Source organism: Periplaneta americana, chromosome 17, assembly GCF_040183065.1.
Source record: "Periplaneta americana isolate PAMFEO1 chromosome 17, P.americana_PAMFEO1_priV1, whole genome shotgun sequence".
NCBI lineage: Eukaryota > Metazoa > Arthropoda > Insecta > Blattodea > Blattidae > Periplaneta > Periplaneta americana.
The window spans coordinates 93,495,548-93,783,905 of record NC_091133.1 but is presented as its reverse complement, the minus strand read 5'-3'; the positions used below and the strand labels follow the sequence as shown (position 1 = coordinate 93,783,905).

General features: G+C 35.7%; 6 protein-coding genes, 1 long non-coding RNA gene and 1 other non-coding gene across 23 annotated transcripts; 4 read left to right on the top strand and 4 right to left on the bottom strand.

Annotated features, from left to right (window-relative positions):
* Positions 1 to 3,398: 3,398 nt before the first annotated feature.
* On the bottom strand, positions 3,399 to 17,070 carry Nop17l (Nop17 like). Its single transcript, XM_069816742.1, has 4 exons — positions 15,292 to 17,070; positions 10,021 to 10,299; positions 7,681 to 7,898; positions 3,399 to 4,689 (listed from the first exon to the last, which is right to left on the bottom strand). Exons 1-4 carry the CDS (start codon positions 16,969 to 16,971, stop codon positions 4,269 to 4,271), a joined length of 2,598 nt encoding a protein of 865 aa, XP_069672843.1. The 5' UTR covers positions 16,972 to 17,070; the 3' UTR covers positions 3,399 to 4,268.
* A 172-nt stretch (positions 17,071 to 17,242) lies between these two features.
* Positions 17,243 to 32,831, top strand: LOC138693272 (uncharacterized). 5 transcript variants are annotated; one of them, XR_011330270.1, is made up of 5 exons: positions 17,243 to 17,343; positions 17,811 to 17,978; positions 27,283 to 28,108; positions 31,170 to 32,112; positions 32,257 to 32,831. XR_011330270.1 is itself a non-coding variant. In XM_069817120.1 (3 exons), exons 1-3 carry the CDS (start codon positions 27,992 to 27,994, stop codon positions 32,796 to 32,798), a joined length of 798 nt encoding a protein of 265 aa, XP_069673221.1. In that variant the 5' UTR covers positions 27,122 to 27,991; the 3' UTR covers positions 32,799 to 32,831. The 5 variants fall into 5 exon arrangements, 1 of the variants encoding a protein (XP_069673221.1); XR_011330269.1 differs by lacking the exon at positions 17,243 to 17,343 and having other exon boundaries at positions 17,352 to 17,978; XR_011330271.1 differs by lacking the exons at positions 17,243 to 17,343; positions 17,811 to 17,978 and having other exon boundaries at positions 27,122 to 28,108; positions 31,170 to 31,872; positions 31,974 to 32,112.
* A 1,989-nt stretch (positions 32,832 to 34,820) lies between these two features.
* Xpac (DNA repair protein complementing XP-A cells homolog Xpac) lies at positions 34,821 to 45,174 on the bottom strand. Its single transcript, XM_069817118.1, has 6 exons — positions 43,325 to 45,174; positions 41,640 to 41,757; positions 41,429 to 41,556; positions 41,185 to 41,350; positions 38,048 to 38,165; positions 34,821 to 36,527 (listed from the first exon to the last, which is right to left on the bottom strand). Exons 1-6 carry the CDS (start codon positions 43,489 to 43,491, stop codon positions 36,373 to 36,375), a joined length of 852 nt encoding a protein of 283 aa, XP_069673219.1. The 5' UTR covers positions 43,492 to 45,174; the 3' UTR covers positions 34,821 to 36,372.
* Positions 45,175 to 49,222: 4,048 nt separating this feature from the next.
* TRNAY-AUA (transfer RNA tyrosine (anticodon AUA)) lies at positions 49,223 to 49,294 on the top strand. The gene has a single exon. It is a non-coding gene; the product is annotated as a tRNA-Tyr (tRNA).
* An 11,547-nt stretch (positions 49,295 to 60,841) lies between these two features.
* On the bottom strand, positions 60,842 to 224,067 carry LOC138692901 (uncharacterized). Of its 11 annotated transcripts, none has more exons than XM_069816225.1 (23): positions 223,951 to 224,067; positions 172,918 to 173,170; positions 169,631 to 169,827; positions 167,694 to 168,045; positions 164,351 to 164,621; positions 160,238 to 160,474; positions 159,955 to 160,155; positions 153,287 to 153,475; positions 152,250 to 152,769; positions 149,777 to 149,984; positions 141,043 to 141,131; positions 129,441 to 129,523; positions 111,811 to 112,104; positions 103,187 to 103,223; positions 84,839 to 84,981; positions 76,642 to 76,917; positions 74,004 to 74,090; positions 71,145 to 71,309; positions 70,850 to 71,032; positions 67,991 to 68,203; positions 66,314 to 66,433; positions 66,094 to 66,234; positions 60,842 to 62,227 (listed from the first exon to the last, which is right to left on the bottom strand). In XM_069816225.1, exons 2-23 carry the CDS (start codon positions 173,130 to 173,132, stop codon positions 62,156 to 62,158), a joined length of 4,293 nt encoding a protein of 1,430 aa, XP_069672326.1. In that variant the 5' UTR covers positions 173,133 to 173,170; positions 223,951 to 224,067; the 3' UTR covers positions 60,842 to 62,155. The 11 variants fall into 11 exon arrangements, with proteins under 11 accessions (XP_069672326.1, XP_069672330.1, XP_069672328.1 ...); XM_069816229.1 differs by having other exon boundaries at positions 84,839 to 84,960; XM_069816227.1 differs by having other exon boundaries at positions 141,052 to 141,131.
* On the top strand, positions 122,042 to 152,243 carry LOC138692905 (uncharacterized). Of its 2 annotated transcripts, none has more exons than XR_011330158.1 (4): positions 122,042 to 122,352; positions 124,337 to 124,421; positions 143,243 to 143,427; positions 151,431 to 152,243. It is a non-coding gene; the product is annotated as an uncharacterized lncRNA (long non-coding RNA). The 2 variants fall into 2 exon arrangements; XR_011330159.1 differs by having other exon boundaries at positions 122,042 to 122,357.
* Positions 224,068 to 226,204: 2,137 nt separating the features above from the next.
* On the top strand, positions 226,205 to 230,281 carry LOC138692904 (m-AAA protease-interacting protein 1, mitochondrial). Its single transcript, XM_069816238.1, has 3 exons — positions 226,205 to 226,777; positions 227,679 to 227,880; positions 229,156 to 230,281. Exons 1-3 carry the CDS (start codon positions 226,262 to 226,264, stop codon positions 229,386 to 229,388), a joined length of 951 nt encoding a protein of 316 aa, XP_069672339.1. The 5' UTR covers positions 226,205 to 226,261; the 3' UTR covers positions 229,389 to 230,281.
* A 3,160-nt stretch (positions 230,282 to 233,441) lies between these two features.
* Positions 233,442 to 284,187, bottom strand: LOC138692903 (mucosa-associated lymphoid tissue lymphoma translocation protein 1-like). The gene is made up of 14 exons (XM_069816236.1): positions 283,844 to 284,187; positions 276,312 to 276,463; positions 271,801 to 271,981; positions 268,289 to 268,556; positions 265,861 to 265,956; positions 263,778 to 263,826; positions 263,465 to 263,668; positions 262,955 to 263,144; positions 259,859 to 260,064; positions 258,417 to 258,506; positions 258,097 to 258,287; positions 254,007 to 254,078; positions 252,695 to 252,830; positions 233,442 to 251,853 (listed from the first exon to the last, which is right to left on the bottom strand). The coding sequence occupies exons 1-14, from the start codon at positions 283,984 to 283,986 to the stop codon at positions 251,795 to 251,797; spliced, it is 2,037 nt and encodes a 678-aa protein (XP_069672337.1). The 5' UTR covers positions 283,987 to 284,187; the 3' UTR covers positions 233,442 to 251,794.
* Between the last annotated feature and the right edge of the window lie 4,171 nt (positions 284,188 to 288,358).

Below are 288,358 nucleotides of genomic sequence, written 5' to 3'. Positions count from 1 at the left end.
GTGTTCAAACATGACAGTTTAGTGATACATCATATTACTTAAAAATGTTGTATAATTGAAAATTTGTTATTTATGGGAACACAAAATAATAAGGAAATGGACCTGATGTTGCAAATCTAGTCTTTCAGGTGAAGCTCCCTGTAAAGCAGATTTGAATAATTTCAAGGGAAAAATTGTTCCGGGGCCAGGTATCGATCCCAGGACCTCTGGTTGAACGTACCAGCGCTCTTACCAACTGAGCTACCCGGGAACTCCACCCAACACCGTCCCAACTTTTCCCTTTATATCCCCACAACTCGTGTGGGCTGACGAAACACCAGAGACCCACATCGAGTGCACACAATCTCTGTGTGGCTTGGAATTGTGGTTTTCTGTTAACGTATACAGTGACGTATATATTATGCAAATCTAGTCTTTCAGGTGAAGCTCCCTGTAAAGCAGATTTCCCTTGAAATTATTCAAATCTGCTTTACAGGGAGCTTCACCTGAAAGACTAGATTTGCATAATATATACGTCACTGTGTACGTTGACAGAAAACCACAATTCCAAGCCACACAGAGATTGTGTGTACTCGATGTGGGTCTCTGGCGTTTCGTCAGCCCACGCGAGTTGTGTGGATATAAAGGGAAAAGTTGAGACGGTGTCGGGTGGAGTTCCCGGGTAGCTCAGTTGGTAAGAGCGCTGGTACGTTCGACCAGAGGTCCCGGGATCGATACCTGGCCCCGGAACAATTTTTCCCTTGAAATTATTCGGACCTGATGTTGTTTATTATATGTAAACTTAAAACAAATGCAGAACATCTGTCACATTGTGTATATTATTTTTAATGCAATTCTGCCCATTTCAAGTATGCTAAAAATATTAAAGTTCTTTATTTCATTAGATAATATAATTATTTCATGCTTTACACAAAATGAATTATCAGTATATATGTAGTAATATTTAAAGAACCATAATTACTGCATGGCTCCTCTATGGATAATGTACAATTTTAGAATAATTCTATTCAAAGACTAAAAGTTATCTTCCTATGTTAATAATGAACACTGTAAATCTAGGTTTAAATGTGTTCATTGTGTTTGTCACAATTGCAACCCAATGTCAATATAATGCTTATGAAAATACTTCGATCTCTCCAGCTGTGTCTTAGAATATTTCAATCAATGCACATTTTGAATGGAAAAAAATAGAATACAGTACTTCATTTCTACAAACATAACATAATATTCATATCAATCAATAAGAGATTAATATTTCATGTCACCAATATTGCATATGGTATTATGCTTAAGTTAATAATTCTAAGCTCACAGCATCAGTTATATATTAATATATTGGTAAATAATGTGCTTTATAATTACATGATGAAATATAAAAATTGAAGTCTAATCCAAAAATAACTGCATTCCAGTTATACGTAGTATACAAATAAGATATCTTAAGCTGTACTGTAAAACTGAATTCAGTACTGTAATCAATCGTATATAAAGTAAACTTGTGATTATTCAGTGTGTATCATACACGTGCTATCTGATTTTTTTCATACATGTGCTCGTATTTGATTTTTTCTTATTATTCAGCTAAATGTAAAAAAGGAAGGGATGGAAAGGAGTGATTGGTCAGAGGGTACAACTATTGACATGTTTTGGTTTTGTTCGCAGTTGTGAGTGAGTGAGTAAGTGTGTCTGCAATATACAGAAATTGTGATGCTACAGAAAATAAAATTTAAAAATATCACAGAAATACAAGTTTTCAGCATCTGTACCGGTACCGAAAAAAAAGTGATTTCTAGCATGCTGTTTCTCTTCCTGCCTTTCCATTTCGCATACCCAGTAAAATACTGTCGTAAATCGAAAATCATATATTACTTTCGTTAATTCTGTGTTGTTTGGGTAAAGGGAGATAAGTCATAAAAATGAGTTTGGAGATAAATGAAAATTAAACGATAAATGAAAATTAAACTTGAAATCCTTATTGCAAATAATTTTCTACGCAAATAAAACACATCAACTGCTAGTATTCATTTCATTTTTGCACACTCACTTATATAATTTAACTTGTGTGTTCATCTGGGGAACAAAATTCCATCTGCACAAAAAATGACTTGTCTCCCTTTACCCGAACACCACAGAATTATTTTCAATGCTGTTTTATTAGTTGAAGGTATGAAATTATAATAATAAAATAGTAATTATCAAAGGCAAAGTAACTCAAAGAAATTAGAAGTATAATTATACAATATAGGCCTATACCACAGAATGGATTATGTTAATTTGCCAGTCAATTCTGAGTACAGTAATTTCATCCATTTCATTAATAACATTTACTTCCAACATGCTATGTCATAAACTTTTACACATTGATATACGCAAGTTGTGAGACTTTGTATGTTCAGTTACAAATATTTTGTTTCATGAAAGGTCACTAGAAAATGTTGTGAAACAGGAACAGAGTGGAATGAGTCTTAGCCAAATTCTTGTAAAATCCAATCATCAGGTTGCAAATTCATCTGAACTGTCTTTCTAAAGCAGAGAGAAACTGCGATGGAAATTTTGTGAGTTAGTGAACAAAACGGGATCAGAATATGATCATGAATAAGTTGACATATCAATGGCCTAGATATAATACGAAGTATATGATTTTTCCAAAATTTTCAGGCGAGACATAAAAGTGTTTATTATTTATACAATCTATCTATATGAACCACTGAAAACCACAATAATCAGTAAGAGTACATTACATTACAATACATTCTTACTGATTATTGTGCTTTTCAGTGGTTCAAACAGATAGAATGTATAAATATTAAACAGTTTTATGTCTCTCCTGAAAATTTTGGGAAAATAACATACATGGTATTAGATTTAGGCCATTGATGTGTATATTTGTATGTAAGAAAATTATTTCGTTTATAGTATAAAATATATGAGAACGTATGTGTCATCTGAACGACACAGTTCATTGGATTTTGATGTTTAGGAGAATGTATGCAACGTATCTAAACATACACAAATGTACAGTATTCTGCTTTTCATATTATTCTTCCTCATCCAGAAATACGAATGCAACTTGTTTCAACTATTATTTCAAGAATAATCGCAAGTTTATCATGAAAATGTTATGCAAGTTTGCTGTAAGATAAATTCATGAAGATTTGTCTCTTCGCTTTCTTATACACTAAATAAATCGGAAAAAATTATTAAGTAAATTCAAACAACATGATAATGGGAAAACCAATAAATAATAAAAATGCATAATTCTATTCATTTCAGAGAAAAATCATAAAAATTAATTACTCAAAATTGCTTGTAAGTGAAACAGTTCACCGACATTGATTTAAAGCATTTATAATTTTAGCTACTGTAAGATCGTAAATAATTCCAACCACACAAGAAAATATGTTACCAAATAGCCTTTATTGATGTTCCTGTGACAAACACGTGATCATTAGCACTATCTGATTAAAGTGAAATATCTAATTTAACAATGTACTCACCAGCAATGTGCATGAGTGATGTAACTTTTATCAATAATTGTAATTGTTGTATCTTTGAAAGAATACATTTAAATTGTAATAAAATTAATGTTTCACATTAAAATAAAAGATCATTCTTCTTGAAGTTATCTTTGAATGCCCTTTAATATTCTTTCACATAACTGAAGTTTAAATTAATTTTATTCAAATACTTTGAATTTTACATAAATATGACTGGCGAAATTTTAATAAGCAATGGCATCATTATTTATTCAAATTCATATGTAATGCCAAAAATAAAATTAAAACATAATAATAAAAATGAAGATTTTTTTTAAAGTGTAATATTACAACACTAATGTCACGCAATGTGTAAAAATTATCTTAGTGAAAGATATTTTGTACTATTTAAACTGTACTTGAGGTGAAGGTTTTGTGTGCTTATCACATACAAGAAGGTGGGAAAAATTACTCCAAGTGCATATTGTACTTACACCTAAGTGCTCGTTGACAGTCTACTGCCTGAGTTACTAGAAATGTAAGCGTTGTACTTCTAGTAAAAAGAGAATTCAAAATATAGTACATATACCTTCATCCCTTGCAGTCTTATTATAAAATGAAAACATTCACCAAGGGAGAGTAGTCACATAATACCAAGACTAACCACTAAACATTTCTAATTAAAGCCATTAATCACGAACTGAAAATTCATCAAATACAATCAACAACAAAAGAGGTACTGTACTAAAGACAGAATACATCACATACTCGAGTACGGATTTAATAATACTTTCACATATCAAGATCAAATATTAAATCACTTCCAAATTCCACCTGTGGAACTGGTGTTACTCCTGCCTGAATTGCTCCCAATCCTTTCCGGTTTTTTCTCTTTCCTTTGTTGGGCGAATGTTTCGCAGTTGCCTGATCCCTGCCATTGAGCTCTTGCATCTCATCTCCTGTTGACCCGTTACTATTTTCTTGGACGGCTGGAATGGAATCATCCTTCTGAGTTTCATCTTCAGTGACGGAGTTATCATCCACAGCAGCTTCGCTAATTTTCTCAATATCAGCCTTTCTTTCTCTCTCCCGTTCCCTTTCTGCTTCTCCTTCAGAATTTTCACTCTCACTTGCGCGTCTTTCTTGGCAACGTTTCTTGTTTCTAGTTTTTCGCTGATTCTTTTTGCGCTGACCCAAAATGCTCGAATTAGTCCTGAAATGTATATGGATTTTAGATTTTATGAAAATGTATGATATTACACTCAAATATAAGCATAATACTCTCTCATTATACAACAATTTATTGTGAAATTTAGTTTAATTAATAGATACACCCCCAAAATACATTCTTCCCAAATTATATCTACAGTAAAATTTGTTCAAGATAGAATATAAGGCAGAATCTTGTGTTATAACAAATTCTCTAGTTTTGGTGGATATAATAGGCACTATTAGACATATTGTTCTATATGGCTGTGAAACTTGGACTCTCACTCTGAGAGAGGAACATAGGTTAAGGGTGTTTGAGAATAAGGTGCTTAGGAAAATATTTGGGGCTAAGCGGGATGAAGTTACAGGAGAATGGAGAAAGTTACACAACACAGAACTGCACGCATTGTATTCTTCACCTGACATAATTAGGAACTTGAAATCCAGATGTTTGAGATGGGCAGGGCATGTAGCACGTATGGGCGAATCCAGAAATGCATATAGAGTGTTAGTTGGGAGACCAGAGGGAAAAAGACCTTTAGGGAGGCCGAGACGTAGATGGGAGGATAATATTAAAATGGATTTGAGGGAGGTGGGGTATGATGATAGAGACTGGATTAATCTTGCACAGGATAGGGACCGCTGGCGGGCTTATGTGAGGGCGGCAATGAACCTTCGGGTTCCTTAAAAGCCATTTGTAAGTAAGTAAGTAAGTACTATTAGACATAAGAGTTATGGGCATTGAAAGCTAAGAATGCCACCAAGTATACTAGAGTGGATGTGATGTCTGCTGGGAGGGTTTTCCAAGCATGATTCACAATTCTAACTGTACATAAATGTGTCACTTGGACTGCAACATGAATCTTCCAAACTGCATGCTGACATGTAACTTATGATTAAGACTGTTAACAGTATGAAAATAATATACACACACTATATTGTTAACAATGTTAACTGCCACATACAAGGACGTTATCAGGGGGAACAGAGAGGGGGGGGGACTAATGACGAAAAAAAAAATGAAAGAAGAAAGAAAAATGGAGAACTTACGAAAAAAAAAAAGTTTACAACTAAAAATCTGTTTGTTATTATACTGAAGGAAGTAAAGAATGCTGGCATGCTGGAATATACGATTAAATTCCAGAATACTCTGGAAAGCCATCCACAAAGTATGTAACCGAGCTTCTCTGCAGGACTGGTAATACTAGATTATACTTCATTCATTCGATTCATTCATTGATCCACTGATTAATTAATTTATTTATATTAACTGATTTATTCATATTCAATGATTTATTTATATTCACTGATTTCTTCATTTATTTATTTAATTTCATTGATTTATCCATTTATTTATTTAATTTCATTGATTTATTCATTTATTTCTTTATATTCATTCAATTCATTTGTTCATTTACATTCAGTCTATTCGTACATTTTTGTTCATTCCTTCCTTCCTTAATTTATTTATTTATTTATTTATTTACTGTTACTAAATCTACGTATTACTCTGTGAAAATATTTATTAAATCTACATACTTAGACTTCAACAAACAAAATTTGATAACACAATCAAAAGGGAAAAAATGGAGCTCTCTGCATCTTAATCCACAGTTAATTCCCGATTTACCACGAAAATCGTCTGTAGCTGCATTTAGATTGGCAACAGATCATGATTGTTTGGCCAAACACCTGCATAGAATTGGAATATATCAGTCCCCTAACTGCCCATTGTGCAACTCAAACCAAGAAATGGATTCGGAACACCTCAAAATCTGTGCTTCAGTGGCTGGCCATGATAATATCTTTGAAAAATATTGGAGTGCAAGAGGTCAAATGACTTTATTGTCAAATGCCTGGCATTAGAAAACAACAACAACTTATTTATTGTATATCCAATACAGAGAATCTTATTTTACACGAGGGTATATTAGAGTTGTAGATGAAGACATTGTAGCAACTCTGTAGTGAGTATACTAATTTCTAATTTAAAAAAAAAAATTAATAATCGTGAGTGCAACAGCCCATAGGGAGCCAAGGCCAACTGCCTCAGCAGAAGTGAATGATCATCCAACCAGTATAAAGATGTCAGGTAGTTAATACAGTGATCTCTCCAGCCATTATAACTAGTTTGCAGAACCAAATTTCACTACCCAAATAGAACACAATGAAAAGTGGGCACAGATCCCACACACTGGCAAAAATTTCAAGGAAAATCTCTTTCTCCAAGAGAAATTGAGCCAGCATTCATTTTCCAGGCATGATGTCTTAGACCATGATGCTACAGTATAGGATGATTATACTTTACAGTACGTTTCAATATTGAAAACTATTGAAAATAACTGAAACTGTAAAAAAAAAAAAAAGAAAAAAAAAGTACAGTACAAATATGTGTTACAACAGCTCTATAGATACGAGAAATGAAAACTATTGTGAAAACTATAAAAACTTCTGAACTCAGTGACTGATAATTACTTCGTAATGTACTGTTTGCGGTATGCTATAAAATACTGCCTTCCAAGGTCGCAACGATAAGAGTCATAGCCTTGTTGTTGTACACTGAGCAGCTGTTGTAGATAAAACAAATTCAAAGCAGGCAAGCAGTCTTACCACACAGCAGTAAACATGATGGGAAGAACATTCTTTTAGAAGTGAAATTTTACTACTCATATGGAATATTGAAATATATATAGAGATAGTAGAAAAATTATATAACATATACAAAATATCTTAATTAAAGAAACAAAACGATTATCTAGTGATTGGTGGAGATATGAATGCACGGAAAGAAAGAAAAATAGACCATACGTCCAGAGGAATAATATAGAGGAAATAACAAACCAAAATGATAGACATTTAAGAGACTTCAATTGTTTTCATGAACTCCAAGAATAAATATGCATTTTTTTTTTCAATGGCAGGGCCCTTAATTTATTAAACACAATTGCAACAGTTAGCCCTTTACATGATGTAAATCTCCACCTTCCTCACATACCTGTATGTCTGTTGCGACACAACATCATTGAAACGCACAGTCTTCTTATTTTCTCTCTCCTCTTCAGTAGTTTCTTCAGGAATGCACGATTCTGAGCCTGACTGAGTTACCATATCCAAGGAAGATGACCATGCATAATCATCCACACTTGATTCTGACAGGCTTCGGCATACTCGACCATTATTTTTCAAAATTCCTTTCTTGGTAGGACTGAAACTCTGAAAAACCAAATAACATTATTTTCGGTACCTATTAAAATGATCTCATACTGCGACTGTCTGCTGGGATTGAGAATGGTATATTTATTTCCATCTATTTGCCAGTCCACCGACTACTGACCATATCTGAGACATATCCATCAGGTCTTGTGAAATTGTATCTGTATCTCTATGTCTATAACGGACATGGGAAACAATCTGGAATTTCCTTTTAAATAGGCTAGCTAGTCCACTAGTTATTTTTTTATACTGGGAGAGGTAACGAATAAAAATTTTCATCAGATTGGTCAACTCCAGGAAATGGACCTGATACGTTCCAAATGCGAATTCATGTCTTACCACTGAGCCAATCTGCTTGATATGATGTTTTTCATTTCAATTCAATACAAAATAACTATCTGTATGGATTAAAACTGTGGCATGAGTTTCAATTTTTGTGTTTAAATGTGTCAACAGTAAAAGTTAAAGCATTACATTAATATAAATAAAATATCTAGAACAATGAAGCAGTGGCGGTGCGTCAATAAGAGCACAAGAGCACGTGAACACCTTGTTTCCATTAATGCACGACTAGTTTTATTATTTAATACCATATTGGCGTAGTGGGGATGTATAATATCAGGATCGAGTATTTTAAACTTCCCGCATCTTGCATAAACTTCTTATGTAAACTTGGCAACATCCGTTCACGTACAAGCCGTGCTCTTTTCAAGAAGGTTACAGAAATTTCACGCATGCGCGGGAGAAAATTGTCTTTCGCTGGCCGCTTATGACTCATCAAGAGCACAAAGCATTAAGTGAACAGTGAATCTACCCTACAGATGTCAGGTGCATCGATGCCTATCGTTTACGTGCTATATCTCGAGGAGAAAATTTAATAAGTCTGTATTTTAGCCTGCAGGTGTCAGCATCTCACTGTCAGAACATTTACTTTATGTGGCTGTGTGTACAGTGCTGCTACGAGAGTGTAGTTTGTGAATTACTATACTTCAGTGTCGGCATATAGCATATTTGGCTTTCAAAGACGTGCTGGCTGAATGTGATGGTGGTATGAATTTAAATATCTGTATGGTGGTGTATATTATTTAAGAATAATATTTACTGGCATGTATTTATAGTAATCAATCTATGCGAATGGGATTACAGTACTGGTATAGGCTATAGTGTATCAGTGTGTTGTGAATTAAAATACTGTATATTACTGAACACATGCTTTTGTAAATTGTTTTATGTATTAATTTTTAACAAACGTAAACAATGAACTCTGTTCAAGTAATTTTGAAGAGTAAAGAACTGGGTAAACTGACTTTCCAGGAAAAATTGGAAATAAAAAGACTAGGTTTCATCATCATCATCATCGTCATCATCATGATTATTATTATTATTATTATTATTATTATTATTATATGTTGTTTTGAATTTATATACGGTTTTTTCGACAGTGAAACATTGGAATCATGACATTTAATATTAGGCTAAAAACGTACGATTTCAAATTCGCTTTGATTTTGGAACACAAAATTGTGAACACACATAATATTTTATCACGAGCCGCCACTGGAATGAAGACATTATTGTTCTCCCAGATTCTTATAACAATTTAGCACACTGGCATAATGCATTTGTTCACTACTTTTCATACTTGTCTGTATTATCTTACAAACTAAAATAATTAATGCCACAGAGATGAATTATACTTTCTCTCCTTATGGAAGAAACATTATACAGTGTGATTCCCCTCGCTAGAGGCCCCAAACTTTTATCAATAAAACTGCCATTTACTTAAATTTTGTCTTGAAATTTTTGTATGCACACACCTTTTACAAACTAAAACACGACCTAACCCCTCGCAATGCATTTGGACTCTTCCAGTGACCTTGAATGATTTTTGTTTTGCTACACTGTATCTCGAATGTATAGGGTAATGGCTCATACCAAAGTCTAATTAAAACAAAAAAAATTAAATTATGGTTTATTTAACGACGCTCACAACTGCAGAGGTTACAGCAGTGCCGCCGGAATTTTGTCCCACAGGAGTTCTTTTACATGTCAGTGAATCTACTGACATGAGCCTGACGCAGAACATGTTATATTGAAATAACTTTGTATTTTTAATACTTACCAATTCATCTCCACTAGACTCAGACATAGTCCTACAGTTCTGCAGAGCATTCTTACTATCCTGCAACTGTGACTCCGGTTCAGCATTTCCGCATCGCTGATTTGGCAGAACATTTGAAACAGCAGCAGTATCATCGTCAAAATAAACATCATCATCTTCATCAATTTCATCTTGCTTTTTGTGTTTGTCAGAACAAATCTCAACAACCAGTTCACTTTCTGTACATTTGGTTACTTCCACCTTAAGATCAGTCTTCTTATTATCATCACTTGCTTCAATCTGTAAATAAATCATTATATTAACTTATTACCTTCTTCAGAAGAAGAAATTAAAGATGGTTTCATTAAATATAGCAAAGGAAACAACAGTAGTACAAACATATTCCAAGGATGGCAGAAATCCGAATACCTAACACTGTTTTGCAATACTAAGAGAATGACGAGTCCACCACTGTGGAGTAACGGTTCGCCTTCCTGACCGTGAAACGAGCGGGTCTGGGTTCAAACCCTGGTTGAGACAAGTTACTTAGTTGAAGTTTTTTCCGAAGTTTTCTTTCAACCACTTGAAGCAGAATTTCTGAGTAACTTCGGCATTGGATCTCGGACTCATTTCGCCTTCATTAGCATCATTTCATTAATCATCTTCAATAGTTACAGGTTGAACAGAAGGACATGGCGGACGTGGTTCCAGGATCCACCTACAGATGGCATGTCTGTGGGAGCTGCAGCTCCCTCGAATAGATGGCACCTTGGTGAGTCGTGAAATTGATGGCAGCATTTCCCTATGGTTAAGAATGCAGCAAATTCATCTATGTGAATTGCAAACAGATGCCATCGATCTGAGGAGGCCGCAGAGGAACATTACAGGGAGGCGGATGGGTGTTCCTGTTCACGCCAACTCCGTCAGACCTGGTTGTCATCACTGAATCAATGGCACCACACACCACATGTGCTTGATGAGCAGTCAGAAGGGAGGGAGGTTGCACAATAAGCCTAAGGCTGTGGTACTTGCCTTTGAGCCTTCCTTGGATGAAAAAAAAAAAAAGATGAGATGTGTGTGATCTCAGGAGAATTGAAAAGATGTTATTTAGTGAGCAGAATGGTTTTAAAATGGAACCAAAATATGATATGATAATGATTGTGGTGCTGGCAGTGGTGGCAATAACGACAGTCTTCTTCCATGAAAGAAGTATTTTGCATTTCAATAAATCTCACACAGATAAAATATGAAATAGGCTAACCAAATACAAAGTTTACATAGGCCTACGAAGTATTTTTATGCATCAGGTCACTGCTTTAAAATCTAGCCTATTAAAAAATCACTGTTGCATACTTTTTACAGAATGCTCATTTATGTTTGGCATGTCAATTGATGCCCATAGGAACAAGCGCACGCTTTAGAGCCCAGGAGAGCCTGAGCGCTTTACAGCGGAAAGGAAAGAGACAGATGAAAGAGGTGGTATATGCCACTTGGTCGAGCTATATTCAGCGATGGTCAGCACTGATTCAATAGATAAAGGGAAGAGAACTTATTAAAACTGTATCTATGTTAATTTTTAGATTTGCCTGAGAAGTATAAGTGCATTATAAGAATGTAAGTTTTAATTTTAATGGTCATTTTTCACCAGTTTGATTTTTTTATTCAAAAGAAATATTTTCTCAACTTTTCGTATAGAAAAATGAAATTTTCAGGTATAGGCCTATTTATTTAGTAGCCTTACAGAATGTTTTCGTAAATCTAATATACCGTATATACATATTACTGAAGATAGTGTATTGAAAATTTTGAAAATATTCGCATGGAAAGTGTTTGTAAGGAAATGAATTAACAAAGCAACTACTGTTACATCATAAGCAAAAGACACGTGCCCATGAGTTGTAAAATTGTCAGCTCTATAGCTTCAGCAGATTTCGAGAAAATAATTTAATATTCTGATGATAGGAAGTTGCTCACAAATATCACCTTAAAAGCATAATGCGATAAGAGTTTTGTTATGTAATATTAGTTACACTTAAAACAGATACAGTAGGCTACCTAGGTAACTTTGCTTTGTACTGTAATACTATTTTGATTAGTTTATTGATTACTTTTGTAAGGCTAAAGATACCATCAATATAAATTCCAACTTATCATGTCATACTCAATCTCTTTCTTTGGAATATCACTTTCTTTATGAATTATGTGTTTCATCCACTTAATACAGTATAATATTATACTACTATGGAATTTAAGTGAATATTCCTTCTTAACTCTCTATTATGTTATTAAGATTTAAAACACAAGTGTAATATTAAGAAATCAGTGTTAGTACTTTTGTTTTACAGACAATATAGATAATATTAAACAGAAAGAAGCCATATAAAAATAACGACATAAAATTTCACGTTCCGTTTGAAGTTTGTGTACCACTGTTTTCTTAATCCAACAGGTTGCTTATTCATATGCACAACCCTTCCTCTTTCCATACTTAGCACTTGCTGCCTGCGCATGACGTCAAGGTCAGAAAAATGTGCTTGCTTTGACATCACTGATTTATGTCGTAATGTTTGAAGCAATAACTTACAAGATTTTCACAATAATAATACCAGAGATAGGGTTGCGCCATGAAAAACCACTGCAACGAAAAAACTACTTTGTAACATTTTAGTAAAAAAATTAGTTATGTGATGAAAAAAAATCAGAAAGCTGTTGGGAATCGTCTCTTATAATCCAGTATTGAATTCTCAATGATTTCACTTGTACAATGTAAAAAATAAAACCTACTTTCTTTAACTACTTTCGAAATTTGTAATTTTTTTTCTGCTTATCCTGAAATGTTTTGGTTTTTGTAAATTTTTCGAGGCACAACCACGAGATTAAAAAAGCAGTGCCTTTAACAGATATCATGTGTCTCATGTCTCGAGTGGTGAAGACTAACCACAGATCATGCCCGCTGCTGTGGAGTAATGGTTAGCATGTCTGACCATGAAATGAGCAGGCCCAAGTTTAAATCCTGGTTGGGACAAGTTACCTGGATGGGGTTTTCTCTGAGGTTTATCCCTCAACCAACTGAATAACTTCCTATGTTTGACCTCACACTCATTTCTGCATCATAATTAAACTTTCTCACTTTCGTAATCATCTCCATTTCTCCCCCATATTTCGGGGCTTGCGTCCGATGTAGAGTTGGCTGCAGGCAACCACTGAATTTGGACTCTATGGTATGTGGTCATTAGTTGCTGGTGGTAGTGCTATGTACCATGGGCTCTCCCACTGGGGCTCATGGTAGTTCGTGGAACCAGGGATTGAATGTTAGTTCGTTAATACTGGCAGGTATAACACGAAAACAAATCAGTTTGGAGACTAAATTAGCTCAATTTAATGATTCAGGTATGGAATTGAAGTAGACTGAAGTGCTAAAAAGTATGTATTTGCCCAGTCAACACTCGCAATATTCATAAATCAATCTTCTTAATGTATCCAGCTGTTTGCTGACAACATAAAGTCCACTATAGTCCACTGTAGTCTATGCAATACACAAGGAAATAGATGACAGTGTCACAAGTGTAAAATTAATACAGACTATAAGCATATAAAAACTGCAGCAACAGAAGACATTAACAACGCTACCTTCACGTGGTTTAATGATAGGAGGGCAATAATCATTCCTGCAACAGACTACAATGTTATGTGTCAAATAGTGTTTAATTTTGCCAGAGAACTTGGTGATTCGAACTTCAAAGTAAGCTACAGTTGGCTACAACATTTTGAAGACAGACAAGGAATTATTTTCATTAAAGTTGTAGACGGAGAAGAAAAATCGAACAGAGTAGGTCTAATCAAATGGTGAGTAGCCCAAATCACCCATTCCAATTGTCACAGATGTTATATTTTTACTATTTTCAAACTCTAAAAGTATATTGAAAATGAAATGAATTTTGCCTACTTTTATTATTAGAATAGATTTAGAAGATGAGCAACATTTTACAGAAAAAAAGTTGTTTGAATAAAATTTCTTATTATTACATGAAAATAAAGAAAAGGTTCCATCACGGAAGTTACAAGATTTGTGAACTCACTCTACACCTTAATAACAAAAATTGTAAAACACAGGTCTTGGCCTCAAGCAAAAAGAGATTCATTCTCATAGTCTCCATATGTGAAAGCTATGCACATCTCATGGCATCCAAATAGCCTAGTTCACAAAAACATAATCGGTAAATATTTTATAGCTGTTTCTTCTATGTCACGAATGTTACACACATTTTGTCATGGATGTTACAGATGAGTTAATGTCCTTCATTTTTCCAGTTTCAAAACAACTGTGACATTTCTAAGTCAAAATATTCACTTGAACTGTAAGATTGTTAATTGTTATTAATCCAATCTACTTAAAATAAGTGGCAGAAAGAATACAGTACAAAGTAAAAAAGTTTCTTGATCCTGGAGCTGTGGGATTAACAGTGCAGGCTCTAAAAATATTTCTTCAACAATAGCTCCTTGAAAAACATACATTAACAGCTGATCTCTCTATGAGTAAGTGCTGAAAACTTTAGGGAAACAAAAAGTAAGTTTACCCATTATACCTAGTGTATAGGCCTATTTACAATAGCCTACTTACATAAAATACAGAAAATCTTGTGCAAAAACACGATGCAAGTTCCGATAGAAATTTCCAAACAGACCCATATCTTGAGTAAAAAAACAATAAAAAAAAAAAAAACCTAGCTAAAAAATTGAAAGAAATAGGTTCAATAAATGATTGTTAAAGACGCAAGAGAAGACACATTCTCACAGAAGAAAAATTATTGAGACTGGACAGAGATTAGAACACACACCGCAAAAATCTCTTAAGCGTTTGGTGCAGGAAACAATATAAGTAAATCATCTGCTCACAGAGCAGTAAAATTACTTAAATTAAAGCCTTACAAAATTCCAGTAGGCCAACAATTAAGGGAGCAAGACCTCAATAAAAGGTTGGAGTTTTGTAATTGAATTTTACAGAGGGTACATTCTGGAGAAATCAACCCGAAATTTATATATTTTTTTCTGATGAAGCGTGGTTTTATTTGAATGGATATGTATGTTCCCAAAATAAGACATTACGGTCAGAGAAACCAGACATATAGTAATCTATTAAACACCTTAACATGGTAACGCTATAGTAAATAAATACCAACTTCTCTAAGTACCGGTACCCTATATGCAAATTGCAACTACTTACTTCGTATCAAAGATATGGTTCTAGATTCTAAACTTGGTCAACAAAACAACTGTAGGTAGGCTACTAACCTCCAATTGCTCCAACTTTCTACTAATGGCTGCAGGCTCTGGAAGATCATACTTCACCACTGAATGTTCATCAATTCCGACATAATATTCCATCACATTTGTAACACAGGACTTCAATTGCATTTGTACTATAACATTGTTATCCCATGCTTCGGCACAGAACGTATCTTGAGATATGGACACACCAGATGGGAGTTTGAGACAGAAAGCGTAATGAATTGGAAAGAAACCTGCTCCTATTGACGTAAAACAAAGATGAACACCACACAGATCTTCACTCAAAAAACAATGTTCAATAGAATCTGGTTCCACATTTTTAACGTGCAGAGTAAATGCAACAATATTGTCAACAACATTACAAGTAAACGCGGGAAGCAAATAATGCACATCTGGTTTCAAGAATTTATTATCATTCGTACTCATAGTCCGATATGCCTCATCACTCGCAATTTCTTGTAACGATGTTCCATTTCTTTGAATTTCAATTAATGAATTTTGATTCAAGACCTTTTCTTCTTCATCACTACTAGTCTCGGGGGTTCTACGACCAAGATCACTCTCTACACCACTGTCCTCACGTCCAATGTCAATCAAATTAATATCGTTCTGATGCCTAACAGGCAATGTTATCACCAACATCCGCAAATTTTGAATAAATTTTGCAGTTCCTGCTTCTTCATTAACAGAATATGGCAGTGTTAAATGGAGTTTGTACTTTGCTGGCTTTTCACTTGTGAGTGATATAGACTTATGTGTAACATCCAGGTCCATGTCTGCAGATGTGTTTAGGAGAGGTAACTGTACTTCAATCACCAATTCCTTTGGTATGGTTGCATTCATTTTTGCATCCTTATCATTCGTAAAATCTTGCATATCAATGGGTTTTCTATGTTTTATCACATAGACTGGAGTGGTATATTCTGACTCTGGGTTGCTAGTACCTTCAATCTCATTTTCTCTTTTTCTATTCAATTTTTCTGAAATTCGTGCTTGTTTCTCTGTACCATCTATAGGCAGTCTATATGGGTAGACAGATTCTGGTATAGAAAATTCCTGTTCAACAGGAGCATTTTCCATTTTCTTCCGTATGACTGTTGGTCTAGGAGAGCCTTTATATTTCATCTTAGGAAATTTTAAATTCTTTCTATCAAGTTGCACTTCAAAATTATCTTCAACAGCATCTAACGCAGTATTATTCAACATTTTCTTAAACTGTGCATTGCTCTCTGCCAATTTGTGTGTTTCTGAATGGAATACAACATCAAAAACTGTACATATATTTCCATGTTTATCAACATCATTCCTTGGTGGAGCCTGAGTAAAAGGCAGAGACCAATTCAGTCCTCGAGTACCCGATTTTGTCATTGGCACAGATGTTGGCTTACCAACTTTGTCATTCTTGCAAATATTAATAAATGCTTTTCTCTCGCCGTCAACACTGGATTTTATTACGTAGCAGGGTTCGGGATTAATAAATGATATATCAACGCCCCTCTCTTTTTCAAGCTCTGTTATCTCTCTTTCGTACTGTTTCATGTTTTCTGGGTCATTAATTTCTTCCGCATATTCTATTAAAAGCTTCCTGAATTCTTCTTTCTTTAAAGCTTCACCAAGTCTTTCCACCTCATCTCTCGATAAATCTAAATCCTCCCATGCCGTACCTTTATACTTACGTGCCATTATGTCACGTTTTTGGAATTTGACAGGCAAACACAAACTTTATTACGCTTCAACTTTTGAGTTCACCTTCCTAGCGGTCACCGGACTTGCACACTAGAAACTTCGACCAAACATTACTTTACACGTGTTTTATCAATAACAGCACGACGATCGGTAGACCCGAATGAGCCGGTTCCGGAATGCGTACATATTTAAAATCATAAAAAACTATCAAAGTCATACTTATTTGTACTTAAAAAATTAAATATTATTACATGTATGTACTTCGTGGCAATTGAAACAAAAGTAACAAAAAATCAAATCGAATACTTACTTCGTTTGATTAACTCGTAGAAATCAGCGATCAGCTGTTCCTCACGCCATTTTGACTGTGTGTGTAATTTTAATTCGTTTTGAATCATTACACTACGTTATTCCACAAGAACAAATGGTTCTATTTATATTTTTAGAACAATGCTTTGAATATTTATATCATTTGGAATCATTTACAGAAATTTATTTTCTTTATAAATTCGAACAATGGCGGCAATTTTGAATGTGCTCTTTCACATTCTTTGCCTTTCAGATCTGCGAATTAAAAAAAAAACTTTCATGAAATATTTGTATGCTTCCCTCCATTTTATTTAACTTCATATGTCATTTGGTAATCCATAAAGCTGTTGCAAGCAAATAACCACTTCTGACAGCCGTATAATGTCTAGTTTTGAACTCCCTTCTACTTACTGTCCACTTGGAAAAGCCAAATTAATTCGTCACTCGCCTTTTCGTGCCACAAGACGAGTAAAGACAGCGTTACCACTTGGATTCTTAGCTCAGTTATAATTTAAACACTTCCACAGATCACGCCTTCCTTCTGTGTAACAGTAATAGCTGCCTACTGTCTGCCTCCAGGAGAGGGGAGGGAAATGCTGCTAGCTACAGTATCTCACTCTGGCTCTGCACATTCCACTGTTTCAGAAGAGACTCCCGAAGTCATTTCTTTAGCAGCTGTTCTCTAAAAGCCATTTGTAAGTATCACTAAATTATCACTGTTAACAGTTTTTAAATTTTTACTTACCTTTCATGTTTGAAGAACAGCTATCTGAACTGTTGCCAAAATAAATTGCAATTTACAGTCAATTAAACCAACTTGAAGCTTCACTTCTGATAATTGTTTTCCGACTTAACCCTTTACCGCATTCTGGGACAGATATGGCACATACCGGTTTTATATTCATATAATTTATATTATAAGCATATAATATTTCAAACTGGGACAATATGGCACACGATCAAGAATTGGATTTGACCATGACATCAGTTGAGAAAGAAAGAACTACTTAAGTTATTTTAATATTAAACTGGTGTGTGCAAGACTGTCCCATGCGGTATCATTTGAATCCATTTTACATAATGCAATAACTGTGCAGGAGGATTACCTACAAATCCCAGTTTGCAGACCACTGTATGCTCCCTCCATGATTGGTGCAGTCCTCTGTAAACCTAAACCTTGAAGCCTATTTAGAACTGTTTTAGCTAATCTCTACACTAGATTCAGAATGAATGCCAGAACACTGATTAGCCACCTTTAATGCTTATTTCAGTATGAAGATAGCTGATATGAATGTGAAATAACAAGTGTTGTTGACTCAGTAATTGACATAATATGAGAGTAGCCTATGGGTTTTTAACTGTAGTCATAAATATTGTACAGAAATTAATTTAAAGACCATGTTACAGGTGGTGTGAGACATACCCATATGTTCTTTTTCGAGATTTAATTTCTTAGAAATATATTGTCAAGGAACGACTGAATTACTTTATATATATATTTTTTAAACATGAAATTTTAATTATTACGAGGGCTATTCATAAAGTAATTTCCGTTTATTTTTTACAAACCTGTGAATGACGTTACAGAATTGGGATACAATATGTTTGAAAGCATACACTCTAGTTTATTTTTCCACATCATTTCCAGTCACATTGAGACATTTGTCGTAGCGTTTGACGAAATTCTGCAATCGTAGAATTTGGCCACCTGCGACTGAAGTCAACCTACGATGCTGGTTTTCAACTCTTCGTCATAGTCAAAGCGCTTCATGTGCATGAAGAGATGGTAATCACTAGGTGCCAAATCTGGGCTATAGGGAGGATGATCCTATACTTCCCAGTTGAACTCTTGCAGTTTGGACGCAGTACGACGCACTGTATGCAGCTGGGCGTTGTCATGCAGGAAAATCACCCCAGAGCTCAACATGCCACAACGTTTGTTTTGAATGGCCCTTTTCAAGATTGTTAGTGTGTTACAGTAACGCTCAGCGTTAATTGTGGCATTCCTCTCCAAGAACTCCTCTAGCAAAATTCCTTTTCTGTCCCAGAAGACAATTGCCATGAGTTTCCTGGTGGAAAGTGTTTGACGACACTTTGTGGGTTTTTTCGGGGAGTGAGTATGGCCCCACTGCATTATTGAAGCTTTGTTTCTGCATTCACATACCGCACTCAAGTCTCATCTCCTGTCACAATCTGATCGAGAAAAGCATCACCTTCTCTTTCGTAACACTCAAGAAAGGACAGTGCTGCTCCCATCCGCTGAGCCTTTTATTACTCAGAAAGGAGTTTAGGCACTCATCTGGCAGAAAGTTTCCGGTAGCCCAAATCTTCGGTAATCACTTTGTACAGAAGAGTACGACTCATCTGTGGAAAATCCTCACTAAGCTCCGACATAGTGAACCTGCGGTTTGCTCTAACCCTTTCATCAACCAAACAAATCAGATCTGCAGTCACGATACTCGGTCAACCACTTCTCTCTTCATCACGGACATTGGTTCGCCCATTTTTGAACATACAGCACCATTGTCTTGCACCATCTCAACTCATTACATCTGGCCCATAAACTTCACAAAGTTGGCAATGGATTTCACTAGCTTTACAGTTTTTGGCCACAAGAAATCTTATTACAGAATGTACCTCACACCTGGCGGGACTTGCAATTGCAGCACACAGCTCAGAGAGGAACAAAGAGACAACCTTGACTCTACCGCTCCTCAACGCATACTGCTTCAAGGTACACTCCACCACAAGAGCGGTGCCACTGTCTCTGTTGTTACGCACGCTATATGAAAACGGAAGTCACTTTATGAATAGCCTCGTATATGCAAATTAAAAAAAAATAATCCATTAGCAACACTAAGGGAGAAAACCATTGAAGGTTAACACCACCTTAGTTACTGTATAGTCAATTGCGTTTTTCAATATATTCGAGTGTTTCATACTAAAAGCTTATATTCATTTTATTTTTTCCTATATGTCTAGTCACGAAATCTGATTTACCCAAATTAGCAGAAATATAATTTTCTGAGATTGGCTAATTTGAAAGTCTCGTTTTCAATTGTAAATTCCGACATAGTAAATTAATAATGATGTTGCTTCAAATAAAGCACACAGAAAACTGGTGCTCAGACGGTTGGTTGCACATACTGAACTAATGGGTGAAGGAAAAGTAGGGACGGTGAGGGAGAGAGAATACACAAACAGTATAGTTGGCACGTTCATTTAATACCCAGTCGGAAGACTTTGTGCTGTGATATATCTTTTTTGCACACATCAACACTTGCTTGCAATGTCAGGAGTTGTCACGTTTCCACTGTAAAGATCATTCCTAGTTACAATTACCATTAGCAATATATTTATTTATGTCTTTTTTTTATTTTATTGGGTTATTTTACGACACTTTTTCAACATCTAGGTTATTTAGCGTCTGAATGAAATGAAGGTGATAATGCCGGTGAAATGAGTCCGGGGTCCAGCACCGAAAGTTACCCAGCATTTGCTCGTATTGGGTTGAGGGAAAACCCCGGAAAAAACCTCAACCAGGTAACTTGCCCCAACCGGGATTCGAACCCGGGCCACCTGGTTTCGCAGCCAGACGCGCTGACCGTTACTCCACAGGCGTGGACTTATTTATGTCAACCATAAGGCAAATCCCAGATAATCTGTGGTGAATCCTCGGCCTCATCTCATGACATCTCGCCAAAAAAATTGTTATGTTGTAAAATTACTTACATCTTAAAGCTTCAATGCTAATGTAAGATCTATGGAATGCAATAAATGAAATGACATATGGCAATGGTGTTTTGTACTCTACGTAGAGTTGATATTGGCACGTCAATTAAAAATGCTAAATGCATCATTGGTAGTCATGTGTTAGCTTCTTGTGACGGAGCGGCATCTGAGAAGGTCTAATCAATAAACAAACTCTTATCTTATGTCTTCAAAGTTAAATGTCGTCTTTGATACCGACTGAGTATTAATAAAATGTGGACACTACACACATAAATATATATGAAACAATAAAATACATATATTTGGCAAATTTAAAGTTACATGAACTATATGAATTACGTGTCATAAAACGCGCTCATTAAGAAGTTAACATATAATTTTTCATACATTTTATAAGTTTCACAACAATTCAGTTCCTTTGTCATACTGCAAATTATGTTACTGTTTTATAGCTAGTTCTTTTCTTGAACTATTGTTTAAAAAGATATACAAAAATTAAATCTTTTAATATGAACACACAAGATTCACTTTTGTTTTCTGGACTGTTGACAAAAATGTATTATTTGTAGTTTCCACAGGTAAGACATTTTGACTTCATTTGCACATTGTACAGTTTAAGAAAGTACAATATAACTAGTTTTATACAAACATATATAAAATAGCTACACATATATTGTACCGGTAATCATTTCTAATATTTATTTATGTTCATGAAACTCTGCATTTAATAGTTCACTTACACATAACAGATATATAATAATGATGCACTTATTCACTAAGGTTAGTGACTGTAATATCTAGCTTAGCTAGTATGGTGTGGAGACTTAATAGACTCTAACAAAATTCGCAACGAAAGTACAAATTCCGCATATAATAATGCCCCCCCCCCCCGCAAATGTTATGTTATGTTTTTTATTTAACGACGCTCGCAACTGCAGAGGTTATATCAGCATTGCCGGATGTGCCGGAATTTTGTCCTGCAGGAGTTCTTTTACATGCCAATAAATCTACTGACATGAGCCTGTTGCATTTAAGCACACTTAAATGCCATCGACCTGGCCCGGGATCGAACCCGCAACCTTGGGCATAGAAGGCCAGCGCTCTACCAACTCGCCAACCAGGTCGACCCCCCCCCCCCCCCCCCGCAGAACATTGGTGTGTAGGAACATACTCCTCAACTCCTATTTCATCTCTCTTCAGCTTATGCAATAAACAATATTTAAGAAAAAATCATTAGAATACATTAAGTTCATCACCATTTTGTGTTTTGGATTTCAATTACTGTAAAGATCTATTAATTTTTTAATTATAAATTATTATACTTCATGTGTATCATATCTGGATTAATTGTCTTATAGTACTCAGTATGAAACAAAATCCGTTCCAGTAGTTTAGGAGGAATCATTGTACATAGATGGCATACTCGAAACCATTTTTTCGAAGTGTTGCTGACCACGTGTATTACACTGGAAATCTCGAACTATTTTTTCAGCATCACATTACTTGCTCTTATGCTTTATATGCTGTTCTTTAGTCAACTGTCCGAAGACAGGTTTGAATATCATAAGTGACACCAATAAGACCACTCATGACACAACTAAACTAGGAGTTAATGGGGTAAGATGGCCAGTTCCTTTCCCCCTCCACTTCATACATTGCTGACTATACTTGTTTTTTTTAAAGATGGGACATGACAGGAGCATTGCGATCGGAAAACAACTGAATGTCACATAGCGTGGTAGGCCTGTTGCCATGGTAACAACGGTTGAGTTGCCAAACTTACCGTTTCCACTTGGCGAGTGCTTAATAGCTCTCTTGGCGACATTTATTGTGCACACAATGTTAGCATTGGTATGTTTCGTGTTTATTCTCTGTCGATTTTTGTATTGTTTTCTTACCTCCGCGTCAATTGTCAATTAATGTTTTAACGTTAGCCATCTTAATGTCAATTGCTAGCTTCCATCAGCTGGCAGCATGGTAGTTCATATTGGCAACATAGCACTGTAGTTCCAAGCTCGGCCGCTTAACTGTCATGTCCCATCTTTCAAAAAAACAAGTATAGCAACATAATAGATTTATTTCTACAGCAGTTTCAAACTGGTTTGAACTGTCACAAGCATGCACACATGAATTTTACCGTTCGTATAGCAATAACTTCAAATTCTGACCTGTTCTTACAGCATGTCAAACTGTCACAAATCGATTCCTGACAGTCAGAATTGATTTGCAAATCAAGTGCAAACCAATCTCTAATCATAGCTGATGCATTCGCATTAAGATAGTTTTACCATCCGTTTTCTGCATGTTTTTTTTTATAACATAACCTGTCCTAAATATGTAATAAATTGTATTTTAGTACTGTTGTCTTTGTATAATTTTGTCATTACTCAGGAAGATATTCTAAAGTTTTACCGCATATGATGAGTATACTCTTGATACAGATTAACTGTAATAAAATTATTTTCCAGAAATGTTTTAAAATAGAAGTTAATGTAGGCCTGTAATTATTCTTTCAGATGTCTGATTCAAGCACTTCTAGTGATAACGATATGGAATATATATCCAGTGGGGATGAGTTAGGCTTGCTAGAATTATTTGAGGAAACAGAAGGCCCAAAAATGAAAGTTATTTTTAACATACCGTCGCTAGATACAATAACAGCGAATTTATTGAGCATTTTCGTGTAAACCAGCAAGTAGCAGAAAGTGCCTCTCAACAATTTGAATTGTTACACTATTTTAATTACCTGTAGCGAAATACTGCAAATGCGACAGAATTCGACCACAGCGAAACTGGAGAAGATTAGCTATACCGAAGATGATAAGAGAATTACAGTGTGAAGAGAAAATAACGATGAGACAGTCGAGGAGGGGTGATGAAAAAGAACCAGGGGCAGTGGTGAAGGAAGAGGGGATAATAACAAGAAGAAACAATATGATTTAAGGAGTTGGTGTGGTGGGGTAGTAGATAATAGGGAGGGGGGGGCAAGAATGACAATGTCAAGTGAAGTAAAGTGGGGGGTTGGAATAAGTGTGGCTGCCAATAGTGGATCATCACTAGTATGAGAAGTGAGGAAGTAATAGATGGGTAGTGTGGGGAGTGGGAGGTGACAAAGATACACTTAAAAGAACCTTAGTGGAAGAATGAATTAAGTAAGATATGGCTTGCATAAATTGCGATGTAATAAGGTGGGATGATATTGTATGCAAAATCTGTGAAGTACCATCTCGCCGAAAGAAATGCTTAATGACAAATATATTACATTATATTTTAATTATCAATCAGGACAGCATAGAAAGTTTGGTTCATTCCAGCAAATTATTATACAATAATGCTGCTCACTAGACATTTCATTCAGAGATGTTGCTGACCGATTTGGTATTTCAATAAGTAGTCTATTCAAAATCATCAGGAAAGTTACATATTTCTTAAGAAACTTGTCAGAACATATAGTTTCTTGGCCCACTCCACAAGAAAAAAAGAATTAGAAAGGAACTTGAGGGAAAATGGTTTTCCTGGAGTTATTGGTGTTACCAATGGAAGTCATATTAAAATTGACAATCCCTCCAATGATTCAGATTCCTATTTAAATAGAAAAATATTTCCATTCTATTCAAATACAAGTTGTATGTGACCACCAGAGAAGAATTCAGGACATATTTGTAGGTTTTCCTGGGTCTGTCCATGACAGTAGGGTCTTTAGATATCACCACTGGCAAACTCCCTACAAGAAAAATGTCAAGATCATTACATTCTGGGAGACAGTGGCTACCCATGCACAAGGAATCTACTGAAACCTTTTGCAGATATAGGACAAATAACTAGAATACAGAGAAACTGCAACACAAAATTATCAAACTCCAGATATGTCATCGAATACTGTTTGGATCTTTTGAAGCAGAAGTTTAGGCAACTGTACCATATCAAATTGAGAAGTATACTGGATATAGTTCACTTCATTAGAGTCTGAGCCTGTTGTGTTCTTCACATGGCCATGGATAAGGGTGTATCAAAAATACGTGTACAAACTTCAGGCATGGGTTTCTTACACCAAAAGAACTTCATTTCTTTATGCACTCATTCATAGAAGGCTGTGACTCGTATCAGAAATGGACTGCAGATGGCGAAGTGTTGCCATGGAGACTTGTTTACATGTGTCATTTGTCATTAGTCTGTCTTCAACGTTGCAATTGTGAACGTGGAGTGAGTTAACATGTTTCGTTCAACCATGGCAGGACGATATTCATTTCGTGAGTAGGCTGACATCATTTTTATGTATGGTCGCGCGAATGGTAATGGACGCGAGGCTGTACGGCTGTATCAGATGGCGTTTCCAGACCGAAGACAACCGAATCATCAAACCTTTGTTGCTGTGTATCATCGCGTTGCTGAGACAGGAACCGTTGCACCACAGACTGGTGATCGAGGAAGACCAAGAGTTGTTCGTACGCCGAACCTCGAAGAAGACATTTTACACTGTGTCGAAGACGATCCAGGTATCAGTACAAGACAATTGGCTGTGGCAACTGATACATCACACAGTACAGCATGGAGGGTACTTCACGAGCAGCTCTTGTATCTGTATCATATGCAACGTGTGCAGGGCCTTTCGTCTGCCGATTATCCACCACGGGAGAACTTTTGCCGATGGTTTCTAGCACAAATAGCCGATCCATTGTTTGTCTCATCAGTTTTGTTTACAGACGAGGCAACATTTGGGAGAGATGGAATTACCAATTTCCACAATGAACACATATGGGCAGATCGTAATCCTAGTGCTGTATTTCAGGCTAGACATCAGCAACAATTTAGGATTAATGTGTGGGCTGGAATTGTAGGTGACTGTCTGGTAGGTCCATACGTTCTACCAGCACGTCTTACAGGTGCTATCTACAGGGACTTTATCCAAAACACTCTTCCAGAATTAATGCACGAAGATGTGCCTCTGAACATAAGACAAAACATGTGGTTCATGCATGATGGGGCTCCAGCACATTTTAGTCGCCTTGTTCGAGATACACTGACTGGTGTCTACCATGACAGATGGATAGGCAGAGGAGGACCAGTTCAATGGCCAGCACGTTCTCCCGACCTCAATCCTTTGGATTTTTATCTTTGGGGGCACCTTAAACAATTGGTTTATGGAGCAGACATCCCGGATCAAGAAACTCTTCATCGACGTGTTATGGAAGCCTGCAAAACCATTCGACATCATCCCGGAGTATTTGAAAGGGTGCGACAGTCCATGATTCGACAAGTGCATGCGTGTCTAGAAGCAAGAGGAGGACATTTCGAGCATTGGTTATGAGTTTCGTGTGTTGGCATATTATGAGTGTACCAATGTGTTGAACAGTTCCTAACGGGGAAACAAAGGATTATGGGACATATGTTCATATGAACTTTTTTCCTTCTTTTGGTGTAAGAAACCCATGCCTGAAGTTTGTACACATATTTTTGATACACCCTGTATAATAGGATGTGAAACTGCGGTCAGCACCATCTTATGGCCAGGGGACCAAATAAGACCAGTACCCGACATCGTAGGTGGTGAACATTAGAATTATATGTTGGGTAGATTACCCAGAGTTTTCTATTTATCCATTCGAGATGTTGCTCGAGAAGACAAGATGGCAGCCAGAAACTTACAAAGAAGTGGACATAAAGTGATACTACGTATGTGTATAAGCAGTATATGTTAAACAGTGATGTTTATGGACATTGTAAAAATAGTGTTGTTGAATGTATTGTAAAGTAATAGTAATATAATAAATTGAATTATCTAAGTAGTTTTTGCAGACTTTTCCATTGTGCTGTACACTAAATACCCAAAGAATACAATCCCAATTATCTAACCTTTTGCTTTCTTTCCTGTCTCTGTTTGGTTATATTTTAAAATAGATCGGCTCTTTCATCTTCCTGTTGGCTCCAGTAAGAATTTTCTGTGAAAGATGATGTGAGGAATAAAAATGTAAATGTTTTATTTTAAATTAGGTTAGTTTGAAAATAGTTAGGGGAAGGGAGGAAATACTTTATGCATAGTTTAACTTTTTCGCCACCAGGTGCGCTGCTAAATGCATAGAGTAATTAGTTTTTCTTTTCGCCACTTGGTGTGCTGGTAGATGTAATAAGTTCGCTCCCTGACAAGAGATGGCAGCAAGATCAATTTCTACATTAGCACCTCTAGCGTGTGAGACAGGAAACTCAGTAAGTTACGCATTCTGTTATATTTATCCATGACACAGCACTAACAGATGATTTTATTTTCAGGATTCTGATCATAAATATAACCATGGATATGAACACAAATGTGAAGAAGAAAATTATGCTGAGGATGACGACAATGATAGCAAAAATGAAATTGATATGAGATATTATGTTGCTAACATTTTGGCTTTGTAAATTATGGCTATTTTATCACTGCTGTGCAATGAATGAATTGAAGTCACATTTTCACAAAATTAACTTAAGATGTTAAAAATGCATTTTCACAAATACAGTACTTAAACCTTTGCATCTTGTGTTCATTAGTCGGTAAATTAATACAGTTAACTACAATAGTCGGTAATTTTTATGGTCTAATTCGTGCTAGTAAATAGACTACAAGAAGTATATTATATTGTTTGCAATACTGTATTTTTGAAGAGATTATTTGCCATAAAATTAGTTTCCACTTTGGTGAAAGTTAATTTTGTGTAAATGCAGGTCATAGGGATTAGGCTAGTTCACCAAATATTTCCATGCTTCTCATTTATAATATAATAAAGCATCTTCTAAGTGTACTGAAAGACTTGCAAAGCTCGGATTAACTCCGGGGGGGGGGGGGGGACCAAACAAATTCATGCCCTGCCACAAGCTGCACCTCCGAGATAATACAGAAGACTATTGTTGTACAAGAAGAAATATTCACGCAGACGTCAACTGCAAACAAGTTGAGAATATCCTTGACTTGAAGACTTGAACACCATTATCAACTGTGATGTCTCAATTTACAAAAGCACTACTTGAATCAAGCACACAAAATGCTGCCATGTCACATCACAGAATTATGTCAACCAAAGGAACACAGATCGAAGGGAAATCACATCCAATTGAGGTAAGTGGAAGAATGTATATCAATCATGTGCTAGTAATATAGGCTATGTCTTTTTCTTTGGCTGGTTCTATTTGAAGAAGTTAGTTAATTATGTTTCTTACAAATCTACATATTGAAACCGATCTTCCGAAAGGACGACACGATAAGAGGAGGATGATGATAATGACAAATCTACATAATATCTTATCTATATAGATAAGACTATAATACAAGGAGAAACAGGATCTAGATAATATCGAATAATTTCTTGAGACGGTGTTGGGTGTAGTTCCTGGGTAGCTCAGTCGGTAGAGTATTTGTGCGCTAAGAGAAAAGTCCTGAGATTTGATATCCGGCCCCGGAACAATTTTCCCTTAAAATTATTCAAGTCTGCTTCATAGAGAGCTACACTTGAAAGCCAGATTTGCTAGATAATATCGATTAACTGGAAATATATAATAGGTGAAGCATGTGTAATAACACCTTTTACTGTCAAAGAGATGGATCAGTCAGACTTAAGCCAGATAGAATCAGACATACAACGAGATCCTGAATTGAAAATAACTCGCGTAATGTGGCTAAAACTTAGTTCAGAGGCAATTTTTGTGAGGGCTAGTCACAATGTGCTACAGTCATGGCATTGTTACTCCCTCTTGAAGAGATGGGGTAACCAAGGACACATTAGTTCCCCAAACCTACTATAAATTCCCCTCCATTGTACTCAGAATGGCTCCCTATTTCAACATAAAAAAAAAGGATCTAATAGCTTTGAATAAATATCTCAAGCCATAGCAAGCTCTGCACCTCTACAAAAAACATAAGAGCAGTTAGACGAGGCACACCTACCAATGCTGTTATTCTCAAGCTTAGGAAAGCAGAACTACCAACCAAATGCAGTGGAATACATCCAATAAGGTAAAGGTAAAGGTATCCCCGTAACATGCCATGAAGGCACTTGGGGGGCATGGAGGTAGAGCCTCATGCTTTCCATGACCTCGGCACTAGAATGAGGTGGTGTGGTCGGCACCACGCTCTGACCGCCTTTTACCCCCGGGAAAGACCCGGTACTCAATTTTATAGAAGGCTGAGTGAACCTTGGGGCCGTTCTGAAAGTTTGGCAAGAAGAAAAAAATCCTGTCACCACCTGGGATCGAACCCCGGACCTTTCAGTCCGTAGCCAGCTGCTCTACCAACTGAGCTACCCGGCCGCCAGAATACATCCAATAGACAACATATTAAATGTGGACTTCAGTGGCAAAGTTAGCTCAACCAATGTACAGTTATTTACAGATGGCTCCAAAATGGAGGAACACGGAGTAGGAGTGGTAGCAGTACAAAAATCATTAGAAATATACACAGGAACTCAAAGATTAGGAAACGAATGCACGGTTTTCCAAGCAGAACTCATTGGAATCAAAATGGCAATTGATTGGATTATATCCCAACGTAAGGATAAAACATCGTATGGCATCCGTGTCGATTCGCAAGCTGCACTTCATACAGTAGCAAACAAAAGAACGACACAGCTGATTGCAGTGTACATCAGAAAGAAAATTATAAAGCTTAAGAAAACTACCGAGATTTCACTGATCTGGATCAAAGGCCACTCAGGAATTAAGGGCAACGAAAGAGCCAACTATCTGGCCAACATTGTAGCCAGATATAGAAACACCATAGAATATAACTCCATCCCACTACCCCTTTCTAAACGACTAATCCAAAACTATTATATAAGCATCTGGAATGCTACATACATACATACAGAGGTAGCATTACATACCAAACAGTATACTCCATCCATCACACACAGACTCTCAATATCCCTAAGACCAAACTATATCCTCGCCCAATTCCTGACAAACCACGGATGCTTCAAATCATACCTGCACAGAATTAACAAATCACCGTCTCCATTATGCAGCTGCCCCAAGAAAACACCTCAGACAGGAATACATTTACTGACAGAATGCACGCACTTTTCAACTTCACACTTCAATACTGTCGAAGCAAAATCTGCACCAGATGATGAGAACACACATAAACACAGTAAGAGTGACAAGTTTCATCAACAACATCTACTGTTTACTTCAAAAATAGCATCCGAAATATAAGTGTATAACAGTGTAAATATCCTGTGTATAAAATTGTAAATATCCTGTGATATGCCTATGGGAAAACACAGGTTGTATACTCTAAGCAAACAAAAAAAAGATATATCTCAAGCCATGTTATCATGGATTTTATGAATCACTGCCATGAAAATAAAAAGAAATAATACTGAACTTAGGTTTTAAAATGACATTGCCTTAGATGCTGTATAAACAAATTTCTGGTATTATTTGAATGATCCCTATTCTTTTATTTTCATAGTTTATGTCATTTAAGGTTTTTAATTATTATTACAGATATAAAAATCATGCCAGTCTGGACAAGTGGTGAAAGTGATCAAATAGTTTCTGTCTTTAACTTCAATTTCGTATTGTCTTATTGCACAATTTCTGTAAAACATTTATTGTAAGTGTAAATATTATTATATTTGTGTGTAAAATGTGGTAATAAAATGTTTTTGATATAGGGGAGAAGAGGGCAGTTTGGTACAATTCAAATATCCCGCTCAAAAACAATTGAATGAGCTTCAAATTTATACCAGGAGACAAGGTATACTACTTCTGGAGGGAATTAGGTAGCTTCCATTTTATATTCTGAGTTTGGATGAGTCAGTTTTTTTTTTTTGTGCTTCAAAATTTTTTTTGCGATATTTACTCAACAAAGTTAATCTGATAGGTAAGCAGAGATTTTATTATTTTGATATGATGAAACAACGAAGTAAAAATTCAGCTTCAAAACTGACTATATTAGGAATATTGTCAGAAATAATATATTGTTATATAGATGGATCACATTTTTATCAAACATGCGTGGGGGGCACACTGGTAAGCTACACAGTATGAGTAGTAGTTTGGTACAGTGTATCATTGTACCCCATAATTCCTTCTGCCCATATTGGCCTAATAAAATAATTTATATTAATGAATAAATTTTATTAATGATGGAATAACAATAAACGAAACTGTTTTTTCAGACATGGTCAGAGAATATATATATATATATAAAAGACATGAGATTCCAGAAGACGACGTGGCTTCAGCCACTAATGCCATATTAGATCAAATAATGAGTGTTCGAGAAGCAGCTAAATGTTACAACTTGAAACCAATGACCTTGCAGAACAATTAAGGCCTGATTGCATAAAACTTGAGATATCTACTACTTAGCTATCCATTTTATATCTTTTTTCTAATGGATAAACACACGTCCGTTTCTGAAAGCAAATCTACAGATGAAATAACAATGCATTGGATAAGAAGTTACTTCTGCTGCTAATAGATGTCGACACCTGTATTTGCATGGTTGTACCATGGTTGAATATCCATGGTTAGATTCTCTCTGATCACGTGGTCAGGAGCATTACATATTACTATTGGACGAAATTTAAAATAAAAGTATTGCTATCGATATTAATTACACAATGGCTGCTAAACGTGGGAAGAATTTCGACGATTTTGAAAAGAACTTTGTGATTGAATTAATCGCCGATTACAAGCACATAATTGAAAATAAAATGACAGATTCTGTAACCGTAAGAACAAAAAACAAAGCATGGGAAGAGATCGCTATTAAATACAATGCGTCTTGCCGTACAGGGCCACGCTCTGCAAAGCAGCTTCATGCTTTGTACAACTGTATGAAAAAAAGCAGCTAGAAAGGATTTAAACAGAGACAAGGTAGGAATAATTTTAAACATAGAATGCTCGTCGAAAATGGTGAGTGTGTATCTCTTATGACAACCTGTATAAAATATTCGTTTCTGTTTAATTAATTGCAGATGGAGAGGTACAAAACTGGTGGTGGGGTATTCATTCCTAACCTGAGTGAAACGGGTTCAAAAATAATAAACTTGCTTCAGCCTCAGTTTGAACCACTAGAAACGGCATATGATTCAAGTGCACAATACTTTGGTCATGGTAAGTCACTGTAAATATATGTAGGAATCAGTCCTAAATATATGAACATCCCAGTAATTTTACACGTTTAAGTTTTATGTTATTACGTTTACGTTTAACTTTCATTGTGAATGGGCCTTAAATTTCAATACTTTTTATTTTTAGACGATGTGATATACGAAGTAGAGGTGGATGCAGCTGACTATTTAGGAACATCTGGAGCACAAGACAATCAAGTAGACCTGTGTGTATTAGAAGATGCATCGCTTCGTGTTTTGGACTCACAATCAGAAGAAACTGCAGTACCGGTACATCAACCTACAACAGCCTGTACCACACAATCGACAGTATCATCAGTCCCTCATCTTACAACTATTTCAACACAAACAACACTAGACACAATACCACACCCTTCAACTGACACATCACAGTCAACACCAACTACCACACAGTCTCATCCTACAACTGGAACTTCACAACAGAAAGGTGCTGTACGAAAGTGCATAAACAAAAACAGTATGATCGAAATAAAAGTGAAAAAAGCAGAAGAAGAAATACATTTAATTCAAGAAGAACATAAGGTAAAATTACAGCATATGGAAATGGAACATAAAGCGAAAATGCAATTAATTGAGTATGAAATTGAATTAAAAAAACTAGAGATAGAATACAAGAAAGCTGAATATAAAGCAAAATGTTTGGATTAGGCTATATTTTGTAATTTGTGTCCAATAAGTCCAATTATATTATAAATATTAATTGAAAAATGTGTTAATTATTTCCATTCGTACTGCATTCCCTTCAGCATCATTGTTATGAACAGCGTGGTCATAATCCACGTCAGGTAATTGTTCATGTAACTCATCAGGTAGGTCATCTCTCTTCGCCATGTTATGTAGTACAGCTGTTGCTACTATTACAGCTGCTGTTGTTTGCAATTTTGTCCTCATTCCTAAAGACAAGCAAGGAAACCTCCTCTTCCATATTCCAATTGTTCTGTCCACACAATTCCTCGTCTTTGTGTGAGCTGTATTGTACCTGATTTCAGCCACTGTTCCAGATTAATAATAGGTGTCATAAGATACCTTCGGCAAGGATAGGCACTATCACCAAGAATGTAACTGCTAACTATTTCTCCTGTCTCTAAATGGGCACGAAGATGTGAAGAATCGAAAACAGTACTGTCATGAGTTGAGCCTTACCGGGAAACAATGTCACATATTTCTAGCTTTGCATTACACACCACTTGCACATTCAAAGAAAAATATCCTTTTCTGTTTCTATACACTTCGGCATTGTCTCCACCAGGAGACTGAATTCGCACATGCGTGCCATCCACACATCCAAGCACACCAGGAAACTGAATTCGCACATGCGTGCCATCCACACATCCGAGCACACCAGGAAACTGAATTCGCACATGCGTGCCATCCACACATCCGAGCACACCAGGAAACTGAATTCGCACATGCGTGCCATCCACACATCCAAGCACACCAGGAAACTGAATTCGCACATGCGTGCCATCCACACATCCAAGCACACCAGGAAACTGAATTCGCACATGCGTGCCATCCACACATCCGAGCACACCAGGAAACTGAATTCGCACATGCGTGCCATCCACACATCCGAGCACACCAGGAAACTGAATTCACACATCCGAGCACACCAGGAAACTGAATTCGCACATGTGTGCCATCCACACATCCGAGCACACCAGGAAACTGAATTCGCACATGCGTGCCATCCACACATCCGAGCACAACAGGAAACTGAATTCGCACATGCGTGCCATCCACACATCCGAGCACACCAGGAAACTGAATTCGCACATGCGTGCCATCCACACATCCGAGCACACCAGGAAACTGAATTCGCACATGCGTGCCATCCACACATCCGAGCACACCAGGAAACTGAATTTGCACATGCGTGCCATCCACACATCCGAGCACACCAGGAAACTGAATTCGCACATGCGTGCCATCCACACATCCGAGCACACCAGGAAACTGAATTCGCACATGCGTGCCATCCACACATCCGAGCACACCAGGAAACTGAATTCGCACATGCGTGCCATCCACACATCCGAGCACACCAGGAAACTGAATTCGCACATGCGTGCCATCCACACATCCAAGCACACCAGGAAACCCCGCAATATTAAAAAACTGTGTTTTAGTGTTAGTCACCTCTGCATCAGTTTCTGGCATTTTTACATAATTGGGTCGAAGTAGGGCGATGTAATGTGTCACTTTCCTAATGATCCTGCTAACTGTAGATTTATTAACATTTATACTGTCCCCAATCACAACCTGAAAACTGCCACACGCATAGAAACGAAGACATAAAAGCAGCCGGTTCATTCCTGATATCGCCATATTTCTTCTTGTTCTTGGTTCCAGATGTGGGCCCATTTCATGAAGGAGATTCATTACAAGTTCTTTCAATAACCGGAATCGTTTCTTGAATTCACCATCGTCATATACATCAAAAGAGTTATTTCGGTCACGAAATTGTCGCTGTCATATCGGCATTAACATTTCTTCTTCTTACGAGGAAGATGATGATGATGATGATGATGATGATGATGATGAAGAAATGTTCATCTTGCTATTAATATAATATTTACTAGTAATTTGTAACATTTACGCATTCGCCATATTGTATAACTTATTCAGTGGATAAAGAGTTATTCCTTCATTTTTCGGGGGATAAGTTATTCTGAGATTTATACATTGGATAAACACATTTCGGCAACACTTCTCCATTGGATAAAGCTATATAGTGGATATCATAAGTTTCAGAAACCGGGCCTAAAAAACATAAAAATATTTTGGGAACTGATGCACAGAGTCAACATGTGTTAGCAACTCCAAACTAGAATGCATTTTCATCCAAATAAGCAACTAATCAAGTATTGAATTGCGCACAAGAAGTAATGCTTGAGTATTTAAAAATCTGTTTACAAATTCACTATGGGTTGACATACAAGGATATTAGAGAATTTGCATATGAGTATTCCAAACACCTGAACAGTAAATCCCTAAGTCCTAGGAGGAATGGAAATGTGCTGGTGTTGACTGAATGCAAGATTTCATGAAGTGGCATCTTTCATTAAGTCTAAGAAAACCAGAGAACACCACTCTTTCGCGTGCGACTAATTTTAATCCCAGCAATGTGAAAGAGTTCTTCAACAATTATGACAGAGTTCTTTTAAAAAACAGTATTCGCCCTTGTTCTGCTGATGAACTTGCAACACACAGTTCGTCTTAGCAGACGAGCAGACCAGTGAAGCTTATCAGACACTTCGGAGAAAGATGTTCTATTCCACATCCACGTCTTGCAGAATCCTGGCGAGATAATGTCTGCTAATTACCATCTGGTTGATGGATTTCGAGAGGATGCTGAGCTTATAACTCCAATTTTGAGAATGATACAAAAGCATGTCCCAAAGATGACAGAAGGTCCAGTAGACATTAAGAGCATCGGAAAGCCTTCTTTATTCATCTCTAATAAGATGATAAACTTGCTTATCCCTCCAAGGTTGCCAATTGAAGTGTTAAATGGTTATTATAGCCACTGCCTTTCATTGGACAATATACATAAGCACTCAAGTAGTAGCTGGTTTGTAACAAGCCCAGAGAAGCTCATGACCATAAGTGGCAGCTGCATCTGCTGTAGAGCCCTTTCAGAATTTTATGTAAAGATGGGTTCGTATGTTATGCATGATTTTTGTATTGTCCACATACATCATCACCCAATGATGATCTGCCATGTATGCTGACAAAACTGAGTACTATAAGACAGTTGTAAATAGGCCCTTTGTGAATCCAAGTGGGAATCTACACAATTATTTATGCCTATAAATCAGTGTTTTCATATCTCACAATTCCCCATGCCTTGACACTATATTGGTTATGCTAAATTCACAGTAATTCATACCTCAAAATTCCTCCAATCCTTGATGCTATATTGGTTATGCTAGGTTCACAGTAATTTCAGAATTGTAATTTCATGCAACATATTTCAATGTCTTAAGAGCCATCTGGCTATATAACAAATATAAAAATCCTGATCCTTACGTCTCTTTCTCTAACAATAAAAAAAAAAAACTTTATAATATGGTATAAAAATAACATAGAAAAGTTATTACTGCCAATGTCACTGTTTCCAGTTAACTACAACTAGTTTCTTATTTCATTAAATCTTGTAAATGTATCGTTACCAGGTGGGACCAGCCCTGTGATACATACTAGTACATATTAACACCTCTCACATCTTTTCAAATGTTTCACTGTAACTGCAAGTAGTACAGGTATGCGAGTAAGTATCATCCTCTTCATTGAATGTTTCTGGTCCAAACTGATGTACATGTGAGGACTTGTTCGTACGGTCATAGAGACTGCTTCTTACTGACATACGAAGAGCTGTCAACAAAAGTATGAAAATTATAAATGTTTAAGAAATAAATATTCAATTAATAAAAAGGAACTGAATCATTCGTTGTTGAAAGAAACCAAGTTCAGTTATATGCCTTTCAGCAAGAATACATAATGAAGACTAAGGAATAATGTATTCTGATAAGTCAGCAGTCAAGTGGCCTGTCGTAGGTGCAAATGAATGTTTTTATATTCACGTGACTCATTTTATTAATTACAATTTAGCATATTTTTTAAGTAGTTCAACTGAATCACTGTAACGAAGATATTTAAACAGTAGGGCTACTTGAAGAGAAAATGTTGTAGACATAATGACAGCATGGGAAAAAAAAGTTTTATATATATATATATATATATATATATGAAAAGAATGCTCAAACCTGTGTCAAAATCGGAAATCTGTTTCTTGTATCATCACAATACTTCAGTTGTGTTTGGTGAAATAGGTGATAGGGTAAAACTTTACTTGAACCTGCTTTTCAAACCAGAGCCTTCGATCTTCGTTGTAAACATGGTTAGGATATTATTATTATTATTATTATTATTATTATTATTATTACCAATAACCAAAAATATATTTAAAAATAGGCTTAAGGACTTTACTAATAGATGGTAGTATATTATACACACTATTTAAAGGGTGTAATTGATATCTTGTTATTTGAAGTGTTCTATCAGTGAGGAAGTGTGTTGTGTCAGTGAAGTCTATTGTGTAAGTGAAATGTGTTGGTGTCAGTGGCTATGCAAAGTATTTGAACAGTGAAATGGTTAGAAGTGTTAGTGAAATCAGGTAGAATCAGTGCAGTGAGTGAGTTGACAGCGAAATAAGTGTAGTGCTGAAAGGTGCTTGTGCAAGTATGAACCTATCACACTCGTGGATCTTAGTTCGAACTTAGGGTTAAGATACAAATTAGATTTACTTTAAATGTTATTTTAAGTGACCATGCTTCATTTAACTTAGGATGCTCCTTGTTATTATTATGATGATGATGATTATTATTATTATTAATTATTATTTTTTATTAGTTGTGTTTATTATTAATTGTCATTATTGAGTGTAATTAGTTACCACTGCCACCAGGTATATACCTATTTGCAGTGTGAATAAATACATACATATATTATTATTATTATTATTATTATTTGCAAAGGCAGGGCCATAACTTGCTGTTATTCATCTGACTCTATGAGCATGACTCATATAACGCTCATGTCAAGAAACATTGACCACTTAGTTCATCAAAGACTATTCAGACAGCACCATAGGTGTTGGGTCTAAATTACACTCATTATGCATGATGAGGTTGAAGAATTGTTGGCATGTCACAGGGAAACTGAAGTATCCAGATAAAACCCCTATATTGCCCTACCACGGGCTTACCCAACACAAGTTATTAATTCAATGTGTATCAACCAGGGTTTTTAACTTAAATCCTTTCCTTGTAAGCTCAGGATACTAATACTGAGGCACAACTGTGTTATAAAGCAGTATTATAAAAACAACATACCCTTCAACTGTTTATTGTACTTTTTCATTTTAGACTTGGCACGTTCTTCTTCTCTCCTTTCCCGCTCAGCCTCCAACTGTTCTTCCGAACCCCATACTTCTAGTGCACGTTTCTCCACCTGTTACATCAATAGCAATATGACTCAATAAAATTTTACTTAACTGTCTTTCAAAATATCGTCTCTTTCTATTCCTTTCTCACTTCTGAAATGATGTTATTTACATAATCATCATCATCGTCATCATCGCCAAGTAGTAGGCCTTTCCATGTTATTTACGAAAATGTATTATTAATTTATTTAATGTCAAGGCATTTGATACAATATCATTTGCCTTTTTGCTTCCCAATACAATGATAAATCCTGTGGACAGTCCTTTAACTTCTAACACTTATTTACGAAAATAAAAATACAATTACCTACACGTGATTTACTAGTAATGTATTACTTACATTAAAAGAGTTTCTTTCCTTAATTTTATTTCATATCTTTTATTTTTAAAATGGAAATTAGAAATGTTATGATTTGCAACCCAAAATAGTTACATTAACAATCTTTCAGTAATGTCACCATCAGCCAGTACAGACCTCGAATTCCTTCATGATTTTCCTCTAGAACTCTCCATACCTGGTTACCTTTCATTAATGTAATTCAGATAATTACAGTAAAACTTTTTTTATATGTTTCACACCTATGCATTTTTTTTTTCTGAAGTCCCGAAAAATGCTTGTAATGTATTTAACGATGTGTTCACAATGATCAGAATGATAACTAGACTGCTAAGGACGACTGTTTTAGTTAAAATACACCTGCTTTTGTTATATGGAATGTGCAGACTCAAACAAATAACACTGAATAAGAATGCCAACCTTCAGGTAATGTGATTGTAAACCCACATTTTCCCATAGCTCAGCAAAGATGTTGGCTGTGCTACCTCCCCTCTCGCAACAACTTCCTACATTGAGGCTTCTGTACTCATCAATTAAATAACATCTATAAGATGAAATTCATTCTATTTACGTATCCTGTAGTTTAATGCTACATTATTTTATTACTAAATCCAAAAAAGTGAGATATTAAATAAATTTGTGAATGTCTGGTAATGTGAAGCAGGTTAACTTCTAAAACCCAATAATTCTTTAAAATTAATGTCTGATATAACTTCAAGTGGGTGCATGCTGTAATGTTGCAGTTAAGGTGTTCCGCCACAAGCCAGAAGGGGTCTATATGACTATAGGATACCGGTAGTGTTTTTATGAGAATATATGTTGGCTAGATTGGAGAATGGGGTGATGTCATGAGGTCGACGTATGTGAGAAGATTAGTGGGTTAGTTGACGTGATATCTCAGTGACATGAGGTCAACATATGTGAGAAGGTTAGTGGGTTAGTTGAGATATCTCAGTGACATGAGGTCAACGTAAGTGAGAAGGTTAGTGAGTTAGTTGAGGTGATATCTCAGTGACATGAGGTCAACGTATGTGAGAAGGTTAGTGGGTTAGTCGAGATGATATCTTAGTGACATAAGGTCGATGTATGTGAGAAGGTTAGTGGGTTAGTTGAGGTGATATCTCAGTGACATGAGGTCGATGTATGTGAGAAGGTTAGTGGGTTAGTTGAGGTGATATCTCAGTGACATGAGGTCAACGTATGTGAGAAGGTTAGTGGGTTAGTTGAGATGATATCTCAGTGACATGAGGTCAACGTATGTGAGAAGGTTAGTGGGTTAGTCGAGATGATATCTTAGTGACATGAGGTCGATGTATGTGAGAAGGTTAGTGGGTTAGTTGAGGTGATATCTCAGTGACATGAGATCGATGTATGTGAGAAGGTTAGTGGGTTAGTTGAGGTGATATCTCAGTGACATGAGGTCAACGTATGTGAGAAGGTTAGTGGGTTAGTTGAGATGATATCTCACTGACATGAGGTCAACGTATGTGAGAAGGTTAGTGAGTTAGTTGAGGTGATATCTCAGTGACATGAGGTCAACGTATGTGAGAAGGTTAGTGTGTTAGTTGAGATGATATCTCAGTGACATGAGGTCAACGTATGTGAGAAGGTTAGTGAGTTAGTTGAGGTGATATCTCAGTGACATGAGGTCAATGTATGTGAGAAGGTTAGTGGGTTAGTCGAGATGATATCTTAGTGACATGAGGTCGACGTATGTGAGAAGGTTAGTGGGTTAGTTGAGGTGATATCTCAGTGACATGAGGTCAACTTACGTGAGAAGGTTAGTGGGTTAGTTGAGGCGATATCTCAGTGAGTTTTATTTACTCGTCGTGTTGGTTTATGTCAGCCATGTTGTGACGTCAGTGTTCTGACGTCATCGTTTGTCAAAGTTGACGAAAATTAAGCGATATCCTATAATAAAAGAATCCCGCCAGAAGGTCATAGATTCTATTCCTGGTGGGGTTACAGAACTTCTCCATAGTTCTAATCCTTCCAGCCACATTATGACTTCGGGTTCACATAGCCTCCAATAGAAATGAGTAAAGTGGCAAACATGTACAACTGACATCCCTACTGCTAATAATGCCAAATGTCTATAAAGGCGAGAGTCTTAAACTCCCATCAACCTGTGATCTTCCATGCCCTGAGTCAGAAATATCTTCAAGTAAACCACTAAATTTTCTGTTACACAGCACACCGATATTTTTAAATGTGTAAATAAACATTCCATTTAGGAACTCTTCCATGCAGAATGCTGATATGTGTAGCCATATATATATATATATATATATATATATATATATATATATATATATATATATATACACATACTGAATACACCTCATGTTTGGAATGTGGCTGCAGAAATATACAACCAGCATCGTGCTTTTTACCCATCATTTGTAAGAAGAGGAAATTCATAGTGAAACATAGTGGAACACGTGTTGTCAGCAAATAGCTGGATACACTATGAAGATAGATATAAAGGTTCTGAGTTTAACTATTGTGAACGGCACATCATTATCTGTGGAGAGACCAATCAACGTCTAGAATTTTGAGTTAAGAGTGATATTTATAAAATAATTTCCTTCACTGAAAAATGAAAAGCACTTTGCAGGCAAACTTCACTTTTTCTGCATTGTACTATCACTTCATATTATGATGTATGAAATAAATGACACATGCAGTACCTGCAGCTCAAGATAAAGTTTCATGGTGCCCCAGCGTACATTGTGTGGGTTCTTCTTCATTATGAACTTGAGTACTGGTTCCCGTTTCTCAAGATCACAGTCTTTCAGCATGTAGACATTCTTGGCATCCGTCTTGGTGATAAGCCTGTGCTTCTCATCATGGTCCCTGCAACCCAGTAACGAATTCCACTAAATGTCGTATCACATTTTCAAGATATTACATCCAGGGAATTGGTAGCATTACCTGCAACTATCACAAATGGAATGCTCAAAGTTTTGGAACAGGTAAGAATCCTCAAAGGTCTCCTGGCATTCTTCACACACAGGACGATCTGGCTCCATGATAGGTGCTGGACCAGGTGTGAGTGTGATCTGTCAATAGACAACAAGGTGAGACAAAATACATTTACCTGTTGATCTGAATGGCATTAAGACGTACGAGTATATCGACTTACAGGCTCTTCATTTTGGTCTTCTCCATCTTTCTGTTCTAGTAAGAAGCCTCCACCAGTGTCAATGAACTTGCTTCCTTGTACTTTAATAACACTCTTCTCCACAGAGTCTGCAGTGTTACTGAAAATAAATATGTACAAAAATGGTCTGATTCCATCTTTCCTTCAGTACATAATTCCTTTCCTTTAATCCTCTATATTTCATTGTTATTTCAAATACACTGTTTCTATAGCAGTAATAAGCGAACATCTAATGAGCTCATATCAAAATCTCACCTCTAACTGCGTTCATTGTTAACTCTTCAATCAAAGCAGATAGATAAATATAAAAAAATTAGCTGCCCATACTCATAAAATGTAGCGAAATTAAAGCTTGAATGAATAATAATCAATGATTAATTAAATAAACAACTCTTTAACTTTTCTGTGTTAATACTGAAATTTGTACCTTAATTAATAACTAGTTTGGGCCTATTTCGCCATCTATAGATTAGCTGAATGTATACGATTGATGAGCAATTGGTGTTCTCGAAAACTTCTGTTCTCATTCTTCACTTCTCGCAGCATCTACCATATGGGCAAAGTATGCGAATATTTGTTCACGATTCGAGATATGTCTCGAGAACTTCAAAGAATCGAATAATTCGTATTTTTTTATTTGAATATTCCCATCACTAACCTAAACCACTCAAAAACTGCACAATATACACAGTAAAATCTGCTAAGAAAACTAGTTACTGATACTTTCACACTTAAACATTAAGACGAACAAAAAGCAGAAGTAGGAAAGCTGTTGTATTTTTCAGAGCTATGAATTCAAAAGCATCTGAAGAAATTCAACACAAGTTTTATCGTAGTTCACTCTAATCACTAATATTCCACCCACAGTTTTCACAGCAATCTGAGTTTTTTTACTGGGTTATTTAACGACGCTGTATCAACTACGAAGTTATTTAGCGTAGATGAGATTGGTGACAGCAAGATGATATTTGGCGAGATGAGGCAGAGGATTCGCCATAGATTACCTGACATTTGCCTTACGATTGGGGAAAACCTCGGGGGAAAAACCCAACCAGGTAATCAGCCCATGCGGGAATCGAACCCGCGCCCGAGTGCAACTCCGGATCGGTAGACAAGCGCCTTAACTGACTCAGCTACACCGGTGGCAATCTGAGTTTTGTAACTCGTGTATGTGCTATTCATCAGGAAAAAGGTCTTTTAGGAACAGCAATGATTCCATGAAGGCCCGTAAGTGAGTACATTTGATTTTATTGATTATATTGCCAACTAGTCAACCTTAAGAAATAACTATATAGCTTATTACTTGGTTGACAGAAACCACAACATAGCACCCACCTCTGAACAATGTTCTTGCGGACTACAGTTATGCAGAGAGCTTGCAACTATTAGTTATACACAGTGCAGTACCATCAGTGCAGCGGTGTACTGGGTACAAAGGTAAGCCACAAAATGACATCATGCTTAAGATGCTACGATCTATGCTAAAGAATACAAAAAAGCGAAGCCTAGGCTATATGGGATGTCGTGCCTTCCTTTGGTAGCGCAGTTGTAAAGAATTACCCTAACCAACTTACTGCTTCTATCATCAGGGTACCCCCAAAGAAAATTATACTACTGTTATTCCCGTGTACTGCGGTGTAGTGACATCCAGGTAATATTATACTTACATCTTGGCATAAGGATGTGGTATTAATCGTGCTTGTTTTAAAAGTAAAGCTGCTTGTCTGTTCCTCTCAATTCTTGCTCTTTGAGCAGGTGTTAAAATGTGTTCACCGCTATTTGGACTTGTAATTTTCACATCAGACTTTGACTGATTTTTGTTATCATCATTCATATTTGAAAATGTATATTACGAATAACCTAATATTTATTCAGAGTCCACAAGCTCCAGAGAAAACAAGCCTAGTCTCGAACACGCTGCAATATCAAAGATAATTTTCCAACCATTAATTTCGATTTTAGAGTATCTCGGAGTACGTTCAAAATGTTCGTATAGATTCGATGGTAAGCGCCATTAAAATAATTTGACAGAAATCGAGCTTTCAGGAATTCAACTTTAAATTGTATGCAATGCGACATCTATACAATGGAAAAGGAACTACGAAAACAGAAACGAATCGGTGACTTTTTGTTGCAAATTTACTACCTCCAAAATCTACAATTCTGAGTGCGACTTACTAACGTATAGAGTTTTGGTTCCAAAACTAACAAGTTGAATTTATTAGAAGTGTTTCAAAATGACAGCTTTACCTCGGAGAATAATCAAGGAAACACAGCGCTTGATGCAAGAACCAGTCCCTGGGATCAGTGCCGTGCCGGATGATAGTAACGCCCGATATTTCCACGTTATTGTCACCGGTCCAGAAGATTCTCCTTTTGAGGGAGGATTATTCAAGCTGGAACTGTTTCTACCAGAAGATTATCCTATGTCTGCACCGAAAGTTCGTTTCATCACTAAAATCTATCATCCTAATATTGATAGACTTGGACGTATTTGCTTGGACATTCTGAAGGATAAGTGGAGTCCAGCTCTACAAATTCGAACGGTGCTTCTCTCAATTCAAGCCCTTCTCAGTGCTCCAAACCCAGATGATCCGCTGGCAAACGATGTGGCAGAACTCTGGAAAGTAAATGAAGCCGAGGCCATCCGCAATGCGAAAGAGTGGACCCGAAGATATGCAATGGACAATTGATATGGAACTGAATTTACTAGAATCCTGCATGGGTCAGTTTAAATCACTGTCAATGAACCAACACACTTTTATGTTTCAATTATGTAAACTTGAAGAGAATGCTAATTTGCAGGTAGGAAAACCAATCAGCTTAGCATCTTTTATTCCTATTGGGGTAACACCCACCCATGCAGGGCTCTCAAAGTACCTAGAACAGTTTCAACAACAGATGTGTAGTCCATTTGCAAATAACTTGGTTTGAAGTAAAGCAGTGACCTCTTTACACCATGTAATTTGCAAATGGATTCAAAATTCTCTTAAAGGAGTGAATAAAATCACTATTATGTCGAGTATCTTGCAGTCTTGGCTACTTGTAAACTGTTTTTCATTGGTGATTTTTTTTCTTATTGCTTGAAACGAGAGTTGTATGTATTTTCCATGACTAGAAAATTGTTGCCAAAATGAGTTATTTATGCATTGGCATTATGTACACTGGAGAAACCAACACACCCAATGAGTTTTGTATGTTACTTGGCCTAATGGCTGCATTTCAGCAAAATGGTTTAGGTATTCAATATTCACAAAATAAAGAGCATATAAATATGCTTCTTCTGTCTAAGCAACACATAGTTTCCAGTTTTTATGATATCAAATATATATAATTATATATACATATATTATCCACTTATTGATTCATGATCCCACGAACCTGTAGTTGGAGAGCAGGGGCTGTTTGTGTTGGTAGGTGATGTAACAATATGTGCCTGGTTCATCATTGTTGTACAGTTCTTAATGATTTGAATAAACAAGCCATAGGAAACCAAGTGTTTGTTTGGGGAACGTTTATACTGTAATTACACATTTTCATCTTGTAATGGGCTCGGCTTCTGCAACGCAAGTGCGATGAAGTTAGATTACACGATTAACTTAATAGATTTTCTCTGTAGTAAGTTCACCGGCCGAGAAGCCAACGGTGATACTGTAGAGCGACACTAAAATGGAAGAAAGTACAACTATCTGAAATATCATCAGAATTTGATTCATAGTTGCGTGTCGTTTTAATTAATAGAGCTGTGTGTATTTCATTCACGCTAGAGAAACCAATATTTACTACATCTCGAGTCCGTTCTTAACATGTTCATTCTCTGTAAATGAAAATTTTCTTCAAAGAAAATGATGCAGTAGGCCTATGGATGTCAACCCAACTTTCTTTTAAATTCTGACAGAATTCCACATTCATAGGCCAATACTGTCCAGATAACAGTTTTATTTTACAGAACTACTAATATCCTTGAGGTTGGAAGAATGTTTTATAGGCTGTCTGATGACAAGTGAAGGTTTTTGTATCTGGTCGTCATCTGAATGTCGATTTTTGTTCTCCTACGCTGGCATAGTAGGGATTACACTAAACAATTTTCCAGTATTTCGCAGATGTATGTTTAAAAAAAAATAATTTTCAGGCACAAAACTGTACCAACAATGTTTATGTTCTGTGGTACTTTTTTTTTAATAACGTTTCTTCCAATGTACTAGACCTAGCCATGTAAATTACATTATCAACGTGCATTGATATTAAAAGAATTTACTTTTATTTTTAATATATTTTCTTTAAACATCTATTTTAAATTCTACATAGGCTACTTCATCAAAATAGTCCATTAATTAAATATGTTAGCTTTTGCAATACCAAATCAGTTATTTGTAATGCAGTAGGTGTGAGTTGACTGTATTGTAATTTTTAAAAAATTATGACAAGATAGTAGAGTCAAATTACAGAACTTGCTATATATCTCCTGTGTTTATGATTAACAAATTCCCTTTTAATGTAAATATGGCACAAAACATATTGGTCATATTAATTCATTTGATTCAATTTAGTGAGATGATTACAACAATATTTATCGAGAGAGGACACAGTCACTTATGGATTGAAATAACAAAAACTGTGAAGAACAGCATTTTTAAGAATAACACTTGAATATAAGTAATTGATTAACTAACGGATTTACTCATGTTAATTATGTAAGTTGGTGCAGCTTACAGCTGTTTCGGTGCTTCATCACACCATCCTCATAGCCTACTAGATCTCGGCGTCATCTCGAACTTCTCTGCCTGTTACGTGGGTGCGTTTGATTGTTGAAAGGTGTTGAAAAGTGGAGTCAAATAGTGTGTGTGTACTGATCAAATTCTCAACACACAGATCAGTTTCAGTACACACACACTATTTGACTCCACTTTTCAACACCTTTCAACAATCAAACGCACCACATAACAGGCAGAGAAGTTCGAGATGACGCTGAGATCTAGTAGGCTCTGAGGATGGTGTGATGAAGCACCGAAACAGCTGTAAGCCGCACAAACTTACATAATTAACACGAGTAAGTCCGCTAGTTAATCAATTACTTAAGTAACATATTATTGTTTCAGAACTGTGGAAACATTTTTCCTATGTTAGAACATATTTTATGCTGCTATGTGAAGTCGAAATTCTTAAAGAGAATAGAACAGAAGAAGAAAATTTAAATTAGTGCGTATTGATTTTTACTTACGGTACATGAAATGTAAAGATAAAGTAATGTAATGTTGCAAGAACTACAACATTTTCTTATTAGAAGTGTGCATTTTGGGCATACCTGATACCTACGTGGTTTTTGACATGTCATCTGCATGATTACAGATATTTCTTGAAATTATTTGACGGATTTGTTCTTATTCACTACTCGAGTTGCCAACAATCCATATCGTAGGTACAGGAGATTTCTTATATTCAAAGAGTTGAAAATGCTGTCCTGTATGAATTTGGTATGGGACATCAGTTTTGATTTAGTAAACATAGCCTATTTAAAAAGACGCAGTTTTAAGCTACAAATTCATAGTTGGTAATATATATGGAAACATCTTTGAAGAATATTGGCAGTGCACAGAAACACCAGAACAAACTTGTCATCAGGGTTTTGTAAGTGTGGAAAAAAAATTAGTATACGTTTTTGCAAAGTTTTCAAAATGGGAAATTCCAAATTATGTACATACATGCTATTTTCCTCCAGAGTGAGCATTCCAGTAAAGGGTTAAATCAGTTTTTAAGAAAAAATGTGAGTAAAGACGAAATAGGTTCTCATTAAAACTGTTAGAAATTCTGGTTTCCTTGAATTACAACTACATCTGCAGGAATATTTTATGATTAAAAGCAATGAAGAACTCTGAAAAAAATAACGAAACATGATTTTTCAAATGACTATTTTTTATAAATAGGTTATCTTATATTTAGATTAGAATACTGAACTTAAAACTTAATATTCAATGTAGTGTTTCTTTGTCCCTCGCCATAGCATCGTGGTCTAAGGCACCATGCCTAAGTCTCACATTACAGAATGTGCACTGGTTCAAGTCGTCATAGGGAAGAAATTTTTTCATGAAATTTCGACCAGTGTATGGGACTGTACCCATCCAGCATCGTGATGAATTTGGGGAGCTACGATAGATGGCGAAATCCAGTTATAAAAGTCAGCTAACTATCATCATGCTAACCACATCGTTCCTTGGCCCTTCATTGGCTGTCACGCCACATTATTTAAGGTTCGGATAAAGTAACTGTATCAGGATAGGCATCCTTGATCCATGCATTTTGTTTACAGACATTAACTAGTTGTTGTGTGTCCCCCAGCCGATAGTAGTGATGACGTATAGCCTATTCAGTTCCTATCGGTTGTACTGTGCATTCACTGATATTTTAGCTAGGGAGTGGGGAGTGCTTTTCCCAACAGGTAGAGATTTAGCTGGTGGAAGAAGGTAGTGTTTATTTAGTCTGAAGCAAGTCAAGGCCCTATCCTATACAGCTAGACAGCCTATTCTGATACAGCTACTTCATCCAAATCTTAATTTTTAGTGATTTTTTATGGTGATTGTTTGAAATAAAATCTGAGACTCAAGTTGCAGTACACTGTGCTTGTGTATTTGAAAATTTGGCAACCCTACTCAGTATCTTGAAATCAGTTCAGAAACAGGCACATAAAAAAATTTACGGGAAAAGTTGAAGTACTTGATGAAATACACAAAATTGCAATTTATTATAATCAGCTTTAACTGTTTCCTTCCTTAATATGTTTTCTTCCTTAAAGGAATGCCAATGAAATGATACAGTCCATATGTCTTCAGAAACTTGTGACAGGGTGGTTAATATTATGTAAAACTCACACTTTCAATTTGAAACTCCTTAGGACAAAAATTTGGGACTAGAAAGATACCTACATTTGTTGAAAAAATTAAAGTAATCCTAACATGTAGCATAAGTGCTTTCACCCACCTGTTATTTATTTGAAGTTATTAATATCTATAATAATTCATTTTATGAGAAATAATAGTAGAGAGAAACTTTATAAAGTGGGTTATCTTTTTATTTAATGATGAAAGAGCAATGGAACGGAGAAAAATTCTCTCCGGTGCCGGGATTTGAACCCGGGTTTTCAGCTCTACGTGCTGATGCTTTATCCACTAAGCCACACCGAATACCCACCCCAGCGTTGGACTGAGACGATTCTGTCTCGTAGAGCTGAAAACCTGGGTTCAAATCCTGGCGCCGGAGAGAATTTTTCTCCGTTCCATTACTCTTTCATTGTATGATGACGCAGAATATCTGCATGGAAATATCATATGTACTTCGGTACATTAAAATAATATATATGAAATGCGTAAATCACTTAGTGATTTAAGACGGCGCTTATTCCGTCGGATCCCGGCCAACTAGTCACTCATAACGAGTGCACCTCAGCACATGTGTGGACTTCAGTCCTACGTTCATAGACATCTATGACGTAGTGTAGAGGGCGGCCACTGGAGGGAACCCAAGAGTTGGAACTTAAACTGAGACGATTCTGTCCGAAGCCGGGGTGGGTATCCGGTGTGGCTTAGTGGATAAAGCATCAGCACATAGAGCTGAAAACCCGGGTTCAAATCCCGGCGCTGGAGAGAATTTTTCTCCGTTCCATTATTCTTTCATCATATGATGACGCAGAATATCTGCATGGAAATATCATATGTACTTCGGTACATTAAAATAATATATATTTCTATTTAATGTTAAAGCACTACAGTATACATGCAGGGTTAAGGGAAGTTTCTGATGGTTAGAGGTACATATCAAATGTTGTAATGCAGCCCAAATGGCCCAATTGTATATTGCTACTTCTACTGCCAACTGTTGCAGTTCACCTGAAACCCCTGTGTAGAAGATGTAAGGAAGCATACACACTGAAAAGGATGGGAGAAGAAATTTCTGAATGACATGACTACACGATTTATTTATGAGTGTCATTGTTTCACCTGAAAACTGATTTTTGTAAAGCAAATTGAAGCTCTGTTTTGTGAATATTCTTCCATGCATTGTTCACCTGCTATTGAACATGGATAACTTCATTAGTTCACGTAATCAGAGGATTGTCATTGGGCATAGATGAATAATTTGCTATGAAGACTATACAGAACATACACTGTGTCCACACTAAAAGTATACAGAAATAACAGCTTATATCGTAACTTGGATAAGGTTTATTAAATAAATTTCTTCTGCATTGTATAGAGTAACTGAAAAAGTTTTTATTTCCACTAGTACACTTCAACATAAGCACCATTTATAGCTTGACAGGTACCAAAACGATACTCAACCTTCGCCAGGTGTTCACCAACATATCAGGTGTTATAAGCTCAACTGCTTGAATGATATGCTGTCTCAAATCAATCAAATTACGAACTTTTCTGCTGTACACAATTTTTAATAAATCTCCAAGCAAAAAAATCCAAAGGAGTTAAATCCGGAGATCTAGGTGACCAGGAAGTTGGCCCACCCCTACCAATCCAATTTCTTGGGAACTTTACATCCAAAAACATTTTAACATTTCGATGGAAGTGTGGTGGAGCACTATCCTGCTGAAATGTTTAACCTGGCAGAAATTGCGCAATAGCAAAGTTCTCCAGCATATCAAGATACGTGACTCCCATCACTGTAGGCTCCATAAAAAAGAATTACTCCATTTTTGTGCATTCCCAACCAGACATTGACTTTAGGCGAGTCCCTTTCATGTTCAATCACTCTGTAGGGATTCTGAGAACCTCATATGCGGTAATTATGACGATTAACCTTTCCACAAACGTGAAAGGTTGCTTCATCACTGAATAGCAACAAATCAACATACCTGGGATTTTCATCGATATGCCGAATCATCTCATCACAGAAATTAGCTCTCTTGTGACAATCATCTGGTATGAGTTGCTGTACCATCCACATCTCTATTGACAAGGAACTAGACTGATAAATGCAAATTTTCATTCATGCAACAATAAGCTTGAAACGAATCTTTTTTTTTTTTAGTAGGTTATTTTATGATGCTTTATCAACATCTTTGGTTATTTAGCGTCTGAATGAGGTGAAGGTGATAATGCCGGTGTAATGAGTCCGGGGTCCAGCACCGAAAGTTACCCAGCATTTGCTCATATTGGGTTGAGGGAAAACCCTGGAAAAAACCTCAACCAGGTAACTTGCCCCAACCGGGAATCGAATCCGGGCCACCTGGTTTCGCGGCCAGACGCACTGACCGTTACTCCACAGGTGTGGACTTTGAAACGAATCATTTCACACAATGGCCATGCAACAATAAGCTTGAAACAAAACATTGCACATAACAATGGTCATGGAAAAGGTATAAAACGAAATCTTGGAGAGTTTGTCTATTGATTGAGCTTTATCTTAAGGAATTATAATATACAGTTGTGAAATTATAAGCTATTATTTCAATATACTCTTAATGTGGACATGATGTATAATTTGAATATGAAATGGCTGTATTTTGAACTGTTGTGCCAAGCATTATTGAAAACATACTAGAGTCATTAGCAAAACTGTAAATTTGCTCTTACAGTAATGTGTGCAGGGAAGAGGGGCTACTGAAGACACATCCTATGTTTAAGATGTGATGCCAACCTTCATTACCAGGCTTCGCATGTTTGTCACAAGAGCTATATTGGATGGAGTAGTTTCTCCCCATACATTAACGACGTCAGTCAAAGGCGCAAGCGGGTTACAAGACCTCTATGAGTTCTGCCTTGTGTTATGTAGAAGTGCACATTGTTACGTATGTTTGTTGATGAGTTCATTGTGATCCCATTCAGTCATAGAGGAGGTGCATCAGGATACAAATGCCGCCACCAGTATCTACATTGCAGTTGTTTATTTCGGAATTTGGAAACTATTATTTTTGTATAAGGAATGGTAACATATTCTTAAAATGTATATTTTTTGTCACTGTAATAGTAGTTATTTCAATAAATAAGTGTAAATTATTGTTTGTATAATATAATTATATATAAAACTTCTGTTGGATATTTATTATCAGATTATTAATTTGAAATTCAATTGTAATCAATGGCGTGGCAAACACATTTATTCAAAACGTTTCGATTGTGCAAACCATTAAAATTAAGTTGCAGTGTTGTCATGATATGCTCCATTATATTTTACACTCACCATAGGTCTACTGTACCGCCACTTATGCAGTGAGTGCCAGACGTGTGAACTCCCTCAATTCAAGGCTATATTTCTCGATAAATTCAGGGTGACAAAAATGCGAAGCCTGTTCATTACATAACAGTTGTGGCTCATGATTTTAAAATTGAGAAAGGCTGTAAATTAGCACATCACCGGTAAATTGCTTTGGGTCTTGGAAGTTGTACATTAATTTATTCATTTTTTTTTAAGTAAGTAAGTAGGTAGTCAGAACAGTAAAGTTCTTATTACTATTATTATATTGACCAACACTGGTGGAAGGGCAATGACAACTCATATTCTTGACGTAGGTGTTATTCTGGCTGTATGAAGAGCCTTGAAAATTAAACAGTTTTGTTTATTTTAATAATGTATAACCTTGATTTAGTGGTCAAAGAACCTTCATGAGTTTATCATGCACCGAGATATCTTCTCGTCGTCTCCTAAATTAAGAGTGCAGACTGTTCACCACTGTGGAGTAATAGTTAGAATGCCTGACCATGAAGCAAGTGAGCATGGGTTCAAATCCTGGTTAGGACAAGTTACCTGGTTGGAGTTTTTCCGAGGTTTCCCCCCTCAGTTATTTGAAGTCAAATTGCTAGGTAACTTTCGGTGTTGGACCTCGGACTTATTTCGCTTCTATTAACTTCATATCTTCACTAGTTTCAGGTCGATCAGGGGATCCAGCTGATGTGGTGTCATGATTCGCATACAGATGTCATCTGTCTGAGGGAGTTGCATAGATCCCAGAGAGATATAAGGGCTTTCACAGCGGACTACAGCAAACCAGGGAACCACCAGCCTGTGTAGTTTCCTCGGATAGATGGTACCATGGTGAATCATGATATCTACAGTGCTGCGGTCTTCAGGTCAATATAGGATGCAGCAGGATGTAGTACACTTTTTGTGAACAGATGCCATCGACCTGAGGAGGCTGCAGAATATCAACAGGGAGACTCATCAGACTTTGATGCCATAGCTGAATCAATAAGATGGCACTAAGCAGTGAATAACTTACTCATAGGAATGTGGTCCTGAGGTTTTCAACAATCATCCCACAATAAGCCTCAGGTTGCAGTTCAGGCCTTCAGCCCTTCTCAGAAAGAGAAGGATGTAGACTACTACTATAGCACTTAGACACAAAGGACCCATTGTGCACCTCATAAACTGGAAATCAATCCAGAAGACAGCAATATGTTACCAACTTTGTGATGCTACTGGGTTTAATTTCCTGAAATTCTTCTGGAGACAGCATGTGTTTCTTAAGGTAACAATGTCTGATTTGGCTTAGACCTGAACAACCAGCAAATTATGAAGTGATGCCTCAACCTTCATCCTACAAGTTGGGTCTTTACTAAAACCCAATATACAAGGTATAAGGGGTATAAGTACCAGTGGCGTAGCATGAAATTTTGAGCAGGGGAAGCTAACTCAAGTTGTCTTTCATGCAATATGAGAAAACGTATTACAAAAATACAGTCTTAAAATAAATAGTAGTCAATTTCAAGTCAGCAGTCGAATATTGGTTGGAACATCGTAAGTAACACCAATAAGGCATGACCTCAAATGATACGTAATAAAATATGATTTCACGGTTTACACATATCTCTTAACAAATAGACACGTATACATATAACATTGGCACACTCCCTGTCATACTTAGAGAAATCACAATATTAGTATCATTACGTAAGTATGCGTCTGTCTTTTGGTTGTGTCCTTCATTGACAGCAAGGGAGTCGGTCATTTGTTTTTTAAATCACACTTTTGTTCGTAAGTCAGTTTTGATAATACAATTGTCCTAAAAAAATTCAAGTAAATTAGTGTCAGGAACTGTTATTTCGCTCATTATTTATTATATCAGCCACAGTGCACACTAACACTTCAACTGAACACAACTGACGAAAAGGGATAACTCGGAAACTACTTATTTTAAATGTTAAAGCTAGCTTCTTTGCGAGCCTTGCGACTAGGGTAGCTTAGTAGAAAGGGATGGAAAATCTGCGGGGTGGATTACACAGAAGAAACCGGTCTGCTTGGAAGCTGGTGTGTGCAGGCTTCTTGTTTACTGCTGCATCACAAATCATCCTGAGCTGCCGCATCACAATATTTAACTCGTAAATATAAATTCTATTAAAATTAATAAATAATTTTCTCCATAAACTGCAGGTTTATTATGAAATTATTATCAACTGGGGAAGCTAAGCTTTTTAGCTTACATTGACGCTACGCCACTGATAAGTACCATCCTTTTCACAGTCGTCAGGGACAGTCTACAGGATCAAACAATGTCCATACAACATAGGGTCAAAACTTGATAGTTTTTCCAGAAAAAAAATATTTCTTTTATTTTATTCGCATTATACTGCTTATATCGTTAGTAAAATTACGAAAACAATTACATCAGTAGGTATATCTAGCAAAGAGTTAATATTAGTTTAAACACGTATTTGTGTGTTCTATTACATTTTCGTGAAATTAAAATTGTATGCTTAAATTTGTTAATAATCTGGCGTGAGAGACATGTACTCTGCACAGATGTACTGTACGTACATGTCAGCCGAGTTCAAGCTTCCTGTCCATAGATCTACTGCCGAGCGGATGATAGTTCAGTACAGGGTATTCGATAAACAACTTACAGTGTCATTCACAGTTTAGGAATATCATATGTTATTAATTTATGGAGAAAGTCGTCGTAATTCAAGTGAGACAAAATGTACCATCAATGTTTTCCACAATGAAGGTTACCTAATTGGCGAACTTTTATAGCGGTTTCTCAACGATTATTACAAACTAGGAGTCTCTTACCTCGTTTCGAAAAATCACACAAACAGAAATTTCTTTAAAAATGGTACTGCTTTACGGAAGCGGCAAAGATTAAAATGTTGTATTTAAGAAAAATTCATGTGATTTTGTGCAGTAAACCATCATTGTTTATTTTTTAGACGTACAATAAAAAAGTGGACCAATATTAAATAAAATGGAAATTTACCATAAAGTTCTATTAATGAGATTGAAAGTTTGTAAACAACGGTCCACCCCTGCATTAGAACAGAGAATCTGTTTTGTACTGGTATGTCTGTATCCGCTTGAACTGTACCGTGTATTTGTAAACTCCCTCCTCCCCATCCAGCAACATTGCCAAACGCCTAGTATTGTAAACTTTAATATTTAGTTAAATATTGCATTAGAAAAAAATTGTGAGGACATTTTTTCTTATGACATGAACAATCATCAGTTAAAATAATGGCACTTATACCCTGTATATGTAGATGGTAGTGTCCAGTCAAAAAAACTAGTTACTCGTCTTTAAATTCTCCTTTCCAAAGTTGGGAGTTGTCTATTTCAGTCAGGTTTTGGTTTTCCAGCACTGAAGTGTCATTAGACTATATAACTGCTGCATTGTATGATACTGTAGGCTAGTGCCATCTGACGGAAATTTCGTGATACCATTTCTTTGAACAAATAAATACCTTCATTCTTGATGACATTCTTTTAACACTTATATTAATCACTGATGAACTATTAAGTTATTTAAATTAAATAACTGTCGACATAATACTAACAATCATGAACACACCCCACCATAACAGGAAGCCAGAAGATAAAACTCACTACAATTCAGTTGATAATGCATATAACATCGAAACTAGTCAATAAAGTAAAATATCATTTAAATATTATCACATTGAAGTTAATATTTAGTTTAAATAACTTAATGGTTCATCAGTAAATAAATACCCCTTAAATTTGTCACAGTGTTTCTGCTGATGTGTTAACTAATGACCTATTATGGAGCAAATGCGAGAGAACAGAGCTCCAAGAATGAATGTTCAACTACTCTTTGTTTCTACTTTAAATTTTTTTATGGAAGTTATTAGTCTTCAATCTTGTAGAGATTGGTAAGATATGCTTAGACATAGGCATTAGATCCTTCATATCAATAAGAAACAACAGATTCCTATCCAAACTACGCCTCGCAGGTCTGTTACACAGAGAGTAACAGGAATTCGTGGTTGAAGCTTGTTATCTACTACATATCTGAAAAACATCTTCCTTTATCAGCAGTTCCAGATATGTAAACTGTCATTACCGAATGGATAAAGCATTTTCTAGTCATTCAAATTCTAAATTCCATTATTAAAAACTATTTCTATAGTGGTGTCTCTTCCTCAGAGCTTTTCACTACAAGATGCAATTGTTCCATAGCAAAAGAGGCTCCTTACAGTTCAACATCATAGAAGATTCATGTCATTTTCCCCCATGAATCAACTGCTGACAACTCCGATGATTCATAAGTAACGGTGAATCTACGAAAGTTACGAAAAATCGGAAAACTGTACATCAATCCCACTGTAAAAAATTAGATTGTGTTCTATACGAATGGTTCGCAATTAAAAGATCTGAGGGAAAGTGCACTTCTGGGCTGATGCTACAAGAAAACGAAGAGGAATTGCACCAGAAAATGAAACTGCAAGGTGAGTGTGGACTTTCCGTTGGGTGACTTAACAGATTCAAAGAGAGACATGGAATCCGACAATTAGACAACATGTCCGGTGAACAAAGAAGTGTCTGTGAATCAGTTTATTAATTAGTTCCAGAAAATTGTGTCTGACAGTAAAGTTAGTGCAGAACAAATATATAACGCAGACGAGAATGATTTATTATGGAGTTGTCTTTCTACAACACTGGGGTATGTGGCGGAATCCTCGCCTAAAGGCTTCAAACAAAACAAACATCATTCAGTGAATATACAAACCGAAAATTAGTGTATCTTTATGTGAAGTGATGTGTTTTAATAAAGAAAATCCACACAGTTTTATGCTATTTCGTTATGATCAAGTGACTGAGAAATAAGCTTCATATGGCTGCAGTTTCAACAGACTGGCATCATAAAATACGAACAGGTAATTTGTTAAAATAATTATTCAATTATCCGGAAAAATCACGTATCTGGAACTTGCCTGGTCCCCTTGGTGCCTGTTACAATGCCCATAGGAGAAGAAGACCATCGTTAATTTCATGACTTTTTGGGCTTCTCAAATGTTTTAGGCTATACTGATCGTACTCACATTAGAATGCAGTCAGATGACTGAAAACAGATAGAATCAACCCCATATAAAAACAAGAAATTAATTTAATCTATAAAATAATTTATATATGTGATTTGTAATTTAAATATTAACTTATCAGCAAATTATTACTTATTAATGTAACCAGAATAAATGTAAACAATAAGATTCATAGTAATCACAGCTTTTTGAATTCAATAAACTGTTAAATTTCAAGAAAGAGCCTTCCTGATTATCGTTTACTGGCAGATAAATCCGGAAAACTTAATAAGACTACTGTATTATATCTTCCAAAGTTAATATGAGAAAAATTCGTTTCGGCACCGGGAATCGAACCCGGGACCTCTCAGCTCTACGCACTGAGTGCTCTTTCCAACTGAGCTATGCCGGGACACGATCCACGGTGCCGGCCGAACTCCTCAGTTGGAAAGAGCACTCAGCGCATAGAGCTGAAAGGTCCCGGGTTCGATTCCCGGTGCCGGAACGAATTTTTCTCGTATTAAATGGTGATAATACACATTGGCTACTTCATAATAGTCGTGTAATATTCAATGAGGTAGGAGAGACCTCATATATAATGAATATGACATAAATTTGACAATGTTTTAACTATTCGTGCTGAATGTCCGATCCTTTAATCCTCTAAGGAAGGGGTCATCAGCACAGAGCACGCTGGGGTTTGTCTCTCTTACCCGCAGAAAACGCAGTGCACTATAGTGCTCTCATAGCTGCTAGCGGGTATGCTCTCTATCTCTCCCTGTTGCACGACGGTGTGCACGGGACAGCACCGCGTACCCTTTGCACATTTCAGCGAGTGCTGACGACCACTGCTCTAAGGAATGTGGGAATTTCTGGCGAGAAATAGGTTGTTGTTACCACTCCACAGAGTCTTCAAGGTCTGACCACGGATTACCTGTATGGTATTTTGCTTCATTGTTTAACAGTTTCATTTCTCCTGGCATTGTGTAAAGTTGTTACAAGTAAAAATATATCTAGTAAAATGAGAAGTGTATGTATTATTGTTGGAGGATCAAGTCAAAGCAATTCACAGAAGTGAAAGTGGTTTAGCTGAGAGAAAATTAGCAGAAAAATTTAAATGTGGCAAAAAACATATTAATTCAGTTTTAAAATCAAAGGAAAAAATTATAACCGAGTGAAATCCTATTGAAAGACTGTGTGACTGGAGAACATGTAAATGTACTTCTTACTATGCTGAAGGATAGTTCAGAGAATGAAACCGAGGAGAAAAAAAAAAAGTAATAAAATGACACAAAGTCCAATTTATGATTTAAGCAGAAGTAATGAGTTAGAGGACAAAACTGCAAAAAACCTCTGTACACAACTTATTATAATTAACAATGCATTCCAATTCTTTTATTTTATATAAATACAATAGTTTAACTCATTTGTGTAAAAAAAAAAATTCTCCCCCTCTTAAGCAATCACCTTTCTAAAAGTCTAGTTTTACAAGGAACTATCAGTGATCGTTTAATACAGACTTCACTGTATTAACAAAAAATGTATACCACTTTATATTAACGTAATTAAGTAATTAACTTTACGGGTTAGATCAACTCAGAGTTTCAGGGGATGCCACAGTCCCCTCAGTTCTCGCCTTTAAACACAATTTTTTATGTATTTTTTATACACATCTGGGGAGTGCAAAAATTCAGTCACTGCTTTTAAGTTTTTATATTCATATTCCGGAAAACTCGCTGTTGCTTTGCAAACATAAACAAAATTACTAATTTATTAAAAACCTGATGTGTAACAAATGCAGTATATTTTCATATAATATGTTTAAATTTTACATCCAAATAATGAGGGATCCAACATTGGTAAACAAGTTATCTAAGCAAGGTCTCATTGATTAACTGAAATCACAGAAGATTTAAACAAAATCATCATAGACATTATAGGAAGCACCACCGTCTGGATCCCCTCGCCTAGCGTCTCATTGTTAACTGCCTGCTCTATGCTATAGTTTAACATGGAACCCGCCGTACACATGTATTGACATAGTTCTCCGCTATTGGCGCCACCCAAAGCACACATATCAGTACAATGGTGTGGTGTATAGCAGTGCGTATCTATACATGCCATGAAAAGGATGCTAAAATCTGACATCATGATTTCTTCTAAAAGTGCCAACGTTGCTAGCAGGAATCAAAATTACTGTGACGAAAGCTTCCCAAGCACGATCTCCAGTGCTGAATCTGCTGAATCAACTCATAGTGAAATTTGTTAGGCCATTGTTAGCAAATATTGGAAAAAAATAAACCGAAAATGTAAACCACTGTCTAGAAGGTCCTGAAACTGTGAATTATGCCAACAGAATGTGTGTTAGTTCAAATTTAGAAGATGAAGTGAAATGTAATTTTCTTGCATGTTCGTAAAAATAATGTTCAAAACAAAAAAATTGAATATATATTATATATATATATATATATATATATGTATATATATATATATATATATATATATGTACCGAAGTACATATGATATTTCCATGCAGATATTCTGCGTCATCATACGATGAAAGAGTAATGGAACGGAGAAAAATTTTCTCCGGGATTTAAACCCGGATTTTCAGCTCTATGTGCTGATGCATTATCCACTAAGCCACACCGGATACCACCCCGGCGTCGGACAGAATCGTCTCAGATTAAGCTCCAACTCTTGGCTTCCCTCTAGTGGCCGCCCTCTGCACTACGTCATAGATGTCTATGAACGTAGGACTGAAGTCCACACATGTGCTGAGTGCTGAGGTGCACTCATTATGAGTGACTAGTTGGCCGGGATCCAACGGAATACGCGCCGTCTTAAATCACGAAGTGATTTACGCATAACATATCATATCATGGAAATATCATATGTACTTCGGTACATTAAAATAATACATATGTTATGCGTAAATCACTTCGTGATTTAAGACGGCGCGTATTCCGTCGGATCCCGGCCAACTAGTCACTCATAACGAGTGCACCTCAGCACATGTGTGGACTTCGGTCCTACGTTCATAGACATCTATGACGTAGTGCAGAGGGCGGCCACTAGAGGGAAGCCAAGAGTTGGAGCTTAATCTGAGACGATTCTGTCTGACGCCGGGGTGGTATCCGGTGTGGCTTAGTGGATAAAGCATCAGCACGTAGAGCTGAAAATCCGGGTTCAAATCCCGGTGCCGGAGAGAATTTTTCTCCGTTCCATTACTCTTTCATTGTAAAAAAATTGAAATTTTTATGTGTTACCGAATAATTCATACAACTCTTGTCCTGTATGTGATTGCGTGAAGGGGTTGTTAGCTGCTGCCATCTATGATACGCAAAATCGGCAGCATAGAGCAAGCAGTTAACAACGAGACGCTAGGCGAAGGGATCCAGACGGCGGTGATAGGAAGTCATTGCTCTTTGTGTTGTAATTTCCTTTGATTTGAATTGTAGGAGGAGAATATTACCAACCTTGGTAACAAAAAACATTTCAAGATCAGCCACTTTTTTTTCCCGTGATTGTATCCATACATAGCAACATTCAGCTCTTTCGCCGATTTGTTGTTCAGAGCAATAGTGAAAATGAATACAGCCGAGAAAATGAAGTACTTAGATAAAACTGCTGTATCAAACACAAATCTCGCAGGATCTGCCAGAGGTAATGCTGGATCTCAAGATGTACTGTGATACAAAGCTTCATAACTATGATGAATAATTTTATTAAATGTACAGTATCTCATGGAGTCAGAAGTTTTTTGTATTAAATGGTGGTTTTAAAACAGCAAATCTGTAAGCAGTTTCGGAATATTTTTATGGTATTTACTTATTTCATTTACAGCTTATTTAAAAAATGACATTTTTTTTTCTAGTAACATTGTAATTTTAAGTAAATGTGAATACAATAAATAAACTTCTGGAAAACTGATAAATACGGAATTTATTAAAACTCAAGCAGGAGGAAGCCAATTGTTTCATTCAGACTGACAAGCAATCTGAACACAAGAGACACTTTTTTGCGTGAATACTCAAATATTTCTTATAATCATTATATTAATATTAATACAGCATTTACATACATATTTATATGAGATATGGTGACATTATACACAAAAAAACCGTTACAAAGGTTAAATGGTAACTTATAGTCCCTGAGAAACTTAGCTAGCTGATGCCTTCTCACCAAAGGGACTGGGTGTTCAATCTCAAGCAGATTCTTCGAGATTTATGTTGAAGAAAGGAGCAGTGAGACTGGGTTGCTCCATTCTCAACATGTCCTCTCAATAATGCTGAATATGAATAGCCTTAACAGCTCGATGTGTTATTAAAATAATGAATAAATAAACAAATAAATAAAATACGACTGTATATATGCGTTATATTTCATGGCTAGTGCTTTGGCTTTCATACCTAGACCAAGTTCCAAGTCACAGGAACTTGGATTCATAGGGGACAATGACAATGATGGAGCAGGCATTATCGGGACACTTCCGTTTTCCTGCTATTATTATATAATTTCTTCATAATTATCTCATTATCATCTAATCAACATCGTAGAAGAGAGCGAAATGTCATTACACTCCCATGATGCCTCGCCTACAAGGTTCACCAACTGGATGGACATGTGTCACATTACTTTTACATTTCTCCTTTTAGAAGAAATTAATTGTACGTCATAACAAACTGACTGAAGGATCAGCTTCATGTCCAAGCCAATAGCATGTATTTATTTTATTTTGTAAGCAGATTATTTGAATACAATGTCTCCATTTACAAGTCATATGGCATAGGTGCTACATGTGTCGGGGTTGTCTGCCCCAATAAATAAATCACAATGGGATGTGAATAGTAAGCAATATCTTTATCACCGGGAACCACTTCCCAATTCCTTACCCTATTGCGCTTCAGGGACAGTCAACTCACCACACACCGTAAAGGCAACTCTGGATAAGACTACGAAGGCAATGATACAACCTGCCAGCTGGCTGTCCCTGTGCCGCAAGGATAGTAATACAACCACTAACGGGGGAAGGAACACGTCTGCTGCCAACACTACACAACAGAAAACAAAGTGCACGTCTGGGCCACTGTTCAATCGATATGTCTGTATGTCCCGACATGGGCAGGCACTTCGTAGCCACACTTGTTCTTCAGCAGGCAGAAACAACAATCTAAATGTACCACCGAAGTAACAAAAATTCATTCGACTAGATGCACACTGGTGAGACTGGTAACTCTAGATGTACACAGGCGTCTCCTGCCCTGTCAGCAGACGGAACATGGATGTCGGCATTGTCTTCATGAGAATCTGAAAAGAAGACAAACAAGCACTTGATGCATTTTTCAACACTTGTCCTCCAATTTCTTTATAAGGCTGGTTTCCAAAAAAGATTTCTCCACTTCAATGCCCTATGTGTATTAAATTATCCCGACCAAATCAAGTCTGCATACACACTGTTCAAGTAAATTTCAAAGTGGTAAGTATGGTTCCTTCGATCTAAAAACAGTGTGGGGTAAATTATTTTATGCTCGACCATGCCAAAATGTAGTAATTATACACCTGGTAGTAGCCCTTTAATGGACCTCATTAAAGTACACCTATTCATTAAAGTTCAGGTGTTCCACCAATCAGAAAATACCATTGTAGCAATATGAAAGCGCAAGTATCGATTATTCTCGGATATGCAATCGAAAAATAACTAGCCGAGATTAGACAATATTAAACTCAGTCGAAAAAAACAACACACAAATTAACATCAATTCACCGTCATCTTCCAGCCTTTCACAAAGCACATTCCCGCAAATTCATTTCACCAATTGTCGGAAAAAATCAATATGGTCGAGCATAAAAAGTCGTATGAAATTTGACTATAATGGTAATTAAGACGCTCGTATGAAAATTATGAAACTCACTTGGGCTCGTTTCATAAACATACTCGCGTCTTAATTACTACCATTATAGGCTCGTTGCATAATGTACTAAAAGTTGACTGAAATTCCTATCTATTGAAGGACAGTTGGTGCGTAAAATCAATACAAATGGATGATACTGATTTCTTTAGAATGATTATATGGAATTGTGTTAACCAGGTTGCGGATTACCTGGGAAACCTTTCTGCAAACAAGGATGGAAGGAAAGAAAGAAAAAAAAATAAAATAATTTTCTCGAGTACAGTATTACAAAGACGTAAGTGCTCGCACTAAGGCAATGAAACATTTTGACGTGGACTTCAGTAGTTTTAAAGAAAAAATAATATAACCATAGCAGTGCTCTTTAAATGACATTTTTGAACGTTAATATGATTAGTTCTTTAACAGATGATTTGGACAGTGTTCAAAAGTGCCCCATACATGGAGCAAATACAGAGACATCATTTTATTTTTACTAACAGTTTTAATATTAACCTGGTCATACCTTTGGATTAATGATCGAGACCCGGAAACACTGTTTGCTACCTCCTTCCACGACTGGAGTTCGATGATACTGGCGTAAAATACAAACAGATCACTTTACTAAGTACAGGAGGGAAGAAAAGTAGTTCATCCATTTACGTAAAGTAGGAAATATCGCGATTGTGAGTGTGATAATTTTCATTAGGTTTTGTTTAATCAAAATACAGTACAGTATTAACAATAAGTGTTTTTACTCACGAAATGAGTTATCCATGCGAACGTATTCATTATGCAGTGTATATTATACTGTCTACAGCACATTAGCGTACAATATAGAGAATGAAGTTAAAATGAAAAATAATCATAATATGGATATTTAAACATATTTTTGAAAATGGTGCCCGTTCATTTCGATACAGGCTTCAGTTCTTTTGTGCCTATTATCGCACTATAGACTATTGCATCTAATTCCAATTGCCAGTTTCGTCCTTCGTACTAGTAACTCATGTTGAAATAATTCTGTACCTACTCTATAAAAGACTACCTTACGTACTGTAAATTCAATCTTCACTTCTGCCCGAGCCGCACAGATAAAATTACTGAGACAAGCTATCTACTGTCCGTCCAAGTGGTTATGTCGCAGGTTCGTAGAAAGGGGGGGGGGGAATCACGTTATAGTTAATTACTTAACGAGGCCCTTTTATTTAAGTTATTTTAAACAGTTGCATACTATTAAGTAGACGTCCAATTAATTCCTAACAGAAATTAATGTTTTCAGAAAAGAGCTAAAAAACCCAGCAACTAGTCTTTACAGTGGAGCGAGCAGAAGCAGGTGGGGGAAATCGGGATGCGATGTAGGCAAACGGACGACAGTACCTGTGCGAAAATATGATTCACTATTGGAAATTTTCGTCACTGGAAAACGCGAACATATTTCTGAAACGTACTATAATCACTAACTCAGTACTGCGGCCTTGGTTCTGTGTGGAGAACAGTTGGAACTTCGTTAGTAAAAGGGGTGGGAGTGAAGTACATTCAAAAACTCAGGTACAATAAAAGTTGAAGTAAAAATAAAATGATGTCCCTGTATAATTCTGAGGTGTTTATTAAGTAATGTCTTATATGAACAATGTAAAGCCACCGGTGTGGCTCAGTCGGTTAAGGCGCTTGCCTGCCAGTCTGAAGTTGCGCTCAGGCATGGGTTTGATCCCGCTTGGGCTAATTACCTGGTTGGGTTTTTTCCGAGGTTTTCCCCAACTGTAAGGTGAATCCCAGGTAATCTATGGCAAATCTTCGGCCTCATTTCGCCAAATACCATCTCGCTATCACCAATCTCATCGACGCTAAATAACCTAGTAGTTGATACAGCATCGTTAAATAACCAATTTAGAAAAAAAAACAATATAAATAGAAAAACTGTTCAAATGCGCCCCCTTCTTCCCTACTATAACTAGGGATCCATGAAATTCGAGATGTGATAATGTGAATAATTGTCATTTAGGCAATATTTTCCATCATGTCTTTATACTTCTTCTTCCCATAATCCCAAAAATGCACTTTTGAATCGCGAAATAACTCGAATTCGTATAATAACGTGAAAAAAAGAACATAATTCTTGTTTTTAAACGAATTTCAGCAATTTACTCGTATTTAACAATAATGTATTTTTAAGTAATAAAGGGTGCGGCAAAACATCCTCCCTAATTTAAAGTTTAAATAAAAAACGGATCAAAATAAGGAAACTTTATTAATATGAATGCTATCTTAACAGTGGGAATTTTTCATTGTTTTTTAATAATGTGTCTCTCAAGTGGTGTCCTTCACTATCAATGCATTGTTGAATGCAACTTCGGAAATTCTGAATCACTCTAACTGGCATTTCTTGAGGAATAAGACCAGTTTCTTCCTGTATTGCATTTCTTAGGTCTGGCAAAGTCCTCGGCTGATGTGTGAACACCTCAGCCTTAAGTGCCCCCATAGAAAAAAAATCGCAGGGTGCAAGGTCTGGTGATCGTGCTGGCCAGGGGACGTCGTCACGTGAAGAAATTAAGCGTCCGGGAAACATCTGAGCAGCGACAACGGAATTACCTCTTACCAGAAACGATACCACAGCGTAAGCACGTTCTTCACCTGTCCACAGCATAGTTGGAATTCGTTACAGATTACAATTTGCACTAATTGAATGTCAATTCCATGTATTCAATGTCCTATTCAATTCTTGTTGTTTTGCGCATGTCATTTGATATCGCTATGGCAATGCATGTAAACCTAAATTTCCCACTGTTTAGATACAGTTCATATTAATACAGTTTCCTTATTTTTATCCATCTGTTCTTTATTTAAATTTTAAATTGGGGAGCATGTTTTTCCGCACCCTTTATATGGCATGCATGGTCAGTGGAGTTGTCTGACAATCCTCCCAGCTTGGTTGTATGGATCCACTAAGCTTGGTTGTATGGATCCGCTAACCAATGACAGGTGTGGTCCTCCAAACAGTTTGGGGTTGTGTGTAGGTGATATAACTGCCATCTACATTAAAACAGTTATACTTTTTACTACATCACTCTCCTACATTGGAGACCAAGAGAGTTAATGGGTTTATTGCCAAGAACTCAGCCTGGTTAACAAAAATATATTTAAGTACCATATTTTCTTAATTCCAGTTTTTTCTTTTTTTGGCACATTTCGTTCGGCTTAATGACATATTGTTGTTTGGAACTGGTCTGGATCTTGGACTAGTGCCATCTCTCTATCCTTACTGATACACAACTACATATTCACCTCTCCAACAGACGTGGCAAGCAGATTCACAATTTTTTCATGGGGAACAGCCACGACACTTTGGTTGTTAATCTCTATTATACGGTGCCCAACTCGCACACCTCCTCTTTCTGCAATACCTCCACGTAGCAGGCTACAGATCTGGAAGGAAATACGTTAAAACTTAGCAAAGTCAGATTCAAGCAATGTAAGAATATGTACAATATAAACAGTCACTCACCACACCGTTCTGTACACTAAACCCAAGCTGGTACTTTGTGTCCGGACGCTTGATCTTCACTTCCACCACTGGAGCACATGGCACAACCGTCAGTTTCACAACAGTCTGAGTTTTGGTGTTCTGAAAAAATGTAACAAGTGATAAAACCAGTGTATAAAAGAATACCAAATTATGGAATGCTGAAAATAAATTATAAGGATAAATATTACACGAAGAAAGATTCTTGGCTTGTAAAACAAACATTTTATTATTTAAAAATGCAGGGTGTATCTAAATTGGTGTCAAATTTTTCGGGGACGTGTTCCTAACACCAAAACATTAGAAAAAGTTCATATGAACATTGGTCTCAAAATAATTTATTTCAGAGTTACAAGACAAAATTTAATGTTACAAAAATTGCTCGAAGTGGCTTCCTCCTGCTTCGACGTGTCCCCTAAACCTGCATTACATGCTCTGGTGTACTCTGTTGAAAATTCCTGGAGTGTTTCGTATTTCATGAACTCCAGTTTGCATATGCTCTCAGAATATCAACATTAAGTACAGGAGTCGCATAAACCAGACGAAGAAATCCATTGGATTCAAATCAGGCGATCGAGCAGGCCATGCAATGAATCCCCTTCGACCAATACATCTTTGGGGAAATGGATCATTAAAAAATTACGAACTATCAGACTGAAATGAGCTGAAGCAGCATCATGTTAAAACACATTCGTTGGACGACATCCAGAAGCACATCATCAATTAAATGATGCAAATCATTTTGTTCTGTTCACTCACAGAATACATTTTCTTCTGATTTCTTGGCTCTACAAAATACAAACAAACAAAAAATCATCAAACAATCAGCGGTTAATGAAGGGACAAGTCCTTTAATAACTCCCTAACGAATGGTTTTCAGACCCATGTTCTTATTAACTTTTTTAATTGTTTTTAGGTTAGGAACATGTCCTCGAAATATCTGACACCAATTTAGATACATCCTGTATTTCTGTAGAAATACAACAATACATTTTTTTACGATTTTTTCGATGTATCATAAATTAAGATTCGCTGTTCTAATGTTTACTGCATTGCCACGAACTAAACCGAACTGCAGGGACTGGAAGTCAGCTGTATACTAATGCTTTAACCTTGGCATCTTTTCAGCCTGTGTTATCTGTATATACTAGGCAACATAAAACCTTGTCACACTCGATCCAATATTTCCTCAGTAGTCAACCTTAACAGTAAAAGACGAAAGGAATTTACCTGAGTAAAACCTGTTCTCTGTCAAATGCTCTGTTTGAGTGCTAAATGTTTAAGATTTGCAAAAGTTAAATGGTGGGGGGAGGGCAGGCACAACATTTTTTTCGGGCCCATGGGCATAGCGCTACAAAAATACATGGCTGCCTTTCTTATCATTCTGTCTGTCTATGACCCTTGCTTAAACCTTAACTGAACTGCTGCTGCTGATGATGATGATGATGATGTGACGGTACTGACTAAGCTTTTGAATCACCCTATGTATTTGTTACAGTGAATCAAAAGTGTTGTGGTGAGTTATTTACATAGGAATTTACCATTTATTAAAAAAAACCTGAGCTTCAATCACGTTAATGACGCATTTTTAATACAAGTGTTTTAGAGATGTTAGATATTGTTGACGAAGCTCCACTTCATCCAGCCACTGTAACATACCTTGATGTAGTTCTGACATGTAGACAATGGCAGACCCACAAGACTGACACCATTGATTGCAATTATCTGATCGCCAATGTTGAGCTGCCCACAACGAGCTGCTGCCCCCGATGGAGCAAGGTTGGCAATCACCACAGTTGGCAGCATCGATCCCCAACCCGACTCCACAATCACAACACCCAGAATCTCACCCTTTGCTTTGGGCACAACCACCTATAACAACATGTCAGTTGCATGGAGTAATTAACGAAGGAACGTGACAGTGCAAAGATATAGTGCACACAATTCAACTACACTTCAGTCAATTAGGTGACAGTGAGTTACCTGTACCACAAAGAACAGGACGAAATCTGTCGTAAACATACTGACTTTGAACTAGTCTTCTACAGTTAGTTCAGATTATTATTCCATTGCTCTGTTACCACAGTATTGATACTTTATCAACTGTGAACATACAGTGCATTTATTTTGCTTGGGCTCGCTACTATATGGAATAAAGAGGTGGCAGCTATATAAGCACAAGCCAGGTAGGCAGGCAGTGATACAGTGACATGAAGCATGAGTCAGTTGTTTTGAGAGACGTGTGCAATGCGGTTTAAGTTCTTTGTTTGTGTTTACTGTTTGCGACAGGATCCAAAGATTTCTGTTGAACAAAGAATTTCTATAAAATTTGTTGTAACTTTCTAAAAAACGAATCAGTGTTAAGAGAATTTCAGGAATGATTTCCTGGAGTTGTCTACCTAATATGAAAACAATTCATAAAATAATGAACGAATTCAAAACTACAGGATCAATATTGGACAGAAATCAAATCCAAAACGTCATAAAACAACATACAAGAAGAAATACCCAACATTTCTGAAGCAGAGCTGCAACGTGTGAATCAAAATGTGTTCAGATGCTACAATGCCTATCTCACAGCAAATGCACAACACGTTTAACATCGTCTTTTAGAAGGTAAGCATTTTTTACAATTTCAAATTGCAAAAAAACGGTCTGTTCTATAGTTTATCTCTCGTGTTCTTGACTCGTCACTGACTGCTCTGCAGATCGCATGTGGGCATCTGTGCTGTTCAGTGCCGTATATACTGAGCTTCCACGACCTGGCCCTAGGAAATTAAATGCACTGTAGTACAGTTTAAAAAAGTGGAAATAGGGATATAAAATGATATTACATGCACCTGCACAGTGTAGAAAAAAATATGTTGAAATATTTGTCACAAAATTATATCAGTAATAGCTAAAGAATATATAATATGTAAATTACAAAAAGTCTCTAAATTTAAATATTTAGAAGTCAATATTATCGGCAAAGACTCATAAAATATGAAGCTTATTAATCTATGAAATCAATTTAAGTGTCAGAGTACTAAAATGACATCTGACACAAGAAATTTTTGAAGGAAGAAAAAAAGAAAGAAAAACAGAAAAAGGAAAGTAAAGAGGAAGGAAAGAACTTTCACTTACACAAGTATTGTAAGATTTATTTTCGCCTGTGCTTAGAAAGACAAGTAATGCTGACAAAACTAAATAAATTATGGTGACATGTGCATAACAACATTTGAACGAATTGTAGACAAAAGATATGCTAAGAGCATGGAATAATGACATCAGACAAGCATACAATAAATAAGTGGACTCTGGAGAAAAAAGGCAGTGGAATGAGCACATATGTATGATACCAAAGGATCATTCTATGAAGTCCACATCTCTGGAGTAATGGTCAGCACATCTGGCCACGAAACCAGGTGGCCCGGGTTCGAATCCCGGTTGGGGAAAATTACCTGGTTGAGGTTTTTTCCGGGGTTTTCCCTCAACTCAATACGAGCAAATGCTGGGTAACTTTTGGTGCTGGACCCCAGACTCATTTCACTGGCATTATTACCTTCATTTCATTCAGATACCAAATAACCTAGATGTTGATACAGCATCGTAAAATAACTCAATTAAATAAATAAAATAAATCATTCTATGAAAAATGGAGAAGAGAAAACAAATGTGAAACAGCTGTCAGAACAAAAGGTGGAAAAATTTTGCAGAGTCAGAATACAACATATGGACATACTCCAAACAACTTTTTCCAATACTAGTTTTATTTTTAGAGCAAACTGTCACTATACCATGTCATTTTGATAACCATTGCAGTTTTATGTAGCAAATTAACGACAATAATAGAAGCTCTACCGGTAATTCTGAAAATAGAAGTAAATGAATTCTGCAAAGAAATGAAAGAAAATGGTTTGTAGATTAACATAAGTAAGAATATTATTTGTCCCACATTATAGCAGTGTGGTCTAAGACGTCATACCTTAGATTAGTGATACGGAATGAATGCTGATTTCTAGTCTGGCTCTTCATGGAGAAAAATTTTTTCATGAAATTTCTGCAGTGTATGGGACCAGTGTCCACCTAGGATCATAATGAATTTGGGGTATTACAGCTATATAGGCTGGAGAGAACACACCTAACTACACGTTACCCCTGTACTAAGTGCATGATCATTCACCTCAGCTGAGGCATGTGGATGTAAAGACAACAGATAGCTGATTGTCTCTGGCTCTCCATGGACTGCTCTGCCACGGATTTAATTTAATTTAGTTCAAGACTATTATTATGAAGATGGGTACAAGTAATATCTTTGTGGCAAGATGGAGTTAATATCCAACCAAACTGAATTTTTTAATCCAAATGAAGATATGTAAATAAACTTAAAGAATCTATAAAAAGTAATAATCCAAAGAAGTTACCTCATCTCAATTTTAACAGATATAGCAAAAAGAGATTTAAGCAGAGTGCAAGCAACAGAAATGATATATCTGTTGAATATAGACCGAGAGTAAATAATGAATTGCATCCAACCTCTTTCTGCATTTCTTTCTTGGCAAACATTTGAAGCTCATCACCAAAGATCTCCTGTGAATTGAGAACTTCTTGGTAATCCATCTCCTTCACAAAGCTGTGATCTTCAATGCCATTTGCTTTGAGGAACTCCATGTAAGCTACCTGGAACGCCTGTCCTATAGACTGTGCAATGAACTGGGCCTGAAAGGAAACCATGTAACTCAATTCGGTACCCTGTACATCAGAGTTAACTCAATTCAGTGTCCTGGACATCAGAGTTAAGAATCGCAGAGACAGTATTACAGTCACTCACCTCCTCACTTTCAAATACATGACAGATCATCTTTGGTGTACGGTTTATTTTGGGAGCCTCCTCCACATCATGGGGTACAAACCTCCTACGTGCCATCAGAACTACCAAGTCTCCTATGTCTGCTATATATGATATCGTGCGTAATGCATGATCCATCATAATCTCCTGCAACACATAAGATGTACAAGCAATTAAGATAATTACAAGTTTTGAAGCATTACTTAAAATATTTGTACTGTCCAACATAAGATAGCCAATGTCAATATAGTATTCTACAAAGAAGTATAATTTTAAAAGCCATCTTTCTAAATAAGAATGACCTATAAATAGTACTCAAAACAAATAAGCAGTGCTTTCTTTCTGACAGAACGTGCTGGAATGCTGTTCTGGAATCTTTTGACGTGAATACGTTTATATAGGTTGTTCGCAACTTAATGCCCGACAATGCAGGAGCATATTCCTTGATTCATTCTACAGCGATATTACCTAACATGTCCTAATCAACAGTCTAATAATTTCCGAGTTACAAGAACTTATAAGTTGGAACTTTGGACAACATTTTTGTAAGTAGTAAATGTGTCATTAAGGAAATAAAAGCAGAAGACATTGAGAAGTAATCTGTTCTTTTATTACACGTATAAACCCTACACAGATCTGCTTACTTGGACGTGAAAATATCATTACAAACTTAACCAACACAGTCAGATCTTCATAAGGTTCCATCAATTTGTTGCATTACAAGAGACAAAAACAAAAATACAAAATTGCATTATACTGTACCAAACAGGTGAATCTGTGCACTGTTATTGTAGGTGGGGATCGAAATGCGTTCCTTGAGCATCCCTACACCAGACAGTTCTACATAATAGTGAATGTGTGGCGTTCGCAATAGTGGCGGGATGATGTCTGATGTGGTCTGCAGCACCATTGATGCTGATTAGTTGTGGATGGGCTATCGGCCAGTTACAGAGGAGGATCTCCGGGTTCTAGGTTCTGCACAAAATTATCATGATATCTCGTAGTATGTGCCAAACTGTGGAATTACTAACTCCAAGGCTGCAGCAATTCGTCGTGTACTTATCTGTGGAGTTTCATTTATGATGTCAATAACTGCAGGCCTTAGGTCTTCAATTCGGTCTGGCCGCACTTCTTCGTGTTGTACATGTAGGCTTGGGACATTTCCACGTTCAGCTAAATGGCGATATGTACGTGTAAATACTCCTGGATCTGGCTGTCTACGATCTGGAAACCGTATCCGGTATTCCCGCAACATTACCGTCGCACAATCCATAAATGAACACCATATCAGCGTATTCTTGATGAGAATACACGAACGGTATTTTCACGATCACCGGGCACTGATAGCCCTGCACGACAAACTGCACTGCGAGCTGTTTACATGCGCACTACTGTCTCTAGTGGACGTTTTGCGATCGCTGCCTCACATAGTCTGATGTTCATAGTGCTTGGTGCCGCAAGAAGAGCTGGATATTCGCAAGCCATTAACTTCTTAATGCTTCAATTTAGTATAGGGGTATGCTAGGTTATACCGCCGTAGAATGAATCAAGGAATACACTCCTGCATTGTCGGGCATTAAGTTGCAAACACCCTATATAAGTTCGGTCTCGTACTAGGGTGCCATCCCAGAAAGTCAGTCGACACATTATCAGGCCAGTTTTGTCGTGCCTATAATTTCTAAACTACACGACTTATTTCAATGAAGCAAACGGGGATCAACAGACGAAGGATAAATGTATCCAACATGACTTTGAGTTGGAGCAGCTAGCGATATGCGGGAGGAGAGAAGTTGATGAACGAATTGACAGATCGCATGGCAGTCGAGGCAGTGTAACTCGAGAATGTGAAGCAATAGAAAGTTTGCAGGGGTGTAAAATGATTCGTAATGAACCGGGCTACAGTCTCAATTATTGAGCAACAATAAACAGTCGACAAGTTAAATTGTAAAAATTCATGTTGAGGCATATGCAGAGCAAATGGAATCAGACGTATAAGCAATGGGTAGCAAACAATAGAGCACAATGTTTATTCTCAGTGCATATGACAGTTAATCCCAGAAGTTCCAGCACAGCAAAGATATACCGGTATCAAGTTTTCAGAGTATCTGAAAAGAAGAGATGTTGTCACTGCTGACGTTAATCTTAACAGCAATCCTATCAGTGACGTATTCACACAAAAAACTTGCAGCTGTATCTTTGATGCAGCCTACCTACATTTTCTTGTTATATTTTCCATCAGAGAACCGAGAAATATTCGAATTTCGTGCTGCCAATATATTGTGAGATTTCTCATTACTCAGCTTTAATGATTCCTGCTAGTTAACACCGTGAGGAACAGGCTTCTAATTAGAATTGTTGGACCTCCTTTGATCAACTTGAACCCTGACAACTGTGTTAAATCTTGGTTGTTAAAAGTCCTTCATGCTGCAACAGACATCACAAGGAAAGAGTGTAACATAACAGATAAAAATAATGAAGAAATGATTCTGCTTTGGATAGTCTAATATTTTGGGTACCAGTAAGTAGTTTGGTAAATGCCTCTGTTGCAAACCAATTTATCACTTTGTTAACCCAAATTGAGTCAATTTATATTAACAGGGATTTAATTTTTATTTCTTCTGGAAGTTTCATTAAAATGTGAAAATAAATAAGGGTTATTTATGTTGTTAAAATGATTTTTATTTAACACCGTTTAGACATTGAACTGCCAGTGCACTAGACAGTAATCATCTCCCTGTTCGCTCCAATAAATGTTACACATAATTCCACCACCTTTTCCTCTATAAGAAAAGTACTGCAAATAAGTAACAAAGCTTCATGAACTACATATTAGACATGTACCTTAAGGTCAGTGTTGAGCACCATGATCTTCTCTGTTGAAATGAAGAGATCCACTTCCGTGCTAGGTTGTGTTTCTCCTTCTGGTGCCTGTATCAACAGAACAAATCCTGTTAATTTACACTGGGAAAAACTTAATTTCTGAAGACCGAGGGTACCTACAAAATAGTGTGCATATAAATGATTAAAGTTTGTTTGATAACACAATGCCAATATTACAGATACAGTAACTTTTGAATTAATAAGTCCAACAGAGTTTCTTGAAAACAGCTTAGCAGGTTCTCATACAAAATATGTCATTACAAATATTTCTGTATCAATGATAAATTTGTATTTATAATTATTATAGTAGGAAAGGACGGATTCTGCAACTGTGATGAGTGTAAGATTTAGTTAGTTTCCAATGGCTGGATCTTGACTTATTGTCATCTTCCGTCTTGCTTCCCAGTAGAGACTTATTTGGTCCTTTGATTTCTGTTTAATTCTGTGCATGTTAGGAGGTGAGTGGCATCCATCGTGGAATTTGCAGAGTCGGCAGCTTTCAGAATTTACTATGTTGATGTGGTGCGGGTGGTATGACAGGCAGTCATGTTCCATGTAGAATCTAAATTTTGCTGTTGCTTCTTTTCTTAGTAGGGAGTGATAGTCCATTCATCTCTGTCGATATTGATCCACTTCTTTTCATGATAAATTTCTTTTGTTTTTGTGGTGTATTTATTATTTGGTTTAGGCTATGCTGTGCTGTTTTTCTCGGTTGTTCAAAAAGATTAATTAATTTGATTCTTTTATAAACATTAAAGAAAAAGGTGTAAACAATGACACAACAGTTGTTCTTCATTCTCGGATGATTTATTGTGAGAAAAAAAATAAGAGAAAATATAGAAGCATAAAATAAGTGGGACAGGGGATTTAGAGAATCCCTATAATTGTGTGAAACATTTATGTTATCAGTTGGGTGTTATTATATTAGATTTTTAAGGAATTGCTTCTTATTTATAAGGATTATGAATATGCTGAAAATGAAATAAATTTAATTAAATTTATGTTTTTTTCATTGTTTGGTACACTCTTTTAACACTTGTATAATCACTGATTAACAATGACTTCTTTACAGTGTTAATATTATAAAAATACCTGGCTGACTAGTTTCGAAGTCGTGTCTCTCATTGTCTGAAATGACAAAATATTCAAGAATATAAATGTTCAGAAAGTAACTGTGCACTTCCACTGTGAATTTATAATAGACGTTAAAAGTGATGTTCACGAGTATCAAATTTTATTTTATTTTCAAGCACTTTCACAGTACTTGATGTGAAATACCCCCTGCCTTAGTACCGAGCTTGCAATTCAGAAATTGTGTGTGTGATGCCAATACACTGCACATTTTACTGCTCCTCATAGATAAAAGTCTAGTGGACTTCTATTAACTTTACTTAAATTAATACACTTAAAGCAATAACAAATTTTAAACTAATATCCTTCAAAGTTATAAATAAAGATTAAATTTCTTTGGTCTCGGGAGCGTGGGAGCCATAGATTTTTTTAGAGATGATGTACTCTCCAAAAATACATTATGCATTGTCACAAGACTGATATATGTCTGCTGCGCTAAATTGCGTAATAATTTTGATGGAATTTATTGATTAAGTGCACAAATTGCATTACGATGTAGAATTGGTGTTTCTGAAAATTTGTCACAAAATTTCTATTGCACTAATTCTGTATACCCCTTCCCAAAATAGGTACATTTTCTAACAGAAAAACATGTTCTTCTCAGGAAAGAACCATGCCATTTACTCAATAAAATGCAGCAACTTTGACAATTATTGTTGAAATGTAGAGTTATCAACTGATAAAACTGAAAACAATCCATATAAATTTTATTCAGGAATCAATACGCTCTTGGATTTTTTTTACCAATGATGGGTATTTGATTGTTCATCATTCACCCATATGAAGTCAGTTGTGTAGACCAATTTAATTGCTGCCCAGATTGCGTCATAGGAGACTGGTCTATGCTATACCTGCAATGAGATGAAATGATGATGGAGATTTGTTGAGATGCCATATGGGAACCGGAGCTCCCAGAGAAAACCTGTGTTACCTGGACCATAGGATTATAATCCAGCGCTCTAGTCACTAGACTATCATGGCAGATAAGGCTTTGCGATTGCAGCAACTGCTAAAAAAAGTTTCTGAGGCTGAGTCATACAAGTGCACAGTGACTTTCCGAACACTGTATTATGATTCAATTTTTAATTAAGACATTTTTACATTTACTTATTTTCTGTGTAATGTTTCCTAACTTACCAGAGCCTGCATGTAGCAGCAGATCCATTGACAGAGCAGCATAGGAATAAAACACATCATCATTATTAACACTGCACTGATCTAACATCAATCAAAGTACTTTAAAAAAATAGTAGTATACATATTTTTGTGTAGCAATTTTTTATTAGTCACAGTCCTTTACGAACCTCAACATTCTGCTAGAGTCATTTGTGTTGTAAGGAGGAACTATATATGAGTAACAAATTCCCTTCAGCAGTATCTACATGCAACCTATTATGAACGAAACATTCATGCCATGTTATTTTCTGCCATTTGAGATTTTAATTAGACGCGCACTATCTGACGCAACCTTGATCTTGGTGACGGCCTCCTCGACCATGTGCTTCTTGAGGCGCTTGCGTCGCTTGCGCCCCCCCTCCTCGTCCACCTCGACTGAGCCCAGGAAGTGCAGCCTGAACACGGTGCCTGCCAGCCCCCCGCTACTGCTCCCGTTCCCGTTGGGGGGCTCTTCTTCCTCCTCTTCTTCACCACTCGGGGGCAGTGGCGGTGACTCCATGGGCCAGCCTGCAGGGCACCCTGCCACATGGTGGCCACTGCCACCCACCATCGCCAGGGCTCCAGGGTCCTGCAAACCTCCCACACACTCGAGCCTGCCCACCAGCAACCAACCAGCAGCCCAGGTTCCATCAGGATAAGGGAGATAGCTAAGGTTCCAGGATGAATAGGATAGCAGCCGCATACAATCAACATTGGTAATCTGGCATGAGATATATAGGCTAGTTACTTGCTTCACAGGAATCTTCAGCATCAGAATTTTGAAGGAAACTTACGAACAATCACTCTCTGTTTTAAAACACACAGGGAATAAGATAGATAATAATATCAGACTTAAATTGCAAACCTAATTTAGAGAAGAATTCATTTCAGCCAAGTGAATCTTAATTATTTAAATTTTGGGGTATCCACTACGAAAATCTGTATAGTTCCATCTTCCTTGACTGGAAATTCCTCTCTTCATGAAATGAAGTTCATACTCAAAACTACCGGAAATTCCTCAACTCTCATATGAAATTAAATTGTCGCCAAAATGATGATCTGAGTAAAATCAAAATAAAACAGCAGCAAATTTCTGGGATGATGTTAAACATAATATAGATAATACACAACAATGTAAAATATGTAGGACAATAATATATTATAATTTCAGTCTGCACAAAATGATCAATGTAAAGTGTCTATAAATACATCTTAATTGCTTCTTCTTTTGGTTAACGAAAATCTTACTTCTTTCTTTATGGTCCTGTGAAGAAAATGGAATGCTTACTGAGTTCTCAAACAATAATAATGGACTGTTTATGGAGTACCCAATAGTAATATTATTATCATTATCATCATCATCATCATCATCATTATTATTATTATTATTATTATTATTATTATTATTATTATTATTATTATTATTATTATTATTATTATTATTATTAAACAACAACTAGACCCAATGATTATGTTCTAGTTTAGACTTCAAAATAAGCAACTTCACTCCTAAATTGATGCTACCACAGTCTAGTATATACAGTCGCGAAGCTCAATACGTAGTAAATATGCAAACATTAGATAGTTGCTCACCACTAGGATCGCTAATATCGCCTCATTACAGGCAATGCAAACTAGAACCATCACAGTCTATTGTTTCTAGCACCCTCAAAACTCAAGCTTCGTGACTGTATATAGTAGACTGTGATGCTACTGTATGCGTGTTCAGTAAAGAATAAATAACTTACCGATACAACATTGTTATACTCTATATACGTACTGTATTATAATATACTTCACTTCTTTATATCCAGGCTGTACAAACATATATTGCTTAGATACTGTTTTCGTAAAATAGTCAGTAATAATGTTTATTTCAATATTATTTTTGGATTTTAGAATGTTTTCCACCACTTTTACGCAATTAACCCACTCTGCTTATGTACAGCTCATAGAACCTTTCAATTTTACATTGTAAATAACAAACTAGTTTCATGAATGAAAAAAAAAAGTAGATGATGAAGGGAATGAGAGAATTATAGGAATAATAGTATCGCACAACCTACAGCAACTCAAATAGTTGAACATTAGGATTCTATTGTATGAGGATGCAATACACATCCAACTCAACTATGCTTTAAAAAACTGACAAGAGTAGTTGAAGAATTTCGGCACATTAATATTGAATTTATTTTGTCCACAAACTTTAATCCTTTCAGTAAGATATGTAGTCATTAGAAATTACCTACAAGCGTCAAATTCTGACAATGTCTAAATAATAATATTCGAGATATTTCGATGCAGTAGTATGAATATTATTATGCTACAAATCTTAAGCCCATAAGTGACCTATGTCGATAAGAAACTAATACAGTGCAGAGTTTCAAGAATTTCATATACTTCTGTGGATACCTGAAAATATATTTTTTATCGTTACTATAAACTCTACATGTACTAATATGTGGAACAAAGTAGAATTCTGACTCATTCAGGCCTTTGGTTGTTATAATATTCTTACATAAAGAAAACTGAAACATCACTGCTAAACATTGTGCTTGTATTGTCTATGATATAAGATAGGTATGGCACATATGATATCTTTCAAAATATCAAAATGCATGTTACTGTATAATATGAAAAACCTGTTAGTAAACTTCAAATGACTGCTTTTAACACACACAGGATTTATCAACTGACCACAAAGTGCAACTGTAATACCCATAAACAAATTCAAGCTTTGCATCATATTGTTTCTACTAAGACACTGTTCTACTCAATATTATCTGACAGATCATTTTAAAAAATTTCAATATCACATACCACAGTGTTAAAAAAAACTCAAATAATTGATCAACAAAATAAAATCTTTATTATAATTCTTTTATGAATTTGGTAAAATTATGCAAAAATTAAGTAGATTGTAATGTACATCAGAAGAATATGTAAAAGCAAAAGAGCAGGTTGAGTTCCAGCTCTGATTCAGTTTCAGTGTTCTGTATTTGAATAACATTAGTAGGAGCCAGAAATGAGTTAATCTCATTTCTCAGAGATACGACTAGACACCAATTTCACCAAGTTGCACTGCAGTCACAAGATGAGAGAGGTAGGGTACCAGTGGTTGGCTGCTGCTTTCCGTGGGCAACATTGTATCATCTGTCGTCTCTGTCACGCCTTGACAGCGTGCCACACCTTCTCAACTCGACGAAGACCCCTAGCAACTCCCTCTAGTTACGTCAAAGAACAACATTGCTTACATTATACAGTTTGACGTAACTTGAGAGGATTGCCCCACAGTGAACTATAGTGAAGTGCTCGTGAGAAGATAAAAACACTGACCATCTAAATGAAGCCGACAACCAAACTCAAGGGGTGGGCAGGGAGTGCGTGTACAACAGAAAACAGAAGAAGAAAGAAGAGATGGAGAGAAAACCTCAGGCCATCAGAACGTTGTAAATTCTTAAATTATTACTTAGGCTATGTGAGCAATGTACTCGTATTTTGTATTTACACCACAATTATTGTAGAGCTGTAAAGAACAACCCTGGCACGTTCTGGTGGCATGGAGTGAGACAGATGTGCGGCTCCAGGGAGACAGAGAGAGACAGACAGAGACGACAGATGAGACAACAATCGAGCTGGGAGTGCGGGACCCCAACTCTGTAGTCAGGTGCACGGGAGGACGAGCCCCCGACTTGGCAGGATTCGTTTATTTTATATCACTCAATTTGTTTACACAATATGGAGGACAAGAACACTGCGCAACCCACACAACACAGCGATATATCATCTGCTCGAACACTGTTGCTACACTGTGTTCATGCAACACTTGGCATCCACTCTGCTCAATAATGTTCTTACCACAGCATTTCAAACTTCCAACAAATGTTCAACAGTGAAAGTAACGCTGAATAGTGGTGCAACCTGAAGTAGTATCCCTCGGGGATTGATGGATACAATTCTTACTTAGCAAAGTATATTAATTGTGTTAAAAATTAAAGTGTAAGCAAATAAATGATAAATTATTTATGGCAAGACATATTGTGCGTATCCTTTCTACAAAATTCATTAAAGCCTATATAGTCAATCTTTGTCAAGCATGCTACCACGTTTTACTGTGGTAACATGTGGTTAATATCTTCTTACTGCTTCCTAGTTACAACATCTTAAGACTTTCAAGATGGTGAATCGTCGTGTTTGTAAAACCAATAATACAGTTCAATTAATCCTGCCAAGCCTGCAGCACACAGGCCTGCCCATTATGTATTTGATCGAGTGACAACAGGTGACAGACGTTGACGTGAAGGGGGACCACTGTGCACCTCACTACCCCCTGTGGGGTCCAAAACATAGAAGGTGCAAGCAACAAGCAACCAAGCGTGCAACATTACACTCACAAAACACTTCCTTACCTGATTACATTCTCACAAAAGTTACATAATGTTTAATAAATTATGCAAATATGTATGAAGTGCAATTCCATTAATACATTGATGTCCCTATACATGCAATACAAAATTTGGAAAATGCATACAGCAATTTTATGAAATAATAGTTCCAATAATTTCACGTAGTTTTTATTACTCCAAACAAAGCTGAATTTTAAACATAACCTAAAAAACACAAAATGAAGTTGTTACATCCACACTGTGAATGCAGAAAACATGTACTAAACCATAGCCATTCCTGGAGAAGGCCATGGAACCACCACCTCAGTTTCAGGAAACTTGTCAAGAAAAAAAAAAAAAAAAAACAGTAACATTCACACTAATAATAAAAAAAAAAAACTACAGTTCTTCATAATTCCTAAACTCTTGTAAAATGTCAGTACAATGTGAACAAAAATCAGAACAGCTCAAGAACTTGTACTGTTTTCATTATGTTTTGAAGTAAGCAGGTTCCAAATATTCTACTATAGAAATGCACTTCTTTTGATAACACAGGGTTGCAAAATTAAATTCTGGTTCAAGGCTTTTAATATCGAGGATTGATTTTGATTAATTGCTGGCTTCTATTGAAGGATCTGAAGTCAGATTTTGCCTATCACATATGAAAAAATATGTATAATGTTTTGAAGAATTGCCATATTTATAGCTTCATTCATGCAATATTAACACATTTAAATACATAAATCAAGACGTAATCTTTGAAAATATCTACAGCCTACAGTAAATACAATCAAACAGTGCTATCTTGATCATATTCACAATTTAGGTTCAACTCATTCCAAGTATCGTGCAAACACTTAATTTTTCAATACTGCTTCTTCTTCATCTGGAAGTTCTGTCTTCGAGATTGTAATCTACGTTGCAGCTCCACATTGTTTCTTTTCATAGACCAACAGCAGTCAGCCATCATCACTTCATCCCATCTGCCTTGATAACGCTTTTCTATTTCAATCATGTCTTGATGAACTGTTTCTCCATATTCTTCACTGTAATCTCCAAGACAATCAGTAAGGGAAGGAGTCAAGATGACTATGAAGGAAATGGATTTTAATATTCATACTGCATTCTAAATTGTTCATAGCTACCAACATATTTTCTACAATGTTTTTGAAAATTGGGTGTTTCACAGTCAACTGTGTTCAATCATTTTACGATAGATTATATCGACTGCAGTATAAGATTATGCGTGAAATTTAAATATAGCGAACAAAGAATTACATAAAACTGTCAGTGTTTGATGAAAACGGATTTCATTTTTGCAGAGAGCATGAAAAAGTCATTCAAAATTACCGTTCGTCAAGAGCCAATACATGGCAACCCTGTGTAATCAGTTACCGGTACTTAAAGAAAAATAATTTTAATACTAAAACAGAAAAAATATGAGTGCATAAAGTGTTAACTAGATGAGTACACCGAAGACACCAGACATCGTACTTCCCTGTGTCATGGGACTGGAAGAAAATTCTTTCACAGTATTTGATTGTCCAACAAAAGCTAGGTCAAACTTAATTGATCATATTATACTACACACAGCAAAGTTATTTTTCACGGTGGTCTTTTATTCAAATACTCTCCTTCGAAGTTGATACACTTATCTGCCATTCTGCTAATATATGTGCGAGATTGTCTTTAGACACTAATTTCTGAACGTCTTCCAATCCTTCATAATAGCTTCTGTTTATTTTAAATGTTCTTTTCCATGTTTGGGAAAAGAAAAAAGTCGTGTGAATACAAGAATGGACAGTATGGTGAGAGATGATTTACATTTTCATTTTGTCATATGTGCTACTACAATGTCCGTCAGATATACAAACAGTAGTATGGCGTATGAATACGACATAGCTCATATAAAGATGTTTTTGTTCAATGTAGTCTTCCAGAGTCTTTACCATAGACACATATTTTCTTGTAGCTGTGTGATGATGATGATCAAAGAATGATCTTATTATGACTCTTCCAGCTACTTCATAACTTTGGTTTTCATTGGTATGTGACGATGGACTTCTACAAAAACAACTCTGCTGCTGTCTGTCATCAGGGTACAGTGATGTCACCATGCTTTAGCACCAGCAATGATAGACTTCAGGTACTCATCATTATCTGTGCTTTCAATTCGTCATATAGTTGAGGCACTCACTTTGTATATGATTCAAGTTTAGATGTTCCAACAATGTCGTGGATATTTTCTACCCATGTCACTATACTTCAGGCTACCTCTCTGATAGTAATATACATGTATTCGCGCACAATAGAGCTACATTTCCAATCACTGTTTTAATACAGAACTGCCGGGCCCTCTGTTTTACTTTTCAAAGGACTCCTATTTTTCACAAAATTCACTGCATAACCATATGCTATTCTACACATGACAGAACCGTAAGCACGATTTTTCTAACCACAGTCAAAATCTTATGCAGATTCCTCAGTTGTAATGTACTGGTATTTATATTTCGTACATTGTATGTGCCTAACAGATAGGTGTGTTTTAAAAATAATACAGTGACAAGAGTGCATATGCATTAAGTTAGTTCAAATGTGCAAGTGTTTCAATCATAACATTCTCGTTATGTGCAAATCTAATCTTTCAGGTAAAGCTTCCTGTAAAGCAGATTTGAATAATTTCAAGGGAAAAATTGTTCCGGGGCCGGGTATCAATCCCGGGACCTCTGGTTGAACGTACCAGCGCTCTGCCAACTGAGCTACCCAGGAACTCTACCCGACACCATCTCAACTTTTCCCTTTATATCCACACAATTCGCGTGGGCTGACGAAACACCAGAGACCCACATCGAGTGCACAGAAACTCTGTGTGACTTTAAATTGTGGTTTCCCTTGAAATTATTCAAATCTGCTTTACAGGAAGCTTTACCTGAAAGATTAGATTTGCATAATATATACGTCACTGTGCACGTTAACAGAAAACCACAATTTCAAGTCACACAGAGTTTGTGTGCACTCGATGTGGGTCTCTGGCGTTTCGTCAGCCCACGCGAGTTGTGTGGATATAAAGGGAAAAGTTGAGACGGTGTCGGGTGGAGTTCCCGGGTAGCTCAGTTGGCAGAGCGCTGGTACGTTCAACCAGAGGTCCCGGGATCGATACCCGGCCCCGGAACAATTTTTCCCTTGAAATTATTCATTCTCGTTATGGGTAGAAAAAAAAATCGTATCTCTTATATTATTCACTATAAGCACGTCCACGTTTTTAGGAAATTAATGATTGGCAAAGTTTAAAAGAAAATTAACTTATTTCACATTAGCTTGTGAATTGTCTTTCATAGGTTTTCTATTTAGCCACTGTGTACATACTGTACATGTAAATCACACATATTTTCTCAGTATGACTTATGAAGTAGCTACTAAACAATGATTTTTTTTTTCTAATGCCACCTAGATTGTCTTTCGACATTTCTGGTCTTCTCTCCTGGCAGTAGCTTAGGTGTAACCCACTTCTGAGGTTAAGGCACTTGGAAGGCAGAGTTACATTACCCGATGATATAATAGGATGATCATGACTATATGGAGCCAGAAAAGGTCTTACGTCTATACTTAACGTAAACTCCAAACCATGGACGAACACAGGAATAATTCCCTTCAAGGAAAAATTCCTGTGCTCGAACCAGGGGCCTTATGAACTCTTAGTGGACTTTTTTTTTATTATTTACTGTATGCGTGTTACGAAACATTACAGTTACAACAACACATATAGAGTGCATGTGTAAATAAGATGGCATTCTTATGAAAACTTTCAGCAAATTAATTTGGTGAGAAAACCGCTTGAAGCACTACAATCACTTCCATCAGTGGTAGGTGCAGTATTACCATCGTGAAGGCCTATTCTCCTACAAACGGCTATGGCTATATACATGTTCATCAAACTTTGTATGGTGCTCACAGAAAAGACGTATAGAAAGGACATCAGCAATTTCTGCTCTTTTTTTTTTTTCCATATGCTGGCTAATCTCTAAAGAAATTAAAAACCCACAACTGTCCCGAACCTGCTTCCAGATTTTTCCTCCATCAAAAGCAGAAGCAAAATGAAGAACAAATAAAACAAAGAAATCTAACCTTGATGCGGGACACAGCTTCCTCAGCCTGTGTCATGCGTGTTGTTTTAGTAGGCTGCCCCTCACAAACCAACTGTGTTGAACCCAAGTAGCGAGCACGAAATAGCACTCCTTCTATTAGAACTGCAGGTTCATGGATCATAACTGTAAGCAAAACAACATTCACACAACATTAATAACTAAAATTAGTTAGTACCTGTACGAAGTACCTTTCTCTGACTAAACAAGGAACAAGGTGAGTAGTGAGTAAAACTCAAGAGTCCACTTTTCTTCAAAATGTTGGTCGCATTTGACGTGCACCAACATTATACATGGAAATGGACATGAACTTTCGAGAAACTTTCGTCACGATACTTACCCTTGATTGTAAAGAAATCCCACTCTGCATTATTTACTTAAAATATACTCCTAAGTAACTATCACTGAACAAGAGATTCGCGATTGTAGACAATTCATTTGTCACCAAACTTTCATACATAATCTCACATACTTGGACACACTCTCAAAAGAAGTATGTACAACAGAATATGAACTCTAGTAATTAATGTTCCATTCAGAGACGTACTCAGAAAAGAGACATAGAGGTGGTCACATGCTCCTCCTTTACCAGAAATTCAAGGAGGCTTTTCATTTCGTCTCACAAGTGGTTTCAGTCTACAAATCACTAATAGAAATATAATGAATGCGGGAAATACAATTATTTCCTTTCTATGAAAGAAGTGGTCTTTCCACCCCCTCCACAAATAGAGAGACATATACTTCTCATAAATAGTCACTACACTAATTTACAAAGACACCAATATTAATTAGATTAATTATTTAATTGTTTTGTATTGTCTTAAGTTAATTGAATTTAAAATTGAAATCTAATACCCATGTACTTTTGTATTTTCTATATTTGTAAATATTATTACATGTGTTACACAACACAGAACTGCACTCATTGCATTCTTCACCTGACATAATTAGGAACATTAAATCCAGACGTTTGAGATGGGGGGCATGTAGCACGAATGGACGAATCCAGAAACGCATATAGAGTGTTAGTTGGGAGGGCAGAGGGAAAAAGACCTTTGGGGAGGCCGAGACATAGATGGGAAGATAATATTAAAATGGATTTGAGGGAGGTGGAATATGATGGTAGAGACTGGATTAATCTTGCTCAGGATAGGGACGAATGGCAGGCTTATGTGAGGGTGGCAATGAACCTCCGGGTTCCTTAAAAGCCAGTAAGTAAGTATTACATGCTGTCTGTATTTTACAATATATTAGTGTTATTGTGCTCAATGAACGCTCTTCAATTTTCTAAAATATTTTGTATAACTGAACTGAAATGCACCCGAGCACTAGCTTCTGCTCTTTCGGGCTGCAATGCCTAATGTAGCTGAAATCTAATGTATTAAATAAATAAGTTTGAAATTTGCTTTATTCTTCTGGTTCAAAACAAATAAGTTGGTTTCAAAACAAAATAAATTTAACGAAAAAATATTTCAAAGTGTTTTAGCCAGCTGGAAAATAAATAAAAAAATAACTTTCCAATTGGATTAAACAGAAACATTTATAAAATTTCAATTCATCCACATAAAATGGATGAAGCCAATACAGTCCTTTCACATTTTAGATTTTAATATCATGCCAAAAGATTTAAAATGGGGGGCGTTTCTGATGTAAAATACTTTTTTTTTTGTTGATTTTCTGAGAGCAAACTCAACTATAAATGCCGTCTATTATTGTGAGGCCTTGGACTGATTACTCACGTGCAATCTGTTGGAAGTGTTATACTCCTCACTGCAGGAAACCTACATCTGAACTTGGCTTCCCTCTATTTTGATTTTCATTAATACAGAAGTATTCTTATGTTTCATACACCTTGAAAGTTTAGATTGATTCAACATACATGTATATATGGGAGAAAGGAGGTTGTTCAGATAAATTTCCAGGTCTGGTAAATTAATAAAAAGAAGTCAATTTGCTTAGTGTCATCGAAAATGAGTTGTCATAGAACCCCAAGTGACAACACTTCATAGTAGCAGTGGACGATTACGTGAAGAAAGTCAATTGAAATCTTCACTGCTCTGGCAACATCTCACATTTTAATCCTTCAGTTTTCTTTGACATCACCAGAAGCAATGATAAAGACCAGTTCAAAATTTGCCACATGTTAGTCTTCAAACAAACATCTGGCTCTATTTCCAAACCATACAAGCTGACACTTCTCCACAAGCCTATCCAGAATTTCATTTCTGATTAAACATGTATCTGCTCATTGCAGATAACTGTCTTCATCTCTTGATTAGTCCATATCTCTAACATACGAAAGAAAAGCTCACATGCTGCAAATTTGAGTACTGAGCTGGGCCCATTTAGTTGCGCACATTCTCTATTTAAGGTGTTGCTGTACATGCACGAGAGTTCAAGACAGACCAACATAATTAACATCTGTAGAGAAAGGAACCTGCTAATTTATAGTACAACATTTGAAACTGAAAGTAAATTTGTCCCAAACTGAGAGTCTTATGGAATTGACTTACAGAACATTCTTCTAAAAATGACGTCGAGATGTACTCTAATAACTTCACGTTCTTACCAAATCTCATTACAAGCAAATTCTCAATTCAACAATATTATGATGCATGATCAAATGAAACCCGTTTGCCCCACCTCGTTATTTAATGTCCTTGATGTACGATCACATAGTATGTGATGTGACAGTTGCCTTATATAGGCAATCGAGAATAGATTGCTTCTACACACAGGAAGTATAGAAATGTCAGGTGCCTGTTAACATGGCTAATGTTATTCCAAATCTGACCAAACAAGAACTGTTACAGTAACTCCTGTTACAAGTAGAATAGCTGTATTTAATAAAGGAATTTGTAAGGGATTAAAAGAATAAATACCTATAAGTGTAACTGTTGGTGTATTAATTTCATCTATGGAAGGAAAAGGTGGGAGGCTCTGAGCCATCCAGCTGACAGCCCAGACTTGTCACCACGTGACTTTTATTTGTTCGGATACTTATAGAAATATCTAAAGGAGCGCAGATTCCATATAGACCATGAAATGAAGACTGCAGTGTTGAAATGGTTCAAGGAGCAGCCGAGATCTTTTTTCACTGATAGTATCAGATGCCTCCCTACACAACAGGATGCCTGTGGAGACTTCTAAGGAAGTACCATCCAATGCTTCCCACATAATGGAACATCTACGTGAATCCTACAGAAACTTTTAAGAAAAAACCTACAGCATTCATATATCTTTAGACATTGATATTTCTGTTACCTTTTGTGGATAAATTTATAAATCAGTTCGAACGGGTTTCATTTGATCACGTCTTGTAAAACTGGATACACACAATCTCAAAGACTGGCAGAATGGCAATTCTAATAATTATCTTTTTCTTCTCAGGTGGACGGGAATGAAATATGAATGTAACTTTGAACAAGGCATACCACTGGACTTCTGAAAATGAGTCCTCTCTCAAATAAGCATCCATTCTTATCAGCTGTTCATAAACTCAAATAAAGTCACTATCAGTGTATGTGTATTAATACTCATATCAATTACGTCATAGAGTGAGGTGTGGTCTTCAATGAAATCAGCAAGCAGTCCATTCACAATGATTTACGAGTCAAACGTTAATACATAACAGTGATGTAATATGATTTCATCCCAGTGCTAACATTTACAGTCAAAATAACCATTATTGGAGTATAGCGGCTAGTGTTTGCATGCTTAATGGATCCATTTTTTCAACAATGATAACTCAGAAATAATAATGACTCCATTTCTTGCCAATTTGACAGCTAGATACAAATAATCACTATTTATTTTATGCAGGATAGTACCACTGCGAACGTCGCCAATTACCTATTCAATGACAGCAATTCATTAAAATAAATGATCTGTAGTTGCATTGTGAATTGAAATTTATGATCTTGATATACCACCAATATGAATCCGTGTTATTTTTATCTGAGTAAATTCTTAACATTCCACTGGACTTCGGAAAACATATTTAATATATCTTAAGTGTGTGGAGAAGTAGACGATCATCACTCTTCGAACATCTACTGCAAATACTCATGACAGGTATATTATACACCTGCTAGATGGGGAACAAATTACAACTCAACAGCACACAGCTCATCAATATTGCAAAGTTTAACTGTGCAACAGGCTCTAGCCAATTGCGGGTAAAATGGAAGATTTATTATTATAATAATTCGAACTTATTCAACTCAGCTCATATTTTAACAAATATTAATAAGTATGAATTAGAGACAATTTTATGGTTCAACTACCAGTACCAGGTTAATTTGAAGAAAATTCTGACCATTAATTTGTTGCAGAAAATATCGTCATAATAATAATAATAATAATAATAATAATAATAATAATAATAATAATCATCATCATCATCATCATCATCACTTGGGCGCCCACGACAATGTGGGCTGATGGGCTGTAATAAACCACTTGGTCTAATTATAGCCTACAAGTTTGGAAGATGATAATGACAATGATATTGATATTATTATTATTATTATTATTATTATTATTACTACTACTACTGCGTGTTCAGTTCAAAGTGTGTCATGGCTCGCTGTATGCCGTCATGTGGCTAGCCGATGAGCCTAGAGAATTCAATCTTCCTACACTTCCGCAAAGGTTTATTACCTATGTGCCAGAGAAGTTGCCTGGCAAGTACGGCATTCATTCTGAAGAGTACTTACCGATACGTACAGTATTACCGGTAATGGCAGGAATGTGAACTGTTTGGAAACACGTACTGAGGTGAGTTTTTTTTCTTTATGAGGAGAGGGTTAAGATGATTACTTAGGTATTTGTTGACATTAACTTCAACGCTCAACATGGACACGGAGCATTTGATTTGTGTTGTAGAATGTTGCCATTACCGATGATAACAAATACCCTGCGTACGATTTGCTCGTGCAAAATATAGTTATGGTAGCACACAGACCGTACAGACCGCCATCTGTTGCTACGACGTTCAAGTTATACCGTATACATTCTCAAGTTCAGATTGAACGCCTTGAATAACAGGCAACTTCTCTGACATAAAAGCTGAAACTCGCTTCAAATCGCTGACTCACAACAGTGACGTCATGACACACTTTGAAATGAATACCCAGTATTATTATTACTATTATTATTATTTTGAAAAACACGCTAGTTGCACTGTGTTATAGTTTCTGAGTTAACATGTGGTAAATAGGACAAAAAATCTTTTTCACAATATCCATTAACTACATCATAGTAGTTACAGTTATGAACAAATTTCAAACTTTATTAGGTACGCTTATACGAGAAACACAAAAATTAGTTAACACTATGATGACCGGTACAAAACAGATTACCAGCGTTTTTCAACCTTTTTCAACATGTGAACAGTAGAGTTGTAATTTAAAATCCCGCAGCACGCTCATATAATATAAACCAGTGGTTCCTTACCAGGGGTAACTGTTTTTTCTTGAAACGTATAAGACACGATTTTTTAAAGGTTAGTTTATAGTGGCACTTGTGGTAGACAAGGTTAAAGTTGGGGTTTTTCTCGGGATTCTCCCATTTCCCAAAATTAGGCATCTAAATCATTCCATTATCCTTCCATAGTATTCCTTGGTTGGCGCATGGAGGGGACCTGCCTAAGTACGAGTGGGATTGCCTGCTAGGAACGTGGATATTCAGTGAACCTTGGTGTAGTCAGCCAGTATGGGTTTGGGAATGTACCTAGCTTGAATGTCAGTGCAATAGATCTAATAAGGTCGCAGTAATGGGTCATAGTGTCCCTTCCCTTAAACTGAAATTCAATTCAATTAAAAATAGGTACAGTGCAATATTCTAACTTCATTGATCTGGTAACCCTGATTGCGCATCAGTCATTCTTTTCTCTGCTGTTCTCACATATACTCTGTGTTTATACTGCATGTTCACTTGTGCAGCGTATGCTGAAAATTCATTCTTGTGGACTCACTTTTTTTTACTACTCTTTTCACTCCTATTTTTCCAATTTTTGCTACGACAACCTTTAATATTTTCATTTTCTTGTGGCACACCAACGGATCATTCATGGCACACTAGCACATCAATTGAAAATGACTGGGTTATACTATAAGCACTACATAAATGTTGTATGCATAACTCAATGAATGGAAATAGTCTATGAGCCCATGAATAGTATGTTTTTAAGGAAATTTTCAATCCACTTAGAAGATAAGACAGTTGATTAATCTCATATATTCTCTTAAAAGTTTACTAGTTTGAACAATAGTCTTTAAAAACAGAAATTTAGGCTATATTTTATTTATAATACCAATAGTTTCGAAACCACAAAGGTGTGATTGTAAATAAAATCCGCTGAAGATAATGCTACCAATGTACAGAGATTTTTCAATAAACGAGCAAAAATGTCTCCCTGCTTTTCCAGCTACTCGTAAACATTGATACAATCACTCTGACAACATCTCAGGGAAAGAGCAATAAAATTAACTTTCAGTTTTAGTTCTTTATTATACAAAATCCTCCTTGAGCAGCCTAATGGGTCTTCATCAGAACCTCAAGCCTACATGGCTGAATCAATAGATGGCACCACAGAGTTGAGTCATGACATACACAAAGAAAGTGGCCGTTCGAACTTCATCACGTACAAATAAAATTTGAGCTACAAATGTCTGTTTCAGACCCTTTAACACATGTTATTGTTCTGCCCAAGTCTAAATTAGAGCCTCTGGACCAAATTTTTCCTCTCTTGCGTTCCAGTAATACCTTAGTTGCATAGTACGATTTGAGGCGATGAGCTTACCATTTGTCCCTCTGGTTCTGTCGGAAAATAAGTTAAGTGTAACTAAATTTCATGTACGTACTGAAACCTCTGCCAAGGGATATCTATGTTCCGCATTGGAATGATGGATTAAATACATACATCACTGCTTGGGTCCTCTGGGTTTGTGATTTAAAATCTGTCTGGCTATGTTATGTGTGGATTGTTATTCTTTTCCAATTATCTCTATATTCCATAATTTTATCTTTAAGATTAAACATATCATTGCTGCACTTCCAAAATCCGCTATGTGCATTTAAACAGATTTTTCGGGAGAAAAAAAAACATCACTTTTAATTCACTCCATTTTCAAAACTACTTTCGGTATAATTTAATCATTTTTCATGTAATACCGAAAGTAATTTTGAAACTCGAGGAATTAGAAGTGATAATGCTTTTTTCTTTCTTCTGAAAAATCTGTTTAAATGCACATGGCGGATTTTGGAGGTGCAGTGACGATATTTAATTATTCTTCTCTCAGATTTCATTCCTTTTATGGTCCAAAAGTACATATCCAGCTACTCTTTACAGAAACTTCATTTCAGCTGCCTGAATTCTGAGATGATTTCTTTCAGTGGATGTTCATGTTTCACAGCTGTACAGAAAGACTGATAATTGTACAATTTAATCATAACATCCTTTTGGATCAAAACATTTTTGGAGAGAATGATCTCTGTTGTTTCAGTTTGTATCACTTCTTTCATATAAAATCTGGTCTAACTTCGGATAAATCACAATTTTGCTTTTGTATAATATTTCATCATTTTTAGCAAAACCTATTATATTTCAATCTGTAGATATTGGGATATTCAATAGTGAATAATAATGGAGGAGAAAATGCTGTACACATATAAGCAGGCAAACACATAAATAGATGACATGCCTAAAACCTCTTTTTCTATAACAGACTCACTAACAACAGTCAATATGCACTTTCGCGAAATCTCTAAACAGGTTGCTGAACAACCACAATACTTCGTCATATTTTGTGTAACGAGAAAATAAAAGGATCAGAGGTATGTATAAATATGGCAATCTTTCATTATTAATTCTTCAAAACTGCAAAAGCTGTTTAGCATCGAGTATGTGGCCATGAGTAGCTCTTTTTAAGTTTTTGTAAGAGACAGATGCGAAATAGACTGTCAACTGCATAAATATGAACAGAAGTTGTTGCTTCATTGATTTAGTGAAGATATGGCATTACCTATCTTAATAGTAACATATATTTTTTACCTTTGTTAAATTTTGTGATAGCGGTGAATGTAACATGACATTAAAAGAACGAGAAATATTCTTTAGATAAAGGCAAAACTGTGTATTATTTTTTTTAGCTTAAATGTGTCATCAAGTTACAAACATTAAAAAAACATAGAAATTTACATAACAATAAAACAAACTTTCATAAACTACTATATTACTAATACTACTAAAAGAGACATTGAATTGGCTGGGTTCACAATGTAGAATTTACTTCAAATTATTAATAAAGAACATTATAAAAGGTACCGGTAAGCATACATTTATTAGATGCTATAATCGAAAAAAATTAACAAAATACGCTGATTGGACACTTATGCAGCACAAACACACCAACACACATTCACTCAAAGAGTGCAGAAAGCATAAGCACATCACTGAACCATTTACATGGTACATTACATGCACTAAACACACAAAAGGAGATCACACACACGAAAATTAAGAATTTGCTAATCAATTTTTTATAGATACGTTAAATACTGCACTATACGAGTCTAGCTTTTGCTCTAATTGAAAGATATGTCAATTTCGGGAATATGTGTAATTTTCTTGTAATAATGATCCAATAAATTCGAATTAAAACTAATCATAAATGTAAGGTAGCACATATGGGTAGCAAACTGTGGAAAATCAAATGTAATTCATATTTTATAACAGATGGTAGTTCTTTGATTGGTTGTATGTATTATATCCAAATATTTCTGCCATTAGCTTTAAATACAAAAATTTATACACCGTGAATTCCATGTAATTGATTACCTGAGGAGTATGACTGAATTACGGAGAAACGATGTAATAGTAATAGGATTAAGTGAAGCAGACCTATGTCAATAAAATCTGTGACAACACCAAATTCCATCTGGGCTTAACAGTATGAACACTGGAGTCTTCAGCATGAAAACCGATTCTTTAACAATTCTTGAACCATTGTAAACTAAAGAGACTGTTCTCAGTCAGTTACAAGTAATATGGTGAAATGAGTATGACAGGAGAAACCATGATATTTAGAGGCAACCTGCATCATAATTGCTTTTGCCAGCATCTGCTGAAGACTGATTTCTAATTCAGAAGTCAGCATCTGACTGAGTTGAAAACGGATTGTAGATTTGCGGCTTTGCAACTTCAAAGATTAAGTTTTTTTTTTTCTTTTTTTTAGTCGGTTAATTTAGGACACTTTATCAACTGCCATGGTTATCTAGCATCTGAGTGAGATGAAGGTGGGTTCTTTTACAACACTCATCCATCATTTGGCATTCCAAATTTGTTAAGTTGAGAAGCTGAAAAATAATTTCAGCTGCGAATGCCTATCATATAATCTATGGTGTAAAAAAACTTCTGTTCTATTGTTGCACTCTCATTTTATGTTGTAGTACTGCACCTCATTCATAATATCACTTAGCATTCTATTGCAGCTCCCATTTAGCAGAATCGAATCGAAACGAAAAGCCTGCTGCTGCTCACATCTAGTGTAATCAAACCGAACAGTACTGCACAAGATTTATTAATTTTTCTTTGTTCATATTAAATTGTGACTTTTGTATACATACTATTTCAGCAATAACTTTCAATAGTAAACAAATTAAGCTGTCAAGAATGGATGTGGTTCATTTGTTTTTTCACGAAGGCTTCACAAGAACTTATGATCGTACCCAAAACAAGAAATTCTGTTCTGGCATTGGAATAAATATTCTAGCTCCTGAATTCTGTTCTGTTCGATTCGATTCTATGCTTTCTGCTATCTTCCATTTAAATACATTGTGAAAAGAAATTCTGTTCGATTCGATTCCTCTACGTGGTAGCGGGCCTTTACAGTTTCTGTGCAGTAAGTGTTTCGAATGTTGCACTTTTTGGGATATCCAAAACTCCCACATGTTTGAGATGTTTTAAGCAACAGGAATCAAGAAGATTGTGAGAAAAATGTATAACATTGTCATACATATACCTGAACACACACAGACACACACACACACACATATCTGTAATCAGAGCAACGGTATAGCAAAACGTTTTTCCTAGTCCAAAATTAAGTTCAAAATATTCTCGTCAATGTTTGGGTTCGAAACTTACTCTTCTGACAAAATTACATTAATTTTGTGTGATGTGGTAATTCTGTAGGCTATAATGAAATTACAAAGAAATGTGACCTGAAATTCCTTCAAAAAGGGAATCACTGTTTAAAAATATTAAAATCCGATTTCAAAGTACTAAAATATAAAGAAAATTACTGTCGGAACCACATTACGCTTCAACTAATTTTATTACTTCTCCAGTAGCCCATGGGTGAGTTTCGTACCTGTTACTTTTGTTCACCTCTACTTTTTAGTAAGAGTGACAGAAGAATGCTGTAGAAGCTAAATAAGTCTAGTCCACGAGAATGGACTTCAAGAATTATTGAAAGTTGGAAGTATGAGGGTTTACCAGAGCACTCTTTTTTTAAACAATATTTACTGTGTTCAAGTATTATTTCTTTTGAAGTTCAACAGACTTATCATACTATACTTCATAGTCTACAGTTGCCGTAAATATACTACTTATTCTCAAACACATACATTTTCTTCTTTCTTCTATTTTCAACAGTTTAATTGGATCAGATGTAACTGCAGTATGTTCATAGAGAACAAAAGCTAGAAACTAGATATAGTGTTTGCAATTGAGAGTTTAAATAATGCATTGATCATATTATTTTTATTATATGGAAGAAAATTTTTAATTAAACATATGATGTACAATTAAGTGGTATTATACATGACCACCCAGAAGGAATGTAAAACACTTCAGGATAACGTAATCTGAATTAACCTACATCAGTTTAACATGATATACCTATGTCCAATGTCTGACAGTAATAAGTAATATACAAACTGAAACATAGTTGTATGCTACAACTTAACTCGTTACAAGTAGTGCATTAACAGTATGTTCGCGAAGTCCAGTAAAAACACTTGAAAGTGAAATTTAACTATTTTTATTAGCCTCAGAAATGTTTTTTTCTTAATCAAAAATTACAGAAAATTTAATATTGAAGGTAATGATTAAGAAAAAAAATATATTTCTTGAAGGAATAGGTAAAAGATCCTAGACTATATTGTTGATGTAGGTCTTTAAAACATTTCAGTAAAAGAATCATGCAGATATTTAATCAATGGTATATTTCATTATGAAATGCTTTACAATAATTGTAAAAAAAATGCAAAATTTGATATTATTTTCACAGATTTATGGCTATTTTAATATTCAGAATAGTGTTTTATAAAGTGAAATGTATGTATATTAAGCATGAAAAGTTTTGTTCATTTAACTTTTGTAGTAGCTGAGATATAAAAAAAATTAATTTCACTCAATTTTTGCAGGCCAATGGTGTACCTTCCCCTCTTAAAGGTACCTCTTACTTTTGAAAAACCCTATATAACTCACTGTCCATTTCTATTCCTCCTTTCTTATCTCTTCCCCCCCCCCCCAAAAAAAAGTAGATATCAGAATTGTAAGTGGAAGGAAAATAAAGACAATGGCTTTTAAAAATATTGTAGAAATTGTAAACACACATCATTCACACGCGTATGTAAATACAACTGAAATAAAACACTCTCAATGGTAATAAATATGAGAGTTATCATAGTATTGCAATCATATTGCTATTTTCAACAATAAAAACTTAATTAACTGCAGTTTTTCTGCTAACATACCTAATTTCGAGTACTGTGTTAAAATAACATTAATTAAAGCATTGTGAAAGGTACATATCCACATGACAATACACATGGTGATAAAGGCAACATGCAGGCCAAATACAGAGTGTGCACTTACCAGATATTACCGGTGGTGGAGTCGAGGCGACGCATGGCAGTGAGTGCAACAAGAGAACATACACACATATCAGTCTCACACACACATCAGTAACAGCCGAGCACGGGATATACTCATTTTTTATTACCATTCTTATGGTTGGCTATTACCACTGTCAATTTATCATGACCCAGTAACGTCAATATAATTATTATCATGTCCCAGCAACCTTGCAAAAAAGCATACGTGATTAATTACATGAAAGATGAGACGGCAACGAACAAACTCATGAAGTACGGTAACTCAACATCTGTTCAACTTCTCTACATCCTTCCGTTTTACAGTACTACAAGCAATGGTATTTAATTCACATTTTAAAAACACTTTATTTTCTGCCTTTATACATACTACAAATATAAAAAAAACACTTCATTAACAAAATTCTAATCATAGTACACTCTTTACACTCTGAACTTGCACAAATATTACTGCAAGCATCCAGTTTTTGGGTCATGCTGTTGTGTGGTAATGTCCACTCGTGGTTCAGTTAGCTGATGACTTTGATACATTCAGTTTCTTAGCTCTTACAATTTCATCGAAGTTTTATCAATAATAATAATAATAATAATAATAATAATAATAATAATAATAATAATAATAATAATAAATAATAATCCCAATCTTGGCTGTTGTAGCGGTGACAGCAGCAGCAGCAGCAGTAATAATGGTATTCTGTCTGTCCACTTCACATGTTCCATTCTTCTCCATATCCACATTTCAAATGCTTCTATTCGCTTCTCTTCACGATGTCGTAATATCCATGTTTCTGCCTCATACAATGCCACGCTCCATACAGAACACTTCACTAGTATCTTCCTTAGTTCTTTGTCAGAAGTCCACAGATGTTCCTTTTTCTATTAATAACTTCCTTGACCATTGCTATTCTCCTTTTGACTTTCTGACAGCAACTCATGTTACTGCTTAATTGAAATATTTGAAGTTGTCCACTTGTTCTGCTGCCTCACTTAGAATTCTCAAGTTTACCTTCTTTTATTTTTCTTCCTAACCATGGTCTTTGTCTTACTTGCATTTATCTTCATTCCATACTGCCCACAGCTGTCATTTAGCTCCAGTAGCATATTCTTTAGCATCATAGCATATTCTTTAGCATCATCTCCTCTTCTGCTAACACCATATCACCAGCAAATCTCATGCACTTTATTTTTCTTCCTCCTACTATCACTCCTCCCTTGTTCTGAAAATAGTTCTTCACTAAATCCTCCAAGTTGATATTGAACAGGGTACTGATAGAGGGCATCCTTGACGTACTCCTCTTCCTATTTCACTTCCTTCTGACATTTCTTTTCTATCATGACTTTGACTCACTGTTTTATATAAAGATTACTGAACACCCTTCTCTTCTTTCAATCCACACATATTTTCTTTAGGATCCCCATCAGTTTATTCCAATCCACTCCGTCAAAAGTCTTTTCTAGGTCCACAAATACTACATACACTTCTTTATTCTTCTCTAGGTATCTTTCGCCGAATGTTAGTAGCAGTTCAATTGCATCTCTCATACCTTTTCCCTTCCTGAAGCCCAACTGCTCTTCTTCCATCTATTCTTCCATCTTAGAATATAAATGTCAATTCAGTATTTGCAGGAGAATCTTCGCTGAGTGTGATATCAGGCTGATAGTCCTGAACGCGTTACATTTCTTGATATTATTTTTCTTCGGTATTGGAAGCAACACTGTCTCCGTAAAATCTTCAGGCCAGTTGCCTTCCTCATATATTTCGTTGCATAATGATACAATTTCCTTCTTGTCTTCACCCAAGCAATTCACTAATTCAATGGGGATTCCATGAACTCCTGTTGCTTTCCCATTCTTCATTTCCTTAAGCACCAGTTCAACTTCTTCCCTTAAAACTGAAAATCCCTTTTCATCTTCTGAAACGACTGCTTCGTCTTCTATAGCTAAGTCATCTGGACAATTCCTTGTCTCATATAACTCTTCTACAAAGTTCGTCCATCTGTTTCATATTCCTTGTTTGTCTGTTATTTCATTTCTGATATCGTCCTCTATCAACCACATGGATTTACTTAAATCATATCTTCCTTTTCTCTCTAGATCCTCTATTTCTTCACATTTCTTTTTCATTCAGTCTTCCTTCACTTTATCAATTTCTCTCCTTAGTTTGTTTAGTTTCTTGTAGTTTCTTCTACCTTCTTCTATGTTGATGTTTTTCCATTTTCTCCCTTCCTCCATCTTCTCAAACATTTTCCCTGTTACCCAAGTTTTCTTAATTGTCACACCTTCTCTGTATCCTATTGTTTCTCCTGCTGTTGTCTGTATACAGCTTTTTAAATGACTCCAGTACTTATTACTTTTCTTAGGTTTGGATTCTAATGTAGTGGCCTTCTCTCAAAAATTTGCTTAAAATTTTCTTCTTTCCTCTTCGTTCTACAGCTTTCCATGTTCAATTTCTTCCTAACTTGTCTTCCTCTTACCTTCTTCAGACGAATATCTACTTCGTCTATCAGCTCCTGGTAGAGTCTTTTCATTTTTTAAGCAATTTTGGAATCTTTCCTGTCCTAGTATATAGTCTATCTGATATATGCTTTCGTCCCTTGGGCATGTCCACGTGTATCTTCTTCATTTATGAGGAAGGATGGGTGGAGAGGAGAAAAATTCTCTCCGGCACCGGGACCAGAAACGTGCTGATGCTTTATCCATTAAAGCACACCAGATTCCAGTTCCGATGCTGGATTGAATCCTTTTTATTTATGTTGTTGGAATAATATATTTATCATTGTATTTCTTTTACAGAAATTCATCAAAAATTCTCCTTTATCATTTCTTTTTCCCAATCCATATTTTCCAACTGTTCTGCAATCTTGTCTTTATCCTACAACTGCGTTCCAGTCACCCATTAGGATTATACATGCTCCTTTCGTCTCCTTCTCAGCTATATCTTTTATCTTGTCATAGCTTTCTTCCGCTTTCTTGTCTGCTAATCCACTATGTGGCATACAAACTTGCACTAGCACTAAGTCCATTGTCCATTTCTCCCCTTGTAGTCTCACCATTATCATCCGGTCATCTACATAACGCACTAATATTGCTTTCACACGTGGTCCTAGTAATACACCAACACCATGACTTCCTTTGCACTCACAATTTGAATAAAACAACCTAAATTCATCACTCACCAACTCCCACTATTTTCCCATCTCACTTCTGATATTCCCATCACATCCACTTTGTTTCTCCTCATTTCTTTCTTCAAGTTTTCCAACTTACCTGCTTGCAGAAGAGTCCTTATATTCCACGTTCCAATCCTCAATCTTCTTTTCTTCTCTCTGTTGGGTTGCTTCATAATGTGTCCTTCCCTAGTATCTGAATGAGGAGATAGTTTATGTTCGGAATCTTTTATTGTGGAAAGACTCATCATGCCATGTTTGCAGTTTTTCTTGAAAAAGATAAATGCGGTAGCTTTCCATTGCTTTCTGTATACCACTCTCTTTCGCATCTTAAAAGATCCCAGGGACCCTCAGCACGAAGGTGAGGAGAGTGGATTTAACTAATTGGGCCCTAAAAACTTCACTGTAATTCACCGCAAGGGTTAAATATCTGTTCTATCAGGGTTTTTGAACCGATCTGCTAGAATATATAGTAATTTATTTTTATTAGCTTTATCGAAAACTTTTTTGAAATCAATAAAAGCAATATGGGTTTCAAAATTGAATTCTCTACGTTTTTCTATTAAAAACGTATTAGCCTCAATTGTTACAATGTATAGCTGCCACTAATGTTCCTTAGTATAACGAACATTGTTACTAAAAATAAAATATTCAGTTATAAGTGAAATTTTGTAGCAGTAAATTGTGATCTTTGTAGCATGGAATATATCAGGATATAGTGCATATGAAGTTGTAGATGAAATTGAAAATACTATAATGGTAATAATGGCAACGAAAATTATGATGACATAAAAGAGAAGTGGAAGAGAACGAAACAGATGTGAATAATTTAAATTCTGAAGATACCTGTAACAATGGTATTGACAGACCTGTACCTTTTCTTATATCAAGAAAGGGCTTGTGACTAAAAGAAGTAAATCCATTACTAATACATAAATATTCACCGAGAGACATTATTCTGTTAAGTGTGATATTAGAAGATAACTTCCAGCAGTGCATTAAGTCATACATTACTTGGCTAACCTGAATGCTTATGCTCTGCAAACCAAGCTCTTCATGACTCTGAAAGGTGAAAGAGGCAGATCTCAAACTTTATTTGATCAGCCATAATTAATTCACGATTCATTATATCTTCTAGTTGAAGCAGAAAACGTATCAGATGCAGATGTGCCTAGTGTTTGAGAATCAAGGACAAAAATGTCAATCAACAGTACGAAAAATTATAAATATATCTGCAAAGAACATTCCAAAGTGAAGGTGATTTGTGGTGCTTTTGTGTTGTTCAAGAGTGACTAGTGAGTAGAGTGAAATGGTTCAGTATATTTCATTGTATAACTGTTTCTTTAGTATGTTCCAATTTACAGTGATAGAACGATTTTATTACAATAAATAAGTCTGCTTTGAACAATTTATTGTTTATTTACTATCTTCCTTTGTATTATTCACCACAGAAGATCTTTGTTTAATAAAAATTGACGTACGTATGTGTATGTCATTTCCTAGAAGTAACAATTTCATAGCTATGAAAAGTGTCGTTATATGATGCAAAGCAGTAATGGACAACACTGTTGCCACTCAGTACGTATACCATTGTCTTCACAAAGGTGTGAAAATGCTCAAAAATGCCGAAACTCAACCTCTTTTCGGAACAGACTTATGTATCACTCGTTTTCATAAATCCAGAAATGTATTATGACGACTTGGTTTTACTCAACATGTCAAATAGACATCACTTATTTCAATGACATCAATTGGAATTTCAATTGTTTGCTTGCAAATTAGGGCCTTTTCACACTAATGGTCGACTGCAACGAATGATCACTGCAATTTCACCATCTAGTGTGAAAAGGCTCTTAAAACCTAGAAAATTTCTCTTGCCTTTGAATAAACGCAGATCTAAAGATTATTAAATGGTTGTATTTTACAGTTAGCAAATTTGGAGGAATTCTTCAGTCGCAAACATGTTTACATCGATTAAGAATGGAAACTTCCTAAATTCAAAATTTGGTACTACTGTTTATGAAGAGGCGTAGCTAAAGAGCATTTATACATTCTATAACACAAAAACATTGTCAAATTTCTCATAAAATGTTTCGAATTTCATCCTGAATAACTCCTTTGATCATATGAGTAAAACAGAATTACAATTGAGCAGCCAAAATCTGTATGTATTTAATAAATTTGTTTGGACATGATGTCATTTTCTGAAGCTTCGTTTCAGCAACCATATATATTTCAATTTCTATACAGTAATCCTCTTTTATCAAAATTGTACCTTCAATTGCATGTAGGATGCCCGAATATAAGATATTGGTTGAATTGTGTATAATGGTGATCTCAAACTGGTGAATTCTCTTTAAAATCAATACAGTGAACTCAGAATGCATGTATATCACTCCACAAAGCGTAAGAATTAAATAGTGTCACACACACATTATTCCATTACATATAAAAGTGACAAGCCCTTGATATGTTTATTACACCACAGGAGCATTTCAAGTAACATTGACAATAATGCAAGGTGTAAAAGACATGTATTGCTAACATATTCACAAAACAAATAACTTTAACACACCCACGTTAACAAAAACACACAGTAATTGCTGTATCAATAATGTCTGTACATACATGTTAAGTTGCCTTATGCCACTCATAATGCAACGTGAATAATAATAATAAACAAGAGTGATGAATTTGAAGTCACAAGAATAAAAATCAATCTGGAAACAAGACGTGCAACCGATAAGAAATAAGATGCATTACACATGTTTTGTTGCAAGGCTTTTTGTGGAACATGATAAAACTGTAAAATAACAATCAGTGCAATTATTTGAGAAGGTGGCCATGAATGGAAAGCGAAACATTTTACTGGAGTGTCCAAATGTTGTTTTACAGTTACAGCACACATTTAGAATACTATCTGTTAGTTTGTACATATTCACATCTGTGTAACAATTCAAATTTCAATATACGAACTGTCCTAGAAATCCTTATATGAATCTGACTTCTGTGCCAGTAATACAATACAATAATTCAGTAAATACATTAAGTTCAAGTATCTTGTGTATGACGTTTACTGGTTTATCAAACTTTCAATAATACCTTGAACGAACAGCAATAAAAATCCTAATAATAATCATAATAAAAGTGCAAATATGTGACTTAATAGCTACGATGCATAGCCTCCCCCTCAAATAAATACAATGTATACATCTTTATGATTCAAAATGCCAGATGCTGTATTTCGAATTTTTACTCACCTTCCTTGTTGCGACCCTTCTTTTTACTGCTGCCTTCCTGCAACACACAACAGAATATGTGTTCATGTTGCTTCCATGTTCGACATAACAATAAATAGTCTGCAAAATTCAAGGTGTAAATACACTCTATTTTGTAACAAAGTCCATAGAATCAGTCAAAATCCACGAGAATCAGCCAGTGCTACTACTGTTGTCATCTTCTCCTCTTCCTCACAACCACCACCACGCATTAACTCTGCTGCTGAACTTCCCAACAAGAAATGATTTATAATACACAGTGGGGTTATTTTAAGTGCTACCAAACGTTCAACATATTTTGTTCTAAAGACTGTCTTTATCTCCTCTACACAGTCAAAAGAAACAAAAATCAGCACTGCTGCAGTTCACTATGTCATGTTGCTAATTACATGAGATTAACTCTCTCATGCATATCTCTGTCGTTTAACGAAGGCAAGTTAGAAATAAACTATTAATCAAAAAAATTTTTTGTAATGTTTCCTGCAGTGTAAAACAGAATCTGTAAGACAAATTCTTTCTCTCCCTCCCTATTCTCGTCTGTGCTTATGTTTCTCCACTTTCCACTTAAAACTGGAGTACCTATGCAACAACACAGTCATTGTATTTCTGCATAGTTTTCTTTTTCAAAACAATGCACATAAATTTATTTTCCTTACAAATAAAATACTGTGATTCTGCAAAATTCTATTTCGTTATTTTCGCGAAAATATGTTGTGTGCAGTTTTTAACATAGAGGTTTTATTCAAATTCATGATGGGTTTAATGAATATATTTATGTTAAAACTAATTCGATTTTCAAGAACATCTACTAATGTTAGTGGTTTCCTAAGGAGCACTCTAATTTAAAGGTCTGATTTTGGTCCTCTAAGAAGTTAATGTTTCATTAGAAAGCTGTAAATAAGCTACTAAATTCCGAAAAAAATGTAAAATTTGGATTCTTTGTATTTCAAAGATTGTTAGAAATTTTTACAGTGATATATATATTTTGAGGCATTTGAGCATAAAGGTACGATCACACGTCACTACTTTTGCAGCACTGCGCAACTCTTGTACTGCGACGTGTGAACAACGGTGCAACCCGAAAAGTAGCGACTGCCGAACCTGCTGCCCGCTACTTTTCCATGCTGCGCGCAACTTAAAAGTAGCGACGTGTGAACAGGGTTCTCAGGGTTGCAGCCACAGCATTTTTGATATCGGTTTTGTTGAAACTTTTGCTGCAGTTGCAACCAGTGTTACCACCCAAATGTACCAATGATACTTTTATCGTTTGGATATATTTTAATGTTAAATGTGATGAAAATAAATTATTTGTAACAGTTATTAAATACTCAACACAGTCTGAGCATAACTGCTGACGATATAATTCATTTTTTAAATTTTCCGTAGCATAGTTCCAAACAGGAGGGTTGCCAACATTGATTACGTGAATATACTGCTGGTTATCATTTAAGTACATAGGCGTTTTTAAAAGCTTTATAGTAAAAATAATGTCAATTTCTGAATACTAGATACGACACAAAAGCAAATAATAGATAAGGGAGCTTTCACATGAGTTTCTTAATAATGCGAACATAACCACAAAATGTATATTGAGAAGTCAACACGGAGATGGAAACCTGCAGCATGACTGCGGCTGCAAAAGTAGCGCCTTGTGTGTGAACAGACTCGCAACCTCCAGTTGCAACTTTTGCAGCACTCGGGTTGCGCAGCATGAAAAGTAGCGTGCAGCGCACTACTTTTGGCTTACGTGTGAACACGACACGCAACTTTTACAGCTGCAGTATAAAAGTAGCGCTGCAAAAGTAGCGATGTGTGACCGTACCTTAAGTGACTAAACAAATTAACGAATATCTTCATACATGTACACGGAAATGATATATTTACGAAGACAATTTTAGATTATTTAGTCGCTTATTAGTACAGAAGGTCGAGCATGGTACATGACATCTAGTTACAAAACTGGAAACTGCATGCTCCAAGACAATCGGCCATTTTTAGGGTTAAAGTGTAGGATTGCCCAGACCTAATCTGATAAAAATGTATGATAATATTGTTTCAAGTCAGTTTAGGCCACCAAAGGATAATAAAACACAAATGGACCATACTATGGATAGAATTCAAACGGACATTTCTTACAGGAGTCATATGACTATAGTTAGCAACTTTAGTTCGCTCGAAATACAGAATTAAATGGCTAATGGAATGATGTTGATCTGTACCCAGTGGTCCACTAACTTTGAAGATTCGTAACCTAATGATAAGACTAATTTATTTAGCTTATTGGCGCAAATCAGCACAAGTCTATATGATTAAATTCATCTGGAAATGGTGCACATTAAGTGTTGTTACCAAAAACGGCATTTTTTTTTTAAATAAAGAAGCAATTTATTTGAAAGTGATCCTAATAATTTTTCTTTATTCCTATTTTACGTAAAAAGTAATGCCAAGTGAATCAATAGAAGGCATGAACTGGAACAGGGCATGAAGCCTATAACACCATGAAGATGATGAACTCGCATGAACTGGTGAAGAAATTGCTTTAGAAATTTGAGATTCAAGATTTAATACAGCATAACAAAATAAAAGATATTTCTTTAATTGAATATATTCGTTTTTCACGTAAGTATGCTACAACATATGATGATTTAAAAAAAAGCTATATTGTACTACCAAAACTTCTGTGGCTTTGATCTAGAAAACTGAGTGCTAGTGCAGACTCATCACCTACCAGCTGGGACTTGGGAGTGACAAGCAACTTGGAACTGGAATATACTTCTCATGATTGCGTCAGTTACTGTGTTGCCACGTCTGATGAAATCATCATTAATGATTGTGAAAACTATGTTATGTCGACCACTAATTGAGTGTAGATGACAACACTGGAGAGAAATTCAACAAGCTGATAATGATGTATGTATGTATGTATTTATTTACACTGAAAGTGGGCAAGCACCCAGTGGCAGTGGTATACACAATATAAACAATACACAAAAAAAATGATAAGCAATACACAATAAATTTACAATACACAATACAATTATACAAATGATGAGTTGGGACTTAGCGGCTGGGTGAAAGGTCGGCCAGATGATGTCAGTCGATTTACGGTAGTGATTCGCATATTTTCCGCATCATCAGAAGTTTTGGTGCATTAGTAGTAGAAGTTTATGTTTTCTAGAGCAGAAATTTCTTAATAAAGGTAATGACATGAACTACAAAACAGTTACACGAAATTTATGTGTGCATTTTAGCAACATTACATGCATTCATGCCACTGTCTATGACAATGTGGATGATGAACACTAAAAGAATAGGAAACAGGAAGAGCCATCATGCTCTTGCTGAGCAACACGAGGTTACTGTCGTACTAAGTTGAACAACATGCAACAAATCCAAGAGAATTTTATAGTTTCTTCTGCAGAAATACAAAGTCTGTTTTAATACCACTTCATGCATAAAATGAATAAACGAAATTAATGAAGAGTTCTCAAAATATTGAGTGGGAAAGACAGAGCATTAATAGAAAGACTAATTAAATGTTTTTACTACCTGTACTTAGAAGCAATGCCACAGAAAATGCCTTTCGAATTTTTTAAAAAGGGAAGCTTAGGAATCCTGACAGATTACATGATAAGTTATACAGCTCTCTCTCTCTCTCTCTGTACACTATATCTTTGCCCAAAATATAGGGCAACTTTTTTAATGTTCAATTCATGTGTTCCTTTAACGCGAATAAAATACGATAAAAATATATAACATGCGTTATTAATTATTTTTCACACACAAATATAGCAAAGCCATCATATTTTGTGATTCAAGATTGAAACAACACAGCACTCATGTAATACAGTAGTAGCTATAATAAAAGAAACAAATCATTCTTTGAATCTACTACAAAATCTTGGAAGTAGTTAAGGGGAAGAACTTACAGGAATGACCAAATATGTGTCAAGTAGTTTTATTATTTTTAGTCTAAAAATAACTTACTTCATAGTAATAACTTAATTTGAGCTAAATTTCAAGATCATTAGAAAGAAAACTGCTTTTACGCCATTTTTAAATAGCTGCTGCACTCCAGTCCTTTTCCTCTGTGCTCAAACTTCTCAGTTGAATATCCAGAATTTGTTTATGTTACATTTTTCAACATTTAATATGTAATATCAGGTTGGGATTTTCCTAAGTTTCCCAATAAGCTCAAGCAGGTATTGAACCCATGCTCTAACACAGCCCAGGATCAGTAGGAAGCATTTCTATCAACTGAGCTGTGCCAGTGCCCAAAGTTTCATTACTTCGGCATTCTTTACAAATATATTTCACTATGTCTTGCTCATTTTATGTATTTCTTTAATAATTCAAAAAATAAAAATAAATTATGAATAAAAACATTACTTGTAACACAATAGAGAACTGAATTGTTACAAAATACGTAAACTCTATAATGACAAAGTACTATCTGTCATTACTATTTAATACGAGAAAAATTCGTACCGGCACCGGGAATCGAACCCAGGACCTCTCTGCTCTGCGCGCTGAGCGCTCTTTCCAACTGAGCCATGCCGGGACACGACACACGGCGCCGGCCAAACCCTCTCATAATGCTTTTTTACGGCCTTACTACCTGCATTTGAGACGATACACATCATATATGCAGGAGCGCATATTTTAAATGACTTTATGGCCATATTCAACATCAGTTTGTGAAAACTGCTAATAGCTAATACATCTCAGCTCTGTGCGCTGAGCGCTCTTTCCAACTGAGCCATGCTGGCCGAACCCCTCTCGTAATACTTTTTTACGGCCTTACTACCTGCATTTGAGATGATGCACGTCATTTAAAATATGCGCTCCTGCATATATGACGTGCATCGTCTCAAATGCAGGTAGTAAGGCTGTAAGAAAGTATTACGAGAGGGGTTCGGCCGGTGCCATGTGTCGTGTCCTGGTATGGCTCAGTTGGAAAGAGCGCTCAGCGTGCAGAGCTGAGAGGTCCTGGGTTCGATTCTCGGTGCGGGTACAAATTTTTCTCGTATTAAATAGTAATAATACATATTGGTTACTTCAGAGTAGTCGTGTAATATTCAATGAGGTGGGCGAGACCTCATACATAATGAATATGTGATGTACTATCTGTCATTTCATGATACTATACTATTTCTTTATCAATATTTATTTCTTTATGTTAGGTACCAAACACAACAACATTCAATGTCTCATCTTCCCAGAAGTTCCTAGTTTTAGAAAACTAACAATTCTGTGATAAAATACATATCAAATCAAACACGTCACTTTAGTTCATTCCATTTCATTTCATTCCATTCCACTACACTACACTGCATTTCACTAAGCTACAAGCAAAAGTTACAACTCAAACATTCTATAAACCATATCAGACAAAAATATAAATTCTTCAACACAAAGATGCACATCATTGAAGATCTACACAATTTGTTCAACACACTTTTGTGAGCTGTTAAAATGATATGTAATGAAGTATGTCCACTTGTTTCTGTGTTGTTTTACATACATGTCAATAGTACAAAGTGTATAAAAACATTAATGGCACAAATTGACATTATGCATTTCCTGTATTTAGAACAACTGTAGCTTTAAAATTACGCTCAACAGACATTAACTGATACATTGTAACCATAATTTCATCTCCACTACTGATCATAATACAGTATGTGATGCAGTACTACTTTCAAACCAGCTATGACTGCTTCTTTTCAAAACCTATCCTATCCAAAGTCTTCACCATACTACTGTGTCCTAATTCTGTAATTGAAAATTCTATTACATAAAATGCAAGGATAGCACTTTCAATCCTAAGGTTCTTTTGAAAATAATATAAATACAACTGTCCTTTGCATTATTAGAGTTTCTGAAAGTAATTTTACAAACTTATCCTATATCGCCCACTTTCCCTTTAGTTCTGTGATTCCATGTTAAGAATATGCTAGAAACAAATGAATATCATTACTCTGTGCAATAAAGCATTCAAGAGAAGCACTGTATGATAAGATGAAGTGGGCCAATTTGAAGAACTATTCTGTAGGCTAATATTTTTGCTAAATGATCTTTTGGAGAATAAATTATGTAACTGAAAATGACACATACTTTCTCATTATACATCTTATACAGTAACTAATGCATCTACTGTTTTAAAACTAACGCAATGTAAAGACTATACTCTAACATAATATTTTCTTTTGGTCATTTTAAGTCACTGTAGTGCATTACCTGCATGATTTCCCTTATAGTTCGAAACAGAAACCAGTTGTCCGTCATTAATTCTTATCACTGGTCCCAGACCTAACACAGAGAGACTGAGGGAATTCTTTGACAAAATGGCTTTTTTGCATAGAGGTGATATGATTATGATGACTTGTACGGTATGAATGTTCACAAATATTTATATCTGTGGTATTTATGCCACTTTACTCTACCTCCTAAATGACGACTTGTGCCACATATGCCACTTCAGGCTCCATTTTCTAGTTGGTTATTTAGCAACTCTGTACTGTGCTAAGTGATTATCTGATATTCGTTCTACAGTTGAGGAAAACCTGGGGGGGGGGGGGGACTCAACCAGATAATCGAACCTATATCCGAACATAACCCTGAATTAGCAGACAAACTCTCCTACTACCTGAGTTATACCGATGGTTCACCAGTTTTACGTACAAAAAAAAATCATTGGAGTCATTACAGATATCTTCGAGTGATGCATGTTTTATTTAAATAAAAGTCTGTTAATTTTTTAGTAAAAATGATACCTCAGACACTTATTCCCAGATGAGTTTTCGGCGGAGCGTATTCCACAATGGTATGATGTTGTACTTGTACATTACAAATTACTGATGAAAGATATTGTAAAGTATGGAGTTGTATGTATCTTTCTGTTCCACGAAAGAATTAAAGTGTGTTGTACATTACCAATGAATTGCTACTAGTGACGTCATATCAATACACACACTACGCCATAACATGAAGCAACTGGTTATCTTCATATTTCATTCATCAAATTAAGTTATGTTTATCTCTCTAATCGTAATGCATTTTAAGGAAGGTTATACAACAAAGATTCGTAGATTCTATGAATTTCGTAACCCTACAATGTTATTTACTTTAGTTTACTTCTTTAATAATGAAAATTTTACTTCCTTATTATTATCATCATAATGTTCTTCCACGATCTCCACATAATTCACCTTGATAGTTTCCCATACTAGCCAACAGATGCCACTAATAACGATCTTCACTCCCAAACTTAATTGTTACGAAATTACAAACACTGCAAAATTATTTAAATGGTGTCAAAGGAGATGCAATTGTTTCTTTTGAAGGAACCAGAAGCAAGAAAAGATATTCTACGGCATATATTTATCAAAATTTATGTTAATATTATGAAAGAAATACATTTAAATCGCATTAGTACATATATGTATTAATCTCCTTTCTTTGGTAGAGAATACTTGACAATTCACTAGCACTGGTAAGTTACAAATACAGCACTAGTACTTTTGTGGAACACATTCATGATACTTCATAAGTATGGAGTGGTAAAGTACTACTATAGAAAAGTCTTTTGTGGAAGAGAAATTCTACTATTTTTACTACTTTGTAATGTACAACACCATATCTTTGTGGAATAGGCCTCAAATGTAAAAAAATAAGTACTACCGTGAAAATCTCAATTTTAATGTTTTACTAATTACTTCCCTCTTTGTATAATGAGAAAGTACAATCATAATATATCTGGGGCTAATAAGTGACAGATTGTAATTATTAAGGAGAAGTTTTCTCTTTTACTAAGCTAGTCTTATATTCAATTGCTTAAATCCATTGCACTTATCTGCCATATTAGAATAAATTACCGTCGTTAGTAATTGTTGGTAATTCTGAGTATCTATGTTCTGCTGGTAGTAAATTTTTATGAGATAAGAGCTTAAACAAGGAAAACATTAGTAATCCATCCAAAAATTCAGTATGAGGAATATGTATGGCCTTGCGAATTAAATCTCGAAACTTATTCCTTGCAGTATCACAATGATGTCTCTAGATTCCTCACAATAATGGAGCAAAATAAGTAATAGGAAATGAAACGAGCAAGAAACAATATTAACAGCACATTTCCTATTTAAAAACTGTTTGAGAGCATGTCATTCAATTTTTGACCAATCAGACATTTGTACAAAGTATAAAACACAGAGTATACTGCATTTTTATCTCTATATCTATGTTACTTAAAAAAAAGAATACTTTTTAAAGTATGAGCAAAAGTAGCTAAGGTTTGAAAGACAGATAAAATTGCGTAAATATGGAAAAGCAGATTATAATTAAGAACTGTTATAAGTTTACTGTAAAGAACTTTCACAATTAAAGATAAGCAAAATTACACAGTAGTTAACAGAATGCAATGTAAACAGTTTAAAAGATGTACCTATGTCACTTATTCAACTGAAAAAATGTTTATTAATGCATGGTAAACAGTCCCTATATTCTGAGAGAAATCATGCTCGACTGATGGTCACGCCATGTACACGTATCTTGACATGCATCTTCATCATGCAATAGAGCAACACACTTCATGCAGTCCACCACACCTTCTTGGTCTTGTTGGATGCTTGGGCAACAGCAGCATCCCCTTTCTGAGGTGAGGGAGTTTTCTCAGTCGTTGCATCCTCACTCCCACTGCTGCTACTGCTGCTGCTGCTGCCGCCACCACCACCACCACCACCTTGTGGTACAGCATCTGATGCTGTTGCCACCGGAGAGGAGCTGGGTGGCGGTATTGTGGCTGCTTGTTTGCTCCCACCCGAGGAAAGTGGAGTTGATGTCTTAGCACAGCCACCATTGCCAGGAGGCATCACGGTTCGCGACTTGGGTTTCCTCCACCCCTACACCACCACCATTACTGTCACCTCATCTACAATCTGTACCACAACGTTTGGCAGGAGAAATAAACAAACTGAACAGAGGCAGGAAGCTCGTCAGACCAACTAGACAGGTTCTTATTCACCCACTACATTCAGTATTAAGATACTTCATGAAATATACACAAGAAGTAATTCATACAGACTTTAATATTAGTTTGGAGAAAATCTGCGTTCAAAGGTATGCCTCACTTAGCAAATATTTACAGTTTCTATAAGAAAATTAATTTCTTGTTCAAGTGAGATAATGATTTAAAAAAAAAAACCTCTGTTAAGGAGGGTGATGGGTGAAATTTCTTATTTTATATAATTTTTAAGACAGAAACTTCATAATATTTTGTATACTTTATTCTCTTCCTGTAAGTATTCTTGTATATATGTGTCATTATGTTGAGATGAATGGTTTTTGTTCAATTTAAAAAATCGCATATTTTCAAAATCTATCTCCTCTTACAAAATTTAAGTTTCATGCATGATTCTTTTCTACAAGACCTCTGATATGGTTAGATAAGAACTATGTATCCAAAATTTTAAATTTATATCTATAAATGAAGTGAATTTTTTTTTAAACTCTATGCAACTTCAAAATTTAAATTTTTAGTGTCCACTAAATATATTTTATTTTTTTACTTTTGAATATAGTTCATAAAAAATAGTGTTAATTTGTTTTTGCAGTAAAACTTTCATTTTCCTAATATCAAAATTGTAAGAGCCTTTACACTTTGAACATGACAAAATGTGCTGAAAAAAAAGGTGTGAGGAAACAACTTGTAAAGTCTGCATGGAATTCAAATTCAAAAGAGCAGTCATTTAAATACAGTAGTCTCGATTACCCGACCTAAACTGGACCTGGAAGGGATCAGATGAGGGAAAATGTCGGATAATGCAGAATAACAAAGAAATGTAATAACAAGTCTCGCTCAACATTGAATCACAGAGCAAAAACATTCCTCCATATATCCCACCTTTTCGTACTAGTGCATGCACACAAGGGATAGCAGAACACGTGTACAGCTCAACAGCATGGGATACTATAGTGTACTGGTATATAATTCCACCAAAAGTACAGTATGGAATGTCAGATAATTGAGACTCTACTGTATGACGAATTTTTATGTTTCCAATCATCGCAGTGCACTGAAACTTACTTTATAAATAAACAAGAGATTGCTGATCCATTGTAAAAAAAAATCCTATATTTGATTGAAGATTTCCAAAATTTCACCTGTCCCCCCCTTAAAAAGGTTGTAGGGAACGAACAGACGACTTATTTGAAGACGCGAATATTACTAATGTTTTAAATTTTTTCTAGTAATATCGGAATTAAGCAAAGGATTTTTAAAGTATGGGCAATGATAATAATAATACCCACAGTACTGTAATAATAACAAGAACAGTATTTTTATTTATAGAATACGAGGGGGATCCAGGAAATAACGACCATTCGCACATACCCGCCGTGCAGCTGACTCCCCTTCCTTGTTTGAAGGTCAGCTGGCTTCCTTAACATGTGTTCTCATAATGTTGTGAGTACTGGTTGCAACAAGTCGCCATTGTGCATTTTGTGTTACTTCAAAATGAACGACGTGATTGATAATCCCGCCGACTGTGAGGTGAGGAGTGTGATTCGATTTTTGAATGCCCGACATTTGAAACCTGCAGAAATTTACCGGCAATTGAAATAAGTGTATGGTGATACTGTAATGAATGAAAGAAATGTGAGAAAATGGTGCGAAATGTTGAACAATGGGCGAACAAATGTCCACGATGAAACTCGCACCATTTTCTCACATTTCTTTCATTCATTACAATATCACCATACACTTCTTTCAATTGCCGGTAAATTTCTGCAGGTTTCAAGTGTAGGGCATTCAAAAATCGAATCACACCCCTCACCTCACAGTCGGCGGGATTATCAATCACGTCGTTCATTTTGAAGTAACACAAAATGCACAATGGCGACTTGTTGCAACCAGTACTCACAACATTATGAGAACACATGTTAAGGAAGCCAGTTGACCTTCAAACAAGGAAGGGGAGTCAGCTCCGCGGCGGGTATGCGCGAACGGTCGTTATTTCCTGGATCCCCCTCGTAATAACTTTTATACAATAGGTATTAGTACAACTACCAGTCGTATTTGGTTTGTTTGTTCACTTGCCTGCCAAACATCATGGTACAAACTTTACATATGTTCCAACTAACATTAAAAGTTGTACTTAAGAACGACCAACTCAACTCATTAAGCAATCAGATCTCCCTATATTCTCATGGCAGTGATAATACTGGACTTGAGAAACTATAGATTTGTTTTTCTTCTCAATGTCACCAAAATTCAATATTTTAATGTTGTTAAAATGTACTATTCCACATACCTTACTGTAAAATATCTAAATTGTCCATAAATAATATCAGTTATATTTGTACACGACTAAAAGTTACATACTTTATTTTTTAGATTATATCTGATTACCACAAAATATAACATCTGAAAGAATGTAACTAATATCATTCCTTTAGCCTTTCTATTATTTTTATACAATGCCAAAATGTTAAATAACTATAACTTAGTAATTATAAAACTATATTCTGATAAAAATTATGTGACTCATTTAAAATTAACATGGCTCTTCCCAAAATTTTTAGATGTTACACTTTATGGTTAAAAAATCGTCGATCCCCTATTTCTTTGCCCAGATAAGCTTACATGAATTCTGGAAGTATGAACTATAATTTAAAATGTATTTAGGTACCGATAGATTCAGTTGAAAGGTAAGAGGAAATTAAAAAAAAAAAACAGCAGAAATGTATATAATTAAAAATGTATTTAGGTACCGATAGATTCAGTTGAAAGGTAAGAGGAAATCTTAAAAATAACAGAAATGTAGGTTAAAAGTTGCTTAAAGACACTGTAGTAATAGAAGTAGTGACAGAGATTCAAAGAACAGTACAGGAGATGAATCTACTCTAAATTATGTACCCATTAGAACACAGGTAAGTTCAAAGCATGTTTAACTCTATTAAAATGTTTTAACTAACAGACGGCAGAAGATGGACCTCATAAGGCCAAGTATCAAAATGGACTGGAGATGTGAACAGAGGGAGAAACATCACTACAGTTCTAGTATGAAATAAGAAACGAACAAAACTGAACATAGATGTATGACGTTTATCAGCAAGTATCGAGAAATGTTAACAAGGACAAGCAAACACAATATCATAAGAGAGAGGGAAAGAAGCCATAATTATAACATAATATCTAATAAATTATATCAAGCAAGATTTTTTATAAGAACTGAGGCCATCAACAGAAACACTACAGGCAGATGGAGAGAAGAGGTAAACATTAAATATATGAATTAGAAATAAACAGATATGATGCAACAGATAAACAGAACAACAAATGTTACAATAAAATTCCTGCTCGTAATGCTTATGTAAAATATTTTTTCTCTCGTTGAAATACAGTAGTATAATGAAGCTGACTAATTGATTATAGAAAAATAATTTCTAATATTATTTATTCACAAATAAAGAAATGTTAAAATGATCGGATCAATAGAACAATATTCACAGATGCAAAAGTGAAGTTAAATTAGATAGAGATTGTGTTAAAATAAATTTCAACAACTTTACAAAGGTTCTGAGTTACTGTAGAGAAAATATTAGTGTAAAAAGATGGACACTTGAAATCAAGTATAATTAAGTTCGTAAAAGACGGCTATTACATCAGTATTGTTATAACTAATTTTGACTCTAAAATGAAATTGTCAAAAAAATTACCTAATGGAAAATTGATAACAGGAAGACGAAATGATGGAATAATGAACAGAAGTAATCAGAGAAAATAAATTCATCTTTGAAGTTCACAATGCTAGAAATAAGATTAAAATTTGCGTCACCTTAACAGAAATCACACACGCACGTATACACTCTCTCTCTTTCTCTTGCTCTCTCTATCCATTTGATGTCCCTGCCAAGTAATAAAATTTAATGACTTCGAAACTTAATGGTACAGTATTTTTAAATAACATAAACTTAAAAGTTAATTTCAACATACAGCAATAACTATGAATTATTACAAACAGTACCTGATAGTAATGCAATGAACTTTAACTTTCTGCATGAATCTAAAACAGAAGCAACTTACAGTAATTTGGTCTGTACAGCTACAATCTCACTTCTCCTACTTGGAAATTATGAACATAACAAAAAGCATTTTTTTTCTATGTAACCTGAATATTTCATAAACTTTCGATGAATAGTTTCTTTTACAGAGCGTTCACTTACATAATGTAGGTCAACTGGGCGGCGCATGTCTGGCACGAAGATCGTGCAACATGCTGGAAACCATACCCCATATGCTCGACACTTCAGTCTCTCTGTAGGAGTGGTTTTGTTGACGTTAGATTGTGTGTTCTTCTGATTGTGTTAGTGAAGTGTTTAGAGTCAGAAGTAGTTATGTTGACATTAGACTGCATGTTATTCTCCTGATTGTGTTAGTGAAGTGTTTAGATTTAGGAGTGGTTGTGTTGACGTTATATTGTGTGTTATTCTTACGATTGTGTTAGTGAAGTGTTTAGATTAGCTTCTCACATGGCAACACAGAAATTTATATTAGAACAAATTACTTACAGACCTGTTACTAAATCTACATATTACTCTGTGAAAAGATTTATTAAATCTACATACTTAGACTTCAACAAACAAAATTTGCTAACACAATCTCAAGGGAAAAAATGGAACTCTCTGCATCATAATCCACAGTTAATTCCCGATTTACCACGAAAATCGTCTGTAGCTGCATTTAGATTGACAACAGGCCATGATTGTTTGGCCAAACACCTGCATAGAATTGGAATATATCAATCCCCTAACTGCCCATTGTGCAACTCAAACCAAGAAATGGATTCGGAACACCTCAAAATCTGTGCTTCAGTGGCTGACCATGATAATAACTTTGAAAAATATTGGAGTGCTAGAGGTCAAATGACTTTATTGTCAAACGCCTGGCATTAGAAAACAACAAACAACATATTAGAACAAATAACCCGAATCACGCAAGTGAAGTGGGTAGGTATTGGATATTAGAACAAAGGATTTTTATGATAGAGATGTCTGAAAACGTGTGATTGCAGAAAGGTAAAAAGACGATTTGCAAGAAAATTTCCTAATGTTATCATTCCACATAGCAACAGCAGCAAAAGACCACTCCTAAATCGAAATCTAAACACTTCACTAATACAACCACAATAATACGCAATCTAACGTCAACACAACTACAAAGAGACTGAAATGGACTGCCAAGCAAGTGGGAGAGACAGTTTGCTGTCCCGGTCGACCAACACTATGTAAGTGATTGCTCTGTAGGTGCTACCCATTCGTACAGACTTCAGAATATGTTTAGCAGTTTATGTTCTAATAGACAATGAATAGTAGTAGTAATATCTATTGCACAGGCACTTGAAAGTTCTCCATTTGCCTTCTAGCTTCCCAGTATAATTACATTTGTAAGTTTGTGAGTTGGCGTCCACAAGGACCCGAGCTGAATCTGATATTGCTTCCACTTATTTATATCAGATTCCTTATTTTTAATCTTTCCTGTTTGATCTCTCTTGATCAACTTGTTTTTTCCGACATCAAAGATATTAGAGTATTCGAGGTCTTTGGTTGTCTTTCCTTTTCTTCTCTAAATATTGAGTGATGTAACCACCTATTGCTGATCATTTAAATAGTTACGTTTATGCCCATAATATGAAGCTTCTTTATTGTAATAGGAATTGAACTGTCCGTTATAAAATAAATGAAGTATGTCACCCTTAGAATGAATCGATCATCACCACTATGATATATTGTTTATTTAGTAATACTTCAACCTATCTACACGGTTCTACCAGTAAAGCTTATATTGCTTACTATTTGTATTTTTTCATTATATGATGGCATGAAGAGGAAGTAATGTGCAAAAAAAAAAAAAAAACCTTTCAGATCTTCACGAAAATACGTCTCAACTCAATACTTTTGGGCATTCCATTCTTTTTTTTTATTGGTGTGCATACAGTAATTTCTCTCACTGGCGGATTTTGTACATTTCCAATATGGCTGCAAAAGGGTATCTGTCGGATACAGGGGGGAGAGCCATTAATCCTTCCCATTGAAGGCTTTAAGGAACCAACCTGGACAAATACCCAATGTCCCATCCCTACCTTCCCGTGGTGCAGCTGTTAGTAAGCATAATTTTACGAGCTGAACTAAAGGGAGGGGCTACTCATCCATTAGCACTGGTCAGCTTGATGAGTTAATGACTGAATTTGGTATAATTTTCCTCTATCCAATACCTAATTCCCTCTTTACCCTTTCCTATCCAGTCCTCTGACTGAACTCTTACTTTCTTCAACCCCGACGGCATTAGAGCATTCGAGACCTAGGGGTTCATTTCCCTTTCCTTCCTCCTCTTTCTACTTTTCTGTTCCTAGTGCTGACCTGCTATGGCACTAAAATCGTCCTCCAGTGGCTTAAGGAGGGAAAGCTGGTGATCAACAAGATCTCCCAGCTAGGTCCAATGGACCCGTCGACCAACAGCAGGTGTGGTCCTCCAGACATTCTGGGGGTTGTGTGTGAATGAAGTAGCCACCAAAACGTTAAAATATGGTGTTCACTTAAATCGGCTACAACTTGCCATTTTCATATATATTGGAGTGCAAGAGGTCAAATGACTTTATTGTCAAACGCCTGGCATTAGAAAACAACAACAACATTTTCAATATCAATTTATCTGAGAATAATGCACATGGAATGTAATAATTTTAATAAAAATTTAGTGAATCTGGCAATGAATTATATACAAATATAAGAACTTAAAAAAACTAAAGAGTCTTTATTTGAAATTAATATCACACAGTGAATGTTCTTCACTCCAAATCATGTCACGCGATTTTCTTCATATGTGCGTTTTTTTATGTATATGTAGAATAAACTGACAAATGACCAAATGGTATGCCTATAGCGTGAATTAAAGAAAAAATAATTTCTTCAGATAATATAAAACCGGTATCTACTATGTACATAATTATTTCCAGGTTGTGAATTTCCAAGGAAAATCGTCATATGTGAACAAGTACACCTGAAAAGCTCATTCTCTTACAATTTCAGTGACCACTAGTTAAGTTCGAAGCCTCTTTATTAAATATTCGACCATAAAAACAATTAGGGCTACTTCTACACGACTCCTTTAATGATATGATTTAGCAGCAGTGCTGCTGGTTATTGAAAAGGAAAGAAACATACTTAGAATCCCATTATGAACCATCATTAATAATTTTTAACATTCATACGACTTTTAAAACCTGATTTTCGTAAACAGGAAAACAATATAATATAACAAATTAGGATTATAGTCCATTTTTAGTCCCTAATTAGGATTATAATATACGAATAGCTATTTTACAGGTGAATTTGTGCATAATTTTATTAATGGCATGCATCTACTTAAACCATACAATTTACAAGTGAAGTCAGATCTTACCTTTCTTTTTAGGTTCCTTTATAAATAATGCAACTTATATGCTATCCAAAAAACTGAAATTATATTCCACTTTTTTGTTGCACAGTAAACTAATTTATGACTAGAATGGATGATGGCCAAGAAAATGGATTACCGGTACACTTAAAGGAATATCATACTCATGTTAAAAGGACCGAATTGTTGCAAAACATAAAAGTTAGACCTATAGGCTACACCTAATGAGGAAATAAGTCACCAACTTTCTAATATAAATTAAAAATCTATAAATTTCAGAGAACATTGAAATATGACAACTTAATAACATTTTATTCTCAAATAAGTTAGGTAAGTTACTAATATATTTTACGAATATCGATGCAGTAGAACTGAAAATAATACCGTATTCATTAATTCCAGATTCTTATGTGATACAAGAACTTAAGAATGGATATTGCTGTTGAAATTTGGAAATCTTATTTCACGATTACGGAATATATAATTTTCTCTTTACAGTGATATGAAAAAAGTGAAATTGTTTATTTAATGTGTGAATGCGAAAATGGAATAATCTGAAGAATATCCGCATTATTTTGCGAACTCTGATCAATTTGATTCATATACCACTAGGCTATGGAGATGGTGGTTATAATAATAATAATAATAATAATAATAATAATAATAATAATAATAATAATAATAACAATAATAATAATAATAGCCTATTATTATTATTATTATTATTATTATTATTATTATTATTATTATTATTATTATTATTATTATTGGCTAAGCTATAATGACCCACAGCAGTCTTATAACACAATGAATAAAATACAATTGTTTTCGTAAACGACGAGTATTTCCCCTGGCCCAAAAATACTATACAACTGGAGCAAAAAAAATATTTTGCTGTGCACAAAATCTGTGGTGAAATGGCTCAAGTACACGTTATTACATATTAATTCGCTACATATTATTATTATTATTATTATTATTATTATTATTATTATTATTATTATTATTATTATTATTATTATTATTATTATTAAGTACGGTACTATTACCTTTTTTTGCGTTTACCTTTTTCAATATTATGTAAGAAATGTAATTTAATACTTTTGTTACTGGAAAGATTATTTCAATGCGAGAGTATTTATTTAACTTGCAGTGCATATAAAATACGGGTAATCCTGTATTTTAGCGTAGGTTTACAAAAAATGAATCATTTTTACTTATGTGTGTAGCTAGATAGCTAATGACCCGTATAATAGTTATTTACTAAAATATTAATTGTACCAATATTAAAATATTTTCTAAAAAGAAGAAAAGATACATAGGCCTAGTCTATTACACGGTATACCGAAACAATTTTCAAGCAGAAATCTTAACAATAAATTAATATCCAAAGTATTCAATATGGACTTTCATAGATACAATCGCGCCTACATGTATGCTTATCATTATGTATTTCAGTAAATTTAGTGTATTGTTAACAGAGTTAACAAACAAGTTATTGTAATACAACAATGACGTTAGTTTCATTACGTTACCCAAAAAATATTAAAGCAGCGCGTAACACTCACCATTTTCCCCTATCGGAGATATAAAGTATCCCGGAGTTTTTGCCATTTTTCTTCTTATATTTTCACTTCACTTTCTCTCACATTTTAAAAGTACTTTTCGTGGATATCATTGATAACTGAGAATTTGTTCACTTCTAGCTGCCGAAAACCCTGGAGATCAGATTGTACATTTACTTCGGACGTCGCCATATTAAATGTTCATGCCACGCATATGAGCATTGCTGTATGAATATGAGTATACGGAAAACGAAAGTAATCTTTAAATACCCTCCCTAACCACGGTAAGGGACTAACAATGAAACCATTAGAACTGTAATTCTCAGCGTAGTAAACTCGATATCGTAATCTCTCATTCTATTAAAATCGTGCTACGCTCGATTTCGAAACTTAATCAACACCAAACGCAACGAATATTCAAAATACGAGCTTATTAATACCTTACTATGTACTCCTTTTGTGTAGAGCCACAAAATTTTCTAACAATTTGCTGAATTACAGATGAAATGCAACACTAAAATGACCTTGAATAACTGACATGTACTCCTTAGAGCTCGTAATCAAACCGCGATTATTATGTGATTTATCACAAACATGCTTCCTGCCACGCATGAATGTTTCCGAGATGAAAATAACTTCCCGTAAATAGAATTTAAATGCTTAGTTCCGAAACTATCTGCCACGTTTGAAAATTACAAAATATTTCTTGCTACACAAGAGCTACTTAGAGCTCTACAACTGTGTCGTCACATTTGCGCAAGCTCAACAATCTAAAAAAAAGTTACAAATATGGCAACATTTCATTGTTTCATTATACTGTAGAGCCACAACGGCTTTTACATTCAAATATAAAAACGGCAATCCCATACACGTAAAGATAATGGTGTAAGCGGTAATATTTTATCGCATTTCAAGCTTAGTGACGCGTATTTTTTTACAGTACTTGCCCCTGGCTCAATATATCAGCATTTCCCGAGATAAAGCGGTGCAAGTTCGACCTACATAAAAAACATGCTAGAAAACAACACGACTTAATAACACATTGTGTAAGTTTATTCTGAAGTCTTCGCTTTCTGGAGGAAAATGATTTTGTCAGTTCAAACGTCACTTTTCAATGGACTCATAGGACGGTAAGGTAATACATAACTATGTTATTTTTTTATAGAGACAACTGGTTTTATTTATTTATTTATTTATTTATTTATTTTAGTAGGTTATTTTATGACGCTTTATCAACATCTTTGGTTATTTAGCGTCTGAATGAGTCCGGGGTCCAACACCGAAAGTTACCCAGCATTTGCTCACATGGGGTTGAGGGAAAACCCCGGAAAAAACCTCAACCAGGTAACTTACTCCAACCGGGAATCGAACCTGGGCCACCTGGTTTCGCGGCCAGACGCGCTAACCGTTACTCCACAGGTGTGGACGTCTACTAGTACATTTATTTATTTATTTATTTATACACAGGATGTACCGTAAGTAATGCCATTAATTTCAAGTGATTATTCTTTGAGATATTTCAAACAAAAAAGTTTAATATACTAATTTTGCTCGTTCTCTTTTCCTTTTCGAGATAAAAATTGTTTTAGATGAAATTTCATAGCCTGTTTTGGGAAAGTCATTGATTGAATTCCCAATATGCTCAGTCAGTTTAAAAGTGTATTATGATTACTGTAAATTATTGAATGAATTTTAGTTTTGTCCTTTAAATGTGCAGAATTGATCGAATAAACGTAACTTTTCGATCTATAATAGCACATCTGTTACGATCAAATTTCTGCACATTTAAAAGACGAATTAAAATTCTTCCAATCATATATTATCATAATACACTGCTCTCTTAAATTGACAGAGCTTATTGGGAATTCAATCAATGGTTTTTCCAAAACACGCTATAAATTCATATAAAACAATTTTCATCTCGAAAAGGAAACAAGAACGAGCAAAACTGTATTGAACTTTTATTTTTAAATAGGCCCATCTTAAGGAATAAGCACCTGAAAATAATGACATTACTTACGTTTCACTCTATATTTAATAGTAGTTCCATGAGCGTACAAATAAAAGTGGCGATTGTCACCTGAAAGCACCTAAATCTTTGTGTTAAAAGAGTACTGATCTTACTTTTTCGTTCGGCGTTTTTGAAGGTACAGTTTGAAATACAGTTGATCGATTAGCAATTTTAAGATATGTGTATTGCCGCTTTTTTTTATTTATTTCCAGTCTCTCTGCCGTCTATGTCATATCACGACTTGTCTTAGCCACGACGACTTGTCAACATTACATGATATACATGACTGGTTTTACAGTTATGTTACGGTACTGAACTTACATTGAATTCTCGAGACCACTGTTTTTTAAGATACGCGAATATCTTGGGTCAGAGTTGTAGGCTGTTAAATGTAGATGATGGATCGTTCAGAATTCCGTGCCGATTTCAATACTGCCATGACTATGAAGAATGTTTCTCACATCCAATTACACACAGCTCTTTCCATTGGATATTTTCGGTATTGATATTAGTTCACCACATTATTTAAATAGAGCGTAATAAGACGAAAACTGTGACTAACTCATTTGGCAAAGAAATGAACACTGCCACCTTTGATTTTAGTACCTACCTTCAATGTGCCATAACAGCACTCAAAGCTCTTAACCATTTCTTATAAAACACTTGTTAAAATGTGTTCTCGTAATAAAAGGCACAAATTAGCCCATCATCGATATATTTGTACAGCGCACTTTTCTTTGCTGCTACACTGTTTGCAATGCCATTTATTTATTTTTTCTTCAACAAGCCATAAATGTATATTATTTTGTATTATTTCTGGTATTGAACGGAAATATAATATGAGGAAAACAGGTAATACAAATAATAATCTCAATGAAAGAGTCCGGATTTATAGTCACTATAAAGTAGTATTGCTACTTCATACATTTAACCAAACCCCAAGACGCATCTGACATCAGATAGGTATTTCTGTATTCTGTAATACTTACGCGTGGTTTGTGAAGATATATAGCCTATTTGATAAAGATGATGACGATGACAATAATGATGTCGCCTCTCCTGAGGTAATTTTGGATTTGAATTGATGCAATTTTTTTTTCTAGTCAACCGTCCGTAGACAGGTCTGAACCTCGCAAGTGACACCAAGAAGACACCACTTATGAGGCAACTAGGCCAAGAGATAATGAGGTAGGGCAGCCAATTCCTTTCCCCCAATTGATGCAATTATTAAATAAAATAAAGGAAGGAATATATAAACCGATAAACATGTCAATTTCTTAAACTACGAACAAGTATAATTAAAAAAAGGGCTGTATGACCACAGATGATGATGATGATAATTAAAAAAAATAAGGCACATGACGCATCCTATATGATTCCATTTCAGCCCTTCCACTCACAGAAACAATTTCATTTCTCCTCTCAGCACTGACCTTCCTTCCTATTAATCTAGTTAAATCGCTTCCCGAATCACTTGAATTTTTACTCGTGTCACTAAACTTCATTGCACTTGTGGTACTTAAGCTGCTCTTATCTGATTTCTTCACATATGTTTTCTTCTTCTGTAGCCTAGTCTTGATCTCAGCATTTCCTGGTTCTGTCTCGCTTCCTCCGACTAGATCTGCAATTCAGCCAATTCTCCATCGTCTACACGTACCTGGTCAATGATCTTGTTATGATAGTTACTTTCCACCACAATTGCTGATTGAACAAATTTCCATCACTTGTCACGTATTTTTTGTCCCATTCGAATTCCGATCTTCTTTTAATCTCTGTTTAGTCTATGCCAATGATTTTCTTCAATTTCCATACTTTCCAGTTCGTGCGATAACTTCAGTTGCTTCATTTTATTTTCCTGTTGACCCTTCTTCTTCCTACGATTGTAATTCCATCAGTTTGTCCATTAGTGCCTTGCGATCTCGTGTTCATTTCTTCAGATCTCATCTGCTCTCTTTCATGTTGATGTTCTCGCTTCTTCGTATTTAATCCAAATATTGGGTGATCTTCACTTGCCTTACAGAATTCTATGTCATAGAATTTTCCATTGATTTTTAATTTATCTTCATATAACTTTGCAAAGTGTCCATTCACTCTTGTCGCCTTCATGAAAAGGAGTAGTAGCTTCTTTTTACATCTGATCTCGTAGCTCAGGTCTTTTTCCACTCTCATTCCCGTTCCTTGCACTCTGTATAAGTTCCTTCATATTTTTCTTTGGTTACTATGTTTGAGAATCATATCACAATAGGCCTGTTACATCCAATTCTATAAGTCTCCTCGATGTCTTCTGCTCTTACCTCTAGTCTGAAGATCTCGTAGCATACTCTGCGTACTGCCTCCCCGGTTTCTATTGTGAATTCACGTTCCTTTTCCTCTATTCCAAAGATTAGGTTTATATGTATTTATTTATTTAAATTTTAAATATACAGAATAAAGAATATAATTACAAACAAACAAGAGAAATAGAAATAAAATAATACAATCAATATAAAAAAAAGGAGATACAGTAGTATTAACAAAATTTGAGATCGAATGAGCAGCGCTCGTGTTTGGTCGCAGTTCAGATATAATATTAATAGGCCTATAAGAGAATATAGAATAAAATAAAATAGGAAATAAAATTAAAATTACAGTTACAGAAATTATATAATACAATATTAATACCGTCGTGAGGGGTGACCCTGTGCCATGAGGGTGACCCTGTGCCATGAAGGTGACCCTGTGCCATTCACGAAAAACGTATGGAAGTATTCTTTAAGACCGTGACAAGGTTTTAAAGTCTACTTCCTCACGTTTAGTATCTTTAAAACCTTGTGACGGTTTTAAAGACTACTTCCTTACATTTAACAGTGTCCTTTTTCTTTTACTTATTTCGTACTGCTTAATTTTCCTCTTCATTTGTTCTATTTCTTGTCTCAACAATTCAATCTTCTCACTGTGTCCCTTCTATGTTTATCTTAACCCTTTCAATCTCCTGTCTGTTGTCACTTGATTCATTATTATTTGTCCTTTCTTCCTATATTACGATCTATTAATTCTTTTGCCCCTGTTAATATTTCCTGTTGTACACTCCTATACATTTTCACCTTCTTAGACTGAATCTCCTTCCGTAACATTTCCTGAAGCCAATGCCTCTCTACTTGCAATGTCAGAGCCACGCTCAACTTGCGTCCATTTACTACCAGTGCTTATTGACAACTGAAATGGGAACTTACTTTTAAATAACCTTATATATATATATATATATATATATATGTATAAGGAATATATAAAAGAATAAATAACAGTGAACAGGCAAAACATCAAAATTCAAAATGGAAAGAATCACTCAAAGATCCAAAACTAATTCCTGATCTACCTCGAAAATCTGCCGTGGCCATGTTTAGATTGATTACTGGTCATGATTGCCTCAGTAAACACCTCCATCGTATTGGAGTACTGAATTCTCCTAAATGCATACTGTGCACCAGAGAAGAGGACATGGAGATGGAGCACCTGGCTAATTGTGAAACTCTTAGGACATTTGTGGACCTTCCATCAAAATATTGGGAAGCAAGAAGGATGATGACTTCATTGTTAAAAAAAACTCTCTCTCTCTCTCTCTCTCTCTCCCTCTCCCTCTCCCTCCCCCTCTCCCTCCCTCTCTCTCTCTCTCTCTCCCCCCCCCCTTGTGCATAAAAATGTACTCAATCACAATGCTGAGTTTATCGGATATGATTTCCAAGGCAACTGAAGTCAAATAACGCCAGTGTAATTTCATTCCACAAAATCCTTTCAGTTTTTCTATTAATGTAGGTTAAATATAGATGCTTGACATCAAAAGTCAACTTACAATTCCCAAGAGCACTAAGATTATAAATATCTTAGAGTCCTTACTTACTTACTGACTTTTAAGGAATCCAGAGGTTCATTGCCGCCCTCACATAAACCCGCTACTGGTCCCTATCCTGAGCAAGATCAATCCAGTCTCTATCATCATATCCCACCTCCCTCAAATCCATTTTAATATTATCTTCTCATCTACATCTCGGTCTCCCCAAAGGTCTTTTTCCCTCCGGCCTCCCAACTAACACTCTATATGCATTTCTGGATTCGCCCATACGTGCTACATCTTAGAGTCCTACTTGGCAATAAACTAAACTGGAAAAAGTCATATTCAGAACCTCATAACTAAAGTAAATACATGACTGAGATGCTTAAAAAGAGCAACTTGGGGCAACACACAAGGGACAATGAACGCAACGTACAAAACTTATATAAAATCAATCATGAAATATGGTAGTGAAGTCTTAGTAAGGACACACAATTCGGTCATAAACAAATTAGAAGACACTCAAAAAACACCATGAAATGGATATGTGGAACAGTTAAAACCACACCTAAACTAGGTCTACAATTACACACTTACAATCTACAAATTAGTTATGAAGTAAAACAGCAAGTATCAACTACAATTCTGAAGTAAAAAATCTTTACTAGATGCAAAGTGGGTAAAACATGTACAGAACAAGAAGAATATAAAAGTAAGGCGGAATTAAGACTAAGAGTTCTTTCACTGGTTGGACTATATGACAGCGTCTATTGTTGTGAATGTGTCTATTGTTGAATGCAGGTGATTCTGCAGAAACTGTCGTTAATACTCATAATTCAGAGTTTTTTTTTCAAGAACGATTACACTTCATGTTGTAAGCAAAAATCTTAATTTTTACTTTACTGGTTTGCTGCCGAAATTTTTTCGATCATGAAGTTTCTCAATACTGCCATTTATTTGTATTCGTAATAAAATCTGTCCAAAGTATAGTAAGAAAAAATATGTTTAATTTCTCTAAGTGGGTGGGTGAGTGAGTGAGTGAGAAAGAGTATGGTTTTCCTCGTTTCAGCCTCAGTCTAAACAATATAAAGAAACTACTGTACTGATTAATGACTATGAACAGTAAAGTTTGTATGAAAATTATTATATAAATTCTTTTCAATAAGACATTTTCTACATTTTCCTTCATACAAATTGTTCTTGAACATTCCTACTTTTTACTTCTTGAGGTTTGTAATCAGTTTCATTTAATACTGTAGATGAAACTTGCTGTGCTGAGTGAAATGAGAGTCTGTTGTTAGTTGTATGCACATTATCAGAAGATAATAAACCCTTAGAAAGGTGATGTGATAATTGTAAGCCTTATTTCAAAGAAAGTGAGATTAATAAATTAAAAATAATGATAATGTGCAGAAAAGGTATCGACCATATTTTCGATATCATCAGTAATAACTAACATTGCTAATATAGCCGAGTTAGCACTGTGGTAGCGTGTCTGCCTCCAGACTAGCCCTGGTTCGATTCCTGGCGGGACAGAAATTTTCATGTAAAATTTCTACCTCAGAACTAGGAGAGATGGCGGTGCACAACTTCTAATCACTAAACTGTGCACCAATATGCCTGGGTTAAATCCCAAATCTCTCCACCGTGCTTAGGAAGAGAAGGCATGTGTCACTGTTGATAGTGATTCGTCCATCAGATGGGGACATTAAACCTGGTGGCCCCCTTGGTGCTATTCGACAGGAGTAGACTACGTGCCAGCACTGGGTTTCCCCTTATCCCTTCATCATCATCCTCACCCATTCTCTACACTACATTTACACGAATACTTACACATACACTCACTCTAGTATACCATATAACTCTTTACAGATACTACACATGCATAACGTGGCAACTTGAAAATGGGTCACAGTCCAGCCATCTACCCGCAGTATGCAGAACTCGAATCACGTAAGTGAAGTGGGTAGGCATTAGACACACACACACATTGCTAATATACCACCAAAGTATCCGTACAAAGTTATATGAGTGACAATGTTTAATAGTTCATGGCTAAGAAGTTTGTACGAACTTCATTAATGCCTCTTTTCCTAGGACATATAACTGTATCATTGCCTATGTTATGTTCACAAAGAACCCTAATGTATGGTCCTAAGTCAATTGATCATTTGAATTTTCTGCTTTTAAATATATTGAACAAGACTAATTACAAATTTGGGTTGACCAAAAATTCATATCTGTAATTCAATGATTCCACTGCAGACATACATAGTACAAGAACATCATATCCTTAGTTTTTACTGTAATTTATATGTACAGTAACTCAGAACCAGTTTTAAGTAAACGCATCTTGCGATCCATATGACAATACAAGTACTTCCACTATTTGTACTCACCACTTTCTCATCAAAGAAGCCATGGTCATCTGTTCGCTGCTGTCCAAGTAATCTATCTGTTTCCAGATCAGTGTCAGGTTCATCTGGAAATAAAATAAAAGTATTAGCAAAAGGTAATTTGGTACATAATCTATAACACTATTCCCAAATGCCAGAGTTCAGTCAGAATTAAAGATGATAAGACAATCTTTCAATACACTGATTGGTACCAGTACTACTACTGGCAGTAGCAATCATAAATAATGGAATGTACTCTTTTTTATTTTGCTTAACACTCACATCTCTTAAGCAACAAAAGCAAAAGTAATAGTCCTCAAATGACGTTAGAAAGTTAATACATATAAGCAAAACCTCTGAGAGGTAAGAATGTGAAAAAATCATTACTTCGGGATTAACATGTTACTGTTGTCTTAGTATTTTTGTTTATTATTATTATTATTATTATTATTATTATTATTATTATTGAGTTACATTTTTCAATAGAAAAGTTATTTTTTATCCAATGGAGGGGATGGAAGGGGAGAGGTAATTGACTTTGCGTCATTCTCTCAACTAGGAGCAACACACAGAAGCTGTAGTTCCTTTTCTTACCATAGTTGTTGCACTCAGTGCATATCATGATGATTAATGGTGCAATACTGATAGGGGAAACGGGAGTATCCTGTATAAATCCACCACCAAGCACAGTCTTTGTCCATCACAAATTCTACTTAGACCCACTAGGATTCGAACCTGGGTTATCAGTATGAAAAGCTGATGCTCTAGCCAACTGGCTAACGGTGCGATGAATATGAAAGTAAGTTCTAGTATTTCTTTTCCTTCTTTTTTCTCCTCTTCCTACTTCACTGATGCTACAGTGAGAGTTGGGAAACTGATCATCTCTCACACCACTACTCAAGCTGCTTAATTAGAAATTCTCTTTGGCATAACTCAGGGTCCTAGCACTCGCTTGTTTCTGTCAGCAAATGTGGTATTTACAACAGTTGCAACTGTTCTATATGTATATAAATGAATCGGTTATTTCGAAAATGTAACATGTACAGTTCTGCACAAACTACTTCAATTTATTAGCCTACATCAGTCAAACTAAAAGTCAGTTCCTTATTCATTTCTATAGATGAAATATGTGCCATATTTTATGATTTTTAACAATATGTTACAGAAAATAATAAAGAGCACTCTGGTTGAAAAAAAGTAACATGCGCGAAAATGTTACATGTTACATTTTCGAAATATTCGATTCATTGATGTAAAACACAATACTCCCAAAATAGTGTTGCTTATTCATTCAATGCTCTGTCGAAAATCAAGAAAGGTTTTGTGTTTGGCTGTACAGAAACTATGATTATACATGTTCAACATTTAAATATAAAATACAACAAATACGATTGTCTTGGTACTTTACTTTACTTTTTGCTAATGACCAAGTTATTATTGCCAAATCAGTAGATGATTTACAAAGAGCAGTTTACAATTTGCTGAGAATCACTTCAAAATTTAACATGGAAATATCAACTGAAAAACTAAAGTGATGGTATTTTTAGAAAAAGATCCAACTCTGTGCAAAATTATTATAAATAATACATTAGCAGAACAAGTGAATTCATTTTATTATTTAGGTTATAATTTACCATACATAAATGATGACATGACTAAAAAAAATCAAAATTTCTAAAAAATTACCGAAGCTATTAACAATGTATTCCAAGTACAAAGACATACAAGGCTGAGGATATATAAAACCTTTGCACAACCAGTTCTAAACTACAGCCGGCCAGTCTCCGGCTCTGACATTTCGCTTGGAAAGAGAAGAGAGAACGAGAGTGAAAGATAGTGACCAGCACTGCCAACCTGTGGCGTTTTGAAGTTGTCAAAAGAACCTCGAAATTCCACTGTGAATGAAACTATTATGCTAAATTTTAACCTTAACACTCTGGTTCGGTTTATAGTAATGTTTTTAATTCTATTGTAATTTGCTGTTACAAGACTTGAGTTCTGATATGCGAAGATTAATCCAATCGCAGTTTGTAATGGTGGGAGAGAGGCGGGTACTAGAGGTTAAAGTTGTCTGCTAGAACCAACCAGCTATGAGCGTCTGATGTATTTAGAGCGATGTTGCCACATCTTTTTTTATGCGGAGCACGTGGCGAACGAGTCGTTACTTCTTTGTATTATAGTACAGGCGAAGTAGTTGTGTTTTTTTGTGCTTGAGCGATTTACGGTGCCTGTAAACCTTATTATAATATGGCCAGTGGTCGTCACAATCAAAGGAAAAAATCGGCTCTTTTAAGAGCTAAAGTCATAAATTTATATACAGATTGCGTGAATATTTTGAGAAGGAGCGAGACAATGGAGAACCTCTTCTCCTTGTTACGAAAGTGGTAGATAGAATTTGTGAAGCTTTGAAGGTGGGAAAAACAACCGTTAAAAGTGCGGAGTCTTTCCACTTGAGTATTAACAGATTCTAAGGAAAGTAGAGTCTATTTCATTTGATACTCTTTCATTATAAAGATATTCCCATAGTCTGTGGTAATATACTGTAGGCCTATATATAATTTACATACGTATTCGCATTAGTTTTTATTCTGTTATAATTATTTAGCTGTGTACATTAAAGAAAAATGCGATCTACGTTTGTGTAAAATGATTTACATACGCGTTCGCATTAGTTTTTATTCTGTTATAATTATTTAGCTGTGTACATTAACGAAAGATGCGATCTATGTTTGTGTAAAATGATTTACATACGCGTTCGCATTAGTTTTTATTCTGTTATAATTGTTTAGCTGTGTACATTAACGAAAGATGCGATCTATGTTTGTGAAAAATGATTTACATACGCGTTCGCATTAGTTTTTATTCTGTTATAATTATTTAGCTGTGTACATTAACGAAAGATGCGATCTATGTTTGTAAAAAATGATTTACATACGCGTTCGCATTAGTTTTTATTGTTATAATTGTTTAGCTGTGCACATTAACGAAAGATGCGATCTATGTTTGTGAAAAATGATTTACATACGCGTTCGCATTAGTTTTTATTCTGTTATAATTATTTAGCTGTGTAAGCTACATTAAATAAAGATGCGATCTACGTTTGTGTAAAATGATTTACATACGCGTTCGCATTAGTTTTTATTCTGTTATAATTATTTAGCTGTGTACATTAACGAAAGATGCGATCTATGTTGTGAAAAATGATTTACATAGGCGTTCGCATTAGTTTTTATTCTGTTATAATTGTTTAGCTGTGTACATTAACGAAAGATGCGATCTACGTTCGTGTAGAACTGTAAAATGATTTACATACGCGATCGCATTATTTATTTATTTATTTTTTTTTGTGATCTACGCTAGCTGTGTACATTAACGAAGGATGTAATCTAAGTTATATGTAAAATGATTTATAGGCAAGCCTGCGCGTTCGAATTAGTTTTTATTCCGCGCCACAAAATCGGCTGGCGAGCGCGTGACAGTTTTCATTCTGTCTATATGTATCGGCAACACTGTCTCCCTCGGTCATGAGAAACGTCAGGGCCGGAGAACGACCGGCTGTACTGTAGTTTATGGCAATGAGTAGGGACATGAATTTTTTGCATCTATTTTAGCATCTACTTTTTCCAAATTAGCATCTATTTTTCCAAAGGAAACTTTGCTTCATTTGTCAGAAGATAGCATTGTGCACAGTTCAGCGTTTTCCTTCTTCAAATTACATCGTCTGTCTGAAACAACAGCACCATACTGTGATAAAACATGTTCACTGTCAACATTGTTTGTTGGTGTTCACAATACTTGAAAAGGACATTCTGAAAATGCTTTATTTTCTGTTCTTAAAGCATTAAACACTTTTACTATGCTTCATTTTTAACCTGCTGTTCAAATAAGCTTCTTAAATGAATTGTATGCACTTCGAATTTCTTGGTTTTTCCTGAATCATCTCAAAAATCCTGGAAACATGTCAATATTTGATTCGTCAACATTATTCAATAGAATCACATTCTTTATGTAGAATGTCTTCGCTATAGCCTCAAAGTTCTTTCGATCAGGGGCCCTTTTTCTTCAAAATAAACAGTTTATTCTTTGCTGACTGAGCAGCTTTAGAAAAGACATCTTTACATTTAGTTTCATTCAATGGACTTAAAAAGTGCCTTTAATTTTTGTGTATACAGTAGAGCATCGATTATCTGAATACTGATCAACCAAAACATCGGTTAACCGAAAGCATTCCAGTCGGTAAATTCAAATTTGCATGCGTGCCATGTAGAAGTTCCGCTAGTGCTGTTTGCGAGATTTAGCGGCAAAAAAAATGAGTTTCAGCTCTGAAGCAAAAAAAAAAAAAAATTGGACTTCTTTTCTTAAACTGTAGGCCTACTTTAATGACCATTTTGAACTTGTCAAACTAGGTTAGTCAGTTCTCTATGTTATTTGTAAGACATGTGATACAAAATATATATGTACTGTTTTGTGTTTAATATCAGTGTTTCTTTGTTTCATATGGCTCCTATGACACCAGTACAATTTGTTTTCGTAAATGATCGGTTATCCGAAAAATCAGTTATCTGAACAATTGTTTCGGACAATCGATGCTCTACTGTGTGTATATATAGACACACACACAAATTAAAGGCACTTTAAAATGAGCTTTTCACTTAAAAATTAGCACGTTGCTGATAAATCGCTATTAAATAGCATTTTTTCATGATTTCGCAATTTGATAGGAAATTCGCATTTTTTTGCACTTTCAATTCTACTAGAAAATCATGCTAAATCACCTTACAGATGAAGAAAAATACTTTCTGCCCCACAATTAAAAAATTCGCGGATTTCGCAAATGCGAAATTTTCAGGTCTCTAACAAGAGGCATGGACGATAAGGAAATGTGATGAGAGACGGTTAACTACAGCTGAAATGCGATTCATGCGAAAAACTGCATGATGGTCATTACTTGACCATCGTCGGAATGAAGACATCCTCAAAGAACTTAAAATTGATCCTATCGTTAATTATCTACAGCAATATAGACTGCAACGGAAAGACCAAGTCAAAAGGCTGGATCGTATTAGTTGGCCTAAACAAACGTTATCTTCAGTCCCAAGAGGACGAAGACATTTAGGATGACCTAAAAAATGCTGGCAGAGACCATAACAGATCCACTGGGGTCTAATACATGAAGGCTCATGACGATGATGATGATGATAAATACGATAAACAAAATTGGAATAAAGTAACACACCGTTTGCCAAACGGCTAGAGCATCCACTTCCCATACTGGTACCCTGGGTTCGAATCCCAATTGGTTTAAGTAAAATTTGTGGTGGACAAAACCACTACTTGGTAGTAGGTTTTCACGGAGTACTTCTATTTCCCCTACTGACATTCAACCATTCCTTCATTAATTATGTGGTGCTACGTAGTTTGTTTCCCATAATGCTCCAAGAGTAATAAAACTGAAGTAAATAAAAAACTACAGCTTCGATGAGTCATTTCTAGATGTGCGCATGCATGCACGCAAAAACACACACACCTCCACCCACTAAGATCATCCACTAAACTCGAGTCCCATATAACAGATATCTTGTTCAGGACTTATCCCATCTACCTCAGAATACTTTCACTAGTATTGAAATGTTGTATGGCTGTTTAGTCAACTGGCCGACAGGTTTGAACCTCATAAGTGACACCAAAACACCCTCATGAAGCGTTTTTTTTTTTACACAGTCTTTCAAACAGCATTCATTTCTCATAATTTCATTCTAATGTTCACCTGGAAATCTTTTCCTATTTTTTTTTAATGCCTACATCATCTTTCATCATCATGTCATCGTCATCGTCATCATCATCATCATCATCCTTCATGCTTTAGGCAGTTTATTGCCTGTAGCAATTTACATATTGTGGTCTGTTCAACGTCTTCTCATGTATTCCTTTGTTTTATGCCTGCTCAATTCAAAGCACTTCCAATTACACTATTCTTATTTCGTCCTTTGTTACTGAATCTATTATTCATGTCAAAGCTAGTTTTAAATATTATACATCAACTTAAAAAGATCAGAGTCAACAACATGATATATTATACAATGAAACTTTTAAGTCACATATTATCTCTCAAGCAAGCTGTATTGCCTGAAACAAATATTCTAAATACAATTCGGAATTTAATACTCACATATTTAATTCTGAATTGTATTTTGAATATTTGTTTGCTCCTCACTATCTATATTGTGCTGGACTTTCCAAGGCCAATATTCAGTGATAGTGTAATGTTCAAATGCTACAACACAGAACTTCATAACAGTGAATATTTTTGGCCACCCTCTTAGCCCAGATTATATCTGTGCGAATTTTATGTATGGGCTTTCTGAAAGTGAAGCTTTTCACTTTATGCCCTACAAAGGTTATGGCTTATTAAGTTTGCAGTAAGATTCACAAAGACTTGTACCATTGAGTCGTCTGAAATATATTAAATTGCCTTGAAGAGTTTGTCTGCTGCGATGGAGGCCACATTGAATATGTAATGCAGTGCAATTTATTTTCAAGAATCCTACAACATGTGTCTGATGTGTAGTTAAATTGCGTTGTATAATGAGGTTAGAGTAAATATTAAAATTTGCCAACTGTTCATACGTCACTCTGTATATCAGCAGAAATACTAAAATCCTCTGGTTACTATAAAAATTTTAAATTCATTCCAGTAGTTTAAAAACCAGAAAGTGGAAAATTATAGTCCCGTCGCTCTAATTTCCGGCAGCCAATCGTGTTGTAGGTCGGCTACATTTAAATGTGTGCGTCTTGTGATTCGCTGAGGAAGACGTTATTCATTTCTTAAGGCTCGATAAATACTTAATATAATCGCCTGCCATTTTGGCTCTTTCACTGGCGTTCGCAGAAAGCACACGAGGACGTTATTTGCCGCTCAATTATTTGCTGAATTACAGTGCGTTTTATTTATTATCATAGGAGCTACGAAATGATAATGTTTAACGGTGTGGCAAATAGATTCCTCGTATGGTACCTCGGGAACGAAAGAACAAAAATGGCGAATGATACTACCTATCTAGACTTTATAGAGCCTTCACTTCCTAAGACATAAGCAAAGAGGAGGAGTCATGCCGGGAATAACAGCGTCGCGACTATACAATCAAAGATCACCAACATCAAAATTACTATCGGCACCAAACTCCCAGGTCCAAATCATTTGCATCTGTATTTTTTAAGAATTTTTAAACAATTTAAGAATATGATATAAGCGTAATGTACAAAATTTCAGAAAGCCAACTTTTGTGGACATTTTGAGCTTTTTTTTTATTACTATTTACCTGATTTCTTTCAACTCGTGAGCTATTAGCATCAGTTGTCGGTTATATTTTTCTTTTCAGAAGGCATTTGTAAGAATATAATATAAATTTAAATAAAAAATATTCAGAGGAAAGTAATTAATTTTTGTATTATATTTAAACACTTTTATATGCCTCAATTTCCAGTGTGCATATTTCCAGCTTGTCTACCGAATATAGACAGTGATATCTTTTTTGGTGCATATACACCAAATTTCCATTTCCAAATTTATTTTGTAAAAGCAACTATCTCCATAAATTATTTCCATAATGATTTCCAGTCTAATATGAAACTGTCAAAACACCAAATTTCCATTTCCAAATTTATTTTTATGCTCGACCATGCCGAAATATAGTAATTATACACCTGGTAGTAGCCCTTTAATGCACCTCATTAAAGTACACCTATTCATTATAGTTCAGTTGTTCAGCCAATGAGAAATCACCATTGTACCATTATAAAACCGCAAGTATCGATTATTCTCGGATATGCAATCAAAAGACAATCAGCGAAAAGTCACGGAGGCTGGAAATCCAATACTGTCGCAGAAGGTTATGTTCTGTTACTATAATAATTAGCGTTAATTGTAAATAATAATCAAATAAATTCAATTTGTCATCTCGTTTTTCAATTCTAAATCAATTTCCAGGTTATATCAATATTAATGTTCATGTTATTCTCTAGATTATATGTCAAGGTCAATGACATTCGTCCCTCGGAAAAAATCAATACTTTTGCGTCTGCGCACATCTCACAATTTAGGTCAGTTCCGCTCTTCACTTAAATAACTATAACATGAATACTTATGAATAATTTCAAGTTAGAAATTTGGTCGAGCATAAAAAGTCGTATGAAACTTGCCTATAATGGTAATTAAGACGCTCGTATGAAAATTATGAAACTCGCTTACGCTCATTCCATAAACAAACACACTCGCGTCTTAATTACTATCATTATAGGCTCGTTGCATAATGTACTATTGTAAAATCAATTATTTCATAAATGCTTCCCATAATGATTTCTCAATTTAACATAAAATTGCTATCTTTAATGTTCCACACAAGACAGGCTACTTCTACAATTTAACACAACATAAGTTACAAGTACAATACTACCTCTACAAAGTTAACAAAACATGCTATCTCTATGTATTAACAAAACACATGCTATTATTACAGCATAGTAGTGTCATTCTTAAGATATGTAACAGCTTGCAAGCAGGCCTCATATCTAAATAAGTATCACTCCGTCCACAAAACCTGATGATAGAATTCTAATTAGAAAAGCAGATGAAGTTCGATTTTTATAAATATATAAATGACAATACTCAATCTTTTAAATCAATTGTTGAAAATGTTCTTTGCTTGCATCTTAATGTAACAAGCTAACTTCTTGAAATGTACAAATGTATACAGAATTCTTAGAGAGCTTATGACAGAAACTTCTCTCATAATATTGTCTTTTGGTTCTTGCGAAGTGTGGGATTTATGTAGCCTAGTTATTAGAGATGGGACAAAAATCCTGGAACTGTTACACAAATTAAACTGTTTCTAAATGAAACTGTTCCAACAGTTCCAAACAAACGAAAGTGTCAAAATGAAAGTTCCAATCTAAATTTCATGTTCTATGCAGTTTTACAAAAGTATCTTGCCCTTTAAAACAGTTTATAAACTATTTTATGTGACAATATAAAGCACTCCATGCTATCTACCTTGCTGGGACTACTTTCGACCTCTGCTCGAAAACAATACATAGATCTTATAGGCAGTGAAATTTAATTTAACTAATCTCTTTTATTCCCTCTCAATTAACTATATTAAGTAATACCGCGAAAAGCAATTAATGGCCACATATGAAGAAATCCATGGGGAATCACCTAGTAGGCTACATGTATTGCAAGAAACAAAGGAATTTTGTACGTATTTGAACCAATTATTGTAAACAGTTTTCTAAATGCAGATGTTTTATGTCACATAATCATGTTGTGAAGACTATACACGAATTTATAAATGTAATGTGAAATGGACACTACTGAACAATGAAGAAAACCTGGAGGGGAGAGGGGATCACACACAATGGAAATTCTTTACTTCAGCCTGAGGCTTATTGTGCTTACTACTCCTATTCTGTGAATGGTTGGGTAGCCAAATGGCCACACCATAAACAATCATTTGTATTATGAATAAATGTAGGATAGCACGGAACATGCTTGTTTTTTATTTATCTGGTTATTTAACGACGCTGTATCAACTACTGGGTTAATTTAATTAACAGTGCTAGAATTAGTGATAGTGAGATGGTATTTGACGAGATGAGACCGATGATTCGCCATAGATTACCTGACATTCGCCTTACAGATGGGGAAAGCTCGGAAAAAACTCAACCAGGTAATCAGCAAGTGGGAATCGAACCAATGCCCGAGTGCAACTTTGGTTCAGCAGGTAAATGTGCTAGAGCTACACCGATGGCTAATATTCTTATTACTTTATAGTAGATGAAACAAGTAGCAGCATTATTGGAACAGATCTGTGGATGTGATCTTACAAAACTGTTTTTGGAACTGTTACGTTGGAACAGTTTCTTCATTGAAACAGCCTACAGGTGAATCTGTTTAAAAACCATAACAGTTTAGCCCAACTCTACTTAGAAGTACAAATACAATGTGTTTTACTGTCTAAAAATACCGATATATAACATGTCTGAAGTGTGGAACAACGGTCATTTCAGATATACTGCCTAGTTGCAAACTGTTTCACAGCTTAGAAACACACATGCTATGTCTACAATATAACATAACATAATACAGTAAAACTTCATTTATACGTTTTTATGGGCTCTGAAGAAAAAAATGTGTAAGTGAGAGAAACATACAGCTGAAAGAGCATTTAATTACATATGAAACAGCAATAATAATTAAGAACATGTGATTTATAAAAAAAAAAAAAAAATTAAAAAAAAGTCAGTTACAAACACACTTCCTCTTTTTTCCACTCATTGGAATTGAAAAACCAATCAGCAACCTTCTCGTCATGTCATGTTGAGTCTACTGTCAAAATATTCTAGTTCTGATACTGCAAATGAGGATGAATGTTATGTATGGCTACAGGTAAAGGAGTACCTTTATAATCTGTCTTGATAACAGTGGAATACACAGAATTTTGTCAAAAATTTTGTGTATTATTATTATTATTATTATTAAAAATATGAACTGTCAAATACACAAAACATTAAACAAACGTTTCACAATAAAGTCAGAACTCTAACAAACTGGTGAATACCTCTCTTAAAATGAGTTTAAAATCGACAATGCACAATATTTAACATTTGCACTGCAGAACTATCAAAACAACCTTTTCAATATGTTTAATAACAAGTTAAATTTCATATTGTGTCGGCTTCATTTTATTACAAGGTTGGTACTAGGCAGTAGGTCTCTCTATTGTAAAGACAGCATTGCTATAATTCGAATGTGTGTCAAGCACAGAGATTATATTGAACCAGAGGCAGAAGGACTATGTCTTATATCGATGTAGATTTTGTTACTGTGACAGTGAAAAATTAGAGAAGGGAAAACGATTATGAATTAAATAAATACTCAAATCTAAATATGTATTTTTTTTAAGTTCAAAAAATGGGGGGGGGGGGGGTTCCAAACCCGGTAAACCCCGCTCTTGCGTACATCCCTGCTTGATAATATAATTTTAATCTTGGATGGTATTTTAGCACAGATACATATTATATTCGCCAGTTTTTTTTTTTTTCTGGATTTTAGGATAAAAAAAATTATATTCAATGTCGGAAATATAATATTTTTCACGTTCTTACATTTTCACAACAAACCTAATTTCGAGCAACATTTAATTAGAACTATAAATGAAGTTTTGTACACCTTGGGCTTTAAAATACGATCATATAAGTGAAAAAACGTATAACTGAAAAAAATTAACATTGAAAGTATAAAAATTTTGTCGGGACTTCAGAAAAAAAGTATAACTGTAAAAAACTAATAAGTGAGAAACGCATAAATGAAGTTTTGCTGTATAACTAACTCTACAGTTTTAATGGTACACATGCTAACTCTACAGTTTAATACAAATTTGTCTGGTCCAATTAATACTAATACATACATGCGATTTATACAGTTTAACACATATGTTATCTCTAGGATTTATTGCAATACATGCTATCGTCAAAACGTAACAACATGTATTCTCTAGATTTATCATATCAGTGCAGGCAACACACAGCCAGTGAGGTGCCTGCTCACCTTCCTCACCTCCTTCCTCGCCTTTGTGAGTTTTCTGTTGTTCTGACACACCCATAGGTTCACCATTTGTAGTTGCTCCTGACCGTCTCCTACAACAATTGCATTCAGTATGTAATGAAAGTCAACAAACCATGGAATATCAAAGTAAGCACCTCCAAGCAATATTGACAGTCTCTGCAGTTTGGTGAAGCTCAAATCAATTCAGTCCCATATGCTTGTTATAAGCAACAGGAAAATCTTTGAAGCTTACTTTGACTTTAAGACTATGATATAATCAGTTTCTTTCCCACTCCCCTAAAACTCAAAGTCTACTTATTTACTTATTTATTCATTCAATATGTGTAAAGCTGGCCTTCTGTATAGAGTTTTATTTTCTTGTTTCTATAGCATTAAGTACCTATTTCGAACATATTTACCAAATTGTAGTACACGCATGGAAGAAAAACGTGCCTGATACTTGGTTTCCACAAAGTGATTGTTATGGTTACTTTCCATGTTTTAAGTTCATATTTCTCCACTTCTTCCCTTCATTTCTTCTACAGCAATATTTGATTTGTCCATTCCTTGTTTAGAATTTGTCTACCTGTATCATCTAGGTTCACTTAGGTGCAAACAACAAATAATTGTGTTCTCTCATTTTCTTTTCACTTGAACTTGTGTCATTTCCTTATTCCTACAGTCGTACTGTGTCTTTCCATGTCAATAATGGAATGATAAAGACAAGGAAAACGTCCTCTCAACTGCTTCATCCACTTCGTATCTCGCAATATGTCAGAAACTTAAACTTGAGGTTGTGCAGTGCGTGGATCATCCTGTATATTTAAATCCATATAGTACTAATGTGAGTTACACAGACCAATTCTTACAATTTTCTTGCAAACAACTGAAAGGAAATGATTTAAAAGTACAACATCTTTCTTCTGTAGTATCATGTCCATACAACATTTAACGAATTTTACTTAATGTAATGTAAATAAAGTACATTCTCCAGTTTTTTTAAATTTCACACATCCCTAGTTTTTAGATTTAAAGGATTGCAGCTTCGATGTGTCCGTAAGTGAGACTGTGTGCTTATTAGATTAATAGAAATACTGAAATTTGTAAGTGGCCTTTAATGAGATTCTAAGTAGCTAAATTACTTATTTCTCAAATAACTTGACAGTCAGGGGCAATTCTTTCACAATGAACAACACTGAATGGTCTTGTGGACTCTCCTGTAGTAGTAAGACAAAACTGATAAGAATATGTTTGAAATTTAGTCACGAAATATGAAGTTTTTACAGATATTTTAAAATTTTGTAACGAATATGTTAACTGCTCAAAAAAATTCGTATGAATTTCCTTACGTCAATTTTTTTTTCTCAGAATAAGTTTTGACATGGAGACATAATTATATCTATATCATCATCATCATCATCATCAAGTATAAGGCTCAACGCCTGTTACGGTCTCAGTGAGTCATTCACGGTCCACTTTTTTTTTTGGTCCAAAGATCTCTTCCCCTGGGGATGGTATTGAAGAATAACTTTTGGTGGTCTATTATAATTCATTCGTTGGACACGGTTTTTCCACTGGAGTTGGTACTTCTGTGAAATGGTTGTAACTGAAGTTCTTGTATAATATCATTTCGACATAATTATACAAATATTAAATAATGTTTTACTGGTAAATAGTCTCTTTTTTCTCAATTTCCGTAATGATCAAGATTATGTTAATTTTTCAAAGTACGAGTAATTTCGTGCATGCACAAGTGTGTGTGTTTGTGCGTGCGTGATGTGTAGATGCATGTGCGACAAAAATTTTACAGCTTAGAAAGTTATCTAAGCGAATTACTTCATAAAACTAATGTAACCATAATCATTACAGAAGCTGAGCAAAAATCAAGAGCTTCAGTTTTCTGTACAAGAAGCTTCAAATGTCTCTTCAGAATCCATATTCATTTCTCGCCAAAAATTGTAAAAAAGAAGGGCAGAACAAGCTGAGTCGAGTATTGAGAACTGTTGTAATATGTTATATTTATATGTATGTACACAAATTATAAAACTGTAAAATAATGAGACATTATTTTGTTTAATGATTGGGAACTATAGTCGTATTTCTGGAGTTCGTTACGTAAATCAATATCTTAGTGTGTAAAAAACACTATAAACAAGGCGGATAAAATAGTTTTTGCAAGATAGTGTGTTTTTTCTCGTTACAGCAAATGGCCGCTAGTACTGGAATTTGATTTTACTGAATTCAGAGTTGGCAACCTAGATAAGTATGTTGAAATATTACAAGTAACTGCTCTAGGGTTGTAATTAAAACTACTCCTGCCATCTACCGACATATATGACAAATTTCTTGCTGAGAATCAGTCAGCTGATGATGGTCTAACGTACATAGGTAGGCCTACTGTATATTAATATTTTTAAAAATATTTTCAAAATATAATATCGTGCAAAAAGTACTGCACAATACAACATTTGTGAAGTGCATTGCAAAATCTCAGAAATTGAAAAACTCATCCTCGATTTTGTAAAAAGCACTTTCCAACCTTGTATCGTAATATACTATTACATGTTCAATTATTATTTATGCATTACTATTTATCTTTAAGAATATTCTTCTGGCAGGTACAGTAACTTTCAACATAATGGATACACAGTATATTAATTTTAAATACAGTTGTATTATGCTACATAAATATAAATCAGGCCTACTGCGTGGATAAAAAATTTTTTACAATTAAAAAACCATTCTCGTCATCTGCAAGCATTAGCTGTTCATTTATTCTCAAAAAGCTGCCGTTATTACGTGACAGTGATGTTTACTTTTGTGTATTGCTGATTTTACAGTTCTCTTGTGTAACAGATGGAGTAAGCAAAAAGTTGTTTCTTTTGACGTACTGGTACCTGTGACTAATTTCTTGATGTAGTTCAGTACTGTTGTGGACCCTGATTATTTAATTCCGCTTGTTATAATAAGGGTAACATATCCGCATTTCACTAACATATGTGAATGAACTATTCTCTTATTACTATAATTAACTCCCTGATCAAGATATGTGACATCACTGAGCAATGGACAGACTCATGCTCTCCACATTTCCTTCACCATCTATGCAGCTACAAAGATTTGAAGTTTGAGATGAAAATGTTGTGAGTGTATGTTGAAGATTTACTTTTATTCTGAGTTATTTATAAATCAAGCTAGTTTTTTGATAACTTTTGTAATGATTTAATTCTGTGGTTATTTTTTATTTAATAGTAAGCAATGTGTGTCTCATTCTTTCTGTATTGCTTTTTCTTCTAAGTAAACTAATATTCATTCTTTTAGTGTTCAAGCCAAGTCTGTTCAGTGAGCTATTGTTCACAAATCTTATTTTGTTGAAGTGTTATATTTTAAGTCCTTCAACGATTTGTATTATGTATTAGACAGAAGAAAAATACAGTCATATCTGTAATGTTTTATTTTCAGGTAATAGTACATAAAGCATATTACATCATTTATAGATATAAGAACAAAGTACTGTCAGCAAAATCTTCTCAGTTTTCTTTTATAGATTTGTACAGGACAAAAAGACATTAATAACAACAAGTTTTTATATTAATAATAAGTACATTGATTTTAATTTTAGTGTCATGATAAGATAAGTATCCTGGAGTCGATCTATTAAACAACCATGATCCTATAAAGGAACTGAAGCATCAAATTAACATGGCTACAACATCTGATTGTGTAAGAAAGATTTGTTGGTCCAATAAATACATGCATATGGATAGCAAAGTCAGGATCCATAAAACTTTGTAATGAGGACATAGAGTATCGAAACGAAAGTGGACGTAAGTAAAAATAAAGATATGTTACGAACAGCAGAAATGGAAGACACTGAGAGCAATAGTCGGAAAAACTCCAAAAGATTGTATAAAAAATGTGGATAGAAGGAATCAGTGTGTTGTACAGGATGTGGTGAGATGGGGGACACAAAGAAGACAATGGTATGGCCATGTAAAAAGAATAAAAGGAAATAGATTGGCTTTCATAGCACTAGAAGGAAAACTAGCAGGTAGTCATCCAGTTGGCAGACCACCGAAGAGATGGAAGGACAGTTGGCAGTCCACTTCCCCAGAAATTAGGATTGATCACTTGGCAAAAACATACTGTCAGATGTCAAATAAGCAGAAGAAGAAGAAAATTAGAGAATTATTTACCAGTGATGTGACTGCTAGTATTAGAAAGAATGTGAATTAATAAAGTATTTTCTTATTCTCTCTCTTCCTCCCCTGTCCTTCCTCCTTCTCAATTCCTTATCAACAATATAACAAACTCCTATCTTAACAAACAAAACTACCTTAAAACTTTGGTAAACAGATCTCTTTAGATCCTGTCTGCCAAAGTGTCTTTATTAATATATTTTTGGCAACTCTACACAATGTGTTCTGCATCAAAGCTGTAATCAAGAGTACACAGTTGTATACATAGTATACTTTCCACATTATCATCTATATTTAGCATATGGCCGTCATTTGTACTAAAATAAATTCGCACTCTGAAAGCGAGTTTTACTCTCGTTCATTCCTTAGAGAAATATAAAGAAACATCGTAATACTAAAGACTACTTCTTACACAGCAATATAATTTTATATGCATTGTCACTGTCGTCACTGATACATATACTGCTTACATCAACTTTTGTGGAAGAATATATGGTCACTTGGAAATGTCTGAGTGACTTCTTTTAAACTAGGACTGCATAATATACAGCCAGCTTAGATCATTGTGTACTTCGAACTTCATACACGCAATCTTTCCAGATGAAAGATGTTCATGTCAGCAAATTTCCTATTGTCGGTACGGTATTCTTTTATATTCTATAAATTGTGGTATGTCACTGTATAATTTAAATATGAAAGTGAGTGGGAGGATTACCGGTACACAAAGTGAAGTAACACATTTCATAAATATTGGTTATATTGTGTTGGTTTTATTTTAATTCACTCGACATAATAGAGTTTTTACGTCAGAGGTCAGAAAGCTTTTATGAACACTATGCCAAATTAATTACTAGTGACCTGACATGCTGGCCTCGTTTCTTCTTTTTCAATAGACATGTGTTATATATTCTAAGGTTCAAGTGAAAGGACAAAGTTTATAGATACAGAGTACATTAAATAATGTAAGATATTTGTACTAAGCACTCTCATAATGATCTCTACACATCCATATGCCTCTACAATTTTGCAATTATTTATTTCGTACATTAACGAGAACAAATCCTGGAGCATACTATTGAAGAACAAATCTATCATTCCTGATCTACCCTTGAAGAAATCTGTGGCAGTTTCGCCTCACACCTGCATAGGATCAGTATATTCCCTTCGTCACACTGTACTCTCTGCTTGGACGTGAATTCCATCATGAATAAAGACCACTTACTGCAGTGTCCAGTGATTACGAAGATTAATGCTGATATAGGATCTCAGCTTACAAGTTACTACTGGGACGCCCGTAGGAGAATGGAGGAAATCCAAGTTCCACAAGCATTGGCAACAACAACAACATTTCATACATTAATATCTTCCTGAACAATTTTTAATAACATTAACAAAGAACGAATATTTAGGAAAATGAAAGTGAAAATAATGATAATAATAATAATAACAGCAGTAGTAGTAATAGTAATAATAATAATAATAATAACTATTAATAATAAGCAATTTATTTTGAAGTAAAATTAGATTAAAAGATAATTACAAACAGGGTAAAAAGTTAAAAAAAAAAAAAAAACAAGTTGTTGCAAAAAGTGTAACTTGTAAATTTAATGTTCATTACATGTTGACTTTAAGTTTACATATCCACAAACCAAAGATATATTTTATGAAATAAATTTAATTGTCTATGTAGAATAACCAAGAGAACACTACGGAAATCATGTAAAGAAAATGTAAAAGTTATAAAGTAATGGTAACTGTGATCCTTCTTTATGCTTTCAACAAACAATAAATGAACAATAGAAAAAACAGACATATGATTTCTAAGAAATATAACGGACTTACAGACTTGTAGATAAAAAAACCAAATGAGGTAATTAAAGCAGAACGAAGTATAAAACTAAGGTACAGAATAAAAAAAAATTAAGAGAAACTTGGCTGTATCACAAATTCTTAAACATAGTCCCATACATAAAAGAAACTGTATGTAGGTAGACCAAGGATAATGGACAGAACAGTCTAACCCTTCATCAGACTGGGACGAGACGTATCGGTTTAATCCATTTATCATCGTCATCATCATTATCATCTTAACCATGACAACAACAGAGGATGATAATATATAATAAATTAATAACATATAATAAACAGAGGATGATAATATAAACACAACAAATGAAATTAACGAGAAACATTTCACTTTTTAACAGAAAAAATCTAACTTATTCATGGGGAGGGCTTGTCTTTGGTTTTCCTTGCTAAGTTCCTCTATACCAGGAGAGTATTTAGTAATTTTAAATTTTACATAGGCTTCTCGATAAGCAGTATCTGGCAGCTTCGGCGTGTATGAAGATACAGAGCCCTTCATTTATTTGCACTGCTCCCTGTCATCGGAAAACTGTGAGTGCTAAAACACGGGCTGCTCAAGGTCATTAATAACCACGGGCTAATCAAGGTCGGCAATAACAACATGAACTGCATGGACCTGACTAGTCAGTCATTACAGCGCAGTGATAAAATATATGTAGTGTTCAGATTTTACATCTCTGCTTGTGTGCACGGTTCAGTTATGGGTCACAGATTTAGTACAGAATAAAGGATTTTCATCTGTTGTAACCATAAAAAAAAAAAATTCGGTAATCGATTACTCGGAATGTTTCCCTGGAGCTGAGACACCTAATAGTAAAACAGTAAAGAAATTCAAAACTATGGGATAAATATTGGAATAAAAGAAGTCTTATTTTAACAGATAAAAAGCTTGATGATATCAGTGATCAATTAGAACCACAGCGAAAATCTCTCTCAAAGCTAGTTCAACAAGTAGGGGACAGTTATACATCAACAAAACGCACTACAAGATTGCCGAAGTAGTAGAATTTTTTTCAACTGGTTCCTTCAGTTTGTAAATTATGCACACTTGGACCCACAAGCACCAGTATGTAAGGGAAATCCTGAATGCCAGCAACAGTCCACTGAAACCATATCTGCTCTCAGGATTTAACAGAGAATAAACTGCATTCTCTTTCTTAATTACTAACTCCTTTTATAACTTGAAGAAATTTCTCTTTAATTTTAAATAGTGTGACTGAATACTACAATAATTTTGTCCTATTAACTGAACTGCTAATTTCCACATAGGACTAGGCGGGTAAGGAATACTACCTATGTTGACTTCTTTCCATCTGGCCATATGAAGAAGCTAGTTTGCATATTGAAAATAAACAATGCAGAGTAGCTCAGCAAATAAATACTTCCTTATTGTTTTTGTGGAACTGTCTCTGAATAAGTTTTGTAATTCAAAAGAGATATTACATAAAATTAAGTAAATACTCTTTATAATCTTTATTCGGAATTTATCTGGATTACCTTTAAACAAACAAAATTAAGTGAGGAATATGCAATGTGATAAACATTTCACTTATATGAGAGAACAAGGTAGAAGGTGCCAAGTACCGTCACATAGGTTTGGACATACTTGGTTTTGGAAAATGGTAATTTCTGAATAACTCTTTCATATACAATATTGTCTCAATATAACGGACTTCAGTTCAGCGCACTTTTCAATTTTATGTACATTTTTAAATCCCACACATTATAATGCAAAGATAATTCATTTTTACGTTATCATTACTTGTGATCATTTCATTATTACATATGAAAATTTTTTAAGTTGATTTCTTTTTTTTACTTCTGCAACTTTACTTCATCTATTGTTGGTTGCAGAGTTCATGTACCATAGGTTTTTTTTTTTTAACATGATGGCTGGAAACTTCGTCAAGTACAGATTCTTGCCATATGATCTTTGTCCTATACTGTTTCCAGCAAGAATGATTTATTTTTGAGAAAAACAAACCAAACTAAAGTTAAGAACTTCTTCGAATTTTGTTGATTGTACTGTGTACCATGTGTATATTTGTTGTAGATAGTAACATTTTTTTTTTAATCTACATAATTTCTCTATGTTATAATTTTAAAACTGAGCAATATGTATATTACTTACACTTTTGTATAAGCATAAAGGGTTTCTTGAGTTGAAATCTTACACGGATTGTAAACATGGCTTTAGTGAATAAAAGGTAAGATATATTGTGGAATAACTTTGCATTATCTAATGTAGAATCAAAACAACTCTATTTGGTTAAAACTTCCTCTTTTCATTATAACGTACTTTTCAAAATAAAGTACCGATATAAATAATAGTATTTTCTAATATATGTTATACTGGGATTTCACTGTATTAACTATGTCATGTGCCTCCTGTTACTTTCCTCAGAAAACTTGTGATGTACTACTTTCTACTTAAGACCAAAACTTTTACATCAGATACTCTAGTGACTCATTTTCTGAGCTTCAATAGTCCACGTCTTAAATACACAAATACACATATCTATTACTTAATATAAACTTCATTATCTTCATAAATACAAACATAACAAATATTACATAAATTTAGTTAATTTAATCAATTATATGTCCTTTATCATGGCCGGTGTTGGCTGGCAGTATTTACTATTTACCATTGATAAGTATACTGTACTCACCGAGGTACCCAGATGGGGCTGTCAGTCAGTTCTAGTGGCTCAACGCCTCCAGGAGGACTTCTGAGAGGTAATGTTTTGGTTCGCTGCAGAGCCATACGTATGTCCTTAATAGCTGCTTCTACAGAGTCACTGCTGGTACCAGCCGGATCTAGACTTAAGCTGCGATGAGGTTGGGGAGCAGGTGGAGGTGGCGTCATCTGGGTCCCTCCTGCACACACACACACACATATACCAAAAAAGTGTATTGCATTCCTTCGTAAATCTCTGTGATTTGGAATTATATTGCTGCAATTTTGGGAATACAATATTTACATTTACGACTGTCACAGTGGCTCAGAGTTAGCACATTGGATTGATAAGTCAGAGGGTCTGAGTTCAAATCCCGGTCGATCCATCCTGAATTTATAACTTGTGTTGGGCAAGCTCGTGGTCAAGGCAACACAGGGGTTTTCTCCAGGTACTGCAGTTCTCCTGTGACATCCCAACAATTTCCATTATCAACAACGTTCATTATGAGTGTAATATGAATCCATTGCTTATGGTGCACTCTGGATAGTCTCTGACGAACGAAGTGGTCGGATAATGGAAAGTTAAGGGCCCTGTCATTCAGAAAAAGGTATAAATAAATAAATCTAAACTGAGTGGAAATTTTGAAGTAATTTTAAGAATTTATTATTGTCATTGAAGTCTCCCAAGTTAGTCCTGTGGTAGCACGTCTGTCTCCAAACTAGCCGGCCTGGGTTCGATTCCTGGCAGGGTCAGAAATTTTCATGTATAATTTCTACCTCGGGACTAGGAGAGATGGCAGTGCACAACTTCTAATCACTAAATTGTGCACCAATATGCCTGGGTTAAATCCCAAATCTCTCCACAGTGCATATGAAGAGAAGGCATATGTCATTGTTGATAGTGATTTGTCTGTCAGATGGGGATGTTAAGTTTGGCAGCCCCCTGGTTGCTATTCAACATGAGTAGGCTACATTCCAGCGTCGTGTTTCCCCTCTCCCTTCCTCATCCATTCCTTACACCACACTTACGCAAACACTTACACATATGGTCACCCTAGTACACGACATAAATAACTCTTCACAGATACACATCATGCATAATGTGGTCCGCTGAAGTGATGTGCAACTTGAAAAATGGGTCACAGTCCTACTATCTATCCGCAATATGCGGAATCCGAATCACGCAAGTGGGTAGGCATTAGATAGATAGATACATACATACATACATACATACATTATTGCCATTGACATTGTTCTTAAACTGTATCAAGGTGTATAAGTAACTTAAATCATGAAATGAAATAGTACTTATAACAGTTATAAGCTTAACCAATTATGAACAGTTAAGTGTAAAGAGAAGAGAGACTAGTAGAGAAATTTTAAGGTTTTGTAAATTTCATTTTCCTCCCTCTTCCTATCACAAAAAATCTCCAGTACATTTTTCTAATAATGTGTGTGCATTATGAAGCTCACAATAATAATCCTCATCATTCATCAACATAAGAGGAGCATTCAGAATGTAATGCCTCCTTTTTTTTCTCTCTTTTAATTTATAATAAAATTAAATGAAATATACATGGAATAACGGCCACAACATTCACGATTAATTTGTCACTTTTCAATATAATCTCCATCTTTTTCCACAGTTTTCGTCCACCTTGAAACAAGAGCATGTATTCCAGTACGGCAAAAATCACGATTCTTCTTCCTCAGCCATTGGTGCACGGAATTTTTCAGGGTCTCCTCATCTTCAAAGTGATGCCCATGATGAGCTTCCTTTAGTGAACCGAACAGATGGAAGTCTGATGGTGCTAAGTTAGGGCTGTATGGTGGATGAAGCAAGACTTACCAACCAATTTTCGCAATCTCGCCAGTGGTGTATTGACTGGTGTGTGTTCTTGTATTGTTGTGTAAAAGAAGAAGAAGAATATCCGCTGTAGCTTTTGATGTGCTAACTCACTGAAGACGTCTGTTTGCAACTACATGGGTTTTCCATCATATAAAACAATATTAACTGACAGAAGGTGTAATCTTTTGCCAGACAATACAGAAGTATTATATTGTAACTAGTGTTTAGTCCAGCCAATGTAAGAACTCTTTTTTCTTGTTCTCTTCAATGTAAACAATTTCAGTTACCTAGAGCTTGCCTTCAGGTAAGGACTTGATAATGTTGACAAACTGTTTAATTATGCAGATTTATTGTATTTTAATTGATAACATTTATTAAATACACACAAAACTAATAATCACTACAGGCTTATTTTATAAAATAAAGAAGTTACTCTCCTCCAAATGGTTTACGAACTAAGATATTTTAGCAAAGAAATATTAATTTCATATTTTCATACTTCGTCAAAATAAATTTCCTATTTTAGCACAATTTTCTTCATATTACACTAGTCTCCACAGATACTGTAAATGAAGTGCTTTGTTGATGCACTTGGTTTACAGAAGACATAACTCACCATGTAAGGGATCGAGTGCTTCCAGCTCTGGATCAGTTGTGTCATATGAGTTGTCTCTGCTCTTGGGCACTGGTGCAGGTGCAGGTGAGAGATCTGCATTCTTCTCCTTGCTGGCAGCTCTCTGTGTGCTGATCTCCCGCTCGATCTCTGTGATCTGTCGTTTCATCAGCTTCATCACTGTTGGATTATTGTTGTCTGTGTCAGATGCGTGGCCTGATGACAGGCCGTCTTCTAACACAGGCATGCTGGAGTACAGTCTCATGGAATCTGGAGCCAGCTGATTTGGTGGTACTTCTCCCCCACCCCCCGTTGGACCATCACTCTCCAGCAGCAATAATGACACCTCACTATCTAAATCCCCACAGTTTGAGTCACAGTCTGTTGTTTCTGGGGAAAGTGTGAAGTTGCGAGAATGGCCCACTTGTAGTCCACCCACTTCCGTGTCACCTAAGTCTTCTGTTGATCCAGTTGTATCAGCCGACAGGTCCAGGAAGTGGCCTTCAGTCTCTGCATCCTGCTCCTGACAATACACACACCTCCATGTCAGAAAATACACACACCTCCATGTCAGAAAATACACACACTAGTCATTTTAAAAATTAATTTTGTAAAGGGGCAATTTTACGAGTATGTTCATCTCCGCATAAATCATATAAATGTTTTATTTTTTAACCTGTTTATTTAACGACGCTGTATCAACTACATAGTTATTTAGCGACGATGGGATTGATGATAGTGAGATGAGGCCGAGGATTCGCCATATACTACCTGACATTCACCTTACGGTCGGGGAAACCTTTTGGAAGAAATCCAACCAGGTAATCAGCACAAGCGGGGATCGAACCCACGCCCGAGCACAACTCCGTACACCTTCCTGGATGAAATTACTCAGAAAGAAGGGACAGATCTTACATGTTACATTTAAGTTACTTTTTTATTGTGGTTAGTAAAATTTGTTACATCCGTGAAAACCTTCCTGTAATAATGATGTAAAAACTAGGTATGGGATGTGAAACAAGGGACCTCACAAAGTGCACCTGTGTCACCTGCAGGGTATCCAGGTCAGTCTGCTGCATGGCTGTGTTGCCCGTCAGCTTGTGTGGCGAGGCACCGTCCTGTGTTTCATTTTGTTCCGAGTTTTCTTGGTGTGGAGTGCCCTTTGCTAGCCGTTGTCCCACATATGCACTACCAGCCTGCCTCCGCAACTCATATTCAAGTTCCTGGAACTACATAATTTGAAATTAATGTATAGTTTAATGAAAAACAAAGTCTCCACCTACATTACTTCAGCTTCAAAGATTTCTTAATAAAAAAAGGGAAGTTCTTTCTCCCTATGCTTTTTGAATTTAATGTCAATATATCAATGTGCTCTTCCAAATAACTGCCACTTTACTTAATATATTTACATGAGTGCTAACAAATATTATGAAGTTATAATTGTAACTTCTGCAGTCAGCCATTTTCACATTTTATCAACTATATTCATGATAGGGAAAGAGGGAAACTGAGAAAAGAATATAAATTATACAGGCTATTTGAATTTTTCAGTTGCTTTCATAATGAGTTTCGGCTATTGCAACAATTTTTCCTACTGCTTTTTATAATCATTAGTAATATTCTCCTGTTGTCATAGACTCACATTAAAAGAAGCAGCTACAACTACAAACTTGATAAAATAAAATATCTTTTGAGATCAAGTGCACCTTACTGAACCTACCAAATAACTTTATGAAGAAGAAGGGTTGACTGCAGGTGTATGAACACTTAAGCTGGCAGATCAAATGATTCTTAAATGATAAGAGGAAAAGTTTAAGAAATATCAAAACAATACAGCTAGCACGTGGACAGAAGCAGATACTTTTAAAATGAAAACGAATACCAGAAATGAGTAATTTAAAAAGGAATGGGGAAACAAAGACTTCAGTTCTCCACATTGCATGTATGTACAGTTATAGAAAATTTTATTGAGAGCAAGCACACAAGCACAGAGATATCAGATTGCTTGCGATAAATTATCATAATTGGGGTTGTCATATGTATCATGTTTGTTTAATAATGACAATCAGTGGCGGCTCCTGCGTATTTCTTAAGAGGAGGACAGAAGTTAACAGCACGAAATGACACCTTCTTGAATGAAACATGCTACAAATTAGCCTACATGTAAGACCAGGTTGTGTTGGGGTTGGCCTTCCCTTCTATTCTTGTAAACTGAGTTTCCTAAATTTTCCAAAATATATTACGTTTTCACTTCCATTCATTGTTGAATAATTGCAGAAATAACAATTACAAGAAAATTAACAACTTCACAGCATTTTTCGAGCACACTACAGCATCACACGTGTTGGAAGAGACTAGCTACTAACACGTAACCGAAACCGTTTTACGGAAATGGGAATGGGAAATAATCTGTTAGGAAAGCGAGAATACTGCACCCACCCACGTGGTTTATGTTGCCACATGTACATTTCACAAGTTCAATATCACATGCTTTTGAAGAATGTCAGTTCTTGTAAAGTCATATTACCATTATTGTTCAAAGCTGCCGGTGGCTGATTAATTTTTTATGTTAAAAATAATGTTGTTGTTTTTTTCTAATGCCAGGCATTTGACAATAAAGTCATTTGACCTCTTGCACTCCAATATTTTTCAAAGATATTGTCATGGTTAGCCACTGATGCACAGATTTTGAGATGTTCTGAATCCATTTCTTGATTTGAGTTGCACAATGGACAGTTAGGAGACTGATATATTCCAATTCTATGCAGATGCTTGGCCAAACAGTCATGGCCTGTTGCCAATCTAAATGCAGCTACAGACGATTTGCGTGGTAAATCGGGAATCAACTGTGCATTATGATGCAGAGAGTTCCATTTTTTCCCTTGAGATTGTGTTATCAAATTTTGTTTGTTGAAGTCTAAGTATGTAGATTTAATCAATCTTTTCACAGAGGAATACGTAAATTTAGTAACAGTTAAAAATAATGTAGTTTGGAGTACCTACTTTCAATTTCAAATATATTTGTACAAAACTGACAACTTGGCTGTTGCCCTGTCTAGTACACAATGAATGGAAGTGAATTTAGGGGGGGCCAAAAAGATATGCGATACTAATGTAGAACTACTTCCTGTTTGTTTTATATAAACCCTACTTTAACTTTCAAATATCCTTGAAAGTTTCAAACCATGAATAGTAGCCTATATAAAGTGCAATGAATAATATTTTTGATTTATAATTAAAACAAAGTTTACATGGTGTCTTTCATAGCGTTGCGTTAAAACTGTTTTTATTGTGCCTCCTCCTAGATGTGTTATAGTCTGGTTGAATGCAACATAGTTAGATGGCAGCAGTAGCGAGCTTGCTGCACGACCAGTCAGTTTATATTTCCCTCCCATGCACTGATTCAGAGGAGAATCTCCTCCCTACCCGTTCATTTACTTACTTACAAATGGCTTTTAAGGAACCCGAAGGTTCATTGCCGCCCTCACATAAGCCCGCCAGCGGTCCCTATCCTGTGCAAGATTAATCCAGTCTCTATCATCATACCCCACCTCCCTCAAATCCATTTTAATATTATCCTCCCATCTACGTCTCGGCCTCCCTAAAGGTCTTTTTCCCTCCAGTCTCCCAACTAACACTCTATATGCATTTCTGGATTCGCCCATACGTGCTACATGCCCTGCCCATCTCAAACGTCTGGATTTAATGTTCCTAATTATGTCAGGTGAAGAATACAATGCGTGCAGTTCTGTGTTGTGTAACTTTCTCCATTCTCCTGTAACTTCATCCCGCTTAGCCCCAAATATTTTCCTAAGCACCTTATTCTCAAACACCCTGAACCTATGTTCCTCTCTCAGAGTGAGAGTCCAAGTTTCACAGCCATACAGAAGAACCGGTAATATAACTGTTTTATAAATTCTAACTTTCAGATTTTTGGACAGCAGACTGGATGATAAGAGCTTCTCAACCGAATAATAACACGCATTTCCCATATTTATTCTGCGTTTAATTTCCTCCCGAGTGTCATTTATATTTGTTACTGTTGCTCCACCCGTTCATTTACTTGCTTTAAAACTCTGCTTCTTTCTCTGGCCGCTAGTGCGCTGTTGTCTATGTTTGTTAACTGCAGTAAAGGAGGAAAGGATTGGCTTTCCTCCACACAAACAATCTCGCATCTTTCTCATAGTTTTCTAGCAGCATATGAGCGCACGTCATTTAAAACTCAATGAACCAAGGTTTGCTTATAGCTGTGAACTTAAAAATTATCGAATCTTCCTCGAATTTCAAGGCACATATTTTATTTGGCGTTTACTTTCAAAAGAAGAAAAATGTGAGGAGGACGTTCCTCCCTTCCCTCCCCCTAGGAACCGCAACTGATGACAATGAAATACCTTCCTGTAATACTATTCAAATAATAATGGGTTGGAAACCATTGTTAAATCGTTGTGGTGTGAATTGTGCTCTGTAACGAGCTTCAAGAGTCAGGCCTTTTATTTTATTTTATTTTTTTTTTTTTTTGTTTCTGGGACTGTACATTAACATAAAGTTTGAATCTAACAACTCCAAATATGCTTTCAGAGCCATCATAATAATCCTTCAAAAACAGATGTAATTATTTGATTAAAGTAGTGTCAGCTTCACTGCATAATTAAATATATAATTAAATACTTTCGAAGACAAACATTTTTCTGTAATAAATGAGCTTGACAGTTAGCAGCAGACCAGTAAGCCACAGTGGTAACTGTGATAAGTTACACCTACTCCTAAACTATATAAATATCATTATCATTCCATATGTAAAAGTACCTTTAAAAAGTTAAAAATGTACTTCCAACAAATGCGATGTCAGATCAGTCTTTAGATCAAGAAATGTGTTGCACCAGTTCCTCTCTAAGGCAAAAGCATAACTCATACTTCTTTCCTTCAGAAGATCCATTTATAACATCCTCTGTCCACAGAATGTAGAAAAATTCGATATCCGAACTCTCAACCATAACATTGTGTGGGAAAAATTAACACTTAAACAACCAAGGGTCAGAAAAGCATCTTTGAAGTGCAACATGCCATCAGTAATACAATACATGTAAGTAAATTGATAAATTGTACTTATGGTCCACAGACAGTGCTAAGAGAGTTTACATCAAGTTAGAGACAAGGAAAGCAGCAAGTGTAGATGGGATAAAGAACTGGTCTCCTGATACATGGCTGCATCTGAATGTGGGTTCAAATCCCATTTGGATTGATTACTTGGTTAGGTTACTTCCGAGGTTTTTCCTAACTGTAAGGTGAATGTAAAGTAAATCATGGCAAATCCTCAGTCTCATTTCATCTAAATACTATAGTTGCGATGCTGTTATTCACGGCATGACTCCTCCTCTTTGCTTATGTCTTAGGAAGTCAAGGCTCTATAAAGTCTAGGTAGGTAGTATCGTTCGCCATTTTTGTTCTTTCGTTGCCGAGCTACCAGACGAGGGATCTATTTGCCACACCGTTAAATATTATCATGTCGTAGCTCCTATGATAATAAATCAAACGCACTGTAATTCAGCAAATAATTGAGCAGCAAATAACGTCCTCATGTGCTTTCTGCGAACGCCAATGAAGGAGCCAAGATGGCGGGCAATTATATATTAAGTATTTATCCAGCCTTAGGAAATGCTTAACATCTTCTTCAGTGAATCACAAGACGCATACGTTTAAATGTAGCCGACCTGCAACGTGATTGGCTGCCGGAAATTAGAGCGACGGGACTATATCTCGTGATTATCAATTCTACTAATAGAAAATGACATCGCAGTTGATATAGCATATATCCAATTTTAAACAAGTAAGAAAACTAAAACAAGCAGAGAACGAATTTTTATTACGTTATTTTGCTCATTTTATAAAAAATGCCTAGAATTACAGTTATTGACTGTGGCGACTATGTGGAAAAATAACCAAAGATTTGCCTTTTGTTATGACAATGTGTTTTGTCACTTTGTAATACAGCTTTCCTGTGAAATAAAATAACTTATATTCAGAACGCCCTTCATATATTATTATTATTATTATTATTATTATTACTGTTGTAAAGTAATCACTGTTTTCCCCTTCCCATGCTCTGTACACCTGTGCTGGCTACACCACTCTTTTTTTCCGTGCTCCTTGTCAAATTATTGCCAGCATACTCTTGACGTAACATAAGATGTATTTCCAATTTTTCCCACCACCAGCACTGACACTCAATTATAATTTCAATAGTCTCTCAATTGTACACATTGAGTTGGAGGTCTTCTAATTTATCTGTCTATGGTCGGTATGGAAAATTCTGGATATTTGTGACAAAACTTACAGATGAACTTTTTAATACATTGTTGAGAATTTTTATTCTGCAAATAAGCTTCATTAGAAAAATTCTCTGCCTGTACGTAATCACTGCACTAGAATGATACTATTCGACGGTCAAGTACTCCTTCCTTGTAATGTTGATGCCACTTGAGAAAGAGGATGCTGTTAAGTGCTGATAACTACTGCATCAGTGTGTGTTATACCCACTCTCAAATTATAAATGGATCTCTCTGCATAAACGTGAACTGAATATCTCATATTTTCTTTCAATTTAAGATTTTATCAACAGTAATCTCACTAGAGTTTTGATTTATCTAGAGAAAATCAAAACTCGAGTGGGATTTAATTGACTATTACACGATTAGAAGAAAGTATATAAAGATTAGAAGTAACGAAGTACTCCAACACAATAAAATATTAATTGACTTACGAAAATACAACTGTCTTCAAATGTATTATTGTACCATCTCAACATTACAAATATTACGCTAGATGCATGCTAGATGGCAGTAGTGAGTTATGATTACTAGCAATGCCTTCTCGTCGAGAAGTTATCGATCTATATCACGATGGCAGTGTTACTAGTCAAGAAGGCTTTGTTGATTCAGTTTCATTTTTATTAAAACAGTTTCATTCCACTTCAATTATCCGAATCCCAGTAATCAACGTCACTTGACAGTTGATTTTCAATAAATCTTAATATTAAACAATCTCTGATACGTGACTATCCATAATATCATATAGCAGAAGCTATAACATAACCTAAATAATATACACAAGTGTTAGAAAAGTTTTAATTAACGACGATGACAAAAAATAAACATGAATAATTTTAAAAGGAATAATTATTGAATGTACAATTTTCAAATTTGAATGTGGTTAGTGGTTCAATTGATGTTATATTGCAAGTGTGCGTAATAGAAGTGGAACTCGTTGATGTAGGCCTACATGGTGTATTCAACTTATTCAGGATTTCCGAATGGTGCTCTTCATTTATTTGTAAATAGGATTTCAGAAGATGCATAGGTATGATCAGTGATTTTTATTAATTCTTGTTCTTGAATGCCAATGTGAGTCATATTTGAAACTGATGTGCATGGACTGGAGTGGTTTGTAATTTTCTATATATATATATTTTTTTGACATCCAGACCAGCGCAGTGTGAAATGTTGGCAAACAAAGAAACAAATGCTAGGGATGCGATAAAATTAAACAAATGCTAGGGACGCGATAAAATTGTGTGATAAGCAGCCATGATTGGTTGAAAGACGTCCTTTCGTACCGTTTTATTGGTCGAAAGTAGTGTGACGTAGTAAAAGTGTAATAGTCAACATAAAATTAAGCAAAATTCTCGAAGATAAAATTGCTCCCATCTCACCTGGAAGTCACCTGTAGTTGAACTAGTATCTTCCCCTGATTGTGTTGCTGGGCATTTAAAAAACTCTTCCAAAACTTTTCGAGTCTCAGAAAATTCATACAAGTAATCGAATGCCGTTGTGGCTGTGTTCCCCGAGACCGGCGATGGGGTTGTTGATACTGGCACAGTGAGGTCAGATTCCGTTGGGGTCGGCAGAATGCGCTGTAAAATGTATAACAAAACTGTGACACTGAGTGAATTATAATATATTGAAGAGAGTTAAAGAATATGGACAGTTTATTACCTGTGGGAAGCCAGGTCGTGGAGGGTACACAGAAGGAGAAGCCAACAAACTTTGTGCAGAGGGCAGCACAGGATGCGACTGAGACACATCAAGTTGACGGGGCCCATACCGTCGAGGCGAGCCTTCATATTCTGCAATTGGTAAGCTTCCAATCACACGAGGGGTCCCTTTCATGCTGCTCCCTCCATGTTCAGGAGATAGAGAGTCTCCATCCAGATCGGATGCAGATGTTACAGCCTATAAAAATCAACCATTAACTTTATTTGCAAACAAAGAAGTATAGATGAATAATTACACATGATATCCATAAAATAATGACATGAATAAGTTTATTACTTGATTCCTACGCATGTACAACTCAATAAAACAAATACACTTCCAAAAAAAATACCAATCATAAGGATTTAATATTTAGACTTCAAATAGAGGTGCATACATGTATCGTTAAGTGGAGACTAGGAGAAAGGCGGAAGATGGGAAAGATTGGAGAATGCTAGGTTTACAGTGAAAGATCTGCCCTTGGGCAGAACACTATGAATGAATAGAGATGACATCTAAAATTGTTCTATTTCTTTTCATCATATTATTATTCCTTTCAGATGTCTCTGAGCATTAAAAACCAACAGGTTAGCTTTACATAGAACTATGTATAGGTGCGAGGAATATCAGGAGAACAAGAGAAATATTAAGAGAAGGGGAATACAAGGAGAACAAGATGAATAAAAGAACAAGGGGAATACGTGAAGAACAAGGGATATACATGGAGAACAAGGGTAATACAAGAAGGACAAAGAGAACACAAGGAGAACAAGGCAAATAAAAGGATGAGGGGAATACAAGGAGAACAAGAGGAAGACAAAGAAAACAAGAGGAATACATTAAGAACAAGGGGAAGACAAGGAGAACAAACGAAAATACAAGGACAAGAATCAGAATGCAATGCAAGGAGAGCAAGTGCATACAAGAAGAACAAAGGGAATACACGGAAAACAAGGGGAACAAGGCTAGGGATTGCATTTTTATCGATGGTCAATTTCCTAAGTTCCAGCTCCTTTCCCAAATATCTACTGAGAATAAAGATGTAGTTCTACGTCAAAACCAACCAGATGTAATAGTGACATTATGTAATTAATTAACATATATGAATAATATTTCAACTGGAATACAAATGTACAGTATGGAAAATGTTGTTTAAAGCAAGTAAAGTGTTTACGAAATAGGTTTCCACACTCATAAAAAAAATACAAAGGTAAAAGCTTGCGTGTCTTATGTAGCTCAGTAAGAATGCTTAATATTATGGAACATGGCCATGTGTTCGATTCCCACTGTTTTCTTCACAAATATTTTTTTATACATTCAAAATTTCAAGTGGATGGACGTAGTAGTTTTTACACAGATGACGATTATGAAGAAGAAGAAGAAGAAGAAGAAGAAGAAGAAGAAAAAGAAGAATATGATGATGATTATGATGATGATCAAATTTAATGGAAAATGTGATTAACTGCCCTACTACCAGCTCATTTTATCTTGCAATTCTGTTCATGTATATCAACTCTCGATTCTTTGACATTTTTCAGAAAGCACTCGAAAGAATTTTCAAGGTAACACAATAGGAAAGGTTCATATGTAAAACATTTTCCTAATAGACTTTTCAACTCTCTAATCTCTTATCATATTATTCTGGTTGGTTATTCTCTTTGCCTGGTTGATTCTTACACCCCTCCTGACTTACTTCACTACTAAATTTTACTACTAATCGAAACAGTAAACCATACATTTTCCTTTTATGCATCACTTTGGAAGTTTACTTTTGTAATCCTAATAATCTTTATCCTCTAATATGGGTTTTACGTTGGTACTTAAAGAAACTTCTCATCTTCAACCATTACAAGACTGAAATTCTCGTATGTGAGATGAATATTGAGCTTTGGAAATTTTCTATCCATACCCCATCAAATGCTTAACATTGTAATGTGGTAACTACTCTCTTCTGCAACTCTCCTCAGTTCAAATGATTCGAGAGTTGCTACGGAACTCATTATCCATAAATCTAGTAGTTCCTTGTCTATTGATTTAAATGTTATTGCTAAGAAAGACTTAGCATGCTTACTGTTTTAGCAGAACTCATATAATATGCAGTTATGCGATTCTTGAAATGTTTTAAAAACTGATATGTACAGTAGTGACAAAAAAAAACCGGACCAGCCCTTGTAGCTGATTTCCGAGCCTTGTTCACTCCAGAGCATGATAGACTGGTAACTAAGACTTTCGTGGTTCGAATCCTGCCTGGGAAGGAAACTTTTTTTTGTTCCTTATTCAAATTTATTCCCAATACTTTTCGATTGCAGCAATATTTTACTACTTAATTAACTTATTATTCCGAGAACATGAATTTTACCAGCAATCGAAAAGTTGTTGTTGTTGTTCTCCAATGACACTGGGGATTACTTGATCTGCATCATTTGCCCCCTAGCTTCCCAATATAATGAAGTCAGACCATTGCCCGTCAGTCCTTTACAATTTTCCAGGTGGTATTTATTCAATATGGCATCTTCTTGACAAAATGTACACTTGGGTGAAGGAAGGCAGTGTATCTTGTGTAGATGTTCAGCAAGGCAGTCATGTCGAACATCTAAAGTATGTTGTTGTTGTTATCTAATGCTGGGCTTTGGCAATGAACACATTAGCTCTCTTGCTCTCCAATATTTCTCTGCGGTGGATCCTTCAGGTAGAACTTCACAAGTTACATCTAAAGTATTGGGAATAAATATGAATAAGAAACAAAAAAAAAGTTTCCTTCCCAGACAGGATTCGAACCACGGAAGTCTTAGTTACCAGTCTATCATGCTCTGGAGTGAACAAGGCTCTGAAATCAGCTACAAGGGTCAGTCCGGTTTTTTTTGCCACTACAGTACATAAACAAATGATCATTGTCTAAGAACTCAAAGACAAATAAGTAACACATTGACAGAACACATCTCTGACTTCAAATTTAATAGGAATAAATCAAAGTTTGCCACGCATCTCATTTCCCTTAATCACGAACTTACTGGCATAGAAGAAGCCCTTCAGGTCTTAAAGACTATTAATAATTATAATTATATTAATGCTGCAGAAGAACTATATATTAGCATCCATTCTAATAATAATGATGGCCCGCTACTTAATGAACAATACCCAAACTCAAACAACCCGCTGTTTAAGATCATGCGCAAGTGACTTTCATCCATCCACTAGTCTTGCCAGGTATACAGTTTTCGTCATACACTACCACTTAATGTAAAGCTCAGTTGTGTCGCCGACCTCATGGATTCAAGACGCTTTTCCAACTTTTTGTAAGTATTGGTTTAGAAGATTTAAATAATACCTAAATACTTCTAAATACTCTTTCATTCTATCCTTACAATTTACAGGATTTTTTCTTGCTTTCCATAACCGGCCATACGACCGACCTGTTTGTAGCATTGTTAAATCTGTCATGAAAGCTGTACCTGCAATGACGGAAGAGTTGCGCCGTTCCCTTGGATCACACACGCCCCTTTCAATATAGTACTTCTACATACATCGTGGTGTCTTTTTGCTAGTTCTATTCTCTGTTTTTAAGTATATTATATTTTTAACTTCTGTTTTTAACCTTATATACCAAGTGTTCACTTATCATAACATGTTCTATTCGACATACACGACCTGAAGATGCCAATCAAAATTGGCGAAAACGTTTGTTTTTAAACCTGTTTAAATATTGTTATAACATGTTTTATTGTGTTTTTATGTCAAGTATTGACTGAATAGAACTCTTTTATCAATTCACATTGACAGAAGATTTTTTCAACAGGACAGTACACCCACGTTTATTTTAAATCATAACTCTCTTACAATTAGTTGAAAATCTATCTGCTTACAATAAATATATATATATATATATATATATATAAACGAATACAATAAAAGAACATGGACTCAGAGGATAGAACTGGGGATTGAATAATTTTGTAATTACCGTCTTTTAATTTGTATGTCATTCTAAAAATTAAGAGATATATATATATATATATATATATATATATATATATATATATATATAGTATATTATTCTTAAAGGCAGGCAGTTACCTTGAAGAAATCAGTGGCTGTACGATGGTATGTTGGCGGACTTGGTGAAGTACCTGTAGATGATAGACCCGTAGTGTTTATATTGTTGTGCCACTCCTCCTCTCCAATATCATCGAAGACCACCACTTCTCCACTTGTTACCAATGGAGGACTGACACCAGTAGCTCGCTGATGTCGCACAACAGAACGAACTTCTGTTGAAAACACAGTCTCTGTAACCTCTCGTTGCTGAGCACTCAGCCCTCGTTTGCTCTTTGAGTCACTACCACATCTGTCAATCACACAACACAATGATCATACTCTTCTGTATGATGAAGCAAAGTTTTATATCTTTGTATGACTATAATACAGACTTTCATACGAAATTGCACATAAAAAATCAACTGGTCATCCAAATTATCAGATTTCAGCAGTGAACAAATCAAGTTCTAGTTAAATGCCTGAACACTGTCTGCACTGTCTTGAGATCTTTGCTTTCAGCACTTCTCACAACGCAAAATTACGTAGCAAATATAGTTCTAAAGCTGTTATAACATGTCATGTTTTAGTCTTTTACCAAGAAGTTAACATAGAAATGCTTCAAAATATCTGAAATGATAAGATCATGAAATAAGCATTTGTTGAGACAAGTACTATTTCCATCTTATTTAAATAAAACTCTCATAAGTTCCTTCAAATTTAAATAAAAAATTATTAATGCTAATCAAACATCCATTCATTAATTTATGAACTTTCAAAATAACAATATAAATAAAAGTGTTTCAATGTAAAGAAATATAGGTATCTACAATGAATTACTTGTGGCATATTGCTGATGGGCCTAACGTCATGAGCAAGCAGATGGTGTGTTGCTCCACAAGGTCGTCTGTGATGATGGTTGGCCTCCCACTGCGCTCCTCGTCATGCACATTGTGGCATCCTGCTGAAAACTGTCTACAGCAGCAACACACCATCTGCTTGCCCATAGACCTGGCACAGCTGACAATCAATTTCAATCGGCGCTATGCCCTGTGCATTCAAAAACTTTATCACTGACTGCACTTCACACGTGGCGGGAGCTGGAATAGGAATGTCCATCTTCAAACAATGCAACGAAACTACTAAGAGCACTCAGGAAGTTCCGCTAGCGCATGCACCATGCCAGGACATTACTCTATCACGTACACGCAGTCGCTTCGTGCAACATATGGTTTGCTAGCTGTGGGACGAGTGGGAAAGTTACTTTATGGACGCGCCTCATATGTCACAGACTCACTCATTGCTAAAACTCCAGTTGTGAACGAAATTCCTCCATGGAAACGAGTGATTCCAAAACATAGCATACAAATTCCAGGAAATCATTCCAAAAAAGATCCTCCATACATTCTTAAGTTAGATGTCATTGAACATATAAGGATCAACTTCAAATTTATACAGATGGATCTCTAAACCCTAATAATGGGACATCAGGAGCAGGGTATTATATTCCAAAATATCAAGAAAGTTACTTCATACCATGTTCATCCTCCTCCAGTCTAGACACTGAATTCTAACTATTGATGCTGCTCTTCAGTGTGTTACTCAAATTTCTGAAAAATCTACTTGCATACTTACCAACTCCAAGGGGGCTATATTTAATATAATTAAATATGTACCAAACCTATATGCACATAGAATTATTCCAATTCAGAAACAACTAAGTACACTAAAAAAACTACGAAAGGAAATAACATTTCAATAGATAACCTAGTCATTGTCGTATACCTGGAAAGGAGAAAGTCGGTAACATTGGGGACTGTCCTATTTTTCATGATTTGTTCTGACAATATGGATAGATTTACTTAAAGAAAATATTAATAACAGAAAATGTGTCAACTTTCAAGCTTCGGCTGTTAATTCAATTTTGAGCCTGTTAGAGAATGAAAGTCTTTTCACAGAATCAAAATTAAAAAAACAAATAGCAAATTTATTTTAAGATACTTTTATAGATTATTTTGAAAAGTGGGTTTCTCTATATGAACCTATGAAAACATTTAACTGGATGACACTGAAAAATTTTGTATCCTGGGATGAAATTTCCAAAACTCTTAATGTTCTAAAAGCAATAGGTTCAGGTTCATCAGTTCAGATGGATGAAGATGAAGTTTTTTATGAAATTGTGCCTGTGAACAATATAGTAACTTGTAAACTTGAAGAATGGAAAAGCAGTAATTTTGAAGCAGATAAAAAAATGGTGTGACATTTTTAATACTTGTTAGTTGTAAATGTTAAAATTTCTTTCATAAAAAGATTTTGACATAGTGCAGTTTCACTTTAAAAATAAGACATACTTTTAATGAATAATAGTCACTATTGCATAGTGTTATTTGATGATGCAATGAAGTCTCATTATAGCAATAAGTTGTCTAATATTGAACTGGAACTGTAAGACTTAGAAGGAATGCTTGCGCTCTTTGTTATTCAAGTGTCCTGTTTTTTTATATAAATTGTCTTGTTTTTTAAGTTTATAAATCTAGTCATCCTAAAACAAATATTAAGTGATATATTAAAAGTAATATTCAATTTAATATGTAGTAATTTTGCAACTACAACTTTTAAAGTGATTAATAATTAATAAACTGATATTGTACAAATTATGAATAAATGTTTTGCCTACTGAAACTTAATATGGTTCTGTTAAGTTTTTAATATCGAAATAATGTCACTTCCCTCTTCAATTCTCAAGAAGTTTGCATCAACTTATTTGTTAGAAAGATCAAATAAGAGAAGGAATAAAACCACACTAACTGAGTACACCTGCTAGGCTTACCAAAATAATTCTTCTTTCACTTACGCATTTGTGTGGCAGATCCATTATTAGTAAGTAAACAGGTAACACACCAAGCGTCAGACCCAGTGAAGAGGTTAAGAACACACAAATATACCAAATTTTAAGCCTATATACAATACAATATACTACTGTAGATCCAATTGCTGGTGTTTGCAGGTAAAAAATAATGGGATTGGCATTCCACTGAGCACGTGAGGTTGAAAATAGAATTAGACTGCGTGAATTCAGGAAAATATAGGTACTGTATATTACAATTTACAAAAACTCCTTAAACACTAGGGGACATGACTGCACCCATGGTATATCCAATTCCGTTGTATACCAAAGTGTGATACAATGGAATTTTACTGTATAATCCTTAAGATATAATTTCAGTTGAGACAAATACTACTAATAATGTGTACAATCATTACAAACTGAAAACAAATATAAAAGACTACATGAAATCATGCCCCATACAAACATAATGTGCATGCTTTATGCAGAACTGTTGTACACGTGGTGTGTGCATTCTTAGCATGCCTGTATTTTCACCTGGCTCGCAGCTCCCATACGCCTTGAGTCTTGCCACTCCGCTTGCCTGTCTTGTCTCCCTCATCGCCATAGCGACTTGACTTGCAACGCGCTGCCTTCGATCTACTCTGTGAGTACAGTTCACGCCCTCCTGCAATCTCAATGATGCGAGAGTCCCGTAGCTTATAGGTGCTGCCAACCTTGCTACCAGAACTACCACCACTGCTTGTGAGAACTATCACCTCATTGTTATCGTGAGTCTCTCCCTGTTGTTGTTGCTGTTGTTGCTGCTGCTGCTGTTGTTGTTGTTGCTGTTGTTGCTGCTGTTGCTGTGGTTGCTGCGATTGTGATTGCTGCTGCTGATTTGTGAGAGCTGCCAACACAAACACTTCAATGCAAGAAAAGCTCTAAAATTATGGAAGGTCTAATATTTTTTACAATTTTTTCAATTTTATTGTATAATTATTCTACGTCATTATGTATTTAAATAAGATGGATGGAGTTGAGGAAGACATACGTAAGGTGGGATATGGAAATTGGAAAGCAATTTCGCAGGATCGAGACAACTGGCGGAAAATCATGGAAGAGGCCATGGTTCACATTGAGCAGTAGCGCCAAGAAAGAAGAAGAAAAAGAAGAAATTCTAATCTGCCCAAAAAAAACCAATGAAGCGAAAGATAAAACTTGGGAATTTTATTCACTAATCCTGAGATAATCCTCCCAAGGTCACGTAAATCTAGTGTTGAGATGTTCTAGTTGATTAAAGGTTATGATTGTTTGGCAAGCCACTTGCACAGGATAGGAATTTTCCATCCACCTGTATATTGTGTGATGCCAATGAACATAGAACACATTAAAAGAGATGCACAGCATTGCTACAAGATGATGATGTCATACAAAAATATTTTCCGAAAAAATCATAAGCAGCGGTAAGTTGAAATACATTCTGGGAACAATATATATTTCTTTTCATGAAACAACAATAGATGCATCACTTTATTCAGTACTTCAACATTTCGGAATTAGTGCCAGTCTTATGACAATAAAACTGCGATAGAAAGCTCACTTGCCGTGAATGATACTCAACACTGGTTATAAGCAGATAACGCATTTTGGCTTGGCTTGGCTTCTCTTCCCGAGTATCAGACCTGGGATGGATCCATGCACTTATGCTTACATTAGCCCATTGTGTGTCCCATCTATGCGATGAATGTCTAAGTCCAACAGGTGGAATTCTACCTCAGCCCTGAGAAAGCCAGGTCCTATCCCCAGACGAGTATCTGATAAGCCCCAAGCACTTCCTATAACAGCATTGGAAACCCATTATACATCCAAGACTTTATCCCAGCCTATTATTAACTATCACAGGTGATAGATGAAATGGAGGGGGATTGAAGAGAGTTGGTAGAGTAAAAGAGGAAAGTGGGAGTACCCCGAAAAAAACCCTTGCAACATCTGCTTTGCACACGACAAATTTGATTACCACCTGGCTGAAGAATGATCCTGGGCCATCTGGATGGAAGACCAGTACACTACCATGACATGTTTGTTTCCTTTCTTTCTAATATTGAAATGTTTATCAAAAACAAAGGATTTATTATATATATATATATATATATATATATATATATATATATAATACTGTAAATTACAATACAATAATCAAATACAACTACAAATTCTCCTTGGTGAGAACGATTAATTGATATTCATAGAGAATAGAGTATTACACTGTATTCCACTACAGAATGATCTGTCTGCTGTAGTAAACGGTGAATTGTGGAACTTTATGTGACTTTCAGTTGTTTATATCAGAACTCATTCCTAAACTGAACAAAGATTAATAAACGTCATGTAGTAAGACTTTATTTTCATGCACAATTACTGGCTAAAAGAAAGCAACATTGCAAAATAAAACAGGATACAAATCATACATATAGTATATTAACTGCTCTTACTTGTAGTTGTATGGTCAATTATCAGATCTTCTTCTTCGTCCTGCAGCATATCGTCTGAGTTCTCCAAGTCTGATGAGTTAGCGGAGTTTTCAGAGTTACCCGCGTTGGAGTCGTGTTGGCAACAGTTATCTGCTCCCTCTTCAGGTTCGTCCCCCTCCTCCTCCTCTCCTCCCACACTGCTGCAACCCACCTTGCACCTGTCAAATCAAAACAGTAAACAGTAATTTATAAAGGTCAATCAAATTACAATCAACTCAGTCTTTATTCCACACCATTATTATTATCATTACCACGATCACCAAATTTATATTGAATTTCTCATTCATTACAAATGCTAACTTTATATACAGTACTTATATTTTTTAATATCATTTTATTATTTATTAAGAAGTGTCTTATCATATGACAGGTTTCTCAATTCAAAGTAGTAACTGCTTCAGTTTTAAAATATACAGCTGCTGACCAAGAGTTCACAGTAATTCCAGTGAGTGGACTTGCATAATCAGTTAAAAATATAACTGGTTTGTATGCGTGTAGAGCTCAGGCGACTTCATGCATTTCTGTAAGAACCAAACTATACTTACAAAATTTAGAATTCTCAGTAGTTCCTTGATTAACTCTACTGTTTCAACTTTTCACGTCTAATGATTTGTTAAATTTGTTATATAAACAACTTTCCTGAGTTAATTAAACTAATATGGTATTTTACCTTAGTTAATGAGTAGTTTCGGCTTAATATCCGTCATCTTCAGATTTTTAGTGAGGTCCTGCACTTGTTCCCAATTTCTTCTTGCTGGGGGGTTCGTAACAGTTTCAATTAACACAGGAAAGTTGTTTATATAACAAATTTAATAAATCATTAGTGATGCAAGTGTTAAAAGTATGTAATCAAAATGTGTATTTCCACATCTGCCTAATTTCCTTCAACTATTCCAACTATACAGGGTGGAAGTGATATAACTGCGCAGATTAAAGGGGGGCAATAGAATACATTAAAATAAATAAAAAAAACGTATTATACATTTTATAATTAAGTGCATGATTAATTACAAAATTAGACTACAATTCTGTGTAGTTTGGCAACAGTGCATCACCACCTCACATACGAATACACACGAACTCAGGTTTGAATAGTAGCATTCCATCCCTTTGTCATTGCAGAAGGGTTGCCAGATTTCCTAATGACAGAAAATAAGGATGTGCTAATATTTTTATTTAATTTGCAAGAAAACAGTTCATTTTATTGAAAAACTGCTAAGAGATAAATCATTTCTTATCACTTAATATTTGAGGATAAAAATTCGTTCCGGCGCCAGGGCTCGAACCAGGGTCCTTGGTTCTACGTACCAAGCACTCTGACCACTGAGCTATGCCGAATTCAATCCACAGTACAGGATCGAACTTTCCTCCTTCAATGTTTCCCTCAAATATTAAGTGTCAATATTACAGATAAATTCTGTAGGACAAATTAATATATCTATAACATTTCTTTTATCAGTTTCTCTAATGATAAGAATAAAAATCAGAATCATATGGGCAATAGTATTGAGCAAAATAGTGTTAACATTTTGGGAGAAAAGTATTCATTTGGGACTAATATGGTCAACCATCCGAGGTCAACAAAGAAAAACAACAAATTTATGAGCCTACTATTCCGTATTTTCGAGAAAAATATCAGATGGAAGGCACCTGGGAAGTACATGGTTTAATGATCGGAGCGAGGGGCACCATCCCACGATCAACTGTAAACACTATCAAAACATTTGGAATCCATGACATCATTCCAAAAATAATTACTTCAACCATTAAAGGGTCTGTGGCAATTCTGAAAAATCATTTATACGGAATATCATAATACCCCCCCCCCTTTTCTATTCGTTAGTGTGTGATTGTTACAAATATATGTACAAATTTATTATTTCTTAAACTTAAGCTCCTAGTTCACATTTAAATTTGGCTCATCTATCTTACTGTAATCATTACTATTCTTATATGTGTGTTATTCTGTGTTTTTGGCAACCCAGGATGCCTGGGCAGACTATTTCTTGAAATAAATTATATATACCGGTACCATATCAATTTTTAATTGAAATGGTAGCAGTCAAATGCTTTGAGAGCAGTTTGACTGTCTGAGAGAAGGAGAATATGCTTACCATTGTAGCCTTTCTCAATAACTTTCTGAACACAAGGAACTGTAAATGTCTCTGTCTGGAAAACTGCAATATTTTCCAAGAATAATGTTAATCTTCAGATATATTGTATATGACAGTTCAAAATTGCCTCTCTACACAAAAGCTGTTCATAAACAAGTTCTGGACATCTCCCACGTCTTCTTCAAGGCAGAGTATCATAAGCACCATTTTGCTAACTCTGCAGGAGAGACAGTTACGATACTTATCCAACATGGTGGTGAATACAATAGTCAAAGTTTAAGCCAACTTATTAGAGAGAAAAAAATTGTTGGGCTCAAGGAACTTCTACAGTTGATGCACAGTGCTTGGCAATTTATTCAAAGCACCATAATCATTTTCGATAAAAGTAGTGCTTATAATACTTTGCCTTGCAGGGGATGTCCCAGTATTTTTCTGCCAAGCCAATTCATTTAAGACCCAAGTTGAATTTCAATCAATCAGTCAATTCTGAGCTTTCCATAACAGCATCCATATGAAAGACTACTATATTCGCAATTATTACATCAAAAAAACTTCGAGTTACTTTGTAAAAGGAATGCTTTGAGAATTACTTCTTCTAGCTACACACAAGTCAATCGCTATTTTTTCACGTGCATTTTTTGACGTTACTTGATATTAGGCAACCTACTTAATACCAGTATTTTTTTTAATCAACACTTATTAAAACTTATGAAGTTGGTATGCAAGTAAGAAGGAAAAAAATCTGTGGCTATTGTGATGTATGCCTAGCACTACATTTGTAAATGTTGGTGAGCTATTAGCCAAATGGCTAGTGCATCAGCATGCCAAGCTGGTTCGAATCCTAGTGGGTCCAAGTGGAATCTGTTATGGACAGAGATGGTGCTTTGTGGCAGGATGTTGCAGGGTACTCCCATTTTCCTTACAAGCATTCCACCATTGCTCTGTTAATCATCATGTGGTGCTATGTAGTTCACTTCCCATGGTGTACAGAGGACAATGCCTAACATGGCAAAAAAGACCTACAGCTTTGTCACATCTCTCCTAGATAGGGATGCATGCGTAGATGATGCAAAATCAAGTACCCGGTATTGGAGTTAAAAAAAATTGTAAATTTTGCAAATTTTTGTTCTGTACCTCTCAGTGGTAGGAGCATCCATCACCACAGAAACAACTGACAGTCTGTGACGTAGGAGACTGTTGTTATCATGGTCTTGCTGCCCATCCTGTTGTTGCAAAGGATTGAGGTTGATATCACGGGGCCGACACTTTGGGAAGAGCTTTGTGATCTGGTCACTAGTGGCACCACTGATGCAGTCTTGCAAGTTGTCCAACTGCAGCAGACTTGTCATGGCTTCACGTCACGTCCTCGAATCAACATTACCACCAGCTGCACACAAAAATTATAACATAAAATGCTACCATTATAACAAACAGTGAGAAATACTATTTGCGACTGCTGTTGTATATGGATATCACTGGACATGACTGCATCACAGCTCACCTCCATAGGCTCAACATCCTGCTATCTCCTATGTGTGTCTTATGTGAGGAAGAAGAGTAAATTATGGACTGGGAACATGTGAAGAAACGCAGTTAGGATTAAAATGAACACTCCTAATGGCTGCCTATGAATATCATAATCATATAAGTTAAGATGTTCCAATAAGTACAACTTAACAAAGTCATTCTTATTGAATAAATAAGTCACCGACTATGAATACCGGTCCTAAAGATCTTTACTGGGAAGTAAGAAGACGAATGTTTTTGTACTAAGTGTCTTAAGAATTTAATTAATAATTAATGAATTGATATTAATGATAATAATAATAATAATAATATTTGTCAACTAACAATTTCATGTAGAATAAGTTTGACAGGTTATCTGTTGTTGAATATTTTTTTGTTAGGGAATCCTTGGTCGGGTTGAAAAATGGCTCTTGTGCAGTCCTGGAAGTATGAGATCATGTCACTGCTAATTTTAAAATGAGATAGTAAATTCAGGTATGAGAAACTTTGTTGTCTTTCACTTTTACAACAAATATTCGAAGTGACGACAGCCAATTTCATTACATAAGTGATTAGTAATAACATGACCTCATACTTCTACAGCTGCACAGAAGCCATTTTCTATTTCAAACTATGAGTTCCTTAACCGAAAATATTCCCAATAGCATCCTTTATTACTCCTTTAATGTATAAAAAGTCATTCTGAAACACCCTGTATATTATAAACTAACATTCATGTCACTCTTACGTGCCGATTTTAGTAAACAGAAAAATATGATATATTATGAAAAATATCATATTAAAATATGATTATAATTCACATATACCTTAGCTATTTTATGCAAATTTACGAAAAAATAATTAAAACAAATTAAATCTGTGGCGCGACAGTCTATCATGGGCTAAGGCCAACCAGCCGGCTGCTGATCTCAAGTCACATGAGGCGAACAATCATCCAACCAGAACGGAGATATCGTGTGGTTAGCACAATGATCACCTCATCCATTATAGCTGGTTTCCGTAAATGAATTTCCATTTACGTCTCGGCAACCTCAAAGGTCTTTTTCCCTCAGGTCTTCCAACTAACACTCTATATGCACTTCTGGATTTATCCATGCCCTACCCATCTCAAACATATGGATTTAATGTTCCTAATTATGTTAGGTCAACAATGCAATGCGTGTAGTTCTGTAGTTCTGTGTAACTTTCTCCAGTCTCCTGTAATTTCATCCCTCTTAGCCCAAAATATTTTCCTAAGCACCGTATTCTCGAACACCCTTAACTTCTGTTCCTCTCTCAAAGTGAGAGTCCAAGTTTCACAGCCATACAGAACAACCGGAACTTACATTTTGTTCTATTACTTTAAAAAAAGGAACGCATATCTCTCGAACTCATTGTCACAAGAACTGAATAAACTTAGCCTATTATAGTAAAGGGCTTGTCTCATTTCTTCCTTACCCATACCTAATGCTAGAGAAAGACAGTAGCCTATGTCACTTTGACCCGGAAGGCATTGCCCTCCTCCCATGCTCCTCTATCTCCGCCTATGGATTGTACCATTAAATCCACTCACTGTACTTAGTCATATGCCTAAAGAAGCTAATAATAACACTGCTATTGAAAGCCAGTTAGCCTACTATTTTCAAGTGGCGATCTAATGATTACCATGGTTGCCATTGGATTCAAGGTTCTCAGGTTCAAACCCAGCCGATGACAAGGGATTACGACCATAAATCTATTTATTAAATTTAAATAGTTTTATTTAACGACGCTCGCAACTGCCGAGTTGTATTAGCGTCGCCGGTGACATAAGCCTGTCACATTTAAGCACACTTAAATGCCATCACCTGGGCCGGGATCGAACTCGCAACCTCGGGCACAGAAGGTCAGGACTCCACCGACTGCGCCACCCAGGCCGATTAAATCAATATATTATATGGCTTTCTTCGAAAATGAAGTAAGGCTCGGGGTGTCTACCTCTGTGGAGTAATGGTTAGCACGTCTGACCGTGAAACGAACGGTTGGTTGGGACAAGTTACCTGGTTGCGGCTTTTCCTTCAACCAATTGAAGCAGAATTGCTGGGTAACTTTCAGCGTTGGACCTCGGACTCATTTCGCCATCATTAATTCACATATCATCATCATCATCATCATCATCATCATCATCCTTACCGTAGCCTGGGTTCACGGCACGGTCTTTCGGTTACAAGTATCATTCACAGAACAGGGATAGTAAAAAGCACAATAAGCCTCAGGCTGAAGTGTAAGTCTTAGGGTCCCTTCTCCTTAAAAAAAAAGAGACTCGGGGTCCCATGTCGTAATTTGCTGCACATAAAATAATCCTGTTATTGAATTAGAGGGTTATAAGCAAAACTTAATCTTGCTCACTTCCAAATTTGGAAGTAGCACAGTAGGTCCATATCAGTGGCGTAATTGCAAATTCGTTTGTTCCATCTTCTATCTGTAATCCATACCATAAGTAATGCTACAATCAATGAGTTCGCGTGCCATAAGGAAAAACAATGACAGAAAGGAATAAATAGTGTCCGTAAGATGACACATATTTTCTCATTATGTCATTACGCATTTTGTGCATTCCGAAACAGTTTAATTTCTCATATTATCACTTATATCAGTTACATGCCTATCTACGTTACATAATCACGTTATTAGATTATACTTTATATTTGATCTCCGTTATCTTATTTGACAGGAACACATACGCTGACAACTTTCGACTGCACGGGGTGTGCTGGCAATAATTTAACGAAGGGCTCACAAAAAAATAGTGTGGCGGCAGCGAAGAGATTCGGAGCAGGAGAAGAAGGAAACAATGGTTACTTTACAATAATAATAATAATAATAATAATAATAATAATAATAATAATGTTTACCTAACTGGACCGCGTCCCATTCTTTCATAAGTTTGCCGATAATGATTTTAATATAATAGTCATTAAACTGGTAAAGTGTGAGATTGCTAGCTTAACTTACATCTTTCACAAGTGGCAATGTATTCATTACGCTATAGCCTCTTTCAGCTTCCGCATTGCTAATGGTGATAGAATTCGCGAATCTTTTGGCTTTAGGTATAGTTAATGACAAAGGGGCATTGTTCTTTCCTCTGAAGTTATCCCCCACGAAATCTTGGAAATCATAATTATAGAAAGTCTCCAACAAGCAGTGCAGAAGCCGCAAATTCCTATATTTTCAATCATCGCTTTAGCAGAATGTAGAAAAGAAAATGGTTAAATTAGAAAAGTGCGTTTTATTTTATTGATTTTTCTTCGCAGGCTATTTTAACAAAGGACTTGGGACAAATAGCCTATGTAACAAAGGACTCGCGCGAACCCCCTCCAGCACACCCCTGCTGCACGCATGGGCTTGCAAATTCACACGAAACGGTTATTCGTAGAACAGAAATAGAGAATGAGGAAAGAAAGAATGTAAGATACGGAGGTTATAAATATGTTATAATTAACGTAAGAAACTAAGCATTAAGACTTTATTTATAAACTGAATTGTTTAAATAGATGTAATTAATATATGTTATTAATTTTTCGACCCATCCAGCACTGTGATGAATTTTGAGAGCTACGATAGAGTGTTAGTTGGAAGACCTGAGGGAAAAAGACCTTTGAGGTTGCCGAGACGTAAATGGAAGGATAATATGAAAATGGATTTGAGATTCTAGGGACCGGATTAATCTTGCTGAGGATAGGGACCTATGGCGGGCTTATGTGTGGGCGGCAATGATCCTCCAGGTTCCTTAAAATTCATTTGTAAGTAAAGTAAGAACATAGTGGAAGTTAACGTAGGTATTAGTAATGCAATAATGAAGAAACTGCACTACCAATAATAGTGTAAATGTTGGTGCGTCTGCTATTATTACGATGCTATTATTGTGATGACATTCAACCTACAAATTAGTGACAATACAAGTGATAACAAATGGCGATGTGGACTAATATGAAGTATTCTACAGAATTACAGTAGTGATGCCACAGATCTCTTGTTCACAAAAGATCTTAGGAACCTGTTAACAAAAACCGACAATATTTATGTGAAATATTGGCATTTTTCTGTACTTAGGCTAAGGAAAGTACAGGCTTTAGAGGGCAAAATGTATGTTTATTTTTTCACTGTATATATATATATAGTATTTTTATGCGTGTAAACTCATTCGTATGCTCATGATAAAATACATATTTATGAATTATCTTATTTTATCATCCTATTGTGCCCACTCCCCACAAGGAAATTCTTCTTCTTCTTCTTCTTCTTCTTCTTCTTCTTCTTCTTCTGCACTACGGCCCTTGTAGTCTAGCCTTGGCCTCCCTTAGGATTGGTCCATTCCTGTCCAACCAGAGCCTTCTGCCTCCAACTTCTCACGCCTAGAGTCCTTAAATCGTCCTCCACTCCATCCAACCATCTTAGTTTCTGTCTGCCAATATTACGCCTGCCTTCTGGTTTTGTGTTTAGAATCTTTTTTGGTATTCTCTGATCATTCATCCTGATTACATGTCCTAACCATTCCAACCTACGGGCTTTGATTTCAGCAACAATATCTGGAGATTTATAATGAGTTTTCAGTTCTGTATTATATCTAATCCTCCAGTGCCCATTCTCATATTTAGGACCATAGATTTTCCTTAGAATTTTTCTTTCCCATGTCATCAGTTGTTGTTCCATTTTCTTCGACAGAGTCCAAGTTTCACTGCCATAAAGCACAATTGGTCTTACGACTGTTTTATATAATGTAAATTTTGCTTTTTTACTTATGCATCTTGCTCTCAAAGTTTTGTTAAGGGCTCTCAGGCATCTATTTCCCCCAGCAATTTTTTGCCTCATATCTGCATCTGCAGTGTTTTCTTGGGTAATTAGAACTCCTAAATATTTAAAAGAATCTACTTCCTCATATTTCTGTCCATTTATTATAATATCTTTATTACAAACGCCACTTGGTCTTATGTTTCTCATATATTTAGTTTTCTCTTTATTAATTTTTAACCCCATGTGCTCTGCTTCTATTTGAATTTGGGTTACTATTTCATTTAGCACTCCAAGAGATCTACTCATGACCACAATATCATCCGCATAGGCCATGCACTGTCTGGTCCTATTAAATATGGTACCATTAAAATTTATATCAATGTTCCTAATGACTTTTTCAAGGCCGATGTTAAACAGAATTGTAGATAAGGAGTCTCCTTGCCTCACCCCATTTACTGTTAAGAATTTATCAGATAGTTTTGTTTGTATCTTTACCTTATTATATGTTATGGAGAGGGTTATTTTTGTTAAATTTACCAATTTGGTAGGATACCAAATTCTCTCATAGCCTCCTGAATTTTAAATCGATTCATGTTATCAAATGCCTGTTTAAAGTCTATGAAAAGCATATGTATGGGGATATTATATTCACTTGTCTTCTCTAAACGCTGTTTGATTGTGAATATGCGTCGTTCTATCTTCGCTATGACACAATCAAAACTAAACATGCACCTTTTTCCCCACAGTCACGAAGCATTTCTAAAGTAAACTTTACATGTATAATATTCCAAATCTAAATGCAAATTGTGAACTTTGCTCCATACGCAAAATGGAATTTATTATAAGAGTCCCATCAGTATTGTCCAGTTTCATACAGGATTATTTTCCATATAATATGAAACAAATAAAGCAGTGCTGTGATAAAAAAAAAACACGACAAATTCTCTGAAACGCGACCATGAGGCACGAAATAACTGACAACGATAGTTCAGTGATAGTGTGTGCACACAGCATCAAGATGAGGTTGAAAAGACTGAGCAGGGTTCTGTTACAACGTCGATCGATATAACCTAGTGATACAAATTCTGACGAAGAGGAGGGAAAGCAACTACAGTCATCAGGCAGCACAGATTTTTATATTGCCACAAAATTGCAACTGATACTTACTTTCTGATGATAGTACTTCGAGATGTGAATGAAAGTTTGGTATGCAATGTTTCCTTGCTTGGCTTGCGATACAAATAATGTACAGAAGGATTCGGCATTCTGCTTTCCGCGCGGATTCTTTGTACACTTGTCTACTTTCTACTACAAGTGGTACCGGTAACACATTTATGTAACACACACTTTCTTGTTATATGCTTTAAGCGTTGCACAAAATTCTATTCTATTATCATATTAGTACTACCGTTAACTTATTTTATCGAAGTTATTCTTCTCTGTCGTATTATTTAACCACCCATTTTTACCGATTTACAATTCAATTTGGTGTAGGATGAATGTTTTTGGAGCAACTCTAGATCTGTCACAATGCGGGCCTCCCTGACAGTGTGGTCAGCACGATTAACGACCACTGCGCAGGCGTTACAGGACAAATACCCAGTCTCATGGGATGGAGATAAATCTCCAACCATTGTAGGAGTCGAACCACGAACCGCTTGATTCGGATGTGCACGCCATAGTGGTGTACCAACAGTTATTAAAAATATCAAAAGATATAATTGACTAAGCATCCAAATAAGAAGAAAAACTTTTTTCCCCTATCCTATTCCACACAATATGTTTTTCTTTTAATCCCACAAATTCAACATCTGATTCTATTTGTAATTTGTACGATTTAATTAAATTTATGCCATTAATTCTGCATAGATCCACAGAAAATAGCTATCGTATATTGTAATCATTTGTAATACTATTTTTCGATTTACGAAAATCGGCACTTAGAAGTGAAGCAACTGTGTAAGTACCGGTATAGTAGGCCTACAAAGATTAGAATGAGACTGTCCGAAGACTGTTACGTCGGCCTCGGTGGAGCAGTCGGTAGAGTGCTGGCCTTCTGTGTCCGAGGTTGCGTGTTCGATCCTCGCCCACGTCGATGGCATTTAAGTGTATTTAAATGCGACAGGCTCATGTCAGTAGATTTACTGGCATGTAAAAGAACTCCTACGGGACAAAATTCCGGCACACCGGCAACGCTGATATAACCTCGGCAATTGCGAGCGTCGTTAAGGGACACTATGGTGAAATAATGGTGAAAAATTAATAAAATCGATTTAAAAATTTATTGTGGCTCTCTATTTATACCGAGCTCAAAAAGCTAATTAATTTATGTTCCCACGACTATTTTCAAGCTTTTGAGCTAACATGAATTAAAAATTGTGACGCAAGGAGGCTTTTTAGTGACGTCAATATAAAATAAATTTAAAAAATATAATTTTCAAAGCGATTAGCCCTAATGGCACAAAATTTTATACAGATGATAGTATTGTAGGTATGTTTATGTAGTTTAAAATTCATAAATGTTGGATGAAAATTGTGAAAGTTTTAAAACTCACAGAAGTGTCCCCGTAAATAAAACACAATTTAACCCTTAAATTCGCAAAGTATCCTAGAGGATACAACAGGTTAATAGGCCATAATATGTTATAATTTTAATAGAACAATAGAAAAAAATTGGTAGGAAAATTAAAATTTCACAATACTATAATATTGTACAACATATAAAATATGGACATTGCGATAGTTGTTTTCTTTACAGTCCGACACGGCTTAATAAATTAGTGTGAGAAATGAAATTTTGCCAATTTAAGGGTTAAATTTACAGCCTGATACATACGGTAGCGGATTTACAATAAATTCTGCCGCCCATAGGCATCCAAAAATGTGCTGCCTCCCTCTTTCCCTAATTTTTTATCCTCCCACTAGAAAACGGAACACCAGACTTGTGAATTCTGAGTATTTTTAAAAGGAATGTAATTTGAAACTTACAAGATATCAGTTTCTTAAACAACTTTGGCCTTGTCTTCTGCCTGGTGAGCTTATGAATGATTTCGGACAAGTCCATATTCTTCAAAGCGTTACCACCATTTAAAATTTGTCGATATAGAAACCTACTTAGCGCATTGGAAATTCCGCCTCTGATTACATGTGATTAAATTTCCATATAAGAGATATGTACGACTATTAGCCTATAGTGACTAAATCTTTCGAGCGAGGACCTCTTTACGATTATTATTATAAATGCCAGTAATCTGACCAGAGAAGGTTAAAACTTGGATTGAATTCACGATGAAAAGAAGAAAATAATGAGACTATCCAACGACTTACTTCGTTATGCAGAGTGGCAGATTTAAAATAAATTCTGCCGCCAACAGACATCCAAGAATGTGCCTACGCCCTCTTTCCCTAATTTTTCCCCCTCCATTTTCATCCTAGAAAACGTTGGAATAAAAAGCAGGCTTGTGAATTCCGAGTTTATTTTAGGGAGAGAATTAAAATTTGAAACTTACAATATATCAGTTTCTTAAATATTATTTGTCTTACCTTCTGCCGAACGAACATATTAATGATTTCAGATATTCTTCAGAACGTTGCCACCACTTAAAATTTGCATGCTTTAGACTGCAGTCTACTTCACCTATTGGAAATTCTGCCTCTGGTTCCATATAAGCAAGAAAGATTTACGTGATAACTGATAATCTTTTGAGAAAGAATCCCTTTACACCGCTGTGTAGTAACGGTTAGCATGCCCGACCGTGAAACGAGTGGGCTCGGGTTCAAATACTGCTTGGGACACGTTACTTAGTTAAGGTTTTTTTTCCGAATTTTCCCTCAACCCATTACGAGCAAATGCTGAATAACTTTCGGCGCTGGACTATGGACTCATTTCATTTCATTTCACTCAGACGCTAGATAACCAATGCAGGAGATAAAGCGTCGTAAAATAAACCAATAAACAAAATAGTTTATTGTAAATTCCGACTTAACTGTCAAGTCACTTGGCCAGAGCTGGTTAAAAACTGGACCGAATCCGCAACAAAAAGTAGAGATAACTCTATATAATTAAGCATTAACAGAACATTTTTTTGTCGATACAAACTCCAGTCTCATTTATCATAACATTCATAACTGACAAAACATTCCACATTCGCGAAGAAAATCGTCTGACGAATCTTGTAATGGATCGCCACTATGTGTTTTTTATTTCAAATAAACTTTATTAATCTTAACTGAAAATTACATTTCATTTATGCATAGTTTCCAATTAAACCGACTCTTACATAGTGAATATGAACAAAATTCCATCACTAATTTAGGGGGGGAAATCGCTATAGACAAACTGACAGCATGATCAAAATCATTTTTGCGGCATTAAAGATTCTGAAAACGTGTATTTCAGCGGAAATATCTAAATCTATGTTTTGTGGCAGAAAGCTCGTGACAGGGAATTTCTGGAAACATGACAACAGCCACACACGTAAAGCCTCACTGATCTCTTGGGACTCCTTTAAAAATAACAAGGGCAGGAAAGTTTCATTATCCAGCGTTACTAGAGGAACAGCAAAGGAAAACAGAGGATACTTGTCACGCATTATAATTGAAGTTTTGTATCATTACAGTGAGGCAGGCAGATAATAAAATCAATTTCTACTAGAACTGAACTTGAATTCACGGGAGAATTTTAAGGGTTTTGAAAATTAGATTAGAAGAAGTCAAAATACATAGTAAAAGTATTTATGATATCATTCGATCTCAAATAACATGTGAATTTCAACTAGGAAATCGTCAGGACTAAACTCTTTTTCATATTGTGGATAACTATAAAGACGTCATGATCGCCGTTAGCACATCGCTTTATCATTGCCCCACTCATTTTAAATTTGAGAGAGAGAATGTACAGAAAGAGGAATTACTAAAAATAAATCTCTCAAAAACACTTTTCTGACTTTAATGCTTTTAGTTTTCTCCCCTTTTTCTTTGATTTTTAAAACACGATCCAAACTTTTGAAATCGATACCTTTTAGAGGCACCAGCACAAACACACTTTCTGTTTTCCAAAAACGTATCAATCTCATTATTTCCAAAAAATAATGATTTATTAAAATGTTCGCATATCATGGCTCTTGGCTTCATGATCATGTAAATATACATTTTATGCAAAGAAATCACATATGTCGTCTTCACAGTTGCAATATTTTTTTTTATGAAACGCAGTTCTCGTTAGCAACATTACTGTGACCTTCTGCATCTTGCTACACTGTCTTTATTTCACATCCTCTTTCTGAGAGCCAGCTGCGTTGTGTTAATTATAAAATACTCGCATATAATAATTTTTTCCTAGACTTTTTTGTAGGCGTTTTTCACTAGGCAGCAGTTGTCTCTAACGCTCTTTCCTCTCGGTAGCGGAGAGCACACAGCCAGCTACGCTATTTTTCATACAATTGGCCGGCCAGTGGCGGAAGATGAGAAGATAACATACGAAATTGAAGAGAGTGATCCCAGAACTCACCCAGTCCATTTGGCCATTTCTGTGATTTATATACAGGGTGTTTCCGAGGTGGTGTTACAAACTTTCAGGGATGATGGCGAAGGGCACATGTATCAATTTGAGATAAGGAACCCTGGTCCGGAAATGACCGAGTCCAAAGTTACAAGCAAAAATAGTTCTGTGGAAATGAAATAATTTTATTCCTCTGTACACCTTATTTATGTGCATTTATCTGTACATCTTACACATACTGTATTCATCTGACGTTGTTTACGTTGTCTACTTACAATATCCCATTCAATGCGCTGTCTGAGGGATGGGGACAGAAAACTACACTAAAGCAATGCAGATAGCGTAATGTGTAACGGACATGGTCGGTCCTGATATGCACGTCTGTAGAGAGCAGTGCATGTGTACAAGTTACAGTGTCCAGTCGATCAGTCCTAGTGAAATGGAGGAGTACACGAGAGCGGAATAAGCAGATCTGATTTTCGAATACGGATGAGCCAATGGGAACAGTAAACAAGCTCACAGATTGTATCGGTCCAAGTACCCACGTAGGAGACATCCGGCCCATATCATTTTTCCACGACTGTTCCAAAAGTTAAAGGAAAGAGGGCACGTGGTTCCAAATTACAATTCAATTTTCATACAACTATTTTTACTTATAACTTTCGACTCAATCATTTCCGGACCATGGTTCCTTATCTCAAATTGATACATGTCCCCTTCGCCATCATCCCTGAAAATTTGTAACACCACCTCGGAAACACCCTGTATATACGCTGGGTTTGTAGTGAAAGAGCTGCCCTTGGGCAGAACACTAAGAATAAATGAATGAATGAATGAACGAGTGATTATGTTTGAGACTTCCATAATATTTTAAGCTTGTTTTCTTCCAAAAGAATGCCAATCCCTGACTAAAAGTTTGTATTACTGCGCATGTCACTTGAAAATTCGCACATCCGTAGACAAGTGGACAAAAAAATAAGCCAAGTCCTTTCATAAAAACGAACTGAACGCGTTTTGGGGTCACACTCTTCAATTTTGTTAGTATGGTTTGTAGGACAAGAGACGAAGCTCTTTGTAATAGGTACTTTTGCAGAAGTCAGAATAGCTAGCCTCTGGGATCAAACCCCGGACCTCCCGAATACAAACATGTATACATGTTAACCACTACACCATCGTACTTATTGTGTTTGATTTTAACCTGGTGTCTGCAACACTCCCCCCCCCCCCGGAGCAAAGTGGCTGGATTCAACACTGATTGCAGGTGTTGGCAAAGAGCACCTGCGAGTCGAGACAGAACCTGCCGATTGGCAACCACTTACTAAAGCAAGAGCGTTGTCTATCTCCCCATCTAACGCCCAAGAGCAAGAACAGGCCCGTACAAGCAAAATCCTCCTTCTGATATACTGTATATGAGTAGTATAAATAAATTCTATTGTACTTTTCATTAAATGTGAGTACAGAGAATCCGTAGTAAAAGAGTGTGTCATTTACTTTGACTATTACACTCTTACTACGTCATACTACTTTTGACCAATAAAACGGAACGAAAGGACGTATTTCAACCAATCATGGCTGCTTATCGCACAATTTTATCGCGTCCCTAGCATTCGTTTAATTTTATCGCGTCCCTAGCATTTAATTTTATTGCGTCCCTAGCATTTGTTTCTTTGTTTGCCAACATTTGAAACTGCGCTGGTCTGGACGTCAAAAAAAATATATATATAATTACAAACCACTCCAGTCCATGCACAGCAGTTTCAAATATGACTCGCATTGGCATTCAAGAACAAGAATTAATAAAAATCACTGATCATACCTATGCATCTTCTGAAATCCGATTTACAAATAAATGAAGAGCACCATTCGGAAATCCTGAATAAGTTGAATACACCATGTAGGCCTAAATCAACGAGTTCCACTTCTATTACGCACACGTTCAATATAACATCAATTGAACCACCAACCACATTCAAATTTGAAAATTGTACATTCAATAATTATTCCTTTTAAAATTATTCATGTTTATTTTTTATGTCATCGTCGTTAATTAAAACTTTTCTAACACTTGTGTATATTAGTTAGGTTATGTTATAGCTTCTGCTATATGATATTATGGATAGCCACGTATCAGAAATTGTTTAATATTAAGATTTATTGAAAATCATCTGTCAAGTGACGTTGATTACTGGGATTCGGATAATTGAAGTGGAATGTTGCATTTTAATAAAAATGAAACTGAATCAACAAAGCCTTCTTGACTAGTAACACTGCCATCGTGTATAATAGATCGAGAACTTCTCGACGAGAAGGCATTGCTCACTACTGCCATCTAGCATGCATCTAGCGTAATATTTGTAATGTTGAGATGGTACAATAATACATTTGAAGACAGTTGTATTTTCGTAAGTCAATTAATATTTTATTGTATTGGAGTACTTCGTTACTTCTAATCTTTATATACTTTCTACTAATCGTGTAACAGTCAATTAAATCCCACTCGAGTTTTGATTTTCTCTAGATAAATCAAAACGTCTAGTGAGATTACTGTTGATAAAACGTACGTATCTGGAGATTCAAATCATAATTCCAAATTTATACTCTAAACTTTTGGCTGATACAGGGCTTATATTATATTTACGAGACCGCTGGTGCGGTGTTTTGCTTCTCGGCGGCTAGGCATGCCGCAGCCGGTCGCACTCGTACCTTATAGAAGATGGAAATGTCGTTGTCCTCCCTCGGCTAAACAGGCGTTGTATTGGGAAAACAATTCTGATTGACGCGATTAGTTCGGTCACTGTAATGTTTCTGATTTCATTTGTTCTACCGATATATAGGTAGGCCTACGACATTTCAAGTGCTTCATTTAATAACAATGAAGAGTAGACAATGTGTTCTACTCGTAAAAAAAATCGGACCGATAATTCGTCTTGAGCTGACAGCACACTAAACTCTAACTTTCCTATCATGAAGAAGGATTTCTTGTACACGATATGGATTTTCTAGACACCAATAGCGAGTGTTTTTATTGTTTACACGACCAGTCAGATGGAACCACGTCTCGTCTGAAAACAACACAGTTCTTTTGTCATGTTGCGAATAATGTTAATATTGTTTATAGTTCTTCTATTTAACTATTATATCAGATATACAGAATCATCCAAATAAAATTAACTTTCGTTATTTATCATTCCAAAGTTGAAATTTTCTACTACATTGTAAATTAAGCAGATAGTACATATTTTGCAAAAGTTTACATAAAATAGTTGTATTTCTAATATTATTTTTCTATTTTATGAAACTCGACATTCAAAAGTTGTTCATCCATAAGGGATCTAATCCTGTAACAATGACGCACTCATTCGCTATAAGCTAATGAGCTAATGACTACACCTAGCTTCACACTGTGTAATGTGGGGATTTCTATGGACTCTTAGCAAAAAAGAAAGTAGAAATGATTCTGCATATTATAATTTCTCCGGAGTTTAAGGATATAGAAAAATACTGCTCAGCTAACGTGGTCTAGCATCTTTAATAATAATAATAATAATAATAATAATAATAATAATAATAATAAATATATTTTTTCAAGGCCGTGACTAAATATGTCGGTCTCTAGGTTACCAAAAACGGGAAAGAAATGTAACATTTTCTCTCTAGGGAGATAATGTAGTACTTCTCTCCCTAATATACGTTTTGTATGTTTTACAGCGATCTAACCTTAATTTATAATATACTAATTATCTTACGTCATCATTCGCTTTCGACAAGAAAGTTTGAACATCATCCCTGGACAATACTTTAGATTTTTTGTACAATATCCAACTGAATTCCTCTTTAACAATGCAGTAAGTTTTCTATATTTACTAATATCAATGTTATCATTTGCCATTAAACAAGATCTTAAAATAGAATACTGTGCCCATATCGTAGAAGACGTGTATTCCTTCGCTCTTTCCGTGAAATACACCAACAAGACATCTTCTGAATAAATTTGTACATTTTTCAATAAACTCCATTCTTTAAAACGAATGTATGCACCTTCATATAATCTTCTGGATTTTTTTCGGCATTAAACCAGAAACTGCCTCACTAACAGCATACGTTATTTCTTTTGGCTTTTCAAAACTATCCATTTTGCATTGCACATACAAATCCTAACAATACAATCAATATAAACAGAAGAACGGTGCTATGACATTTCCTTTGCATCAGTGCATATGCCGTCAATAAAAATAGCTCCAACAAACTTCAATAAAGAAAAATAAAATGCGACAATTTACTCGCGGCTTGGAAAAAATAATATATACACCACGGTATCGAAACACATTTTCCCTCAGTACATTTGTAGCCCTGGGATAAATCCCTCAGGCTCCAATTATGTACCTCGAGGAAAATCATGCGTTTCTCTCTTTTAATGTTAATATACCGTAGTATTATAATTATAATGAAATTTTATTATTATTATTATTATTATTATTATTACTATTATTATTATTATTATTATTATTGATATGGTAGGTTACGAGTTCATCGTAATTATCTATTTTTGTGACAAATACTAAAATATTTATCATTCATGTACATCACTGCCAAATAAATTGACTCGTACACACTAAAAATATGACCAAAATTCGTAAAAATCGTTGCACACACAGATATAATGATAAACGATATGCCTAAAACCACATTTTTTTAGTTACCAGGGATGCCGAAAACAAAGCCTTTATTTCCAGGAAGAAATGTTTTTTCTTCCTGCCCCAATACTAAGAGTAACAATTAACCAGCCACAGGCATGTAGCAGGCTCGTTTTTCTGTTCATCAAACATACAGTCGGGCGTGGGTTCGATTACCACTTGGATTCATTTACCTGGTTGAGTTTTTTCCAAGTTTCTTTCTCCAACAGCAAGGCGAATGTCAGGTAAACCCATGAGAATCCTCGGCCTTATCTCGCAAAATTTAATTTTGATATAACAAATTAAATCGACGCTAAATAATCCAGTAGTTGATACAGCTTCATTAAATAACAGACTAAAAAAATACCATTTCAAACTACAAAATACTGTAAAACTGAAAAAAAAAAAAAAAAAAAAAAAAACATTTCGAAATTTTGACAGAAGCAGTTTTCAATATCCCCGATATCGAAAAAGTCTCTCTTTCCCCGCTGTTCCTATTTACCTGCACAAACTTTAAGGGCAGTAATTTTTGTACTCAATACCTGCATCATTAGATAGTTCCATTTACAGCGACCCTTGAAAACTGCGAAGTAGGCCTATAATATTCCGAAAATGCATAGAGGATTACGACACTGTTTCCAGCTTTAGGGCCGACGAAACAAAGTACTTCACAGACATAGAATGCGAGCCAGAGGGGCAGCGAGTGCAACTGTGACACACAGAGGGGAGAAACCATAGAGTAAGTATTATACTAACTCTTTGGGGGGAACTGAACACTTCACTGGGATTCCCTCTGAAAAATATCGTTTGCTGGCTATACATTGGCAACACCATTTCGGAGACAGTGTAACAAAACTTACCTTGTCAGACCATGTGAGTTTTAAATCGCTTTGTGTACGAGTTGTCTATCGTTAAATTGCTGCAATTACCGTTAAATTATTACCTACACCTTCTGTGGTACTCGTACTTTAAATATATACCGAAGACAACATTAAGGCAATGAACAAAGTTAGAATCTCACGTCAGTATTGACAGAGACAACACGCCGCTTCCTAATTAGTAGTTTCAAAGATCGCAAGCAAGAATAACTTGTATTAGAGTCACGTTGTCCCCCATAAACCCCATGGAATTTTTAATGCATTTTGCTAGTCAATACGTTCATTAACTTTGTATGAAACCAGTACAAACTGAAGTTTTCTGGACAATGTAGACTACCTAATGATCCCTAACTTAATTTTTCCTTATAAATCGTTCGAGACTAATACTATTTCGTCGTCCTAGATGGTCTCATGGTTATCATGCTGGTCCTACATCCGAGGATCGCGGGTTCAAACTCTAATAGTGCATTAAATAATGTATGTGTTAATAAATTAAAAAAAGCTAGTTTCGGTGTATATACTGTTATAATTGCAGGTTGGTCATCTAATTCTAATTATGCGTTGTTAGGGGGATTACGTGCTGACCGAGGGCGTTAAACTCTTAGAATGGCTTCCTCCATGAGGGAAGTAAAGATGTGGATTCCGAGTTGTAGATTTACTGTACGTAAAAGAACCCTATTCCTGCCATTTCTCGCCCATGAATTTCGACGCTGAATAGAATTTGCAGTTGAAAACGCCGTTAAATGAAATAATGTTACTGAGAGAGAATCCGGAAAGGGATAACTGTCCTGTAATAAAAGATACCGTTGTTTACAGCCACATAATTAATTTCTTTGTATATCGACGGACCTGTTCAAAAAGGGAAACAACTCCAAATTCAAAGTTTCGAGAAGCCTGCATTTTGGAATTAATATTAGAGGAGAAAAATTCGCTCCGGCGCCGGGGATGGAACCCGGGTCCTTGGTTCTACATACCAAGCGCTCTCGCCATTGAGCTACGCCGAAGTTCAACCCAGAGCACCGGATCGAACCCCTCTCCTCCAGTGTTTTTCCCTTTGTGGCCTGACTCGGGCATGTATGTTGACATTTTATATTAAGTCAACTGTCATTATACAAGGAGCGCACTCAGTTGAGTGACTTGGTGGCCGGGATTCCACAGTACGGGTTCGATCCCCGGCGCCGGAGCGAATTTTTTCTCCTCTAATATTAATTGTTACCATAACAAATATATTCTGTAAGACCAAAAAATAATATTCTTTACGTAGATACTGCATTTTAGAGCTTCGTGGTGCTGTGAAAAATCCAAGATCACTGAAATTACTTCAAATTCTGTTTTATATTTACTATAAGTTTCAAATTAGAGTGTGTTAATTGGTTTCTTTCACACCAACATGAAGGTTTTAATGCAAATTCCTCAAATGTTTAAATGTTGAGTTGTTTCCCTTTTGAACTGGCTCGTCGATATATAAAATATATTCCCACATAGTAAGTTTTTTAACAGCCATCCTTAAAACCGAATAATGTATTTATTAATTTATAAAACTGTATTGTGTAGATATAGGCCTATTTTGGATGTTTGATGTATCAAACTGAAATCTATGGAAAAAAATTTACACATTTTGAAATAGCCTAGTTCCACGCGCTCCAAACAATAATCTAATCACCTCCCAGCAATTTTCAGGTACAAGGTATTTTTCTTCCAGGCATTTGAAGCAATATTCGTAATGTTTCTTTTTTTTTTTTTTTCTTTTCTTTTTTCGGTGAAAATCCAGGAGTTCGATTTTGACCATACGGAAAATTGTGATACCTATCTACCGCGATGTAGTAAGTTTTTCCATATCTCAAACTGCTGGTTCCGTAACTTTTTCCAACGACTCTGTAGGTTAGGCTGCTCATTAGGAGTAAAGCCAAGACTTCTTAAACTGCCATTAATTTCAAAATACTGCTTTAAAATCTAAATATACAGGAAGTAAAAGCTAGCAGAGCGATAAATTACAACTTGAAAGGACATGAATAAAACCCAAACTGATGAAATGAATTTTTTATCTCAAGTGCCCACTTAAGAGTCCGAATTCTCATCTCAGGGACAAATAAGGTCAAAGTTACTCTTTATTTCGTGTCGATATAAAAAAACTGGAAAGCTCTACCTCCTTCTGACAACCAACACTTTTAGATACGTAAATGAAGAAAGAAATATATTGCCTTTCTATCAAGTTACAGAGCAAAAATAATAAAAAAAAAACCGACATAGGGGGAAGGATTAACGTAAGTTAGCCGTTTAAAGATGCGCATGAATGACTACCGCAGAAGCGAAAAACTGCACTGGTAGGTCAGCTTTAATCCCTTCTGTCCATATTGCACGTTTTATAACATGAAAAAGATTTATGTATTTTATCGTAAAGCATCTTAAATACTATTTTTGCCAGATGCTGTCTCGCTAATTCGTAATACTCAACAAAGAATGACGTTATCACTCGAAACTGAAAGTCTTAAAAAAGAACGGGGGACAGTTAAAACTTGCAGGATTAAAAAGCATAAGACAAGAACTACGCAATGTACAGTATTAATTTCAAATATTACCAAATAAATGCAAGTGTGTAATTTTTCTGGGTCATGTTTCTGTGTATCAGTTTAATGGCATGTAAAATATGGAATGTAAAGTATGTGCAATTATAGTATTGTACACCAGATTTGTCGTAATAAATGAAGAGCAATTCGGTATTTTCTGTATAGTTTACGCTTAACATTTATAATAATGGTTTTATAAGATTCGAAATATGTAGCAATGTAGTGGACTACCGGAATAATAAGCTATATAATTATTATTTGCAACATCAATCGTAAGCTAAGAAACATTTTGAAGACCTACCGAACCACTACACTGAGAAAATGAATTGAGAAATTAAATGCACATTATTTTTGTACACTGTGTTGTATCGCCCAAGCTATAGGGTCCAGTCAGCTGGCGTGCATTGATTGCCATTGAGAGGTCTGCCCTCTTGTGTCGGAGTAGGCAACTACGGCATGTGGTGATCGATGATTTGGATGAAAAGACGAAACTCGGGTAGGTGCGAGGTTCGTGGAGAACAGTCGTGCGAATCATGAAAAGTCAAGATACCAGACGAACTGAAAGATAATGGGTTTATCCAGTAATGTAATTTGTACACTGATTACATACATTGTGTATACCCTAGTCCCTTACGTAGAGTGCGGAGTACGTGCATTTTAACAGAATCGAGGAAACTTCGAAAAAGCAAAACGCAGTCGAGTTTTTTTTTTATTTCCAAGATTCTGCTATGTACTTAACAAACAAACAGCGTATATTATTTTTACACGATGATCGTAGTTCAAATTAACATAAACAAATTTTATAAAGTTACTTTTTTAATTTTATATATTGCACGAAAATATTATGAAAAGTACAATTTGAATGCACGAGAACTGGCTGTGTGTAATCGTTTTGTAGACACGATGGTGCGTTATTTCGTACTTACCGCTGTTGTTGACATGCCATATAGACCACAGGAGATAACTGGTTACTACAGAAACCCTAGAAATAATGTTACGATTAGTTAAGTAAATAGGCTTACAAAAAGATCATACACAGCCAGTAATCAACTAACCCACAGCAACGACACTAACAATGTTATGATAACTTACCACGCTATTATTAAAATATTACAAGCATCCATTATCAGTGCATTCAAATTACGTTTTATATATTATATATGTATATATATAATATATATATATATTCGTGCAATACATAAAATTAGAAAACTATATATCCATAAAATTGATTTATTTAAATTTAGAATACAAGTATACACTAATTGTTTGTTAAGGGCATAACAGAAGTCAGAAATAGAAAAAACTAGATTGCGTCTCGTTTTTTCAAACTTTTTCTCGATTCTGTTTTAATGCACTTACCCCATATGTAGCTACATAAGAATAAGCAATTAATGACTCTAAATCAGTCTGACGTATACAAATGAAACTAATGTAATGGAAACTCAAATATAATTAAATACAGAAAAGTAACTAAAATTACAAATACACGTAATAAACCATAACCCCCTAATTTTAACAATATACCAGCCAAAATCATTGAACCTGAACTGAAACTGGCGCTTCAACATGAACCTTAGGTAACCACAAATGAACTAAAAATATTGGTATCTTAACTAAAAATGACATAATTATAATATACTATAGCACACGTTGCTATAGAAATATGTATACTGTTGCAGTAAATAGAGTTCAGATAAATCATTACATAAAACATTTTGGTTTAATACAGTAATTTATTACATTTCTGCTGATATGATCATTAGTGATAATGAATATAATTAAGTAAAGTTAGTTTTTAATTTACATGTGGTTGCTATGAATTAATTCAGAACTGGCTGTGTGAGATTTTTCTGTTAAGTCAATTTACTTACCACACGGGTCGTGCGGTAACTAATAACACTGTTATTTTAAGTTTCTATAGTAACTAATAATTGTGTGGTATAATCAATTTACTTGACATGTCAACAACAACGGTACGTAAGAAATAACGTACCATCGTGCATACATACATACATACATACATACATACATACATACATACATACATACATACATACATACATACAAAAAGAAAATCACGAGAAATCGTTTGTTTTTTCTCGCGGTACACTTCATAACACTAACCTCACCCTTTATTTATATAAATATGAATCAAAAAGAATTGTTCAGAACTACGTACGGACCGGTACTTGCAATGGCACAAAAAATCCGAAACAGCTTCAAGGATTCGTGAGTTTGTATAGGCCTACATTACGCTTGACCTATAATACCCTTTCCTCTTGATAATACTCGTAAAAGCGTAGGCTACTACTGTACGTACGTAAAGGCAGCTAAGGGAAAAAAGGTTACTCTGATGGCCTCGTAACGGCTCGCAAAAAATCTCCAATGCAACCACTGAATTTTTTTCGCATGCGCGCAGAAATCAGTATTGTAAATAAAACTCATAGTAAAAAGGTTTATATACGATATATTATAAGCAGAGCATAGGATGACAAATACGAGTATAAATTTACAAGCATTTCCGAGTAGGAGAATTCCATGACGTCAACCTCTTCACAAACACAGAAAAAATCGGTGTCCTGAAGATGAAACGTACTTCATCATTACTGGGGCAAGGATTTATATGCCCAAAAAAAGTCTGATATATGCAAAACCAAACCAGAAATATGAAAAACACGCAAAATCAATTTATTTAACATATCAAGTATCGGTAACAATTGTCAAATTTCCAGATACAACACTGTGCGCATGTACAGTGCTTGTAGTTAGGCAATATGGGAACACATGTTTAAACCTTCCTGCCTACATACAAGGCGATTCTCGACTAAGAGTCGGGCCATATTTTGTTTCTAGTATTATACAGTTGTGGCAAAAAAACCGGACCGACCCTTGTAGCTGATTTCAGAGCCTTGTTCACTCCAGAGCACGATAGACTGGTAACTAAGACTTTCGTGGTTCGAATCCTGCCTGGGAGGGAAACTTTTTTGTTCCTTATTCAAATTTATTCCCAATACTTTTCGATTGCTAGTAAAATTCATGTTCTGGGAATAATAAGTTAATTAAGTAGTAAAATATCGCTGCAATCGAAAAGTATTGGGAATAAATTTGCATAAGGAACAAAAAAAAGTTTCCTTCCCAGGCAGGATTCGAACCACAAAAGTCTTAGTTACCAGTCTATCGTGCTCTGGAGTGAACAAGGCTCTGAAATCAGCTACAAGGGTCTGTCCGGTTTTTCTTTTTTGCCACTACTGTACATTTGAAATTAATTGTTAGATAAAAAAAGACCGTTTCCAAGAAGATACATTTTAACATATTACATTTTATTAATTTCACATCTGTCCATTTTCTTTCTCGTTTCCAACTGACATTATAACCTTTGCATTCTTAACTATCAAAATACAAATTATAATATTTAAATAAATAGGTATTTACACGTGTTTCACAAAAATCGCAGAACACGATCGTTCCGTCTGTCTTCAAGCCTTCGTTATTTGTTACCAATTGCTTTTAGAGTGTTCTGGAACGATGATTTTGTAGGTGGTATCGCGAATTCACACAAGCCACACAGAATTGTCCTTGGACTGATACTCTCAGGTTTTCTGTCTCAAGTGAAAATATTAAATATAGACGTTTCGCGCGTGTTGAGAAAAACGGCATCACAGTTTAGTGAATACACTTCATATGAGGCTACAATAGATCTTTATTTGTTTAGAGAAAATATTACACTAAAAAAAATCGAATTTTGCATATATGGCGATTTGTGCACCTGAAAATTAGATTAGATTAGATTAGATTTATTTATTTAACCTGGTAGAGATAAGGCCGTCAGGCCTTCTCTGCCCCTCTACCAGGGGATTACAACTATAACATGAACAATAAGATTACAATTAATATTAAATTTACAATTACAATTACAATAAAAATTAAAGTACGACAAGAATACCTGATTAATGAAAGCTAGACATTTTATCATAGAAGTTAAGAACAAAGAATATTTTTGTATTTACTAAATTACAAATTAAACCTACAATATCAAAATTCTATAGTGATGAAATTACCGGATATTGAGATATTTTGTGGTAGATTAAAAGAACTATTTACAAGAAACCATGTCTGAACGAGTCTCAATTACTGACCAAGTGCCTAGTAAGTTTGCGTTTGAATTGAATTTTATTTCGACAGTCCCTGATGCTAGCAGGTAACGAATTCCAGTGCTACAATATATGCAAAATAGACTATTATATGAAGAAACACCCAAAATAATGCAAAAAATGCAATATTAACTCTGCATATTCATAATCACAGATGTTCAAAACGTATATAAAACATTTTTGCATGACTTTCAAAGAGCCTGTAAATATATGCATTTGCATATGAATCCTGGCCCTAATTATTACACATTTCACGAGTTTCGTAATAATTACTCAGTTTAGTTTACAACATATTTGCTAGAATCATACATAACACAGAGAATGTAAAAAGATGAAGTCATTTGAAGAGTTCGCGGGAAAAACGATGACTGTCACAGTTTTCTTAAGGTTGATGTCATTATCTAATACAATGGATCACTCCACAGAAACGTTGTTCCCCTACTGCGCATCGCGAGTATCTTGACAAAATGGATGAGCTGTACGCATTCCGTATCTCCTTCACAGGTGAATGGATACAACGTTAGCCTGCTGAATAAAATTTCCGTGTTCGGTCCCCGCTTGTGACTGTTTTTTATTAGGATCTATTATTACATCTTTGAAATTTGAACATGTGTTACTCAGGATTATTGTATATTTCTTGAATACATTTTGAGAAGGTTATGTAGCCCTGAACAGAGCTGTTTCTAAGTGTCCATTCAATATGCACATCAATGACCCCTGCTGCCATCAACACTAATTTTTAATACTCGCGGAAGCATATTATAATACTGAAACAGTTACACAGACTAGAACAATAATTCACAATTGCCAACTATAATATTACATGACTAACGTTATTACTCTGTATTCTATACTCTATAATGAATTAAGGACCGTAATACGGACAAAATATTTAAAACGTTCGAATTAAATAAAATAGTCATACATTCAATAATAATTTAAAATCTAGTTAACATTTTTTTTTTTCAAATGAAACGGTCTATTTCTTTCTTTTTTCACAACTGGAATTATTGCATAAAGTTAATATTATAAAAACGTTAACGACTGAATGTAAAATAAAATAAATTGAAATAAAATGTGCACAAAAAGGTTATGTAAATTAAATTATTGAAATATTTTCGTAACGTTACGGATGAAAGACACAATGTAACTCATATGTGGAAAATATTACGACAGCAATAGTGGAATAAAATTAAGAACACATGAAAACACAAACTTTAAAAAGTAAGCAATTTGCGGGAATCGAACACGATAACTTTTGTCTTGTACAACAAAGTAACTTGTATTTCGTAAAAAGTCAAACATCATACCATTGCGCTACGAAACACTTCAACGAAAAGCCTTTGCCAATGTATTTCCACAAAATCACGGTGAACGTCGCGGGCATGCCTGGAAAATTATTCGTTGTTAAATTCGTGTATTTGGGAGTTTCGTCAGTTATACCTTTAATTAAATTAGATATAAAAACGATATAGCAGGGTTAGGTTCGTTCTAAAGGCGCGGGAAGGAAAAAAGCAGCCTGATACAAAATCTCTGCACAGCTGTACTACATGACCGCTATGAAGACGTTCCTAAGCCGGCCATTTTTCTTTCTATGAGTGTACCTCACAAGCTAATGTGTGACATGACAGTTAAGCTAGTTGACGTACCGGTAAATTACTTCTAGTTAGATCTGACTGGCCGACAATAATAAAATTATACTTTCCCATAATATAATTAGTTTTTCCGGCTTTCTTCACAAGGCCGTGGTTCATTGTCATGCCCTCAGGAGGCACGTTTTTCCGGTTGCAGGTCACGTGGTAGGGTGAGAGATGAGAAGTGATGGCGAATGTCCATTCAACGTTATTCAAAATGCATTTCAAAAAGCTATGGATACCTGGAAGAGGAACTCCAGCAATATGGATATGATGATTGGAGAGAATACTGCGTAACTTTGTATTGTATTATTTGCAGACGATCAATTAGTAATAGCTGACGATGATTTAACATGAATGATGAGAAAACTTAAAGAAGAATAAACTGCGAATTAAAAATAAATGTAGATTAAATTAATTAATTAATGTGTCTTACTACGAAACGAGAGTGCCAGAGTTCAAATCCGGGATGGGACAGGTTACCTGGCTGAGGTTTTTTCCGATGTTTCTCCTTAGCCAATTGAAGAGGAATTGCTGGGTAACTTTCGGCGTTGGATTTCGCCAACTATTTATTCACATGTCACTGTCATTACCATAGATCGGGTTAAGTTCACGCTGCAGCTTGCTATATTCGTACAAAACCGAGAGGTAAACTTCAACCATTCAACATTCATGGATATTTTGTGTATAGAGAAGTTTGTTGTGTTGTTAAAGAGACTTTTCGGATACGGCTTCATTATAAATAAGAAAATGGATGTGTTATAATCCTCATGCAGTTGTAAAGAGTATTTACAAGCATTAAAAGAAAGTGTGTGTGTGTGTGTGTGTGTGTGTGTGTGTCTAATGCCTACCCACTTCACTTGCGTGATTCGGGTTCCGCATATTGCGGATAGATGGCAGGACTAAGTGACATTATTATTATTATTATTATTATTATTATTATTATTATTATTCAGACTTTGAGATGGGCAAGACATGTAGCACATATGGACGAATTCAAAAATGCATAGTGTGTTAGTTGGACCGGAGGGAAAAAGACGCTTGGAGAGGCCGAGACGTAGATGGAAGGATATTAAAATGAATTTGAGAGAGGTGGGATATGATGGTAGAGACTGGATTAATCTTGTTCAGAACAGGGACCGATGGAGAGCTTATGTGAGGGCGGCACTGAACCTCCGGGTTCTCTAAAAGCCGTTACTACCACTACCACTGTTATTATTATTATTATTATTATTATTATTATTATTATTATTATTATTATTAACTAAACTTGAATATGCATCTGCAGCCTGGAATTTCATTATTTCAACTGATTCGGTGAAACTGGAAAATGTTCCAAGAAAATTTATTTCCTTATGTGCTTTTCGATTTATACCCAATTCTTCTGACTTTAACTACGAGATTACCTGTAAATATTTTAACTGTTGCAACCTTTATTCCAGACATCAAAATCTTGATTACCAATTTTCTTGCAAAGTTATCAAGGGTGATATTGATTTTTAGTCTATCATAAACAATATCAGCCTTCGTATTCCTACAAAGGGTTTAAGATTTCAAAAAAAAAAAAAAAAAAAATTACAACAGAAATTCAAAATCTCTTTCTCCAGTCTATAGATGCATAAAATATGCCAATTTGCATGGGAACAATTTAGATGCTTTTAAAGCATAGTTTCGTTTATTAGTATTTACTGTCTTTGTTCTTAATTTTATTTATGTATGTTTTTCTTGATTTAAGATATTATTTTATTTATTATTGCACCTTTGTATCTCCTGTTTGTGTATTGTACTGAACTATAATTGGCTCTGGCTATTCAGGACATATATATTAATAAACGAATAAAAAAAATAATAAATCCTCGCGGTGCACCCCGGACGTCTTTGACAGCAAAAAGGTCTGTAAACATCATACACATTTAAGCATTTTATACAGAGGTTGTGTTTGGGCCAATAATCTACATCAATGTACCTGCCATTACGAAATAAATGTTTAAAGGTAATGGCTTTTGTCTGTTGTTGCGTTCTCGATTTTTAAGTGACTTGACAGTTGGCAATAGCATCAATGAGTAATACAGAAAGTGGTATGCGTAGGAAATTTTTACGAAGCATTGTTCATCATCATGAAGGATCTGGAGGATGAAGAGTGGGAAAATGGATATTAAGATTGATGAAGATAATTATATTCTACATTCAGCTTCTAACTCTCGTGTTCATGAACATCTGGTTGATATGCAATCGCAAATCTAGAATGGTTCTCTATTTACAATGGTTTACCAAGATCATTTGACAAAATTAGTTGTTTTTAAACAGCTAAAAAGCAAAATGTGCAGGAACAACTTTTGAAATTGCTGTAATCGTGTAATTTTACATTCAGATAACGGAAAGCAGATTGTGAACTAAAGGTAAGTATTAATTGAAGTAAATGCTTTTTTCTTTAATGTACGCTGCCGGAACATACAGGGTATCGAGAAAAAAAATAATCTAGTATTTTGAGGGGTGGTAGTACGTATCAAAAAAGAAAGAAAAGTACAAAAAAAAACGTGAGTCCTAAAATCAATAATTTTTAATAAAAACGTACTTTAAAATGCGTGTGTTGGTAACGGGTTAATAGGGCCAAACTTTTTTCCCGCAGTCAGACAAAATCTAACACGGGTATTTAATCTTCGATGGATTGGCCGGGGAGGTCCTATACCATGGCCTACTCGTTCTCCAGATCTTAATCCCTTGAACTTTTGGTTATGGGGACACTTAAAAGCCTTAATGTATGAACATCATTGAAGATGTTCAAACGCTACAGGAGGGTGTCTTCAACGCCTGTCAGCACATATGAGACCAACCAGGGGTGTTTGAAAGGTTGGGTGATTCCCTAATACTTCGAGCAGAAGGATGTGTTATGATAAATGACAATCATATCGAGCATCTGCTATGAACAAGTGAGTTATAATACATTGGAAGATATTAATTTCAGGACACATGTTTAGTAGACCTTTTTCATTTGTTTTGATGAGTTCTAGCTACTACCTCTTAAAACATTAGACAATTTTTCTTTAACATTCTGTATATGAGTTGTTAAAATAACGTTAAGTTTTACTTCTTTTCCTAATACACTATTTTGTGACCGATAATATCTCGACATAATTCTTATCATGTTTTACACTCAAAGGTGTGTTTGTATGTAGTGGAAGAACGAAATGTGATATTGGAATCTTTAATCACTCAAGAGTCATGGGTATCCTCTGTTTAGATAACTTAGTTGTATTATTAAAAATAGATTTTTCCGATACTGCTTCATCTATACTAATAATAAATCTGTAGCCGAAATTTTTCTGGTAATTTTCGATTTTCCAAAAATAATTGGTCCTAACATATATAATTAACCACCCTGAAACCGAAAATCGCTTTTTGGAGATTTTTGTTTGTATGTCTGTCTGTATGTTTGTTACCTTTTCACGCGATAATGGCTGAACGGATTTCGATTAAAATTGGAATATAAATTAAGTTCGTTGTAGCTTAGATTTTAGGCTATACGGCATTCAAAATACACTATTTAAAAGGGGGGTTATAAGGGGGCCTGAATTAAATAAATCGAAATATCGCGCTTATTATTGACTTTTGTGAAAATGTTACATAACAAATGTTTCTTTAAAAATAATTTCCGATAAGTTTTATTACTTCAAAAATTTTGATAGGACTGATATTTAATGAGATAAATGAGTTTTAAAATTAAAATAACTGCCATCTAAGGACGGGTAATGAATTAAAAAACAAATGACTTCGTCTTTAAGGGGCCTTGGACAGCAACAATCGAAAACTATGAAAGATAGCCCACAGAGAATGTTTCTGTGTTTGTATGAAGTAATATCGGAAGCTAAATTAACCGATTTGTATAACTAATTATTATTTCACCATTGGAAAGTGTAGTTTCTCTAGATGGACATAATGCTATAATGTTTTTACAGTAACTTCTGATATAATATAATATAATATAATATAATATAATATAATATAATATAATATAATATAATATAATATAATATAATATAATATAATATAATATCATATAATATAATATAATATAATATGTAATATTATATAATATAATTTAAGTTATTTGAAGGGTTCAGAACCATAGTGGGCCAAGCGCCATTTACTGAATACGTAGAAAACAAGGGTTAAAATTAAGTTATTACCATAATTCAATGGAAACCTATAACAAGTAAAATAAAATATACACATTAAATCTAAATGATGTCAATCTTCATTAAACTATGGTTGCATGTAATAAAAATTAAGAAACATGTTAAAGGAATTGTCATTGCACCAAATGAGTGTCTCTGGACCAAAATGATCGCATTTTAATTATTTGGATGCAATTTAAATTAAGCAACATATTAAACGATTTATCCTTCTATCAAACACTAATGTTCCCTGGATCAAATGTCCTATTTTAATTATGTAATTACTTTATATTTATTTCTAACGGGTGCAGCGGAGCGCACGGGTACGGCTAGTCATAAATAAGAACACAGATGTGCCATAACCCTCATGTAGTTGTAATGACTATTTACGGGCATTATTATTATTATTATTATTATTATTATTATTATTATTATTATTATTGAACATAGGAAAGATAAAGTAGACAAATCTCGAAATTGGGATCACTGTATCATAAGTTCAGGACTGTCACAGAATTTACGTTGCAAGAGTGGGAAGAACATATGTACATTAACGCAAGTAACATCCGTTTTCAGCTTTTTCCCTTCATCTCAAGATTTTTTAGTAGAACAGTGAGCCGACTTAGATCTTACAGTTTCTTATTTACTGCCCTCAAAACCACTTTGTAAGAAAGCCCAATCGAGAGTCTTTTATTTTAGTTCATCATTCCTCCTCCGTCCCTATTGATTCCCAGGCCGCACCATTCATTGCCAACTCCGCAGCCTTTGAGTGTTGCATAATTTGGCGTTGCTATACTTCGCTTTACATCATTAACTTCCATAAAAATTAAAATAAGGGAATTCAAAAGGGTACGTTTTCCTTGTAATTAAATAAAAATGATGTGCCTTCAAACATATTTCTAGAAAAGACTATCCTTCAAAAACAGCCGGGGTCTTCGGTCGAACATCAGTAAACGCGATTCACAGTAACACGAGTCAAAGATATTCTGTTTAATGTGTCAACGAATAAGTTAAGCTGAATTAAGCATAACTTTCGAGATGAAGTGCTGGCCTAGTCGTTCATGTAGCTGAATGAATAAGCTTCGGGTTCGAAGCTACAACTACAAGAGAAAAGCCGATTCTTCACTATCTATCCGTCCAGCCATCCATTCATTCATTTACAATGATTTATTTACTTATTTACTTAGTTACTTATTTTAATTTTATTATTTACTTTATTTTCATTATTTTTATTTTATTTTTAATGTTGTATTTATTTAGAATTAGTAAGAAGTGAATGCTGAATGGCTCCAGATCTGAACTGCAATAAGATTTGAGAGGGCATCACGTCTGTTCTGTCTTAGAATTTCCTTCCTGAGTCTGTGCATGTCTCTACATTGTCGCAATGGAGACGAATAATGAAGAGTTCAGAGCCATACTGGGCCAAGCGTCATTTATTAAAAACGGAAAAAGCAAGATTTAAAGTTAAGTGAATACCATAGTTTAATGAAAATTGACATATCATGAAAGATGAGTGAAACGGAGAAAAATTCTCTCCGGCACCGGGATTTGAACCCGGGTTTGCAGCTCTACGTGCTGAATTAGTGGAGAGAGCGTCAGCACGTAGAGCTGAAAACCCGGGTTCAAATCCCGGTGCCGGAGAGAATTCTTCTCTGTTCCACTCATCTTTCATCATATGATGACGCAGAATTTCTGCACGGAAAATCATATTACTTCGGTACATCATAATAATATATGATATGCGAAAAATAATCACTTTGTGATTTAAGACGGCGCTTACTCCGTCGGATCCCGGTCAGTTACTCATAACGAGTGCACCTCTGCACATGTATGGACATTGTGCCACTGTCATACATATACGTATGACGCAGTGCATGAGGGTAGGCCACTAGAGGGAACCCAAGAGGTGGAACTTAAAACTGAGAGGATTCAATCTGGCATTGGGATAAGAATCCGGTGTGGCTTAGTGGATAGAGCGTCAGCACGTAGAGCTGAAAATCCGGGTTCAAATCCCAGTGCCCGAAAGAATTTTTCTCTGTTCAACTCATCTTTCATCATATGATGACGCAGAATTTCTGCACGGAAATATCATATGTACTTCGATACATCATAATAATATATAATGAGCGAAAAATAATCACTTTGTGATTTAAGATGGCGCTTACTCCGTCGGATCCCGGCCACTTGGTCACTCATAACGAGTGCACCTCTGCACATGTATGGACATTGTGCCACTGTTATACAAATATATGACGCAGTGCATGAGGGTAGGCCACTAGAGGGAACCCAAGAGGTGGAACTTAAACTGAGAGGATTCAATCCGGCATCGGGATGGGAATCCGGTGTGGCTTTGTGGATAGAGCGTCAGTACGTAGAGCTAAAAACCCGGGTTCAAATCCCAGTGCCGGAGAGAATTTTTCTCTGTTCCACTCATCTTCCATCATATGATGACGCAGAATTTCTGCACGGAAATATCATATGTACCTACTTCGGTACGTCGTAATAATATATTGACATATCATTTAGTTTTAATGTGCATACTTTATACTACTTGCTATATGTTTCATTAAATTATGGTAATCACTTAAATTTAACCCTTGTTTTCTCCGTGTTTAATATATAGCGCTTGGCCCACTATGGCTCTGAACCCTTATTTGGTTATAGTGGCCACAAGCTAGGTACATTTGGCTTCTAACATATGAAGGTATTTAATGTAGCTTTGGTGAGCTGCTTTCTTCAAATCCACCTCATTCAGGGCGAAGTTTACAATTTCTCCTCCCACAAACGACTTGTAATAAAGCGAAGACCATTATTTTAGTCACAGATGAACGACGAATAACTGTATGGGTTAGGTTATTGAATTGTATGAAATTAAACGTCATAGCACGCTACATAAGCAGAAGAACATACTGCCAGTACATAGCTCAATACATAGCATTACTTCAACTGAACTGATCCCACTTAGTGAGCAGGATTATAATTATAGACCATGCCTCAAGGCGCATTATGCACGTGTACACACCTCATTACATCATTCCTTGAAAAGTTACAAGCTCGTGTTATTTTTCACTCGTTCCTAGCGCAAGTAAAGAAGACAAATAAATGATGATAAATAAAATACTTCCTAAAACACGCTGAATAAAACTGTAAGTACAAACCATACTGTACATTTATTTAAACATCTCCCAAAGTGAAAGATTTCACAAGATTTCAATATTTTTATTTGCAATTATTTAAATCCCTTCTAATGCAGTAGTTGTCCTGGAAATTGATACACAAGTTGCCGAAACATGCTCTAAAAATGAAAATATATACAGTAAAAAGTAATACTTAGATTATTCTCATAACATAAATTATTTACTTTAATATCAATAATCATTAATTATAATTTAACAATTTTACTAAAAGTTATTAATTGAAATTGTGTTTATTTTATTTAAATGTAATTATAGACTATACATTTCATATAAAGTAACGCTTTTGTTTTTCAGTTTCTTAACCTTTAATTAGAGAGAATATTTCTCAACACCTTTCTGCAGCTGGATTTTTGTTTCGGAACTTCTGTAGATCTATGTATAAATCATTAAACAACTCGATCACACATTGTTCTCGTCTTGAAAATGAACTTCCCACTCTAAACGATTTCATTATTGCAGGTTTTAAATACAATCAGATGTTTTTGCACGAAATCTAAGCGCAAGTTAGTTAAAATTACGCACTGTTATCGCGTGACAGTATTTTTCTAGGAAACTTCTGGAAACGTTTATTTGCATACAGTAGTTGCCGAAATCCTTTCAACCGACTGTTAGGTTAAAGGTACGCGAATAAGCCTCAGAATGCAATTACACTGCTCTCATATCAACACATTACTCAGATTGGTATTACACTATAAAAGTTCTTTGACAAAGCATATAATAAAATATTTTACTAAAGGTCTGTGATAAAAGGTAGATTTGAAGTATATTACACTTTATAAAATATTTTGGCTAAACTAGCGCTGAGATAGTTTACTTCGTACTCCGCTTATACACCTTGTATATACGAATCTATGACAGGTTAAGTTTGGTTAGTACAGACTTTTGTTATGCATTGCATATACGATCAACTGCATCTCCACAAAAAAAAATCCCTTACCATTTTCGTTTCCAAAATGACTGGAACTATCTCAGCGCTAGTTTCACCAATATTTTATAAGATGAAATTTGAAATTAATGAACATGAACCATCAGCCTCCATTTATAGTAAAATAAAATATTTTTTTATCACAGATGTGCATAAATAAATGAAGAACAGTAGTATGTTTGTTAGCTATAATTATTTGAAAATATTTCAATAAGCATATATATGGCTGAAAAAAAAAAACAGAAATAAAACGCCTATGGGTTAAACTATGGATTAGACAAGATTTGATGAGAAAAACATTCATCAAAACTTACTAATAGAGCTACAATGCGATGATTTGAAAAGTTACATAAATTATTTGCGAGGTTCACTCAGCCTCCTATAAAATTGAGTACCGGTCTTTCCCGGGGGTAAAAGGCGGTCAGAGCGTGGTGCAGAGGTCATGGAAAGCATGGGGCTCTACCTCCATGCCCCCCAAGTGCCTTCATGGCATGTTACGGGGATACCTTTACCTTTACCTTTTACATAAATTATTTGAGAATGGATGGAAATAATTTTCAGTTCGTCCAGACTTGTGCAACCTTCCTGTACAACACTTATAGTTTCTGCTATTTTCATGTACACTTCTAGTCTACTTCCAGCTTTTTATTTCTATTTTTGTAGTCCATGTTCCTTTGTTTCATATTCTCTTATCTATCAGCATTTTGGTCGTAGTATAGTGGTATAATAGTTCAACAATATTTACTTTCAATCATATTGATTTCAAGCTAGTCGGATCTTTTTTTACAGAACATTTTACAAAACATCTTTCACCATTGGTTATTATTCTGCAAGACCAAAATTAATCTTCACATAAAACATCTTTTATAAAAGAAACTTTTATATAGGTAGCCTATTTCTTTGATAATGTAATACCAGCCTCAATATTCTCAATGTCCATAGTCATGATCCTTGGATCTATTTGTCAATTCTACCCGATGTTACCTCCAATTTAAGTTTAAAAATATTGTGACCACGAAATATGACATCACTGCCAAGTTCCTATGACCTTGCATACTAGTGATATTAATTTACAAAGGCTACCGACTGGCAATCACATCAGCAAAGTGTTCTCGACACATATATACATTTTATATTTCTCACAAGGCGCACCGTTAACCAAATAGGACGCCGGCTCTTCACCTGGTAAGCCAGGTTCGAATCCCGGTAGGTTCAAGTAGAATTTGTGTTATACAAAGATGGTGTTTCGTGGCAGGCTTTCGTGGGATATTCCCGTTCCCTACCGGTATTCCACCATTTCTCCATTAATCATAATCATCATATCCCATAATAGTCATGATGCACCAAGGGCAACACTATGGCACTGTCTACGGCGTGTAGTCTACATTCTAGAGACGCTTGGGTGAATGACGTATGCCAGGTACCAGCTGTTGGACCAAAAAAAATCTCATTTTTTGTACTGTATTTCTTGAAAATTTCGTAAAATTTAAAAATGCTGATTTTTTAACGTACAGAAAGATTATAACATACATAGCAGCCTACATAGAAAAAAAGTGGCAGGGGATCCATCGAATCCCTATAATTGCGCGAAACGTTTATGCTGTTCGTGATTGTTAATTTTTATTGTGAGCATAGTTGTTTAAGAATGTCTGGGATTTGGAATAAAATCTTTATATTTCTATTCATATCTGTCTTTATACTCCCTCACTTAATTTAACAAAGCGGATCCGTTTCGTTAATTTTCATAATTGCTTCTTCATTCCATGAGGTCTAGTCTCGAGGCAATTCGTAGTGGAAATGATTCACACATTAACATGACGCCAATGCGTTTTTTTTTATTGTAATGGATAATGTCATTGTCATTACTAAAGATAGGAATTTACCATGGAGACTATCTATAAAGTTAGATATGCATGGAGTGTTCGTTGTTGAAAACGAGTAGCTAGCAATGCAGGTGCATAGGTACCTGTTAGGGAACTCTGCCGTGGTATACGCAGGATGAGGTTATAACTTTATGTGGTTAACCAATTAACGAATCGCAGTGCAATGTAAACAAACCAATTATCAGAGCACAACGTTGAACCCTGAGCACGAGAAACGTATCCCCATTCAATTGCTGCGATATACATTTCAGTCGCAACCTGGCCATACCTCAGGCTTCACGTCATTCATGACGTAACGACAGTCTAAGCAAAACTTAGCCTCATGTTGTGGTATAAATTCCTACCTTTAGTCATTACTAAGCTGCTGATTTCTGCCTATTTGCCTATTTTAATCCTTAGGCTGAAAACGTAGGCTGTTAGATTAATTGCCCATTCTCTGGTACTTGGAATATTATATGCAAATTTTATAGTGCCTATAATGCTTGTTTTATAGTAAATGCCTATTTTACTTATAAATGCCTAAATTTTGTCTAAATCTTCTATTTGTTTCCTTTTAGCCATCAGAAAGCAGAGAAACTGAAAATTCTACATTCATTATCTTTTACTGTGACCAGAAGTCAGAGAATTATCGATTATTCTAAGGTTTAATGCCATCAGAGCGCGGAGAAACCAAATAATTTAAAATCAACCAAAAAGAAAATTATATTTGGAGAGCTTGGTGTTTATTTCTATATTGCATTTATGTCCATTTTGTGAATGACTTTGAAGTTGGCTACAGTTGTATTTTGCGTGATGTTGCGTGTGCTGTAAATTATTAAGTGACGTCTGTTATTTCATATTTTATTTCGTGTTTGATCATTTTTCTATGTTTTCTCTCCTCCAGAGCTATTAGTTTTTTTGACAACGTTTCAAGCGCAAGCACATCTAAGGCTCTCTAAATACTAGATATCATCGTCCGTCATTTTGATTCTCTTGTTTTATTATTTTAATTAAATTTATTTTAATATTTTAGTTACATTTATTTTAATATTGTAATTACATTTATGTTATTGCATTTTTTATATTTTAATTACACTTATTTTTAATAATTTAATTACACTTATTTCAATATTAATTACTACTTTTCAAAACACACGATTAATTGAAACAATTTAAGCGATGGAAATATGTTGTAAGCAGATTTTAAATCAGAGCGAAGATTTGTGCATTAACAGACAAAAGGTTGTCTTGAGTTCTTCGCCAAGTGAAATGCTCTTTTATTTAACTCGCCATAACTAAAAACCAATAAAGATTTTGAATAGTAACAATTTTTAAAAGTAATTTCCATTCCTTTTCAACATTTCACTCGCTTCGACTCCCCATCTAAAGTGAAAAATAAATAAGTTTGCCACTAACCAACTTTTAAAGGTGTAAATGTCTATTTTTCTTTCCTCGTGTGTTAAAAACGATTTTAATTTTTTCTATGCTTTCCTCAATTATTCTTCCTATCAATTATAAAAATAACAGTGCGATTGACTATCATAGGAGCTACGACACGATATGCCGCTGCATACGCAAAATTTTCGTCTCCGCCACCGCTGCGAATATTTCGCGTTGGTGTAGCCGTAAACGTACGAATTTCGTTGCCGCTGCACAAGCGAAATATTCGTCGCCGCCACTACTGCGAATATTTCGCGTTGGGGTGGGGAGGCCTTAATTCTGAACTAGGTCACCATGAAAGCCTAAAACTCATAAAATTAAATGAAGTTCATAAATTGAAGAATACCGCTAAAAACACATTTTGTGGGATTTGCAGGATCCCACTTCCAAAGATAATAGAAAGAAAGTGAAGTTATGGGAAAAAATAGGTTTGAAGTTAAATTGGTCGGTGAAGGAAGCCAAAGACAAAGCAAAAACTTGAGAACGACCTTCCACAGATACAGAAAGAAAAAGAGCAGGTTAGCTCAGAGTGATCATAGGGTGTATTTCGCTTCTCTGTGTTGACGTGCCAAGAATCTCCTTGCTGATGACGTTTACTTGTTCAGAAATTTTACTCGTATAAGTAAGGGGACCTTCAATTATCTTCTGAATAGTAATTGCGAGGTGGGCTATATCACTATTTACGAAAATCTGTCTGTACCACATCTGTCTCTGAATCCGTTTCCTCTTCCTGTTCAAAAGGAGGTAGGCCGCAGCAGCAGCTGTCTGCTCCGACCTCTCTCCAGAAACTCGCTAAAAAATTGAAGCAACCAGTCGCACTGGATATAAAAGAGTCGGCAGCATGCTGCGACGATAGCTCCCCATAGCATGATGCGTGGCAACAAATATCCGCATGCTATAGGCAACCAGGTTGGTTCAAGTTGCCTCAGTGTGTTTATGATGTCACATTAAATTGCTTCCCCGTTATGTTTCATCATGCTCACTGGATTCAAAACTTTCCTATTTTAAACGCATAATTTCAGTCAACCCATGACTATTTTAGTGCTTTAGACGTATTAACAGAAAGTGTGGCCAGATTTCTCGAATGTCAAACGCAGAAACGTTTCATGTTAAAAAGTGCTAATAAATGCAGTTGAATGTGCGAAATGAAATTTGCATTTATAAGAAAAACCCACAAAATATGCATTTATAAAATATTTTTAATCGAACCTAAGAATCACATTCTGCATAGATGTATTAACTTTTATTCAGAATGTCACATCAATAAAAGCGTACAAATATTTTTTTAACTATAAAGTTTTAAAGTTTTAATCAAGTTTAGTGTTAAAAAGAACATAAGAAACAATGTACAATTATTCATTAAGTTTTGCGGTCTTGTTATAATATAACAATAAATGAATAACAATAGCGTCATCTTGAAGAGCAATTTGTTTCCTTTCACTTCCATTCCTTCGAGATGGAACATATTCGCTTCTACCAATTTAAACAATCAACATACTTGCTATTTCGATTAAATCAATTGTTTTTTTATCCAAACCACTGACTTGCACAAACTGTACTTGTTGCTATCAGTTTAATTTATCGACTTTCCTTCTAAAACCAAAACATCAGACAGAGATGGACTATACTCGCTTCACTGAGTTTAAATCACTAACATATTACCTCAAAGATCCGAACTATCAGCTAGAAGTTGAAAGTGTGTGCTGTAAATTTCAATCACTATTTGCCTCCACATTCGAATCACCAGCCAGAGACGAAAAGTACTCATTCCTATCGGTTTGCATCACGGACTCTGCCTCTACATCTATACCCACACAGAAGATAGAATGCATTCAATATTATCAGGTTAAATTAACTGCTCTGATCTCTATATCCAAACTACCACTGAAGCTGGAATTCATCCCTATCAGTTTAATCACTGAATCCTTGTTTGTATATACATAAACAATGACGAAGAGGTGGAAATAACCACTATTATTGGTTCAAAGTAGTAGTAATAGGAATATAGTGCGTCTCATCAAACTTTCTCGGCGCTTCAGTCGACCGACCAGCGACAGGTCCTCGCCACCACTCGCTGCCGTCGTTGGACATCCCTGTTTTATGACTAATCAATCACTAAGATACCGATTCAACTATTCTCCCGAGTTCGTCTCCACTTCCCTGGATGGCTAGTGAATCCTCTAATATTTAGCTTATTTCAACACTCCTGATTGGTGTTTATCTTACACTTCATGGATCAACTCTTATTGTGTACATGTCAAGATAGAAGGAATGAGGGAAAAGAGAGACAGAGATTACCAGGTGAAAGCTGCATGGTTGGTGAATCCCCGTCCCCCGAAATTAGCTGTCTCAGTCTGTCTTCGGCAGATTTCAGTAAAGGTACGCAGTGAGTCAGCTAAAAAAAAGTGTCGTTTATTATACTTGTATTTTTCAATAGTTACATTCAGTGCATGATCATGTACACATTTTGAAAATTTACACCCTTTGACACGGAAAATGGTCGCTCCTCTGTAGCGTGAATTTGTCTTGTGTCGTTCGGATTAACGCGCGATTCAATATTAAGCATCGAGATCCGAGGATGAAGTCAAGTCGTAGCAGCGGCGTACAGTATGTGTATATCGCGAAACGACATATTCCCTACGAAGCATTAATATAGCTTAGCGATAGAGCTCTTTCTTTTCGTTCCAAAGACCGGGCTTCGAATCTCTCTATGTAAAACGCACGAGTGTAAACACGGCGTACACGATGATGTCCGAGCTATTCCAAGGGTTGCCATAATTAAGAAACACAAAAACCAGGACATGATCGACACGTCAATTCGATATAAACAGGAAACGTGTGAATTTCTAAGAAACCTACACTGTATTTAATATAGAAATTAAAATAAATTTATTTAATATGGACAAGGTTGTACTCTTCGGTAATACACATTTTTATCTATCATCTTCTTATTTGGCATGGACATTACATTATTATCATTTAGTTTGCCACAGACCATTCAAGTCTATGTGTCAGGATCATAGTAGGTCTACCACTCTATATTTCTCAGAACTGTGAACAGAAGAAGTGAACTCTGAAAGACCTTGTGAAATTCACTGACATTTACATGACTTAAGTGATAATCTGCCTCTGATTGAGGTTCTGGCTGATATTAACCTCTATTATTATCAGGTACTACATCTCACTTGACGATGTCAGAGGAAGAACAATAGTTTGTATGCATCTGAAGTCTGATTGGAGTAATATGTAGCTAATCGGCGATATATGCAATGGAGGGGAAAGAAACTGGCCACCCCACCTCATTATCTCCTGGTCTAGTTGCCTCATAAGTGGTGCGTTGTTGGTATCACTTGTGAAGTTCAGACGTCTTTGGACAGTTCACTAAACCAGTGACAATCTATTTCTTTCTTCTGTTCACTAAGCTTTCATCAAATAATTTGCAGAATGTTTCGTGTTCTGTACTGTCCCGTTTTATACATATTTATATAAATATGCTCTAATATTTCTCTGAATTTCACTTTCCTTTTCCCGTTCCCAAACATTAAACAAAAAAAGGAAAACACTATCGTACTAAGAATTATAGCATATTCTTCGCGATGTAACCTATTTTACACAGATTAACATATTTTTATTGTGGCCTTCCATCTAGGTTGTACACTGAACCGGAAATTAAAGGACAGAATGAGAAAGGAAATACAAAATATCAATTATTTTGCGTAGTTTTTAACTTAAAGGGGAGACTAGTGGTACCATATTCAAACATTGTAAGTGTGCTTAGGCTAAACTTAAATTATCAGAAATTATTGCAATTTTCCAGATTTCTGTCCAACTGTATTCAAAATCGTGGACTTTAATCTTTTCGGCTTTTCTTTCTTACACTATAAAATCACGGACTGTCTGCAAAATCCGCGCCATATGGCAACCCTACAGCTAATAGAAGTGGCCACTCTACAATACTGCCACAATTACTTCTGCCTTGACTGTCGACAAGGAAGATTCCTTTAACGCTAGAATAGCCCAGGAACAGTTTAATTAACCCCTAATGCTTTCTCTCCGCAGAGTAGACAAACTCGTAAGTGGACCTGCCTGTACAATACAGCCGCAACCTCAATGTTTCCGATGCCGATTACGTACTGACCGAGTTGTGTTGTGTGTTCGTGCATTACACCGAAGTATACGCTTCGAAATACTGTGAATTTATTTCACACGGAATATGTCTAATGTATTATTTCAGAAACCATATTAGTCTATGTAGGCTATTTACTTACTGTATCAGATGCGCTCGTATCTGTCGCTCTCACTCTGCTTTTCTAACAAATACTCGAGATAACAGCGCTCGAAATGATCAAGTCAGGGTTTTACTTCAATTTGTCAAGCTATACTTGTACTTGTAATAATGTGTAAAACACATATTTTTTACTTACTTACAAAAGACGACATTTAAAAGTGATATAAATGTTTACACCTCTGACTGAGGTTTTGGCTGATATGTACAGCCTCAGACACAAAAAGTGACCGCTCTCTTGTAGCGTAAAATTTGTTTAAGTCCACTTCGGGCAGCGCCTGGCTCACACGATTAGGAAAAGGATATTTATTTTGCACCTAATTTACTCCTTGCATATACCTTCGCTATAGATTATTCATAAGATTTAACCTCGAAACAGACAGAAAAAGCAACAAACAAACAAAAAGGAAAAACAGAGCGAAGTCGTGCTTAATTCCGTCACGTGTAAACCTAAGCTCTCATGAAATCAACGGAAGTCATCTGAAGAGGACTTACCGTATGGCAGCCAGTCTTTTTTTTTTTGTCTAAGACTGTACATCTATTACCAGCCAGTACATTTCACTTAAAGATATGTGTCAGGGTTATTTTATTGGGTTATTTTACGACGCTGTATCAACATCTATGTTATTTAGCGTCTGAATGAAATGGTGATAATGCCGGTGAAATGAGTCCGGGGTCCAGCACCGAAAGTTACCCAGCATTTGCTCGTATTGGGTTGAGGGAAATCCCCGGAAAAAACCTCAACCAGGTAACTTGCCCCGACCAGGATTCGAACCCGGGCCACCTGGTTTCGCGGCCAGACTGTGTCAGGGGAAGAACAATTGTATACATCTGAAGTCTGATTAGTGTAATATGTTATTGCTACTGCCACAGCTTATGCTGCTAATTTATCCATAATCTAAATGCGCCAGATATTTGTGTGTAGAAATATCAACAGGAGTTTGTAGCCTCCACGTTCCCCAGACCTCAAACCTTGTGACATCTGTGGGGAATGCTAAAAAAACAAAGTATATACAATAAATTCTCTTGTGCAGGAGTACTTAAAGAATATATATAAAAAAGAGAAATTAGATGCATTAGTTCACAGAAACTACGATATAAAGTGAGAACGACAATTTGAGAAGATGTGAAATACTGGTATGTATTCCAGAAGCTCCGCGCCGTGGCGTAGTGGTCTAAGGCATCCTGCCTAGGACTCATGTTACGGAATGCGCGCTGGTTCGAGTCCTCATGGGGGAAGAAATTTTCTCATGAAATTTCGGCCAGTGTATGGGACCAGTGCCCACCCAGCATCGTGGTGCACTTGGGGAGCTACGATAGGTAGCGAAATCCGGTTGCGAAAGCCAGCTATAACGGCTGGGGGGCTCATTGTGCTAACCACACGATACCTTCATTATGGTTGGATGATCGTTCACCTCTACTTCGGCATGTGGCCGTGAGGCCAGCAGCAGGCTGGTCGATCTTGGCTCTTCGTGAGCTGTAGCGCCACGGATTATTATTATTATTATTATTATTATTATTATTATTATTATTATTATTATTATTATTATTATTCCAGCAGCTACTGTGAGAAGAGTGGGTTTCCAACACTGTGTTACATATACCTAAGTTTAATCTGGTGAAATGCTGAGAGATCTGCAGCAATGACCAGTCAACTGGCCAACATTCGGTCCGTCATAAACTGCAGAAAGCAATAAACCTATAACAATGTTCCGAAATAAATTCTAAAACAATCAACAAACTACAAGTGCTGGCATTTTCTGTAAAGAATTGGCTCATTATATTCCAGCTGGCAGAAACAAATCAGCATTTGAAGTAGAAATGAAAGTAACACAAATAGTACTGGAAAACCTACTAAACAAAACGCCTAACTTCAACACAGCAATGTTACATTTATCAGTAACTTCTAACAACACCCCAAAAAAAACAATCAATTATAGACAGCCAAAAAATTGTACACATACTAGAAAAACTAAGCAAGATAAATTATCCTGCAATGGATCCTACTGCTACATCAATCTAATTGCGGATATCCTTCCAAAAAGAGGAACAATAATGCTTAGTTGATTGTTTTTTCATGAAAGAACAGTTCAATAATTCTACGGCCAATGATGGCACACCACATCCCTATGCATTGTACAGTGAAGTCTCATTCACGAATACTGGCTTCCCTGCTAAGCAGTAGGGGAGAGATGGGTAGTATCGGACATCGGGTAATATCGGACAGTGACTTTCTTTCATCTACCACCAGATGATAGTACCTGAATGACATGGTTACGTTTCTGTGATGTCGCATAAAGAAACGTAACCATGTTATTCTGGTACTACCATCTGGTGGTAGATGAAGGAAACGCACTGTCCGATATTACCCGATGTCCCATACTACCAACTCTCCCCTATCTGTTATGCGATGCTACGTGGACATTCAGATAAAACCAAGCCTCGTCAGAAAAGAAAATCGGTCTAGGATTAATTTCATTACTTACTTTTCTAACATCCAACTTCAAAAATTAAATTTACGATCGTAATCTTGCGGCTGTAATTCCTGAATTTCTGAAATTCTGTAAGTAGTGCTTTCGTTTCAACAGTATTTCCCCCCCCCCCAAATGGCATATGCTTCAGAAATTGTCTTCTGTGCTACACCTATAGCCTACGTCTCAGGGACTCTTGAGGACTATGCTCTAAGGTAGCTCCTAATCATCACGTTTTTCGTAAGTACACAGCACTTTTGCCTGATTTTGCGTTCATCCAAAGAACCTGTTTTATCAGCTATTTCTTCAACTACCTACTAGGGTACGTATATAGACCATCAATCTCATTTGTGTTCAAGTTTCAGCTTGATGAATTAATTATACCAGCATCTTAAACGTTTGTCCTTTTAGGTTTCTCGCACTTTTGAATATATCAAATATCGTCAATTGAGGTAGATCTTACACCTAAATTACTAGATGATTTTAGGAAGCATAAAAATAATTCCAATGTGTGAAAATGATTTTTCTCAGGCTGAAAACGTAAATACGATGTTGATTCTTTAAGGGGTACGGTATCTAATATTTTGAACATACTGTCAGACCAAAATAAAGATTTTTTTTTACCAAGGAAGGTAATATAAGTTGCAACATTTATGTAAAGTTCCGAGGAAAATTAAGATACTACTTTTTATAAATAAAATGTCACTGTACATATAGGCCTATTGAAAGAAAGTAGATTTTATAAGCTTTAAAATGAGCTACAATTCAGTTTTCTAATTAAAATACATAAAAGTTATGAATTTAAAATAAATTTCAGTGTTCTAATTCGAAATAACTTTTTAAAAACCCATATAGGCTATTTCGTTATAAAAATATCCTAAATATACTGCAGTAAAATGTGGTTTCGATAAAGGCAAACGTGTGTAAAAATGTTCATGAAAAACGGTGTCATTATGTTCCAGGAGCTTTGTTAGTTTTGTGTCGAATGACCCAACTAGGCTATGTAAATAACATTAATGTAAATAAAACAAGTAACGCAGTGTAACTTATTACCTCTTAATATACAAGGTGTAACAACTTTAATGTTTAGAATTTCAGGAACATGTTCCCTGACACATTCTACGTTGATTAAACCTAACATACCTATATCCGAAATTGAGAGGTTACAGAGATAACAGAGCTGGAAAAAATAGAACTTCTTGCAGCTCCAAGCATTATACCGTTTATACAAAGACTATTTTAGGGCATTACTAAGTAGAGATACATAAGAAACATTTGAAAAGCAGTGAATGAAGGAAATTTTACTTTTAAGAGAAATTAAATTAAAATTGTTTAGGTTGCTAAGGAAGCGAAACAGACAACAGTTTAAAATAACAGTTGTGAGAAAAATAAACCGTATTGTGACTAGTCTTTTTATTGAGTTTTGATCATTAAAACACGCCTTTTGTGTACACACATCAGGAATACGCCGACATAGTTCATGTGTATGGACTGTGTGATGGCAATGCAACAGCAGCTGTTTTGACATATCAAGCACGGTTCCCAAATCGTAGGATTCCTAGTGCACAGGTATTTTCACGTGCCTATTGGCAAATTTCAAGAAGTACAGTGTTTGGAATCTTAAGGACATTTTTTTCAAAATTCTTCTTTCATACTCACAAGTAGTTGATATTAAAATGTAATATGGTACTAATAAAAATAATGACATAGACATGTCACTTTCGGAAATTGGTGTTACTTCTTTCAGTATTCAGCGATAAAATTAAACTAAAAAATTTAACTTTGGAGTACAAATAATCCAAACCTATAGAACTCTGGATATAGGTATGTTAGGTTTAATCGACGTAGAACGTGTCAGGGAACATGTTCCAGAAATTCTAAACATTAAAGTTGTTACACCCTGTATATAACACAAAACCCACGCTTGAACAAAAGAGCAGTATAGCGACCTCTCGAGGTGAGTTACAAATCACAAATATTCAATACGCTTTAACAACAATTTCGTCTCCATTTTCATCTGGTATTCACATTTTGTACCTGTGCGGGAATTTTAGGATATTTTGCATAAAAGTAGGTTACATTTGCCGATTTAAATATAAATGAAATTATTTTCCTATAGATTATTTGTTACCTCGTAAAACCTATTTGTGCGTGTGGGGAAGAATAAAGTGGACTGGGAAGGTTCCCTACCTATGCTTCCACTTGTAGCTAGCTAACTTACCCTAACCATAAGGTTCTTGCTATTTGCTACGACGCACGCATGCATCTGATTTCAGGAGATAACGAACGGCCTACTAAGACTATCACAAATCGATAAATATCGAAATATTTTCGAACTGCGTGAACTTTTTTACATTTTGAAACATTTTATTTCTTCTGTACGATAACCTTCTATTGTTACGAAATAATAAAACCTTCGTAGTCACATGGACAAGATCAATAACAATGTTACTGTTAAAATTAATACTAATTTTCCTAGGTTAGTTTCGATATGAATAATTCCAACACCAGCAGACAACGAAAGTCGTTACAAAACCGGATATAGTTTATTTTAGAGCAAGTTGCAGAGTTTCTAGTGGCGCAGTGCTTAAAGGACCTTGCGAATGTAAACTGTCCACGGATATTCCCTTAATATTTCAGCATCGCTAATCCTGAGTTCGGTAAGTACCGCAAAACAAACAAAAGAAGGAATTATGTTTCGCAATGCGACAATATTTTTGGAATGTACGATCCGGAAAATATTATTCTGATTTGCAGATAATGCAACTTCATCTGTTGCAGTCAACAATGAATACTTCATTTAAATGCATCCTACTGTTGAAATATTAAGCTTGATTTTAAAGAATTAAAGGTGCCACTAGAACTGTGCGAACATATGGCGAGCTTGACAGTAATCAGCATTCACAAGTAAAAAATGCGGAAGTAGAAAAAGATCAACTACCAAAATAATGACAAGAACCATTTCGGAACTGTAATGTATCAAAAGGGCCAATCCCTGAGTTGATGAAAGTACTATATCACGTAGGTAAAATTATCATAGCAATAGTTAACGGTAATGTGAATGTTCATTAGTTCACAATTCAAGATGGGCTAGGTTATAGAACTAATCTGGAACAAAAGGACAAGCACAAATAGCATTGTCAAAATCATTTGTTCAGACTCTGAAATATTGGAAATCAGTAGGCTTATCTGGGTCATTCCATGTCAAACCAACAAATGAATAATTACGTTTTAATGTTGTATCAGATTTTAATGATATTTTCAATGCGAGTTGTGTCTATAGAGCACATTAATAATATTGTTTTAGATTTTGAATGGACAGTTTTTCTTAGAAAATTAATAATTATTATTTACAATTGCGTTACCGCGATAAGGTACAAACTGTATTTGCCTTCGTAACGCAAAGAAAAAAAAAAAAGTTGAGTGGCAACACCAATTTCGCACCGAAATATGGGTGGAAAGTGGGGTTTGTCGGAATCACTCCATTGAGGTGGAAGATTTGGTGATAAGGAGGGGCAACACATCTCGTTTCCATGCGCTTTCTTACTGATCACAGAGAAAAAGTTTTCGTTTCAGTGACAAGTTAGGTTAGTTTAGGCTTTTGGTATGCCTTGCATATACTCACAATTATCTAATAATGTGCCCTTTCTTCCAAGGCATACCAAAAGCCTATACTAACCCAACCTGTCACCGATTCGACCTCACGAAAACTCGCTTTTTTCTCTGATCAGTAAGGAAACGCATGAAAATTAGATGTGTTGCCCCTCACTGCCATCTATCCCTTCCACCTAGAAGGAGTGATTCCATTTGCCTGTATGAATCTCTGCCCCCACTTTCACTGCAACTTTCTACCCCTATTTCGATGCAAAGTTGGTGTCGGCACTAAATTTTTCTTTTGTTTACGGTGCGTATGACTCGACTAAAAACCAAGTAGGTAAATACATTTGTACCTTAACGTGAGACCGCAATGGTAATGAAATGTCAAATTAATTTTTTCAAGTTAGAAAATGTCAATTCCTTAGTAAATTAGAGTTAAAAAAAATTCGTATTTCTGAAACTATAAATGTTAGAGAGGGTTCTGTTTAAAACTATTTGTATGAGTTTAAGTGTTTAAGTATGTAGCTTATTCCAAACAGAAAGGAAAACAATGTTTACCCTTTTCCAAATTTTAATTTTTGAAAATTTCAGAAAAAAAATTTAGTTCGCTGAAACAAAAACATTGTTAAAAAGACATGTTTTGTGAGACTATTGGTAATATTGCATGATGAAATACCAACTGGGTCATGATACAGGCTCTATGGTACCTTATATTAATTCTGGAGGAAAACTTCTCCATGAATTTTAGAAGTTCAGAGCAGGTATAATTCTATATTAAATTCATCACTTGTATGCGTAGATTGTTGCGAGTGGACTATGGTTTTACATGTTTTTAGATTTTTGAAGTTTTACATAGTTTTGGATGGTAGCGTAATGTTATGTTTGTTGGTAGGCGATGGTGGCGATCAAAGTAGTGAAGTTAGGTTAGCTTAGTTTTGTTTGGTTAAAGTTACCAGTAGTTAAGGTTAGGTTAGTTTAGATTGTTATGTTAGGTTACATTCGGAATTATGTTTCCGAAATTTTTTTATACCTTTCGAAAATCAAGCATAAAATAGTGAAAAAAAAAAAAAAGTTCGAAAATCGTGGATAGTCGTCCTCCAGAATTACCCCCATTTTATGCTTTTGAGCCTCTGCAGGTGTAACATGGTTTTGAGTCAGAGTGATTAATATTTTATGTGATTAAGTGTTCAGCATAGGTACTGTATGTCTAGTAGCTTCTCTCACTTTTTATTTCAGTCTTATATAACGATGCTGCTGTATCAACTACTGTGTACCTGGATTATTTAGTGTCAATGGGATTGATAATAGCAAGATGACACTGAGGATTTTCCATGGTAATACCAATAATTAATTAGCCCAAGTTGGAATGGAACCCATATCTGAGTGCAGCTCCGGATCAGCAGGTAAAAACATGCCACTGTCTGAGTTACGCCATTGACCTTTTGTCATATATGAAAATACTCTTTAGCAGTTTGTAAGAAGAAAGCTAGAAAAAACCATAAGGCACCTGGAAAAGCCTAAGAAGCTGGATAGCCATGTTCACTACATCATTTTGAAATCAAATAAGAAATGAAAATACGGTATAAGTTCGGGAAAAGACTGTAATTTCAAAATCAAAGAAAAAATAAAATTTCTGTGAGTAGAATGAAGATATTATTGCTCTTTCAGTAGCAGGCATCATTACTGTGGAAACTAATGAATTTACTGATTGTGATACATCACTTGTTTTCTTAACAAGTCTCTTAACAATTTTAGTTGTCACCAATATACGGGGAGGGGGACATTATTCTGCTGAATAAGTAGAGTTGAAAATGGAAAAAGTGAAAGTACAGTAGAGTCTCGATTATCTGAGTTTCAATTAAGCGAGGTTTTGTGTTATCAGAGCCTCATAAAAAAAAATTATTGTAACTTAAATTCTACACACAGCATTGCATGTTTGTTGCTTTCTGGTACCGTATACCACCTGATTTCTTCATTCTATTAAGTCTATTAAGTAAAGAGTTTGTCTAATATATAATCAAAACACAGTTTTTCAGTAACCATCCATTTTATCAAAGTATTTCCTTATCTGAGGTAGTCTTGGTCCACATTAACTTGGTTAATCGAGACTCTACTGTATATCTAAAATAAAATTTATTATCCTCAGTTGCATCATCACAAAAGCTTGAAGGAATTTCAAAAAATGAGAAGATGACATAACTGAAAGAAAAATTTAACTCTTCTTCTCCTCAAAGTGAAAAAAAATACTAGTAGGCTAGTTATTTTTCCAGTTGATCTGTGGTAAAAATTCGAGAAGAATTTGATGGCAAGGTATTTGTTTACTTAAGCTTAGCAGTACCAACTGTGGACAAATGTGGGGGGACAGTAGCGACATCTGTGACTAACCTTATCACACACAGCCTTTGGTCTCCTGCCATTTAGCTACCTCCTCAGCTAATCCACTCTAACCTTGTCACAGTCCTCGGCCTCATGCTACTTGGTATCCCCTCATCTAAACCACTCAAATCTTGAATAATTTCGAGGGAAAAATTGTTCCGGAGCCGGGTATCGAACCCGGGACCTTTGGTTTAACGTACCAAAGGTCCCGGGTTCGATACCCGGCTCCGGAACAATTTTTCCCTCGAAATTATTAAAATCAACTTTACAGGGAGTTATACCTGAAATCTTGATTTGCACTCAAATCTTGTCACAGTCTCCTGCCATGTCCCGTCACTCACCTATCTCCCTCATTTAACTCACTCTAACCTTGTCACATTATTCAGCCTCAAGTCACTTGCTATCCCCTCACCTAATCTAACCTAACCTAAACTAAACCTAATCTTTAACACGCAATATTTACGGAAGTACATATTGGCGAGGGATAGAACACACTGCAACACGATCAGATGCTACCACTAATATAGGTCTAATAGACCACAGTGCTGTTAGATAGTACTATATAATTATATCAGTAATTATAGGCACGAACAGTTAAAAAATTGAAGACCCGAAAATTTACTTTGTCATCCCTGATTCAAAACCTGGAATAACATTTGACAACTAGGCTATACTATAAAAAAATGGTACCTTATATTAATTCTGGTGGAAAACTTCTCCATGCTATATCACTAGTAAAAAACATTTACAATGATTAAATACCGCAAGTAAAATAATCCCAGGGGAAAAAAAGACGTTTCTATAAAAGAAGGATACACCAGTGTAAATGTTCAAAAACACACGTTCAGACAATTTTACAAGAAATGTATCAAGCTTTAAAACACCAGTGCAATGATTATCCAGGTGAAGGAAGACTGAAAGAAAGATTGATTCATAAATTTTAAGAAACATCTGTTGATCAAATTACTGACGAACGTGGGTTAGGCTACTGTAAATCACTGCAAAATGAAAACAGTAGTTAAAGAAGTTGAATTTGTAGAGCATTTCTGCGAAAGACTGTTAAAGTTCAAAACTCATGATGTTTTGTCACGCCAACAGTAAAAATGTTATTGTTTGCAAAACTGTATAAGTGAAGAAGAAAAAGAAGTCCTTTTCACATGTGACTTCGGAAGAAAATTACTCTTTCGTCTTAGAAGATGGAGTCCAATCATACCACTGGATAAGCTCACAAGGCATGATTCACCCGTGAGTTATATACAGAAAAATGTGAATTGAAGCAGTTTAATGTTTTCATTTCAGATTGCAGGAACCATAACACTGTTACTTTATACACATTCCAAAAAAACCACATCATACGCATTGCTAGAAATCAAAATCTTACAAAAAAAAAAGTACTAGGGTACTTCCGAAATGGCAGTGCTGCCCAACACAAACTTTTGGAACCACTTAAAACACAATTATTCTGTTTAAATTGTTTACAGGTTTAATTTTAAAAACAATTTAAACGTACAAAAACTTTTGGTTAAATGCCTGTTTCACTCCTAAATTTGGTAAATTTATTACATTTCTTGATATGAAAAATTGTGTATAAATTTAATTTGGCCATACAAAACATACACATATGCTTCTTACATAACAATAATGTACAATGTGGTCTTTTGTTAGAATGTAACATTTGACTCACTCTAGATTATTCTAATATTCCCATTTTTCATTATCCGCAAACATCCGTAGTCCCGATGGTATCGAATTTTCATCCGAATTACTTCTCCTTACGTCCCATAATCTACTTGATAATATTATTCATTTACTACCATATAGCAGAAACAAAAGGCTTATTCGTGATTTCTTCTCGACAAAATGAGTGTTGTTGACTAGTATTAAACATGGATCATCAAATACATAAGTGAAGTTATGAATTTCTATCATCCACCTGTTTGCGTAACGTGAAGGGCTTGGCAATGTGATTCTGTAATGCGAATTTTATCTGTAGGTCTCTTCAGCCCCAGGCAGACAGGCATGGCCCAGGAATGCCTTTCATCGATCCGTCAAATCCATCACGAAAACGAGACCAATCGTAAAATTGATATTAGACATTACATTATAGCTCTATATCTATATTAGTGTTACATAAATTCATTTCCATTTTCTTACCTTAATAGAACACAAATAATAAGTATAAACAATTAAAAAGTTCTCACTACATAAAACCCAATTTACATCTCCACAAATGAATCAAACTCACAAACTACACGGCAAACCTGCTAGGCAGCAGCACTGTATAAATGTCAACGATTCAAAGAAAGATATTACAATTTTACGAGAGCAAGAGGAGAATTGAAAACCAGTGTTTGAAACCCATTACGTAAGTTTATATGTATAATAAGACATAACAGCCCATTTCAGATTTAAGGAATATGTTATCTATGAGAGGTTACAGAATTTTTTTAAACTTACGAAGGAATAAACCTTGAAAATATACTGATCTTTGTAGCAATATAGTTTTACCTATTGCTGTCTTTGGTTTCGACCTCTCGTTTAAATCATGAGTACATTCTCGAAATAATGAATTCTTGCGCGAAAAGAACATTCTACGATAGCGCCACAAGGAGCACAGATGATAGGCTAGAATTGACAAACAGGATTCGACTCCCGGTGGATCCAACTAGAATCCCAATGTTAATGATATATTTTATTTAACGACGCTCGCAACTGCCGAGGTTATATCAGCTTCGCCGGTGTCCCGGTATTTTGTCCCATGAACCTGTCTCATTTAAGCACACTTAAATGCCATCGACCTGGCCCGGGATCGAACCCGCAACCTCGGGCATAGTAAGCCAGCGCTATACCAACTGCGCCAACCAGGCCGACGAGTAATCCCATTTCCCCCACCGTATCCATCATTGTTTTATTTAATCACCAAAATCACATGATGCCTACAGTTATTTAAAATCATCCGTCATCCCCGTTTCAGGCCATGGAGGCACACAGTGCAGGTGCAAGTGTGACAGAAGGCTAAGGCTCCCACCTGTATAGACATTCAGCATTAATGGCAGCGGGGATGACAGTCCAATGTGCGTCTCGCCTTTGCCCCCAAGGAAATACCCTTGGGCCACCCGCGTATTTTCTGTTGGAGGTTGAGTAAACTCCAGGGTCATAGTATGGCTGGAAGCATTAATTCAAGAGAGAAAATCCATGACCCCTATCGGATCGAATCCACGACCTGTAGCTTTACTCCTTATTTAACTGCGCACTACTGTAAATTGTATGGCGATCAAGAATTTTAAATCACTCGATCACAGATCTAGTGGTGCATGGCTACCACTAGAAACTCAGTAAATAGACACATTACCACACATCAGATTTACTCGTAGATCCTTTAGAATTAGAGCTATAGTTACTGTGGCTTCGGATATATCGATTTTTCTCTTGTCATAGTTTCTCTCTTTTTGTATCTCTGTTGGGAAGGATTAACTTTAGATATCCTTTTGTTTTGCCTCACATGATTTGTATTGTTTCACTTCACTAAAGACACATGTCTAAAATACGGTATTTAAATACACGATTCATATTCAATTTCCTTGCCACTTATAAATACTGTATATCTATAAGTAGACCTGAAACAGGAGCAAAATGATTATGCTAAATTTATATTGAATATATGACAAATTAAACTATGAACATTGTCGCTTTATAACCAACATATGACATGTTTTCAAGTAGGAACTATAAATTAATGCAAATGTTGTGAGCTAAATATAACAATAATTAAAGTAATAAAATACATTTGGATTGGCAGTATTTTCAGTCAAGTAATGTACTATTTGCTTAATAGTCTTTGTATATATTAAAATTTCTTGTATTGGAAGTCAATTTCTATTTTCTTTACCTTCACATCTTCCTACTTCTCATCACTATCTTAGCACAGTCTAGTATATACAGTCACGAAGCTCAATACGTAGTAATTGGTAAATATGCACCCATAGATAGTTGCTAACTACTAGGATCGCTAGGACCACAGACAATGCGAAATAGTACCTGCACAGTCTATTGTTCTAGTACCCTCATAAACTCAAGCTCGTGACTGTAGTATATATATATATATATATATATATATATATATATATATATATATATATATATATATACTGTGATCTTACCTTGATAATCACCCGTTTCTGTATCTAATATGCATATATACATTTCCTTTGTTTCACCATTAACCACCAAACACGGTATGAAACTAATGAAAATTTCTACTTCTATAATCTGAAATGTCATTATCTCATAACGTGGTCAGTGTTCTTATGGTTCAAATTCCCGCAATTCAATCTAGCTCAACAATAATGCGCCCATCGATTCTGGTGGTGTTGATGTGAACTAATGTCCAAGATTCCATAGATGATACCGTAACGGCGTGACCGAATCTCGCATCTGTTGCCTGAACCCTGAACGTCTGAAAGATATGGCTAGATATGGATTTGTTTTGTCTATGGGTACATACATGTGTAAGAATACAGTGGTATGTGACCATTGGATGAATATTGGACGATTTTATTATTATTCAATGATCGGTATGCCTTGTAGGTCAATATATAGTATTTCGACAACTCTTAATTTTACATCAAGTATAAATGTGCATCTGAGGATGGTGAAACAAGATTTAAAAAATAAGATATGTTCAAGCAAGGAAGATTTTCGTTTGCATAAACACGGTGTTACTTGTTTTCATATGGGGAGTGATTGTAATGGTAGGAATGCCACACACTCCAGAGCTCATCAGACTTCGGGTTTATGTCGGTGGTACTCTGATGATAGAGGACCTCCTAGAAGAAAGTTACCGAGTCTTATGGATTTCCCAGAAATTGTGTGGCCAAGTGTTATAAAGACACTCAGAAACTGGATACTAGCAAATCTGATCATTAAACCTTATTTTGATCAAGAATTTGGCCTTCCAGATTTTATTTATGGATCAAAACAGGTATACTTATTTTCGAACAGAAAGGTAATGGGCCTGACGTTCACATGTGCTGTTTTTACCAGGAAAAATAGGGCATTCATCTCTATTCTCCCTCTTAACCCTTAGTGACAAGTAAGGTTTGGTGAGGAGATACATTGACAAGCAGCCCCACTTTCAGTGATAAGGTTATGTAGGGTTCGATGAGGCGATTACTAGCGACAAGTAGCCCCCCTACAGTGATTAGATTGGATGAGATAGATTAGTGACAAGCAGCCCACTGTTAGCGAGGAGGTTAGGTAGAGTTTGATAAGCTACTGTAGTTTAGTGACAAGTAACCCCCAGGGATAAGGTTAGGTAGGGTTTGATGAAATAAATTAGTGACAAATAGTCCCACTGTTAGTGATAACAAGGTTAGGTCGGTTGATGAAGGGTTAGATTAGCGAAGAATGCTTCGCAAAAAAAAAAAAAAAAAATAGGAACGGAGTGTCAGGTCCAGGCCCATTAAATCTGTGTCATTACTTTACAGCATTGTCATGTAAACGTGTGGATGATGTGACAATTATGTTTTTGCAGACTCAAAATACCGGTATAATTAATTTAATAATGACTGTAGTTTGTTGAAATAGCGTTAGCATTTATGTGACATTCATACGAATTCATTTGAATTATCTCCAACTGAGAATTGGTTTGAGCTATTTTTTAAGCCATTGCAGATAAGTTGATAATTAGATAATTTTGATCGCCTGTTTTTTTAGAATTGATTTAGGAAAATCAGTGGAGCAGTATGTAGATAATTATTATTGCCTTTATACGTCCTTTTATTTTGAGGAAATATAATTTCTAAAGTTTTAATTATGAACTGTGAAATAATTTTTTTTTTTTTCACTCAGAAGTAATTATTAGAAAATTCAATTGATTTCAGGCAGTAGAATATGTATCAGGATGTTTATCAAGAGGAGACTTCGCATCTTTAGAAAACATGGTTACACAAGATGCGCTGCAAGAAGTGAAGAGAAATTTATCAACTTTTTCAATGCTTCAGCGACAAGAACTGGCTCTATTAAAGGACGATATTTACTTCTCTTTCCCATATCAAATTGGGGTTATGTTCAGTGATGATGATAGTAAGTTTGTTAGGGTAAGATTGCATTAAAACGTAGCATATATAGCCTATAATAGCTATACTGAGATTTTAGTGCATTAATGTATTATCTTACAATATTATGTAGGTAATTTTTATTTTCTGTAGGCTACTGAACAATGTCATATCAGATGACTGTGACATTAGGGGCCTACCTGGTATGCAGGAAGTAGCTTTCTAATGACTTTATTAATCTCAACTTAATATAGCCTATTTAAATTCTACATTCGTTATCTTGTTAAGCCAAATGCTTGGGTGCGCCATAGCATATAGTAAGAACCTTATTGTGGGGGTAAGTGAGCAAGCTAGCTACAAGTAGAAATGTAGCTAGGGAGGGGAAACTTCTCATTTCACTTTCTTCTTCCCCTGACACGCAGGTAGGTTTCACGAGATAACAAATGGGCTATAAGTTCTTTATTATTGGTAGGTGCATAAGTCAGGTAAACATCTAACAATTATAGGCCTAATTAACAAATAAAAACTTTGCGAGATCTTTTATTGGTCCCATATCTGTGTATTTCAGGAGTTAAAATTGTCTTAAACTGATTACACTGTCTGAACTGTGACGTTAACTGATAAGTCAAAATTATATATATATATATATATATTTTTTTTTTTTAATTTTGTGCTTAAATCCAATTAACACGTATCCTAATTTGAAACTTATATTAACAGAATTTGGAGTAATTTCAACGATCCTTTGATTTTTCACAACAGAGCTTTAAAATACAGGTTTCTCAAAACTTTAAATTTTGAGTTGTTTTCCCTTTGAACTGAGCCATTGATTTGTTTATGTCCTTCGAAGATCTGGGTGTGCAGTTTGAGCGACGGGAGGGCAGGGTGGTTTTGACATAAACTCATTAACAGGTCTCTTTTTAGATTGAATTCGCAATAAAAATATAAACAATTCTATATGAATAATTCATTGCTCTTAGGAGATAATTTGTTTGATGTCAACTTCACCATTCATTTATCATAGTATTCTACATATAATGATAATTCCATGCAACCTGCTTCTGCCACTGCACTGGTACTTGGTACAACTGTCAATGACTGAACTTTGTATTCACATATTATACTAGAACTAAATGTGTTAATGTGGGAAAAGTTTAGTAGATCCAAGTAAAGGATAAAACAACCAAAATTTCGTGACACACGTAGCATCTCACAGCAAACTATTGTCTTGCGTTGACAATATTACTGGTCGAAACAAATATTGAACAGAGTTTAATTGTAATTTCTTTCTTTTTTGTTTTAGAAAATCAGCAAAGATTTGTAGAAATAACAATGTGCTATCATGTGCTGCAAGGACTAAAGGATCTGACACAGCAAGGAATAACACCACCTTTGAATATGGGGATGTTGCCAGAGTACAGAGACAAGATTTTCATTTGTAATTACCGATTCATCAGAGAATTTACTAAAGGTGTAGAAGACCAGTGGACTGTGAATGTCATCAATCATTTCAAACCGTCAGATTATGTTAGTTAATGGATTTCGTTTTATTATAGTACAAAATATTTAATGCAGAATAGATATTTATGTTATTGAAATTAATTGTAAATATATACATTGTCTTTTGTAGGCATTTTTTATACAGTATGTTAACTGATGTTTTAGGCAGTGTGTTCTTGTGAGTTATGCTGTACCACGATGAACTTCTTTGAAAGTAACTTAGTAATTTATAATAAGAACAAGTTTGTACTATTAAGCCACACTTTATATTTTTTAATATTGAAAGTGGTGAATAAAATTTGTTTGAATAATGGCTCTAAGTCTAATGTGAACTATAGTTAGTCTATATAATAATGTATGTATAGTTCCATTTTATAAATTTTGTTGCAGCTCATTTTTGATTTGCCAATTTTTAATTCTGTATGACTTATTTGTGGTATAACATAATAGAATCGACCACATTATTGTAAAATTCTTCTTGAAAGTGTAAAGAAATGAACTGGCGAATTGTACAAAATTAACAGCACAAGTCTCTGTATATTGTAAGGTAAAGAACAGATTTATACTATATTAACATTGGATATATATATATGCCTTATTTTTTTTAAGACATGTTTAGAATTATAATTAATGCCATTTATTATGTTAAATGGCTTTTTAGCAATATATATACCAGTATAAGAAATATACTGTTCAGACTGATTTCATTCATAGTACAGTATTATGTAGTTTTAATTTGGTACAGTGAAGCTCAAACAATAAATGTAATTTACATAAAACTGTAATGGAAAATTATTTAATATTTCTGAATATGAAAGCCACCGCTATTTAAGGGGCCTTATAGTTTTCTCAAATGACGTGTGGCTTATCTGAGTAAGTGCACTATATCTAATGTAACTTTTTTTTAAATAAAGTTTATTTATTCTTAATAGGTAGTATAATACAGAAATCAAAATAATGCCTGTCACTAAATAAATGTGTTAATCTTTGAGAGAATATGTATAGAATGTGATTCACGAATATTGAAATGAAATGATTAACCTAAAAATGTCTCATTGAGGGCAAAGGCCTCCTCCTATAGAGAGAAAGCTCTGTTTGTCTCATGCGGTGAGCTACTCTGCATAAGAGATGTTGGGATTGTTCACTTGGTTCACATTCTACACTGTTTTGATATTGTTCAGTTAACTTGTTTCTGTCACACTGCATTTAGTCGCTGTTCACTTGTCTTCTTAGGTTTTTCTAGTCTTTTCTATTTCTTGCTCTGCTTGACCAGTGGCTTCCTACACATTTTCTGAAGAGTTGGTCCATCTTCTTGGTCTTCAGCATCATCTCTTGCCAATGCGGAGGTCCCATTGTGTGACTTTCTGCGTCCATCTTCCGTCTCTAAGTCTTGCAACATGACTTCCCTACTTCCATTTGGTGTTGGTGGCTTGCAGTGCTGGATCTTCAATTGCCAACATCTTTTGGAGCACTTCGTTTGGAACTCTGTCCCTCAGTGATAAGCCTAGTATCCTTCTCAGCATGCTCCTTTAGCATAGTTGGAGATTGTTGTGAAGTTTGGCAGTGAGAGACCATGTCTGACACCCATACTACAGTACAGGAGTTACGCAGGTCTCCAATATTTCTATTCTGAGTATTTTGCCAAGTGTTTTCTCCAGTATGATGAACTTGAGAGTCCAGAATGCCTTCCATGGGAGAGAAATCCTTTCTTTCATTTCCTGCTCCGTCTTCTGATGAAAGGAGACTAGTTGTCTTAGGTATGTGTGTTGTAGTTCTGTACCATCAATTGTTACAGGTAACTCCGGCCCGTTTGATATTACTTGTGTCTTGGTCTTGTTCAACAGGAGGCCTGCTGATCTGCTGGCGTTGCATAGTTCTTGGAGAATTGACTGCAGTTCTCTGGGTGATTTGGCAAACAATACGATGACATCAGCGAATCTTAGATTATTTAGTCTGCTACCGTTGATGTTTATTCCCTATTCCTGTTCCAGTTCAGTTTGCCAAACATTTTTTCAGTACACTTCTAAATAATTTTGGGGAAATTGGGTCTCCTTATCGCACTCCTCTTTTGAGCCTGAATGGTCCTCCTTCGATCTCGGTTTTCACTTTGACACAGCTTTGATTATACAGTTTAGTATCGTGATGTATTTATTGTTGTTGACTCCCTGCATGTGTAGTGCTTGCATTACACTTGGGTGTTCAACGGAGTCGAAGGTTTTGCTATAGTCTATGAAAGGCAAGATATACTGTTAAATGGAATTCTTCAGCCTTTTTTTCATGATCTAGCTCACAGTTTGAAGGTGGTCTACCATGCTGTACCCTGGGCAGAACCCAGCTTGTTCAATAGGTTGATTTTCATCCAGGGTTTTCATTAACTTTCTAGTAATTATTTTCGAAAACAGCTCGTATAAATTATACATGAGACTTAATGGCCTGTAGTTGTTTAGGTCATCTTTTGTGCCTTTCTTGTGGAGGAGAATTATCATGCTTGATTTCCAATGGTTCGGTATTTCCTCCATGTCCAAAATTTTGTTGTAGATAGTGGTAATTGCCAGTGTCAGATGATCTGGGGCTTGCTTCAAGAATTCATTGTGTATTCCGTCTTCGCTGGGAATCTTTCCATTCAATTCTTCTATTGCCATCCGGACTTCACACGTTTGATTAGTGCTATGGTTTCCTGGCTAATGAATATTAGGATATGATTTTTATTTTTGAAGCTTTTCTTTTAAAAAGATTATATGAATATACAGTAGGTATGAACATGATTTCGATCACAGAACTACGACTGCTTGGGGTTTTTTTTTTAATAGCTATGTTTGTGTTAGTATATATCATATTTAGAGTTACAGCTTACAAGTGCATAATTAGAGAAGGTGGTTATATGAGACAGTCTTTTTCCACAACTTCTAATTTGAAACAACGAAGTTAAAAATGGGATTTGAGTGATCCCTTATAGGAATATCATTTCTGCTTGTGTGTGCAAAGTCATAACATGATTATATCAAGGAATCAGATGTTATATTTTAGAAGGTTCTCATGCTGCATAATTGGAGTTCCAGAAAATGAGATTGTAATATGGGATATTACTTGTCTTCAAGTCAAAGGGCACTGTTTACCTAGATGCCACATAGACCATAATCAGCGATATCTGATGTATTGTAAACAAACACTGTCGTAATTTTTACATATGGTGTGCTCTCTGTATTGATTGACTCTTACCACAAATTTTAAACTTTTTGTGAGATGTGTATAAAGTAAGGCTACCAAATTTTTTTCACAATTTCCAGGGACATATCGACATATATAACATTTTTATAAGTTTGCCATTCACTTATATTGCTTTTACACACTTTAGAAGTTCGGAAAATTAAAATACTCATTCTATTTAGACACTAAAAATATTGATTCTATTTAACCACTATGTAAACTAGTGGCAATTTCAAAAGGGTGAATTCTTTTAATAGGTCAGTTCTGGATCCCCAATTTTGCAGCAAATTCCTGTTGAAGTTGAAGCAAGCATGGCTGGAACAGTTTCTAACTTATTCTGGTTTTTTTGGATGTCCACATATTCACTGAAGAAAACCTTTCTCCACTCCTACCTTCCGGAAAACAGTGTGTGTTCAATCAACTGGAGTTATGTACAGAAAATAATTTTCTCAGAGGAAAAAAAAAATTACTCCATTTTGAGCAAATATGAGCATTTTCTTCATTCCATTTTGCTATTTTCTCTGAATTCACACGTCTTCAAGCATGAAATTTAATCAAATTATTTCAACCAGATGAAGTCCAGCTATATTTCAAGAAAAATTATGGACTCTCTTCAAATTTTCCTCTTTCTGGTGAAGATCTCAGCAATATACATTCCACAGATATCCTATCTTGTGAATGAATGCTCCAGGCACTGAGATATTGAACAGCATTTTCACAAAATTATAATAAACACTGAAAACCTGGGGACAAATTATTAAATTCAGGGACATGGATGAATTCTATTCGGGGATGGAAAGCAAAATTTGGGGACTGTCCCCAGAAAACGGGGACATCTGGTAACCTTAGTATAAGGGTATCAATAAACATATCATTCAAAAGCATTTTTACTAAAAATATATTTTTGTGAATTTGTCAAAATATAATCATTTTAATACATATCAAATTAAATTCCATCTAGTAATATATACATACATACTGCGTGTTCAGTTCAAAGTGTGTCGTGGCTCGCTGTATGTCATGTGGCTACCTGATGAGCCTAGAGAATTCTATCTTCTTACACTTCCGCAGAGGCATATTACCTATGTGCCAGAGAAGTTGCCTAGCAAGTACGGCGATCATTCTGAAGAGTACTTACCGATACGTACGGTTAACGCCGGTAGTGGCAGGAATGTGAACTGTTTGGAAACACGTACTGAGGTGAGTTTTTTCTTACTGTCGGGATATGGGGAGAGGGTTAAGACGATTACATACAGTATTTGTTGACATTAACTTCGACGGTCAACATGGACACGGAGCATTTGATTTGTATTGTGGAATGTTGTCGTACGTAACCGATGATAAATACCCTGCGTACGACTTGCCCGCGCAAAACACAGTTCGAAAGAGGTTATGGTAGCACACAGACTGCCATCTGTTGCTACGACGTTCAAGTTTTACCGTACACATTCTCAAGTTCAGATTGAACGCCTTGATTTATAGGCAACTTCTCTGACATAAAAGTTGAAACTCGCTTCAAATTGCTGACTCACAACAGTGACGTCATGACACACTTTGAAATGAGCATCCAGTATATTCAAACATACCACTCTTAATTTCTCTCTGAATGCTGAATAAAGTTAATTTTATCTAAAAGCACTTACATATTAATTAGCAATAGCAAGAGATTCTCAGTATACCAGGTAAGTATTTGAAATTACACTGTAACTTCGTTTATAAAAATAATTTTTACACCTTATGAAAGACAGTCATGAAGGTGATACATAGTTTCTCATACATTTTATGCAGGTTACACCAAATCAGTTCTTTATCATGCTAGAAATTATGTTCCTGTTCACAATTTATCTCCTTTGAAGTTTAGGTCTCGGCTTCGTTGGGTCACAGCTGTATTCAGGCCATTTAACAATGCAAAAGTTGATCCCGAATGGGATTTTTCATTTTCAGGAAAAGATCATAGTCAGGTGGATTCATGTTCGGACTTCAGACTGACTGAGGGGAGTTTTTCGCACTTGTAATCAGTCATGTGGCACTCACTGGCTCGGCAATTTGCAGTCTTGCATTATTGTAGTGAAGTAGCACACCAGACTTCAATAGCTGTGGTCGGTTCTGGCGAATCTTTGAGCACAGTTTCTTATGGGCTATGTCTGCACATGTGATCCATCTGTCTTCTTCCAAAACATTGGCAACAATTACCTCTGTGGAGAAGTCCGGTGATGATTTCAGTCTTCCAGTGTGTTGTCTTCTGTAGACATATCGAGACCTTCGGGAAATGGTATTATGGTCTACTGCAGAGTCACCACACACTTCTCTTGAAGAAATTCATAAATTTCCGGCTGCATATGTTCATGTAAATTTTCTATTTCAATGAATGATCTTTGATCTCAGACAGTGACGTGACTGATTTTCGTCGTTCCAATTCAATCACTTATACACAAAAAAGTTTTTAAGCAATTCAATTGAACTTGCATAGAATCGTTCAGAATAACTCTCACTATTAATTCAATAAATAATAACCACGCATATCCATGGATATGAGAGCACATGCACAGTGTGCATTACTTCTGGGATCATCCTCTTATTTTCTATTATTTTGTACTTTTTATGTTAAATTCACAATAGTGTATTTTGATCGTTAATACAAAACATTCTGGCAATTATCTGGGGAGGATGTATTTCATATAAAAATACCAACTTTTTGGCATTCCTATTCTTCTTCCCCTGTACTCTTCAATAATACTAGACAATGACAATATCAATATGAGTGGACATATGGGATTAAATCAATGTTCTATGCTGGTTCTTAGCCTCTCTACCCTTTACCCTGGTGACTCAGGTTCGATCCCCATCCACGAAGGAATTTGAAGTGAATAAAGCAGGCACAAAGGGTTACTCTCAGGGTTCTCCCATTTCCCCTCACCATTATCATTTCACCAATACTCTACTATAGCAAAGGGTTCTCTATCTTTCTCTACATCCAATGAAAGAAAAGACGAAAGGAAGAAAAGAGCAGAAGTGGACAACTTTACAATCTGTACCATAAGAAAAAAAAATTCGCGCATATTCCATAGAAAAAGAATGCCCTATCGTTGGAAAACTGTTAGAAACTTCGAACGAAGGTCTGCTTACTGACTGCAGACGAGAATTTCTACATCAGACATTGAAGAAAATTGGCTTTAAGAAGAAAAAGTTCAAAATAATAGAAAAGTATTCATAAAAAGATCAAACATTACAATGTGGAGAACACATTATTTAAATGAAATAAAAAACACAGGAGGCAAAGCAAGTATAGTGTTATGTAGACGAAACCTACATACAAGCATCACACTCTGTGAAATCATGCTAGCAAGGACAGGAAGAATTAGGCATTCTAATTAAAATAGGAAAAGGTCAAAGGCTAATAGTGCTAGCCCTACACAGTGGGAGGAAAGAGGGATTCATGGAAGATGCATTATCGGTGTTTAAAAGTGGTAAAAAAAAAAAGTAGGGATATCATGCCTCCATGAACGCAAATAATTATAGGTGGATGGCGAATTAACTTCTCCCTGAATTAGAATCTTCTAGTGTTATTGTGAGATGTGTAGATAGATAAGAGACCCCACACAACTCCTAATCACAAAATTGTGGAGTGACAGAGAAAACACGAAATTTACTTCAATTAATCAGACAGGAGGTCCCAGCTTCTCCAGATAGTAAAATGAGTTCACTACGAATGAAGATATTATGTAGTTAATGAGGTGACAATGAAATATGGTCACATATCCCTTTGGCTTCCCACATATCATCCCAACTTAAATCCAATTGAGTTGATATGGGGTGACATAAAACATCAAGTACCTAACCAGAGTACTGGCACATCTTTATGTGAGAAAGAATGTTTGCTCATAAAACTAATGACAAATATTCCCCCAAAAAAATGAAGGAAATGTTGTGAGCATCTGTGCAAAACAGAGGACAAATATTTTAACAGGGAGTGTGTGGTTGATGCAGAAGTAAACAATGTACGCATCTCCTTATTGAATGAGAGTAATTATAGTAGGGGGTCTAGTGCTGCCAATCTGAGTTAGGAGATAGATTCTGAATGGTGATCGATAGTGGGAAATGTACAGTGAGTGTGCGAGAAGGAAATTAGGTAAAATTACTATCACAAAATAGAAAGAGTGGACTATTTTAATTATCTGGGAACAATAATTAACAATAGAAATGATGAAAATCAGGAAATACAAAACAGAATGCTAATCATTCTTATTATAATTTTTTACCCATGTTCAAATCTAAACAAATTCACCCAAATACCAAAATGAGGCTTTACAAGACAATGATATGCTTGGTATTAATTTATGGATGCGAAACATGGGTTATGACCAAAAAAACAGGAAACATAATCAACAGTTTTGAAAGAAAAGTGTTAAGAAGAATTCTCGGACCCGTTAGAGATAATGGGATCTGGAGAATAAGATATAACAAAGAAATTTACAATAGATACAAAGATTTGGAGATTTCAGTAATAGTGAAACTCAAAAAACTGGAATGGGCTGGACATGTTCAGAGAATGGACAATTCAAGCATACCGAAGATGGCTATGCAGGATCAGATATATGGCAAAAGACCTATTCAAAACCTAGGAAAAGATGGAAGGACTCAATCAAGGAAGATTGTCAGCAGCTACTGAAGTGTTGTTGTTGTTTTCTAATGCCAGGCATTTGACAATGAAGTCATTTGACCTCTTGCACTTCAATATTTTTCAAAGATATTATCATGACCAGCCACTGAAGCACAGATTTAGCTACTGAAGTGTAAGAATTGGGAAGTGAGAGCCCGGGATAGAGAAGATTGGAGGCAGAGAATCAAGAAGGCCAGGGCCTGTTTTGGGCTGTAGCGCCAATGATGATGATGATGATGATGATGAACTGTTTTTTTCTAAATGGTTAGTAAAATATACTTTGAATAATATTTTAATTTCAGGTTAAGTTACATTTACATTTTACTATATCTGAGTTTGTGAAACGGTGAACTAATTCCAATAAGATGCTCCTACATCAGATCATGTAACGAGCCACAGACACGCTAACATGTGTTGCTGAGTTGCAAGCTGCTAATCAAGTAGACCTGCTAGCGAAATAGCAACAACGATCTAGGGTGGAAGATTTCTCAGCATGTGATGCCTTAAAAGGTTGCATGACTGCTCAAATACGAGGTTGTTTGAAAAGTTTTGCGTTCGATATTACAGCTTCAGCAATTTGCAAGACACAGACGTGAAACTAATATGTAAGGAAAGCCTAATTCACTGACTATCACTACACCTAGCAGCACTAGACTACAAAGTCACGCATGTGCAGAACAGTTGAGAAAATTGTGACATACATGGATGTTCGACTGAACCAATGTGCTGTGATTGAATTCATCGTGAGGATTGTGAACACACAGACATTCATCGGAGATGAGTGTTGTCTACAGCAACACATCTGTAGATGTGAATACTGTCAGAAGGTGGGCAAGGAGTGTGAAAGACAGCAATCCAGGCATAAGCCTACATGGCTAACCCTGCAGTGTGGACGACCTGTAACAGCCACAAAAGCACATCAAGTGCGTGTGGATGAGCAATTCACACCAATCGCCATGTCAAGCAGACATCGCCACAACAGTTGGCATATCACTTGAGCAAGTCAACCACATTATCCCTGCTTTCCTTGGTTATAGGAAAATGTATTCGTGATAGATGCTATAAATTCTCACTCCCAAAATGAAAAAGCAGTGGAAACAGGTCTGTTACGAACTTCTGATTTGATATGCACAGAAAGGCGGACTTTCACCACTGGATTGTCACTTGTGATGAGCCTTGGGCACATCATTACAACCCGGAAAATAAACGACAATCAATGGAGTACAGAGACAAGGGCTCACCTAATTCCAAAAAATTCGAAGTCATCATACATCCCCCTTCAACAACACTATCTTAAGTTGTTGCAAGGAAGCAACATATCTATGCAGATCATTTACATTTTTGATAGTACTTGCAGTAGTTTGTTGTGTGCACTATTCTGCCTTGGTTGACAATCAGAAAAAAACACTTCCTTATGGTGATACTGCCGCCTAACTGCATGAGCTATGTCAGAACATGGTTTGTTTGTATTTATAAGGGAAAGAAGAATTGAGGAAGTTAAAACTGAAATATGAAGCAGATAAGTTGCGGCTACAGCCATTATGAAGCTTTCAAGGAAAAGTTGGTGCCGATTTAGTAATTTTCACATCACATCGCACATCAACAAACCCAACTTAAGTTGCAAGGAAGCAACATTTATATGGAGATCATTTTTATTTTTCATAGTACTTGCAGTAGTTTGTTGTCTGCAGAAAAAAATCTGCTTTCGACAGTCACCTAACAGAATGAGCTATGTCAGAACATGGCTTGTTTGTATTTATAGGAGAAAGGAGAACTGAGGAAGCTGAGGCAGAAGTATGAAGCAGATAAGTTGTGTCTCCAGCCATTATTGAAGCTTCCAAGCAAATGTTGGTGCTCAATTTAGTAATTTCCATACCATCACATCACATATGAAAAAACTTATCTTAAAGTGCAAGACGCAACATTTCTATGCAGATCATTTATATTTTTTATAGTACTTGCAGTAGTGTTTTGTGTTCGTTATTCTATCCTGCTTGACAGTCAGAAGAAGTCTGCATTTGTGATACAGTCACCTAACTGAATGAGCTATGTCAGAACATGGCTTGTTTGTATTTATAAGGGAAAGAAGAACTGAGGAAGCTGAGGCAGATGTATGAAGCAGATCACAAGTTGCCGCTCCAGCCATTATTGAAGCTTCCAAGCAAATGTTGGTGCCTGATTTAGCAATTTCCACAACATCACATCGCATATGAAAAAACTTAATCTTAAGTATTATATTATTGTGATGTACCGAAGTACAATAATCTTAAGTGCAAGGAAGCATTTTTCTATGCAGATCACTTTTTTTTTGGATAGTACTTGCAGTAGTGTTTTGTGTGCATTATTCTATCCTGCTCTACAATCAGAAGGAATCTGCTTTTGGTTGATACAGTCACCTAACTGAATGAGCTATGCCAGAACATGGCTTGTTTGTATTTATAAGGGAAAGAGGAACTGAGGCAGATGTATGAAGCAGATCACAAGTTGCGGCTCCAGCCATTATCAAAGCTTCCAAGCAAATGTTGGTGCCTGATTTAGCAATTTCCACAACATCACATCGCATATGAAAAAACTTAATCTTAAGTATTACATTATTGTGATGTACCGAAGTACATTAATCTTAAGTGCAAGGAAGCACATTTCTATGCAGATCACTTTTATTTTGGATAGTACTTGCAATAGTGTTTTATGTGCATTATTCTATCCTGCTCGACAATCAGAAGGAATCTGCTTTTGGTTGATACAGTCACCTAACTGAATGAGCTATGCCAGAACATGGCTTGTTTGTATTTATAAGGGAAAGAAGAATTGAGGAAGCTGAGGCAGAAGTATGAAGCAGATCACAAGTTGCTGCTCCAGCCATTATTGAAGCTTCCAAGCAAATGTTGGTGCCTGATTTAGTAATTTCCACAACATCACGTTGCATAATATGAAAAAACTTAATGTTAAAGTGCAAGGAAGCACATTTCCATGTAGATCACTTATTTTGGATAGTATTTGCAGTAGTGTTTTGTGTGCATTATTCTATCCTGCTCGACAATCAGAAGGAATCTGCTTTTGGTTGATACAGTCACCTAACTGAATGAGCTGTGCCAGAACATGGCTTGTTTGTATTTATAAGGGAAAGAAGAACTGAGGGAACTGAGGCAGAAGTATGAAGGAGATCACAAGTTGCTGCTCCAGCCATTATTGAAGCTTCCAAGCAAATGTTGGAGCCTGATTTAGTAATTTCCACAACATCACATCACATATGAAACTTAATCTTAAGTATTATATTATGAAAAAACTTAATTTTAAGTATTATGTTATTGTGATGTACCGAAGTACATTAATCTTAAGTGCAAGGAAGCACATTTCTATGCAGATCACTTTTATTTTGGATAGTACTTGCAATAGTGTTTTGTGTGCATTATTCTATCCTGCTCGACAATCAAAAGGAATCTGCTTTTGGTTGATACAGTCACCTAACTGAATGAGCTATGCCAGAGCATGGCTTGTTTGTATTTATAAGGGAAAGAATAATTGAGGAAGCTGAGGCAGAAGTATGAAGCAGATCACAAGTTGCTGCTCCAGTTATTATTGAAGTTTCCAAGCAAATGTTGGTGCCTGATTTAATAATTTCCACATCACATCGCATAATATGAAAAAACTTAATCTTAAGTATTTTATTATTGTGATGTACTGAAGTACATTAATCTTAAGTTCAAGGAAGCACATTTCCATGTAGATCACTTATTTTGGATAGTACTTGCAGTAGTGTTTGGTGTGCATTATTCTATCCTGCTCGACAATCAGAAGGAATCTGCTTTTGGTTGATACAGTCACCTAACCGAATGAACTGCCAGAACATGGCTTGTTTGTATTTATAAGGGAAAGAAGAATTGAGGAAGCTGAGGCAGAAGTATGAAGCAGATCACAAGTTGCTGCTTCAGCCATTACTGAAGCTTCCAAGCAAATGTTGGTGCCCGATTTAATAATTTTCACAACATCACAACACATATGTAAAAATTTAATCTTAAGTATTATATTATTGTGTGATGTACCGAAGTACATTAATCTTAAGTGCAAGGAAGCACATTTCTAAGCAGATCACTTTTATTTTGGATAGTACTGGCAGTAGTGTTTTGTGTGCGTTATTCTGTCCTGCTTGACAATCAGAAGAAATCTGCTTTTGTTGATAGTCACGTGAGACGGTTTCACGTAGGTAGTTAGATATTATTTGTTTGATTATTGTTTTTTTTTATATATATAGATGTAGTTTTGTACGCATCGCATATTTATCTTGATATAATATTCTACAGTATTGATGTTATATATTATAGATTGGGCTTGTAAAATGATGGTTACAGAACGCTAGAGGTTTTAGCAGCTAGGCGAGGATGAAGAATACATAACAGGGTGAGAGTGCGAAATTCTATTGTGACAGTCAGACTTCTGACGCCGATGTTGCGATGCGTGAATTATTGTATTGTGAGTAGATGGACTCAGTTGACCTGTGTACGCGTCAGTAAGGTAGTAGCGACGAGGCTTTGTCTTCCAAGGGGGAGTTTTGGTGTTTCTGAGAACTATTAAAATGACATTAGTAAATGTTGGGAATTCACTTCAACGTACATTTTCAAGGAGCGCGTCTATGACGACGTTGGTATCATCATAGCCAATTAGAGTTCATAGACAGGTCATGTGATTTAGATGCAGAGGAGTGATTTTAGGATAGTTAGTTGTTGTGAGGAGAGAATAGAAAGACTCATCGGATAGAACTCGTGCGGCGAAGACGTATTCTGAGAGAAGAGTCCGCGAAACATTCTAGTGAAAATACTTAGGCGAGATATTCGATGCGGCAAGGAGATAATATTTCAAATGATAGTTTTTGTCAGCGAATACAGTGACAGAGTATACACTAAAGAGTCAGACACTCGTGCATCGTGATATATAGAAGAGTTTCAGTCTACGTAAATACATATGTTGTGGCCTTAGAATATTTTCAAAGAATTTAAGCAATGTCATACAGATCGTGTTGAATTTGTAGGTTCCATAATAGCCGCCACCATCGATGTACGCTCTTGATTGTTAGTGAATTACTGACTATTCTTTTATCTTTATCAAAACCCTTATCGAAATCAATTATCATCAAGTTCAATAACTCGGCGGATGATTATCAGTATTATAAATCGTTGAGTAGTATAAACACTTTAACTCGTCGACTACCTTCTATGCAGTGAAATTAAACTACACACTTGGACACGCGTTCTACTAGAACTAATTTACAAGCGAAGAATAATAAACATTCTAATTGAGATTGATTACTACAAACTGAAAGTGTGTTCGGATACATCATTCCATTCACCAAGCTACATCTCCCAAACCCCGTGTCCTAACCATTTCCAGCTAACCTGGGAAACTCAACGCTACCAAAGTAAATTCGAGGGGGCTGGTGCCCAAATTAACATCTTTACTGATTGACGACAAAGTGCCACCTCGAATTACTTGTCCGGATTCATTGGAGCTGGCAGCCGGAGCAAGGAGAGGCAGAGAACATCGAATGCTGGACTGTGGCCGCTACGGATCCAAATCCGGGGCGGCTTATGCAACTGCAGCAACTAAGGAGAGCGGCGACAGCCTCGCACCTAACTGAATGAGGTATGTCTGAACATGGCCTGTTTATAATTATAAAGGAAAGAAGTATTGAGGAAGCTGAGGCAGAAGTATGAAGCAGATCACAAGTTGCGGCTTCGGCCATTATTGAAGCTTCCAAGCAAATGTTGGTGCCTGATTTAGTAAGTTTGACATCACATCGCATATGAAAATAACTTAATCTTAAAGTGCAAGGAAGCAAAATTTCTATGGAGATCACTTATTTTTTTATAGCACTTGCAGTAGTGTTTTGTGTGCGTTATTCTATCCTGCTCGACAATCAGAAGGAATCTGCTTTTGGTAATACAGTCACCTAACTGAATAAGCTATGTCAGAACATGGCTTATTTGTATTTATAAGGGAAAGAAGAATTGAGGGAACTGAGACAGAAGTATGAAGCAGAGCCCAAATTGTGGCTTCAGCCATTATTGATGCTTCTAAGCAAATGTTGGTACAGTGTCAAACATTACTGAAGATAAGTCCCGAAGAAGAATAGCCATATTACGAAAAGTGTCCATAAAATTGTTTTTAATCATTGTATGTATTTTAACAACATTTTAATAATTACATTTATGAACACTGTATGAAAAGTGACCACATTGTCTAATTTTATGATATTATCATCAATTATATTTAGTTTTATTTATTTATTTGAAATCAATTCATAAGTTATAAAATGTTCTTATATGATTAGATATGGGAAGAAACTCTAAAGATCAGGAACAGAAGATTTATTGCAGGCTGGCAGCCTTCCAATACCAACGAAAAGGATTCAGAAACTGTAGGATCCTGGGAACCACAGCCAGGTAAGAAAATGTTTTTGCCGATCTGATCAACTAGATAGAGTTGGTCATCAGAGGGATGATTTTGAGAAGATGTACGCTGTATCTTTTTTGAAAGGGGGAAGAGTCAACATCAGATCTGAAAACTGGAAATTTTTGCAGCAGAGGATAGTGAGGAATCTCTGTAAGGATGTCATAACTTTTTTTTTAGGAAGAAAACAGCTGAACCTCGCCTACAGAAAAAGGATTTTGTTTGGACACCCTAAGGTAAAGTTTAGAAGAGACTTTTGGACGACAGTATGATAAATTTTTACAGAAAGTTTCTGATGGAGCATCCGCAGTGGTTCCACATCTGCTACACAATATTCACTCATTACCGATTAAAATGAATAACAAAAATAGCAATTAAAGTTAAGGGAAACCTGCAAATGCATCAAACATGCTAATATGGAAATGCTGGTCAAAGCTCTCCAAAGGGAAGATGTACTCATGATGTAAACACCAAGAGAGGTGCTCGAAAAACTCAGATGTGATGGTGACGTGAGAAATGTTTAATGAAGGAATGTGATTAATATATGAATGAAGAGCTGGATTTAAAAGATGTTGATGATAGGAAAGTTGCGGAGTAAAAGAAGAAATCTATACTAACAAGAAGAGGATTAAAATAGATGTCAATAAAATGGCGCAGAAGACAATCACAACGACCTATCAAAAAATGAAAAGAGAGCTGTCCTCAACTGTGAATAATTTCGTGAAACATGTTGATCGAATTAAGGACTAGCACAGCTTACTGAAATCCCAAAAAGAAATAGTAAATGACAAGAACGCAATCATCCACATGGATTTCAGTGAGAATTATGCCAGTAAGTAATCTGAAAAGACACAAGCAATACCAAGGAAAAGGATTCAGAAACTGTAGGATCCTGGGAACCACAGCCAGGTAAGAAAATGTTTTTGCTGATCTGATCAACTAGAAGAGTTGGTCATCAGAGGGAAGATTTTGAGAAGAATATCAGATGATGCACACTGTATCTTTTTTGAAAGGGGGAAGAGTTAACATCAGAAATGAAAACCGGAAATTTTTGCAGAAGAGGATAGTGAGGAATCTCTGTAAGGACGTCATAATTTTTTTTTAGGAAGAAAACAACAGCTGAATCTCGCCTACAGTAAAAGGGTTTTGTTTGGACACCCTAAGGTAAAGTTTAGAAGAGACTTTTGGACGACAGTATGAGCAATTTTTACAGAAAGTTTCTGATGGAGCATCCACAGTGGTTCCACATCTGCTACACAATATTCACTCATTACCGATCAAAATGGATAACAAAAATAGCAGTTAAAGATAGGGAAATCTGCAAATGCATCAAACATGCTAATATGGAAATGCTGGTCAAAGTTCTCCACAGGGAAGATGTTCTCATGATGTAAACACCAAGAGAGGTGCTCGAAAAACTCAGCTGTGATGGTGACGTGAGAAATGTTTAATGAAGGAATGTGATTAATGTATGAATGAAGAGCTGGTTTTAAAAGATGTTGATGATAGGAAAGCTGCGGAGTAAAAGAAGAAATCTATACTAACAAGAAGAGGATTAAAATAAATGTCAATAAAATGGTGTAGAAGACAATCACAACAGACCTATCAAAAATGAAAAGAGAGCTGTCCTCAACTGTGAATAATTTCGTGAAACATGTTGATCGAATTAAGCACCAGCACAACTTACTGACGTCCCAAAAAGAAATACTAAATGACCAGAACGCAATCATCCACATGGATTTCAGTGAGAACTATGCCAGTAAGTAATCTGAAAAGACACAAGCAATACCAAGGAAAAGGATTCAGAAACTGTAGGATCCTGGGAACCACAGCCAGGTAAGAAAATGTTTTTGCTGATCTGATCAACTAGAAGAGTTGGTCATCAGAGGGAAGATTTTGAGAAGAATATCAGATGATGCACGCTGTATCTTTTTTGAAAGGGGGAAGAGTTAACATCAGAAATGAAAACCGGAAATTTTTGCAGAAGAGGATTGTGAGGAATCTCTGTAAGGATGTCATAATTTTTTTTTAGGAAGAAAACAACAGCTGAATCTCGCCTACAGTAAAAGGGTTTTGTTTGGACACCCTAAGGTAAAGTTTAGAAGAGATTTTTGGACGACAGTATGAGCAATTTTTACAGAAAGTTTCTGATGGAGCATCCACAGTGGTTCCACATCTGCTACACAATATTCACTCATTACCGATCAAAATGGATAACAAAAATAGCAGTTAAAGATAGGGAAATCTGTAAATGCATCAAACATGCTAATATGGAAATGCTGGTCAAAGTTCTCCACAGGGAAGATGTTCTCATGATGTAAACACCAAGAGAGGTGCTCGAAAAACTCAGCTGTGATGGTGACGTGAGAAATGTTTAATGAAGGAATGTGATTAATGTATGAATGAAGAGCTGGATTTAAAAGATGTTGATGGTAGGAAAGCTGCGGAGTAAAAGAAGAAATCTATACTAACAAGAAGAGGATTAAAATAAATGTCAATAAAATGGCGTAGAAGACAATCACAACAGACCTATCAAAAATGAAAAGAGAGCTGTCCTCAACTGTGAATAATTTCGTGAAACATGTTGATCGAATTAAGCACCAGCACAACTTACTGACGTCCCAAAAAGAAATACTAAATGACCAGAATGCAATCATCCACATGGATTTCAGTGAGAATTATGCCAGTAAGTAATCTGAAAAGACACAAGCATTCCATTTTGGAAGCTCAAGATAACAAGTGTCACTGTACACAGTAGTAGTGTATACACTAAGGAGAAACTCAAATGACACCAACATTTAAACTTTCTAGACCATTTCTTCTAACCTTCAACATAAGGTTCAAAGGGTAGCAACCAAAGATGTGAAACTGTATCTATATGCAGATGATATTTCAGAACAAGCTAGGCCAATATTAGTAAAATTTAAGAGTGTGGTTATGAAGGAGAGGATTATGAAGAATAGAAGAATGCTAGGGAACACAACGATCAGAATAGATGAAGACTGGAGCTATGAAGTGAGAAATAGAAGACGAGTTCTAATCCCTTTTCTTAATAATGGACAATTCGCGAAACTCATCAAGGACAAAATTAAGATAAACAATTTGGTTTTTAGTGTAGAGGAGTGCTTAGTAACGTTAAAGGAACCAATCGTAGGCTCAGAGGAAAAGGAAAGGAACAGAAAAATGTTGAAAGAAAAAATCAAGAATATCGTAGCTAAAGGCGAGGTTAGGATTAATAATGCAATTTGAGTTATAATTAATAATCTTAATATTATGTAACTTAGAAATGGACCTGTATTTCCTAATAAGGTTAATAGTAAATGTCCAGCAATTATATTTGCAGCTAATTGTACTGCTAATGTCCCAGGTCGAATTATGTTTCTAATTGTTTCAATACATACTATAAATGGTATTAGAATTGGAGGAGTACCTTGGGACATTAGCAGTACGATTAGCTGCAAATATAATTGCTGGACATTTACTATTAACCAGTGACACAAGCGTGGTGAGTGTACGCGAGAAAAATGCAAACGTGTCAAACTCAGTGATGATTTCCGGAAAGCAGGCAGTGACGTCAACTGATGAAGAAACAGGAGTGACGTGAACTGGCATTCAACAAGCTCAGCAGAACAAGACCTCAATGCAAGCGAATGGAAATAGTGGACATCAGATGGGAGCAATTCCGAAGTGGGTGAAGGAACTAAGATCTAAATCGAGGCTGACGAGAAGCAGAGTAATGCAAGTAGGAGATAGTTCAGGGAGCAGTGATGAAGGAAAGGGGGAAAAAAGGTGAAAAAACAGTATGACTTAAGGAAATGGTGTGGAGGGGAAATAAATCGTGAGAAAAGAAAACTAAGATCTAAAAAGTAGCAATGTGGAAAAGTGAGTAGTGAAAAGTGCAAATAATTAGAGATGTAGAGTGAGGGGAAATGTGTCATACAGGAGGGGGTTATAGTATTTTCGGTATAATGATGAGTTAGGAGTAAAGTAGTGGAAGAATTGATGACAGACAAAAAAAGACTAGTGGAAGAATTGCAATAATAAATTTAAACAAAGTAATGTCCTAATTGACTTGTACGAGAGGCGTGTAAAACGGTGACACAGCACTGTATGGTAATAATGTGAAGTGCCGCCTCACCGAAAGGTGTATTGCTTAAAGACAAATATATGCATTCATATTATCATATGCAGATGATATGGTTGTGTTAAGTAACAAGAGGTTCTCACTCCAAGAGGCACTCAACAATCTAGTGGTATGGTCCCAGGATAACGACATGCAGATAAACCAGAACAAAATGAAAACAATGAAGTTTCGCAAAGGAGGAAAATTATCCTCAAAAGACGGATTTACCTGCGAAAATCAAAGTCTTGAAATAGTAAAATATTTAAAATACCTACGGGTGACCCTGCAAGTAACCGGATTCACGTTCACCAGGCATATTGAGGATAGAATAGTCGCGGCAATAAAAGCCACAATGGAGATACGAAACCTCACGTCCCTATCACTCGGAACATCAATTGCATTATTCAAGCTCAAAATCGCACCAGTAGCATCATACGCCATTGAGATAATATGGTCGTACCTGAGTTACCAAAACCTTAAAATTTTGGACAGGCTAAGGCCAGATATATAAAAAAGAACACTCTGCATCTCGAAGTTCGCTCCAACCCGACTCGTATACCAGCTGGCAGGAACAACGTCTTTCATAGAAGATCTAATGGCCACTTACAACCTGACATCAACCCAGCCAGTACAAGGTTCTTAGACGAATGATGCCAGAAAACCGCAGAAATTGACCCAGCATTTTTCAGCACCCCAGCAATAACAAAGAGGAATGGAAAGCAGCCAATTTCGAGCTACGTCACCATTACATAAGGTTTTCACTACTGCATCTATAATAGAAAAGGCTTTCACCAGATGTCCAGTGACTGTGCGTGTGTAATCTGTGGACTGCATTGCCCATTATATCATCTCTTTGAGTGTTCACTAAGAACACTGCCGCTGTCGTACTATGCTAAAGACAAGTACAAAGAACTTTGTACAATATACTCACTCTGTACCAGTAGCGAAGTGTGACAAAAATTTTGGGTAAGCTGGGCTGAAGACATGGTGATCTAGGCCATGCTTTACATTGCTAAAAGGTAAATGAAACGCAGAAACGCTCTTGTTTTTAATTAACTAAATTCTAAATTGATCTTGTCCCTTCTTCGAAAATGTTTGGGAAAGCTCAGCTTACCCTGCCTACCCCGATGCTTCGCCACTGCTCTATACACAATGTCTTTATTAAATCTATTATTAATGTTCCAATGATATGGGCTAACCTGAAACTAGTTATGGCCTCTCTTCCAGATAAAGTTGACACCATCTACTATGCAGCGATGGCCATGCCACCCAGTACTGTATTAGATTCACATTCAGAGTGCTGTGTAAGGAGTTCTTTGACATGTATCTGCACACCTCACACGTGGCTTGGAACTATCATGGGGTAGGGCATGGCAATGGAGATACCTGCATAAGAATTGGGAACTGTCTGTTGACAAAACGAATTGATATTCCAGACACATGTTCATTGCATTATCAACTCAAGAAGAATATGAAGATCATCAAGAAAATCAGATTAAATGATGTCGAGGAAATGGAAAGGAAATTGGATAGGAAGAATGCGAAGCAATTCAAGTGAACAATGCCTGTTCAGCAAGTCGTCATGGACACAGAGAGTCCAAACAAAAGGTTTTTGCCTTATTTGCAGCTGTGACTGCTCACATTATGAATTTAGGAAGTATCGTGCATAGTGTGATGCTGCACTCGAAATGAACATCCTGGTGATCACATAGGATACTGCAGCAAATAACATGAATCCGTAAATCTCCAAGCAACTTTAAGCCATTCAAAACTAAAAGTATCTAAATGTTCGTGACATCAAAGAGAGTTCTTTCCTGAAAATTTTATTACAGGGAAGAAAAACTTCATTTACTTGCATTGTTGTGAATAAAGATGAAGTTGAGGATCAAAAAGTGACTGCTGAGTATCTAGAATAGTGCAACAATGATAAGAGAGACTAGATGAGAAACCCAAATGATATTTTATATGTAGGGGAAGGTGTTGTACCTTGAGTCATTCATCATTTCTCTGCCATCTGTGTTTTGAAAAATGAAGTATTACAAACAAGTTACATATTTGTACACAAGAGTCCTCTCACAAAGCTCGGTGATCTTCAGATACAGTGGTTTGCTTTCTTTGTGAAGAAATTTGTTTTTGATCTCAGAAGGTATTTTATTTGTAGTTTGTTCTTTATTTTTTTTATGGGGCTGTGTTATAATTCAAGACATTTCCAATAGTAAAGTAAGATCTTTGTTTCTTTCTTGTTCGAATGGTATATTAGGTTATTGTTAGAATATAACCTAACTTTTGAAACATGATGTTCAGTTCACAATGAGCAGTAGTTGTACCTCGGTTCACTGAAGTGCTGTACCTTGGGTTGACCCAAGGTACAACATTGAACTGATGATGAGCAGAAGTGTACAAATCATTATAAATTATTAGTTAATTTAATATAGTTTATTGCTCAATATGTTGGAAATATTATATCGTCATATTTTTATTTTTATAGAACCAGGCCAAGAAGCAAGAATGGAAAAAAGCGGGAAAAGGTAGATGTAGAAGCACTTCGCATGGCTATAAAGGATGTGTTAACAAATGGAACTAAAGTGCGAACTGCTGCCAAAAATTTTGATATTTCGAAAACTACATTGTCTAGGCACTTAAAAAATATGCAGGATTCTAATGAAAATGAGTTTGTGTACAGAGCTAACAATGATGTGAAGAAAGTGTTTACTTTGCCACAAGAGATTGAATTAGTAGAGTATTTTAAACAGGCGGCAAGGCTACATTACGGTCTAAATAGAAATGAAGTTCTGAAACTTGCATATCAGTATAGATATGAAAATAATTTGGCTATTCCAGAGAACTGGAAAATCGAGAAAAAAAGCTGGCGACATGTGGCTTAGGGGTTTCCGTAAACGTCATCCGTCATTGTCACTAAGAAAACCAGAGGCCACAAGTCTTTCTAGAGCAACAAGTTTCAATAGAGAAAATGTGAGTGCGTTCTTCACAAATTTGAAAGATGTGATGACCAGATTCCATTTTCGTCCAAATAAGATCTTTAATCTCAATGAAACGGGTAATTCTACAGTTCATGTTCCACCTAAAATATTCTCTGCAAAAGGAGTAAAACAGGTGGGCAGTGTGACATCGGGGGAAAGAGGTATAAATGTGACAATGATTATGGCCATTAATGCCATAGGCAACCATGTTCCACCTATGCTCATTTTCCCGCGTGTAAACTTCAGGGAGCATATGCTTATTGGAGCTCCACCAGGGACCATTGGTGGAGCTAATCCTTCTGGGTGGTCCAATGAGAAACTTTTTGTTGACTATCTCAAGCATTTCATTGCCTGTGAGAAACCATCTAAGGATAGCCGAATTCTATTAATTCTGGACAATCATGAGTCCCATATTAGTGTCGAGGGAATACATTTGGCTAAGAAACATGGAATTATAATGTTGACCTTGCCTCCTCACACTTCTCACAGGCTTCAGCCTCTGGATCGAATAGTTTTCGGACCATATAAAACTTACTATAATGCCGCTCTGAATCAGTGGATGTTGAATCACCCAGGGACGCCTGCGACTATTTATGATCTAGCTAGTATTATTTGAAAAGCATTCACTAAGGGATTAACCAAGGAGAACATCCAGAAAGGATTTGATGTCACAGGAATTTATCCTTTGAACGAGCATGCTTTTGCAGATCATGAATTCTTGGCGTCATATGTCACAGATCGGCCTTATAATAAGCCTGCTAATGATAAATTTTGTCTATGAGCCTTTAAATCAAAGACAGACAAGAGTTCTTTTATGTTGCCATGAATCTGCATGGACACATCCATCCTCATCAGCTTTACTTCACTTACCAAAGAAACTATGTTACAGATATTTTATTTCTCCAAACTATAATGATCGACTAGGTATGAATTTGCAATTCTTGCATTCACTTCACCAGCAGAAGAACATTAATGTTTGCAAGTATAAATCTCTTGTAGCACATGCCCTTTTGTTCGAAACTGGAATTTAGTTCTCACGATTTGGAATGTTGCACTGAATTGTCTGCTGTTCTTGGTTTGCAAGACCTGAAAATATAAATTTACATACTACAGTACAGCATATAAATGTATAAAGTGCTGATATGGGTTGCAAGGGGTGTGATGTGCATTCTATAACCTCTTCTACCCAATCCCCATCCTCACCTGCAGATGGTGCAATCTGCTTTACTAATTAGGCTCTGAGAACCAAGTAGCAATTGTATAACTGCACCAATCGCAATTGGAGGAAAAGCTAATACCTATAGTCCCGTATTTATTCACATAATTTCCTTTCTTCTCCTCTAAGATTTTTAGAGCACATTTTACAAAATTTTATTTTTCTCACGTAATTTCTCCCCTCTTACTTACATGAAAAAAAATAAGACAAACTTTTACCCTTCAAGAAATCTGCAGGGGAAGGGAAGGGACTCAACCATCTAATGAACCAAACTGGATTCGAATTCATGCCCGAGCAAATGGCAGATCACTAGGCAAATGAGCTATGCAACTGGTTTTTATTTTATTTTATTTTATTGCACTTGCAACTGCAGAGGTTATATCAGGATTGCCGGTGTGCAGAAACTTTGTCCCGTAGTTTTTTTTTACATGCCAGTAAATCTACTGACATGAGCCTGTCGCATTTAAACACAATTAAATTCCATCGAACTCGGCCGGGATCAAACCCACAACCTCGAGCATAGAAGGCCAGCATTATACCAACTACGCTACCAAGGGCGACTGCAATTGGTTTTAAACTAGAACAATAAATCATTCAATTTAACTGGATACATGCAATGGGAAATAGGTTCAACATTTCACTATTCAGGCAGGAAAAATTCTTTATAATTAATACACACTATTATTATTAATTATTGAATACAATGCTTACTGTCATTTAATGTAGGAGGTGGAGTGAACCAAAGATCCCCCTGCATTATAAGAGGTTGTTTCAAATCAAATGTGTAGCTGCCAACTTCTTTCCCTGTTCTACAATCCTTCAAAATTGCAGACAGCACTATTGGCATCTGAAAAGGAAAATTTAAAAGTCCTCATGCACTTCCATTGACTACAGTAATTAATTATTTATGTCAAAGTATATTTTTGTCTTTCTGAAATACTCTATGCTTCTGTATCAACAGTACAGCGGAGCTTTATTACCCTTTGAAAACAATTTTAATATACGTCAATACACAATCACTGTTAAATTTAACTTGTGTTTGGTGATAAGCATAAGTATAAAATGTAGTATATACTGTACCGTTATATTAAAAAACAATACTATTTTAGTTATTTACTAACATATTTATTATGTAGGATTATAATTTATTGTGTCAATTCTCCGGGGTTTTTTGAGACAAACGTAAATAAAAAAAGTACGAAATTCAGATGCTCCGAATTAAGTGCTGCTCTACATTTAGTAACAATGTTTCCTGCATCACTAAACACGATTTTTTTTCTGTCAAGCACTTCTCCATGATCGTTCAATTTAAATCCAAATGTTTCACTGAGTTTGAACAGCAGACTGGCCCCTACTGTAATCGGGTTACAAAATTTTAGAAAGAGAAGAAGATAGTTACTCTCTCCTTATTTGCACACAGTGTAGTCATGGCTAAGGGATGAGGGGGGGGGGGCGAATTCCAGAAGAGTATGTATTTCATATGCTAGAAAGACGAGCTGACAAACTTAATAAGAGTTTCGCATTGTGTTTCAACTTTCAATAGGGACAGACCAGGTCACTGTCCTCATATCTTAATCTCTTTCTGAAGTGTTTGTGGAAAGATTTGCCCTATGTTACCTGCTTTGCAGTTACAAAATAACAGTATTATTGTGTTTGAAGTAAGCAATTTCTGAGAGACGAATATTGTCGGAATTTTTACTCCCGAGTTTGTATTAACAAAATAATAATTAATATCAAGTACGACCGATTGATTTTAATCGACTCGATTATTTGATTTAATATTTTTGATAGATTAATCGATTAAATCCCACAACATTAAATAAAATCCATACATCAAAATACAAAAACAGCAATTTGGAATAATAAGTTTTAAATCCTGTTTACAGATTTATTCAACACTATTTATTTAAAATTAAATAATCTCTGATAATAATGGAAATTACGAATTCGGAATATATCCGTATATTGTATATAATGGTATAAGAAAATAATAGTAATAAAATTCACTTAAAAAGATATTTACCTTTGTTTTCTGAAGATCATGAATACTTAATACTACCACATCTCTTTCTCTGATAACCTCCAGTTTCAGTTTCTGAAATAAGAAAACAAGGTTATTAGTATTACCCTAGATCATATATACCCAGATTGCTAGGCATTACAGACTTCGACGGTAACAACTTTTGTCAGGTTTACTATGCTACCATCTAGTTGTTACATAAGGAGTCACGTCATAACTCCCATTTGAATTGCATTAGCGACTGTACTGCCATCTCGTGTTTGTTTACAGCAGACGAGTGGCGATCCTGGCGGTTGTTCTCTTCAAAGTGCAACCGATTTTAACATAGGAATGAGCAATCTATATGTGAACTGGGTTTTTACTTATCATTTTAGATTAACTGTTCTTAATATATTCTGGATATGATAGAAAACTTCTCCTTTACCCTTCAGTCCCAATATGTTTAATGTTAACTATCAATTTTGCAATTAAATATTTTTTCAACCATTTTGTATGGTTATAAATTGAAGGAGAAATTAATCGAAAAATACAAAATAGTTTAAGAGTTGTTTTATATATACTTATTCGTTTTTTATTTAGTTCTGACAAAATTCCTATACTTTCCATGTTAATTTATTTCAGTTACATACATTTTACGATTATTCATGGGCACCTGAAACCTGAACCACGTAAGTGAAGTGGGTAGGTATTGGGTACATACATCGATTATCGTTTTTTTTACACTTATGCATCGTATTTGAAATCCCAGGAGATACGAAACATCATTCATACATTCTAAATCAATTTTGCTCGAAATTAGGTTTGCCGTGAAAATGTAAGAACGCACCCGTTCATTGTTAAGATGCAACCCACTTTGAAATTCGTGGTAATTCGAAGTTTCCTATGCTTGCCTCCAAGAATCTTGTGTTCTTCAATGACGTTGTTACTGCTTTAGAAACAGTAAAACATTTCGTAACACAACCTGATGTAACTGAACAAATTATAGAACAGTTATTACAATTTGAGGGCATGGTTTATTCCTTTGAGCAAACAGTTCAAAATAACAGTTTTTTTTTTTTTTGCAATATAATCACATGTTATTAAATGAAGATCACTAACTTAACTCGTTCTTCCCATAAGGTCTTCAAATGCTATTTCAGATGTTATTAAATGTAATTTCAGTTATAAGTTTTTCTCACACTTTTTTTCTTCAGACACCCATAAAAACGTATAAGTTTTATTATATTAATTTACGATAATAATAAAAAGTACAGTACTGTATATTCTTATGGAATTTGGTATTCCCAAGAAAATAGTTCGATTAATTAAAATGTGTCTCAGTGAAACATACAGCAGAGTCCGTATAGGTCAGTTTCTATCTGATGCGTTTCCAATTCACTGCGGGCTAAAGCAGGGAGATGCACTATCACCTTCACTTTTTAACTTTGCTCTAGAATATGCCATTAGGAAAGTTCAGGCTAACAGGCAGGGTTTGGAATTGAACGGGTTACATCAGCTTCTTGTCTATGTGGATGACGTGAATATGTTAGGAGAAAATACACAAACGATTAGGGAAAACACGGAAATTTTACTTGAAGCAAGTAAAGAGATCGGTCTGGAAGTAAATCCCGAAAAGACGAAGTATATGATTATGTCTCGTGACCAGAATATTGTACGAAATGGAAATATAAAAATTGGAGATTTATTCTTCGAAGAGGTGGAAAAATTCAAATATCTTGGAGCAACAGTAACAAATATAAATGACATTCGGGAGGAAATTAAACGCAGAATAAATATGGGAAATGCATGTTATTATTCGGTTGAGAATCTCTTATCATCCAGTCTGCTGTCCAAAAATCTGAAAGTTAGAATTTATAAAACAGTTATATTACTGGTTGTTCTGTATGGTTGTGAAACTTGGACTCTCACTCTGAGAGAGGAACATAGGTTAAGGGTGTTTGAGAATAAGGTGCTTAGGAAAATATTTGGGGCTAAACGGGATGAAGTTACAGGAGAATGGAGAAAGTTACACAACACAGAACTGCATGCATTGTATTCTTCACCTGACATAATTAGGAACATTAAATCCAAACGTTTGAGATGGGCAGGGCATGTAGCACGTATGGGCGAATCCAGAAATGCATATAGAGTGTTAGTTGGGAGACCGGAGGGAAAAAGACCTTTAGGGAGGCCGAGACATAGATGGGAGGATAATATTAAAATGGATTTGAGGGAGGTGGGGTATGATGATAGAGAATGGATTAATCTTGCACAGGATAGGGACCGCTGGCGGGCTTATGTGAGGGCGGCAATGAACCTTCGGGTTCCTTAAAAGCCATTTGTAAGTAAGTAAGTAAGTACTGTATTCCCATACACTGGTAACACAAAGTTCTTTTAAAAATAAAAACGTCGTGTATTTTGTACATGTGTAAAATATTTTGATGGACGGAGAGAGGCGAACCCGACATTTAGCAGCAGAAGGGACTGAAGAAGAAGAAGTAAAATATTTCGTGAACTTTTTTGTTATCACTTATTAGTTCGAATTCCACCGTGGATGGCTGTTTGTCTGTTGTTAATAGATGTCCTATGTGTTTTTTATGGAATTACTGCCAATACAAGGTAATTTTCGACTGATTTATTCGATTTACTGCTTGATACTCTTAATCCGTGATGAGTATACTATATTAGCAATCTCATGGGCAAAAGAAAACTGTACCCCTTCAATCCTCTCCAAATACCATTAAGGTACGCATAACACTGGCTGAGATACACATTGCTCTAAATTATGCTTAATTCATGCTATGTTTCTTATACCAATATTCTACCATGATTAAAATTAGGAAGATTTCTTATTTTCCGAGACATATACGGCAACCCTAAATAAGCTGTAACAGAGACATGAAAATTCTTGATTTGTTCTGTTTGAAATATCAGTACTTATTTTATAATCATTGTAAAAGTATTTATCAAAACAATTCGTGTTTTCCATATTAGAACTAAATAAGGTGGTTAAGATGAAACTAGCAAGACGTCCGGAGCCGACAAAGAGGGGAAGTAAAGAAGATTTGGGTAGTCCATCTACTTGTGAGGGAAAGGAAGGAAATAAGGAACCGCAGAACTACAGTCTACGAAGTTGGTGCTTAAGGGGGATGGAATGATAAAAGTGTGGCAAAAGACATAGAAACAATAAAGTGAGTGTTCAAGAAGTAAGAGTAACTAGCAAAACAATCGGAGAGAGAATGTATGAACGAATAAGTGAATTAGTGTCCAGAGAAACAAGAGTTGATAAAGGAAGTGACTAGAGAAAATTAGAAGTGTTTGTTAATAGTAATTGGTAGTGAAATGTTACTAATATTGGAGTGTCGACTAAGTTAGCGTACAATCAGAGAAATTGAAATGATAGGAAGACAGCAAGTATTTTAATGTAAGTTTACAAATGAATGTTGAGTTGACTTACTAAAATAATGGCAAACGGAAAATTTATCGGGGTGAAAGGGAACAGTTTAACAAAATAAACATGTGATTCAGTGTTTAATGGAGAAATAGGGGATAAGAGTGATGACAGAAGTGAGGAGAGGTAGAAATGATTGTAAATTAGTGATGAAAGTGAATGAGTATGATTAAATAGTGTTAGTAAAAGTTAGTTCAAAATTAGGGAAATTTTAGACGATAGGAAGTACTTCAAATATACAGTAAGTAAACAGTAAAAGTGGTGAGGTGTTCATTAGAAAGAAGGGAAAATTTTAAGGGGAGAGGTTAGAAAGCAAATTGAGAGTATGTATTATAGTAATAGAGGTAACAAAGGTAAAACAAGATGACTGCACACGTCAATGAAAGTTTATTGTAATTAGAAGGTAATGGGGAGCACGAATACAGAGATGTGGTGGCGACCCATTACCAAATAAGAGTTGTAGAAATAAATATATCAATATTTGAACTAAATATACATTTTAAAGTATCAGTACCAATATCTATTTTATAATGATCATATTAGAACTAAAGTCTGATAAAAGTCAGTCTCCCCCCCCCCCCCCCCAAAAGAGCAACTACAGTTCACAAGTTACTTACATATACTTGTCAGTTTCGCCATTAAGATATCTTATATGTTACTTACCTCATCTTGCAAGCGAAACACTACTTTCCAATTTGCCATGTGATTAATGAGAATATCGAGTGAGTTGAGGAAACAGTTTCTATGAGGTTGAATTTTCACTACTGATTCCCATTCTATATTTTCAAATTTTATACGACGTAGAGCTGGTAATGTCATTAGCTTCTGGTATTCAGTTTCTGTTTCACGACATCCTGTAAATTTGAATGATAAAATTTAAAACAAATCACTGTCTATCATATGTTTAGGAATATCATAATAGTAATGATTACTTCTTCAGTATTTAAATATTCATGCACAACAGAAATGCAATAAAAACAAACCTATTACTTCATCCGTCAAATGAAAGTCATCAACAATGTTTAAGCATGCAAATGGAATTTGCAGATGTCCTTCCTCAGATGCTGCTATTTCTGAAAGACAGAGGACATAAATACAAATCTGTAAGAAAGTAAAAACAAAGTGTGTCTTGTCATTTTCATACGACTGATTTAAATGCTGATAATGTAAGAAATTTTGAACTTAAAATATTTTACAGAGGATGTTAATTTAACTACTAAAACATTATTTCTTTGTGTAAAAAGTTTTGTTTTCTCAACTGTGTTTCGAGATTTAATAGTATATTGCCTTACTTACTGGCTTTTAAGGAACCCAGAGGTTCATTGCCACCCTCACATAAGCCCGCCATTGGTCCCTATCCTGTGCAAGATTAATCCAGTCTCTATCAACATATCCCACCTCCCTCAAATCCATTTTAATATTATCTTCCCAACTACATCTCGGCCTTCCCAAAGGTCTTTTTCCCTCAGGCCTCCCAACTAACACTCTATATGCATTTCTGGATTCGCTCATACGTGCTACATGCCTTGCCCATTTTAAACGTCGGGATTTAATGTTCCTAATTATGTCAGGCGAGAAATACAATAGTGTATTGCCTACATTTTTGAATTACAAGTTCAATTCAAATTTTTCAGTTAAAAGAATCACTCACTCTGTTCGGTCAGTTAGGTGGTCTAGTTAACCCAAACACTTATTTTCAAGAAATACGAAAAGCCCGAAATCCCATAAGGGCAAAGGTCTCTTACAGGAGTGTAGGGTGAGCTGAAGATCTACTACACTTGGGGAGCCAGTCCAAGAGAGCTTACACGATACTTACAAACTAAACACATAAACAACCTATAACAATGACACTATAATCCTCAGGTAAAAAAATAATGCGTCAGACAATTTCATGTCCAACATTGTAGATTGCTTTGAAACATGACTGCTTGTATATTAGGCTTAGTAATTTGACACACTGTTATTAATGCCATTTACCTACATGCTTCCCATTATCTTCAGTGGATGTTTATTTCGTCAAACATTTGACAGATTTATAGATTATTTTATGCCTATGCAAGAATATATACTTGAATTGAAAGGCCTTCCTAAGCACTTCAGAACTCATTAAAATCTATGAAGACTATATCAATTGAAAGGTTGAAGTTGAACGTCTATCATTTTCTTAAAATTAATTGAATAATTGTAAAAATGCAATCTATGCAGGAGAACTCTTTACGAATACAATGCTGTACCTCTATATTGTTATTCTGTACATTATTAAGGATATTACAATGAATATTATTGACATTTTTAAACATCTTCAAACAATACATTTGAATTTGTGAAGTTTTTAACTCTCACAGGATAACAATACATAACAGTGCACAATATTTAATATTTACAAAGTTGATAATAATGATAATGGACAGTTTATATTACTTACCTCTCCGAACAATATCCAGCATTTTGAGAACAGGAATATCTTTAGCTAGATGGTTTTTCAAGTGACTTACATAAATGCTATTCTTTTCTTTAGATTTCTCATATGCAGCCATATTGAATGTAGTAGTAGATTCATAAATTAGATTTCGATATGCTGTGTAATTGAATACATGTGGCAACTCCTCATGAATGCATGGGTTCTCCTTCCTGTTAAAAGAATAAATCACTGAATTAAAAAGTGACAAGATTACTCGAATCTCTATAATTGCATGAAAACTTGATATGCTGTTCATGAAATTTTGAACTTAAAATATTTTGAAGAGGATGTTAATTTAACTACTAAAACATTATTTCTTTGTGTAAAAAGTTTTGTTTTCTCAACTGTGTTTCGAGATTTAATAGTGTATTGCCTTACTTACTACTAATACCACAGTTACGTATTTTACAATTAGGCTATGTTAAATTAAACGTCTGTCTTTCTACTCCACGTATTTAATTTAACAAGGGGGAGCCTTCTCGTTAATTTATTACTTCACAATTGCTTCCTCATTTCATCTCGAGATAGTAGAAACGATTCACACGATGCCAATGAGTTCTTTAAAATTGTAATGAATAATAATGTCATTACAGAAAATTGGATTAATTCTTCAAAATTAGACTATGTTAAATTAACTATTTCTGTCTTTATACCCCCATTTCTGTAATAATAATAATAATAATAATAATAATAATAATAATAATAATAATAATAATAATAATAATAATATTTTATTAAATTAAAATTAAGTTGACTATTTCGTTAAGCTTTTACATTTACTGTACATATTCCCAGTCTGAGTAGAACAGTATGGCTCTTATCGGTAGTGTTTGGATGACGTAACCATATTAACAAAAAGTGTGACCAGATTTCTCGAATGTCAAAAGCATAAACGTTTCACGTTAAAAGAATATACTAACTAAGAATTCACTACAACAACACATTTGAACAAAACTCTATTTTAAAATTAATTTCAAACATTAAATACAATTCTCCTTTCTTTGAAACTTCGATTAGAACTATACAAAACATTACAATGCTAATTGGGCCTTTTTAAACTACTCATGGTTAATGTATAATGGTTACCTTGGTAGTTGCCAGAAATACTGATATTTAGGGAAGCTGTTATCTTCCAGATATGATCAATAGACCCGTTTATAAAATTTTAATAGCCTGTCAGAGTTGATTCCATTTTTGAAGTGATACTAAGATACAAAAGTATGATAATTAGCAGAATTTTAAGTCTGGCGTGCTGGAAAAATAACCAATAAATTTTGTCTGAAATTCTCTCATTTAAAGGCAGGTTCTTTTACGTGTCCTGCTTAGAGGGATCGAGAAATAAGTGCTAATTTAAAGTATAAATAATGGTTTTATAACATAACTTTTTGTATAACTTGATGTAAAACTCTGAATGGTCAGTGCAACTCGATGTTTGCAACTATCCTGAAGACATCTAAAAGGTACTGAACCTTCTGCCAAGTGTTCCATAACATTTGTGGGGTGATTAGCGCAGCTGCATTTATAATGGGTTGTCTCAGTTTTCCAAAGTGTCAACTGTATCACGTTGATACACAACACTTCTCATAAAGCCCCAGAGAAAGGTCAATGGGCATTAAGTCGGTTGACCTAGGTGGCCAGGCAAGGGTTCTCCTCTTCCGATCAAGTTTGCATTCAAGAAGCCACGCACTACTCCATAGTAATGGGGTGGGACCTTATGTTGCTGAGAAACTGATTCACAACAAGTTGATCAACAAAAGTTCTGCAACATGTCCAGATACACATTCCCTGTGACTGTTGCCTCGATGAAGAAGAATGGTCCAATGACGGAATGTTTTACTGAATGGTGCCACGATAAACATTAGTGCGCATGCGCATGAACATGCAACTGTTTTTAAACTAGATGAAAATCACAACGATATCTTCATCTGATTTTAAATGGTGAGCATTTATTTCTCGATCCCTCTAAGTGGGACACTGTGTATAATAATGTGACAGCCGTGTCGAGAATCGAAAGCACGTCCCCCAGAAGAGAGAAAGCTGGGTGATGCTGGCAGCTGTGCACGGAGAGAAAGAGGAAGGCCAACATTGCAGCGTGAGGCAAAGGGGGACGCAAAGCTGTGGGTGCTTCGCTGTGCGAGGTGAAGGGGAGGAACGAAACCTCCCGAACAGACATACAGAAACAGAAGTCCCGAGTAACAGGTGGAAGACACCAGAAATGGAAACTTCCAGAATCGTACTTTCTGGAAACTATGGCTTAGTAATAAATACAGGACGTGAGGAGAAGAAAGTTCAGTTTTTGGTCAGCAAGCCAGTCAGTCTTGTGTAGCAGTGAAGCCAGCTTCGAGACCGGATTTCGACTTGAGTGTGTGTCCGCAACTGTGCGAGCATCCAGGCGAGTGCGGCGTATCCGGAGTCTGTGGTTCGACGAGCAGTGGACCGCAGTTGGGGGGATCTGAGTTCGAAGTTCAGTGGACTGTCTCTGCAAGTCTTGGGTTCGATATATGGTGACTTGAGTGAATGAGCTAGAAGAACTAACTAAGGCTAACTGTGAAGTGAGAACTGACAGTTTTGTGTTGTAAATAGTGCTTTCTGAACATTAGTTGAGATTAGCAGTACATTGTTGTTATCAATAATCCAAGTGAATTGTCATTGTCGTCTGTGGAGTGTAATAACAAATACTGTGTTGCTGTGTGGAGTGGAAATCCCATTGTTGACGGGAGTGTTTAAATTCAATTATAGAAAGTGATTATTGTTGTGACAATCAAAGTTACATTATTGTTTTGAAATAAAAGTTACAATATGTACTTCCTCCTGAAGGAAGTCAAGCAAGGGTTTTTTTACTGCTCTTAAATGGTTACAATTTTCAACAGATTTTAAACTCCTAAGACTTGGCACTAGACAATAGCAGACATGAGAACCACTCAATCACTGCCAACAACCAAATTTTGTGAAGTAATATTAATTATGAAGGTTTGAATAGAACTTGGTTATATCAAAGATAATAATATTTTGCATAAATTCCGTTAAGTACTACTGATATCACCAAAGTATTTATCTTACCTATCAGGCACTTTGAGGCACGAATCTAACAACATTAAAAACAGTCTTGGATTCTTTTCCATGACATTTTTAATCACTTCTGACACACTAAGACTGTTGCAGCGACGATATTCTTTAGGCCCTGGTGCATCTACTGGTAACATGAATCCATCTTGAAAGTTGAAGCCATGTCCCGCAAAGTAGAAAAATGCTAAAAATAATTAACAGAGAAAATGGTAGATCATACACTGTACAAACATTTTATAAGTCTAATAAACATAAACTCAACAAGGGGGAAATTCTTTTTAAACTAATTATTACAGTTATATGATAATAGCTATAGCAAATTTACGAGATTTAAATTTATGAAAAGAGGAGAAAACATGAAGATCTATAGGCTACCTTTCTGTTTCATAATTTATAACAGCCTATCATTTCACTCACTGTTAACAACTGTTCCAGTTGAAAGAATAATTCAATACAATAATATACGAAAATAAGTCCCAATATCAGTACAATGTTATGTCTTACCATATGCTCCATCTGGTAGTAATTTACAAAATAAAGACACAGCATTTCTCATCTCTTGAAGAGTAAGATTATGGAGTGCAATTACTTTAAATTCAGCATCCTTCAATATGTTAGCAATGGTGACTACATCATTTCTTGGTGTATGGAGAGGAGTCAATTCATTGTACAGATCGTTACCAATTAGAAGTGCTACCTTTTCAGTTGCTGAAATGGAAAAAAAGATCAGTTCGAATTTTTGTATACAATATACAACATTAAATAGTACAATGACAAAAGTAGATTACAAATAATGACGTAGGAGAATATTTACTACCTCTCAGTCTAGGGAGTTGACTTGTCTCATCTACTGGGGCAGAATGTATCTGAAAAAGTGAAATTTGCATAATGTGTAAAATGAAATGATTTGTAGTTTTTGAATTTATGAGCAGATTATCAGAACATAAAAGATATTTTATTTCTGTTAGATATTTATGTAGTTCTTACATCACTTCATGCTTAAAAAAACATTAGATCTCACAGTCAGAAAGATGTATGATTGTATATAACGGTTTTTTAATGTCAGTGACAACTTTTCATTCCTAATAACCGACTTGTTCTATCCCACTCATCAATGTTCTTCTTGGAAGCCTCTTTCTAGTAGAGCTTCATATATTCCTTTTTTATATAATTTTCTTGGTTTCCTCTGCTCCCCATTTTCACATGGACACCAATTCAACACACTTCTTGATCACTTCTGTTGTATGTCACTAACTGATTTCGAACATTTACTATGCAAAATATTGCCAATTATTTCGACGAAATACACTCAACTAAGAGAAGCAATACCAGCCAAAGTTCGGCTCGCCATAAGATTATTGGCTTCCAGTGACAGCTTAGAGTCTATATTTCTTGTTCAAAGTTTCGAGTCAAATTACTTAAAAAATTTATTAGATTCACCATTCGTTCCTTTGACTCAGACACAGAGGGGAGGGCAGGCAAGTGCGAGTCTCAGCGAGACAAGGTGAGGCGAGCTCACCCACCACACTTTCGTGCTCATCTTGCCTCAGGTCGACTCAGCAAGTGTGTGGAGCTAGCACCAAAGTTCTCTATAACACTCTAATCTCTCTTGTGTTATTATATTTATTATGACGGCAGTGAAAGTTGATTTTTAAAACCAAAGATAAATCCAGACTGAAATCCACTGTGATGAAATTTATGCAAAGAACAGCAAGATACATTTGATCAGATTTCAAACAAAATAACGGAATTTTGTCATTAAAAACTTGATTGAATACATAAACTGAATGTCAAAATCAAGTTTGCCAAAATTAATGACGTAATATATTTCAAATGAAAGAAGAGAAGACGATCTAAGATGACAATGACGAAATACCACTTTCTCGAGTATTTAAGATTTCGCCGGGTGTCTTGAACAGTATCTTAACATAGAGTGGGGTCTTTAAAGGCTCAAGTTCCTACCTTGGGCAAAATTTGGGTTCTAACAATGAATTACTTTATTTTGCCATCTGAAAACTGTGTTAAATTTTATCTTTCAAATAGTAACCATGACTTTCAACACATCACTGGAACAAACTGCTGAAACACTTCATGACTTGGGGAAAAGTTCAGTAGTGATTTCAATTTCCTTTCGAATTCTGGCCTTGTGAGTGTTGTTTTCATGAATGTGATGGGAGAACACTTTCTCTTTCAAGTCTCCCTGCAGGAAGAATTCACTGGCCATCAAATCAGGCAACTGCAGAGGCAAAGAAATGTCTTCAAACTGGGAAACAATGTGTCCTGGAATGTTTTGTTATGAGATAGTTGTATAGTTGCCCCACCTTCTTGAAACTCTATCATAATGATGCAACGGTAGCTTCAAGAATAAAGAAATCAATCAGCATTTTTGTGCAATGTTCTGAACTCACTGTTGAGGACATTTAATTTGCAGTATTTGAGTCTAATGTCAGAAAGGCACAGGTTGAACTTCTCAGGATCATTAAATAGCAATGTTCATCTTCAGTAATACCATTTGTTCCACTCTCTTCTTAATAGTCTGGAGTGATAGCGATGGAGTTGATTCCCTTCCACTTTTGTCACGAAATTTCCATAAAATTAATGTTGAAGGTTCACAATGAAGTTAAGTGAAATATATTTCGTACACAAATATACACTGCTGCTCTGACTATTGCTCCATTACAAATTAAATTCGAAGTTACAACTTACTAGTTGTTACTGCTTTAGTTTCTCATGCTCCAGTCATTATTATTGGTAATGCCAACTTAAAAAAGAAAACATTTAAATGAGCAGTCTTGCTTCTTAAAAAAAAATAAATCCATCCATCCTATCTACTTCACACACAGATACAGTTACTGATGATATTCAACAGCAATATTTTTAATAAAAAAAATCAAACTTACCACTGCCACTCTACATGATCTTGACCAAACTCCACCACGTTCATTCTTAACAAAACATCTGTAATAACCTTCGTCACAAGCTGAAATTTTTTCAATCTAAAACAACAGTGAATGAATTAATATTAGTAACTGTGGCAATATAGGTACAATTTTTGCACAATGAATTCTTAAACCGACCCTTGAAGACTATAAACAGTGGAATTATTTCCTTAATACAGGGTTAGTACAAAAGAAATAGACACTTTCAATATTTTATAAATACAAAACTATTAAAGTTATCAGGAATCAATTTACACTGTTTTATAAAGTAATTTCTCAAGTTTACAAATGTTCAATATGTGCTCCTTGTATCACATGGCACACACACAAGGAGATAGTCTACTTCATCCCAAACCTGGTGTAACATACCTGAATCAGTGCATTGATACTAATCACAGCAATAGTATGCGTTGTTTCAACTTATCTAAATAACTTAAGGGAAGTAAACACTGTGTTTTACAAATCCCCAAAGAAAAAAGTCGCACGGTGTGAGATCAGGGCTCCTTGGTGGCCACCGTGCGAGAGCACAGTTGTCATCTGTTCCACGACCAAGTGGAAGTGGAAGAGTTTCGTCCAGATAATTTATAACACCCTGGTGCCAGTCATCCTGTTGAAAGATTTAGTTCCTCCTTATGCTATGTAGTTGAGGCAGTTCCTCAACAACAGCGCAAAATGCACGTTGATATCACAGATAGCGATCTTAGCTATTATGCTTGCACCGTGCAAAAATCAACACAGTAATACCAACAATGTGTCTTATCGAAACTTTTACAGTTCCTCAAACTAACATTGCAAATTTTTTGTTTTATACAACACTAAAAGTGTCTATTTCTTTTGTGCTAATCCAGTATAATGTTGCCAACAGGTCTCATGCAGCTATAGGCCTACTTCCAAGAACACCACTTGTGGACTATTATAATACACTAATTGTGAGTATTTACATATGATTTGTAACTCAACTGAAAAAGCCACTGAACTGCACTTTCACTCAAGTGTGTTTTGTATTGTGTATTGAGAAATTATTACATCCAATTCAAAATATTCATTTATGTAATAAACCCCATGTGCATCTTAAATCCCTATGATGAGTGTAAAAATAGAATCAGCTAGAGAGTAAGAAGACATCATTTAGAGTTTGGTGTGTAGTATGTCGAAGAGAGAGGGAGAGGGGGAGGAAGAGGAATATGGAGGGAGGGGAGAGAGTGGGGAGGGAGGGAGGGAGGGAGGAGATATGGAGGGGGAGATGGGGAGGGAGAGAGGGAGGGGTGGAAGGAGCGGGAGAAATAGAAATAAGGGGGAGGGAGGGAGAGAATTAAATTATGGTTTATTTAACGACGCTCGCAACTGAAGAGATTATATCAGCGTTGCCGGTGTGCCGGAATTTTGTCCCGCAGGAGTTCTTTTACATACCACTAACTCTAGTGACAGGAGCCTGTCACATTTAAGCACACTTAACGCATTTCCTTACTTACTTACAAATAGCTTTTAAGGAACCCGCAGGTTCATTGCCGCCCTCACATAAGCCCGCCATTGGTCCCTATCCTTGCAAGATTAATCCACCTCCCTCAAATCCATTTTAATAATATCTTCCCATCTACGTCTCGACTTCCCAAAAGGTCTTATTGTATGGATTCGTAACAAGCTGTTTTTTATGGTGATGGACTTTACCCATTTAAGCACACTTAAATGCTATCGACCTGGGCTGGGATCGAACCCGCAACCTCGGGCACAGAAGACCAGCACTATACTAACTCTGCCACCCAGGGCGACGAAGAGACAGAGGGGAAGAGAGGGAGTGAGAGGGAGGAGGAGGTGTGTGTGTGTGTGTGTGTATATATATATATATATATATATATATATATATATATATCCTAGTTCTACTGATTATGAATGTCAATATACTATCTTTCAACAAGATTCTGTCACTGCTCATAGAGCCCTGGCTTCAATAAATGAAATAAGAACGGTGTTTGAGCATAAAATTATTAGTGTTATGATTACCACGCTCCCCCAATTTCATTTGCGATTTTTGTTTGGGAAACCTTGAAAGACATAAGGAAATTCCTACACATACATGAATCAAAGACAATATTTAGAGAGAAATAGCATCAATTTATAACTGCATTTCTAGTAATATCTAAAGGTCAATTTTGCATCTTATGTCTACTGTCTTTGTCGGCCCATGTGGTCAGCACTTTCCGTAGTGTGGTTCGGCTTACTGGCTGCATAGGAGCTGCTGACAGACATCAAGGAAATAATCACACTGTACAAGTAAACAACTGTTCTTTCAACTCGAAAGTTAATAACTATCCATACAACTGATTACTCATTTTTACAAGGTAAGTAAATGAACCATTTAACAAAGTCTGAAATAGGTAGATACTCTTACTGTCAATGTGTCGGTGTTTTCTTCTTCAAGGAATTCATTATTTTTCCACCATTCATATTCAGGATCTGGATATGCAGAAGCTATGCATGTAAGTGTTATAACATCCCCTTCTCTGTATGCAACATTAGATAACGGCTGTTCATGGATGATGGGGGGAGTGGGAAGTATTTTAACTTCAACAGTGTTCGATTCCAGTACATAAGAACCATCTTCTTCTTCATCAAATTCCTGACATATATAACAGGTATATTCGCCTTCATGCTCGAAGCTGCAAAAGATAAAATAAATTTTTTCATGAAAACAGTACACATTAAGCACGGACACACACACTGTCATAGATTTCCGAGTAATTTAAAATTTGTTATAGAATAGATGATGTGATCATATGAAATTCGTTTTTAATGTCTCATTCGTATACCAATGTTAGCTGGTTCAAACTGGCTTGTGACATATTTCTTACGTAGCACTCTTGTTACCATCAGAAGAAATGTAAATACATGGTGTATGTACATACATTTATTTATACTGCTATTGGTTATAAAGAAGGCGACAGTGGTAACCAGAAGATATAACAATAAATAAATCAATAATTACATCCTTATTAACCTGTAGAATCTTTTTTTTTACTTAGTTATTTAACGACGCTGTATCAACTACGAGGTTATTTAGCGTCGATGGAATTGGTGATAGTGAGATGATATTTGGCGAGATGAGGCCGAGGATTCGCCATAGAGTACCTGACATTTGCCTTATGATTGGGGAAAACCTCGGAAAAAACCCAATCAGGCAATCAGTCCAAGCGGGAATCGACCCACGTCCGAACGCAACTTCGGATCGCCAGGCAAGCGCCTTAGCTGACCGAGCTACGCCAGTGGCTCTGTAGCATCTTACTTATTTTTTTATTTTAGTAGTTTATTTTACGATGCTTTATCAACATTCTAGGTTATTTAGCGTCTGAATGAGATGAAGGTGATAATGCTGGTGAAATGAGTCCGGGGTCCAGCACCGAAAGTTACCCAGCATTTGCTCATATTGGGTTGAGGGAAAACACTGGAAAAAACCTCAACCAGGTAACTTGCCTCGACCGGGGATCGAACCCGGGACACCTGGTTTCACGGCCAGATGCACTAACCGTTACTCCACAGATGTGGACGAATCTTACTTAAAAAGCATATGTACAGTGCAAATAATTTTAATGCTGAATTTCTGCTTGCATATACTGTCAAAAGCAGGTTTTATTATATTTAAAAGAAATTCACTGAAAATAACTTCAAGCTGCTTTTATAAAATATTCAAGTTTTTTTTTTATAAACTTAACTTAAAAATGAAAAATTGAGCTATAAAATAAAGTAAAAGTTGGAAAGTACATCCTAGGGTAACAATTTTTTCTGTTGTAACATTGGGTCACTAAACTCCCAAACGTCAGTTCTACTTCATGAAATGTTTTGGTTGTTTAGTACATGAAAAGCACAGACAAGATTGGCAGTCTTCTCTATGGTACAAATTATCACTTAATCGTGATCACTAGGGAACGGAATTTGGAGTAGTAAAAGCTAGTATTGGCATCTACACAGTCATTTGTTTACAACCCTCTATGCCAAGTCCTCCCCTTCATGACATATTCGCAGATCTCTGCACGTCAACAACAGGTGAACGGGACAGTTGTCGCATAAGAACTTCAACATACAGGTTTGCAGTTCAGCGTAGTGAAGTGCATGTACAATGCCGAAAGTGAAACCAACTAACAATACAAAATTGAAAGACTATATTTGTAAAAGCTAAGATCGAGTATCAAAATTCAGGAAACAATTCCCTAAATTATCGCTTCCCCCATGTCCAGTTCTTAAGAGATGGGGGCCATGGTTAGAAGCTTGCAATAATTATTATTACGCACATCACCTCCAATCTGTGAAGAAAGTGGTCCAGTCATTCGATCTTGATGACGCGGCTGCGATTCAAATATGCCAGGAACTGCTAAATGATAGAATAATCAAAAAAGAAATCATGGATATTAAGTCAAATTTTTTATATTTACCGGATGCCAGTATTCGATTAGTACAGTCAGGAGTAGAACTAGTTGAGCAAATAAATATTATGAGTACTATTGTAAATAAACTGAGTGCAGTAGAAGGTAAAGTAGGAAAACGTGTTGGTGAAAAAATGAACAGAGTTTTGATTAAAAATGATAGGTTCAGTATTCTCAGTCGGATTTCAGATGCACTAACAAACACATGTCCCAATGACGTCATTCAACATGTGAATTTAATTGACGTATTTTGTTTCAAGTACTCTCCAATTGTCTCTGCAGATGTAGAGCGGAGTTTTTCCATGTTAAAAAAAATTTCCTTCCTTGCAAAAGAGCAAAGTTATGTTTAGAAAATTTGAAAATGATATTTACAATTTATTATAACAAGGCACAGCAGGAATCAACATTTAATGATACTCTATTAGGCTATGTTGTAAATATTGTAGTGTACGTTATGTACATATTATCATATTTCATGATATTGTAAATAAAGTTTTTAATTTAGCACGCTCCTGACAGAAAAACACACATATTCAGAGTCGAGTTCCATACAGGAGACAACTATCAGCCATCAATATTTCCCCTGACACGCGAGGACGCAGAGATTGATATTTAATTATGTATATTTGTAATGTTGTTTATTGATGTCTTGTGCGTTGCCAAGAAAAACGCATGTAGTTCAAAGTGAAATGCAAATTATGTATGTAGGCCACTATATGTCATTAAACTATTCCATATGTTTATTCTGAAATACATTTACAGCACGTTGCGTGTAAGTTTGTATGAAGTGAACTGTACTCGTCCATGCTCTGTGACGCAGCTCGCTTGACAGTCACTGATCTACGAATATCTATACTACGTTTCACCATTCTTTATAATACTCCAAATCCCTTTCCCTAGTGATCACTAATAATTGATACTTGATAGTGACATCATGAGAAAGTAGAAATCCGGATATTCACTTTGATTGGAAGTGTCTTTTTTCGTTTCTATTGTGTAGTTTTATTTTTTATTTTATTGGGTTATTTTACGACGCTGTATCAACATCTCAAGTTATTTAGCGTCTGAATGAAATGAAGGTGATAATGCCGGTGAAATGAGTCCGGGGTCCAGCACCGAAAGTTACCGAGCATTATTGTGTAGTACAGGTAATATTCTGTAAATAGTAAATCCAAAGTAATCAGTATTTTTCTTATACCGTCTATTTAGGGAAGTGAAATTCGATGCCCATCACTAGTTTTCAGCATGAGTAAATAACCTGGTTACTGGAATGTTTATTTGAGCGATGTATATCATAATCAGCAGCCACAGTTATGAATGATACATTCCTTCTCGTGAGTAACCAACAACAGTTCTGATATCATCAGATACACTGGAGATAACAGACAGTACTTACTTTATGGACAAATTTCATACAAATAAAGTGAATGAGCTTATCATTAAACTATGAAGATTAGTAAAATAGAAACAAAGGTTAATACTTTACCTAAAATCTTTAATCTGAAGAACGTTACTTCTTTGATCTACTAATTCTTCATTTTCCTTATACCAAACATACGTAGGAGGTGGCACCCCAAATGCTTCACATTCAAGCTGCAAGCAGGAGCCAGCAGCACAATATGCAATCTCATCACCATCACCTGGTTGTCTTGTAATAACTGCTCGTTCTGTCAAAACAAGATAAATACTCTGTAAGAGATCTTACCATATGAACAAATCACGTTTCATTATGATTCATACAGTAATTTTCTTGGTTTTATATCGAAGATTACTTTCCTGAAATAGCCTACACCCTTTCCCTCATTTTTTTTTTTTTAATTATCATTATAATATACGAAATATATAAAAAGTATTTTGAATTATCATTATAATATACGAAATATATAAAAAGTATTGTGAATCTGAAGAACATTTCTGATAACGAAAAAATAGTTTTTGACCTGCTGTCTGTTTACCTCTATTCCTCCTAAATTACTGGTGGAATTTCGTTTCTGTACTAGTCCCAAGAAATTTAAGTTAATATTCTGTCTCATTTTTACTCCATCTGGCTTCCCTTATTTTCAACATCACAAAATCAGCAAGGTCAACTTAGTAAGTTTAACTAAAATATTGCACAGTTCAACTTCACTGAGTTATTGTAATGCTCCTACACAAGCACAGAGACGTAAAAGTATCAGAATTCTTGTTTCACAAATGTAGAGGATATAATTGAAGAATGTGATCCCAAACGCGTTCAGTCCATTTTTATGAAAGGACTGGGCTAGTTTTTTTATCCACTGATCTACGGACTGAGCTAGTTTTCAAGTGACACACTATAACACAATCTTTTATACAAGGATTGGCGTTGTTTTGAAAGATATATTGATAGAGGTCTCAAACATAATAATATAATTATATGTATAAATCATAAAAATGGCCAAATGGACTGAGCGAATTTTGGGATCGCACTCTTAAATTTATTACAGTAGAACTTCGATATAACGACATCCAAGGGACCTTAAAAATTGTGTTGTTATAAACGCATGTCGTAGTAACCGAGATTCATATTATCAGTCTAGTGATGTGGAAAATGAAAAATAACAAAATTACGCTTATTTTAGATTTATGTATTCATTTTTAAGCCTACCATGAACATAATAAAATACATGTACAATTATAAGTACAGTGTTCTGTATTAAAACAGTTTGTTCAGTAGGCCTACTTACCAAACATCCTTACTTAGGAGTCAAGTAATCAGTCGTTTTACTCTGTTGTCTCCTACTTGCCCAAAACACTTTCTAACTTATGTTCTACGAGTATGTTCATTATTTCAGTTACAATTTCACTGCTGCCTCCCCTAGCTTCGATCCATTCTTTTCAAATGCAGCAACAATTTTATCCTTGCACTTCCAAATTGTTTGGACTTTGGAATTAATTGGGCCAAACTCACGACACACGTAAGCTTTTTTAATTCCATTCTCAATTTTATGAATCACTTTAACTTTTCTTCCAACGTTAAAACTTTTCTTTTAGTGGCCATACTGCGTTAAAATGCGTGCACTTAGTGAAAACTTCCTGTCAAAACTGACCGCACGTAGGAACCCTTAATTTTAATACAACATGAATTTGGGCGGGTTACAATGTGGTGGGGAATCTGCCTGCATTCCAGAGATCTATGACAGAAGGGGACAGTAAAAAATATGCCAGGTTACCAGATTTCAGCAAAACATTTCTTAAAATACTTCGCTTCTTAGAAAATCGTATTCCAAACTGAGGTTGAAAATGACGTTATATGCAAGGTAGAAGCATATACATTTGTCGTATTAAGCAACGTAGAAAAGCATATGTCTTATGGGGAATTAGTTGGAACCACAGAATATTTGACGTTATAAGCAAGGTGTCGCACAAAACGAGGTCGCTATAAACAAGTTCTACTGTATTTAAAAAACACTGTATTTAGGTCACACTTTACTGGCCATTTGGGGAAAGTGTAACCAATGGTGTATTGTTGTCTGATTCTGAAGAAAGTGCTTTTTTAATGACCAATTCCAACCTATTACATATTTTTCCCCAAGAATTAAATTATTTCTAGCCATTTGCACATAAAAACTTTTCTCAAAGGAAACTAACTACTGAAAAAGATATTGATTAACAGTAACAAATATAAATGACACTCGGAAGGAAATTAAACGCAGAATAAATATGGGAAATGCCTGTTATTATTCGGTTGAGAAGCTTTTGTCATCTAGTCTGCTGTCAAAAAAAAAAAACCTGAAAGTTAGAATTTATAAAACAGTTATATTACCGGTTGTTCTGTATGGTTATGAAACTTGGACTCTCACTTTGAGAGAGGAACAGAGATTAAGTGTGTTTGAGAATAAGGTTCTTAGGAAAATATTTGGGACTAAGGGGGATGAAGTTACAGGAGAATGGAGAAAGTTACACAATGCAAAACTGCATGCATCATATTCTTCATCTGACATAATTAGACTACACAGTATTTCAGAAGACAGTCAGCTGCTACATACGCCGTAGCATTTCTGATATGTGACGTCACAAACTTGTATAGTAGAACCAATCAGAATCAGTCTATAACATGTACTTCCCGAGTTCGTTTGTTCACGTGTGAGTGTTTCAATACATTGAATAAGTAAAACTAACATTTACTGTGTGTGTATAAGATAAATAAACGGAAGAAGAGACTGTAAAAATACAAGTATTGCATATGCAGGCGTGGAAAATAGTATTTAAGGTGTATAATTATTTTAAAAACGTTGACGAACAGAAAGCTGCCGGCCATCTTGATGCTGGCTGCAATGTTGAAAACGCGCTAGAAACGACTGCAGAAGCATGTGGTGTGGAATTGAGAAATGTGCAAAGAATATTGTTAGTGAAGGAAAGAGGGTTTGTTTGCTGTCATGCTTACAGTAATCAATGGCTAAGGTCATTGTCTTTTGATAATTTAACTTCTCACTATAAAAGAAAGAAATGCAATTGTAAAAATAGTTCAATGAAAATTTCAAAGTAGGAAATAATTTACCATAATACAGTGAGACCAAGTGAATATTTCACTAAATTTAATATTGTTTTTCTATACAGAACTGGGCAGCCAGAAAATATACATCTAAAGTTTTCTCTTGTTCTACCATAATATTTCTTTTTTCCGTATGTAAGTTTTCAAAACTGGACATACTTGTTTTGTGACTAACCACTAAAGATGCCACTATTCTTACAAGTTTGTATCCCCTTTATCTGCATGGCTGAGGAATCTCCTAATGCTTAGTTTATTTCATCACTCCTGACTCGTGTTCATCTTATTCTTTAGGCATCATCTCTTTTTATGTAGGTATATGCCAAAAGACAGGGAATGAGGCGAAAAAGAGATAGAGACCACCACATGAAAGTTGCATCATTGCTGAATCCTTGTCCTCTGAAATTACCTGTGTCTGTCTTTGGCAAAATTCAGTAGGGCATGCAGTGAGTTAAAAATAAGTGTAGTTTATTACATTTTATTGTATTTTGCAGTAGTTGCATATTCAGAGTGCGAACATGTATACATTTTGAAAATGTACATACAAAACAAGGAAAAACTTTAGATGTAAATTTCCTGGCCACCTAGTTCCACGTAGAAAAACAATACTAAACTGAGTGAATAGGTTTAATGAAACATGTTCTGTAAACTATGTATCTCCAGCAGCTACTGTGTGGAGGGTGAGTACAGAAAATATGACATAATATGTAAGTTTCAAGCCAGTGAAGCGCCATGAGTTTACAAGTGCAAGCAGTGACAGTAGTGGGGAACCTACTGCTGGTTGGCTGACAGAAAGACCAGGAATGTTTGCTGGGACTCACTGTATATACCTATAAGTATTAAATTAAAGGCAATAATAAGTGATAGTCTATGGATCACATTTGTCCTAAGTGCTCGTTACATTTCCAAGATAAAAATAGGGGTAAATGCCTAGAAATGCATATATACATAGGTAGTACTGTCTAGTGACATAATGAAGATCGAGCTGGTTGCTTGGTGGGGGTAAGACAGGCAAGTGGGTGGCGAAGGTGGAGGGGACATTCTAGCTCAGCCTTCTGTACACCACTAGACAGTAGCACATTTAATTTTCCACATTCAATTCATATTATTTTACTAAGTACTACCACAAGGTATTCATTTTTGTAACTCTTTTTCAGTGTCTACAGAATCCGCGACAAACTTGAAATTGTATCTAAAATGTAATCTTTCGATAATGTAGCTACAAAATTTATTGCATTACTTATTTACTTTTTCGGTCTAAATGAATTTTCAGCAATGCAGATGAAAGTATGGGCTATATTTGACCTCCGTTTACAATTCTGTATGAATATGGGGAAATATTTTATACATGTGTGGTGTCACATTAACCCTGTTCGATCTTATGCATAATTGTATTTTAAAAATTAATAAAGAAACAAAATAAATTCACATGACGAAACAATCAACAGTGTTACAACATAAACTTATAACAAAAAACTGAAACTGACCAGGTTCTTTCAGTAACGCCAGAGCTTCATATAATTGGCATTCTCTCAATACTTCACACAGAACTTCTACAGTACACAATTTACTTCCAATCTCATAGAGCAGAACCTGTGATGGTGAAGGTTTCCTTCGAAATGTTTTCAAGTCATTTCCACTGAAATAAAAATATTAAAATTAATTGCCAGTCAGGTGATAACAGAATAATACCATCAATCAGTATCCAAATTGCAGTGAAATTTAAATAAGACTGGACACAAAATGACAAAACAGGAAATACGGGATACATGGAAATGAAGGTAAGAGCCAAGACCATGTTTAAAGCATATTTAATTTTGGACATGAGTGACAACATATAGAAAACAAATGAGAAAAATATTAACATTCGAAAAGAATAAATAAAACCTATTCGGCTTAATAAAATATTCACTTTTACTGAAGTAAAAACGACCATCAAGAGACATGACAAGCCTAAAAAAAGCCCAGGTTATGACCTCATCACTGGTAAATTACTACAAGAATAACCTAAGAAAGGATATGCATTTATCACTTCTATCTTTAATGCTATTATTCTTTGTATATATATATATATATATATATATGTATTAACAAAAGCCGCCCTAAATAAGGGTTCAATAGATCGGTCTACTAATCAATTCATAATGAACAATTATTAAAAACAATTATGTGACAATTTGAAAGAAAAAAAACATTAAGATAAATGATAAGAAAACATAGGAAATCATTTACAATAAAAGTTTCTTGGGTACAAATGATTACTAATTATAGCGAAGGATGATTTTAACACATGAGATCCTATGGCATCAATCGCTGCATCACAAATTTTAAATTGTTTAAGTTGATTTAAAGTTTCTCATGGGATCGTGCCACGGGCACCAAACATGAGCCCAAAAACTGTCCAATGTGTGATGTGGTATTGTGCTCCGAGATGCTGACAACAAGGCTCATATATGACTTGTTTTTCAAGACACACCTCTTGTGGCTGTTGCTCATGCATCTCAAAACAGATTGTGGGATCAAGAATGACACCCTTATCCTTCTGTCGATCATTTATGATGATATCAGCACGTCTAGTAGAGCCATCAGAAGAGACGCAACCAACCTCCTCATAAACCTCATATGAAGCATTCTGATGGATTGAAGCTGCGATGAGAGAACGAACCGTATTATGTCTGTTGATTCGGAGCAATTCTCCACGATGGCAGAAACCCAAGACTTGAGGAAGCGTTTCTTGCTTGTCGCATCTTCTGCAATGGGTTGAGTCAAGAGTTCTACCAGGGAGAGTTCGTACAGGTACTGTATTACAGTTCATCTTAATGGCTTGCGTCCACTGACTGCTCGAAAGTCCCTTTTTGGTTGAGATCCACGAATTGCCTCTCTTCCAGTGAGAATAGAAAACAACTCCCAAACCTTTACTTTTCAATTTGCTCCATTGATGATAAGAATCTTCACACAATGCTTTTGTTTCTGAGTCAATGAAAAATTTCTTAAATAATTACAATACTTTAGTCCGCAAAATGACCTAATGATGCAGCCTCTTATTGCCTGATAAGTTTACCTGTCCTATCAAAAGTATTTGGAAAGCTTCTATTGCAATGCCTGAAACCACTCGTCTGAAATAGTACCACATTTTCAATTTGCATTCCATAAACATCACTCAACAACAGAACAAGCACATCACATAGTAAATAAAATTACACACACTGCTACTGCTCTGCTGTATTTCTTGGTATATAACAAGCATTTGGCGGCCGGGTAGTTCAGTTCGTAGAGCAGCTGGCTACAGACTGGAAGGTCCAGGATTCGATCCCAAGTGGTGACGGGATTTTTCTCGTTGCCAAACTTTCAGAAAGGGCCCCAAGGTTCACTCAGCCTTCTATAAAAAATTGAGTACCAGGTCTTTCCCGGGGTTAAAAGGCAGTCAGAGAGTGGTGCCGACCACACCACCTCATTCTAATGCCGAGGTCATGGAAAGCATGGGGCCCTACCACCATGCCCCCCCCCAAGTTCCTTCATGGCATGTGACAGGGATACCTTTACAACAAGCATTTGACAAAAAGTTTGCCATACTGGCCTTTTATTATTATTACTCCACCCATATCATCTGTTGCTCAAATCCTATTTAAGTGTCAAGTAAAGCTCAAAGATGACCTTTCTTCTTTTCATCATATCAAATCTGGAGTTCAAGGTAGCGTCCTGGGTCCCAATTTCTATGTACTTTATGCAAATTTTGATCTACTAACAACCAATAACATATCAATTGCAACCTTTGCAGATGATACAGCTATTCTTGTCTTACACAAAATCCTTATCTAGCTTCACAGCATCTTTAGGATCATTTAGATCTAATAGAGCAATGGCTACACCGGTAGTGTGTTATGATTAACTGCACTAGATCAAAGCACATATCACGTACACTTTGTACAAGAAGAAATGTTCCAAAGTCCAATGGGACAACATAGAACTTCCTAAAGCCACAACTGTAAAATATCTTGGTATGCATTTAGGTGATTGCCTAACCTGAAAACATCACATCAAAACAAAGAGAATGGAAGTTAAACTCAAATTTAATCGACTATCTTTACTGTTAAATAAGAGCTCTCAATTATCCCTGTACAACAAAATTATCTAAAAAACAGTAATTAGACCAGTATGGACGTACGAAATAAAATTGTTGGGTTCTGCCAGCAATTCCAACATAGATCTAGATTCATTTTCCGGGCTGAGAGGCCGTGGTCTGTTGGTTGGTTTTCTACCAGACGTTTCGTCTGCAACTGCGGCAGACATCTTCAGTGGAGTGGTATCTGAGGTCGCAAAGCTCTTCTCAGCGTACCTGAGGCAACTGATCCTGTGGCTGGTTGTGCGGGCGTATTTATAATGCAACTAGCGGGCCAAGGCCTGTTGTCGCTGTGGTCCGCGCCACTTTGTTCTCTGCTCCTGTTCTGGGTTCCGTCCTTTTGTTGTAGTGGCTTCTTATCTGTTATGTTTAGGACCGGGTACCAACACTTGTTTAGCTTTACGCCTTCTTCCTTGCAATTAAAGTTGTTGTCATGTTTATAGATTTCGATCGCTTCTCTATGTAGACGGGGGAAGAAGTGCATTGTCGTGCTCAAGATGTCTGTGTCCTTGAATCGTATGTCGTGATCGCCCTATTGATAGGCATGTGCTGCCACTGCCGATTTGTCGATCCGTCCTAGGCGGCAATTCCTATTGTGTTGTCAGTCTCGTCCTGATGCTCCGCTGTTGTGTAGTACCGATGTAGACCTTCCCACACGAACACAGAATCCTGTAAACTCCGGCGGACAGCAGCTTATCTCGTTTGTCCTCGGATGACCTCAGCATGCTTCGGATTTGCTTAGTCGGCAGGAAGGTCGTTTCCACTTCATGTCATTTCAGTACACTGCTGATAACCCATTACAACAAAAGGACGGAACCCAGAACAGGAGCAGAGAACAAAGCGGCGCAGACCGCAGCGACAACAGGCCTCGGCCTGCTAGTTGCATTATAAATATGCCCACACAACCAGCCACAGGATCAGTTGCCTCAGGTACGCCGAGAAGAGCTTTGCGACCTCGGATACCACTCCACTGAAGATATCTGCCGCAGTTGCAGTAGAAAACCAACCAACAGACCACGGCCTCTCAGCCCGGAAAATGAATCTAGATCTATAGACTCTGACCGTGAAAGCCTACACTACAAAATTCCAACATAGATATTTTAAGAAGTTTCGAAACTAAATCTCTTCGCTGTATAGCAAATGCACAATGGTTCTTGTCCAATAATAATTTACACCATGACCTGGGAATCCCTACCATCAAGAAAGAAATCACTTTTTACAGTTACTGATATCAGCAATGACTCAACTTACATTCAAATTCTCAACTTACTGCACAACAGTGAAGCAATGAATCACCTCAAGCGCCATCACATTCTTGATTTGACATTTCGTTTTGAGAACAATAACTAAAGAGTTGTTTGACAACTCTTACAAGCAAACATTCTCATGGGGGGTAGATAAAAATGTTATCTTTTTTCTTTCACCATGTTAGTAATATCAAATCATCATCATCATCATCATCATCATCATCAGCTCCACAACTCATTGCTGAGTCTTGGCTTCCTCAAAGACTCGTCTCCAGCCATCGCGATCCAAAGCTACCATCCTCCAATTTCTCACCCTAAGAGCTCTCGCAATGTCAAAACAAGTGCTTAAATATACATTTTGGCCACTCGAGCACAATTACGAAGACTGTTCAGAAAGTAAGTTTCCCTGGGGCCGTTTACATTTTTAGTAGGTTATTTTACGATGCTTTATCAACATTTTAGGTTATTTAGCATCTGAATGAGATGAAGGTGATAATTCCGGTGAAATGAGTCCGGGGTCCAGCACCGAAAGTTACCCAGCATTTGCTTGTATTGGGTTGAGGGAAAACCCCGGAAAAAACATCAACCAGGTAACTTGCCCCGACTGGGAATCGAACCCGGGCCGCTTGGTTTCGTGGCCAGATGTGTTAACCGTTACTTTACAGGTGTGGACGCCGTTTTGCAAGAAGAAAATATAATTCTATGGAAAGATTTACTGGAACAGATACAGCAATTGTTGACTATTTTTCAACACATTCCCCACCGGAATAGAGACATCTGTCATACCGTGGGATCAACAGAGAGGTGCAGATAGCTGTCACATACTAGTTCCGAATCCAGACGGCCGACATCTATGACACAAGGATACAAAAGTTGACCCCCCTTGGAGTCCAAATTAATATGAAATCCAGGTGATTATCTAGTAAACATCGGCCAGGACGTCATCTTCCAAAACACACGTCCAGAGCACATACTTCCCTGTTAGAGTGTATAGAGTCTGACAATAGGCTATGTCAATCATAAGAAAACGCTGTTGGATATGACATGCATTGAAGGTACCACAGCTTTAAAGAATCTGTGACAACTCATTTTAGTTTCAGTTTTTGTCTTTTAGAGAACAGTCTGGAAAAGACTCCAAGAAGAAAGAAGATGGAACTCGTGACAGACACCTGTTTCCAAAATGAAGGCCCATTACGGTTTTCTACATTTCCTTTAATGTATCAAAATATCAACTGGTTAGATCATCAAAGTAAGTAAGTGTAAGTGACAGTGTAAGAATAAATGAACAATGAAGAAATGCTGTCATCACTGAAAAGTATATTCCTAAATGTGTGATAACTGAAAGAACATATTTAAACAAAAGTAAGGAATAAGAAGTTCACCAATGTGGAATAACAGCATATCTGAACGTGAAATGAGTAGACTTGAGTTCAAATTCTGATTGAAATAAGTTACCAGGTTAGGATTTTTCCCGAGGTTTTCCTTCAACCAATTGAAGCAGAATTGCTGGATAACTTTCGGTGTTGGACCTCGGACCCATTTCACCATCATCTATTTGCATGGTACCATTATCATTAACATTGCATGAGTTAACTTCACTGTGCAGTGTGCGTATACGAACAAGAGCGCAACAGTTCAGTGACATATATCATTCACAAAACAGGAGTGGTAAGCACAATAAGATTCAGACTGAGGTGCAAGCCTTTGAGCCCCTCCTCTGTAAAAGGAGGGAAAAAAAAGTAAAAAGTCTAAATAATTTTATGTCTCATAATTCCCTGTATGTCTATAATGTTTATTTTTACTTTCTCCTTATACGAGGTGGGAAATAGGGGGCACATGTGAACAAGGGGCACATTACGATAGGTCCTAGATTGAATTTTTCACCTCAACACATAATTTTCATTAAGTTTGGATGGTTCTGCTTCTTCTCAATCTATTTTTCAATGTTCATTTGGTCAATGAACACTGATTTTAACATACGGTTTGTGAATCTGTAATTATTAAAAAGTGGACGAATTTGGGGCTTTCAAAGGGGCCATTGTTGTATACTGAAGAACTGCGATCTTGTTTTGTCAAGACACAGCTTACTGATAAATGGTCGATGATCAGTGCCAGGTTAGGTCTGGTTTATTCAGGCTTTCGGTATGCCTTTCAAGTCCGGTTTTTGGTACATACAGTATATGGAAAGCGAGTTTTTGTAAGCTCGAGAATCAGTGACAGGTTAGGTTTGGTTTGTTCACGCTTTTAGTGTGCCTTGCATATATGCTTTTTGATAGATAGGTAAACATAAATGTAAGGATAACTGTAGTACCTTTGTGAAAAGTAAGTTATTTTGTACACTTTCCTAGAAATTTAAATTTCTAGGAAAGTGTACAAAATAACTTACTGTGTTTTTCGCCATTTTTCAGTAATTTTCGTTCTGAAAAACCATTTAGTAAGACCATTTTTTTAAGAAAACAAGCAAAACAATACCGTCATGACGGGCTGCAGTTTTACAAGTTAATTTCGAGTTTTCACGTTACACGTTTTCAGCAATCAGCATTCCTGATCCCGAAAAAGTTGTTCTGAGCATGACGTCTGTTTGTGTACATAGAGATTTCTCCTGGGCTATAGGACGGAATTTGTTCATAATCCGTACTAAGTTAGTATCTACAATTCAATAGGCCTATATCTAGGAAATATGCATATGATATATAATAATGTATTGTAAAACATTAATGGTCTTTAATTTGAAATAGGGTAAACTGCACTTACCGTTCAGCTACCAGAGTTACGATAGTTCACAGAACAGTAATCGAATCATTCAAATCTTCAATTGTTTTATCGGAAAGAATTTTGAGCGAGTAGGCACCATAACAAGTGGACGTTGGAAATGGAGACACAAGAAGAAAATATCATCATGAATTGTGCAGTTTATATGTGACTGAAAAACATGTATTTCCTAAAATCTGAGACCTCGTCCTGGAAACCTGAAGGAACGTGTCAATGAAAGTACACTGGGATGATCCCGTACACTGAATTGTAAGTACATAAAATTGAATATTAAAGGGCAGCAAAGTGGGCAGTACGTAACAATTATCAACAAATCCTACCTATCTTATCACAGACAGTGGGGAGAATTGTCACAAAAATATTTTCTCATAAAACTCTCTGAATGGCAGCTATATTTACAAACTACGTACCTACGTCTTTTGGGCTGTATGCTCTAATCCACGGTAGTGGGCCTACTACTAATAGGCTGTTATGCACCGAACAGCGCCAATTTTTGGAAAACATTGAACCCTCAAAATTGTCCAAACACCCTCATTAATAATAATGATAATAATAAAAACACAACAACACGAATTATTGGGTGGGCTCGTTGGCTCAACTGTATGTGCCTTTCTTCATCAGTGAATAACAGACTATTCTCCCTGGACCAAAAATACAATACAAATGAAATAAAAATTAATACTTTGCCGTAGACAAAATTTATTGTAAAATGGTTTGGTATAGTACACATTACCGTGAATCACTATCGGTATAGCTGTTCCGTCTTTTGTGTGCAATCCAGAATGGGTAAGACGTACGAGATAGCATGCGTTATTTGCACATTTTGTTCAGCTCATCGTGTATGTTTTCCTTCTCAACAATAATTTCTTTGAAAACTTACCTAAATAAACCATTTCTATTATTAAATGCTCCAGCTACTAGCATCCAAGAATCGTTGTCATCTAGTACTGCTGTAAGCTTCAGATTTATTTCGGGGTCAAGATTTAAAACATATTCGTCATGGTGTGGTATCTTTCGCGACATTTTCTCACAGAATCAAGTCCGACTCATAATAGGTTATAGTCTAATACAAAACTCAATGTAGGGCTGGCGCCTGGCACAAAGATAAAAAAAATCATATATAAACAGGGAACAAGGAAAATGTGATAAACATTACGTCACGAGGAAATAAGAACTTTGTACGGAGGGCTGAAGAGTACACGGAAAACATACTCAATTACTCAACTTAAAAAAAAAAAGCTTCAATGTAATATCGACTCGAGCACTCGACAACATTATCGATATCTCAACGGCAGTGTTGCCAACACATAAATTGTATCCCCGTCAGTCTAATACCTGGAAATTCGTCAGAATTCGTCAAAATTAGAAAAAAAGACATATATACTCAGCAGGGGCGGCCCGTGATTCAGAAGACAAGTGAAGTGCTGACAACTGTATGTGACAAGAAACAATATTTTTTCAATCTTACCTTATCTCTTGTAGAGTAGGTCTATTCTCCTGTTCTTCAGGGCCGCGAATTTGTCAATGATGTCATCTAAAAAGCTGGGTTGTCCTTCAAGTTCCGAAAGAAGTTCTCTATGAATAGAAATGTTGGCCAAGGAGGACAAACGCTGCTGGGAAATTGTATTCCGCAAATAAGTTTTTATTCTCTTTAGACACGAAAAACTTCTTTCTACGGACACACTGGTGGATGGCAAAGACACTACAAGTGAAAACAACTTATACACTTCCTGGAATACGTCTTGATGAACATCACTCTGACGTAACATCTCCAATGCTTTCAAAGCGTTTACGCCACTGTAATTGCTATCACCATAAAGAAGTTCAAGTTCATTTTGTAAACGTTGATTTTTTTTAAATATGAATGGGTAGCACTCGATCAAGTTCTGCAAAGCACCTGATGGAAATTCTTTAGAATAGTCTTTAAATTTTGTTGTATCTACCAAACTTAGAAATGATACTTTGTTCAAGTCATGAAATCTAGTATTAATTTGTGACAGAATATTGTCTACTATCTCGTAAAGCAATGACTTGTTTTTGAAGAAAATGTCTTCATCGGATAATTGGGCATGCTGTCTTTTATGGTTGCAGTTACTTCTCACTTTTGCATTACGAAATATTTTGTTGCAGTATTCTTCATTTCTTTTACTATTAATCAAATCGTAAGTACTTCGAATTTTAGCTGCACAGTAACTTATATCTAAACATTTCTTTTGCAGAACATAATACAAAACATCAGTTAGACTGAATATGTCATAAAAAACCAGAGCCAAAAAACTGAATTCAAAGTCATTCATGTCATTCAAGAACCCTCCGCATTGACGGATGGAAGTACTATCAGTTCCAGGATTTATTTTTATTTTTTTCGAAAACCTCTTTTAAACCGTCCCAATTCTCTACTACTGTTTTGAGTATTTTGGAGTTCGATGTCCACCTCGTTTCCACAGCTGTTGGAATTCGCCTTCCAACTATCGAATTTAGAATGTAGTTACGTTTACCTGAATGATGAAAGAAAGTGGGAATTCCGCTTAGGTTTGCAAAGAAAATTCGGCAACTTGAAATACTGTTGCAACTCTGTTGCAGAACTAAATTCAAACGATGCGCTAGACAATGAATGAAAATAGCTTGAGGAACTTCATCTTTGACTTTTTTCTGTAGGCCATTTATGTGGCCTGACATTACACTAGAGCCATCGTAACATTGTCCTATCAATTTATTACGATAATTCAAAGGCCCTAAGATGCTGTCTATTAGTTCAAACAGGGCTTGTGCAGTCCGATCAGAACTTACGTCATAAAAACCTAAGAAACGCTCCACCAGTTTACCATGTGAAGTCACGAATCACTATTATAGAGCATTGACAGTTTTGTCCAACGTCCGTCGCATCGTCAATTTGCAATGAAAAAAAAAAAAACAGTTTCATTTACTTCTTTCTTGATTTGGTTACATACGTAGTCTGAAATACATTCAATTAGTTCGTTCTGTATTGTCTTAGACTCGCCGCTGAATACACATTTAATTTTATTGTATTGATTTCTAACTTCGTCGGAACTTACGGAGAGCAAAGTTTGGAGCAGTTCTTTTAAATTACCGCGGTTATGTGACGAAACTTGTTCATCATGTCCTCGAAATGGCAACTCTTGTTTCGCTAAATATATAACGGCTTGAACCACAACTTTCATAAAGTTCCTGTTTAACCGAACGTTCTCATTAAATATTTTAATACACAATAAGGACGACTCCTGTAACGCATCGCGAATTGAGTTCAAATTTCTTTCGACTTGTTTCAATTGCAATACGCACTTCAAATGCTCACTCGAATCCCCATGTTTGTGAAATGCACGAGTTGAGTTCGCAAAATCGCCAAACCCCGCGTTATTCCAAACGTTCCTTTTCACTCCTAATAAAAGGCATGCCCAGCAGAAAAGTTTTTGTAGAAAAACACTGCCACATAACCAGGTATACTCCCCATACCAGGTACTTTTAAAATGCAATTGATAAGAATTTCCGGACTTTTTTTGTTTTCTAACAGACACTGATAAACGCGGAGTTGGGCGATTAAACACTAATAAGTCTCTCTTATCTTCCTCGCGCCAACGAGAAAACGGTGTCTCTAATAAATTACACACTACATCGTTTTCTGGATTCATTCGCAAAATCACTTATGAACTCACTAAATAATACACAAATAACAAAATTAACTTGTTTCTCTCACCAAGAAATGGATAAAACTGACAATGGGTTTGCACTTGTCGCCTTGTCGGGGTTCGGCGGGTTGGACAAGCGAGGGGTGTTTAGAAACCTGTTTCTTTATTCCTTGAATAGGCAAAGGAACGGCTCTTCTATCCTTGGAGGGTCAATGCTCGTTACCATGGCAACCTACAACAGGCCTGTGTACTAGAAATGTGGAAAAAGAAGCGTTTCTTCTTGAAAACCAGTACCTACTCTTACATTATTTAGGGGGTGAGTGTCAGCAAGCGACGCGAAAGGGAAAGTGTGCAGCGATACACCCAGGCACTTCACGAGGCTTTCGTCTTTCAGATAGCGATAGGAGATTTGTGAGCAGGTTATAACTATGATAAAATGAAAATGCATAATTATTGTGATTATAATTTTAAAATGTAGGTGAAGAGCCACTTCAGTCACTTCACCTTGCGGGCCGCGGCTGATACTCAGTATATCTATACACAAATAAAACCAATTATTAACGCAACTTCCTTACCAGTCTTGATAATAATAATAATAATAATAATAATAATAATAATAATAATAATAATAATAATTCATCCACATCACCTGCCTTTAGTTCTGCAGTGCTATGTGTGTCTGAGATCCCCCAAAAATTAAACAATTAAAAATGACAGCAGCTAAAAAGGTCAAATACAATGTAAATCGTAATTTCCGCCAGAAAATCCGTCACCCGTCAAAGCCATTGTTTACCCGTCCGCTACATTGAAATTCCGTCACTTTTGACGGAATTTCCTTCCAGATGGCAACACTGCTCAACGGACAATCGATTGAAAATCGACACAACCAACCACTGCCATCGTGATCTAATACAGGCCGTAAGGCAGACCACGTGACTCGCTTAACAGCTGATCGCGAAAGGCGGTCTTTCAACCATATGAATTAGTTGCAGTGCATGAAGAATAACATATATTTCTCTGAAATGCAGTGTAATTGCGTCAGTAAAATTTTAAACAGTGATTGTGAGACGCTTGAGACACAATTTACTTGCAATTTAAGGTATAATATTATTTTTGGTGTGAAAATTACGTTGTTGCAGGCAAAGTTCGTATGTGTAATACCTGCCTTTATTTCGATTAAATATTGCGCCCTTATGTGGTTAAGTGAAATTTTGGTCTTATAAACAGTAGGCTAAATATGTGTAATAATATATACGTGAAAGTGAAACATTGACTGGCATGTAAAGTAAGTTGTGATTAGGCCTAAGTGCAGCGTTACCAATGTTACTCTTGTCTAATCCATTATTGTTAGTTTACCGTATTTGTCTTATTAAATTTAAATTATTGCTCCCTTTTTATTTGTGAATAACCTACATTATACGAGTAAATAATACGACGTTTGATAATATACACAATTTGGACTAAAAACGAGATACATATAGTATATTACAAAAAATTATACCCTATAGTTTCCATTACTGTTACAGTATCTAGAATTGTAATTAGTTGAAATAAAGCACTCATGCTTCATTACGAAATTCTTGCACATTCATTTATGCACGTTTCAACAATTTTCAGTTGCATCGCACGCATATTTTAATGTGTTGAAGTTATAGGTTATGTTTATTCTATCAGTACTTGCCTTATTTCCATATTCGCAATTATGCATTATAATTAAGCTTAACGCTACGTATAACTCATAAATGCAA

Bases quoted from the DNA above. Each gene is read 5' to 3' on its own strand.
- LOC138692903 (XM_069816236.1), bottom strand. From the start codon at position 283,986: ATGTCGCGAAAGATACCACACCATGACGAATATGTTTTAAATCTTGAC. The intron at 258,288-258,416 runs GTTTGTTTTTAT...TCAAATTTACAG, and splicing joins TTTGACGGATGAAGTAATAG to GATGTCGTGAAACAGAAACT. The intron at 254,079-258,096 runs GTAAGTAACATA...TTCTTATTTCAG, and splicing joins TGTTTCGCTTGCAAGATGAG to AAACTGAAACTGGAGGTTAT.
- LOC138692901 (XM_069816225.1), bottom strand. From the start codon at position 173,132: ATGACAAGTCTGCTGCAGTTGGACAACTTGCAAGACTGCATCAGTGGT. The intron at 160,475-164,350 runs GTAACTGCCTGC...TGATTTTTATAG, and splicing joins CAGCCACTGATTTCTTCAAG to GCTGTAACATCTGCATCCGA. The intron at 62,228-66,093 runs GTGAATATGTAG...TCTTCTTTTCAG, and splicing joins TTGCCACGTCTGTTGGAGAG to ATTCTCATGAAGACAATGCC.
- Nop17l (XM_069816742.1), bottom strand. From the start codon at position 16,971: ATGGCACGTAAGTATAAAGGTACGGCATGGGAGGATTTAGATTTATCG. The intron at 7,899-10,020 runs GTAAGTATTAAA...TTGGTTTTTCAG, and splicing joins AGTCTAGTGGAGATGAATTG to AGTTTCAGTCCTACCAAGAA. The intron at 4,690-7,680 runs GTATGTGAGGAA...TATACATTTCAG, and splicing joins GTGTCGCAACAGACATACAG to GACTAATTCGAGCATTTTGG.
- Xpac (XM_069817118.1), bottom strand. From the start codon at position 43,491: ATGAATGATGATAACAAAAATCAGTCAAAGTCTGATGTGAAAATTACA. The intron at 41,557-41,639 runs GTAAGTCGATAT...GTCTATTGACAG, and splicing joins AAGACCAAAATGAAGAGCCT to ATCACACTCACACCTGGTCC. The intron at 41,351-41,428 runs GTAATGCTACCA...ACTGGGTTGCAG, and splicing joins TCCATTTGTGATAGTTGCAG to GGACCATGATGAGAAGCACA.
- LOC138692904 (XM_069816238.1), top strand. From the start codon at position 226,262: ATGGCTAGATATGGATTTGTTTTGTCTATGGGTACATACATGTGTAAG. The intron at 226,778-227,678 runs GTATACTTATTT...AATTGATTTCAG, and splicing joins TTATTTATGGATCAAAACAG to GCAGTAGAATATGTATCAGG. The intron at 227,881-229,155 runs GTAAGTTTGTTA...TTTTTGTTTTAG, and splicing joins TATGTTCAGTGATGATGATA to AAAATCAGCAAAGATTTGTA.
- LOC138693272 (XM_069817120.1), top strand. From the start codon at position 27,992: ATGTCTCAATTTACAAAAGCACTACTTGAATCAAGCACACAAAATGCT. The intron at 28,109-31,973 runs GTAAGTGGAAGA...AATTAATTGCAG, and splicing joins GGAAATCACATCCAATTGAG to ATGGAGAGGTACAAAACTGG. The intron at 32,113-32,256 runs GTAAGTCACTGT...TTTTATTTTTAG, and splicing joins TGCACAATACTTTGGTCATG to ACGATGTGATATACGAAGTA.